We start from the raw sequence: 218,336 nt of genomic DNA, 5'->3' as shown, positions 1-218,336 counted from the left end.
TACCTCTCTGGTAATCCTTCAGATAGGACTGAAGTTAAAAAATGGTTCATTTAAAAAATAAAGGCATATTTTTCCAGTAACATCCTGCTAGTTGCCTTGAAATCCACTACTTTCTGTTTGTAAGAGCATATAAACTATTGAGCAAATTCTGCATTTCTCCCAGTTTACAGGGCCTACTGCCTGAAACTCACATTGGCACCTGAGGAATGTTTTTAGCCCACAGTTTTCTTTAATGGATTTCCTCCAACATGTGCCTTCTTCTTCATTATTATTATTATTCCTCTCATTAATCAAACAACTGCTTCAATACACAAACTACCTGTAAGCAACAGCATGGTTTTAAACAATTCCCTTGATTTTTGGGTTTTACAAGTGGGAAATCATTTATACAGCTGGAAGAATTACTTTCTTAACGAAGTGCTTTAGAAAGAAAGAAGTCACTGAGAAAAAAGCCTTGGGAAAAAGTGCTTTACCGGAGCAGCCACAGAGTTGTGGAAGGGCAATCAACCATCCACTTCATTTTCCTCCCAGCATTTTTATTTCCCCTTCTAAATTCCCCAGCCCCCACCACTGTCAGCACCTCCTGCTTGTTCTGCTGGCATGGAGAACCACCTCAACACCTCCTTCTGAGTGCCAACATCAGGGACTAATGTTGTTGAATGGTACTTTTCTTATGGACTTTATTCTGAGACATCTGGCAGTGGAGGGAGGATGTTTTTGTCATCCCACCCCTTTGACCGCTCCAGCTTTCTGCTGAAGTCAACAAATACCCTGAAAGCCAGAAGGAAAGTGACATGAAAACAGAGATGGCTGTGCTAGGTGGTGCTTTCTCAAACCCCTGATAACCTTCACTAACTACCTCTGCCAGTGCTCCTGGCTGAGGCCATGTACTAATTCATTTTTTTAAGCATATTGGTGAACCAATAGCTTTGTTTTATAAAAACAGCTTTGGAAAGAGTAATTCACTCCAATCTCTCAGACCCCTGATGACCAGGATTTTAGATCTTTCCTAGAGGATGTAGTTAGTAAATGACCTGAACCTGCTGCCTGCAATTTGTATCTCCTTCCCCATAAAATGGTTGCATATAAATGAAACAATTCCATGCATCTTCACTTATAACTTTTGGTAGGTTTAGAGGTTGATGTCATACACCAATCTCTCAACCAACCTAATTTCATTCTCATCACTGACCTGTCAGTCACACTTCAGAGATGTTGCTTGTGGCTTGCTTGATATGCAGTGCCCATTGAACACAACACTCCAGCTGAGACCTCACCTTAAATAACATCAGCCTGGGTTTGCCCAGGTGTGATGGGCATACTCCTTGATTGATCATCCTGACCATTGATGAAGGTATTCAGACATCCTTCCTGTTTGCGAGTAAAGCAGGACTTCCTCCTGATGGTGTCTTTTTAGATCTGTAAGCACCAGGGAGTATTTCAGGTGAAACAGGGTTTCCTAGGAAAATTTCACATCAGTTTCAAAAGCTTCAGTGAGCCTATCCCATCCACAGTCCTGATTTGTTTGCCATTATTTGTCCTTGAAAAGCCTGTTGGTTATTAGTTACATGACTCCCTGTCATCTTCTAAGCAATTAGAAATATTTTATTTTTATTTTGTGAGGAATATATGTTTATGTGATGGATCAGTAATTCCCAAGTTCCTTCTTTTGATCCTTTTTTTAAAATTTCACTTCCTAATACAAGATCTGAAATGATTAAACACAGGATGTGTTCTAACCCCATCTTTACATACGAGCCAAACATCTCTAATGGAGCTTTGCATTTGTGGTTGCCCACTTTGGGATGCCTGGCACAAACTTCTGTATCCGTTACTTTGAACTCATTCAGACCTTGCAGATACAACTTTTTGACAAACGTTATTCTAAAAGAGAAAGAGAAATTACTAATAAAGCATGAAGGTAACTGATCTGATATTTTAAAATCACGGAAAAATTAATAAGTATACTACTTCTGAAATGCTCAGAATTAAAGCAAATGTTTTGGTTAAACAATCTCTAAAAAACTAAAGAAAAACAGGAATGGAGAAAAGCACTTTGCTCTTAACACAGGAAAAGGAGAAAATAGGTGGAAAAATTATTTATTCGGAAAAGAAAAGAATTTAGCTCACCCAACATCCTGGCACTTAGATGGAGCCATTTATTTTATTGTGTTCCAATAAGCACGGTATTTCTTTCCAGTTACAGCAAATCAGTATGTAACATTACTACTTTGGTAATTTTTCCTTTCTAAGTCTATCAAGGTACATATTCAAATAAAAATTAAACAGATCTTTTTTTCCTTCAACTCCCCTGCTTAATAGAGGAAAGAGACAGAATTTTCCCAGAGGCGTTTTATTAATTACACAAATGATGAGAAGAGGCAACTAGATGTGTGAATGTGGTAGGTGAATATGAATGCATTCATGTTGCCAATCTGAAAGTAACATGAGGGACTCACATCCATAGTCTTGGTCTTCTTTGGAGATAGGCTAGGTAATACTGAGATTAATATTGTTGTCCTAGCAGAAAAGAAAAAATAGAAAACTAGCTTCTCCAAGAGTTGGTGGATTTAGTGCTGAAAACCAGAGTTTCTGTGGCCAAGCCAGTGAGCTATATGTTTACTTCTAAGGATGCAGTTTGTCCCATTTATTTCACTTCTAGCACATGCTGAAAGAATACTGTCTCAGTGGGGAACCTCGCAAATTGACAGATTTCAGAAGAGAAATATCTGTTATATAAAGAAGGTATGAAAGAAAGGAAGGAAGATGACTATGAGAAACAGTAGAGAATGAAGGATGTGTCTGTTTACTTTTTTAAAACGATACATTTTTCTGACAGTAATAAATAAAATATGTTAGTAACTCCACAAAGACCAATATTAAGTAAAACAGATTATTTTAGCAATTGAGTCAAGTATAACAAGATTAAAGTAATTCTTACTATAAATCCTGTAATTTAAATTCAATTATCTCATGAACAAATCTCTCTGCAAAGTTTTTCATAGATTCTATTAACTTAATGTGGAGTTGAAATTCTAGCATTGCTTTAATAGTCTTCCCATATTACTTTTAAGGGACCCCATCAGATGGTTTGTATAGCTATTTTTGCTTTCTAATAAAGAGTGTTTAACATGACTTATCAGAAAAGAAAATAAATTATTGTTAATTTAGCCTTATTTATAAGTTTTATTTCTAATTTAAAGAAATCATTTTAATCCACAAAATAGTGAGAGGAAATGGGAGAATTCCAAATTAACCTTGATTAGATATAACCAAGCCTAGTTTAGATAAATGAAAAACTAAACAAAAAGAACATTTCTGTATGTTTTAGATTAGAAAAGCTGAAATGTGCAGGGGTGAAGCTGTTAATGGGTCCTGAACATGGACATCATTGTGTCATTTACCACAGAAGTTGCCTGTGAATAATGTTTGGTTTTAGGGAAAAATATTTTATTGTCTTTGTGAAGATATGCACAGTTAAAATTTTTATATTATTAGTGCTACAATGAGGTGTAACAAGCAAGTATGTGTTACTTGCAGCTTTAAGGAGTTTATTAGTAGGATGTATCAATCACAATTACTGCTGCCAAGTAAAAGCATATCCAGGCATGTATACTTCTACCCCCTCCTTGATATTTTAGGACCAAGCATATTCATTAGAACCTAGTTGGTCTTAAAATTTTACTTGACAGTGTGGTGAAATAAGACTAGTGAGATTCTTCCAACAGCCCTGGAAATCTCTCGTCACTGGATGGAAGAATTGTGACTGCTGGTGGGTTCTGCCAGCCTTGTCACAGAGAGTGTGGAGCAGTGGGAAAGGCAGGTTTGTCCATCCTGCTGGGATGCTGTGCAGCATGGGAGACAGATCTGTTTGCTCATGTCATTGTGAACAGATCCACCAGGCCGTGAAATACCTGAGGAGATAAATCGTCCCTTGTGAGGAATGGTGGAGTGAGGCAATGGGGACTAGTAAATACATTTTGACCAGGTGCATAGCAAAAGGGTAAATTAAGGACAAAGTTCGAAGATGCTTTATGTTTTTCTGTACTTTTACAATGTCAGAATGGTGATAAAATTTACAAACAACTTTTTTTTCCTATGTGAGCCCCTAAGAGGGGCTTTGGCTTTCATGTTTGCAACTTGGTAGATGAAACTATGCCAGGTAGAAATGTTTGTTGTTTGGATGGAAAAGTACCAATCTGATAAACCTAGAAGAGATTGAGTAGCTCCTGGTCAGCCAGATTTATCAGGCAACAGTTTCTAAGATGAAAGCATCTGAATCCCATGGAAACAAGCAGAGAAGGAGTTAGAGACAGGCAGGCTTTAAGTGATAGTATTTGTAGATGTCATGAAGACCAAGAGGATGATAAACCATGAAAATGGCAAATCATTGAAACAAATTATTTGGGTTGGCTGATGAGGTGAACATAAGCAAATGTATTTCTAAACAGAAAAATGCAAAACTTTGTACTGAAATAAAAATTTTGTAGGAAATACATATCTTTCTCTGTGGAAGAGTGACCCACATTTCAGCAGTTTGTAGAGAACTGTTGCCCATGGGATGGATTCAAGTTGGAGAAGTCTGTGGAGAGCTGTCTCCAGCGGGGGGACCCCACCCTGGAGCAGGGGAAGGACTCCTCTCCCCAAGCAGTGGCAGGAACAACATGTGATAAACTGACCCTAATCCCCTCTCTAGTAATTTTGCTAGTAATAAATTCAATTAATATTCTCAATTCAAATCTCTTTTGCCCATGTTGGTATTTGGTGAGCAATCTCTCTCTATCCTTATATCAAACCATGAAGCCTTCATTATATTTTCTCTCCCTTGCCAAGCTGCAGAGGAAAGAGACAAAATGGCATTGGTGAGTGTCTGGCATCCAGCCAGGGTCAACCCACCATAGCAAGTAAAATGTCCTGTAGCATATATGGTGTGTATCTTTTCTGACCAGATAACCAGCAGGGAATCTTTTGAGTTTTTAATCACAGAAATATGATATATTTCCTCTAGGATAGGGGAAAAAAAAAAATCTATTTTATTAGAGCAAGTAAGGGCATACAAATCTTTATCCTGTCACAAAAGCAATATATTTTATCATTAAAGGAGGTCTGGGTCACAATAAATACCAGAGTACTAAGAATTCTACAGTTGATACATGTTTTCTGTATCTTCCATCTTATTCTCCTGATAATCTCCTATATAGCAATGATTGAAGCTGTCTTTTTATCAGACATGACAGCTTCCACTGATGAGGGTGGTTGTAATTCTCAGTGAAGAGCAGATGTTAAGGTGAAATGTCTTCAGCTCTCTAACCACAGAGTTGTGTTTTTTGGTAGACTACTCAGACAGTGGTTCTGTGATCATTAAATACCAGCTCTACAGAGTTGTACATCATTTAGCAGTACAAATTTGATAAAAATCAGGCAAGAGCATATGATTACATTTCAATTGGTTTAGAGCATACAGCAGTGTTTGCATTCACTTTACAATTTTATGTTTATTTAATGCTGGCTTCAGGAAGACAGCATGAAGTTAAAGTTGCCTAGACAGAGAATCACTTGCTCCACATTAAATCTACATTAATCTGCAAGGACAAAATTCTCTCTTCTTAACAAATCAATGGAATGACTCTGCACCCATATAATGCATTCTTATGATTATAGTGGCTTTGAGATTTGACACTAAGTTTCCAAAAAAACAGAATCACTGTGATGTTAAACCACAGCTTGAAAACCAAGCTGGACTGAGAGTATAAACAGAGATACCAAAGAGCAATCTCATTGTGCCTTCTCTCCAACAACAAATGCCAAGCCCTGGGATACCTTTCAATTTGCCAGTGATTTCTGAAAAGAAAAAGAAAGGAAAGGAAATTCTTCAGCCATAACAGGAACACTTTCAGGAAAAGAGCTAGAGTTAAGAATGGTTTACTTTGAACTTGTTCTTTCAAAATCAAGTTGTGTGTCTTTAGATGTAGAGCATTATATGGAAGAGGTTAAATTCTCTCCAGTTTGACCTACATTGAGCTCTGCGGTTTGGGAGGGTGCTGTGTGAGCTGGGCACACCAATTAATTTAAAGACAGTGGTAGTCTTAGTAAATGAATTATGTAAAAGAATGAATAACTTCTTTGTCAACTGGCTGAAAAATTTCAGAAACCATAAAGGTGAGTGTTGGTTGGATGTTGAATCATAATGATTATACTATTATTAAAAGCCAAAAGAAGCGGTGGTGACAAAGACTTGCTTTGAAATTAGCTTGGGAGGAATTTTCCATAATACCCAGGCAATACAAACACCAGTGTGGTCAGTGTAAGAATGGATTTTGGTGGACTGATTTTTAAGGAAGAATGCTTTGGCCAGTCTGGGATTACAGCATCAGAATTTATGATGTAGGAAACATGAGAAACAAGAACTTTAGAAGAACTGGACATATAATGAGCACAGTCTTTGTTGTGTAATTCCATAATGAGACCATTTAGCTTCGTGGAGGCAGATGAACATATCTCTGTGATAGCCAGATCAGGTTCTATGTCATTGCTTAACATTTTGAAAATTAATTTTAAAAACCTGCTTCAGGGCATGGAATAGCCCAGAAAGGGGAGCTTCACCCCTGATCTGCTGAATTTCACACATATTTTACAATGTGAATCCACAAATATTGGATGAACATTAACCTAAAGGTAGATAGAACAGTAGCATGCCAACTCCTCAAAGCACAAAATTCAGTGCTACCTAGATAATCTTTGAAGACCCTTGAAAGTACCACCTAAGAAAAATATTCAGGAAGTTGATGGTCTTTTTCTTCTTTTACTTGGAGATTAAAGAGCTCCATTCTCTTGTAGTTTTGAATGCAGAGTCTCTCATACACTCATACAGTACATAGGCTAAATCTTGCCTGGTTTTTTTTGGCTTATTTTCATTCTGCATTGAGAAAATACATAGCTAAAAATACTTCGGGATGCTTTCCAGGGAATACCACCCATGTGTCCCTCAAGAGACTCTTCTTTAATGTTCCTTAACCCACATGGTATTCAACATTTCCTGTGACAGACTGTGCCTCCACAAATAAGCTGCACAAGTTCCTAGTATGAGCTGTGCACTGCATACTGTGGAATAATTGCCTTAAAAGAATGTTGAGGCTACAAAATGAAGCAGTCATAGAGGTAGGCAATGCCAAAATTAAGGCAGTCTGTGCAAACTCAATATGGTCCTGTTGTGCAAAAGCCTAGTCTGAGCCAGTGTCTCATCACATGTTTTTATCTCCTGATTCATTCCAGCTACAGGTACATCCAGCTATTCAGTGGATGAGAAACCACTTGGTATTCTTTGATATTCATAATTTTCATCACTCTTCTTAGTGGCTCATTACCTTATACTTGCCATCCAAAAAACAGAAAAGTCAGCCAGCATGAACATGGTTCATTTCACAAATAAAATTGGCTCTGATCTTCTCTGCATACTTTCCTTCACTGGTGTGGCAAAGCTGTGTTCAGATCATCTACACTTTAAGGAATTCCCCTGCTGTGTTTTTAAACACCTCCCTTCAAACAACAAGGCCCTGTTATCCCTAACCATGGAAAGCATTATGCAACCCGAGCTACAGATGCTACCAGCTGTTTTTCTGCTTTCTGCTGTTTTTTTGTTTTCACATAGTATGCCCTTCACAACTGCCATAGGAAGGAAAACTTGATCCTTACATCAGCAATATCTGTTCTAGAGCCGTATGTCTTAAACTATGAGGTGGAGTTATTTTCTTGGGTGAAGAACAAAATCCTGCTTCTCAATGCACCAAAGCTCTTCAGTGAATATCCCCCCTTCCATCATCTTTCTTGGCTTCAGCCAGTCGAATCCTATAGCATGGGTCCCAGGGAGAAGCAGACTTTTCATCTAAATACCAGGTCTGTTTTTTCTATGAGCTATCAACTCTCAGTACCAGGCTGCAGAAAAACATCCCAACACCCAAACCCTTTCAACAGGGCATAAAAGACATTCTGTTTGAGAAATCAATTGAAAACCAGATGTCTAAATGGGTGCAAAGCGGTGCTGCTGCTATTAACGATGCAATGATTAATGATTCCAAGTATTTGGGATGCACTTAATCCTTTTCATAGACACATGTAGGCATATAAATAGAATTTGTATAATCTGACTTCTTCCTAAACCACACAGATAGCCGATTTTGCATTGGGTTACAACAGATTCAGAGACAAACAAGGCACTGACATGCAGAACTTTTCAGAACCTCCGTTAGCATTAAAATAGGCAAAACATCCCCCCCCCCCACCCCACCCCCCCCACCAGACCTGCTAGGCTAATGGCAAAAAAAAAAAAAAAAAATAGCACCATTGCTTCAAGAAGTCTCAGACACTCTGCTCTGGTTGTTGCAATCTTTCTGTTTGGCCTTTGAAGGAGTGAAGCAGCCCTTTCACACATCTTCTGTGGAGGTGTGAAGAAGACAAGCCCTATTTTAAGTCCAGTGTCTTTGAGAGAGAGGAGGCTTTCTGGAGTTGGGAAGGAGAGCTGCAGGCTTTGCCCTGAGCTTGTGTTTTCTACCTAATGATATTGAATGGGTCTTCAGACAGGGCTGTGCAGAAGCTGTAAGATGGTTTCCCTCCCCACTAGTATTTTCATAAGCTGGTTATTTACTATGAGATCAAACATGTTGCTTATTTGTGTCATATTATCTCAGCTATGACTCCTTTGAAGTGAAGCAGTTTACAAAGGTTATCCGCAGTAGTCCGTAGCCTCCACTTTCTTCAGGAACCTGAGTAATCTGCAGTTACAGGGATAAGACGCCTGATAATTCTTCCTCCAAAAAGACAGGGTAAAAGCATGTAGAGCCTGCCTAGTGCTGATAGCAATTTTACACGTTGAATCGTTGAAACTGAGGAAGCTGCAGCTGCCAAAAAAATGGGAACATTTTTAAATTAAGACACCACACAGGCCCAGAAAAATTCTCATTTAGCAAATGAAATGAGGACAAACAGCAAAAGAGATTTACTTCATCACTGATTTTAGCAGCTAACTTTCCCTCAAGGGTGCATCAGGCTTCTTTTTTTATTTTCTAATCCACTCTCCTGCTGGGTGTAGAAGGGGGAGAGATGCAAGACCTCAATCATCCGTTCAAATCTGGTTCACACCATAGGTGTGTATGGGAAGATCAGTCCCATCACTCTGACCCTTGTTTTGCCATAAAAAGGCAAGATTTCAGCACTCTTCCTTTTCTATATTCAGGCAAAGTGGCATCTCCTTTTACACTTCCTCCTGCTTCCATGTAGCTGGTGCTTTTGAATTCTCCAGAGCACTGAGCTGCTGAGAGTTATCACAGAGGACTGGTACTACAGTGTAAAAGTGGCCAAGGTATGCAGTTATTCAGCTATATTTATCCTGATGAGAAGGGAAGTGGAAGTAATGAGGAGAGGTATGTTGGTGGAACTGAGCAGCAGGAAGGACACGACATTTCAAAGGAGGGAAAAATGCAAATGAGAATCTACTGGAGGCTAGTTAAAGGGAAGACAGGGCTAAACAGAGGAGGAGTGTATGCATCCAGCAGAAAGAGTGCTGTGGTGCTGTGTTCAGTGCTTTTGCATAGCTTTTCCATCAACAAAGAATTGAAAAGAGTATATAGGCTTCTTTTTCACATTCAGCTTTCTAATTCTCTCAACCATACCATTCCTTTCCACCTCAAGTAAGCAAGAGAGTACAAGAAGACCAAAATAAATGAGAAAATAAGAAACACACAGTCTTTCACACTGTTAGGATCATCAGACTAAATGTATAATTTCTGCAGCTTCATAGAAGGCAATGAAGCTGAAATTACTTCTTCATGCATGGATTACAGTATTGCGCAGTGATTTTTAGGCATCCATAAAATGCAGTGTAAATAATTTATGCTGAATCCTAAGGGTGAGGTGCTTTGTTTGTTTACTTCTATTTGATCATGGTTATTCTGAAAACTCAAGGAAATATTAGATTGAAAATTTTAGTACAAATGAGGGAATTATTTTGGAAAAAAAGTGGAAAAAATCCACAGAATGATAAAATGAAAGTTTAAAAGTACTGCCATTTGAAGAAAATGGGAAAAATAGTTTAGAAATACACAGTATAACTGTGCAAGCCCAGGCAGAACAGGAAGAACAAAAAAAGTTATTATACCCATTTTTATTTATTCAAGACAGGAGAAAATCAGAGAGACATGAAAGGCAGAAGAGACATCATGCCAGATAACTTTCTGATAGATAATGGGAAATCCAAACTTGCTATCTAGTGTTCTTCACTTATCTCTGACATCCATCTGCTAGGTTTTGTTGTACATCACACCTACATGGATTCGGTTCTTAGATTTTCTTCCTGAAGGAATAAAAAAAGTTCATTGGGGTGGAGGACAAATAGAAGTCAGTAATCTTTAATATGAAACAGACTTCATATTCAGGTTGTTTAATTCAAAGTAATAAAAACAAAAAAGCACAACAAATTGGATTAGCAGGATAGAAACGTAAACATTGAACACAATAATAACAGATTTAAATTAAACACAAGTACGTAAGGAGGCTAAATCTTTCAGTCACAATCTGTTGTGTTAGTGTAGGTACACAGACTGATAAATTCTGTGTTGTCTGGTTCTTGAGGAATAAATGTCACTTTGTGTCCTCTGACTGCATCTGAAGTCAATAAATCCATCTGCTGCCTTTCACGCATGTAGAATGCATTTTCATCCCCTTTGAGCCATGTTTGTTGGCCAGCTTGCTATAAATAAATTACCTGCATGACAAATTCATATCCTTTACTTTCATCCATTAAGTATGCATATTGCAGTCTCTCCCAGGTACAGGAGGAAAGGGAAGCACAAAGAGAAGTAGTCCTAAGGTGCTTCCCTTGCCATTATAGGTTGTCAAGTGTGATTTTAAAATATTTGACAAATGATAAATAAAGACAACTGGTAATTTCCACAAGTGCAGTCTATTTTAATTTCTTTTTCATGATACCTTCTCTCAGAGTTCTTGGTAGCACCTCTGCCGACTGAGGGAAATATGGAGAATAGCATACATCTCCTTCCATTAAATTAATGCAACACTTTTATTTAATCATAATATGTTAACTTGTTAAAACTCATCATCTTCATGCTACACAATGAATCACTCCTTGATGCAACACAGTACTGTGTTGCATCCAGTTCACCTAGAAGACAAATTCCACATAAACTATTTTGTACCCTTTTTTGCTTTGCCTTGCCAAATTTTCCCTTTAAAGATAATGCCTGTGAGATGCTAATTGACAAATTGTTTGGAAAAATTCTGAAGAAACCTCTTTGACTGAATCAGTCTTAACACACTAAACTATTTTTATTCTTACCTGTTTGTATTTTTCTTTTGATACAAATCATATTTTCTCGCTTTTTTTTTCAGAGAAACTTAAATTTCATTCCAGTTTTGAAGAAATTCAAGCCAACCAGTTGTCAATAGTGTCCCAGCTCATTATAGACCAAAACTAAATACAATTAGTGGTCTTTAATAATGCTCCCACATGTAATAGGGTTGCTTTTCGTCACTTGATGTGGGCATGATTTCTTTTTTAGAATAACACTATTGCTAAGACACCCACACAACTCCCCTCTCGACTTGCTGCATTTCTAACTTATGTTTTATATCAGGTTGTTTAGCATAGAAGCAGACTGTAGAGAGAATATTTTTAAAAGAAAAAGTGTTCTTCTCAATCAGAAGTACAAGGACAGTCTGGGTACACTTGTGCTGCATGACTGAAGTTTTGTCTCTTTGTTTGCATTTTTGGTGAGAACTGAAATAGCCTCCACAAGAAATTGTGGATCTCGAGGGAGAAGAGAAGGCAAGAGACTGCAAGCTACTATTCACCAGGATGTTATAAAAATAACTTTCATGTGTCAAGTGCTACGGTGTAGGTGGTGCAATTTGGCATTATCTTGCATCACTACTTGTCTATCACCACACTTAAAAAAACTATCCCTGTTCTTGGCATGGTGTTCACACACAGAGTAATTTCGCTTTTTACTTTCCTGCAAAATAAATCCAGATTTCAAAACAATAGAAGCAGCCCAAGATAGGACTAACTAATCTTTACAAAATGTGTATACTTTTATATATATATATATATATATATATATATATATACATATAAAGTGAGTTTTTATTTTATAGGCACTAATAGAGAGAAAAGTTTCTATTTAATAACCTAAAGAATGAGTTTGCAAATATTTACAACAAGGACTTAAAGAAAACCCATGTGTGGCAAGCACATTTCTCTCACTCTCAGGATTTTTCATAGAGGTGCACAGAGAGAAATGAAAGAGAAAACAATTTCTATTTCTGCTCCTTGTTTTTCCTATGTGGAATGTGTCTGGATAATTGTTTACCTGGAGAGAGTGCTTGATTGGATTCTGGTGAGTATTGTTTGAGCCTGATGGCCAATCCAACCCACCTGTGCTGTACTCTAGAGAGAGGGTCACAAGTTGTGTTAGAGTCAGAGAAAGTAGTATGTAGTTTTAATATCTTCCTTTTATATAGCATATGAATGTATTTTAGCATAGTTATAATAAAGAAATCATTCAGCCTTCTGAATTGAGTCAGACATCGTCATTTCTTCCCATTGTGTTCGCCTGCATTTACAATACCCATGCAGTAATACAGAACTGAATTTGAAGGTTTAAATTGAATTGGCTATTCTACAACCTACTCCAAAAAGTAGTAGGAAAAAAGTAGTAGGAAAAAAGCTCCCATGGAACATTGTCCTTCCATGACTGGTTTAGCAATATGGCCTCTGGTTACCCAAGCAACTGATCAACAATTTCACCTTGACTGTAAATGAAATGTTGGGAAAAGATTTAAAAAAGGAAACAGGAAGCAGGGAGATAATTTGAATAGAAAAAAAATAATGCCAGGGATTATGAGCAGGCAAATAGATTTAGTTTGTCATCAGTACAAGAAAAACAACTGGATTCTTACAATATGACAGTATAAAGTGGCATTTAAAGAGGTGCCAAGTGAGTTTCCAAGCCCTTACCCATTAAGTCTTACTGAAAATGGCAGGTTCAAGTTATATAGAGGATAAAGGAAATATTTTATACAAAACAAAATGTGCAGACATTATCCTCTTCTGGCAGTAGGGAAGCTTTCAACCTGAGAAGGTCTAGATTGGTTATCTGGGGCACAGCATACTACTGTGAAAATACATAGTATTTATTTTAAAACTTCTGGATAGCACTGGAGTAAAACTAAGAGGTTTTCAAGTTTATAATAGTGACTCCCTGATTCAAAGAGACTGGATATACACAATATTTTTAATTGAATGTTATAAAAGTTACAAAGATTAGGGATATGATTCTATTCTTAGTTTTCATTCTATTTTGTTTCCAATCCAAAAATTCTGGATTGATTTTTTTAAACCCTTTTACAGCAGTAAAGTCCATAGGAAACTGTCTTTTACCTTGCACTGTAGAGATCCTTTCACCACTAGGGCTGAGAGATGTGATCCTAGGAAGAACAAGGTCAGTATGAATCCAATTCTCCAGTACCCTAAGGAGTCTAGAATGGGAAACAAGACAATAACTGAGCAGGTGTGTTGCTTGTGCTTGAGGGCCCTGCAGGACTGGAGGCTGGCGATGGGCTTGGAACACAAGTCCTGTGAGGAATGACTGAGGGAGCTGGGGGTGTTTGCCTGGAGAAAAGGAGACTCAGAGGTGACCTTATCACTCTCTACAACTCCCTGAAAGCTCCCAGGTGGGGGTTGGTCTCTTTCTTCAGGCAGCAACTGACATAACAAGAGGACACAGACTCCAGCTGTGTCAAGGGAAATATAGGTTGGATATTAGGAAAAGCTTTTTCATCAAATGAATCATAATGTTCTGGAATGGCCTGCCCAGGAGGTGGTGGAATGACCATCCTTGGATGTGTTTAAAAAAAGATTGTATATGGCACTTGGTGACATGGTTTAGTTGAGGTGTTAGGACATAGATTGGACTTGATGATCTTTAAGGTCTCTTCTAACCCAGTCATTCTGTGAGTTCTGTGAACTGGAAATAGTGTGGGATGAAGTCTTTAAACTAAAAGCTCACAGAGCAAGTGTGGATACCTGTACATATTCTAGAATACATCTGATCTGGTACCTCTAGGCATGGTAACTAAGAATTTAGAACAGTAAAAAATTAAGATAATAATCAGTGGTTTAAAACTCCACTGATTGAAAGGTGTGTTATCTTTAAAGGGTTGCTTCGGGTCCTAAAGGGATTTGCTGTTATTCTCAACTATCATCACTAAATCCAAAGCAAGAAGCATACTGTTTTATAACTGTTTCCAGATGACAGAAATTTTGCAGGAATAGCAAATACTGCAGAATACAGGTGTCTGAGCCCTCTCAGCTATTTGATAAGCTAACTATGAAAGTGTTAGGGCAGTCATGTACTAAACGATATTTTGAAGAAAGACAGAAAGCATCTGAGGTCATGGAAGCTAGAGACAACGTATGCTTTCAGCCTGATCCTCTTAGTAAGGGTGAACACAATCTTTGCTGTATAATAGGAAACTGTATAATCTCTGACATTGGTCCACATAGCATCCAGCATTGACACTGGCCTGAACACTGTGATTGTCCACTAAACTCACAAAAAAAAGAACCAAAAGGTTACAAAACAATCTGAATTATTTGTCCCATCATCATAATAAGTTAGCTTTAATTTCTGATAATTGGAATTTCTGGCACATTTCTGTGTAGGAAGAAAGACTCCTTTCCAACTAAATCACTATTCCATGTACTGAGAATTAGAAACTGTGATCAAGATACATCAAACTTTTTGTTAGGCAACACTTTAAGAAGATTGAGCACACTGTGTTGTTATTATTTTCTAGCAATGCCTGTTTTTTACTCTCCTGACCAATACAGGCTCCTGCTATAAGCTTTTATTTTCTTGTGGGAGGTAGAAGGGCCAAGGGGCTCTTTTCTGATATTTGTGTTTTGGCTACAGTTAATGCAAAAGGATCTCCTTGTGTCTCCTTGTGTTTCCAGGAGGAAAGCTGTGACAAAATGGTGGGGCCTGTTCCTGAAAAGAGTGCTTATGAGTTTCTTTCCACTTTCATTAATCCAATTATTTTAGTGTGTGTACTCACAGACATGTAACCTCAGACTAAGGATTATCCTGTGAAGGTTTATGCACAAATTTGACCTGATGCACTGCAAATTCAGAGACAAGATGTTCCTGCTGAGTATCATCAATCATCAGTTCTTCGACCCCAAACATCCCACTGTCTCTCCGTAGAACCTAGAATGCTGTTGTAAATACTGGTATTAACATTAAAAAGCCTACAATACCTCAAATTATCCTTGTCCCTTCTGTGAAGATTAGTTCAGAATTTTTCTTGGGGTTTTGGGGATTTTATTTTCAAACTAAGCACTGAGGACAAATACTCTTCTCCTTTGAGGAAGCCAAAACATGGACCTGACTTCAGATTGTCTGCCTGAAACTGAGGAGACCTCAGTGCATGGACACAAAGTACTGTCAGCTGAGAGATCATTTGCTGGATTGTCTCTCCTTTTAACTCTGCTTAATTCTATCACTGAAATAAGGACAACAGGGTCTATTTTGGGGTTTAAATGTAATTTATCATGTAATTGTTGCTCAGTGAATGAGTTTATGTGGGATACAATAATACAGAATTTCAACTGTACTTTAAAGGCTGACTTGCAAATCACTGTCATGTTTCTACTCGTTTAGGATCAGTGCTGTCAAATATTAACAATATACAGGAAATATGTCCTCCTTTTTCAGGAAATGCTTGTATCATTGAGTCAGTAAAACTGTTTCAGCTTAAGAGATCAGATTCAAATACCACTTAGAGACATGCCTAACATTTATAAAAACAATAAATATTAGTGGTATATCAAGTGTTTGCTTAAATTCAGAATCTAACAGATGTGTTAGTCTTCTTCTTTCCATATACAGTGTGATATAACAGTTTGATGAAACATTTGCTATTAAACCTTTCTGAAAATATTTGCAGGACATGTATGTTCTGTACAATATAGCACTTTTGGGTCTTGTGCAATACTGCACATAATATATATCTGTATGTTTTTTTATATTATGGGTATGTATTCCTTGATAGCAGTGGGAAGGAAAAACAAACAAAGCTTCTGAGGATAAACAGCATTATTTCATTTTCACCTGCAGAGATCATGTTATTTGGTTTTCAATCCTAAACCTCTTTATTTCAAATTTAAATTTATCTAAACTGCTAATACCTGTGGTATCATCAAACTGATGAAACTTCAAATTGTCCCCTTTTCCTGCCTTGTAACTAGAGACAGGCTATAAGGTACAGGCTGGATTCTTTATTACAATTCAGTTTTGCTGGAAGGAAGAGGCTAAAGGGAATGTCACATTTTTAGTTTCCATCATTAGGTCCACATGCTATTTACTCCAACTGCTTCTTTACTTGTCCTTCTTGATGATTCTGGTCCCATTTTTCACTGACAGTACTCAGTCTATTTATGCCTAGGAAATTATATGAAAAAGAAATAAAGAATAACAATGTTGGATCTACAGCAGCCAGGGAGCTTTATTTATACTCCAACCACAGTCTGATAATAGGTGCAACCACATTTATTGCTCCAACAGGTATTTTCCAGAACTAAACCAAAATATTTTGTGTCCTTGTCTTGCTTTGTAGAACCCCAGCAGTAATTTTCCGGACATTATTTCCATTTTGCATTTTTCTGTCATTTTGCTTCTCTCTCTTCCAGATTATTTCACATATTCTGACATAACCCAAGAAAACAACAGATGGCAACTTCATCCAAGTGGGTGTTATCCACTGGGACTGCAAAACAGGATCTTGTTTTCCAGTAACTTCCTGCCTTTCAGGTTAAAAGTTGCAGATCCTACTGCAGTGCTCTAATGTGAGTCTCAAATGTGGGTTAGGGTTGGATTGTCTTATGCAGAGTTAAGTCTGCTGTTTTCAGTAAGATGAGATGAAGCCCTGCCCTCAATCAAAATTTTGAATCCAACCTCACTGACTAGACTTGGATGTGGGATTTCTAATGTGCAATGCATGAGTACCAGTGATAATGCAGTCCAGCAGAAGAAAAAGAGGTAGTATAAAGAAAACTAGAATGTTGAGAAGTTGTGTGGTCATGTGGGAAACAAAAAACAGTTGGCAGATTAAAAGGCTTGGAAGAGAAGCAGTAAGAGGAGGAAGGGAAGAAAGAAGGAATAAAGAAGGAAAGGAAGGACAATTGGGGAAAAAAAAAGGGGGGGGGGGAGTAGAGAGAGAAGGAAGGAAGGAGAGAAGGGTGGATATAAAACACAGGAGGGCATATTTAGCCATGCAGTGGTGTCACTGAACTCCTCCTGAGCAAAGTTCTATTTCTTCAAAACTTTAGGTCTTCCAGTTGTGCCAAAAAACCCAAATGAAAATTAATACTCTAAAAGTTACAGACAGTGAGACAGATTTTTATTGGATTTCTTTGGATAGAAGTGGAATAATATCTGTATCTTGTCCTGACAAACAAGTTAGGAAAGTTTTTCTTCTGCTCCTCAACAAAAAAATATCCTTTTCATTAACAAAGGGAGAGGAGTGCAAATACTTTGAGCTACATATGGTGATTAGCTATGAAATGGGGAAGTAAGCATAGCAGCATGAGAAAATTTAGCTCAGGTCACAGATGAATTTTCAGCTTTTTTTCTTTTGCTGGGTCTTCTCAGCCCACAGCTTAGTCAGTACAGCAGGAAACAGCTGATATATGTAATAACTGCTACCAAAGAAAGTGGTATGTATTATTAAAAATAGTGTCAGAACACAGGAAAAATACTGAGAATATAAAAGCAAAATTAGGGGATAATCTTTAATTCTAGAATAAGGGGCAACCAGAATACAGGACATTATTATTATCACAACTGAAGAGGTTTCAAATGCATACAAAAAGTAATTCAAATCAGACAAAGATGTAAGTAGTTAGTTGGCTTTGCCTCACCTGCCTTTGGGTGTCTAAAGTAACTCATTTGACCTGAGCTAGTGAGGCAAAGTTCCCACTGGAAGGAAACAGATGTTTCAAAGAAACAATTAATCTGAACCATACCTGCCTTAGGAAGTGGTCTTTTAGGCTGTCTGTTTTTTTTCTCTAAGTATAAGGTGGACATTCTGCTGGCTGCTCAAACTTTGGTGACATTTCTGTTTGTTCTGGTTAGAGCAACACTAGGCAACCCAGGATATGCACTGTCACTACAGAAAGTATCAATATCTTGTTGAGATGAGGGAGACTTTTGTACTGTGTCTCGGAGGACTGTGGTCAGAGAACACCAGCCATCACCTGAACACCCACACAGCCATTCATTTATCCTCCTCTCACATGAAACAGAATAAACAAGCATCTCTGTACATATTGGCACTTGGGCAAGGTCAATCCACCATGTAAAGCAGGACTGACCAACTTTATGTGTTGGTCAATCTTGTACTAAAGTCCTTTATTTCACCTACTTGTCAAGAGGACTTTGTATGTTGAGCAGCCCATTGAATTAAAAGATTGCTAAACAATTGTTTACAAACCCTGGGAGCTATAAAAGCAATCTGAAATATTGCTATCATTAAACATATTTTGCACTACTAATTTCTTCCATCAGGAAACATAAAGAATCTAAATTATGGCTCTTTCCCATGGACTTGTTAAAAATGAGAAATCTTTCCAGACCAAGAAATAGGGTTGGTACAACACAGATGTCATCATTTTAGTGGCAACATTTTGCCTGAGCTAACACACTTGGCAAGAAATCAAAATTAAATTCCACATTTCCTGATACTAACAAGGAATTAAGAGAAGTAAAAATGCTGATTTACTTACACACACATGCACAAAAAAAAAATTCACTGTGTTTAGTTGTCTAAACATTTTCCCTGTTTGTTCTACCTAATTTCTTTGATGATTTCAACTACAACAGTTTCTTCAGTTTGTCTCCCTCTAGTGGATCACCCCTTTTGTGAGTCAGCAGATACTTTTTTTTCAATTTTTAATTTTTCCATCACTGCTATTGTGTGGCTATAATGTTATTATAATAATTGAATAATCCATACACAGCAATCACTCTATTTCATTCCTGATGATTACATAATTTAAACTTATATTTCTTCCTATTGCCCCAGGTATCAGCTGTCTGGGTTACAATTCATACAAAGTATTCTCAATCCTCCTCTCATCTAGAAAAATACAATTATACTGTATTGCTTTTTGGTCATTCTTCTATCTTCTAGATGAGTTCAAGGACTGGATAAGTAGAGGCCTATGTAAAGCAGCCTTTTAAGTGGTCTAAATTAGGACCTGGTGAAACAAAATAAAGCTAGGCACAGTTAAATCATGTCACAAATATGGAATGCCTTGTCTAAGCCTCTAGCAAGTATCATCTTTCAGCAACATAGATATATTCTATTCCTTGATGAATATAAAACAATGTGGCCTAGTCTTATTTTTCGAAGGATCTATATGGAATTTGAGGAAGAATATATTTAATTATAACCAGCATAGAATCTGTCTTGGGCTTATTTATATCATCTACATTATGATCTTAGTGTTTCTGTGGTGGATCAGAGCCCTTCTGTGTTTAACATCTATAAACCACAGCAAAAAGTCTTATTTCCTGCCTCAAAGATCTTACACTACAAAAGATAGGGACGGCCAAAAAAGTGGACTTGGCAAAGAGAAGGTGGGAATGGAAGAAGCAAATAAGATCTGATAGCTGAACTGTTGCTGAATATTATTAGTGTTAGCACAGGCTGCCAAACGTCTTTGTGACTGCTGTGTTTTATAGGCAAATAAAAGGTTTCAGGTTTACAAACACAGATCTGAAGAAGGAAAATCTCATGACCACTGGTACTGGTATGTCTGAAGGGGCACAACTCTTCCAAAGCAGAAGTTTCATCCTGTGAATATGTTCAAATTATACTGTTATTTTTCTTTCCTTTTGTCCTCAACCCAGATAACACTGCTGTTCAAGTAGGATATAAAATAGATTCTGTTGTAATTAAGCAATTAGCTGCACAATTAAATCTGAAGTTAGATAAGTGGGGTGAGCTCCTATTCATAGCTACTTGTGAAGTTACACCCAGGTTTATTTGTTCCCTATTCACTGGACTCCCACCTCCCCTTCTTCAAATTCCTTCTAATACTTATGGGAATAATAATTAAGAACAACAGCAAAAAATCTCATTGTTAAGTTCCTACACACTGAGATACTAAGCCACCACATTTTTATTTGGGCCTGTTCCCTCACATGGCAGTGAGCTGATTCATCTCGCACCAGCTTAGAGAGTGGAGACATTTAATTCCTACTCCCCTTTTTATGTCTACTTGGGAAGAAATTTCAGGGGTTGATCTGGAATGAAAAATTGCATAAGAGGGCATTAGTACCTTTCCTTCTTACCTACTGTACTGCCTGCTTCCATAGCACACAACATAGCAGTAATTAGATTGTCAGCCACTGTTTGTGCAATAGAAAACACAGCCAAAACACTCTCAAGTTTTAACAAAAAAATCTTCTCTCCTGTGAACTTGTGTAATTGTTCTCCTTGGACGTATTCTGCTAACATCTACCCACTTGAATAACTATACTCATTCTTTGAAATCAAAGTATGACTGACTAATTGCATCCAAACTGTCTTAAGCCCTTAAATTCTGAGCTTTTAAAGACAAAACTGCATCTGATATGCTTTGTGCTGCTCTTGAACTACTTCAGCACACTATGAAGCAAGGAAATAGAAGTAGAAATGGAGACAAGACTTTAAGGATGTCCTTAAACTGACCTTCAGAAAGAACCAACAATGAACACTGAGGAAAAATTTGTCAATGAAGAGGAATATTGTCCCAAGTGTAAACCAAAGCTTCACAATCCCATTTAAGCATTCTTAGAACATTAATCTATTTAGGAAATTAGGACAGAAAAAGACCATTGCTGAGGACAGAAAGTGAAAGTTGAGATGGGTTGGGTTGCTCTGTCCTACTCAGACAGAGATCATATTTCAATTCTGAAAATAACTTCAGAGGAATTTGAGGTGTTTTCTTATTTAAGAGGCTCTGTTGTAGACTTTAGAAGTGTTTATTTTACCATACAGCCACTTCTAAAACAAAGGAAAAAGTCCACCTCCTAATGTATGAGCTAAGAATGTACTGGTAGTTTAATCTCCTCATAATTACCATTTTCACATTTCTTTCAATTGTCATAAATTGAATCTTCCCAGACAGTGTCTGATAAAATTATATAGCTAGCTACAGTACATCAAAGAGGACAAATGAAAGTAAGTTTCATACTCACACACACTGAAAATCTGGTTGACCTAAATAGAAAGAGGTTTTTGTATCTCCTGCCTCTTCTTTTGGAATCTATCTTTGGTTCACGCAGTTAACATCTCTAATTTTCAATTGGAACTGTTTTGTCTGAACATAATGGAAAAGTAAAACAAAGAGCTGAAACAACAATCAGATTGTTAAAGGTTTGTCTTTGCCTGTTGTGTAAAAGATAATGCTGCTGAATTAAAAACACTAAAAGAATTGTAGCGAAGTTGGAGTTTCCCTGGAGGACCTGTGTTAAATGGTCTTGTCCTGAGAAAGTAAAGATCGTACTTCACTTCAGATGTAGACTTAGGAGATGAATGACAAACATTTTCAAGGTCTTTTCTTTTAGAAAGAAAATCCTATCATTGCCGCATGAGAGCTGGCTTGGCTTTTTTTTTTATTTTAAATTTCTTTCAAAATGTTTAGACCATTCTTTAAAAAAAGATTTAATCAATTTTCAGTTTAAAATTCCCAGTGAAGAAAGTAGTATCATTAATTCAAATTTATATTACACACAAGAGATTATATTAATACAACTCTGTGGGATTTCAAATCTCAGACCAGGTCATTTAGAGCTATTTTAAATCTGCATTTTTGTACATGTATAGCCTGTGAAGGTTTTCATTATGTGTTCATGTAACACTAATGCAGTCATGATATGCAGGCCACAATGCCTCTTCACATAGATGACAGCACAGAAGGCACAATTTCACGTATTTTATTTACATTGACAAGGTCGAGGGGTCAGGTTGCTGACTGTGAACTCTCCTGTTAGATGGACCCAGAATATATGCCAGCAGGGAATTCATTGGCAGCTCCCTTAAACAAAGACTTGGGATATTAATGTCTAAGTGGAACAGTTGGGTGCTCACCTCAGCTTTCATTCTGGAGTAAACATTTCACTGTTTGCGACTCACAGTTCTGCCCTGTAGCCAGCAAGATGTGCTGACAATTTCACAAAGAAGTAACGACTACAGAGAGGTGAAACATTCAGAATTGAGGCATTAAGTATTTTCACCTTTTTGGAATATGTAAACCCCATAAAAGGCCTCAGGTTTTACTGCAGTAATGTTGTAAGTTCTGCAGCTAGAGTATGGTGAAGCCGTATTCATTAACAACAAACATGAGCTTGTGAGATTGCCTCACAGTTTACTGAAACTTCACCTTTGTGATACATGAATTAGCCTGTGCTTTACAGGGATGTACAGAATTATAGGGGAGCAACATTATTCCTGTCTTCAGGAAATCTGGCATTTTATTGATGATTTTGAGTCAATAGCACATTGACTTTGGAGGTTATTCTGTGCAATCTTCTGAAGACAGCAAAAGGCAGTCCACTGAGACATAATCATTAGGAAAAGCCAAGTTGTTTATAACTTGTTTATAATTTGTTTATAACTTAAGGAAAAAGGAAACTTACCATCAGATTTTGCTTATCTCTTAAGGTATTAACAGCTCTACTAACATTTTGTAGCTGCCTTTGAGCTGTGGGCTGTATCTGGAAAAGCTTTAGAATATAGGCACATAAGACTGGGGATGGAACTAGTGTATTTTACCCAGTCCATTCTACTAAACAACTTTGTGTAAGTTGCTTAACACACCAGTTATAAAGTCAAATACTAAATACAAACCAGTGAAGTTTTTTTGGCAGATATTTTACACAGTGTTGAGGTGGGTGAAGAGTATACCAAATTTTTTTCAGAGGATCATGACAGCCATGAAGGACACAGGAAGGATACCAGTGAACATACATCTGATGCAAGTACAGGTAAATCAAGTAAAACACAAGTGAGCTGATTATGTGTATCCGAAATAGTGATGCCAGCAGGCCTCATTAATCATCATGTATGATGATTAATGTGTATCAGAAATAGTGAGGCCAGCAGGACCAGATTGTCCCTTGTATTTGACGCTGGTGAGGCTGTACCTTGAATCCTGTGTTCAGCTTTGGGTATCTCAGTACAAGAAGAACATTGAGGTGCTGGAGCATGTCCAGAGAAGGGCAACAAAGCTAGTGAAGGGTCTGGAGCAGATGTCTTATGAGGAGCAGCTAATGAATATGCGGTTGTTCAGCCCAGAGAAAAGGAAGCTCAGGAGAGACCTTATTACTCTCTACAACTACCTGAGAGGAGGACATAGCCACGTGGGGGTTGGACACTTGTCCCAAGTAACCAACGATAGGACAAGAGGAAATAGCCTCAGGTTGTGCCAGAGGAGGTTTCGTTTGAATATTAGAAAAAAATTCTTTCAGAAAGAGCTGACAAGCATTGGAAAAAGCTAGGGAGGTAGAGGTATTCAAAAGACATGTAGGTGTGGTGCTTAAGGACATGGTTTAATGCTGGACTTGGCAGTGCTGTGTAAACAGATAGACTCAATCCAAAGATCTTTTCCACCCTTAGTTAGTCTATAATTCTAAATACACATCCCTGAGTTCCTCAGATTGTAGTATTTACTATCCAGGTACTGTCTTCTTCAGGAGGTGAGATAGCAGCAGGATCTCAATGTGTGGATTTTCTGTGTCTCTTCTTGAAGGGGTCATTGCCTTAGCTGAAGTGCTAACACCTGAAGTGTTAACACTATGCTACGTACTCCCTAAATTCATTAGCTCATACATGAGCATTGTCAATGCATGCTAGGCTTTGTCAATGAATGAGTACCTGTGAAGCCAGTGAAACCCCAGTGTCTGCTCATCCTACTAATTCTGTAAGAAACTTTTGTATCAATAGAAATTATAACAATATATTAAACATATATTGTTATATATCAACAATATTATTACACTTCATGTAACAATATCATTTTGGTATCTAATTCCTGAACATTTGACTTCAGTTCTGCAGACTGCATTGTCTTTCAGGTGTTTTTCAATAGTAACGAGGGATGAGGTTAAGACAGAGGCTGAAAGGACCATGACTACTGTTTTACATCTCCTGAGCACCACTGGAAACCCCAGTATTCTTCTGATGACAAAAATAGTTGTGAAATCCACTGAAAACAGACTGAACTGGTTCACTCACGTTGTTTGTCTGAGTGGTAGAGACATCTCTGCTCTTCTGATGATGCATTACTTGGACATTGAGGCAGGAGGGTTGTTTTTATTTGATTTGTGTAATTGTTACTTCTTTTAACTCTAGAAAAACTAGTTGATCACTAGTTGATCATCCTTCATATAAACAGAATATGTTGACCTACCTGTTAAAATGTTACATATTTCCCCAGTTTTCAGAAGCTCATGATTCACACATAAAAAACAAACAAACAAACAAACAAACAAAACCAACAAAAAACCCCACATGTCATCAAAAAACATCTTTCTGAATCCAGAATGACTTTCTTAGCAGAACTCTACTCCTTGATCTAAAAGTGAAGTATGATGAAGTATCTAATTTTAGAACTGTTCTCATGTGGGCAAAACCAGATGCAGATTTATCAGGCAGGACAAAAGTTTTAATCTTTATTCTCCCCTCCACTTTCCAGTAACAACGGGGAAAGCAGTAACCATTTCCTTCATGTGATGTGGCTGCTCAGCCATGCAGCTTCCCAGTCACATAGGGGTTATAGCTGCTCCTGAGTAAAACGTTCTCTTTTCTTTTTTGAAAAGTGGTTAAGCTATTTTTGTTTAAGATTTCAAAATAAGTGTTCTGCCTGCAGCAGAAATCCAGCATGAAAAATTTCTGCCCAAATTATTAAAGAATGGTGGAGTATCAAACTACTGAAAACAGATGGAGTTTGGCATAAGAAATTACAGATGCTATCACTCATGGCCTTTATACTCTCAAAGCATTTATACCATAACATATATTCAAGTGTGCGCTACCATTCAGCAGAGTTCTCACTTCTCTTACCTTCTGTGCTCCTTAAAAAAAAAAAAAAAATACAGACTTTATGGCAGTAATACTGATCTTCAAGAAACGTACTTCCAAGTAGTTGGAGGCCATTAGGTCAAGCTTCCACTCAGCAATCAGGTGGCAAGAACCTCCTTACCTCAATGTCATTATTTCTTACGAAAATCAATAACAACTTTATCCTTACTCACTGTTTTAGTTCAGTGTAACAGTGCAAACAGCACAGAAAAACTCAGAGACAGAGGGGTCTGAACAGATACCAAGAAAACTAAAGGAGTAGATTTTAATAGACTGAGTTTTAATTTCTTGAAGGAAGTTGCCATACAAACAGATAGCAGGAATCTTTCAACACTCAACAAGAAAGGTAGTAATTACACATTCTGGGGTAGAAAATGAAAATCTATCATCAACACCGTTTGTAGAACAAATTATAGCACTGACTCTTGCTTTTCTTATAAGAGTGCAGAGCAAAGAGTTGGATATTCTAGCAACCACTGGATACAGAGAAAGCCATAATGAATGAAAGTCAATTTAGCAGAACTAGGAGATAAGACACTTTACATTAGAACCTTCATATCTTATTGGTGGATCCATTTATTTTTTTATATCAACTTGGATTAAACAAGGGGACAAATGTAGGATTCAAGCCAACAAAGAAACAGGTGTGCATTTCCATTTTTATTTGATTTATATTGATTTATATTGTTACAAACCAATTTCATAAAAGAGAAGCACCTTCTAGTGCTGACTTACTATAGTGAATTAGAGTGGTTCCATGGATATAATAGTTATATTTGTTCAAAATTGATACACAGTAAGTCTGGCTCTCTCTACATTTACTATTTAAGGCACCTACAGCTAATTTGGGAAAACAACTCTAAAGTTTTAATCCAAGGAAACTGATTTTGCCTAACTGAAATGATGCAGAAGTATCCTCTTAATCTTAGGAAAATCAAGGGTAAGGAAGGCCTACATCCACTAATGGGTTGACTTTTCTGTTAGTATCACTAGATGGAATCCACACAACTAAGGAATTATATGAATTCTAAAAGACTATAAGATTCTTTTTTGTTTATTCACATTCTCTGGACATAGTTTCAAAGGAGTTTAATGTTAGACCCACCCTCTAGACAAAGCTTTAACAGCAAATAAAGACTGACTTACTCCTATTACTGTAGTCCAGCCAGACCATTTCAGTAAAATTCAGGCCTCAGTGCATTTAGTGGGAGATTTCCTAAGAAGTTTAGATGAAGCCAGGATTTCATCTCAGCTTCTGTCTTCTGGTGTAGCACTGACTATAACTAGGCAGAGATGATGCATTGTTCTTTATAGTCTGCACCTGTGTTTTGCAGCTAGACCTACCCAGCAAAGTGCTTGACAGCTACTAGAGAGAAGAGTCTGCAAACTGTCAACTCAGAGGGATGCTTTTAGAGCTTGCACTCTTTGGAGTGAGCTCTTTTCTGTTTAATCGAAGGAAAAGTATTTTTGTTAAGAAACTTGAAATTCCACATAAGAGTGCTGTTAAGTCAGGGAATGAAAATATGAAATTGCTGTTTGTTGCCGGTGCTGTAAATCTTGCTGAAAGCCTTCACAAACACACCAGATGCAGACTGCTAAATCCTTCCACTTCATGACAGCACTGAACCACTGACAGAATCACGCTTTCCACAGAGGGGATTGAGCAAGTACCAGATATGTAAAGCCTGTATGCATCACTTATGATTAGCAAGTGAGGCAGATGCCATACTCAAGCAATAATGTTAATATTGTACAGCCAGATAAAAATGTCACATGTATACAAGAAAAAGCTTGATTCTATGCATTCACACTATTACATTAAATTTTGAGTGCTGTCAGGACTGAGTGGCCTAAAAACAGTGCAACATTCAAGTTGTGCATCTAAGTGTTTGTGTATACATGGATACATGAAACAAAATTACCATATCCATAATTATGCACAGAGATAACAATGTTTCCGTTATATCTTTCATAGCAACAGTTTGAAAATCGGTAAGTATAGTTTTCTCTTGCTGCAGATGGAAAGTTGAGAGGCTGAACTCCAGGCTGAATGTAAAGTTTTGGCAAAGTTGATTAATTCAGAATTTTAAGACAATGCTTTAAAAAGCAAAACATTTTATAGATACATGACTCAGAAAGGGCTGAAAATTAAAGCACTTAGTGTGAAATTACTGTGAAAACACTGTGAATCTGTACAAAACTGAAATGTCTCCTTATTTTCAGCATAGCATAAATCTATTCAGCATTCAGGTTATGCACTTAATTGCTTGCGTATCTGTCACTATTTATTCTTTTTCATATAACAAGAAAAATGTAGTCTTTGAATTTAATATCCCAGATTGCTAAGATATATTCATAAACCATTCCATTGTGATTTTGCCTCACTGGCCTTCTAGTCTGTTCCAACAGACCTTCTTGCTACTTAGCCTATCTTTAGCCGCCAGCATTTGTGATTTCCAGCTTACAAGAAATTAGGGCAATATCCATAAAAGGATATTTCAATTTAGTTTATCCTGCCTTAGACCCAGAAAACAGATTCACAGACCTATATTAGGTACTAAGAATATAAATTATACCTAACCGATACCCTAGCCAACAGAAAATGCTAAAGATCGTGAAATTTCAGCTCTTGTGTTTAATGTACCTAACACTGAGCTGCAGAAACGTCTAGGATGAGACCAAAATTCCTTGTTCATAATATCTTGTGGGGGCTTAGAAGTCTAGGTTGTTTATGTTTCAACTGATGCTTAGCTCCCACTTTAATGACTTTCCTTTGGGATAATTATTCAGTGCTTGAAACATGCAGGAAATGGGAGGTTTACGGGAGCAAAACTCTCCCGGCTGAGAAAGCCAAAACCTGAAGTACAGCTGATAAAGGTGGTGGCTTCACTCTGGCTTCTACTTCCACAAAGGTCTCTCACCGTCTTTCTACAGGTGCCGAGATCCAAGTCTCAACTGGATTTTCCTTGGAATTAGGCTTAGTTATCGTGAAAGCTTCAGCCTTCCACAAATTATTCTAAAATTTACTCCTGTGCTTTTACTTAGATCCAAGAGCATTACCTTTAACTGGAATAAGTCCGTTTTGAAGTCTATTTCTGCAACGTGACCTTTTACAAAAATCTCACATCTAAGCCAAACGTCACTCCGGAGTAACTCAAATTCCTCCTGAACTACGAAATGCCTGGATCCCGAGAACGCAGGCGAGGGGCGGCAGCGGGGCAGGAGAGCCGTGAGAGACCAGAGGTGGAAAACCTTCGGCGCTCGAATCCACCTCGGCGGCCGCTGCCCGCGCCTGCTCTCCGGGTTCTTTCAAACGTTTCCAGCTGTGGATTCAGCCCCCTCTGATAAAAACAAAACAAAACAAAAAACCCACGCTGTCCTGGCGGCTGACCCCGCACTCTCCCGAGGGGCCGCTCCAGCAGCTCCCGGCCCGCGCCCGCCCGGCCCCGGTTTCCGGCGGGACTTTGTGCGGCTGCGCCTCCCGTCCCCCGCGCTCGGCCGGCCGCGGCGGTGCCGCTCTGCCTGCCCCGGCCGTGCCCGCCTCCCTGCCCGGGCCGTGCCCGCCTCCCTGCCCCGGCCGTGCCCGTCTCCCCGCGCTCTCCATGCCGTCGCGGGTGCTGTGCCTGGGCGGCGGGCCCGGGGGTCCCGCTGCGCGCAGGGTCCGCCTGCTCCTGCGGCAGGTGGTGGGCGGCGGCGCGGCCGCGGTGCAGTGCGGCCGCTCCGAGGTCAGGGCGCTGCGCAGCTCAGGTAACCCACCTCGGCCCCGGTGTCTCGGCCCCGCTGCCTGCAGCAGCCCCGGCGCTGCCGCCGCGCCGCGGGGAGCGGGGAGGCCAGGCCGGCAGCACCCACCGCCCCGCGGGCCGCGGCTTGTCCAGGCTGCGCTGCCGCCCTGTGTGTCCGTGTCCGCGAGTGCGGGGGCTCCGGAGCGGGGCAGGGGAGCTGGCGAAAAGTCTGGAGTGCAGGTCCCATGGAGGCGCTGGGGTTGTTTGGCCTGGAGAAAAGGAGGCTCGGGGGGACCTCATCTCTTCTCTAAAACTTCCTGAAAGGAGGGTGTAGCCAGGTGGGGGTTGCTCTCCCAGGTAACAGCTGACAGGATGAGAGGGCATAGCCTCAAGCTGCACCAAGGGTGATTTAGGTTGGACTTGAGGAAGGATTTCTTCACAGGAGCGGTGATTAAGTATTGTAATGGACTTCCCAGGGACGTGGTGGAGTCGCCGTCCCTGGAGGTGTTTAAGGAACGACTGCAGGTGGCACTGGGTGCTACGATCTGGTTGACATGGTGGTGTTTGGTCATAGGTTGGACTCAATGATCTCAGAGGTCTTTTCCAACCTGGCATGAGGGGAAAGGGCAGAGATCAGTCACTGGCTTGCAGAGACACATACTGTGGCTTGTGATAGCTCCTGGTCAAAGCTCTTCAGCCACAGTGAGGCAGGGGTCAGCCTGTGAGAACCACCCTGCTCTGCAGAACGTCTGTCACATCTCGCCATGCTTTCTGTTCCTGCATCACATGGCTTCCTCTTTTGGCTGGGGCAGAGCCTCAGTGTTCGTGTCGGGCTGCCAGGGCTGGTGCGTGTTCAGACAGTGTTCTGTGCCGGCAGCATATGGTAATGAGATAGAGGGTTGACCTTGAGCCTGCAGATGTCATGAAGGATGACCTGAACTGCCCTGGAATATCCTCTGGTGACCTTTGAGACAGGTGATGGTCTTGTGCAGAGCAGAAGTGGTGTCGGGGAAGGGTGACATATGCCTGTGGTAACTTACACTTCTCAGGATGAATGCCAAAGCAACAAAGCTCCTAAGTACAGAGTGAGTGATGAGTAGTGATCTGCAGGTAGTGCTGATGGGGAGTACTTGCTCAAGCTCTTAATTGCACTCCTTTAATCCCATTTATCACCATTTTAATATTTTTAAATATTTTTATTAGTTAACCAATTTATTTATTTGTTTAGTTTCTGAAAATTTACTCAAGAAGGAAGTAATTGGGAGATCAATAGCCATAAAATTCCTTCAAGAATTTGTGAATAGATAATATCTTATTTGTGAAAAGTACTGAAAAGACTAGAGTTATTTGTATATTTAAGAGTTATTTGTATATAAAAGACTAGCTGGGTTTGTTTAGCCTGGAGAAAAGGAGACTCAGGGGTGACCTTATCACTCTCTACAACTCCCTGCAAGGTGGCTGTAGTCAGGTAGGGGTTGGTCTCTTTCTCCAAGCAGCAACTGACTGAACTAGAGGACAGAGTCTCAAGCTGTGTCAAGGGAAATATAGATTGAATATTTGGAAAAAAAATTTCACAGAAAGAGTGATAAAGTACTGGAATGGCCTGCCTTTGGAGGTGTTGCAGTGACCATCCCTGGATGTGTTTAAAAAAAGACTGGATGTGGCACTCGTTGCCATGGTTTAGTTGAGGTATTTGGGCATGGGTTGGACTCCGTGATCTTGAAGGTCTCTTCCAACCTTGTGATTCTGTGCATTCTATTAAGCATCAAACAGAGTAGCGTGAATGAAAACAAGTTAACAATGAAGTGAGTCAAGTAGAACAAGCATCTGAAGAAGGTAGCTCAGCACTTTTCAGCCCTTTGTTGGGACGAGTAACCTTAAGAAGAAAAAGAAATTTAGCAGCGTAAAGTGGTAGCAAATGCATCATTGCTAAAAATATTTCATCACTTTAAATGTGCTGTGGAATGCAACTGAGTTTAAGTCAGTGATATTTGTGAATACATTCTGTATATATGTAAATAGTAGGAGTATTCACAGTTACAATCAATGATGGTAGGAGTTTTGGTAGAAATATTTAAGTCTCAAAGCACTAGAGAATCTTGTAGATACTTTTAGGGATATTGGCCCTCCTGACACCTGAGACATCACACTCTTTGTAGTGGTTCCCATTTTTTCTGTGAATTTGAATCAGAAGCTGATTTTATTGAGAATATAAAGACTTTAGATAGGGTTTTCTTGTATGACATACAGGATTCTATTTTTGGTAACAATTTCCCATTGGTAACACATTCTTCATTGCATCAGTTTCCAGGTAATAATTACAGAGTTTCACAACATGTCTCTTAATCACTTCTACCCCAGGAAGCAGTTACCCGTGTCTGTCTCTCCCATGGTTTCTGCTTTATTAGGCCTAAGATACCAGGCTCCTATATAAATTCCATTGTACACTCTGTCTTACTCTCCATATTTGGGACCTTGATGTTTAGAATACTGCATTTTTTGCTGTTTTATTTTGTCGGTGTTTTTAAAATGAATTTTTAAAATGTTTGTGTCCTCTTGCAGACCCTAGCACTTTTTTTAGGATACTGAAGTTACAAAGAATGATCTGATTTTTTTTTGTGCCACATGTGTTTTTGCTATTTCTGTGCAGCTAATGTAATTACAGTTCATGTTGTAAGTGGTGTTGAGGTTTCATAAATAAATAAACAAAACGTGTCTTAAAAGGCTGGAAGCTGTTAACAGTCAACCAAACAGCAAATTGTTGTGTATGCAGTAATTTGGATGTGATGTCCCTGCCAGGCCAGGGTTGAAATCCCAAACAGGATTTACTGTTTGACCTGGTACCTTTTGAATGTAAGGGAGCAACTGTTGCCTGATGTTGTGCTGTTACATGTGAAGAAGCCATCCTTCTTAGCTTTTCAGCTCAGTCTTTGCAAAGTGAACGTGGCTTGCTGGTTCGCTGGGGGCTATGGAGGAATCACTAAAGCTGCCAAGTGGTAAAGCTTTAGAGAAATCTCAAAAGTGAAAGAGACTGCAGGACAAAAGGGTGATGGGAATGTCTAGGAAGGGTTTGGGGTTGCACAACGTAATTAACAAGGGAAACAATTTATAGTAGCAAGTGTTGTAGAAGGCTGACTGTCAGAATCCTTTTAAATGTGGGTTTCATGTTTCCTTGTCGCTGTCAAGTCAGGGATGGGAACAAAAGACTCCAGTTTTCAGAAGGTGAACAGAAGGCGTTTAATAGAAATTAGCATGTCTTTTATAACCTGAGACTTGATTTGGCCTAAAGCAAAAATCTCTCACACTCTGTGAGAGAAATGGAAAATAGCACACTCTGGAAAATCGTATCTATAAACAACCTGTGTAGAAAGAGAGATAATAATTGTTTTAATTCTTTCCTCTGAGCTTTCTCACAGCTTCCCAGGAAAATCCAGGAAAATCCTGGGAGAGCTATGTCTCTCTCTGTTCAGAGGATATGTGATTACCACATTTCCTTCTAAAAGACTAAAAAGTATCAAATTTTTGTAGACTGTAGATTTTTGTAGACTTGCTATGAATTAGTTTAAATGGACTATGAGCTGGATAAAATGGAGTTCTATGTAACTCAGTTCACATTTATTTAGTTATTTTAATCTGTATGTAATATTAATGTTTTTACAAAGTTGACAGAATACACAATATTGGAGTTGCTTTAAGGGATTACAGGGACCAAACACTAAAATTGATGTAAACGAAAGAGTTGGAAAAAGAAAAACCATTGCAAATCAGATAGTACAGGCAAAGGAAGGTCTCTTGTGTGCTTTGCTGCTCAGTGTACATAAAATAACTTATGCTTTGTCATTTGTGTAGGCCAAAATATGTACTAGCTACATTTGCTGTTTTCTGTAGCATTGCCTGTCCAGGTTCACTTCCTCTATTTTCCTTATGTGAAATTTTTGGTCAATTCCAATTCCTAATCAAACTTGTATTTAAAGCCTAAAAGATCTCAGTAGTACATACAAGTGTACTTGTATGTATATCTGCTGAGTAAAACGCAGTCACTTGTGAAAATGCATTGCACTTCAGAATCCTGTAATGTTCATCATCATTGTACAGGATGTAAAAGATTGTGGTAAAAATCGATAATTTGAAAGAAGGCTATGAATTTGATTGTGTGTTTGTAAGTGGTTCTTTTTTCCAGGTTTGTCATTGTCAAAAGACTAAAGATCTGTTTGATGATGGATGTAAATGCTTTCTGGCATGTTGCCTTTTCCAGTTTTACCTGTGTCATTATCTTTGTTGAGGTTCACTTGTTGACAGCTGTGAGTGTGTTTCTGACAATATTTTTTTTCGCTGGCAAAACTTATTTTTAGAGAGACTTCATTCTTTCTTCTTTCTCATGACATTCCTATAATTGTTCATTGCCTCCGTAGTTGTACTTAGGGGACTGCATTGTGGTGACTGAAATGATTCCAGGGATTTGATTTATGGTGAGCCTTGTGTACAGTTGTTGCGTCAGCACAACTCAGAAGGCAATAAATGGGGATGGGAATTTTCAAAGCCAGTTGTCTGAAAGTTTGCAGAGTTATGCCTGGGTTATTTCAAATTATTCTAACATTTAGAAAAGAAAAGGTTAATGGTAAAAAAAAATAGTGTATTTTATTAGACATGCTGATGTAGCTGGAACAAAGGGGTAAAATGTCAGGTCATCTTCTGTAGGGCTTCACTTTTGGTATATGACTGGATGTCAGTAAGTAGTTTCTGAGTGTTAATATTTGCCTGTTGTTTGAAATGTATTTTTTTCTGTTAAACAACTGTTACAGGCCTGATATGTGTTGATGTGTTCTACAACTTGTGCCCAGCTTAATGTGTAAGATTGAAGTTGTAGCGGCTTGTCATACTCAGGGACTCAGGATAGCTGTAGGCAATGCCATAGATAATTTTAAAGCTGTTTTGTCACTTTTGGATAGCTTTTCAGTAAATGTGAAATTTCAAAAACATTTATGTTGATTTTCAGTTGCAGATTCTTTTTGATTGAAATTCATTTTTGAAATTATACTAATGTACTTGTTATCTAAGCTCAGATTAGAATGGATAGTCTGGTTTTTCTCCACTGAGCAAAATGTAGTTCAGAAACCTTTGTACAGTTTGAAAACACTCTGAGCTAATTTTCCACAAAAGTAGCACTGGCTACAGAAGGTTTGAAAGAGAGTACTGGCGATGTGGTGGGCATCTTGTCACTGTGTGACTAAGAGGAGCTGGTGGATAGTGCTTTCTACAGACAGCTAGCAGTAACCTCCCACTCATGAGCTTTCATGCTGAAGGGGAATTTCAGCCATGCAGACATCAGCTAGGAGAGCAATCTGGCATTGTGCGTGCATTCTTGGTACTTCCTAGGCTGTGCTGGTAAAAATTTTGTAACTCAGATGCCAGAGTCAGGGTTAACTCTTCACTTTTCTGCTGCTTTCAAGTAGGGAAGAGCTGTGACCAGTTTGGTCACAGGGAGCAACCTGGATCTCAGTGACTGGAGCATGAATGAGTTGCACGTCTGGATGAAGGCTGGGAAGGTGAGCAGCAGAATTAGGATCTTGGAGTTGAGGATTGCAAACTTTCACTTTCAGGTGATTAGTAGGTAGAATCTTTTGGATGACAACCATGAAGATGGAAGATACACACAAGAGCTTGAAAATTTCAAATTAAAACTTAATGACAGCTCAGGAATGAACCGTTCAGCAGTAGCAGAAGGCCTTTTTGGCCAAGCAGGGAACTTCTCAATGACCTAAAAAACAAAAGGGGAACATATGAAAGAGCAAGTAAGGACAGACAGGAGTGTAAAAGTGCAATTTAGTGTGTACGGACAAAACCCCTACCATCTTGCCAGAGTGCAGACATTTAGTCCAGAAGGATCCTGATGAACATGAGAACTGGGACAACAGAAACATCAGAAAGTTTAGGAAGTAGGAAGGTCTGCCAGTGGACTAATTGTTGCTGGGAAGGGACAGGCTGAGTAGCAGCTTTGGTGATGAGACAGAGTGAAAATTTAACATGGTAGAAATCCATTTGGATTTAGGTGAAATGTACCACTTTGAGCTTGCTGACATAAGTAAAATATGCTGTTTAGTCTAGTAACTGCAACACTAACAAAGTTATCCCAGCTAAAGAGAAAAGAATACAAATTTCCACACTAAAAAAATAAGAAATAAGAAAGACTCTTCAGACCTTGAAACAGACAGGGCAGAGTGACCCAAGAGTTCTTTCCATACTTTCTAACAAAAACTAAGTACAAGTGTAACTAGCTGTAAGTGTAATGCAAAATCAACAAAATGAATATGCATGAACCTATGTGAAATTCTATAAATTTAAAAATTAATAAAAGTAATTAAAAAAATCAAGAATTCTCAGAAATGCGCATGTCCATTAAAGAACAATGAATCCCCACATGCGTCCAGTGCTGTTAATAAACCATACCATTCTCTACAAATCTTTATTAAAATTGTGGCATTTTTAATTTTTCATCCGTGTTTCAGTGATGAGGCTGTGGGATTGCAGTGACATCTGGTTGAATACAGCAGGAGAAGAGATTGGCTAGAGTGGCTGTGGAACATCTGTCCTTGAAGGTTTTTCAAATTCAGTCAGAGCCACAGCTCATCAGATCTAATCTTGGTGGTAAACTGATGTTGAGGTTGAAGATGACCACTGTTTCTGGAGTGTTTTGATGTTTGATGAAATGAGCAGCTCAATACCTCTCTCACATGGTAAATGTATTATGAAGAGATATTCTGGAATTTATCAAGTCTGTGTAAGATCATCGTGGTAGTAAACATTAACTTTTCACCACGTAAGACTTCTGTAATTGAGCATTATCAGACTCCCTACTTTCAGGGTATTGGCCCAAACAAATAATAGCTCTTGCTAAGTAAAGATTGTATGCTTTCTGCATGGCTGGATGATAGAATCATAGAACATGCTGAGTTGGAAGGGACCCTCTAGGTTCATTGGGTCCAACTCATAGCTCTGTGCAGGACACCCCAAGAGTCACACCATGTGCCTGAAGGGCATTGTCCAAAAGCTTCTTGAGCTCTGTCAGCCTTGGTGCTATGACCACTTCCCTGGCAAGCCTGTTCCAGGATTCAAACACCCTCTGGGTGAAAAGCCTTTTCCTAATATTCAGCCTAAATCTCCCCGACAGCTTCAGGCTATTTCCCCAAGTCTTATCACTGGTCACCAGAGAGCAGAGATCAATGTCTGTTAAGATTGTGCATTCATGTTATTGATCTTCTACTAATGCAGAAAAATGAAAAATGTTATCTTTCTCGAGTAAATACCAAGATTTTGGTTTCATGACACCTTGGACTATAACCAGCAAAGACACTCATTAGCCAGCCCGAAACAGACAATTGAAAAATCTAATGTTAGCTTCAAACCTGAAAATAAAAAAAAATAGGTCTAAAAAGAACATTGAGTAGAGACTGAGTAAAATTCAAATTTTATATTTGAAATAGTTGTTTCAGTTTTTTAGAGGGAAAGATTTTCTTTTGCCCATAAAAAACCCAAAACTTTAGTAGATTTTTTTGCATAGCTGAGAGATAGGTTTTGTTGTGTAAGCATTTCATCTATTTCAGTCAGCAGCAGCTCTCAGACTGCATGCGGCATCCTGTTGACAGGAGCTGAGCTCCACCTCTACTATGTGTGAAGGCACTGGTGGTCAAGGAACATCCTGAAACCTTGTGAGTGGAGGGAATATATTTCTGTCACTCATATTCATGTGTTTGAGAGGTTTCCAATACTGATATGAGGTGCAGAATAGGTAACATTGTTGCTCAATTAATGTAATATTTGCAGCCATAATGATGCTATGAAATGTAAAAAATAAGTAAGTGACAGGGCTGCCTTTTTTTTTTCCTCCCCTGAATAGTTTATTTGGTAAAGTTAAGGAAAAAGAATAAACCTGGAAAGTATAATTTCTGTTTCTTCAAAATAAGTCAGCTCTTCAAGGATAGTAAGAGCTGACATTCTTCTCTGTTTCTTTATGGAAGTGTGCTGGATAAATACCAGATCAAAGCATAATTTCCCCCCCTCCTTCACATAAAAATGAAATTATGACCTTGAAATATGTATTTTAATATAATATAGATTTCAGATTTTCCTTTAACAGGTGTGGTTTTATCACATAGAAATTATTGTTAGCAGAGCTTAATGCCTTCCCAGTTTTAGTATGTTCTTGCTGTTGCAGGCTCTTGAAACCAGATGGATGGTCTGTGTACAAGTGAATGTGCAGTATACTAAGGAGATTGTGTTAATCTCACCTATTTTCAGGACTAAAGAGGCCAGAAGGCAATAAATTCAGCAACCTAAAAACATAATGTTCCTGAAGCTTCATTCTACTGTCTTACAAAAACACACATAATACAAATATGATTTACATATGAGATTGGAACTATTTGTGTTGTGTACTCAAAACCCTAAATACATGTATAGATCTCTTCAGGTTGTTTTCTTTTACAGTAGGATTGCTTAATTTCTTTAATTTAAAATAGCCTTTTCAAATATATTAGTTTTATTCTTTTTTTATTGATGTGTTATTTTACAGAAAAATGGCAAGTAGAATAAAAGTTATTTCTACTTTGTAAGTTCTTAATGTGTAGTTGATATGCAATCTGTTTATGTATGACCAGCGTTGCTGTAAATAATTTAAACAGCAGTGGCTTTTTCTTTTCAGCATACAGGAATAAATAGTAGGATTAGGGAATAGTCTCTTCTTGGGAGGTGGAGATGTAAGGAGGGAGAGTTGGTGTGGTACTTTCTAGCTTTTAAGACCAGTCAAACCTGCCAAGTGCATAGCAAGACTGCATGTTCAGGAAACCTTCTCACTGAGATTGTAACATCACATCATCCAGAGTGGGTCAGAACAAAGGTCCATCAAACCTACTGTTCCATATTGGCTAACAGTGAGTAGGAGATGCTGGGGAAGAATAAAAGCACAGGCTGTTCATGCAGGGGTGCCCTGCCAAAGTGCCTTCCCAGCCTCTGGCTGCCTCCTCTGCAGCTCAGGGGCTTGGAGCTGGAGATGCTGCCTTTCTATTCAGGCTGAGTAGAAGAAATAGGCCTGCTTGTCTGAAGAGCTCTTCTCAGTTACTGTAAAAAAACAGATACAGACAATAATATTTCTTCTGTCTAAAATGTAGGTCTAAAAAAGAGAGCATATTACTTAGTGCTCTGCAATTACTGGGTAGCTATATGTCCATATATACATTTCTATAATGCCAGAAATGCATTATAGAATGCATTTCTGTCTTTTTCAGATGCAATAGAAAGAGCTCATTTCATGTATTGGAGCTGTTTTCATATATCTTTTTTTTTTTTTTTTCCCAGGAAGTCTCTTCAGGGTTGTGTTACTAGTTTCAATCTTTATGTGCTGCCAATTTTTTGCCCCTGTTGCGTAGGTTCTCAAAAAAACCTCATGTGTCTGTATGCCATCTGCCCTGTGAATGGGATGTCCCCTTTACCTTTTGGGTTTTGGCTAATGTGGCTCTTGTTTTGTTTCAGCAGCCATGTTTTTTTGCATGTATTATTCACTGCTTGTAGCCCACTGTTCTCAAAGACTCTGGTATCTAAGGTTACTGTTTTCTCAGTGGGACACAAGAAAGCAGAAGCACATCTTCACTGCTTGCACAAGCAAGCCTGATACAGTCTACACAGTCTCCATCAAAAATTGCTGTGGATATAGCTCTTGTCCACAATAGTGTGGGAGTAGCTTGTGGAATGGGTTACAGTATATGTGGGCAGTTCCATAATTTGCCATGTAGTCAAACAATTTGGGATACATGTGTTCAAATTACGGGTTTTGCTGACTTAACACCACCATTTTACCAAGCAGGCTGTTATCAGTCCCTTGCCAGCTGGTGAAACACTAGAAAGAGCCTGTCCAGAATGACATCTCTGTTCAAAGGGTTTGGAAATGTAGTGGAAATGGAGTAACCAAACATGAGTTTTTAAACAACTACAGAAGAAACAAATTGAGATGAGAAAATGTAGCCCAGGTGTAAATGCATGATAAGATTAGTGGGTTAATCCTCCCTGTGCTCATTTAGCTAGGAAAATGGACTTTGCTGTCTTGGTTTATTATTGCTTAAGGTTCTATTAAACACTGCTAATATTTTTGCTTTTTGGACAGATGCAAGCTGGAGGCAACATTTGTGTCCAGGCAGCAGCATACAATTAAAAGCTGAATACCCTGTGTGCTCAGCTCTCACCACATCTTACCTATAGTTCTCTCCCAGTCCATTTTTCATGAAAGGGTCCATTTTTTTGTAGGGTCCATTGATGTCTGAAATACTTGTGGGATTTTTGAACATGGTTAGATGTGTTGATCAAGGGTTAGCCTGATATGGACTGACATAAATACCACCAGAAGTGATGTATTTTTCACCTATATGAAACTTGGTTTTGATTTGTTTGTTTTTGTTTTTTTTAATGAAGTATAGGAAATCAGCTAAGGCTTTTGAGTACTGGAGTACTGTGCTAATTAACTAGGTAATTGGAATTCTATCCTGTAGATGTTATCATCATCCCAGTGTATTGGAAAAGTTTGACATCTTGTTGTTTTGGCATCTTGGCCCTACTGGGTTTTGGAAGACTGTGTATGCATGAAATGGTGTTTACTACTGAGCTGAGGTAATTTCAGCTAGGAGCTAATTAATCATATACTCTTCTCTCATTGCATTTTGCCTGGGGAATTCTGAGAAAATAAACTGTCACTAATTTCTTAGGGATATGTAAGGAAACCTGCTCTTTTTAGAATGTTAAAGTTGTTCCAGGCTGAGTTAATGAGAGAGATGTCAAGTTTTGCAGGAAGCAGTGGGCTTTTCATCAACTTGGAGGCATTTTTTTTCATAGAACCATAGATGAATAGAATATGCTGAGCTGGAAGGAACCCACAAGGATCATCAGCTCCTGGCCCTGCATAGGAATTTGTCCCAGGAATCCCACCATGTGCTTGAGAGCCAAACACTTCCTGAGCTCTATCAGGCTGTGACCACTTCCGTGGGGAGCCTCTTCCAGTGCCCAACCATACTCTTGGTTGAAGAGCCTTTTCCTAAATCTCCCGATACAGCTTCATGCCTTCCTGGTCTTCAGAGATGAGAGATCAGTTCTTGCCCCTGCCCTTCCCCTCATGAGGAGGCTGCAGACCACAATGAGGTCTCTTCTCAGTCTCCTCCAGGCTGAACAAGCCATGTGACCTCAGCCACTCTTCATATGGCTTCCCCATATCCCATCAGCATGGATAGCCCAGATTAAAAAAGTATAGTGCCCTGCCATGATCCCTATTAGCTGTTCCCATTGAGAAAGGGTGAGCTTGGAACTGCAAGAAAGGGAAAGGGAGATGATGCTTAGTCAGTAAAATAGTTTTTCTTACTTTAAAACTCGAAGAAATGGGCAAAACACTGGGATAGCCAAAGACTAGATTTTAGTCCCTGCAGTTCTGTGTCTATTGTTCAGTGACTTTAATTTCTGTAAGAGTTCCCAGAGTCAGGACTAGGGCTCTAAACTATGGCAGGACTTTCTTTCGGACTGTGTTTGAATGCTTCAGGCTGGAGAGTGCACAGTACTCTTTGGTGCATCTAAAATGAAAATTCAGCAAGCACCAGAAAAGGAGCTACAGCTGCCTAATTGTTAGCTTAGCCCAGCTCTGTTTGGAACCATTCTACTTCTCAGCTCTTGCACAATCAAATAAGGATTGATTGCTTAGTTCTGGCATGGTGAGTGGGAACTGCCTGATTCTGCTTGCCTTGAGAACCAGGGATGAATCCTTTTCTGCATTTTATACGGCAGTACTCTGTCCCACTTTCTGGCAAGCTATTGGAGCACTGTATTGCTCCAACTGTATTGTTGTATAATACATATTTATATTGTATTGCATAAAATGTGGGAGCAATCACCAGCCTACTACTTTTTGCCAATATTTTAGGGAAGAATGGAGGGCTGATATTTGGACTCCAGAAGCAATGTAAAGACACATGTGCAGACATGTATGTCAGGCTGTGAATCCTAGTCTCTGAATTCTAGTCAAGCCCTTCAATTTGGGAGGAAATCAGCTGTAAGCCTTTCTTCACTGCTTCACTGCTTCCTGTTTGTTACTGTAGGTGATTCTACTCTGGCTGTTATAAATCTTGTAATTTCTTATGAATTGTGTGAGCCATTTCAGAACCTGGGAATTCTCAATCCTGTGAGATGAGCAGTAACATCTGGGAATGCTGGAAAAGTACTGAATTTGAGTGTAAAACTAGAGTCATGGCTGACTGAAAGGAGAACTACTGCATGTGTGGGAGGAGTTTTAATTGCCTCTTTTAATATGGGCAAGCTGCTTCTCTAGCACCTCCCTTTCCGGTTCCAGCATTGGTCTTCCAAACTGTTTGGCTTCTTTCATGGTGCTGGCAGTAGGCAACTGTAGATTGGGTCCTCTTGGATGGCATGGGACAAGGGGCAGTTCTACAGGGGGATTGGATCCCTGTTTCATCTTGTTTGTGGGCTCTGTACTTTCTGCATCTCACTTCTGAGAAAAGCATAAACACATGAGACAGTTCCAAAACTTGGCCTCAGTTCATGGAAAGGAGGTATAATTAGTGTTGTGGCAAAAATATACCCCTGTGCAGCAGTCTTATTCCAGCAATCCTCTCCATCCTCACACATGCACTACAGTGCAGTGGAGGTGGTGTTATCTTTAGCAACAGTAATGGGAAAAATTCCATTTTGCTAGAGTCATCTTAGTTTAATGGTCTTAATAGTTGTGAACTCATTTGTGGGGCCCAAACTCTTGAAAGAAAATAAACTTTGGTGTTCTTACTAGCCCAGTCCTCATTTTCCTGGGTTTTGGGCATTGTGCTGTTTTTCAGTGTGACTACTGCTGTGTCAGTGCTTGCCCATTTCTGTACTGCAAACTAGATTTCACTGTTGATTTCCATGAGATAGTGCACAGGGCATGCCCTGCAATTTAATTCAAGTCTGTGGTTGCAGAAAGACAAATAAGACAGGCAGGTCCTAGTGAAGAGACCATTAAGTAAAATGGCCAAATGCTTTCAGTTTGTTGAAACCAGAGCAAGAAGTAGTGCTTGAGACCACTCAAACTTTGGAAAGGTGCCAGGTTCTGCAGATGTATAGTCAGAGAATGCAGGAAGGGCCCACTGGCATGAATATGTCACTTTGTACCTCCAACAGATACTGTTCCAGGCTGCTTGAAAACTCATCATCACCCCTACAACTGTTTGTCACTGATAACTTTACAGGCAAACATGTTAAAGTTTTCATTTCAGTACGTCAACAATGGTAGCTGGAATTATGTTCTACACTGGGCTTGATTTCCACCACTCCAAACAGCTTAAGGTTTTAAGAGCAGCAATTAAAAAAAGAAAAAAACAGGAAAAAATAATATTAATTGCATGTAAATTGTCCAAGCACCTGATCTACTGAAAAGCAGCAGAATCTAATTAGTAAACACAAACACATTAGAGGCTGCTTTGTGAACATATAGTCAGCCTCGCCACAGTAGGCCTATGATTTAAATTTTAAGGACTTTAAATACTTTAAAGTATGTAATAACTAAAAAAATTATTTTCTTTATTTTAGGTGATACTGTCACTATTGGAGATGTGTCATTTAAACTCAAAACACCGAAGAACCCAGAACTTGTTCCACAGAACTACAGTAAGGATCTGCTTTCCTTTTGAAGGAGTTTCAAGGCTTTATTAAAATAATTTCTACTCATTCAGTCATATCACTTACTTTACTAAAATGATCTAAGAAATATATTTGGAAGAAGCATACAATTTGGGGGAGGCTCTCCTTGATTAGTTTATTACTATATCTCTGGTTCAGCCGGTTGTATAGGAATCTTAACTTTGAATGTAACTTGTCCCATTGGTCAACGGGACAATAAGAGAATCATTTATGTATGTTTAATTAGTTGTTTGGTTATAAAAATGTGGCCATTTAGAACTATTATTCAATTGCAATACGATTATAGGTCCTAGGAGTTCTCAGGTGTATGGTGGTTTTTACTATGATATTTAGTATTCCCAGATGATCACATAATTGTTGTCAGCAAACATACAGATCTTTGTGATCCATCAAGTCAACGAGAAGTCAGTTGTATAGTCATGAAAAATGGTGTCAAATGGCAAATACACAGACAACTATACACATTAACAACACACACGCATGTACCTAGAATTGATTCACATTATCTTTTGATACCTTGTTACAGACATCACAGGTTTGCAGCATCCTTATTTCCTGACTTTTCATGGAGACTACATGCTTCTTGAGCTTTTCCTTTTGCACCATGGATCACAAGTGTATCGTGTTTGCATTTTGGTTTTTCTCAGTACACAGGCCAGATGCTTCCTGAAGATCCAAAATGATCAGTTGCCATTTGTTCAGTACTTTCACATTTAGGCTGCTGGATATCCAGAATGCAGGTTAAAAAACATCCACTAACAGTTGATTTTTCCACTCAGATAAATTTAAAGACCAAAACCAATCATGTGTGGCATTCTAAAAGGGAAGTATGATACTACTGCTTACACAGGGGAAAGTACTGAGAACTCCTAATGACTGTCATTGCACAGTTCTATAGGTGGAAATTTGGTGTAATCATTGATTTCAAATGCATTTGCTTTCCAGGATCATGTCTAAATTCATTCCATGACATTTTGAAACAAGAAAACTCCTGGGGTACTGGTCTTCTTGCTTGTTTTGTTTTGTTTATTTTACAGATAATATTAACAATAGATTTGCCACTGCACAGCTGGCAATATAAAAAGTTTATATTGTTTTCTTAGGTAATAGTGCTGCAGTTCATCAGATGGGCTTTAGGTGGTCCTGCTTGAGCAGGAAGTTTGGACAAGCTGGCATCAAGAGGTCCCTTCCAATCTCAACTATTCTGTATTTCTGTGATTCCTGATTTTGTAATAACTAGGATAGTAGACTGTTAATATTGACATACTCAGATAATTGTTTCTTACCTCTATTTTGTCACACAACATTTTGTCTGAAATATTTTCCTTTGGAGAGGTATAGCAGAAATACAGAAACATAGAACAGTTTCAGTTGGAAGGGGACCTTTAAAGGTCATTTAGTCCAACCACCCCTGCAAAGAACAGGGACATCTTCAGCTAGATCAAGTTGTTGAGGGGGCAGTATTAAGGGGAAGATTTTGTTTGGTTTGCCTATTTGACTGGTGTGAAATCTGCCAGTGGTCTGATGGGCAGATCACTGATCTGCATCTGGACTGTGGGCTGATGAAACCTCATAACTCAGTAGGCATCATGCTGTCACTTTCTTACCAGGTGATCTAAGGTACCAAAAATTTCCAGTGCCCCGTGCCAGCCCTTGTTACAGGGTAGCCTATGAGGAAAGGGTTTCTGTTTTAGACTGTAATGACACATCCCATTCCTCCTGAGTTCCCTGGGAATGCAGCCAAACAGTTGAGAAGTGTTGCATAGTATTTGCCGCCGTGCCCGCCTGAAGCCCCCTGGCTTCGCCCGACCAGCTCTGGTGTGGCTGGCTGTGGGGGACACTCCCCTGTGCCTCAGGGAGGTTTGGGGAGCAGCTAGGGCTGAGTGCTGATGCAGTCAGCCCTGGTGTGGAGGAGACATGGCAACAGTCCACGGAAGAAGGAGCGGACTCTCCGTCAGGGTAACAGGCCAGAGTTTATTACAGAGCTCTGGGGAACTCTGCACTCCAGGGGATACAACCAGCGAAGAGCCCCGAACTAGCTCTTGCAGCAACTTATAAAGGGGGTGTAAACAGGGGGAAGGGATCACCCACCAACCAGTAAGGGGATTTGGGGGAGTAGAAGGTGGGGGAACAGACATACACAGAGTCCAGTGGGAAGGTTTGAGGGGGAGACCCCTAGCCCTTGCTCAATCACTCGATGCCCAGGGTAGAAGGTTCTGGAGGAGTGGGATGGGGAGCTGAGTGATGGACAAGGCACCAGGGAGGGGTCAGGGGAATGACTTGGCAGTTTTAGGCTGATGGACATTGAGGAAAGAAGTGGGAAAACCTGGGGCAAACCATTGTGGGGAAACGGGGGTACAAGAAGGAACCATAACAAAACTGGTACAGAAACTTAAAACCATAAAAATACAATACAATAAGTGTTATTATTTTTTACAGCTCCTTAAATAATAGATTATTGCTTTTCACCATTTTTTTGTATGCTTCTTCTCTCATTTTGATCATCAAGGACATCAGTTGTCTATGCTAACCCATTTCACTTACTTAAAATTTTGGTAGATTGATTTGCTTTCTCATTTTCTATGCTGTACCAAATGTGTAAATTATAACAATGCTTTACCACATTTAACTACTTAACAATGCTTTTTCACTATTACATATTTTGTTCAATCTGTACATTTCAGCAAGTTAAATGTTAGCGCTAAGTTATTCTAACAGAATCTCTTTTAGTTCTTTGGACTGAGAAGGTAAGAGAATTATGAAAGCATTTGGTAGAATCAAAAGAGAGATTTTTCTATTTAATGACTATAAGAAGGAAAAAGTGGTGAAAAATTGATAGTGAAAAAGTTATTAAGCATGGAACTGTTCAGAATAATGAGATCCTTGCTAAAATCTGATACTATGTAATAATAATGTTATTGTTAATTATTGTTAATAACACAAATCTGATACCAAGTAACAGTAACACTTATTAGAACATATATATTAGTAGTAGTTTCTCTCTTTTAAATTTTTTTTTTTTAATAATCATGACTGAAGGGAGCCTGTGTCATGCTTGGGATACTGTTGTTCATCAGTAGTCATGTATTGTAAGTAGGCTTACTTAAGGTACAAAATTTTTGCTTGTAAATCTAAGTATCAAATGTGTTAAAATTAAGTAAGGTTGAATACTGAGGTATTTCATAGCAGAAAATCTATTTCAAATACTTGAGTGCAGTTTCTTTGTATATTTAAAATTAGGATTTTTTTTTTAAGCCTTAGTGTTTAAGTTCTTTGGTTATCTTACTATGGAGAACAAAGATATATTCCTGTAGTGAAGTTAAGTATATTGTATTGACTCCATATTGATTGTCATCTTGTGATATATTTAGCCAGTGTATATGCATTACTTAACAGCTTATTTTCTTCTTTTAAGAGTATTTCTCTTTTGCTGGGTGAATGACTGCTGTAGATACAAGTTGTTTTGGTGTAAACCAAATGGAAGTAATTGCATGTTTATACTAATTTATAAACTAAAATATCATATGTTTTGAAAATTCTTTTTAGTAGTTAATATTAAATTTAAATTTAAAATGTACTTACCTGATTTCTTTTAAACTAAGACTAGAAATAATTAGATAATTTGCTTAAGTGGGAAATATCCCTGAGAAGGTCTCTGACATTGTAATGTTTGTAGTGGAGTAAAAGCTAGCAGGAAGGAATTGAAGCCATTGCATGATACTCTTTTCTATCTCATCATTTGTGTGAAGTACGTTTCTGCTTTTGTTCTTCTGCCAGATAAAAGCCTTGTTAAAACACGGTGATGTTGAAAGTGCATATTTGTAATTTGCAGCAAATTTTTGATATATTTTAACATATGGTAAACACATCATTGGTTTCTAGGCTCAAAAATAGCCTTAAAGAACTGAAAAAAATCATAATGCAGTAAAGAATGTAAATGTATTAAGTACCTACCAAACTTTTCATTTGTTATTTTGTCCCATAATTGATACCAAAATATTTCTTTGTGGCACCAAATTAGACTGATTTTTAACTTCTGTATTGAACCTTATTGCATTTTGCAGAAATGGATAGGATTGGCATTGCTGCTTGCCCTATGTTTCCACGCCTTTGCTTTTCAGGTTTTTTGCTAGGTCCCTAGCAAGTTCTCTATTAAATGCTCCATTTTGTGTGCTAATGTGAAATATTAATTTGTTTTGCTGTTGTTGGCAAATGGCTTTTTCTTGGAAGGCAATAATTAAAGGTACATAAAATCTGAGTTCTTTTTGTAAGTGACAAGTAAAAATGAGTCATGCACAGGGGAATTTTATTAATGGGATTTCTGTCATAACTGTGCCTGACACATTCTACAAAGAGAGCACTTATTTTTGCACTGCTTGTTCTTTTATCAGTAAAAATAAGCTCTACATTTTAAGTCTCACCATGTCTGAAAGCATGATTGTTTCTTTAATTATACTTTGGAGAAACTTTTTATGACTTTCTGTGATAGTTTAGATCTAATATTGAATTGCAAGAATGCACTCTTTTTTTTTTTTTTTTTTTTTTTTTTTTTTTTTTTGGGGGGGGGGGTGTGGTTCATGGCAGTGTACAGTTTTCCTTAATGGTTTCTGGAAATGTTATGAAAATGACAATGTACTTGACATTTTAGCTGTTTATTAATCTTGAAAAAATGATTCCTAACACAGCTCTTCCAGGACATTTTGTTCAATGATGGCAAATCCTCATTAGGGCAGGAAAATGGATGGTCTTTTGCAACAGGACTTCGCTGCTCTGTGAAGGTGCAAGTGCATTTGAGAGAGTTTCCATGCAACTGCATTGAATTGTGGAAGATTAATTTCAAACAGTATCATTTTTGCCAGATGACCTCAATCTGAGCAAACCCGCAGTGTGTCAGAAGTGATATGTGTGTGTACAAGGAATTAAGTGATGAATTTTGTTAGGGTTTTGGGTTTTTTTTTCAGTTGAAATATATGAAACACTAATTATTGTGAGGAATTCAAACAGAATGCTTGTGCATGTAATAATCTCTGTCCTCACAGGATCGTATGTGCCACATATTGAAGCTGGGACTGGTGTTTGTTCAGTTTTTGCTCTAAGTAGGCTCAGATTTTCACTGAAGTGTGTGCTCATTCTTTTTTGTGTTAACTTTACATCTGAGTGTCAGAGTGCAACACTTTCTGGAGACAGTTTGTATTGCAGGATGACTGTAATTTCACGCTAGCAAACACTTCATTCATTACATTTCTTAGTTCCTAGCCTCAGGGAAGGTGTCTGCTGTCAATGATGATGATTATTTCTACAGTTTGAGTTTTCATGTGGGCTTTCAACTGTTCTGCTGTTTGGGTGTTACTACCCCATCCAGAATCTGAAATAGTGAGCTTTTTGTCAGTGGAGCTCTGGACATTTTACATTGTTATCTCTATTTGTCTGTACTGAAAGTGAGGCACAGGAATACATGGAGACATGGAAACCTACAGAGAAGGTCTAGATGGAGCTCAGGGAGTTGTCTGCACTGTTCCTTGTGCTTCAAAGCTAGGCTAGCTGAATCCAAACCACTTCTGAGAGATGTTTGTCCTCCTTGTTATTAAAATGTGCTTATGATACAGATTTCAGAACTTCTCTGTGTGCTTTGCTCCAGCAATTAAGGATTCTTTTGTGACAAAAGTTTGTTGAAATGCTTCATTTAAGTTTTTTTGGGCACACTTTTAGTTGTAGGGGCTTATTCTACCCAGCATAGCCTTGATGCAGAGAACTTTTTTTCTTCATGGTGGTTCTGTCTTGTATATTGGAAAACAGTTGTTTCTTTTCTAGACTCAATTGAAATATCTCATGATAATTTTTCTTGGTTTTTATCCTAGATTCTCTCATACTTTTTGGTGCTGTTGTGCTCAAAAGCAGACACACTATGTCCCTCCAGTTGGGGTCTGAGCTATGGATAACTGCTCTGATTATGTATTTTTCTGAGTAGTACATCCAGCTAGGAATAGTTTCACTTATTCCATGTTTGTGTCACAGGGAGAAACTTAGTCTTCAGAATCCCATTCAGCGTTTCTTCCAGAAAGCTATTTGGTTTTACATGTTTCCTTTATATCTTTCAATTTCTATTCACATGGAGAATATGATTTATCTGTGTAGAACAGCTTCCTGTGAAGTAATCAACTCAGAGGAATTGATAAATTAGTTTACAGTCTCATACAAGAAGTAACTTCTCCCTTTCTAAACTCCTGCAAAAACTTGCAACTTGTTTCCTTAACACTGCAAGACCAAAAATTTTTGGAATGAAGAGTGCTCCCATGGAAAATTTATGAGGAAAAATAGTATTTGAGTGAAAACTGTCTGTGATGTAACCACATTATGAGACTGAAAACTCTTTGGGTTCTGAGCATAAAATGGGAAGAACAGCAATGTTTTATTTGCTAAATGGCAGCAGCGAAAAGTAGACCACATAGCAGTGCCTCCCTCTCTACCTTGGCCATGCTGACTCCTTCATCCTGTCCTGCCCAGCTCATTCTCTTTATTCATTGTCCCCTAGCTGGACAAGCTGTGAAGTAAGTCTCAGTGAGCTCATTTAAAAAGTAAAATCAAAATTCCCCTTTTGAAATGTACTTACCTTTTTAGAAAAAGACCTCCTTCCTTGTCCCTTCTCCCTTAGCTGTATTTTACAGCTGCTGCTCCCTGTGTTGGATGTACAGCCATGGACCCCTTGGTATTCAGATGGGAGGGACATCTTGTTCCTGTCATTAATTTTTAGCTCTCCTGAAACAAGGAGCCATTTTCAGACTTGGAGCATGCCTTGTAGTTAAAGTTCAGGGTATGCAGAGGTCTTTTTTATTCTGCTGAAATGATGTATATTGGTATTTTCAAAGTGCCTGTTGGTTATTATGTGATTGACCAGAGTCATACAGGGACAGGAGTTCTGCTGTATTTTGTTCCACATCTGGAATAGGTATTCTTGGGAATCAAGTTTACCTAACTGTCTGAACAGTGGGAATAGTTACACATCTCCTTCATTTATGAGATTTCTTTTGTAGGTGGGACACAAGGACTTGCCAGCAGATAATGTCTGGTATTGCAAATGAATCTTACAGCTTCAGTGAGTGTGCCAAGAATTCAAGTATGAGTGAACTGGAATATTTCTGAGGCTAGCACATCCATTTCAGTCTTGGCTTTATCAAAAGCTGATTTGTGGATCAAACAAGAGCAACTGCTGCGTTTGGTTCAAAATCTGTCTAAAACCTTTTCTTCTTTTCTTTTTTTGGGATTTCTCTGTTCAGCTTCAGCTGCTCACTTTATTGAATGTTTGTGCAGATTCTGTTAGGTGCAGATTCTGCTTCTCACCTATTATGAATCAATAGAATGCAATTTCTTTTGCTGTCTGTCCTTGGTACGTAGGAATAGCAAATTGTAGCGCCAAGTACTCTCCTGCATGTGCCAGATGGTGTCTTAGAGAACACAATGCAGAGGCTTGCTATGCACCATCCTGCAGATTAAGAATATAGGGCCTACTATTTAACCACTGCAAATCAGCAGAGTAATACTAAACAGATTGTGCAATCCCAATTTGCATTAGATGCTATCTGACTCATCAGGTAATTAATAGAAATTGTAATATACTTGCTGATGCTTTCCTCAGTGAATTTGCCTTACCTTCTAAAAATGTCATAGAAAATTATTGTATGGTACTTGTGGTAAAGTTGATACACATCTCTTAAATAGAGAGGGTGATTTTTCAAGTCATATTAGAGAAAACCTAAAAGCCTTGTAATGCAGAGAACACAATACAAGTAGTCCAAAATTATATAAATTATATACAAGATGCTGTGTATGCACATCTGAGGTTGCTTTTGAAAAGCATACTGTGCTTTGGAAACTGCAGCACAGACTGCATGTACAAGAAAATTGTAAAATTTTAAAAAGACAGCTGGGAAGGTGAAGTAGGTTTAGTATCCCAACAATGTACAGATATTACATGTTAGAACCGAAGGAACTGGCAAGTGGAAGCTGCTGTCTTGACAGTTGACTGTAGGGAATGCTAGCTTGGAATTGTTGGCATCATTTGTAGCAGGCTTTCTTTGAGTGAGTTTGCAGATGTCAGTGTGCTACTTTGTGATTGAAAACATGTATTATTATTGATCTAGCTGTAATCTGTTTGTGAGGGGAATGATGTGAATGGGGAAGCAAGGAAGCCTTTTTCTATGAAACATATCAATAAGGAATTGTCTTTTGTGACCTTTTCTCAAAAAAAGCAGGATATTGTCAGACAGTAAGTTGTGTTTTTTGTATTGCTATTGCAGAGTACATTTGGACTGTTTAAATACAATGATAATATAAGTGCCCTTAAACTCCGTAATGTTTTTCATGGGAATCATGTTCTAAGATTTTACTTTTTTTTTGAATGCTGTACACTCATGTTCTCTTTTCATTATAGTTTTTCTTGCAGATGCTGCTGAACATTCTAAAGTTCTGTTGCTATTTATGGTACTGTTTTGAAGTGTGAGCCAAGTTTTTTCTTGAGACTATCCTAAAAATGAAAAAGATAGCTACAGATATTAATGAGAATTATGCCAGAGGTATTTGTAGTCAGATTGTGTCAAAGCTGGTTTTGCTGTGCTTCTAGTGCATAAATTTTGACATGAAAGAGTTCCAAGCTTCTTTTTCCATTGCAAGCAAAGTATTTTTCTTCTTTTGAACCTAGCTATTGTGGAAATACACTAGAAGCACATTGGCTTCATCCAGGTAGAAGTAATAATGAATGTGAGGTCTATCCTAAAATTTTAATTGTACCTTTAAGATAAAACATCTTTGTGAAATGCTTTTCAAATTTCCATACCTGTCCAGTAGCAAAGTTTGGACACAACAGTTATTCTGGTGTGATGTATTACCCTTTATTTCCCAAAGAATATATCTAGTAGGAACTTCCATAATTTCCTTGAAAATCTTGTAGAAAGGAGCATGCTATTCCCTGTGAAGAACTGATTTGCACTTGCCCCAGCTGTGTGTGGTACAATGTGCATTGCTTTTGTAATACAATACTTCAGCAAGTAAGAAGAAAACATTTTACATTCACATGGTCTCACCACATCATATATAAAAGCTAATGCTGGACACACTAATGACAGTTGTTCAGAAAACAAAACTAGAAAATAAGGCAAACCTGAAATGTTTTTTTTACAATTAATCTGATAATCCTAATGCATAGATTGCTCACCTGCATGTGTATGCTCTTTCTGTTCACATTGGTAGTAAGGATATTGTAAATTTCTCTGAAAGTAGATGATTTCAAATGGATTCCCTGAGTGCCAGACCAAAGACCAAAACCTACAGTTAGTTTTTGTTAAAATTTTCCTTAATCTCCCATACACTTGAAGAATCTTCCTTGATTCTTACACAGTCATTTAATCCTGTTTCTATGGTCTTACAAAAATGGGTATTAATTTTGGTTTGCAAAGGTTCAGCAGTGAACTGAGCTCCTTCAGAACTGAGTGACACTATTGCCTTCTGTCCTTAACTCTGCCCTGCACATACTGGTTCCCCTGTATCAGATGTAACACCACGGCTTGTTTTTGTAAATGTTGGCTTTTAATTGCACCCAGTTATCACACTGAAAAAAGGCGGATTACCAAGTATTAGTTTGGAGATTTCATGGCCTCCTTTCTTACTGCACTTCAGCATCCCAATTACTGCCCTTGAGCCTCCAGCTTCAAACCTCATCATTAGTCTTGTCAGACTGTTCTGAAAGCAGCCATACACACCCATGCATACATAAATCCCCCTCCCAACTTGCTTATATTCCCCTTCTCCTCCTGCACTAGTGCTTTTTGCTTGTGGATGATAACGAGCCAGGCTTTGCTGGGAGAGTATGTGAAGGACTTTTCTGGGGATAGGAAGATGTATGGCAATGAGTGTGATGTATGCCTCCTGCAGTGTGCTGTTTCTGCATGATGTTTTCCAGTGCTGCCAACATTTGTATGCATGTGGTAAAAGTTTTAGTTTAATTATCATCAGGTTATTGATTTTTAAATTAATGCATATGATATTTCTTAATAGAAGTAAGTAGATCTGCTTTGATTTGGTTTTTTTCAATTTGGTATTTTCAATTGTGATTTTGTATGGTATAAATGTAGTGACAGGGCAAAGTTTGGGTTTCCTTGATAATTTTATTCTGTGGTTTATTGTGTCAAGATATAAACAAGAATACAGTTGTCTTTTAAAAAAGTAACAAATTAAGTTTGTTCCTGAACACTAATCTTAGTCTGGTGCAATTGGAGTTTTTTGTGTTTATTTGAGCTTCAGAGTTCACAGAAGCATTGGGATATAGGCTGGGTAAATATTTTACAAATTATATTTTGTAAATATATTGTGTAAATGTATAATGTATTTATATTATATTAACTGATGCTGGGGAGTCCACTCAACTTTGAGTAATAAAAACAATTTTTATGTTGCTCAGTTTAATGTGAAATACAAATTCACAACTTTTTTTCTGGTTTATGTTTGTTGTTTTTTTGAAGGATGAAATTAAGCAGAGAAAAAAGCAATGGGTAAGATAGATGTATCAACTTTTATATGTAAGTTAAGTGGTCTAATATAAACCCTGTGTGGAATTCTCTGCTTTTCAGCTGTCCAGATTAGGGCAGTATGGCTTTATGTATTTTAATTGTGGAGATAAGCCCAAAGCAAGTGTTGAATGGCCAGGTATCTAACACTTCAAACTTTAATAATGTGTTTTTATCTTTGTGTTTCAAAGTGACAGAGTCTCTGGCCCAGTCTGTAGTCCACCATTTAAGATGGATAATGCAGAAAGATCTTCTTGGCCAAGATGTCTTTCTTATTGGGCCTCCTGGGCCTCTCCGGAGATCTATTGCCATGCAGTATCTGGTGAGTATGTTGGTTTAAATGTGTTGGAGACACAATTATTAATGTCAGTCATTCTTATACTGGACAAATGGTAAAAGGTAGTCCTAGAAAATCTTACAGCAAGCTACTTGGGAATTAAATAAGTTTTTTCATAAACGTGCTTTCCAAAGCTCAGTTTTTGTTATAGACAAATAGAAAGTACAGACATTTTAATACATGTTTTTCTGCTTAAACTCCAGAGGGAAAAAAAAAAAAAAAAGAGTTGGAAAACTGTGTTACCATATGCTATCACAAATGGAGAAACAGTTTGTTCTCGGCATTATGTATGTTAGAAGATTAAGATATCTGCCTTGTGCTACAGACAACAAATCGTTTTTGCTTCATTACATCAAAAAAGAAATGAAGGAAAGGATTTGGGAGAGAAGTGTTCTGAGTAACATTTGGGAACAGTTATTCTGAGTGTTTAGAAAGAGTAGATGCGTGTATGATCCTCTCTTGGAATGTGGGAAGGACGTGCCTACAGCCATCTGCATGAACCATGGCAGCACTATGTACAAAATTTCACATTTAAAAAGTCAGTGCCCTTAAATGATCAGGAGGAGGGGGATGTCTGCCCCAGAAAGTGATGTGGGTAGGACCAGGTCTGCCATGAGCTGTATCTGGAATCTGGTTGAGCAGTGGGATCACAAATGGAGGTGTAATAAAACTTTTCATAAAGATCAGACATTCCTTTAAAAATCAAAAGATACTAATTCAAAGGCTAGCTCCCTGAGGTAAAGCATAGGGGAGAAAGCTACAAGATTCTGAACTTTGTAAAGGAGAGAAAAGATTTTTTAATTCAGCAAACCAGATGTGTTACTTGACAGTTTGATGCAGTCCATAAAATAAACGATAAGAGTTTGGTATAACCTAAAAAGAGGACTTGGAAAAAGACCTGATATCCAGGCATAGGATATAGAATGTGTTTTGCTATTTATGCCAGACTGTATGCACTTGAGATCTATTAGAAAGACTGCAGCTTACTGATTCAATGCCAAACCAAAAAAATTATGTGAAGGCTGGTCTTTCCATGTAAGCTGATACATGCTGTAATGACTTTAATGAAAATATATAAGCCTCGAAAACTCTATTTGCTATTGCTGAAAGCTACTATGCATTCCTACACAGGGCTAATTGTTTAAAACCACTCTTTTTTCCCTCTTTAATGAAAAGAAAGTACATAAACATAAACAAATTGGTGACTTTGTAACCCAATAAGCACTGCAAAAGTAGAAAGAAAATAGTTTTATTTGGGTTTTATATATTTGCTTTATTTTTTCATTCAACTAGTAGTTGTATGAAAGTAGTAGTAGTTGTACTAGTAGTCGTAGTTGAAAGCTGCCTGTTAACAGAGGTCTGTTAAATCACATACATCTTTAATTGAAGAATAAAGGCTAAGAGCATTTCATTATGAATCTGTTTCCTAAGCAGAATGCATAATAAACCAGATATGGAAGTAGCAGAAATATGTATTATAAATACAGGGGAGAATTGTTTTTATTTCCTTTAAGACAGCGAATTCTAAGTATATATCATATTGAATCAAAATAAGAAAATCAATAACCCAAAGGTTCTCTTTTTTTAAATAGCCTATAGTTTTACAGATGCAGAGTGCATCTCATGACAGCCAAGGAAGAGAAGATAAGAGTAATATAGTTCATCAGTATAGTGGCAGAGAATGTGCAGGTAATAATCACAACTGCATCACACTAGAAGTGTTACTGTACTGTGGGAGTTGAACATTTCAATCTTTTACTGAAAACTTCTGATTTTTATTTGTGATTTGTAGATCCTGGCTATTTTTCAGAGCCTGGAACCAGAAGATTAACCTACAGGATGTTACAGATGATCAATGGAAAGAATATATAGCTCTTCTAGAGTAGGTTTGGGGAAAATAAAAGTTTATTGAGCAGAAATTCAAACCATTTTGTTTGAGGCAGAACATGCTGTTAACATTTTAAAAATAAGAGATATTTGATTTTGTTCAGAGTTATTTCAGATCATTGTGCTGCTGCCTAGAGCTTTTTTGTACAATTATACCATTAGGTGTATTCTTAAAGTTCAGTCACTCGGATTATAGTGTTATTTTTGCAATAACTTTAGGCTGTTGTCCTCAGGAGCTGACAAAGCGGGAGGTTGAATATATTGCACTATCGAGGGACACCACAGAAACTGACCTCAAACAGCGACGAGAGATCCGGGATGGCAGTGCTTTTTATCTTGACCAGGCAAGTTGCAGTCACACATCACCTAGTAATTATTCACAAGTAGTTTGAAGAAGTCATGGTTAATCTAATGAAAAATCAGTATGTGGATTAATATGTTTCTAATCCAAGTAGAAAGTTCTTGCACAATGATCACGTGATTATCATAAATGTTATCTTTACCCAAATCTAAGATTACTGTCTTTTAAGAGTACTACAGGTTGGTTTAGACAGACCATTTTTGATAAGAGTAAGGTCCATTCTGTGCAAGTTAGATAAGCACTACCCTTGCTATGTCTCTTCCTCAAATTTGCGTCACATCAGGTGTATTCCTGAAATTAAACTTCTGAACTAGTTTAATTGTAAAAGCATCTAGTTCATGGTTTTTATGACTGTTCTGTGTTGTGAGACCCAAGCACAGTAAAGGGAGACAATTGGGAGATTTGATCTGAAACCTCACTGCTGATCTGGAATAAAATAATGATTTAAACATTCCTGCCCTTGGTATTGCCCCAGACCAGTAGCTGATTTGTCACAGCCATGGACTGACTTGGGTTAGGTAAGATTTCTCTTCATAAGGTATCAGGGGCATGTTTCCTTTCTGATTATGCAGGTAAAATACACACATCATGAGAAATGTTTGTTTTCCTAGATACCTAAATTTTTTATGGAAGTTAGGTTTCTGGTTAGATAGGATGGGTGAGTTCCCGTGGTGTAGTATGAACTTAAAGAGTTTTTGGTTGGTTATGCGATAGAGGTAGGTGATATCACCATCATGCAGGTGTTTTGTGAAAGAAAACCAGAAAGCTTTTTTCTCTCTTTTAAAGAAGCGTTTTCCTTCCTTTTTTTTTTTTTCTTAAATTCCCAGTGATCTCTTCTTCAGCTCCCAAACTTTCAAGAAACCTTTAAGTAGATTTTCTTGAAACCACAACAAATGGCTTTGAGCAGTGGAAGATCCTCAGAATGAAGAGTTAACAATTAATCAAGATGTATTTTATTTCAGTTACTTCTAGGACTTCAAATTAATTCATGTTTAACTGGAAATGCAAGGATTACACAATAGGAGATAATTGAAGCACTGTACTGTGTAATAGGGCTGTAAATGGCTTCTCATTTACCAGAGGATAAGATAACACTTGTGGAGGTTGTGGGATTAACTCATGGACTAATGTCAGCTCCACACCTGTCTGCTGTTATGGGCAGCCTTATCCTCACACTTGGTACAGGATAGTCAAGGTAATTGACCTATGGTGCAATAGCATTAATTAACTAACATTTGTAAGAGCCATTGTGTCAAGGACTGTAAGAAGCTCACTGAGATGTGCGATGGTCTATTACTGCTGTATTTGTCTGTAGACCTTGATCCCCCTGTGAGGCAGCCTCACTTCAAATAATCTATTTTGAGTCATCTCATATCAGCATGAATGCTCTGGGAAGATTTGCTTCTTAAGATCAAGGTCTAAGATGACTACCTTCCTCAGTGAGTTAGAAATTTTCAGTTGAAAAGTTTTTGCCAGAATCCAGCGCAGCATTACTTCAGACCAAGACTTCACTTTAGCAAGATACCAAAGTACTAAAATCTGTCGGAATCCGTTGCATCTTTCCTGAACTCCTTTTTTATTTTTACTTGTATTTTTAACCAATGTATGTTTAAGCTTTGAATGGAACTTAGGAAAAATACATACTTGGTATTTAGATGAACACTTTTAAAATACTGGAAATATGAAGAATTAATCTCATAGATAGTGAACCAGCTGAAGTTTTCTCATCCTGCATTTTAGTTAGACGAATAAAATATGGTACATCGTTTAGAACTATCATAGCTCTAGTTATTCCATTCTATTATTGAGCTGTAAGTTTTACGGATTACACCGGTACCTGAATTTCAATGAGTTAATTTAATGATTTTGAGGTTTGCAGATGCTGTACTAAATCAGAGCATTACAGAAGCCAGACACTACTCTTCTTTAAACTACAAACCATTAACTGAGAAAGGTATCAGTAGGAAGCCCTAATAAAATATTCCCAAAAGAGCTTGGATTGCTCCAGCTGGCATAGCTGAGACAAAGAGAAGGTGAATTCATGTGAGGGACCGAAGATAGTAGACTCTGCTTTTCAGATTGTTGTACCATTTCCTTTCCTGTAGAATATCATGCTTGCTCGTCATGTCACCCAAGAGAAGACAGCAGAGTTTGCAGGTCTGGTTTCCAGGACATCCTGTGTCTGAATTCTACAGGTTCAATAAAACTGATCTGTTGTTTAAGATATATGAGCCTCTTTATAAGCAAGTCATAATATAGTAATGTAGTTATTTTACACTTTGAATAATAGCATACTATAACAAACTTGGCATCTTGTGATCAGAAAGAACTTTAATGTAGTGGCTCATCAGGTTTGCAGACACAGAAAGGTTTGCAAAGTTATCTCTGAGTGACTATTAAGATGTTGTAGTTGTTTGTAGCTCCACACTTAATAGTGACAGATTCAATGCTCTAAATTATTATCTCAGAGGTTTCAAAACATCTGCTATATTTTAAAATGAAGTTACAGAATATGATTGCAGATAATTAAAATATATTTGAGAGGCAGCTATTTGGAAGTAGTTGTTGAAATTCCATCTTGATATATATATTGAAAAGCCAGCATATCAAATATTCTTGCATATCAGCATTTTTAGGACTAGAGTGAATCAAGTGGGAGAGTTGGAGTTAGGTAGTTAGAAGAGATATCTGATGAAGGATGAAAAAAAAGGGTTTATTTACCTCAGAAATAGGTCATTAAAATAAAGGTAAATATTGAATTGTCAAATTCACAGACAATTAAAATAATGTAAAATAAAGAAATTCTGATGGGGTAATGGCAAATTATTTGTTTTAATTCATGTACTGACAGCAGAAAATTCTGTTTGCTTGTCTTTACTTTGGGCCACTAATTTTGGCTTTCAGCTGTTAATTCACTGTTAAAAGCCTCAAAATTGTCATTATTGCTGTTACTGAGCTAATTAAGTAACCTATTGGTTTTATTCTTTAATTTCTTGCATGGGTTAATTATATTGTATATCAAGTAATTAGAATTACTTTGTATTACATTAAGTATTCAAATGGCATCTTCCGATTTTACTTTTATTGATAGAAGACATGTCATGCAAAGTGGTTTTCTGCTTCTATAACTCTGACAGTTAAGCTGTCAACTTCATTGAACCAGTAAGATGATTCTAATAGCCTATTGTATTTCCAAAAATTAGGGAATTAGATTTGATTTTTTCTCTTTTTTTCCCCATTTCCATATAGTTTTGCTTTTTATTTTGTATGTACAGCTACATAAGTCACATCTCTGGTTTAAATTCTTATTACTATAGCCTCTTACATTAATAATTATTACACCTAAGGAAATCCTACATTTTTTAAATGTAGAAGTTGAATTTGGGAGAGTGGCTAATCCACTTTGTTAGTGCTTGAGAGGTGTGTTGCTCCAGGATTGTATTGCAAACTACTTTGTCCAGAATGCCTGTTTTTGTTTACCCTTTGTCTTACAGCATTTAGATTAAATGTACCAAATTGGACTCTTGTTTTTCAGTGCCTTTGACCTATGTGAGCTTACTTGTTTTGATACAATACTTTTACATCCCTAACTGCATCAGCATCCTAAGTTATACAATGGCAAAATGTAAAATTGATTGTCAAGATATGAGAAGAATAATTTCCTGACATGTCTTGAAACACTTCATGTAGTAAACAATTAAACACCCAGAGTGACATAAATGACAATTTAAACTATACTGTCTGTAAAATGAACGTAACATGAAATCCCCTGGAGCAGCATTACCCAGTCTGGAGTTTGGCTTCTTTTAATCAAAGCAGATTTAAAAGGGAATTGTAAAATAAGATGTGAGATTAATGGAATGAAATTATAATAATATTGGAGAGTGAGACTGATTAGAGAGTGTGTGGGTATACACATATGTATGTATGTTTGTGTATGCAGATAAAAAACTTTCTACATTTTCTTAAAAAGATGTGTAAGAATGATTCACCTTTTAACAAAAATTAACCACTGAGTGAAAATTGTGTGATTCTGTGATTTATTAACTTACTGCCTTGGAGGTGACAGTGGTTTTTTGATCTGCTGAGAAGTTAGCCACAGCCACATTGTTGCAAAGTATAATTTCATGGACTGGCTAACACTGCAGTATCTGTGTACCTAGAAAAAGAAGTAAGATAGTGAAGTCTGAAGAAAGAAGAGACAAGCAATGCACTCCAGAAGTGTGAATGTTCCTATTAATTTTCTTAGTTTCTCCTACATTGGAGACAAAGAGGGAAATATTAGGTAGAAATCAACAGTATTTGGATGAAATTAATCTTTGTTGATGTTGACATAATGTATCTTTTATCTAAAAGAAAAATTGCATGGTAAAGAGCTCTGTATGGTAGCCTTTTAACTTGTAGAAGTAATTTTGGTATAATTATTTGCAATACTTCATGTTTCTTAAAGTGTCAGCATTCAACTAGATTTGTTAGTCTAGCAGTTCAGACTCTAGTATCTTGTTTTGATGTACAAGGCATATAGATGAATGTCTGTGATGTAATGTGAGGAAAATTAGGATCATGTATTTATAATTCCTTATAAGAAGTGTAAGATACTTTTTTCTTATGCTCATATTTGTTACATGTATATTCCACTTCGTTTTCAGCTGTTATTTCCTCCTATGGGGAAAGGAGCAATGCTTTATAATATGTGGGATCATAATATCCATAGGCAATATGGACTTGATGGATGGTGCTCTGAGTCAAAATGATTTAAGAGTAATAATTAACTTTATGTTCTTTAGATATCTGTCAAGTATTTAATCTTCTTTTTATTTCACTGCTTATCAGGAAGAAAAATTTAAATTGTCCTCCTCCCTTATTCCTGTACAGAAGATAAACCTTGCCGAGTTATATTTCTTTGTAGATATTTTTACTAATAAATCTCTTTAGAACCTCAGTTTGCCTTCTGCTAGGCCTGGTTTCTCGCCATGAGGCAAAATGTTTTGCTTACCTGATGTAACTGTGCTCTCATACTAAGATACTTGCTGTAAAGCAGCTAAAATAGTTGGACCCTGCCAAGGCAGGGATGTAATTTCTTGTTAATACAGTTTGTTGCAAAAACACCTAACTGTCATGTTAGGGTAAGGGGTAATGGAATTAAAACCAGATCTCTTGACATGTGGTACTTCAGAAATGGAAAATAAAATTGTGTAGAGGAAGGTAAAATCAGTGACTGGGGAAACAAAAATCAATGACTGAAATGAAGGACTGTTCCAATTCTTGTCACATTTACATATTTATGCTCTCATCATATGTTGATTCACTTCCTAGGGTAAACTTTTAAAGCCAAGTTTTCTGATTCCAAACTCGAATAAATTCAGGACTTTATTCCTTTAGCTACTTTTCATTCTGTGCCATGGTATAGCATAATGAAATAGATGCTCACCAGTTCAGGCCATTCATCCTCACTGAAACACTAACTACTGCAGATGGCTGGATTCCCTCTTTGGATACTAGCTAGCCTAGCTGACAGTACTCCAGTATACTGCAATTTCTCTGTCTTTTGTGGATATTTAAATTTAAAAAGGAGTGGATAACAGTATCTGCTCTGTAATTTTGCTAAACTCACAGGAGAAAAATAGCTATAAAACCTACCTAGAAAACACTTGATTAACTCAGTGGGTGAATAGTTAGGATGTAGCCCCCTGCTCCATTACAGAGGAAGAAAAAGGTTGAATTAATTCTTAAGTTACCTTTTTAAGTTGACTAATCATCTTAGTTACTATTACAGTAATTTTCATTAAATATGTACATCACATTTGGAATATGTGTAACTCAGTTTATTTTTGGCCTAAGTTCAAAAATGTAAAACGGTAGCTTATCATCTATAAAATGAAAAATTCTGTTACAAAAGATAGAATTTACTTTTTTTGATGAATGATAGGCCTGTTTGTCATCTCATTTTGGAATGGCATTATACATTCATAATTTCTTTATTAAATATGTTTTATTTTAAACAAATAGCATAAGACTTTTAAAATATTTAAGGAAAAAGATAGCATTATGTTTTCATTAAAATGTGACATTTTAGCTTTTAAAGTGGTTGAATGTGGATTTAGTAGTCCTTTATCTTACTGTGCAGTTTTTGCTGATAGCTACTTTGGAGAAAGCCTATTCTCATATTCAGTCATTTACTGGCAGTCCTTGTCAACTGTGGAAATCCCAGGTGACTGGAAATTGGCAGATGTGACACCTATCTGTAAGAACAGTCAGAGCAATTTTGTGATTGCAGGATTCTATTACTTCAGTCCAGTAAGTAGTCATCTGTTTTAGTGTGGCTCAACAGGTTTCTAGTTTGCTCAACTCACGGGGGAAAACAATAGCTAGGGAATTAAGAAGCCTTAAAGCTGAACAAATACCTTGCAATATAGTCTTTGGTAGAGACATACCATTAGACATGTCTTTTACACATATCTTCAAAGTCTAACAAAGTAGATTCCCCAGTAGGAGACAGTAAAAGCTCCTAATATTCCATTTTGCTTCTCTGTAATTTCTTTTCCTGTTTTCTTTTACTTGTTGAGTAGTTTTAACAATTTAAATTTTAAAAGTTGGATTAATTGTATTTGACTCATGGAAATGAATTTAGAAGATAACAATTTCCTCTGAGTTTTGTGATATTTGTTAGCATGGCAGGTTACAGGGATTCAAACCTCTCATCTATGGAAGATAGACCGTACCATGTATTTAATAGTTCATGTTTTGTCAGCCTGCTGCAGCCAGTCACCATTTTGTTAGCTCAAAACCAGCCCAAGTTTTGTGTTGTCTTTACCAGATGGTTGTTCAGGATCTCTTTTAATCGTAAATGACATCTGGACATTACATTGTTGTGATGTTTATGAGATACAGAAATGAGTGGAAAGAGTTGGGTGGATGAGTTTGTGTGGGATATTGTGTGGGTAGTGGGAACAAGATATTCCATTGGAAGGGACATCTGAAATGTAGGCTGCAGAGGCAGAGAATCCTTACCTCATTAGTTCTTGTGTTCACTGAGATGCTTGTACTGTTGATTTTCTACATTCTTATGGTTGCTGTGCTTGAGATGTCATTACAGGAATCCAGTTTTCAGAGCAGGGCAAGTCATCATGTAACAAAACCCTAAAATGTACCTTGAGGTATCTCCTGTAAAATACAGTTATTGATTGAGCAATTTCCAGCCTTTTAATTATAAAATAATTCTGAATGTAGTGTGTCCATCATATTCTGAATGATGCCCAGGTTTGAAAAAAGTCCTTTGGAGTTCCCCAAGAACCTTCTTTATGGATTTCAGGACAACCAGAATGTTCTGGTGTGCAATAAGCATTTTCCTGAGAGAAAAGAACTACCACTTCATTTCTGGTATGTGAAAACGATACTGTTAAAACTTTTGTGGCTTTACAAACTATTTTGGTAGGCTGTGTAAAAATGTCTTCTTTCTCCGATGTTTTTGCATTTCAGTGTGTGCATTGTGGTGAGCTTTTTTCTGTCCTTCCTGTTCTGACACTATATAACTTCATCCATATGTTTATACACTGTGATTTATGTAAAAATTAGGGTTTACAGCTTCCTGCATTTGTCCTATTTTGCACTGCTCACCATGATTCAGCTACAGGAGAGTCAATACAAGGCTGCCTAGGGTTGTCTTGTTCCTAAAGTGGTTTTGCCTTTAAAGAGAATTGTTTTTTGTAGGTGCAGTGTCAAACCATTGTAAGCATTCTGTGTAATGTATTTGTTGCATAAAGCCACTACAATGAGAGCAGGTTGTGTGACGTGTTTCTGCTCCCAGTCCCTGGGAGCTGCAGGTATTTTCTGGAACAGGTATCCAGGTTACCAGCCTTCCAGAGGTCTGGCAGCACAGGTGGGAGGCAGCAGCATCTGTCCTCTGATGAGCAAAATAGTCCCTTTGCTGTAGTGACAACAAATCTGAAAGTAAACTTTTAACAAATCCTTCTTGACCTTTTAACAAGAATTAATATGTTTAATCTCAGATTTAGTGACAAGGTTACATGGTATAGCCCCTTCCCATCAAATTTGTGGTTTATGCTAGACATTGAACAAAACGAATGAGAGAGGTGGTCAGTGCAACTCTCTCTGGGTTCTCATTATAGAATTATGAAGATTTGTTTCTTGGAAACATTTTTAAAAATAATTTTCAGTGACAGATTGCAAACTTACTTTGCTTCCTCTGATTTTTTAAATGTGTTTTAGCTTCCATACCAATTCATCAATATACAGCTAAAACTGATGTTTTCAGAGGATGCCTTGTAGTATGCCTAGCTTATTGGAAAAATTACTATTCACTACAACCAGAATGAAGAACCAGTATAATTCAGAGAGATATTTCAGCTCTTCTAGTCTTAAGAACAGACTTTATGCTAATTAACACAAGAATTTCAGAGGCAGATGAAGCGTGCACTTACTTCTTTGTATTCTAGAGAGCAATTTCCAGAATTCAGCTATGCTTTGAAGATGGAAAAAAGCACATCAGAGTGAATTAGTGCCCAGGGGTGGTGGTGGTGGTATCAATGTCATGAGGTGTCTTTGAATATGATATAAAAAAACATGGTTGTATATTCAACCTTTCCTGAATCTGATTGTAAAATGTGCATATAGGTAGGCAAAGATAATTTGAAATTTTATTTTCCTGAGAAATTTTGAATAAAAATTTCAAACAGTTTCCAGTATCTGTACTTTTTAAATTTTGAATCCTGTAAGCTGACGATCAGCAGTCAGCACAGTGTATATAGTAAGCTGCTTCTCTGGATTGCATTGTTAATAGACAGCATTTTTTCTTGAAATTAATGATTGTTGTACACTTCCTTATATTTGCTGTCTACGCCTACAGCAGTTTTTCTTAGTATACCGGTTCAAGAGAGAGGTTTTTGTTAGTACTGGAAGCCTGTTACTTCAACACATCCATAGTGTGCGTGTGTCTCAACATGAGTCAACAAGATTCTATGGATACTCAAAATATTTTGAAACCATATGAACAGAATGTGTATTTTCCTCTGGCTAGTAAAAATCAGTCATAAAGTCTTCATAGACTTATAATATGCAGAATCCAACCAGCTTGGCAAATAAATTGTTTGTTAAAACAAGTTCTGGCTATGTCTCCAAGCTGCATTTAGACAGAATAGCATTTTGTTCATGCCAGGTACTGGACTGTCTGCTGGAGACTCAGGTTTTCTATTCAAGCAGGTTGGAGCAGATTTTTGACATGACCAATGACCTTCCTAGGGAAGAATGTTAGTAGAAAATTTGTTCTTTGTGCACATTTTATGAGATGAGAAGTGTTTTGTGTTGCCTGTTAGGTATTGTATGATGTCTGAATGAAGAAATAAAATTATTGCTTTTTTTGAAGAGTTAGTGGTTCAGTGGAAGAGAAATAATTTGAGGTTTAGTCCTTGTTTAACAGGCTTATTCCAGGTTCCTCTGATACTGATTATGAGACTAAATATAAGAGTGTTGTCTTTTTAAGAAGGGAACTTGATCTGGATTTTCAAGTGCTTTTTTTCAGTAATGTTTGCCTGAGTCCAGATTAGATACATTAATAATTAGGCATTGTTTCCATCTTAACAGTGATGTGAAAAGTTTATGGCTAAATTTGCCAGTTTTAAGTTATGTTTCTAAATTGCACAGAAGCATCTTGATTAGTCTTATTGTTTAGTTTTGTGGTGGTTTAACACCAGACAGAAATTAAACTGCAAATAAGCCTCTCCCCTTTCCCCCTTCCCCCTCTAGTGAGAGAGGAACAAAGTCCAAGATGTGGGTTAATGAGAGCAAACATGGAATAAGAAATGCACAGTAAAAGCAACAATATTAGCAACAAAAGTATACCAAAAAATAAGAAAATGTGCTTTACACACAAAAGGTGTTCACCACCTCAGTTTAGTTCTGGCTTCCCCAGACAAAGACAAGATGGTGGGTGCTCCCACTGTCAGTGCTTCCCATCCCTAGCTCTGAAACAATGAAAAGCAGTGATGGACAGCCCCCTAAAAACCAGGTCACATTGCACCATGCCCCTTGTTTCTGGACAGTGTGCTGGGACTCTGTTCCATGTGGCACTGCCGCTTTTGACCAGTTCCTTCCTCTGAGGCTTGGTTTGGGCTGAGCTACTCTCATCCTGGCTTTGCTGCTCCTTCGTTCCCCACAGCCACTTCCCGCACTGGCACCGTGCCATGCTGGCTCTGCTGAGATTTGTCTCTGTGCCAGCTCCACTTCCAGACCGCTTTGCCAGACTCCACTGGGCTCAGCTGCTTTCATCGCCCAGAGCCACACTCTGCTGAGTGATGGAAAGAGGAGGGCAGGGTCACCATGGCTGGTCCTGAGAGAGTGGAGACAGTGTCCCAGCCATGGTATGTGCTCACCCTTTGCTTCCCCTGAAGCTACACCTCATGATGACCTGTGTGGTGTAGAACAGCTGCCTGGCCATGTTCACGTGGCTCTCAGCTCCTACCCCTCTCCAAAACCAGGGCAGGTGTCTTCTGTGTCTCCTCAGATGGGTTCTGAGTCAGTTGTGTGCTTTAAACCCATGCAGCAATTAATTTGTTGTGCTGAACTCATCTTTGTTCCTACTTTATCCATATGCATTTGTCTTTTATATGTCTGCTTTCATATGTAATTTTTTGGTGGGTTATTTTTGTATTCTGGTGCTTCTTCATTATTCTTTTTAATATCTTCTTTCTGTCTGACCTATTTTTTGGCATCTATTCATCAGCGATTTTCATCTAGCATTATATGACAGGTTCTTCTGTAGGAGTTTATAGGAGACATGCTGGGAAAAGATTTCATTTGTTCTCCCTTTGCAACTGTGCTTGTGTCTGAAATTGTGTTTAAATGTGATAGGAATGCAAAGAAAGACTGGTGCCTCTAAATGTTGCCTATGCCCAACCCTGCCACATTATTATCAGCTTAAATTTCTGCAAATCAGAAGAAGACAAGAATGCATTGTATTTTAGAATCTTTTACTGGGGGTAATTATGAATATTAGATATCAAGTGTACTTAATGTATTTGAGTTAATGTCATTGTAACAAAGTTGCACAAAATCATCAGCACCAGAGGTTAGTTTTACATTTTGGTTCCACATTAAGAAGCAGCCATATATAAACAACCAATTATGTAGAAAAGAAATATTTTCTAACCCTAAGTTTTCAAAGGATTATCAAGTTAATGGCTGCATTGAGTCATGTTGATTCTTGCAGAAATAAATGTTATTTTGGGAAAATTCTTGGAAGAACTTGCAGGTTCTTTTTCAACAAAAGAATTGTTTGAACTAATTATGCAAAGTTTATTTCTATTAACATTTCTTTTAAATGTTGGGGGGCTATATTTTTTTTTTTTTTTTGAAAAGTGTGCAGTTCGTGCAGCTACTGAAGGCAGAATCCTTGTTCTGGAAGGCTTGGAGAAGGCTGAGCGGAATGTCCTGCCAGTGTTAAACAATTTGCTGGAAAATAGGGAAATGCAGCTTGAAGATGGCCGTTTTCTCATGTCTGCAGATCGTTATGACAAACTTCTGCAGGTATGGAAATGCTATTTGATTTTTTTTTTTTTTGCCTCCTCGTCTTGGTAGTGCTGGAATATTATTGTGAAGGTGAGAGTACTTTAGGAGTCAAATGGGGGAAATTTCACCAAGGTTTCAGCTTTTTTTTCTATGTTATCTACATATGAAAAAGAGTAGTATATGTTAACCTTGTATGAAGCCTGTATGTTTCTAAAATGACATTTCTAAAATGTCATTGTGAAAAGACATTTAAGTTGAAGCTGTTGCCATGAAGTTCAGATAATGCTTCAGCATGGCAGTAGCCTTGTTGCTAAGCTTCTAAAATAGTAGGATACCAAAAGATAAGTATCTCTATATTCAGTCATTATATTGGTGCTGTTTTGCCTTTAATTTACAAAAGTATATGTAAACAGAAGTCTAAACTAAAGAAAATGGTTAGAGACTTTTCCTTTGATGGGAAATCGAATTTCAGTGTCTGCTGTTATTAATGCTGTAAACCATTTTTATTTCTTTGAGCCTCACTGCTTGAGTGGATACTCTTCAGGTTTTTTTCTTTTGATAGTTTCAGTAGTACTTTGGATCTTAGTTCCATGTACAGTTTCCAGTCACATACCTGTCAGTCTGACACCTGCTTCTTCATGTTTCTGTTCTGTCACACCTGCAGTTAGGTGTATGATTCAAACCCATGTTGCACAGCAACAAAATTTGCAATAAGCCTTCAGACGCTGATCTCAATTGTATGAGGTTACCAGCTGTGCTGAAGTACCATCAAAAAATTTTTTTGTAATATTTAATTAGTAGATGCAATTACTGGAAGAATTAGTATTATATTTCAAAAACAAGCTTTTAAAATGTAATTGTATTTAAAGAATGAAAATAAGAATTCAAACTAAGGTTTGGTTGTGAAAAATCTTTCTTCCTTTTAAACACTTTTCTGATGATTAAATGTTTCAAAGCAATTGCCTCAGGCACACTGATAATAGTATATGAAATAAATAAATCTCTTGCTACAGTACTAAATCTAATATTGTTGTTTTGTTGTTTGGGGACTATTTTATTATACAAACTAATATTCAGTTTTGCTTCTCCTTTTTGAATAATTTCTGAGCATTTAGGTTTGAAGGAAATGTATTCATGTATAGTTTTAGGTAGGACTTAACTATAATGTGGATAGATAGAGAGCATTTTTGTATGCAAATAATCTCTTGCATGACAATACAATATTTAATGTCCTCATGAATGAGACTAGTTCTGTATTATTTCAAATAATAAAGTATATTTTGTGAATGAAGCTTCTAAAATGGAGATTTTAGTTGCCTTTGCACTTATATGAGAGGGAAAGAAGAAGAAAAAAACCTTGTTTATTGTAACACACTTCTTCTATTTTAGAATAAGTATATTTTGTGGTCAGTTTGTTTTCTGTTCTTTGTAGAAAGAGTGTTGTATTTGTACATTTTCACAAGATGTAATGTAAGGTCACATCACAACAGGCACCATCATCTCTAGGGTTTTTGGTCATAATGCTACAGGTCTGAAAGCTATACCTAATTAATAATTTTTTTCTATGTTTGTTTTGGAAAAACTTGTTTTTATCATCCAGAGATTTGACTGGTTCAAGTCTTTCTAGTCACTGTGTGAAAGATGAGAACATTTGAGAAATACCACATTTAGGCTGAAGGACTGGGGCTTTTAGTTGGACTGGGGCTTTTAGTTGAACTGGAGCTTAGTCATCATAAGTTTTTAATGGCACAATGTGGGTTTTTTTTTCAATTTATTTAGGAGCATACAAAATCAGAGTTAGATACATGGAAGATTGTTCGGGTTAGTGAAGATTTTCGAGTGATAGCCTTGGGCCTGCCAGTACCTAAATACTCTGGTAACCCTTTGGATCCACCCCTTCGCTCTCGATTTCAAGCTAGAGATGTTTATCATCTGCCCTTTAAGGTGAGTGTGGGAGCAGAAGACTGGATCATTTGTAATGAGTAGAGATAATATTCTGATGTTATGTTTTATTTACGTCACCTCTGAAAAGAATTCTTGGGTAACAAATTTATCTTAAGGTGCATTTTTTGTATTTTCATATTGCATAATAAATTCCTGACATGCAGTCTTAGAGTTGCCATGGAATGTTGCAGCAGAACAGTAACTTCCATAGCACAGCCCTAAAATAAAGAATTTTATCTTTTTTTTGTTCTTAGATAAAATTAATTCTGTGTCAAGGAGTGAGTAGAATCCTCATGTCTACATTAGAGGGAAAGATAGAAAATGCTTCATATCATGACCTGTGACCCACAATATGATGCCGAAATTAATTTATTCTGTGATTTTATATTCTATTTCCAGGACCATCTTCAGCTGTTATATTCAATTGGATCAAACGTTTCCACAGAGAGGTAATTTTTTATAATTAGAAAAAAATTGAATGAAGAAGCTATGTCCTTTCAGAATTCCATGCTATTTTTGTGTCTCTGTCACTGCATAGAGACCAGAAATGAATAAATTTTTAATACATGTGGGCATATGCTCACACAGCTTTTTGTATGCAGCCTTCATATAATGAATCCTTAGTGCTTTAGAACTTTGGTCACACCTTACTTGTGTGCTCTCAGAAGTAGTGTCAGCATCTTTTACTATATTTAACTTTTTATGCTTTAGTATTTTAAATACAGATAGCATGTATAAAATTCTGTGGTTACTTTTTCATGTGCAGAATTTCTCAGCTCCTGTCTTTTGCTACAACTCTCTGTTCTCAAGAATCTTCTACATTGGGACTTCCAGATTTTCCTTTAGACAGCTTGTCGGCTGCAGTTCAGATTTTGGTATGTGCATACATGTGCTGTGAAATCATTTGGGTTTTAAATGGCTCAGAATTAGATTTGGTTTATTCATATTGTTAGAAGATGATTAACATAAATATTTGAAAAAAACCTGAAAAGACTAAGAATAGCTTGAGGGAGAAAAGTCTCAGTCAGATATCTCTGGATAATGCTTTAACCAAACATATAGCATAATACTGAAGAACAAAGTATTGTATGACATAAGATTTGTGTTATTATTAAATGTATCTTAGTGCTCAGTTTATTATTTTCCCCCCTCTGGTAAATCACCTTACCAGACCTCAGGGCATCTACAGTTTATCTAATGGCACTGAGGTAGCAAGTGGAGAGAAATAAAAACCACAAGGTAAAAGTACTTTGTATTTAATGTTACACATGTAAATCAGATTGATTGCACTACAAAGATACCTGTTGCTCTTCACTGACACCTTAAAGGACCCAAAAAAAATGTGGGCATAGGAAGCAGTTAAATCGTATGAGAGGAAGCCTAGATTATGTCTATGGGCTGACTGGTGAATTTAGAATAAACAGAAATGGAGGATTATGTGAAGATGCAGGCTGTGCACTCTCAAAGATGCAGTGCTTCCTGACAGCTAAGTCCAGAGGGAAATAGGAATTGTACATCTGCAGAGTTCACAGTGACAGGTCAGGCAGCTCAGGACTAAAGCTGTGTCAGTCTTTCTGCTTTCCTGCATAGTCTTTTGTCCCTTGGATTTTATAATTACATGGTAAAAAGTCAAAGACAACATGGAAGGTGCCTCCTGAAGGAAGTCAGGCACGTGAGATCTGTATAGAGAAGGGTTGGTGCCCTTTTGTATGCAGGAAGGTATGGTCAAACCAGGAGGGTAAAATGCCAGGAGAGTTTCTCAGACCAGCCCTCCAAGGTGCAGGTGTCTGTAGAAGGAACTCTGGATAGTTCTCTGTCGTCTCATGTGCAGTCATTTTATCTATGGTACTGCTCAGCAGCAGATCACTTCCTACATATTTTATTGGATTATAAACATTAAAGCATATCAATTACTTGTGTTACTGTGGTGCTCAATACCCTCAGTTATGCTGAACAGACAGAATTTGTTTTCTGAATTAGGGGTCCTACATTAGATATTAAGAAGTGATGAAAATTCAAGTGCAGTGAAATGAAGTAGTATTTGAAGGGCTTTGGGAAAAAATATTGTTGGATTTTGAAATAAATTGCAACTTTTTATTCTTTGAGCTTCAAAGTGAAAAATTCTTTTTAAATGAATGCCAGATGGCTTTCAGAGTAACAGAAAGAAAATGAGCCCTAAGCTATTATCTAAACTATGAAGTGAAGGAAGCATTTTGTTTTACAGTAGAGAATGTGAACTGTTACCGTTGTATGAGTGTCTTTTTTAGGTAAATGGAAACTGTTTCTTTTAGAATTAGTTTTAATCACTTGGATTTCTAAGCTGTGCTCAATGATTTTGAGGTACATAATTTTTCCTTTTTATGTTGGGTCAGTGCCATACTCTGCTTCTAGTTTAGTTAGTCTAACTGTTTAAAAGTGTCAAGAGAGTGCATTGTGATGAGTAGTTTCTTATCTTCTGTCATAGAGTCACACAGTCCCAAAACATAATAGTTTGAGAACTCCTGCCTGACAAAAGGGAAATTTTTTCATAGGGTCTTGTTCTGGTGTGGGTTATTTTAAACATTTCATTGTAATTATTACTTATTTGAGATAATGTGGAAAAATTACATGGTATGTCTTTATATATACATGAAGGGCTTTTAAAATGCAATAAAGGGCTCCATGAAGCTGTACATTTACTATAGTGCAATAACTGGTTTATTTTTACTGGGGTTTTTTTTATGTGGAATGTTATAAATAGTGTTACTGCTTATAAATTGAATTATGCATTTCATAAAATATGTCTCCTGGTTTCATTTCCAAGGAACTCTTCTTTCTGTTGTGTGCTTATGTAAATCCAAGTGTATAATTGAAAATCAGTTAATTTTATTTGAATTGCTTTATTTGCTTTGATGAAGGCTTAAAAAGATAGTGTCAGTCAAATGACTGTTTTCCACTAGTGTTACACACACAAATGGTCCTTAAAAATTTGCAAGTCAATTTCAAAGCAAACAATCAATATTTAATCGATTGAGAGAGAGTTTGAAACGCCATTTTTCTACCTGGAAAGACTTTATGCATAGTGTCTTCAGACGTCATAAATAGTCAAATGTTTTTCTAGTTCAGGCAGCAATTGACAAAAGATTTAGTACTTAAATCTAAAAGAGAGATAGTAAAAAAAAGGTTGGGGCTTTTTTCTGTAGGAAGTACAAGCATACTTAGTTATTCTCTTCAAAACAGCACAATTTTAATTAAACTGTTCAGAAATTTCTATCAACTGATTTGTTAAATAGAACTGGTACAATATGATAGAATCAAAATTAAATACTATAAATTGCTGTGAATGTGTAAATTGTTATTGAAATACAGATTTCTTGTCATATGTTTTTTTTTTTCTAGTAGTACTGTGAAACTCATTTACTTGTGGTGGGATTTGTCTCTCTTGGCCATATTTGTCTTTGGGTATTTGAGCCAGTCTCTGTAGCTTCCATTTATGCACAAGAAAGAAAATAATTTTTAGAACATAGTTCTTCTAATCTACTTTGGACACTTAAATTATAATGAATTACGCCTGAGAAGTGCCTGGTTTGACATCTAGTCAAATACTGCTCGTAGTGGTCCTTTGTATATTGCCCTTACAGTCTTATTTTAAGTTCAAAGCTGTGCATAATTTTGTGTTAATGACTAGTGACAGAATGAGCCAATAATTTTTTCAATTCTTTAAAATTTTAATTAGGATTCCTTTCCTATGATGTCAGTCCAGCATGTTATTGACCGGCTGTACCCCTATCATCTTTTCCTTGGAAAGGAAGGCAAGACTGCAGTCAAAGACATGTTAAAAGTAAGTATTATGCCAATAGTTCTCCTGATTAATGGTATGACTTGGTTTGGGGCAAATTTTGTGAGAAAATTCCGGAAGTGGTCTTTTCTAGAAAGCAAATTCAAGTGGCCTCTCCCCCAATTTGTTTGAGACATAAACCTCCTTTGAGAAAAGTGGAAAAAACTGCTTATTTAGCAAGCAAAGTACTCACAAACATGAAAAAAAAAATAATATTAAACAATGGAACGTCTCGCTGTTCTGAAGAGATGGCAAATTCAGAGTCCTTGTCATGGGCTGCAGCTCAACTCACTCAGTCTCTTATCAGTCCCTCCTGCACTGGGTAATGCTGCATTCTGGGCCCTGGTGCACCACAGGCAAGAGCTCACGGTGTTTTTCTGGGTTTTCAGTCCAGAGCAGGGCTGAACAGTTCCAAGAAAAAAAAAACAAACACAGTCCAGGAAACTTCTCTGCCTCAGCTAGCTAAAAGCTAACTAAAAGCAAGGAGTGCCCTGTCCCACTGTCTGTGCTGCAGACGACGCACACTGAGAGAGTGAGGGATGTGGGGGAGTGAAAATGAAGCTTCTGCACACACAAACTGCATGCCATTGCTTCCCCCTCGCTTTGCTCCCAGATATCATTTCAAAGGGATAGAACTAATTTCTGGGCTAAACAGACTAATGGGGATACAATTCAGCATCATAAAGTCACCCCAGGACATGGTACTTCATTATTTCTGTATAAAAAAAGAAATCTTAGGTAATTTAAATGGCTATATTATTGCTGATGCTTAAAATTTTCATAGCAGTATTTTTAAAATACTCTCATAAACTAGTTAATTTCATTATAGTGAAAGGTGAAACCTCTAGGATCTTTGGAACATTTAGACCTCAGTTAAAGACTACAGAAAAGTCCTCATTATATAATTAGTGGTTAATTAATCTGAAAGTAGTTACTTGTATGGTTAAGGTAGTCAAATGCTTAAAAAATATCTCTGGCATTTGGCATTTAAGATAAGATTCTAAAAAGACTAAGTATCATATACACAAAGTACATTCACTATTGCATGATTATAGATTTATTAGTCTCTGGATTTGGTCTGTGTTACTTGTTGTTTCTTGTTGGTCAGATCTGTTTTTTCAAGTTTGTTCATGTTAAATAGTAGCTTACAAAGCCTATAATTATGATGGGTTATTTTATTTATGTTTTAAAACATTGTGTCAAAGCATTGTGTCAGCTTTCTTTAACTTTTAATATGTTGTAGGAGTTACATATGTTGCTGAAAATTAGCCTTAAAGCATTTTAACTAGTTCTTTTAGTCCTGAAAATTGAATACGATTTCTATGTTCATATTTGGAAATAACCAACTTTGTAGCTAGCAAATATTTGGTTTGCCTAAAACCAAGCTTATGTCTTAGGGAAATGTTTGCAGCTGATCCCTGCTTTCCCCCTTCTCTCCCCTCTTTTTTGCATTGGAGTTCAGTCCTGTATTCCCTATGTAACTGGGCTGCTCTTCTACTTGTCTTAATCAATTTTGGGATGGACATTACTTGCATTTGATTAGGAGGATGTCCTGAATGACTTGCTAGCTTTTCTGAACCATCAAAGCTGACTCTTACTGGGTTCTACCTACCACTTCTATGAATAAGCCAATATGGCTTGAAGTCTGGGGCCTGAAGTAATTTGTCACTTGCCTTTAATTGTTGCACAGGAACTCCCATCTGAATATAAGGAAGAACTTCTTTACTGTGCAGGTAACCCAGCACTGGAACACATTCCCCTGAGAGGTTGTGGAGTCTGTCTCACTGGAGATTTTCAAGAACCATATGGACACAATACTGTGCCACATGTCTTTCTCAATAATAATCTACTTTTGAGTACCTCACTGATAGATTTTTCTGTGTTAATTTTCCTCTTTTTAAAGACAGTCTTCCTCATCACTACCTTCACTTACTATGTCAACAAGTACATATAATATCATTTGGCATTTTATTCTATTTGCACACCACAAATCTTGTTAAGCAACGGATATGAAGAAATACAGAAAATAACTGGTTGTGTTGAGGAACATCTGTTTATAATGATGTTATAATAATAGCAGCTCCAGAACTGTATACATTTTAAGAAGAAATTATTTTTTGCATTCTATAAAAATGGTGAGGGAGAGGAGTCTAGCAGAAGCAAGACTCTTCTTATCTGTGGGTTTCCTGAGAATGTCCAAGTAATAACTGCTACTGAATACTTCTTTCTGTGTAAAAGGAATGCTAATCTTGGTGGTAAAAAAATACTGGAAGTGTGCTGGTACTGATGGATTCATTTGTGTATTCAATCACTTATTAACATCAGCTAACATTTAAAGAAAAAACCCCAAATTTTTGATAATGGAATGTGAAGTTGAGGTGTCACGCTCAGAGGCAGATATGGAGATGTAGTAATACAGTTGATAACATACCCTAATTTCAGGATATTTTCCCTTCCAGTCAGCTGTTGGAGCTGAGAAGTGAGATAGCCTGTGGTTATGCCAAACAGGTAGTTTTGGCAGCTGTTGGATGCTGTGCATGTTTCCTGAAGAGATCACATTCTGTCTTCACAAATGTTATCTTCAACTAGGAGAAATCCTTTCCTTATGCACCTTGCTTACTGAGGAAGCACCAAGATCTAGGCACTACTTGTAATTCTTGTTCTCAGTAATGAAATAATGTGACACATTGACTTACATCTTCCATGGGAGTGAAGGTAGTTTCTTGGGAGTGTTTGTGGATGAGAAACTTAACATGACCCAGTAATGTGAGCTTTGAGCCTAGAAATCTAGTTGTACCCTGGGCTGCATCAAAAGCAGCTTAGCCAGCAGGCTGAGAGAGGGGATGCTGCCCCTCCATTTCCCTCTGGTGAGACCCCACCTGGAAGAATGTTGAGGAGAAAAGGATGTCTATAAATGAACTTTGTAATTTGATACTAAATGTAACTCCTTGTTTCAAACTAGTTAACATGAAAAAATGCAATTAAGAATTGTGTACTAATCCAGCATCAGCAGTGGTCTTTAGAGGTGCTTAACATACAAAAGCATTTGTATGACTACTACAGTTTGCAGCATTCATTAGTTCACTAGCTTGCAACAGACAGGACAAAAGTACCAGAATAAACTTGTCAATGATGTGGCTTTGTTTACTCTTATTTGAAGTTTCTTCACTTTGGCAACTGTATCAATTTGTATTCTGATTCTTAAAGATTACCCTTAACTCAGAAGATCTGGTTGGAATTTTTGCCTTCAAAATTATTTGGTACTTTCATGAAATAGTGGCATGAGAAATTATTTTGACTGACAGATGAATATTTGAAATACAATTGTAAAAATCTTGTTTAAAAGTATATATGGTTTTTCTCTGCAAGAGTGAGATATGGAGAAATCACTGATTTCAAGGAAAACACCTTTCAGTTAAACATTGTCAAGCAATAAGCTTAAGCATGTTTCCCACAGCACTGGGGAACTAAGAGGCTTTTATAAAACTGATTGGCTTCATTTAGGCTGAGCATGGTGGCAAATAAGAGGCTCCACATTTTCTATAATTATTTCTTCATTTACTATAAACTTTTAGTTTTTTACTCCAGATTTATCAGATGTTTTGGGTTTACTTTTTTAATTCTCACATACCTTTTGTGAGCTTTTTTTCACAGTGTTGGAAACACCCACTGTTTGGGTTTTTTTAACCTTCTAATTACGAGAATCTTTCCATGAGATTTTAGAAAAATACATACAGAACAGATTTGTCTTAATAAATAAGCAAATCACTTTTTGCCTATATCCTTTTTAGCTTCACTCTAAAGCCCTATAATTTTTCTTTGTTTTTTTCATGCTTTGATTAATTCTCTGTTTACTGTCTTGATCTTATATCAAATAAAAGTTTTTTTGTTGCCTTTACTAATTTTTGTATTACTTGAACACTCACTTTAATCTTACCTGACCTCCTCATTGAAAACTGTTTCCCTATCTCACAGTACATAGGAATGCTTGTAAGACTGGCATTCTATTTCATGTCTAGACAAGAAAGAATTCTTCAGAAGTCTTTTCTCTTCTAAGATATTTCAGTTGCAAATTTAGTTCTAAGGAAGGATTTGTTTCTCTATTACTCCTTCCAAAGTATTTTATAATCTTTGGGGTTTTGCATTAATAGATGCTGTTAGTGCCAATACATACCATTGTAGTGGGATCTGTCAGACTTCATATATCAATCCATCCCATCTTGCATTTGCAGTTTCTATTTCACTGCTTGTAAAACAGTTCAGTCCTCTGATTCTTTGGAAAATTCTCTTTCCTTTCCATGCAGAGAATCTTCCAGACATCTTTGTATGTCTCTTTTGAATAGCCTAGCTGCCTTGTGGGTTCAACTGAATGGTCATCTGCAGCTCTGGCTCCTTTTAGCTCTCTGTTCCTTTGACCAGCTGGATTACTGGTATATTCTTTGCATTTTCCATTTTGAGATATTGCCAATCATTAGATGCTTCCAAGTGGTCAGAATTCATCTTCCTTTTTCCCCTAACTTTTACAGTTTGCTTTTTCTCACATGTTCTTAGGCATGCAGAAGGTGGCCTGATGATTATGAGCTGCCAAACCACTTCTCTGGTTTTTGGTGACTGGTCTATTCTTTGTGCTTTCCTCTGAGTCAGTGAGGCTGCCTGCTTCTGGCTTTCCAAGTATATCTTAAACTTTCTGATACTGAATGTGCTCAGTAGTTGTTCTCTCAAACCACAAATATTTTTTTTCCTTTGCAGCTATCAGCTCAAATATTTTTTAGAGAAAGTTGTTTCTGGCTCAGCAGCAGTGTTTAATGTGTTGTACATCCATTTTATGCCACTCTGATTCCATTTCTATCATAATTCTAAATGAAGAACTGAGTCAAAGAGATCTGTCTTGGTCTGAAAGCCACAGGCAGTTTCATTTATTGCTCCTGTTCAAGTGTAAGTGTGGTATTTACTAGAGTTGTGAGGTTGTTTAATTATCAGAGTTTTCAGTTCAGCAACATCTATGTAATTACATGTGATAAATTCAAATTAACTTAGATTAATTGTGTAGATTGTGTACATTTGGTAACAATTTGCACATAGACATTCCTCTTTCACTGTCCTGACTGAATGTCTAAAAATGCTATAGAACCCTCAACAACAAAGAACAACAAAGAAAATCACACCAAAACAAAAAAAAACCCCAACCAATCAAAAAAACACCTTAGAATTTTTAATCTCTCAAAATCTTCGTGTGCAATTCTGTTGTTGCTGTCTCTAAATCCTTGTTATCCAATATCCAGTGTCTGCCGGTGCAGGTAATCTTGCTCACTCACAGTTATTTTCTTTTATTGGTAAGGGATTTAGTGTACAAGCAGTTAGCATTTTTGTATATAAGCGCCCTTGGCTCTATCCAAAATGCCATTAAATTAGTAAGAATATTGCAATTTATAAATGAAGATAAGTGTGAGAACATTTGGTAGTTGATTTCACAGAATCATAGTTGGAATGTTTCTTAGAATCATACTTGGAGGTAGTACTCAGTGGGCATGTCTGTCCTCTCTTTTTGCCTATGAGTTTAATGGTATCTGAAGTAGACTCAGCTGTTACAATAAGAATATAATTTGGTGCAGCCCTTCACTAAAGCGCATTTATCTTAAATAAGTGGTTAAACATAGTATTTTTGTAAGCTTTTGCTCCAGAATGGAAATTTACAAAGTGATGAAGAAGAAAAGCTTTCGTAAAAATCCATCTCAGTTTTCTTTTTGAACTTTAATAGGCAGTGCTATGAATCCTAGTAGTAATAATACTATATGCCTTTTTAGAGTGCTTTTACATTAATGAATTCTGTTTAAAAACCTCTATTTTCTAAGAATTCTAAGGAGCTGGACAGTACTCCTTTTTCTTTTGTTTACTCAACTTTCATTCTGTTGAATAAAATGGCTCTATGAATTCAATAGTTCCAATAGCTTTTTTTGTGCATAAAGTCCCCAGCATGACTCTCCTTACTTAACATTTTTAAATGTTTTTTTTTTTCTTTCTATGTACAGCAGAAATAAAGAGTATAATGCTCAAAAGTGGATTAAGAAAACATAGGTCCTGTTTTGTCCTTGATATACCTAGAACATGCTGAAGGCTTAATTTGTACAGGTTGTCCTCAATTTTCATTGTACAAGGCAGCTATGAAACTAAGTAAATGCAATGTTTGCTAGTTTTTTTAATTGGTAGTCAGATGTTTAAATCTACAATTGGTTATAATGAGCTGCAGAGATAGGTGATTTATTATTACACATTCTAAAGGCTATGGTTCATTTCTTGTTTTATTTTAGTCTGTCAGGCCAAGACTTGGCAAAGTCACCATGTGACATTTTCACTTTACATCCGTCACTGCAGTCTGAATAAGTATACAATCTCTCTGCTTTGGTTTTAAATGTAAAATATATCAGCCATCAAGAATGTGAACAGAGGTATCTGCAGTAAAAGTTGAAGTAAATGGATTTAGGACTTTACAAGCGATTAATTATGGATATTCTTCTGGCATGAGTTTAGAAGGAACAGTTCTAAAAATCAGAAAGTTGTATTTAATAATTTATTTCCTCACCCCTGAATTTTACAGCGCTTTGAGCTTCAAGATTCAGAAAAACACTTGTTTCCCAGGAAGATTACTGGAGTAGAAAGTGTACATGGAAATAAACCCTTTAAGGCTGATGTAACTGTCCAAATTGGTGAAAAAGAAGTGACATTCCAGGTATGAATTTATATATTCATCAAACTATAATATGTTTTTAAAAAACACTAACTTATTTTCATCTCTTCAAGAATTTGACACACTTGGTAGTAAAAGTCATTTGCACAGAACATTTTTTTTGGTAGAATAGCACATGGTATTCATTGGAGATGCATTTAGATATTAGAATATTAGTTTGTGGACACACATTATTTTATTTCTAGGTAAAGTCAGAGTTTCCTCCATGTGAATCATTACGGTTTGGATGAAAGAAAAAGCATTTCTTTTTTTTTTTTTGTTTTATTGGATTAGAATAGAAGTGAGTATTTATGATGCTCTTAATGCTGCTTTCACTTTTTCTTTTTGTAAAAACAATAGTGTGTCTTTGTTTACACTTCAAATAAAATCTAATGAGTGCTTGGTAATGTTCCGACACAGGATGTTGGGAAAATGGAACAAAGTAATCACATCAAATATGATTAGTTTGAGTTTTGTCCAATGAAGTTTATGACCTGCTAGGTGGTGAAATAAGTACTTAGTCAGGAAACAGATGCTGATCTGAGAATTTGAAGTTAATGTTGAATTTGGAGAGTCTAGAGAGTCTGTAAAGAAAGCGAATTAGTGGGAGTCAGAGAGATTATAATAACATTGGCGAGGAATATCCTAAGAGAGTTTTTACCATGACAAAATGAAGAGGGAATAAGGAAATAACAGCAAATGGGAATTTTTCAGGAAGAGTTGAGTCTGTAGGAACTTGAATCAGTTCTTTTCTGAAGCAAAGATTTTTGGTTTTGTTTGACATATGCTCTGAAAGTACTTCTGCAGAATGCCTCTCTTATGCTCCCTGAACAGGAGAGTATAAGAAGTTTGCAGATTAAACAGTTTTCAGAATAGAGCAGGAAGTGGAAATGTAGAGCAAGAGCCTTAACGTGGTGAACAATTTAATCTCTCCAAAGCTTGGGTCAAAGTAGTTCCTTCAGATTCTCACAATACTAATTGCTCTATCTCTTCCATGTTTCTCTGACGAGCAGTGAATATTGGTAACTTCTTACTTGTCTCTTTCATGAACAGCCTTAAGTTCTTTGCATATCCTAATGCTGTAATTGTATTGGTTTACATTTGGTTAACTTTTTTCATGAAGCGTGGGTGAAAGAGTTTGTCTATTAGAAAATAGGGGGTTTAATTTTGTGACAGTGACAGTTTCTAGTTTGATGGATGTCATCAGCAAAATATTACAGTAGTTTTGGACAGGCATAACCTGGTTCACACAAAGGTTAGAGTTATCACACTAGAGCTTATTCAGCATTTTGATTTACTTTTGTTTTCTTACAGGTTCCAGCTGGAACTGGAATGTTAAAAAATCATTGTCGATCAGATACTTTCATAAGGACTTCCAGCCATAATCAACTGTTGGCAGAAATGATGCAATCCCATATGGTTAAAGATATGTGTTTGATCGGAGGAAAAGTAAAAATTTAAATTTCTATTCTCCCTTCTTCCCCATGATCTTTACAATAGAATCTAATTAATAATTTTTAACTTTTTAGGGCTGTGGCAAAACAGTTATTGCCAAGGAGTTTGCTGATATACTGGGATACAGCATAGAACCTATCATGCTATACCAGGTAAGCATGCTGATGATCATGCTTTAACTATGGTCTTAAACAGCGATTTTCTCACAGCACTAAAGGTGTTGGGTGTTTTTGCAAGCCCTGAGCTCTGTCAGGCTTAAGAGCAATGTCATAGCCAGTGGTCACTTAGTACTTGTTTGGAAAGAATTGTCTGTCTTAGGTCGTAGTACACTCTAACCTCACGGCATAAGCTGAAAAATTACAATATTTGAAAGCAGAATTAATTACTTTGCTTACTTTTCACACAGAGATCACATATGTAAGCTTGTCTCCATAACCCTGAGGAATGAAAGTGCTTAAATAAAATACAAAGGCAAGGGTCTCCTATGACCTTATGAGTCAAAATGCACCAAATATAACAGGATTTACAGTTCTAACTGATAATTGGCAATGCTGCAGGTAAACATTAATATCAGGTTTAATGCAATATACTGGTCTCTTTCTTCGATCTCTTTTCTGCTTTAATTTTTTTCCCAGACAGTATGGAGACCTCCAAAGGAAGAAATAGCAGTGGCATCTGATTTGAAAGTGTACTGGCATGTGGGGAGAAACACTGACAGAAATGGGTGGTGAGATTAAAGGGCTGGAAAAGTGAGAAGAAAATAGAAAAGAGAAATACTGATGATGATGATGAGAAAAGATAGTCCGTTCTATATTCTCCTGCACTGAGAACCTCCTCAGACAGGATCCCACTGTTGTTCCTTCCCCCTCTGAGAGGCTTCAGCTAATAAGGGTGAAACCTTAGAAACTGTCTGCATAACTGGAGTCAGACAGATGACTTCTGCCCTTTTCTTACGCTTTAAAGTGGCCAAGTGTGAGCAGATTTGGGTTCCAGGGCTACATATCCTCATCAGTGTTATGTTGTATTCACAATACTATACCTGGCTTCCCAGCAGTGCCTACTATCTTTTGTCTAGTGGCCTATTGAAATAGGTGTATAGTTTCTGAGCTACAACTGTGTGTCCAGCTACTCTGTGTACTTCTATCTGTACTTGTCACTGTAAACACAGTTTAAAATCATCCCAGAAAACTAACTTCTGCAACTTGACAAACCTGCTTTAAGGGCAAGAACACCCTAACCATTGTATTGTAGCACACAATACAATGTTTGGTATTCACCAGCAGAATTAGATAATTTTTTGCTGAAAAACATTGCCACTATTTCTCAACTTCCTACCTTTAATTAGTGTGGCTTCAATGCATATGAGCAGAAGCCTTCATTTTTGGACTCACATGAGCAGAGCTGACAATGGAACTATTTATTTAGTAAACATCTTTCTTTGAAAGGGATCTGTAATTCCTATAAATATAAAATCTAGGAAAAGATTTGAGGTATTTCTCACTGAAGTGAGTGTTTCCTTTGGTTTCACCAGGGTTTAGTCAACCTCAGAGGAAAAGGGGTTTTATAGAAAGGCTTTTGGTGATATCACAACAGTATCAATAAAGCAAATAAATGACTGAAAGCTGCTTGCTCACTGTAAATTCCTGTGTAGCCAGGCCTAGGTAAGATCCCATATGTATCTATACATATAAATGTTTCCTAATGTACAGTGTGTTATATAAACTCAAAAGTTTTTGCAAAAAGCAGTATGTGAACATACATTAATGTAGCTGAACTGTAAATAGAATTTCGGAATGCATTTGTTTTTCTAAAAATATATCATCTATGAGGGGCTTTGCATAGCAAAGTAATAGGATAATTTAATGATGGAACAAATGTTAAATTCATATGCTAATTCAGCAGTGAAGACTATGAAAGTTTGATAGTGCTGTAAATTTACCATATTTTTTTACTTGCATTCAAAAAAATGTCTTCCGGGGTTTTTTTTCAGAGAGACATCATACAGTCCTGAATCCATTTCTAAAATTAAGGGGGCTTTTCTTTGTTCTGTAGTTGTTATTTACTTTTTGATGATTTTTGCAGGCACAAAGATGAGTAGAGGGACATTTACCTTTGGTCTGAAGCAGTAGCAGCCCCGTTTCCACTCAGTCTGACTTAAGAAATTAATTATTGGAATTTTTTTTTTTAAATATATAGTCTTTACTTTTAGTATTTGCTTCATCATTCTTTGCAACTGAAGTTGATTGAAGAACTTGAATAGGGTGAAAAGGTGTATTTCTCTACACTGATTTTACAGAAAAAACAAGTCTAAAAGTTTTTGTGTTGTGAAGTGAGACTCAAATTTACCTAAAGCAGACTTTTTGGAACATAGATCATCTCTTGTACTAACAGTTGGCTGAGAGAGCAGTTCCTGTCTCATTTGTGATATCTGAAATCATTATATGGATTTCTCATTACATGCAGTTCCATGTAGGTAGATTGCTGAGAAAGGAAACTAATCCTGATTAAGAAAGGTTTGTTTTTAAGTTGTCTCTTAATGCAGTTAAGCAACAGCAGTAGCCAGTTAGTGCTTTGTGGACTGTAACTAGGGAATGTAAGTAGCATTTTAGTCCAAATGCTTGAAATAAAATGTTTTCTCCTCCCAGAATTTCAGAGGGGGAAAAAAGTAACAGTCAAAGTCATGTTATAACAGTTTTCCAGCAACTTGCTCCTTTTCTTCCCTAGCAAAAACAGTTTTGTAAGCACATCACTAGTGTTTATGTAATGTGATGTTTTTGTTTCTAGGACATTTTTTTTTGCCTGACCTCATAATTTTTCTTTACTAAATCCATCCAGGTTTTTATTTGAGAAATACTAACAAATGATGAGTCCAAGTATGTATAAAAAGCAGGAAACGTAGGTCCATCACCTCATAATTGCCAAGAACACAATTAGTACTACAAGCCATGGAGGCTTGTGTTGGTATAGCTGCTAGAGGGAGTGCAAAAGAAGTTATCCTACTTGATTTTTCTCCTAAATTTTTTTTTCCCTGTATACAAACTGCTCCAAAAAGTAAACAATGAAATGAAAAACATATAAGTTCTGATGACTACTACAAATTAAAATAAGCTTTGTCTTTCACAAGGCAATATATTGTTGTCATTGCTTTGTCCAAAATAAGAGGAATAATTAATTCTTATACTTCGGTTACCTCCCCTCCAATGGGAGGCCTTTTTTAGAATTAGAGTATTGTAATATTAGTTTTAATATCATCTATTTAGTGATTTGAATAAAACTTATTAAAAATTGAGTTAGAGTAAATAAATAAACACAATAAATCCCTGGACAGGTACTTAGCCATAAAATAAGTTCCTTACAAAAACTGTGCAGATGTTAGCAATGGTATTCCTTTTTAATCATCCCTTAATTGAATCTCATTCAACCATTTAAATCACAATGTTATATTCATGTTCTATTTCAGAAAATATTTTGCACAAAATACTCTTCTGAGTTTATCTGCAGAAAATTAATGCATGGTTCTCATTGTTAGAATTAGAGATGGACATGAGAGCATACAGGCTCCCAGTCAATTCATACTGTATGTTGTTTCATTTCTCTAGAGGTGAATTATCCAAAGGTATGTTAGTTAAATATTCATTACAGCATTTACTAGCTGCTGAATGCACAGTTCGTAAGCAAGTCCAAAGCTCACATTTTTTTCTCTTTTATAAAAATATTGTATGTCTAATTCATTAATAATATAGAAAAGAGTGAACACAGCGGTAAAACAATAGGATTACAACAATAAAAATATGGTATGGTTTTGTCGATTTGAATGTGAGACTTTAAATTAGATAAATGTGGAAACACTGAAGGAACCAGACTTTGTCCTGTTATTTTAGGGCTTTTAAGGAAATGTAGAAAAAGGAAATAATTCAGGCTGTATGACGCAATGTATTCTATTTTTATTCCTTAAAGTTCAAAAGGTTTAGGGTTGTGAAAAAGACATATGCAAAAGCTACAATTACAATAAAAAATAAGTTTAAATCAGATTTTGGGTTGTGTTCACAGCACAGCCAGAGCAAGGAATTTAGTCTTCCAAGTCAGAAAATAACTATTCTGTCTTTGTTTCTTTCATGCTTACCTGTTGTATTGGAACATCTAACATATTAGTGCTGGAGGATATGCTAGATTTGTCTTTGGTTTTATTCCTTGAGTATTATTTTGTGCTAGGCTATGTACTTTTGATAAGTTCTACGTTACAGACTTGTTTCTTACCCTGTTCATTATTCTCTGATGCTTCCAGCAGCATTTTCCTCCTGAGAGGTGGAATGTCATGCTGGTTTGTGTTCAAGATTAATGATAGAATCTGCTCCTTCAGGTGGCTTCCATATGAAAGAAATTATTCCTGTTTGCTCCAGGTGTAAATTGCTGCCCCCTTCTGTGTGCAGGGCTGTGTACAAGTTGTCATATGCTTGTGTTTTTTTAAAGAGTCTGGGGGGAGAAAAGCTTTTGTTCTTGTTTCAAAGAGGTGATATTGGCAAGTCTAGAACTTGCAAAGACTATTCAGCATTTTGTGAGTAGCTTTGTGTGTGTACTGGTAATACACTTTGGAAAAGTAGTTGAAGATTTCCTGCTAATCTTCCTTTATTCTTGGGAAGAACAGAATGCAGTTTTTTAAGGGGAAAGCATGTACTTGTAAATTAAGATAATAGATCATAATTATATTCTTCTGATGGACTGATACTTCCAGGATATGACAGCTAGAGATTTGCTACAGCAAAGATACACTCTTCCAAATGGAGATACTGCTTGGAGACCATCCCCACTTGTCACTGCAGCTCTGGAAGGAAAGCTCGTTGTTCTTGATGGCATTCATCGAATTAACCCTGGCACTCTAGCCGTGCTCCAAAGGTCAGGATGTGAGCTTGGGGAAGTTGGGTGCACGTGATGTGTGTACTGAGTGCGTGCATACTGTGACTGTAAGTTGCTGCTGGTGAATGTGGCTTTGGAAATTCAGGAATACTTTAAAGATCAAGATGAGCACTGAAGTTTCATAGAATATGTAGTGCTCATTTTTTACTTAAGCAGAAGCAATTCTTTAATTTTTTTGTAAACCTAAAATAATACAAGAAATTTCAGCCTGTTGTAAATGTAGAGTGTAAGTCTGAATTTTGTAATGAGCTAGATTTTATTCTAGAATTATGAGATCTAAAAATTAATAATATTTGTGCAACAATTTTAAAATGCAAGATTGTCAGAAAATGTTTGAAACACTTTTGAGTGCATCTTGCTTCTAAACAAGTATGTTATAACATAAAATATGTTACACAGCATACTTTATATTGATTGCAAAGATCTCTTTCTAAACATTATTTCAAAATTCAATAAAAAGTAAATTAAACTTTGCAGAACACAGTAATAGCAAATACTATGTTAATAATTATTTATACTGTTTGGTCAAATTTTTATGCCATTTCATATGCATATATCATATACTGCCTTTTGCAACTCAGAGGACATAGTGAGCTTTAAAAGCAGGTTATAGCAAAAGCATTTTCTTCTTTCTCTTATTCTATATATGTTATATGTATATTTGCCTGTGTTTTTGCCTTTTCATCTGTTTAGTGTTCCTTTCTGATTTTTAGTTTTGACATGTGCGTGCATTATACCTAATCAGCTTTGGCATATCACAAAATAAAACCTGGGTCTGTGTCTATATTAATCATTAAAGCCAGCTGAAAGATAGCATTTCAAGAGATAAAAGTATATTATTTGGTACAAGCATAACAAAAAAGCAGTTTTGTGCCATTTATGCACACTCCACTGGGAAGACCGAATATTTTATTTTTCATGTTCTTACCATATGGATTAAAATTAAGTTGATTGACTATGCATTAAAACTTGTGTATGTTATTTTTTCTCCATGCCTGGATGCATCTTGAGGTGGTATCATTTTTTTCTTTTTACTGAAGTGTGTTTTAACTGAGGTAGCTTTTAAAAACACCTTTAGTTGTTATATGTATTATAGAAATTAATCAAATTCAAGACAGAGTTTATTCTTTATTTTCAGACTAGTACATGACAGAGAATTGACTCTCTATGATGGAACCAGATTGTTAAGGGAAGATAGATACCAAAATTTAAAAGAAGAATTGCAGCTCTCTGATGAGAAACTACAGGAGAGGTAAAGTATCAGCTACAACTATAGAATGCAAACAACATTTCAGTTTTATAATTTTTTTGTCTAATAAAAAATGCAAAATGCATTTCTGTTAAACTGATTTCTTTTAATTGCTAAGAGAAACATATTTTAAAATAAGGCTCCTCCTTAGCTCTATTTCTTTTTGTGGTTTAGCAAAATTATATCCTGTTTAGAGTGCTTGAACTAAAAAGAAAACATTCAATAATCTTTAAGAGAAGGAGTTGGAAATTGAAAAGAAATTCTAAGTAGGTACAGATATAGATATAAAGCTTAATTTTGGAACATTTTATTAAAAGTCTTGGAAAATAAAGCTAAATTTAAGTTAAATACTACTTGTTACTTTCTTTTGCTTCATGAGCTAGAAAGCTGGTATTTAATTTACAATTAATATGGGGCAGGAAATCCTAAGGATGGGTTGGGACCCATTATGCTTATTCTTTTTGTTCCTTTACTTCCACTTGTCTGCTAGAAACATTCCATAGATAGAAATGTTATGCTGCAGGGTGTGCGTGTGCCCAAACTTTGAAGAGGCCTGATGGGTTTATAGCAGGGGTGCATTTGTGATACGCCACACGTTTTCTCTCAGTGTCTTGCTGAATCTGATTTTTTTCTTTGGCCTCCATAGTCCACCCTTTAGAAAAGCTGCTTTACTTTTACTTCCTAGTTGTTTCCATTATTCTGGTTCCCTTTTCAATCAAAATACAGTGGGTTAAAAAAAAAAAATAAGGCAAGAATTGCTCCTACAAAACCAACAATAAACTCAAACTTCATTCTAAGCCTACTTGTTGCAAATTCTGTCCAGTCTGCAGAGGCAATACACCTAGCTAGATGGTAATTTCCTGTATTTGTTTTATTTGTGTGAAGAACTATATAACAGGGAAGTGTTCTGTTTATCAGGATTTTAAGCACAGACTTTGAAAAGAGCAGCAAAAATCTCCAAGGGCCTATCTGGGATGGTATCCGTACTTTGCATCAGACTCTTTACTACAAAATATCTGTTGTGCCAGACTCCTCCCTGCTCTCTGTTCATGGTCTTGTCCAACATGCTTTCAGGCAGAATAGTGGTGGCTGTGCTGTTTTGCCTAGTACCCTTTAGTTTATTGCCAATATATTTCAAAAACTTGGATGGTTCATCACACATTCATCTTCAGAGCGACCACTCCTTGTGGATTAAATCTCTCTCACAAGAATAGAGATTTACATCTAGATCCTGCACATCCTTTTTTGTTCTAACAATGGCTGTTTTGGCAGTGAGCTCCCTTTAATCTTCATTATCTGTTAGACCATGAGCACTGTCCAAGCTGTCATCTTTAATGATTGTTCTGCAGACCCTTCTCCTTTGTGTCGCCTGTGTATCTACTTTCCTTCTCTTCAGCTTAATTGAGTAAACATTTTGGTTCAGCTGTTCAGTGGAAAATTTGCATTGTTTTGGCTACTTTGAAGGCTCCAAAAGTTGGGGTTCTTTTGCTTTCTTTGAAAGGCTGTCTCTTTCTTTCAGATCTCGATATGCTGCTTTTATCCAACCACTTCAGTATTTTGTGATATAAAGTTTCTGAGTTGCTAATCTCTGAAATATCTGTTTGATAGTGAGCTTTCACTCTCTAGTCCATAAGGAAAGGGTGTCTGTTGTACTAGACATAAATGCATTTCTGATTAGAAACAAACAGAAACCCCATTGTGTAGACATTCTTATGTCTACACAGTGTGACCATTTAGCACCATCTTGGATGCAGATGAAAATTCTTGCTCCTCAATTATTGTTATGAAGTCCATTTTGCTGAGAATCGCTACTTCCTAGGTGAAGTGTTCAATCTGCCCTTGTTTTCTGTAATGACTTATTTAAAAAAGCTAGGTTAAAGTAATGCAAACATGTGTCTGCTTCTTTGGTTTTGGCTTTGAGCTTCTTTGACATCACTGGATGACTCCCCTATAGAGAGGGTACTGTTCTTATCAGCCCTTGAGGAAAAGAAGGTGTTCAGGACCTCATCCTGATTTTGGTGTCTTGCATATTCTGAAAACATCACTGCCTTTTAACTGACTCCAGGATGCAATATCAATAATTGCTGTTTGATTCCAGGACTGTATTTGTCCTTGCTACTCATCCTTTTCAGCAGTAGTTATCAGTCACTACAAACTTCAGTACCTTCCAGTGTTGCAAAATCCAGTAGAATTAATCTATCAAATTATATCTGAGGTACTAGCATCTGACATAATCACAGATTTTAATCCCAACAGTGCTCACCATCCCTCCTTTGCCTGCAATAAATACTTTGGAGATTCTTTGGAGAAGCTACATAGAGTATGTTGTAATACAAATTATTAGCAGATTGGTTGAGCAAATTCTTACCCAAATCACAACTGGGATATGTTTTCCATATTGATGAGAGACAACTCTTGCTGCATGCCAATGACTCTGACTAGTGACCTTACCTGGGTTTCTGAAGATGAAAGACAGCTTTACTTACCCTGATTTGCTGGATTTGACTAAAGAATTTCAGTACGGCTGCTTTTTGCCAGGCCTGTGGAATAGATGATGTCATTCTCAGTTTTGTTGGGACTGAATCTGTAATGTTTGAGTGACACATTGTCTACCTGATTTTCCAATTAGTGAATATTAATATGTTCCTTCAGTTTTAGTGCCTTTAATCTTTAGTGCTTCAATGGTCAAAATATTCATATGTGTAGTAGAAGAGAAAGAAGAGGATCAAGGGGTTTGCTTGTGTTTTTTCACTAAAGGAATGGTATTTCAGATCATGCTGTGATCTTGAGAAATCGCATGCCTCTGTGTACAAATGCAAACAGTATTACAGTAGAGAATGTGAATATTCTTTAACTGTGATGATGCTATTATAGGTGCTGAACAAAGAGGAAAGTATGGTTCAGGTTGTTTTCAGTATCTGCACATTAGAGCACTGTTATTCATATGTTACATATTTGACAACATTTCAAAGTTTTATTACTTTTGTAAGAGCTAATAAAGTATATTTTGATTTTAAATGAGGTTACTTATTGTCATTGAGTTATATGTTCACTATTATTTCATTACATTTCTACATCTGTAGAAAAATTACCATTTTTCTAAGAAGGGCTTCAGGCTGGTGGGTACAAGAGCTCTTTCAGGAGTGACAAGTACAAGCAGTGCATTGCCTTTGGGACATTTTGGGATACCACTTGTCCTGCTGAAAGCCTGTAAGCTGCAAAGTAACTAGTGGTGGCCACAGAGTCCTTTTTCCTGTATTCTTTATTATGCCAATTTGGCTGTGAAGTTAAGTTAGCAAATGGTTGCAGAACACATTTGCTCCTCTGAGGAAACTAAGAATTCATGTTCATGAGTTTAAGTAGAAGAAAAAAAGCTGTCCTTGAGAAAGTGACACATGGTCCTTAAAGATATTTTACATAGAAGGAAATTATAGCTGCTGTTAATATATTCATTTAATGATTGTATGATTAATTTCCCTAACAAGTTCAGAGAGTTAAAGAAAATGTGTCTAAGGAGTGTGCATATCCAAGATTTCTGCACAGAATTTCTTTTATAATCATCCATTACTTCACCCATACAGATACTGTAAAGGTAGCACACAGCCTTTACAAATCAAGCAGTGAAGTGTTTGTTTCAGGCTGCAGTATATAATCTGTTTGTGTGGGTATACCCCCTCAGCACACACAGATGCTAAGTTCTCGGTGTGGTGAACAGATAGGGAGCTATTGTGGGAAAATCTAGGAATAGGTACATAATAGGGTAGTTCAAAAACTAAAAAGAAGTCTCTCATAACACATAGGTGGTTTTAATGTCTTGCAGACAGTGGATTTTTTTCTATGTGGTTAGGTTGAAAGGGAATGCACGGTAGATGAGACAAATGTGTGTAATTGTGGCAGGGATTAAAATTAACAAGCAATAGAATTTTTAATTGCTTAAATTTTTAAGCTTTTTACTTCATTTGTTGTTTAAGGGTTTGGCTTTTCTTCCAATTTAGTGAATTTTAAGATAAAAGCATCTGTTAATGTTAGACTGTGGTGAAATTTAAAAGAAGCAGCAAGAAAATTACAATAGGTCATTTTGGTTCTAGGAATAGAATAATTCCTCACTTACAAAATTTTATAGAAAATGAGATTTATTTAATCATGTTACAGGAAGAAATAATCAAAAATATTTTGGTCTTAGAAAGAGTGGCATTAGAAATGCTGTTCTGCATTTTATTTTATTCTATTTTTTATGAGAAGCTTCAATTGCTCAGAGCCATGGTCAATAACAAGAAAATCCTTCCTTAAAATCGCTCTGATCTATGTGTGTGCTTTTCTTTGTAAGAGCAATGGTGGTAATCCTTGGCTGAAAAATTAAACAGTGATGTCAAAAGAAGGACACTCATTTTATTAGGAGAGTGCCTTGCTGCCTGTATTGTCAGTAAATGTTCAGTAGAGAAAAGGATAGACTCTTTGCATGAATCAGTTAACAGCAAATCTTCCCACTGTGTTTGAGGCTCATTAATTTAAAAGATGCCAAGTTTTTAAGAAGATACTCTTATTTCATCTTCAACTGTAAAACCCACAAGATTTCTTGTCATGTCAAAGATTTCTTTTCTGTGAAGTACAGCTCCATGTAGGAGCTCTCCATATTGTGTTCTTTTTGAGACTTGGTCTGTAATGTGATGGAACAACTTTGAAGCTCTTCAGTTGTGCTGATGGAAGACAGGATCTTAGAGAGCACTGCAGAACTGAGTCATTAATGGTATTTAATAATACACTTAGCCTGATATTTTCAGCATTGCAAACATCACTCCAAACAATAGGCTTTTGAAATAGCCAAATAGTTTTATTCATGTTATAGCCTGGAAACCTAAGCAGTGATGTTGTTCATGTCTAGAGAGTAGATCAGTGAATTGAACTGATATCGCCAGATTAGCTTGTTCTGACTTTGCATCTCCTCTCCTCCCACTTCTTTCCGTGCCCTCTCTAGCAGTCCCCACCAAGCCCTTTGAGGACAGTGACTAGGAGATGACACAAAAGAAATGTGATTTCTTTACCAGGAAATGATACAAAAGAAAAACAATTCCTTCACCTGAAATGTTGACATTACTTCTTGTCTTCTCTTACGGTATTGCAGAAGGGCCAGAATTTAATGGATGTCTGGAGGAGGGTTGCTTTCTTCCTTAGTAATGTTAGGGAAGGTAAGCCTGAAAGTATATGTATTTATCCTATCTAGGCAATGTTTTCTTTTACAATAAAGTTGGCTAATGTTCCCTGACTTTCTTTTATGCTTAGTGACAGTGACATTCCCAATGGTTCCTCTTTCATGTGATGTTTTTGGACATCTATTTCTATTTTTATCAATCAGGGAGTAACTTCTAGGCTTATGACTTTCAGCTGAGAATAACTCATACCACCTCCTTTGTTTGCTTTGATTCAAGAAACTGCTGTAATTGCCCTGTTGTATCACAGGTTTATTGTTGTGATGCACAGATGAGCCAACTATGCAGTAGATTTGTCAATTTATGTCTTCAATAATTTTTATGGAAAATTACATGGAAACAGCAATATAATTTTTTGCTTAATCAAATTTCACTTGCTTTTTCCAAATGAACATCCTCTATTTTAATAAGAGTACTGTAAAATTAGTTGATGAAAACAGGCCCTTGCACAAAATTTGACTGGCTTGTGTATCTGATGTGTTACTCCATTGTTTCTGCTGCTTCTGGAGATCATCTCCATTGGTCAAAGCATGGTGCCAATAACACCAAGGTTACAGGTCTGATGTATGGGTTATTCACTTAAGAGCTGGACTTGATGATCTTTCTGGGTTGCTTTCAGCTCAGACTATTCACTGATTCTATGTGATACTGTGATCTTTCAGGTGTGCTGATTAATGAGTACCAATAAGTGCCCAGTCAGAGGAGGTGAAAATATTACAGAGATGGGGGATACAAAAGATGTTAAGAAGGCAAAGATATCAAAATCTAAGGCAGCAGACTTTTAATGCCCTAACATACACATCTAAAAGTTGTATATTTAAGTTTGTGTTGCAAGTTGCCATTATCTTCAGTGGATTCGAGACTTTTAGTTACCAAATCCTCAAGTTAGAACTGGGAAACACTGACTTAGGCTAGGAGGTCAGTGCCATAAAGATTTAAAAAACAGTAATAATAAAAGTACCTTTTACAGCCAGGAACAGTGCGTGTTTTTTTCACAGGAAGCTGTGCAGGCAGATAGGATGAAGAAGGGAAGTTCAGAATAGCATTAGAAAAAAATTTTTGGGCAAAGACAAATTAAAGCAAATAAGGTTCTATCCTGTGATGTCTTTGAAGATATGGTTGGGGAGTGCTGAAAGAATATGAGAGAGGCAGACTACTTGTTGTGGCTAGATTTTTTTGCTTGGTTGATTTAAGGAGCCAGGACAGCAATTCTGAAGTTCTTGTAAATCTTAATCTCCCACTGGAGAGACGTGTCTCCTCTTGCTGGTTTAAAATAAGCTGGGGTGAAGTGACTGGTTTCATCTTTGAAGCATAGCTTTCAGGAGTGTTACAAAGTTAGACATATTAATCCAAGGACCACAAAAGAGTATCTGTAAGGGAATGTTCTTAAACTGTTACTAAATTCAGCTTTTCACAATATCTAGGCAAATCTCTGTACAGTGTCATCCTTACTGTCAGTCTAATTTAGTAAAGGAAGTTACTCGTTACTCCAGCTCTGGTAGGTCTCCTTTTGTCCCTGAGTTGCCTGTGAGACACCCTGTTGTAGGTAAAGCACTTGTAAAAGTCAATGAAAGAATGAGATGTGCCTGTTTCAGACATACAGCATAGTAGACTGTAGCTTAGTTGATCATATTTGTCCATCTTGAGGCATGCAGGTCCTGTTGCAAATGAAAAGACTTGGGTAGACTTCTGAGCATAAAAAAGCTTTATATTGTTGCTTTGTGCAGCCTGTATCTTTTTGTAAAAAATAAAGTTGCATTGCAAATGATCTGGATATACTGTGGTATGTTTCAGTACAATAATTTATCTTTTTTTCATCTATTGTAGAAATTAAATCTGATATTCATGTCTTAAGCCAAGTAATGCATTTTTAAACTCTTTTTTTGCAGGTCTATCTTTCCTATCCATCCTTCTTTCAGAATAGTGGTCTTAGCAGAGCCTCCTGTCATTGGAAGTAGTACCCAACAATGGCTGGGTCCAGAATTTTTGACACTGTTTCTTTTTCATAATGTTCGATCTTTAAGCAAGAGTGAAGAAATTGAAGTTATTAAACAAATGGTAAGTACTTTCAGTACCTTAGGCAATTACTGGCTTACTGAACAGGATTACATATAAAATAGATTGCTATTTCAGTGTAAAATAAATGAGCTGATTTTTGAAGCTTATCAACATACCTATTTATCTTCTAATGGCATAATTCTTATTTTAATATTAAATACTGCTGTAATAAAAAGTACTCTTTGTCATAAAGCAACTATGGACTCTCTATGGTTATCACATATGTGGAACTTGGATATCTTGATTGATAAGTAAAATTAATACTGGTTTTCTTTCAACCAGATTCCAAATGTACCTAGTGTGGCTGTGGAAAAGTTGTTGTCAGTAACACACAAGCTTCGGGAAACAAATGATACCACCGTGAGTCCTTTTTTTTTTTTTTTTTTCTCTTTAAATTTACTATCTTCTGCTGTGACTGTCTTAACAAATGCTAGGTGAAATGTGCTAAGCTATAGTGTTTTTTATAAAGGCTGCTTGATTGGAAAACCAGCCCCAGAAAGCTATTGCTGGCAATTACTGTGCTGCATACTATAAAATTCTTTGATTTATGATGTATGCATTTGGAATCTCCATAAATTCTAGGAATTTGTACAAATCCGAGAGAGTCAAGAACAGAACACAGTGAGTTTAGGTATGTGGCTTACATACCTAAACATGCTGAGATGCCTTTTGAATGTGTATGGATATAATCACATGTGTTTGGGTAATTTATGATTACTTTGTTTTAGTAATTGGAAAATCGATAGCTGAAGTTATTGGGGCTTTTGAGCAACAGGAACTATATAGTCATTATAAAATTACAAGGGGCAGCAGCAGAGATTCAGAAAATAGAATGCTCCAGAACTGCTGGCTGCATTGCTGCTATAGGCTATTCTATTAAAAAAGTAATGTCAGGAAAAATAACTTCTGCTGACAAAGTGACCACAGAATTCTTTAACAATACAGTTAAATCATGGTGAAAAGAAAAAAGAAGTATTGCAATGGCAGCTAAAACACAGCATGCCTTGATGTAAGTAAAATGTAAAACATTTTTAGTGGAATCCAGCAGTACCAGCTTAACTGGTACTTAACAAATTTAATTTGTCATCCTTAGTTTTCACTATTTTAACATTGATAATAGTTTTTATAGCTTTACTATAAAGAAGCTGATAGAGGCTGTTATGTTCTTTTGAGCTTAAAAAAGTAAATAAAAAATGGACTTCTAGGTACACTGTTGGGACAGTTGTTATAATCATCGGTTGATCTTCCTACATCTAATGTATAAATGTATCAGTTTTGACATACTTGGAGACATACCATGCCTGAATAGAGCATCACAAAAATCTTTTCTAAATATGTGGGTATCTGTAGAATTGTGAAATATTTAAATGAATTATGTGATACTGAATGAGTAGTGAGTCACAGTATGGTTTGAGAGAGGATTCTTAGAGATGAGCAGTGACATGAGACATGGTGGGAACAGCGCACCTATGCAGAGAGATGAAATATGTGCCGTATATACATTAGGCTATTTATAGAGTTGTCTAAGTAAATAAGTCTCTGCCAGAGATTCTGCTGAAATATTAATAATTGTTTAAAGGGATTGTGTTAACAATAGAATACCTGTAGACTGTTCACTCTGTGGGTGTTGTCCGTGTCATTGTAATTGTTTGCTTGATTTACAGTAGAATCTGGCAGCCATAATCAAGATCATGTTGAATTAGATGCCTCATAGAAACATATTAAAAAATTGTCACTAACACAATTTTGAGTTTGCAGTTGTTCAATATAAAAAAACCCAAATCAGGTAAGAGAGGAGGAAATTTTGTTGACAATACTTTCAACCACGTGTTGAAAATACTCAGAAGATGTGATACAACTTTTCCTCAATGATAATCCTCTATGGGTAGTAAGGATACAATATTTACCCTTGCCCTTGCTTCAGGCATGGCTGAGTAGGTCTTGAAGTAACTCATGAAATGCTATAATTTACATCACAGTGTCCACAGTGCTGGCTTGTAAACTATGGTTGTTCAGAGGATGCTTCACAATCTTCTGTCAGTGAAAGCAGGAGGAACAGGAATAGTAATTTTTGTAGTTAGCCCAATCTAAATAATTCTTGCTCATTGCTCAGAGGTTTGCTAAAAAGTATTATTCTTTCCTTTCTCATAATTAGAGAGAAGTTTTGAAGTTTTGTGTGATTTCATAGAATCGACTTTTTTTAAAATTTAAATGCCTTTTTATCAAAACTGCTGTTTTTTGGGGGAAGAAATTGGTGTTAAGATATTTCTCATGCTTAAAAAATAATAAAGGAGAAAAAAGGCTCTGAAATTCATTAAGTGTTGTTTTTCTCTATTTTTTCCCCTAGATTTCAAATGTCAAGATGTTTTTTTAATTGAAACAGCGTCTTATGTTAAGACAATTTTAATGCAGTTAGAAATTTTATATAAACTTGTATAAACCCAAACAAAACATTTTGAATTACCTAATTAAAATATTTCACTTGACCCAGGCAAAACATGGTGTGACTTATCAGATCATAGTCATTGTTGTGTGTTTCCTGCTAAAATAAGGAATCTATTTGTATTAGATACCTTCATCCGGTAGATATAATTATAGAATGATTTCTTTCTCAGCCCTTGGATCCTTCTTTAAATACATGGTTGCTTGTTTTGTGATTCTGTTTCTTTGGTTTTTTAAATTGTGATATGTTTGTTGTCTGCCTTCCCAAGCATTGAATAATTTCTGTAAATCTTTGCTGAATCATGTCCAGTTTTTAGCATTTGTTTTAACATGTGGACAACAGCAAAGGACACAGTGTTCCAGTAATGGCCCGCCCAGAAGGCGTGTGCAGATGTGATACAATCTCCGTCCTGCTGCCCAGTGTTGTCTTGTTTATATGTCTAAGAATCCTGCCAGACCTTTTTGCCAGAGCATTACATGTGGAGCTCATATTTACTTTGTGAAGAGCAGATGACTTTTTAGCACAATGATCCTTTCACAGTAGCTTTTTATTGCTGGTATTAATGTTAGGGTTTATATTGCACATAAAAATCAGTTCACAGCACATTTTTATTCCTGTTGCTTATCAAGAGATATTTTAAGACTAATCTTTTGGTGACATAATGATTTCCATGACAGTGACTTACTGCAAAAAAATACAGAATTACAAGCTTGCCTATTAAAAGTGCACGAGTTGTAGAAGGCACAAGAAGTTGAAATTATTCCTTCTGGATTGCGTTTTTCTCCTGACTTGTTTGCTCTAAATCCCTCGCATGGATTAAATAATTAAACTACCCTGTATTTTTTGACAGGCACAGTCACTGGCCTCGTTTTTATCTACTCGACAACTGTTGCGAATTTGCCGTCGACTGTCACAACATCCAGATGAAAGCCTTTATGATGCTGTTAATAAAGCCTGCCTTTCCAGGTAGAACTGCACTAGCAGTTCTGGTGAAAGTTCCAAGAGCTTCTTGTTCAGTTGCTAGCATGCAGGATAACTTTTAATGTGTTTCAGTAAATAAGGCAATAGCTCTTTTGCTCCTTGAAGTTGGTAATTTCGTTAAAAATATTTCTGTGGTATTCTCAAACCTAGAAGGTAAGTAGAAAGGACTTGCTATGCTTTTCCCATCTTTATGAAGATATGTCATTACATTATATAAATTAGGTCACCATTTTCAGCGTTAGTTCATAGTCTAAAAACACTCAAAGTGGAGCCATATTAATGTCTAGTTTGACTTATGTTTCATGGACACTTGGTTTCAGTTCTAAAAGCTGTGTCTAGAAGAGTTGTGAGGGCTTTGCTTTGAGATTTTGTTTGTGGGTTTTGGTTTATTCGGGCTTTTGTGATTTGGGTATTTTTGTTGTTTTTTTGTCTTTTCAAAAGAAAGCAAATTATTATTATCAAAAAGTCTGGAAAACTGAAAGGGTTTAGCTCTAGACACCTTAGAGCTTACCCTTTTTCTCTGGAACCTGAGATCCAAGTGAATTGAGTAATGAGAAAAGGTATTTCCAAAAAACAGTTGTTTCTTTTGTGGCTCTTACTTGCAATGGAATGAGGATATTACATGCCTGCAGTTCTAAACCACCCTACATTGCAACCCTATTGCAATATTTCATAACACTGAAGCCTTTAAAAAAGAGTGCACTGCCACAAGTGTAGTTCATTGCCTGTGAAAGAAGCTCAATTCCTCTACTTGTGGATAGGTGAAACGTGGAAGGCTTTTTTGTGTAAGGAATAGACATTCAGGGTCTGGAGGTGCAAGTGAATCTTCATTTTATATTACAGATTACATTAGATTTAGATTTTTAGATTACAGAAAATACCGAAAACTTTAAAAAGAAAAACCTTAAAATACAACCTCATTATTTTCCTTCTTTTAGATTTTTGCCAAACCTTGCCAGATCAGCTTTACATAAAAATCTGCAGGATTCTGGTATTGAAACAAGTCCAGATGACACAGAGAAACTAGAGGGAAAGGATTGCACATGTAAGCTTCTGCTATTTTTTTCCTGCTCTGCATGAATGTTACTCAAATTGCTGGATTGTACTAGTGGTGTATTAGTTATACTCAAAATTAAATGTAATTTGCTTCAATTGTATCTCTGTTCTATCAGAATGTGTTGGTGCTCTCAGTATGTTGTATTGTCTGCTGAGTTCCCTGCTCATGGAATTTTGTTTTCCATCATGTTTAAGTGTTTCTCAGTCTGTAAGATCCATGGTGTCAGGCTTCTGGTACTGCTTTTTCATTTATTTTCATCACTGATAGTTAGTCCTCTGTAGAGTTACAGCCTAAGTTTGATCTTAACATTTCTCTGTTCTGTTTTTTTTAACCATTGCTTCTTTCTCTCCTCTGTTTTGTGCTATAATTCGCTTTCATTCATTTCATTGCACACACTTCTTTGTTATTCGCTTTATTCTCTTTAAATTGCTGTAGTAGTTGCATGCCGCCTTTATCAAACGACATGCGACTTAGTTTCTTTGGCTTATCTTTTATTATTTTCTTTGGTTTATCCAACTTGTAATCATTTGTAATAACCTTCAGGCTATGCATATATTTCTGCTTCTGCCATTTTTCTCACTTCTGCTTTCTCAGTCCTGTATGACCCCCTTCATCCTAGCTGTGTATCTTTTCATATCCTCTGTCAGGCAGCATACTGTGAGCAATTTGCCATTTTCCATTCACTGTGTTTTTCCTGTTCTCTGCCTCACCAGTGGTATCTCTGCTCTTATTCTTCTGTATGTTTGTTCTCAGTTTTGTGATGTATTCGATGTCTGTAGTTTTACTGCTAGATCTGTGCAGTGGTAAACACATGTTTGGTTTTAATTAGTGTGGATTCTATTTTTATAAATTTATTAATGTCTGTGTATATAGAAGTACATATGTAGATACCAATATATTGATATATAGTTTCTATTATATGCAATACAATATGTGTATATAACTATATACAAATATCTATGCTGCCATATGTATATACATATAGATCTTCAACCATCTATGTATTATTACATCTCAAAATAATTTGGCCTTTTGCCAGTTTTATAATGCTATCTGCCTACTTTTTTTTTTTTTTTTTTAAATCTGGATACACATCCCTTGAATTTTCTGTGTTTCTCTGTTTCATCCATAAAGGGAAACAGCTAAAAGCTTCTGTCTAGAAATAAGGGTATTTTCAGTTTTACACTATGCCAGATTAAGAAATTACTAGCAAAAATTAGATTATTTTTCTTGCATTTGTTATTAAATACACTTATTTGTTATTTTCCTAAGTACTGAATTTAGGGTTCTTTTGATCTAAGAAAAATTTTTAATGTACTCTTTCTCTCAGAGCTGTAGTTGAGGGATATTTACACTATGCAGTGCTGAAAGGAAGAATTAGCAGTTGTGGTGGGTGTGCTTCCCCTCTCAGCTGAGCACCCACACAGCTGCTTGTTACCTCACCTCTGTGCCTCACTCCACAGTGGGACAGGGGAAGACAGCAGAAGAATGGAAATGTGAAACCTTGTGGATTGAGGAAATATAGCCTAAAAGTACTGGTGATGTTCCAGTAATACAATGAAAGTCAAATTAGACCAAGGCAGTGGTCACAACTTCTGGTGTTTCTTATGGTCCTTTTCCTGTAAGATCATGTTTTCATCATTTATTGTAATACACTTCTTTACAGTTTTAATGCGAATTCAAATTCATGATAATACAGCCTTTTGTAAATTGATACTCTTCCAAGTGTTCTCTTTCTTTAGATAGAAATAATTTACTCCAAACCAGAGCTTTGTTAAAATCTGTAAATCATTACTTGCAAATGTTAATATTGATTGCATTGTCTGCTTAGAAGATGTTGTAACATTTTGTAAATGACATTTGCTATGACAAATGCTTGTTTCCTGAAAAATTACTAGGTGAAATAAACAACGGGATTCTGAAGATAGGGTCTGTGACCATGCCAATTTATAACTCAGCTGAGAAAATGAAAGTGCCAGATGTTTTGTTTTATGAAAATGCACAAGTAAGTACAAATCTCTGACTTCTAGTTAGAAAAGTTTGTTGAATGTGTACTAATAGGTATGCTCATATGTATAGTAAATAATGTACTAACTAAATTTTAAGGATATATTTCTGAAGTAGTTTCTTCAGTCTTAAACTTTTCTCATAGCATTTGCTGATGATTGCAGATATATCTTCATCCCTGTGCAAAGAGATTATAACAATTCTGTTGAACATTTTGTTTGTTTACTGCTGCCGGACTGATCCACCCTTAGGGCTGGATTGTAGATTGCATCCTGAGACTGTGTTTTACAGGCCTGTTGCATAAAGTTGTACCTCCCTGGGGTGGGTTGACCTTGGCTGAACTCCAGGTACCCACCAAGCCACTATCAATATCCCTTCCCAGCTGGAAATGGGAGAGAAAATAGGCTGGAAAACAACTCATAGGTTGAGATAAGGCAGTTTATTAAGCAAAAACAAAAGATTGTGTGTGCACAATCAAGAAGAAAAACCAACAATTTAATTCTCTACTTCTCAATTTAATTCTTCCCACCAGCAAGTGATGTTCAGCCACTTTCCAGGAAGCTGTGGGCATCAGTACATGCTGTGGTTGCTTGGGAAGGCAAACACTATAAATAACAAATGCCCTTTCTCCTACTCCTTTTCTTAGCTTTTGCATCTGAGCTGATGTCATATGGTATGGAGTATACCTGTGGTTACTTTGGGTTAATTGGCGTAGGTGTGTCCTGACCCAAGATCTTGCTTACCCCAGACTACTGATGGGGAGGAAATACTAGGAAGACAGTGCTGATGCTGTGCCAGCCCTGCTCAGCAGCAGCCAAACCACTGTTGAGGCTGACCCAGCTCAGAGCAGAGCGGGACAATCCCCTCCCTTACCCACTGGCCATCCTGTGCCTGATGCACATGCAGGACAGGGTTGGCTCTCCCGGCTGCCAGGGCACTGCTGACTCGTGTTCAACTTGCCATAGCCCAGGACCCCCAGGTCTCTTTCCATAGCACTGCTCTCCAGCCTCTCATTCCCCAGTCTGTCTGTACATCCAGGGTTGCCCCATTCCAGGTGCAGAATCCAGCACTTGTCTTTGTTAAACTTCATATGGGTGGTGATTGCCCATCTCTCTGATTTGTCAAGGTCTCTCTGTAGGGCCTCCCTGTCCTCAAGGAAGTCTACAGATCTTCCCATTTTTGTATCATCTGCAAACTTGCTTACTACCCCTTCCCATTTAGTATCCCTTCCAAGACATTTATGAAGATGAGGAAGAGCACAGGAGCCCTGTGGGACCCCACTACTGACTGATGTCCCCTCATTCACTGTAACCCTTTGCGTCCAACCCGCTCCAACTCAGCCAGATCCAATACACTCCCTTACATTAGAATTAATATTGCATATTTGAAAATCAAGGAAAATAGTACTTAGAAAGTTAGTTATTAGAGTTATTAATTAATTCTTTTAAATAGTTTTGCTTATTAATTAGACATTAGTGTCAATTAGTTCATAGTAGTAGTAAAGAGTGGTTAATGAATACAAGGAAAAGGAAGATCTTTATGGCTGTGGGCTTTTTGGTTTCTATTTCTCCAACACCCCATTTTGTAGAGCAGCTTTCTTCTCTGTCTAGCATAAAAGCCTCAAAACCATCAGACAAAGGTATCTTTAGGAAGAGATTTACTATCTTTGTTACCTTTCAAATATTTTGCTATTTAAAGGCAATACTGATAGCGTGATCTTGTGAAATACTTTGCTTTTAGGGGCCTGGTATGGGTTTCCATACTTTCTTTTCCTAATATTTTTTGTACCTCACTTATAATTTTGCGTCAGAAAGACTATGCTACATGGGTGTCACCTATTGAAGGTGATGACAAGCCATGCAAGGGGAACTGATGACAGACTTCTTCATCTTCCCTACTAACATTTCATGTGAGATTTTGTTCTCTGTTGCCATTTTGATAAAGCACATAATTTGTGTCTCTTGGAAATTAAATCCTGAGTTCTCCTAGGACTTAACACCTGCTTTGCTTTTTCCACCTTCTTGCTTATAGCTTCAGGAAACCATAGACAAAACTGTGTTCAGATTTTATTCAGGGAACTTCTGTTAAAACTGCTGCAGAGAATGACCTGCTCTGTATCTGTCTTTGAATAGCTATGCCTAAATGCTGAAGGAAAAAGCAACCAAATACCAGTCAGGATAAGTGTTCCAATTTCTAAATTAATTCTACTCTTATTTTCTGCATTGCTACTTTGCAGTTTGGTGATTCAAGTACTGTAATGATCATTTAACAAAACCTACTAGAGAACAAATTTGATTTGAGTTTAGTGCAGTGCTTCATTACCCAAAATCTATGAAAATAAACTGAAAACAGAGAAAAAGATATGTCCTCAGCCCTTTGTAGTGCTGCACAGTGTAATGAAACATGTACATTTTTGCTTTTATATGTTTGGTCTTGAAACAATTCACATTACAGTGAAATTTAATATTGCCACAGAACATTGCTGTTGGTCGACAACAGGTGTCATAGGGATGTGAATAATTTTTTTAGGTAATATGCCAAATGCAATTTTTAGACAAGGCACTGCGGAACATGGATTGATAAAGGTGATGGATGTGTCTACTTACGAGTCCTTTGCGTAAATAGCTAATATTACATGTCTGCATGCATCATGATGCAATGCTAATTTATGTCCTGGTGCAAAAAAAGAAGTATCAATACATAGTATTTCTGGTGGGTAAGCTGCTTTGTAGGGGAACCATAATGTATGCATATTTGTTCAATTTAGGATTAAAAAAAATCATCAAAAGGATGTATTTGTGTTTCAGCAATAAAATTCAAAATGTGGTAAATTGACTTCCTAGAATTTCTCCTATATCTGGTCATATTTATTCTCCTCAGTTATAAATTTCTAGTATATACACATGCCAAAAAATAGAATCATTTTCCTTGAAGTGCTCTCCTTACACTGAGGAGCATTCATTAGTCTTTTGAAATGCATGGTTAGGATTTCATGGTATTAAGTTGTGTTTACAAGAGTTTCTTTCCCCACCCCCAGCCTGTGTTCTAGAGAGATTTGGAAATTTAAAATATCCTTCACACAGAAACAAAGGGGTTTTATGCTCAGAAATTATAAGCAAGCCACTGATTTTTAATTTTTATATTAATCAAGTCCTAGAGATGAGATGATCATGTATTTATTTAAAAACAATCATTCATTTCTCTAAGTAGGTTGACTGACCTACTTACAGATGACCTATTTTTACTAGATGCAGTGGAGAAATATATACGACTTTATTGCGAGTAAAGTAGTCTGCATTGCCAGATTATCCTGAAATCCTTTCTATCCTTTTAAACAAGTGATTTGTGAGAAGTGAGATAAGGTATGTTATCTGTTTTGATACTGGATATATATAAAAATATATGTCCAGCATTTTGGCTTCAATTAGGCACATATGAACTAATAATTAATAAAAATGGAATAGTTAGGCACATATTGTAAGACACATATAAACACTTTCAGACTTGTACATGCATGTTCCTATCTTTACCTGCCTAGAAAATAAAGTTTGATTGGAACAGAAAAAGTATATTTGTTATTAAGTTAGACCTGGTGTTTAATAATTTATATATTTATATGTGTATAATTTATACTAATGTCTTTCATTCTCTCTATTTGGTTTCTGTAATGTTCTACTAGGATATTGCTGGAAAGTTGGCACAAACTAAAAGAAAGTTCTTACTCCCTGGGTGACAAGCATTCAACTAGGCTAAAAGGAAACATAGAAGGAATGATTACAAAGAATCAGAAGTATGTAGGGAAATCAGGCTCTCACAATGAGTTTGAGTAGAGGATGTAAATGCTTCCTTGTTCTAGTCACTGGATGTATTGCCTCTGCTATTATTAGCTGAGAGGCTCTTGCTATGTAATTAGTAGCTGTAAGTATAAAGGTCAAAAATATTTGGCCCCAAATACTTCAAGTTAGGTTCCTGTTATACCACTGTCATTACTGAATGCATAAACTTGAGAGTATAAAATCAAGTGAAAATTATGGTTTTGTTTCTCTAGCATATGATGGTAATGGAAGATATGCTCAAGGACTTTCTGCTGGGAGAACATCTTCTTTTAGTTGGCAACCAGGTGAGTTAAATATTTCTTGCAATGCATGGAACAAACTTGTTATTCAGTAATGAAATTAAATGTCTGTTTTGCTTTTTTGTAATTGCATTAATTTCTACTACTGAGGTATTTGACCCATTTTTCAATTCCTTATTTAACAGTGTCCAGGGGTTTTATGGGCACACATTTGTGGAAAACTTAAAGACCGTAAATATGTTGTATATGGCTGTCAGAGTAAAAAGTCAAGGCATTAATTGCAGAATATTCTGAGTTGGAAGGGACCCACAAGGATTATCAAGGTATAACTCCTGGTCCTGCAAAGGACTATCCTTGAGAACCACATGCTGTGCTTGAGAGTGTTGATCAAATGCTTTTTGAACTGTCAGGCCTGACCACTCCCCTGGGGAGCCTATTCAAGTGCCCAAACATCCTGTGGGTGGAAAATGTTTTGCTGATATCTAATCTAAACCTCTCCTGACATAGTAATAGCTACATGCAACATTGTGATCATTACAATCTTCAGTTAATGGCTTTGGTTATCATTCTTGATCGTATCAAACCACTCATTTAAAATCTCCAGTGGTAGGTAAGAGGTGTACACTTCAGTATTACCTAAATCCTATTGATAGCTAAATATTGCTTTTCTCTAAAAGAGTAGCAAATTTGTATGCTTCTTTGACTAGAATCTTTGCTGATCAATACTTCATTGGAGAGGTTTGTTTTTCCCCCAAAAGTAATCCCCCTTTAGTTTAGCTGTCCCTTAGCAAGGATACAATCATTTTTTAGCAGATGTTTCTCTTTTTGTTTTGCAATAATCTGCAGTAAATGTCTAACACAAAGCACTTACAATCAAACCAACATGGCAATGAATATAAAATGCTAGTTATTATTAATGTGTGTGTATTGAAGTATATATGCTGTTTAGCATCCTTGTTATCAATTTGAAATTACAAAAATAGTTTATTTGAAACCTCTGTAGACTTTTGATGGATAATGCCAGTTTCTCCAAAAGTTTTAATCTCTTCATAAATAGAATTTGATCTATTTCATAAATGAAACAAGATCTATTTATTTTATTTCATAAACAGTGCTGTCTATGCCCACTTCCAAGCTGTTGTTGAAAATGTTATGTAGTACAGATTGCCTGCAGCAACTGCTGGCAAGGAATAGCAGGAGCAGGCTGAACCACAGGAAGACAGAGGCAGAGACAGAGTCCTTAATGACAACTTTTGCAGTCCCTCAGTGCCGAAGCAAGAGTAGCAGGGGACAGCAGCCATGGTCATCCAAGTGCTCAGTGGCTGCCAGACAGATCCATGGTGAATGAGGCAAGTCTGAGATCAGGCTGGGATCAGCAAGATCCCAGAATCAGGGCCAAACACAGCATTACCACAGTGCAGATTGGGAAGGAACCAAGGCAAGGGCTTGAGTATAAATGCAGCTCCCAAGGCATGGGGGACAAAAGGAACCCTGGCAAGGGAAGAAAACCATGTCAGAGCTGACCTTCAATACTGACCAGTAAAACCCTAGGTATGTGGAAAGAGCTTGTGTATACCAGTGGTAAATCAGAGCTCTGACACATGCCTCATTTGGCAGAAATGTTTTGAAGACTATGCAGGTACAATTATTAGGAATAAGGGATTTTTCTAGCAGTTGTATTCTCATCTCTAATAACTTAATGCATGTCACATTTTTTTCCATCTTTTGAGTCTCTAGTTGAAGACAGCATTAAAAGATTTTACTGAAGATTGGAACATACTGCTTTGATTTCAGACTTTAGCTCAGCTGTACCATTAAGTTGGAAAATTAGTTGATTTGCTGAGCTTTCTCTTTGGCGAATCAGCAATACAGTTGGGTGGGTTTTTTTGTTTCTTTTTTTTTTTTTTTAATTGCTAACATACTTTTGAGTACTTCCAGGTTTACTCTTTACAAATTTGTTCCATGGTTTTGTGTGTGATTAAGAAAAGGCCAACAGGCCTTTTCCTTTCAAAATGCTGTTTTTAAGTTTGAAGTGCTGTATTTGCCATTCTGCAGTCTTTTCAGAGCCACAGCAATCATTCTTCTTTTCTCAGGAATGAGCACTAACCACTTAGAAATGCCTTTGCTAATTCCTTAAATATTTTACTGTAAATTCGTGCAGCTCGTGATGAATCATGTTCGAGTACTTTAAAACCAAGCATATTACATCAATTGTGCTTTCACGCAGTATGTGTAGATACCTCATTGAAGATATTAGTGTTTTTGTCCATTTTTTGTAAAGAAAATGATTTTTTAAAAGCATTCTTTTTTTTTTTTCTGTTCAGTTACTTTTATCAGTTCAGTCTGTATAAGAAGATAGGATTTTATGATGCCTTGATATATACATTAGTGTGTACCTTGTTTCCCATTTGGAAAAAAACAGATAATGATTTTATTTTGAGGAGATACAAAGTACTGTTTTGAGTTCCTTTCTCTTAAATATCTTAGTGAATAAGTGAATAACTGAAAATTCAAATTCTCTGAACCTGAGTATTTCAAAACCTAGGAATAACATCCCTTTGAATGCTTGTGTCATTTCCTAGATATTTAATTGAGTTGGCATTTACCTTAGGGCATAATTTGGTCTTTCAAAATGATGACAGTGTAAGTCGCTCCACTCAACTGTAATTTAATGTGCATGGCTTGACCTGTAGTCTTTCTTTTAGAGTCTGGATTTGGTTTTGGTTGGTTCACTAAATGTGGTTTTCCACCTTTGCCTCTTCTGTTTGCACAACACATGTACGCACACAAAATTCCTGTTAGCTTAAGGCCTCTGTCTTTTCAAAGACTGTAAATGTGGTTTCTTCTATAAGAGCTGACTGATGAGAACCTTTTTACCAAGACTGTTTTCAAGATACAGACTCTGGTAAATTATAATTAAATTTTCTTGGTGGATGTTAGGGACTGGCTTTCTTAATGAAGCTGAGGAGAGTTTGAAGACAAGTGTCAGATGGCAACAGATATTTTTAGCAGTACTCAGCTTCTGAAGTAAACTGCTTTACCACACTTCATTCATGTTTGTTTCATGGGGTTTATATGGCCCAAGATTTCACAGCATAAATGTTTTACATGAAATACAAGTATTTGTTTACAGTGGTTGATGATTTACTTTGGATGTTAACTGGAATGTGTTTCCATTTTGTATATAAACAAACCGGTTTCTTTGAATTCAGTGGATAGATAAGGATTTTCAGCTATGAAATAGTTTCCAAGTAAAGAACATGCCAGTGCCTTAAATATGGATTCTGATATTGCTTGCTGAATGAGCCTGTAGTCTGAGCACGAATGAATCCATCTATGACCATCTACAGTTTTTCAAAGCACCTGAAAAGCAGCTTCTTCTTTGGCTGACAGCAAGAAGCTGCATATTACTCTCACACCAGCAGGCAAAGAACAGCAAGAGCCTCCAGTTATTTCAAATGCTGCAGTTACTGTTTATGTACTCATTAAGTACAGGTCTTGCAGTAGCTTTTGATCTTTATGAGACAGACTGGAGTAGTGATTCTTACTACCTAGGAAAATTTTTAGACTGTTTTTGTGATATTTTTCCTGATGGACAGTGTGCAGTGCATGGATTCGCCACTACTTGCTATCTTTTACTGTCTCCTTGGATTTTCTTCAGCAAATGCAAGAGAAACTATATTAATGAATAGAATTTGTTTATGTGGAAAACCTTGGAAAATAGCATTGGCTGAAATGATTTTATTTTGTCTCACAATTTTAAATGTTAAATATAACATTTCCCAAATAGTTGCATTTGGAGGTTATGTAAAGGGATGTGTTGGATGCTTTTACCTTTATTAGTCGTAGGTGAGGTCTTGGCAGCCATCAGCTGTCTTTGAAAATACGACACATAGTGTTTATAGTTACAGAGGATCTGTGGCTTTCTGGATAGAGAAGGCTCACAACCCTCTCACTTCTGAATTGTTTTATTGCCGTGAAATTCTAAAACATCTAACAGCAAAATTGAGGTTATTTTATTTGGCATCACTCTGTTGCCATGAGTTATTGAGTGAGCTGTTCAGAAGTACAATGAAGATTCCTATGAAGATGCTAAATGTTGTAAATAATGTGAAAGAAACTCTGGCAACACTTGTTAAAAGTGTAGATGTGAACCCACAGTAAGCAGACTATCAAAAATACATTAGTTATGAGTACTGTGTCTGGCCTGTGAAGGCTATGAGTGTCCTATGAGTGGACTGGAGCATTTCTCTTAGTGGAAAGGTTCAGGGAGCAGGGCCTGTTTAGCTTGGGGAAGGAGATCTTGTCAAATCTTATGGATCTTGTATACAAATACCTTAAAGGTGGGTGTTAAGACAACAGGGCCCAGTTCTTTTCAGTGGTGCTCAGTGTTAGGACAAGAGCAATGGGCACAAGCTGAAACACAGGAAGTTCAATTTGAATATGAGGAAAAACTTCTTTACTGTGAAAGTGAAAGAGCATTGGAACATGCTGCCCAGAGAGGCCATTAAGTCTTCTTCCCTGGAGATTCTCAAAACCCTCCTGAATGCAACCTGCTGTAGGTGAACCTGCTTTAGTGGGGCAGTTGGACTAGATGATCTCCAGAGTTCCCTTTCAGCCCTAACCATTCTGTGATTAAAAGGACTTAGAAATGTAATGGCATTCTGGTATATTTGCTAATCTATTTCCCTGACAGAATGTAATTTCATCCTTTCTGCTGCCTTTCTTTAACTGGAGGATCAACTTACATGAATTCTTGGGCTCACACTAGGAATTTATTTTATTCTTGAAGAATTTAGTTGGACAAATGATTGAGTCTTTCTTAAATATATTTAAAATTACATGCTTGATTAGATCTTTTCTTCTAATATAATATTTTTATTTCTAACTCATTGTGAAATTGAATTAAGTACAAGCTGAGAGTGTAATAATATCAGTCATCAAAAAACTTGAAATAGCAAATGCTTGGCATTTCAACTTTTCTAGAAATAAGTCTTGTTTTCCTGCTTAAACTTGTTTAAAAATAGACAGTTTCCTCTGCAAGTCAAGAATGTACTATCCCAAACCAAATTTTTATTACTATTGTGAGCATGAAGAAACTCAGCTCCAAATGAGCTAAATTGGGCCAAATGCTATGATATTTCTTGTCTAGGGAATTAGGTATGACAGTTGTGGAAAACTCAGAAAATATTTCTCTGTCAGTGTGTACACATACGAGAATAGGCATGCTTTTAAAATGTGTCTCTGCTTACAGTATTGCTTTCTGCCTTTACACATTAAACTGAAGAACCAGAATTACAAAAGAAAAACTTGATTTTTCTTTTGGATACTTCTTCTCACTCATTCTTTCCCTCATAAACTTTTCATATGCTCTTCTCCATTGGACCACAGTTGTCTTACCTCACTGGAAATGCAATGATTGTATTTAGCCTGACAGGGCTCTGGGTTGAAGGGTTCTAGTTGTACTTAAAGTCAGAAAAAGACATCAATTCTACAAGCTTGTCTACAACTACAGTCAGAGATGTATCCAAAGCATTCCATTAATGATTTCTATCATGAAATTAAGTTGATTATTACAGTGAAATTTTCTTCTTTTGCTGTCACTATAGTTTTGGTGTGACCCAGATGATAAACTTGTATCAAAAAAAATGACGTCCTAAACCACAGAACACTTACTTTTGTAACTAATAAATATGTGATTGCATCTGGGGCAAGAGTTAAAATCACCACTGCTTTTGTATTTAAATTTGTTGCTAATATTCAAGCAAGGTAGGGTCGATTGCAATGGTCCTCTGGTAGCAATGTCTAGAGTCTGCTGCCGGCACACCTTCTTCAGTTATTAAAATTCATTGTTCCCATTTGTTCTAAGCAGGACTTCTCAACACCTGGAGTGTGTGAAATAATTCTGCACAGGTACTTCAAGTTTCTTTGCTGGTAATAGTACATTTTTTTCGAAAGCCAGAGATATGTCCTCCGGTCTAAAAATCGCAGCCTCAGCCAAAATTGCCTCAGTAATACATGCATTGCAAATGTCTTTGTTGACAGAAACACGAAACTTGTGGCCATGAAAGGTGGTTTAGTGCCAGACCCAGGGTTAGAAATGGAGTATTATGAAAAGTGTTCTTATTTTCTTTATTTTCATTGTTCAGCTAAAATTTCTGTGATAATAATAATACAACACATTCTATGATGTTAGAAACTGGGAACTCTGACATGAGGGCTCTGTGTACTAAAGTTATTAACTCAAATTTGTCTTTCATTCTCTAATAATGCAATTTTAAAATTAATTATAAAATGAAACTTCTTGAGATGAAAAAATTATAAACTGCTTTTTTTACAAGTTTGAAAATTTGTTTCATTAATTTGTAAGGAAACAGGTGCTCTGATAATGGATAAGGTGTGATTGCAGTGTTTCAGCTGAAGGGCAGTACTGAAGAGCACAACATGGCAACTTCTTCAGCTGCTTCAGTATGACTTGCAAATCATTTAAAAGATCATAAAAATGAGGCAACCTGGTTTAGAATTTTTTTTTTTTTTTTTTTTTTTTTTTTTTTTGCTAAGAGGAAGACTGTTAACTTCAAAAACGTGAGTCCAGTTCCTTTGGACTATAAATTGATTGTCTTTATTTGGGCTGTGCAGGGGACAAATTTCAGTTGTCAGTTCTGCATCCTGAATTGCAAAATGTCTCCTGGGAATTATAACAACCTTGTTTATATTTGAAACTGCAGCTTCTGCTAGGAAATGAAGCCATTTCATCCTTGGTAGCAAGTGTTTACAGTGTCAGTTAGAAGGATTTTTAACTAAGGGATTATTTTGCCTTCTAATTGCATAATTTCTTGTTTGTTATTCATTAGTGCAGATATTTACTTCCCATTTTTCTATTTCAGTTGTCCCATATGTCTGATGGAGTAAAAATTATCTAATATTTACTTTCTGAAGTATTTTTATTCTGTTCAGCTGAAACACCAACACAGATGTTTTTCTCTCTAATTAGCATATGTTTATATTTCTGTTAAATTAAGTAACTGCAATAGTGTGTATATAAATAGTACACATCGAGTGTTAATGGCAAACTGGCTTGTCCTCTGAATGTTCCCTTAGCCTTCAATAATTGCAAAATTACATGAGATTATGTTGTGAATCCAATCCAAGTTCAGTTCAGCCTTTTAGTATGTTCATATCAAAGGTAGTTCAGGTTATTCCTGTTCAAATAGTTTCCTGCTAGCTGGGTGAGTGTTCAGAAGATCCAGCTTGATCTTTGGCAGTCAGGGCCAAGGAGGGTGACTTTGTTGTCATTTTTATAATTTCTTTTTTCTCGCCTGTAACTAGAGTTGGTTTGGTTTTTATTTTTCCAAAATGTGTTAGCATTTTCCACATTTCTTGTTCGCCTGAAGAAGACTACTACCCATATTGTTTATCCCATGGAGGTCAGGGGAATTTGGAACAAACCTGCTCTTTTTGGCCTTACACTAATGTTAGTACTTAAGGAAAAAACTCATCCAAACTCTGTTTTTTTGGAGTTTTTTAATGGTGCTAAAGAACCTTCTGAATATCTTTGGTCTCTTCCTTCCTTTCTATTATATTGTGACTTCTTAGTGGAGTAGCTAGATGAATGATAACTTGTCATGAAGTAGGAATGTAGAGGGATGGAATCAAAAAGCTTTAACATGAACTTTGCTGCAGCTACTTTGCCAACCAAAGATTTTATGTGGTATACCACAGCCTCTGTGAAGGCACACAATGTACCCTCTGAAGCAGTTCAGTCTAGAAGCTGGGCAATGTTAACTTGTTTATAATAGCTAAAACCTGGTGGGAATGCCTTTTGGCTTTTAAATACTGCATGCACCTTTTAAAAAATTTATGATGTTCTGAAATTGAAATATACATAAATAAAAGGAAGTATGCAAAGAGTGTGGAGAGATGCACAGATGAAAATGAGGAAAGGATGAGCTGTGGTAACCGTATTTTTTTTTTTTTTATTTTTAATTACAGTAACCACTTTGTGTAATATTAAGTATGTTTTACATTGATTCAGTATGTTGATCTCTTTCATCATCTTTGTACTGGCCAGAGCTGGCCGGAGTCCCACTCTGCACTGAAACAGGATCTGCAATCTGCTTGGGATCAGTACAGAAACTGTGTGCAGACATCTGCCCAGCCATCTTTAGCTCTCCTAGGAGAGGAAGCTGCTTTCAGCATGGGTGTTTTGTGCTTGACATTAGAAATATTCCTGTTTATTCATTCATTTATGATCTGACTGAAAGTAGCAGGAAACATATGTGAATAAAACTGTGTGCACCACTAGAGGATTCTTAGCCTGTTTCTGGTTACTTTTAATGTCACTGATAAAATTTCTGAACTTGCAAATCGTTATGTCCTATAAGTTCCTGCAAGAACCTGTGAGCACAATTTCATCCACTTTCACAGCAGTGGAGAGCTGTTTCAGGTGACAGTTTTCAGAAACTACTGTGAAAGGTGTTAAGTGTGTTGCAGCTTCTTACTACACCTATATAAAGCTGTAGATTCTTCTGAAGAATCAGATGGAAGAAGATTTGTCAGGAGGAATGTGGCAGAGCACTAACAGAGTTGGCTCCTCTGTGTGGGAGTCAAGTCTGCAGTAGAATATAGGTAGTTCTATTTTTGTCTCCTCTGCAATATTTTTTCCTCTGCTCTCATGGTGAGAACTCTCCTTATGTGATTTCATTATACATATGTGTGTGATTCTCCATTTTTACAAATGTAGTCAAAGGAGAGACTGTGGTCCCACTTTAAGAAGCTGAAACAGTTTGCAATTCTGCAGCTGACAGTTACCATCACTCAGCTAGATCTTACAGTTATAAATGTCATAACTTGCAACTCTGAAGGCTCCTATTCTGTTTCAATGCCAAGTCAAACAGATTAGTGAAACTCAAGTTGGTTTAATCTAATCTCTTTAATCTTTCCTTGGGTTATATTTATCTTCTTTACACTGGTGTAGACCACTAGATACATTCATGCAGTCAGAGTGAGAATCTCAGCAGGGTGATAGTGTCTTGTAAAACAGATTTTGGCTGGTCTACAATTGATCTTTTCTTTCTGCTGTTTCCTTTTTCTTTGCAACCTGTAGCACTCTCACTGGCATTCTGAGCTTCCTGCAGCCACCTCCTTGCAGGAGAGATAAGAATTTGTGCATAAGAGCTGTCATCTTGGTCTGCAGCTACATTAGCATTTCAGACCAGATCTCGAATGTACTTTTGAAGGGAATTTCCTTACAGCAGTTCAGTACATACTCATCTCTCTTAGAATGAGAGTGAAGTGGAGGATGTTCCCCAGCAGCACACCTAATTCATGCTCTTTGATAATTCCTTCCTTGGGACTAAGTTATACCTGGACTGAAATACCAGTTCCTAAAATGCTTTTATAGGGTACACCAGGGTCTTAGCAACACATAATTCACTGTCATAATTTTCCACAGCTTGCTAATGCAGACATCCTTCAATAGAGTTATAGATCAGTTTTATCTCCAGCTGAATTCTGATTCCATCTGGGTCTCTTTTTGTAACTCCAGTGGAATTTGATCACCAACTATTACAAAGGCTGTGGCCAAATTCCATGTGACATTCACAGGATGTTTCCTATGACCACCAAGAATTAACTTTGCATATTAAGTGCAAGACAACTTCCTAGCATTGACATTGCAATACCTTTGTGAAATAAAAAGGCTGGAAAAACTTGTGTTAGTTAAAGGATGTATAGCATGTGTGACATAACTCTAGGGACACAATCCTATTGTACATTATATATTCACAAAATACCTGTAGGTATTTTTTGAATATATATATATATATATATATATATATATATATATATATATATATATAAAATACATGTAATCAACTTGTGTTCAGAATTTTCTGAAATAGAATTGCAGTTGTATTTACCTATTAAGGAGTATGGGAGAGTATTTTAACCATTTTGGCAAGTTATCTTTTTTGGTTTTATAGCTCTTATTATGTACACCTGTATTATGTCTTAATATTATATTTGTTTACTGCAGGGTGTTGGGAAAAACAAGGTTGTTGACAGATTCCTTCACCTTTTAAACAGACCCAGAGAGTATATACAGCTGCATAGGTAAGAATGTGTTAGATTATCATACTTCTTTGTTTTTGTCAAATTGCTCATGTTATTAAAACTCACGTTTCTGAAGTTCATGTGTGTTTACTGTTTGAACAAAGACCCCTTATTATGGCAAGTGACACACAGATTACAGAATGTGTCTGGCAGAGTCAGTAAGCTGACAGGTTGAGGAGTGGGTGCAAGAATGTGATGCAATCACCTGGTTTGATACATGAGGAAGTAGAAGTCAGAGTGTGCTGATACTAAACCTCATTCAAAAAACAAGTTATATTTTGCTGTCATTTTCAGAAAGATTTCCCTAGCATGAGGTATTGTGTGAGGGAAAAGGTGTTTGAATATATTACTCATCAGACAAGAAACATTTTACATAGTAAAGACTTTCTGGCTTTTTCTCTTTGGCACTCCTGCTACGTGCATGTATTTCTTTCTCACCCATAAGAGCTTGGATTAGAAAATTACATCATAAGCTAAAAAACAGACTTCAAGACAATAAACCAACTGAAAATAATTCAAAAGCTGAAATAATAGGAAATTATCTGCCTCCTTTATATAACATGAACTTGAAACTAATACATGGAAATAAAGAATAAATATATCTAGAAGACTCATTTTCAATTTAACTGAATCCCATTTTAGCTTCATTCCTAATCTTTATCTCTTTGTCTTCAACTTCCTAGCTTCATCACCCTGCCTCCTTCCACAATCACTGTTTTTTAAATAGTGCTAATGAAAATGTCGATCTTTGGTATTTTGCCCATTAACAGCATAGTCTCTATAACACTTTCTCTCTCACTTTCTCACCCAGATTTTTGTCTTCAAATGTCTTGTACTTGTATTCCTGATACTCAGATAACTCTGTCTCATTACTTTTCTACTGTTGTTTTCCTTTATACTACTTATTCTAGACTTCCATTGCTTCTATATGAAATGCTGCTTTTATGACCTCCTACTTTCAGCTTTGTGATAACTTTCCTGCTTCCACTTCATCTGGATAAAATACACTGTGATTTTTGCAAATCCCAATTATGTCACAAAGTACTACACTATTTGTGTCCTTTTGTGTGTTCTCCAGTGATGAAGCAGAACAGTGCTTAATATGAATTCATACAGCTCAGGAGACAGCTTTATAACCACCATGTTTGGGGTTTTCATGTGGCTATAGAATGTATAAATTACTGCATGCTAGTTGAGACATCACTAGGAAGAAAAATGTGCATTTATTGTCTTGCCAAAACAGTGTTCTACAATCTCTATAAGGTACTGCTTATGATTACAGGAGTTTGGAGAGAGGTTGAAGTAGAAAATGAAGCAGAAAATGATGAGCAGCACTATGCAATTATTCAAAAATAATTTGTGAATATATCAAAATTAGAAATTTCTATTTCCTGGGTAGTATTTTGAAATGCTATGTGAAGAACTTAGTCTATATATTTTGGTTATACTTTACAAGGTAGAGGTGTTTAAACAAGGATTACAGTATTGTTAGTGCACCCTTCTGGATTCAAAACAAAGTAAGAGCAAGTTTACAAAAAACCCAAACAGTTTCCTAGTAGGCTTTTACATACTTTGCGGAGGAGATTCAGTCAGTAGCTTATGGCATAGATTTACTTTATTAGAAAATATTCTAGAATGTGTACTTCATCTTTGATAGCTGTGTGTGTTTCTTCAGATTTCCTAGCTAGCTACCGTAAGTACCTTTAAGCATGCCAAGAAAAGTATTTCTAAATATAATACTTTTAATGGTGCTTCCATACCTGAATTACAGATCGTGACAAATTCATTAGGGTGGAGTTTTTTGTTGGTTTGGTGTTTTTTTACTGTCTTGCTGAAAGAGTGTAAGGAGTTCTAAGGCTGCTCTAACTCTACTTATGTTCAATGACATTCAAGCAGGGAGTATTTATCTTAGAGACAATAAGCTATTACCAGGAGTCATTTTAAAATCTCACATTTTATGTCTTGTACTTCAAGAAGATGAGAGGAGTTAAAATACAGGAAAAGGAACGTCTGTATTTACTTGCTCTGCAACAGATTCACATGGTCAAGGTCAGCCTGACCTAAAGGTTTTGACTGCTTATGGAGGTTATAAATCCTTTCTCTTAGCCTTTCCTACAGCATCTCATTGAGAAGTTTTATATTCTTGAAATTTGTAAGTCTTATAATCATCTCAGTACCATAAAGCAGGAGACCTTAATGGAAGGAAGCTGCAATTAAATTCAATAATGACAGAAATTAAGAAAAATGTGTGCTTATGAATTATTCAAAAAGTTGGCTGCTTTCTCTTACATACTTCCTAATATTAGCAGCTGATCGGGAGTAGACCAGTTCTTTTATTGCATTAATTGTGGGGTTATGGAAACAGGTAATATGGCACAGGCTCAGTGCAGCTTCTTCCTACATCTGCACTTATGAAGCATTTTGCTGCTTTTCTGTGTTAAGAACTTTCATCTGCCCTGTCACTCTTTTCCTACAAGAGTAAATTGCAGCAGAGAAATCCCAAATTTTGTTTACCCTCCTGGTATAGTTGTCTCCATTTCGTTCACCCAGGACACCAGCTATACAGAATAATCAACAGCTTTACTTTGTCTAATATTAAAGAACTTTTAAGAGTTCTTATAGAAATTAAACATGTACTGGTTTTACAGACAGTAACTAAGAAACTGGCTGTAAGTAAATATGATGTTCTCCAAGCTAATGTAACAAAGTCACAAAGTATTTGTGTTGCTCCTAAATTCATGAACTCTGGAAAGCCTCATTATTTTATGAACCCTTCTGTTACTACTTTTGCTGTCTCTCCTGTGAGTGATGTGGAAAGAATTTTCCAGTGGTTCTACATAAAAATCTGAAGTTAAATTTGGTAGACTAAGTTAGTGTTTCATTAAATCAGGAAAATAATTTTCATGGAAACTGATAATCAGAATCATAGAATGTGCTGAGTTGGAAGGGAACCACTAGGATCATCAGAGTCCATGCTGGTCCTGCACAGGAGCAAGAGTCTCACCCTGTGCCCAAAAGCATCATCCAAATACTTCTTGAACTCAGACATGCTGTGACCACTTCCATGGGGAAACTGTTCCAGTGTCCAACCACTCTCTGGGTGAAGAACCTTTTTCTAATATCCAAACTAAACTTCCCTGACACAACTTCAGGCCATTCCCTGGGAACCACAGAGTAGAGTTCAGAAGAGCACCACAGAGTGCTCCTCTGCTTCCCCTCACGAGGATATCTTGCTTTATTATTCTTTATTGTAAATTTATGTTTCATTGTATCTTGATTTTTTTTTTGTTCCCTCGTGGTATCTTGCTTTGAATTACGAAGTCTCTAAAATCAAGAAGATTCCACAGAAAGAATGAATAAAAAGTAAAACTTTAGAGAAGACTCAGGCAAGAAAATATGCCCTATTAAGACTGTAAAATCCTTCTTAGCACTGATGAGAGCAATAGATAAGTATAAAACTGTAAATTCCCAGCTCTCCTACATAAAAATGTCAGAAGAAAGTATTATGGACTCTAAATAGTTGTCTCTTTTGATACGACTAAAGAAAAAAGAGATTAATTTTACTTCTCTTATCGTCAAATTGTTAACTAATTTTACAGAAAGAATGATTTTGCTGGAGTAAGAAGTTCTTTATCTGTCATTTAAACATTTAAGTTTGCGTTTATTTAGAATTAAGTCATACTCTCAAGCTGTTTTTTATATTTCAATTAGAATGATTTCTCCTCCTTGCAATTACTATTTTTGTGATGACTATATATACAGAACTACAGCATTTATCCTTCTGTTTTTAGTTCAAACTTGATTTATTGTTCCAGTTTGGGGATTTTGGAAGGATTTGTTTTGTTTTTTGGTTTTGTGGGGATTTTGGGGATTGTGAAGAGACTTTTGATAGAGTTTCCTAAAAGCCTAGGTTCTCACTAGGAAGATGTAAACTTTAGTGAACAATTTTTATGGTAGTTTCTGGTGGTATAAATGAGGTGCTAAATTTGGAGAGGCCTGTGGATTAATATATATGCATCAAGTTTTTTGGAGTCATATACTGTTATCTGATTTTAGCTTTCATCAAAATACACTCCTATGCTTAATACAAAAGCATAAAAAATAGAAAAAATATTTATATGTAGTTTATTTTGATATACTAATTTAGGCAACTAAAAACAACTGGAAAAATACTGTGGACAACAGACCTGAGAAAGCTGTCACCACTGTTCTGCTGGTGTTGGATTCGCTTTAAGTCACATAGCCAAAAAGAGCTGCTGGTAACATGAAATCTCTGAAATTACCATCTGCCATCATGAATTGTGCTCTTAATTGCTCTGATAGCAAGCAAAAACCTCTCTGTCTTGATAGTGCCTTTACAAAAAAATTTATTGCAGAACATCTGTGTACTAAGAAACGTGTTTGTTAGGTTCAGGAAGGCATGAAGTTAATTTCTGTATGTCAAAATCTTTTCTTTAAAGTTTGGTGTACATTGTGCTCCTTGATTTTTTGCGATAGTCAAAATCTGGATGCTGGACACTGTCTTGAATACCTTGACTCTACGTGGCCCTCTTTAGCAGAGGGGTTGAACTAGATGACCTCCAGAGGTGCCTTCCAACCTCGACCGTTCTGATTCTGTGATTTAGTGATTTCTGCAAGGTAGCAGCTGGATTAGCTCTTATTCTAGATATGTTGTAGTAATGTTGTAGTCTTAAAAAAAAAAAAAAAAAAAGTTAAAATGAGTTTATTTTACCTTCATAAAATTATATAATCCAGCAGTGCTTGTTGCATGAGAGGAGGCCATTTGCACTGTCCTTAGCTGATGCTCAAATGTGTTAGTAGGAGAGTAGTTCAAGTTGTGAGAATTAAGAAGCAGCTTCAGACTCAACATTCTTTTCAGAACACAGTGTGTTAATGAGATTAAATTTTATAACTTCTACATAATTTATTTATTGTTCTGATGTGCATGGAAATAATGAGTGGTTGTTAAGCAGAAGTTTCTCAGTTATGTTTTCAGCTCCATGCTGTGTCAGTGACAGATTAGCTGTAGAAAATGCAAAATCTGGAGTCCACAATCTCCTCTGCTGGCTGTCTATCACAGATATTCCTCTGTACAATTGAAAATGATCAGGAGTAAAGAGTACTGATTCCTTTATGTTGTGATGGGAACTTGGTTACTCTTAGCTAGTGGGAGAACTGGATCCCTCCTCTGAGCTACTACCGATGTAGCCACTGAAGTCATGATAAGTAAAGCTAGTCAACTTCAATTCTAAAGTTTTCAGTGTATAGATCTGCATAAGAACATCACCATCACTTACAGAAATGGAAGTTTTTGATGTGTAGACTGCAGTGTAATCTACATCAATAATTTATTGATGGCTATGAATGGATTTTCTGCTGCTCAAAACCTCAGTGAATCTGCAGATGTGAAATGATTAGTTTCGTTCCATTGTTCTCCTTCTGTGTATCAAGAAAATCGTATTCTAGGAAGTTAGTTTTTTGTGAAAAAAGATAATATTAATCATATGACAAAAATAAGGAATTTTTTTTAGAGTATGAGGGTTATTCTCAATGAAGTCAAAAGTGTTAAAACAGCTTGTAAACATGATGTGATGCATTTTCTTGAAATAGAGAATGTAGGAAGTTTTCTTCTTTAGCTTTTAATAAAACAGGTTTACCCCTAAATTATCCATGTTAAGTTTTAGTTCTACATTTGACATCTTTTTCTTACAAGTTGAGATAATTTATTTTTCTAAGTATTTAGATATATGCTACAGCAATTTATCTTTGTTGTAAATGTGATGTTTGACACTGTCAATGGAATACTAACTGCTATCAAAATTCTATTTTGTATCTGATGATCTTAGTACTCTCTTTCAAGATATTACACTATCTTGTTCTATGTGTCCCAATACATTTCCTTGTAAAGAATTTGCTTAAAGCATCTTGAGTTGATATCACATCTTCCTGTCAGAGTTACAGTATTTATTCTAGTGACTGATGATTGGAAAGTGTGATACAGGGTTCATTTTAAATATCTGCTGCATTTTGTGTTGTGCCTTTTCTAGTTCCCTAAAAAATTACAGTACTCTGTAATTTTTTTTTCCAAAAAATTAATCAGTAATTTTTTTTCCAAAACTTACCTGTTTCCATATGTTAGCCTTTTCAAAAGAAACGTAATTTTGCTGTGGTCTTTAGCAATCCACTTAATAGGGAGTTTGAGGTAGGAAAATGAGCTTATGGTGTCCCTATGAACAATACTTTCTACAAACTGTGCATTAATCTTTAGATCTTGATTTTCTTTTCCTCCTTTTCAGCACATGTAATATGTATAAAATCTAGTTATCTGTTTCCCCTATTGAGATAATTTAAAACTACCCTTTCAGCTTTATTGACTTCAGATTTTTAAAATTCCAATTTAAAAAGCTGTTCCAGAAGAAACAGCTTCCTTTGCCCAAGATACTGGTGGATACTAGAATTATATTGTACTTGTTCTTAGAATTACATTTGATTATCATCTCTTGAATATAGGACCACATGAAATATCTTAAACACTGATATAGCTCTGGAGGTCTGTTTTTAAAAATGAACAATACAGAAAAGCTATCTCTATAGTGGGCTGCTGAAGGAAGTGTTCTATAGTTGCACTGGTTTATTTCAGTTGAACACAGCAAAAGCTGGGGGAGATGTTGTGTTGTGTTTTTGTTTGTTGGCAGCCACAAAACAAAAGTCTGGGTAATTTTTCCTCATGATTAATGCATCATTAATGTTTAGATTATTTTCTTTTAATATTGTACTTTATAGTAGCTCATGTTTGGGAGTTAGTAATAAGATGATACATTTTTGTCATGAAGATTTATGTTGTGAAGCGCTGAGTGCATTGACTATAAAATATATGTCTTTATGGTTTTTTACTTGTTTTTTGCCTGTTTTCTTAAATGCATTTTCAGCCAATACAGAGTTGCAAAGCTTCCAAAATTTCATGGCAGCCGATGGTCCCTGTTTCTAATGTTAGCTTTTCATAAGCTGGCTGACTAGCTCTGTTATTGTCAGATTCCAGGTGTTAGAAAGCTACTTCATTTTTCTTTTTTGTAGGCTTTGAATTCTGCTTTAATATTCTGCTGCATAGCTGTTACAGAGAAATAGCTCAGGTTAGAAGACCCTGTTGTTTCATTTTCCTCTAAAGTTGAAGTAAGAGTTTCTCACTATTTACTCAATTAAATGTATTCTTACAAGCAGTAAGGGAAGCTGCAGGGTGTCATGTTTCCCCATATATGGATCTTACAATCAGAGTGAGTGAATTTTGCATCTTGTTTTGGCAGATGGATCACATGCAAGTAATTTTGTACCTTCAGATTTAAGCATATAACATGAATTATGTTTAATTCCCTTTGACCTTTCTTCTGCCACCTGCAGTCATACTGAGTAATGAGTACCTTTATAGTCAAAATAATTTCTTGCATTTTAAACAAACTTATGTCCTGCTGAGTAGCTGTAACAGCCTAGCAGGGAAAAAAAAAAAAAGGTGAATTTAATTATCAGTTCATACAGATAAGTCTAAAAGCCTTTACAGGGTCATTTTTAACAGAGTGAGACGTCTGGTTGGCTTTTCAGGTATTTTAGAATTTCCTAAAATAGCGGTCAGATCATGCAATTCAATGGCTCCGTGATGGGTTGACTAAAGAAATTAATTTGTAAATGTCAAAATCGTGCAGATTGATTCTTTCTTTTGGGATTGCCTGCTCTTCATCAGGATAATCTGTGAGTGGATTAACTGACCAATTAACAGCTTCAAATGGCCTTTGGACTAATTATTTTTCAAATACTCTTTTAAATTAGGTCACAGCAGATGGGTATGTTCATGTCTGATTGACATGTAATTGAGAAGAAATACGTATCTATGCACATAGGTATTTAGATAATAGATGTCTCACAGAAATGAAGGAGAATTTCTAAAGCATACACTCTACATCTCTGTTTTTTCCTTTCAACTACCATGAAGTTTTGTGTGGTGAATCAGAAGAAGGCCAAACCTGAGCTTGATTTATATAACCTTGTTACCATGAGCAGAGACTCCTAGAACACAAGGTTGTCTTGCACAAATTATCCCTTACCCTTTTAGCTTCAGTGTAAGTACATACAGAATCCAGGACTGTATTCTTCTGTGCTTGTCAAGATGGAGTAATTCCACAGAATGTGAGTGTTTGTGATGTTAGCTGGGGCCCTGACACTGTGTCCTGCATTAGGGCATAAGTCTTCCTGGGGACTCAAATCTTAAAATAAAGCATTGGAACACCTTTTGTTAAACTAGAGAATAACAGCTAACTGTCTGAAGTTGATGGAAATTTCTTCTGACACAGTTCAGAGTTGTTCTCCAGAAGGAAGGCATTGCTGTCAGTGAAACAGAAACTGTCACAGCAGTATGTTTGAGTCAGTCTGCAGACCTCAGAAATAGCTGCCTTTAGGGTATATAATGCAGCAGTAGCAAAAAATAACTAAAAGACAGTGATATGAGCTAATAAAAAACATGAGAAGAATTCTCAGAAGTCCTACTAAGAATTGAGTGGTCCTATCAGCATAGTTGATGTATGTCATAGTGATGTATGTAGTAGTAAACATTTTTTTCTTTTTTTTTCTTTCTTTTTTTTTCTTTCTTTTTTTTATTTTTAAATTGAGCACTTGTGAGAATGGCTTCCTTGATAAAAGTACATTCTTAGGAAAGACATTAGTGAGCTTTTCGTATTTTTCTTTTACAATCAGGGGAAGACAAAATCAGTTGAGTAAGATGACAGTATGTCAGACATTTTTCTCACTCTACATTCCTACAGTCTTGCTTCTTTGTGTCAGACCTATTTTCATTGCTGAATGTGATGAAATTAGGAGGGTTTGGTATTCATGTCTTTGTTAGTTATTATTAAGGTGCTGTTATTACTAAGGGGAAGTGAATTGGAGTTTTTAGTTCCTCTCCTGTGGGAATTATGAATGCCAGTCATATTTTGCATTTAGGAAATGCTGCTTGCCATGTTGTTCAAAAATATTTTGGATTTAGTGTGTTTTTATCTTTCTTTATTTCAGTGCCTTTACATTTACATAATTCATTACAAAGTGGGAATTTAAGAAAAAACCCTAAGGAGACAGTTTATTTTTATTTTTTGGGTCACGGTAGATTTCTGAAAAACAGAAATTAATTATATATAAGTGTATAGCATATAATTCTGAAAGGAAAATAACATTAATCTGTTATAACCTTTGTAAAATCATTCATACATGTCTAAATAGCCTCATCAAATACAGGAGTTTTGCATATACTTATATTATCAAGCCAGTGGAATTAATGTTTGACTTACATTTAACTTCTGTAATACATTGCAAATCCCCCAATGTATTTCCTTAAATATTAAGGCTGACTATCAACAAAGCACAAACAACAACAAAATATAAAGATAAGTTAAGATAAAGATAAGATGAAATAAGAAAAAAAATAGAAGATAGATTCAGGATGTCAGTTTTTATTTTAGTTTGATACCATCTATATGTTTTCTGAATATGCTACTTTTGTAATAGCACTTAAATGAACAGTAAACTCTTGTAATGTTTATTTTCCCCGAAAATATGTCAATCTGTCTTCTCTAAAGAATGAGATCATCCTAAGGATTTTGTTGGGCTGCTGATTATTATGAAATACTAAGCATAATATATAATTCTGTATTAGGGGGTTGTAAGTAATCTCTGCAGAGCCAGAGGATTAGCTCGCTCACCAAAAATAAAGTACTGTTTCATGCTACAGTGAAACACCATTTGACATTTTTGTCTTTTCTTGTGTCATCACCTGTGACCATCCACAGCATCCCTAGAGGTCTTCACTTCCTGATGTGTTTTGTTCATTTTATTGTTTTTCATGCATTATCTCCTAAGTGCAAATTTATGATCTGTAAAGTATCCTGTAATTCATCTTCCTTTACATTATTCTTGGCCTATGCTATCCTCAGGTCCTCTCATTTTCTCACCTTTCTATTACTTTAAAGGGATCACAGTTCAAGTTTGACAAATTTTTCCCCTTTTTACTTTGTATTAATTCCTCAGAACATTTTTCCTTGAGTTATTTCTGACTAATTAGTACCTGTGACTGTGATCTTCATATACTGTAGCATTTGTTTTATGCATTTTAAAATTCTTTTTCATCTGCAACTGTATAGGCTTGAACCAGAAATGTTAACTGTTAGTGGATGTAGGTTGATACATGCCAAATGAGAATTTAGTCCCTAAATAATGTGTGTTCAAGAAACAAAAATCATTGGTTTGTTGTTATTTTTGGATCCATTATTGATTTCTCTGCCCAGCATATAAATTGCTTAGACACACAGGATGACAATTGAAGCTTTGTTTTTGTGTTCACAGTATGATTTATAAGATAATAGATTAGTGCTACTGCTTGTTTTAATGCTTTAAAATGTTATATGTTGCAAGTGGAGATTATGTTAAGATAACTATTTGAGGCAGGGTTGCCTACTTGTGACAGGGTTAAATAAAAAGGATGTGGTCCCATCTTTGTAACCTTTCCCCTTCTGGATTGAAGTTCAGATCAAGTAGCTAAACATACAACGTCTCTCTTTCTGCCCTCTGCTTTATTTCTCTGCATGGAAACTGTGAGATAAATCAATTGTGGGCTTAAAACTAAATAAGAAATTATTAGTGATTAGGGACAGAAATCCTGCCGACAGCAGTTTCAAATAAAGGAAAGGTGCAAGTTATCCTCTCAGTTTAAAATTGTAATTGGAAGCTGGCCACTTAGTGGTGTGCTGCTTACAGTACTGTTTGGTTTCCTGTACCCATGGAGCTTATCAGAATTGTTGGTTTTTACAAGGTGTTGCAAAATTAAAGATAGAATTAAGTGAATATTTGGAAGAGTGAGTCAGCTAGGCTTAAGGAAACAGTTTTGTTACACAGCACAGCTGTGAAAGGTAAGAGGTTTGTTGTATCAAATGTTACATACATTGCAAAGTTTACCAACCTTACCAGTGGACCAATATGTGTATCTCAAGCAGTGTTAAGAGAGGTTTACTGGATGGGTTTTGTCCTGTGATCAGCCCATCATTCTTTTGACACAGACTAATCCAAATTTTGAAATGGAGGAGGAAAGGGATGGTAAAACCAGCTTGCCTTAAGACTGAATTTCCTGTTGCCCATGAAAACATGGAAGCCATGGAGATCTTCTGTCATGACCTATGTCTGGATTATGCTCTAGCTCATTGGTCCATCTGAGCCCCAAAGTAAATGGGGTTGATTATGCAGATAATGATAAAGGTCTGGTATTTTAAGTATATGTATTTTATACAATCAGGAGGGCCTTTCCCTAGGTTATGGACATAATTTATGTCAGTGATTCCATTGTGGTGATGTCTGTTGCTTTATGTTTCTGAATTGCAACTATTTTTGATTTATCTGTACATTCAGTGGTGGTTAAAATAGATTAAAAAGTGAAGATTAAGGAATATTCTCATTACAGATTTTATATAGCACTATTTTAAATTGGAAGAAAAAGTAATTGAGCAATTCAAACACAAAATTTCAGAAAGAAACTCTGCTGCTGAAGCCTCTGTCCCATCTAAGAGCCTATACTGTTAATGATATAAAATGTAGCAAGCCAGTAGGGCTTAGAACTAAAAATAATTATTTTAAGAATTCCACATGGTAGGTTATTGGATCTATTTGTTCGTAGGCTTTTTCATGATGATATGTGGAGAACAGCTAAAACAGTAACAATTCCTGTTTGTCACATAAATGACAGTTTCAGCATAATTAACTAGAAATAGTAACATCAGTAATGTGCCTGCATACAAAAAATACCGATTCTTTTCTCAGTGGTTTTGTTTTAAGGGTTTATGAGAAATGGAGAACTACTGTGAAAGTCCTGGCAGAGTCAGGGATATTCACATTTGACCACTAAGTAGGCATACTGTTGTTACCAGTTATTCATGTATTCTAAAAAAAGTATTTTTTCCTCTTAGAAAGAGACTATTCAGTTTTTCATTTATTCATTTTTCATTTAATTGTAACTAAAATTCCTGTGTATTTTTAATTAATACTATCTGTTTTTCCACATTTCAGGGATACCACTGTCCAAAGCCTCACCCTACAACCTTCTGTAAAGGATGGTCTTATTATCTATGAAGATTCACCACTGGTCAGTAGTAGCATTTGGATTTTATATTTGGAAGTGTTTTTAATTTAAAATGTTGGGGACTTGATTTTTCATGGCACAGTGAGTAAGTATAGTAACAAACATTTTATTAATTTTCATTGGCCACATTTGTCACATTTGCTGTGCCAAATGTGAATAAGATGATAATCTTGGGGTTTTCCACACAAAAAATAAGCATGGGAAATAATTTATTATTAACCTGACACAATCTAACTTGTAGAGTGATATTTGCCTCCTTCTCCTTTGTAGCACCTCACACCTACATGCTAAGTTGGGCTCCAAACAGCTGTTGCAGCCATTCTTCAGTTCTTAGATGCTTCGCACATCTCTGTCTGCACTCCAAGCTGTTCACAGTCACTTCCCTCCCTGGCATATTTCTTTCCATCCCTATCCAGGAGAAATGGAAACACTCAACTTTCTTGCCTCACCTGCCTCCTCTTCCTTCTATTGTGATTTGGTCACAGCTTATCCCTGCTCTCAGTCCGTTTCTTGTCTCAGTGCCGCCGAGGTGTCACTGCTGCTCACTGAGAAATCTGTAATGCAGCTCAGCTCCTTGCAGGTCCCAGCAGTGATGTTATGATTCCTTTCTCTTCTAGGTAAAAGCAGTGAAGTTTGGACATATTTTGGTAATTGATGAGGCGGACAAAGCACCAACAAATGTTACCTGTATCTTAAAAACTTTAGTAGAAAGTGGGGAAATGGTTTTGTCAGATGGAAGGCGAATTGTTGCCAGTAAGTAGAGTGAAAGCATTTTCACCATTTACAGTAAATGTAACATGTTACTGGTTTTCAGTTGCTCTGTAGCAACATAGACCAGTCCACATGGATAAATTGTTTGTTCCTAATTTTACAATTAAAGAATTTGCAATAATTTTCTTTACTACTTTTGCAATAGCCACTGTTTTTTTAAATTAGTATTCTTGAATTTTGCTGAAGATTTAAAAAAAAAGAAAAAAACCCAAAAAACTAAACCCAGAAAGCATAATGACCTCTCTGCTTCTCATTCACCATAAAAAATAAAAATTTTGTTGAGAAAACTATGATCTTGGTTATGTCCATCTAGACAGCTGGGGTATCATTGGATCAGGTCTGGAATGAAGATAGGAGTATATCTAGGGTCAAATTGTTACGGGTTTTATTTAATCAAGTATTATATATGCTTACTTGATTATATGGTTACTTCAGTAGTTAACTGTATCCTGCAGGATGAGGCTATCTGTAATTTGATGGAATTTAATTCATCTGAGTTCCAGGAAATAAATATTTTTCATTATTCTTCAAAAAAAGACCATGTTTGAAGGTATTTCTTGATGCTACTAGACACCATACTTTTATGTAATTAGTTTTATTTTAACTGTATTGGGGAATAATGTTTGAGTGTAGCAATCATTCAATACTGACATGGCACACCTGAGTTTTGCTTGTCATTATCAGCTGTAGGTTGGCTTATTCTAAAATAATGTGCTAGCCAGTCCTAATTATAACTGTAGTTTTTTTAGAGGCAGTTAAAGGATTCCCAAACACCATGTGCCACTGGAATCATGCTGAAATGAATGTAGGTTTGGAGAACCAGAGTCTTCACATCTGTTAAATGATGTATCTCTGTCTTCTCATAAATATTGTAGTAACCAGGAAGAATTTCGGTCCTGTCTTCCCAGATCAAATAATGTCAGACCTATATAAAATCACATTTTATTTACCATTGGCTTCACCATTTTTAGTGAAATTAAATATAAAGAAAACAGGTAGTCTCCACCTCAAGAACAGTGGATGCATTTTTATGGTTTTTTCAATTAAGCATTTTGGTTAAATTTTTGTGAAACCAACTATAAAACTTTAAAATGCATGCTAGAAAACTCAGTTGAATGACATGTAAGAAGCTATTGAGCCCTTTTTTTGTAAATGTTCTTCAAATTCTAAGAAGAATGTAATTAGATTAGAATAATTTTTCTTTTAATTCTAAGAATTCTTCACCTAATCTAATTATGTTCATTCATTTAGTATTGCAAAGCTTAAATATGCAAGTAATACATTTTATTTCTTTTCCAGATCATGCTTATGTAGAGGGGAGAGAAAACGTAATAGTTATTCATCCTGATTTTAGAATGATAGTTCTGGCAAATAGGCCTGGATTTCCTTTCTTGGGTAATGACTTTTTTGGCACATTAGGTAAGTGATTAATATTGATTTATGATCTTTAATAGACTTGACTAATAGAATATCTGTCTTTATTACTTCGATTCCATGAGGAGAAGGGGCCTTATGCATAGTCATACTTTGTTTCACATTAGACATTAAGACTATCATGTAACTTTATGTATCTTAATAAAAATGCCCAAACTTGCCTTGAATGAAAAAGCTGTGATCATCTGTGTTAAAACTATTTTGTTTTATGGGACCTGGATACACATTGCAGACACAAGGTTATGGAAATCTTGCTTAATGAGTGTATAGAGTATACAGATACTGCAAACAAATTAACTGTAAGCTTGACACCTGACAGCTCTCTCAATTGCTCACTATTTTTTCCCCCATATCAAACAAGCCACAGCTCACATACTGTACTGTTTGGTGCAAGAGATGGTAGCTTCATGGATGTTTTTTTCTTTGCTTTCAATAGTAAAGGCTACTATATTTTTGCTGCTAGCACTGTTCTACCTGCTTCTTAATCTTTGTTTGCTTCTCCATGCATATGGCCTTAGTAAAATATATATGTTTGACAAGATACTGAATTTATCTTAGTATCAGGTAAAGCTGTCCAAGTTTCACATCAATGATTTTAATATCAACAGAAGCCTTATTTCGGAAAGCTCCTGGTAGGTCCCAGAAATTCTGTGTGTCAGCAAAGATTCCCCAGAGCTTCATCTCACGGCAAAAACAAGAAATCAAGCTACACAGGGGCAAGTGGTGGAGAATTCCTTTGTCTCTATAGCCTAGTGTTAGTCTAAGTGGACCTCTGGCAAGGTTTTGGTATTGTTGCTACATTATGGCTAGAAACTGAATACCCTCCAAACTGCACTGACTGTATTATCTATGTTAGCTTGGCCATTTATATGCAGGAACCTTAATTTATGTGGTTTTTCCTGTTAACTTTGGCATAATGCTTAATCTGCAAAAAATAACATACTCAAAAAAGCAGTTGCAAACACAGTTCCATATTACCTGATAGTTCTTTGTTTTTCAGGTGAGGTTCCCACTGAATGGACATTCTCTGTCTGAAACTCATTGGCTCTGAATTTCACTAAGCTATGTTACCCCAAGAGAATTTATTGTTGTGATTCTTTTTCATAGCCTAGTTTCCTTCCTTACATGGACCCTTTACACAAAACCAATCATCCCAATGTTACTGCTCTTGATCCACATGGCAGAGGTGTGGTTAAGTCTTTGGGGTTCTTTACTGATATTATTTTTTCCAACTTAGGGTCTCTTCTGTTTTTCTGCAGGATCTGATCATGCTTCTTCAAAGTGCTTCAAAGTGTTGTACAACTGTTTTCAGAGACTCTTTATGAATAAACTCGATTTGTAGATTACATGTTTGGTATCAATATAATGCCAATGTATGGAAATAATGTCTTGTGAAATTTCTTACCATACTTCAAGACAGGCAGTAAGAAAAGATAAAATAAATTCAGTCTTTCCTCTAGACCTCTTAATTGGGTTTGCATTAGGGCCTTCCTGCATTTCAAGATTTCCCTGCATTCTATGGTGTTTTGAAGGAGTTCAGAAATGGGTTCCATTCAACCAGTTCTGTTTTCTTAAAATCTTTTTTTCTTATTTTTTCCTGCATTCATTTGACTTGTATTTCTTCTTGAAGTTGATTTCTCCCTCATTATATCAGCTTCATTAAAATGACAGGCAAGATCTCTCTGTTTCCAGAAACCTCAATATTCTTTCATTGTACTTCACATTTTTCACAATTTTAGCAACTTGGTACTCAGAATTCTTTGGAATCATATCTTTTCTATTAAAGGTCCAGTGCTAAACTTAAAGGGACTGTTGTGATGCTACTTCTTTATAAATTATCTAACTTTGTGCTTTTTCTTTTTTCTTTATAGGGGACATTTTTAGTTGCCATGCTGTTGATAATCCCAAACCACAGTCAGAACTGGCAATGCTTAAACAATACGGTCCTGATGTGCCAGAGGCAATTCTGCAGAAACTGGTAGCTGCTTTTGGAGAGCTGAGGAATTTAGCTGACCAAGGAATTATTAACTACCCCTATTCAACTAGAGAAGTTGTGAACATTGTAAAACATTTACAGGTACAGTACATCAGATTTAGTTGAAAACTTGAGTTCATCAATACTAATTTTTTAATACTTGAAGGTTTCAGAAAGATGCCACTATTGTTCATGCATTTTTATTTAATTCTTGTGAAACACTTTACATTTTGAAAGAAGAATAATATTAAAGATGCTCAGATAATCAGAGGGTTATGATCACAGATGTATATGGGCAGATATTTATTCTGCATATTTTTATTGATAGAAAAATAACCCCATAAATATTTTTCTACTGTGTGAGAAAAAAATTGCATACTGTGAAACTGTGGGCAATGTTCATACTGGCCCTCATTATAAAACTCCATATTCAACATAAAATACTTCCAGGACAGTGCAACTGTTCATTTTATTCTGCTATAATTTTTTTTTCCCATGAAAAAAACAAAAAAGTGTCTTAATGCTTTTTGAAATAGCAGTACTATTATTTTGTTCTGTTTATAATTCTAAAATAGGTAGTTTGTTAATTTATAGGCCATTTATTGAGTTATTGTATCCTAGATATTTTTAAAAAATAGTGGAAATTAATGTAATTAATACAATTGGAATGTAATTTCTCACAAATTTGGACCTACTGCTCCTGTGTTTTATACTGCATAGTAGAGCAGGATTGCATGATAGTTTTGTGTTTGTGGTCATGTACATATTGACACACATTCAGCCATATACACTGACATTAAGATCCTGCGGGGTGGAATTACTACTTTTAAAAATCTTCGTCTAGATTTCTGAGCAGTATAGATTTTTGTGTTCTGTGGTCTCCAGAGTGCAAAAGGATCTCAAGACAAACTGGTGCTGTTATGTTATCAATAATACAAAGAAAAAATAATGCTCTGTAACTTTGCAGTGAGGGTTAAGAAGATTCAGACCTAAAGGCTGAGGAATCCAGATAAACACATAAGCAAAGCAGTCTATTAGGATCCATTACCAGCTGCTAGGTATGTGTTTACCGAGCTGATAGAACATGTACATGCTGATCTCTAAACACACAGTTACATTCAGAATGACAGTGGAAAAATTAAGACTTGAGGAATATTTGCTGTGCTGCTGAAAAGCTAATTTTTTAGGGTGTTTGTTAAATTAACTCCTTTTTGTCTTCATACCTTTATGCTCTTCCTACCTTCCTTCCTAGCTTCTTTCCTTCATCATCTATCTCCAAGTAACCTGAAGTTGTACTGATTTCTGTTGGCAGCCGGTGCAGAAACATAAGACTTAATTCTTGTCTTACTTGAGTGTGAACAGCATCTAATTGGAGATTGAAAGAACTGCATTGCTAATTGTCTTAAGGGCTCTTACTGTCTGTTTCTGTCTCCTTCACTTAAGCACATTAGTACGGTCACTTCAACCTGGACATTGGGTGCAGTTCAGTGGTAAAGTTTCCCATCTGCTAAGCTTTTACCTCTTTCAAAGTGTAAATATCCAAATACATCTCCAGCATGCATCTTTGATTTGTTTTGTAACATTTATTTTCAAGATCCCAGTCTCATAGCAAGAATGCAACATTCTGTTTACTGTAACTTGGTTTTCAATCTGAATAATAAAAAGACTGGGAGTAGCCAAATGTCAACAATGAATATAAAAATAATGGTTATTCCAAAGTAAGAAACTTTTAGGTCTTCAGGTAGAGAAGAAAGAGGAAGGAGGGAAATGAGTCAGTAAAATTGCTGGTCCCTAGGAAGGAAGGAGGGAAGTTAGTCATGTTGTTAAACAATTTCCCTTACAGCAGTTCCACAGCCCTGCTCTCTTTGTAGTATTGTGTTGATATCTTTCACATAATTTTGGAATTTTTTGCTTGTGTAAAAAAAGATTGGATGTTTTGGAGGAAAAATTTGCTTTTGATTACTGTTGTCTTAGAACACATCTGAGCATCAGGACTAGTCAGGTAAAAATATACTGATTGCTATGGTATCAGCATATTGTTAGGCTAATCTCTGACTAATTGTGATCTTCAGTGTTTAGGATACGCATAGGGAGTGCAGTTAGAAGATCACCCTCCCCTAAAGATTATGCAAGTAGGGAACATGTAGTAAGTAATATAGTTGTAGCTGAGACATTGTGCTCAGAGTTAGATTGCCTCTACACTTTTTCTTAGGGAAAGTGTTTTTTTGGTGATGCTTGAGACACCAAATATTTTGAAGACCCAAAACTCCAGGCATAGGGCGAGTTCTCTAATGCAGGTACCTGACTTGATTGCTAACAACTTTTTCTCCTCACATTCTGTATCAGGAATTTGGGTCTTGCAGCTCTAGTTGGCAGGTGACTTGGATACAGGATTTTTGTCTTGCTCGCCTCCAGTTTTCAGACTGTCAAAAGTCTTTATGTTAATTGTAGCTTATGGATAAGCTCAGAAGCTCTGCCCTTGCTCTCTTGGGTTACCATAAGGTGCCTGTAACCAGGCACCTTCCTATGACTGCTTCTCTGCAATTTAACATGCTGTTTTTTATGAAACCCTGGTAGATGTTAATCAGGAAAGCCACATTAGTCTAGATAAAATGGCAGTAGCTTTTTTACTAACTCTTCTTTGGTTTCAGAAAGCTCAGATTTTTTCTTTGTCATCTTTCTTGTTTATATATGAAATTGCTTCCTAATAGTAGGCATTAGTATAACAGTTTTCAAGCAGTAAATGGCTAAGAAACATTCTGGCCCTGAAGTCTACGCATCATGAGGTTTCAAGGCCTATTCAGTAAGCTTTTGTGGTAAGATAGTGCCTTTTTTTTTATGTTCAGCCTAATCTCAAAAGGAAACTAGACATCAAATAACAGTTTATATCCCCTTCTCACATTGCTGCCTAATAATCTTTTGCCCTTTTGGCCAGTCACAATGGATCTCAGTTACCAGTTTTCAAAGATAATTAGGTTTCTGCTGGTTTAATCAAAATCAGCGGCTATGTAACAGAGAGGAACTGGTTGAAATGGCAGGGGGAGAATTCAGCTGCTTGGTTTGGCAGTCAATGATGCCTACTAAAGACACGAATAGTGGTTAATCCATTAGTATGTCTGTCAGTCAGGATGAGCCATAGACATGGTGCTTCTGGCCCTACTGAAGGACAGCTGAGGAGGCACAGAGAGAGCTGGCTACATTCAGTAAAAGGACATAGGGGTGGGTGCAGGGGAAAACCAAGAGCAGAGGGGGACGAACAGATATCTGAAGGCACCAAGATACATAGGAAGTGAGCATTAGTGAGAACACAAGGTAGAAGTCTAAAACAAAAAGTCTGGACTCATTACAGACTGAATACCAGATAATTTATCACTTTCTTTTCAGGGCAGTGGTAGAAGTACAGTAGATCTCACTTAATTCTTGATTTCTACTGGAAATTGCAATTTTGCGTATAGATTTTACACAGACTGTAGCAATACATATCCTCATGGAATGTTAGATCAAAAAAAATACAGCTTTTTCACCAAGTCAAATTCTGTATCAAATAAAGCATACAATACATAAATAAAAATATAAAAATTTTGAAGGCAAAAACTATGTTATGTACTATTTTAAGGAATAGCCAAGAATCTAAGTTGTGAAAATAATCTAAGGTACACACAGAAGTGTTAGTTGTAAGGGGAAGAATAAGTGAATGACAACTAGACAGACTTATAAGAGATCAATATTTTCTCTAGTAATCTCATTTTAAAAATCAATAGAAACCAAATGACTTTTTTTTAGATGTTCAATTCAAGCCCCAAATATTCAACCTTTTTTTTTTTTTTTTGTCTTCTTGTATTTTTCTTTTTTTCCCTTTAAGTAAATTGCCATTTGCTTTCTTCAGTAAGTTGTCCAAGCAGTTATTAAAAAGAGATTGGATTTGTTCTGGTTGAAACAGGGGAGTTGTGATTGTTTTTTAATTTCTGAGGTAGAGGACCTTTGTACAAGTGGCTTGTGTTCCCAGAAGCCATCTGTTGTACCTCAGGAAATTTTTTGTTATGTCCTGCTGACACAAGAGACATGGAAGTGTTGAGGCAATTCATTGCAGAAAAGTGTATTGATTGCAAAAGTTATGCAGTGATTCAGAAAACTGCAGACATACTTGGAGACTTCTAGGGAAAACTGGATATTATTTGAAGTACTTGACCAAGCTTTCTGCAGTACCTAGAGCAGAGAGGTTAAAGTATAGTTCATGAGTGAATTAGATAGCTTGGTGCCAGTGTGTTGGTTGTGTTTTGCACAGGGAACAGAGAAAATGCAATATTCATCATATAAATGTTGTTTCAGAATGATTCTTTATTTTTGATTCCAAGGTACAATTAAAAATATAGAAGTCAGCTACTAAACATTGTCACAAAATTTTCAATTCACTTTACATATGAAATGTTTATACATTGTTTACTTAGAATAGATGATGGGAGAATGGGTTTAGTACCTGTTACATTGTACTTGTTACTTTGTTAGAATTGGACGTTGTAACAAGGATGGCACAGGCTGTAGAACAATTTTATATTATCTCAAAATAACTTGTATCTTGCTAAATTGTAATGATGCAGAACTTCTAATAGGTCCCTCATAGACAGGTTTAAAAAGCAGAACACAGTTTAACATGCTTTTATAGCAACACTAGTACTGAAATATTCTGTGCCATGTACACTACAGATAAAAAAAGGTTTGTACAAGCTTAATTTAGCAGTGGTATTCTAGTCTATCACAGCAACTAGCTAATTTTAGTATTGCTTGTGTCACAGGTATTTTATTATTGGGATCAGATATTTATAAAGTTGGGAAAATATTAAACACCTAATGCTGATAATTGATTAAGAATATAGGTCAAAACATTTCTGAAATTCTTCTATTTTCTTCTGTTTCAATTTTTAATCAAGATTAAAATATCTTTATTTTTAATACATTTATAAACTTCTCTGACACTTAAGCCTGTTTTTCAAGTTCTCTGTACCAGCCTAGCTCACTAATGGGGAAAAAAACAATTAAGACTACAATTTCCACAAGTTTATGTTCATCACTGTAAATGTGCCATACTGAGATGGAAGTGTCTAGGTCCTTGTCTGAAAAATATAGTATATGAATGAAAGGCCTGTGGAGAAAAAGTGAGAGATTCTTAAATAGAAAGATTCTCACTCCCATCTCTTGCCAAAAAAAGGATAAAATGAATCGGTTAAGCAGTAAATTTCCAGAATATACAGCAAGTTGATAATTATTTTTTAAAATTCTTTATTTTTAGTGTGCTCCATTTACATTTATAGTGGGCTAACCCTGGCTGGATGCCAGGTGCCCATCAAATCTATTCTGTTGCTCCCCTCCTCAGCTGGGAAGAGAAAATATAATGAAATGGCTGTAGATCAAGATAAAAGCAGGGAGAAATCACTCACTAATTACTGTCACAGGTAAAACACACTTGACTTGAGGAAATTAGTTTAATTTATAGCAAATCAAATCAGAGTAGGAAGATGAGAAATAAACACAGATCTTAAAACACCTTCCCCCTACTCCTCCCTTATTCCAAAGTTCAACTTGACTCCTGGCTTTCTCTACCTCCTCCCCTTCATCAGCACAAGAGGATGGGGAATGGGAGCTGTGATCAGTTCTCCACATGTTAACTCTGCCACCACTTTCTCCTCAGAGGGAGGACTGCTCACTGACTTCCCCTGCTCCAGTGTGAGGGCCCTACCATAGGAGACAGTCTTCCATGAGCTTCTCTACTGTGAGTCCTTCCCATTGGCTGCAGTTCTGCAGGAACTGCTCCAGCCTGGGGGCCTTCTACAGGATCACAAATTCTGTCTGCCAGCAAATCTGCTCCAGCATGGGCTCCTCTCCCACAGAGCTGCTAGTCCTGCCAGGAGCCTGCTCCAGAGTGGACTTCTCACAGAGATCACAGCCTCCTTTTGGCATATACCTACTCCAGCTTGGGGTCCTCCACCTCAGTGGATTTCTTAATCAATGACATCAGTTTCTCTGACTGGTTTTGTGATATTAAAAATTCTTCATTTCTCTTATTTTAACTCATTGAATCCTAGAGTAGTTTTGGCTAGAAAGCACCTAAAAGATATTCTAGTTTTTACCCTGCTGCTGTGGGACAGGACACCTTTCTCTAGACTAGGTTGCTCAAAGCCCCATCCAACCTGTCCTTGAGCACTTCAGAAGCAGGCGATCCACAACTCTGGGCAACCTATGCCAGTGACTCACCACCCTTAGTAATCAATTTCTTCCTAATACCTCATCTAAATCTACCATTTTTCTACTTAAAGCCATTCCCCCTTGTCCTATCTCTATGTGCCCTTCCAGTCCCACTTAAAACCCCTTTTAGGTACTGGAAAGTGTTAGGTCTCCTTAGTGTTTTCTCCAGGCTGAGTAACTCTCTCAGCCTGTCTTCACAGGAGAGGTGCTCCAGCTGTCTGATCGTCTTTGAGACCCTCCTATGAACTCAATCCAGCAGGTCCATGTCTTTCTTATGTTGGGAAACCCCAGAGCTGGATGCAGCACTGGAGGTGGGGTCTCATCAGAGCAGAGCAGAGGGGCAGAATCCCCTCCTTCACTCTGCACTGCATTCAGTGCAGACCAGGACACATTTGGCTTTCTGGGGTGCAAGTGCACATTGCCAGGTCACGTCCAATTTTTCACCTTCCAGCACTCCCAAGTCCTTGTCAGAGCTGCTCTCGGTCTGTTAATCCCCCAGCCTGTGCTGATACCAGTGGTTACCCCAACCCAGGTGCAGGACAATGCACACAGCCTTGTTGAACCTCATGAAACTCCTGTGATACCACTTCTCCACCTGTCCAGGTCCCTCTGGACAGCATTCCATCGCACAAGCATGTTAGCGTATCAGTCAGCTTGGTATCATCTGCAAATTTTCTGAGAGTGCACTCAATCCCACTATGTCACTGATGAAGATAATAATCAGTCCTGGTACCAGTACAGACCCCCATAGATGTTTGTGACAAACATTTGTCACGCATCTCCTTTGGGACCTTGAGCCATTGACCGCTACCCTCTAGATGCAACCATCCAACCATTTAATTCCTCATTCAGAATAATCAATCCATTCATTACAGTAACAAAACTTTAATTTTTGCTTAAGATACTAATGAAAGTCTGATAAATGTTTGGGATTTCTAAGTGTACATAGCGCATCTCAACTAGCATTTTCTCTAAGGAAAAAACATTGTGAATCTTAAGTGAATTTCTGTGTCTACTAAAATCCGTCATGACCTAAAAGAGTTTTTCTTAACCAAACAGTGTATTATCTGCCTCTCAAGATTAAACACTTAGAGTCAGAATTCTTAAATTAATTGTATGAGTGAATTATATGAATGTATGTCTTTGTATCAGATCTTCATAGTTTACAGAAAGCAAATTTCAAGAATACAGGCTAGTATTCTAGCCTGTATCATTATATTCTCCAATGATTACACCATCTTGTGTGTATAATGAAAGTAATTCTTTAAACCATTAATGATGTTTAGTGTTAAATAATTGTCACATGCTTTTTTTTTTTTTTTTTAATTTAAATCAAGTTTAGTGTCAATAATTTTATTCTGATTTGGAATTATGTCCTGGAAATGAAAAGTAAAGAGTACTTCAGAACTTGTCTGTCAAAGTTAATGTTACAGTTGTTCATTTTAGGTATATAATGATGTGCTGTAACTTAATAGATAGTCACTAAAAGAAATTTGTTGGTCTGTTTCTTTACAGAAATTTCCATCTGAAGGACTCGCAAATGTTGTTCGAAATGTATTTGACTTTGACTCCTACAACAATGAAATGCGTGAAATTTTATACAACACTTTGCACAAATATGGGATACCTATTGGAGCAAAACCAACCAATGTACAGCTGGCCAAGGAGTAAGAATAACATAAGATATATATTAAGAAGACATATTTCTCATGATCACTTTAAAAGTGTGTTATCTTGTTGCTAATTGATTTTAAAACAACCTGAAATTCTTGGAAGTCAATCCTCCACTGGTTCAAACTTTTAATCTTCCAAATAAGTTACAACAATATAAATTACTTAATGATCGAGTATTTGCTTATTATTAATATTTAATCTATAACATCCATGTACATATTAATAGCTTGTAAGGTAAACAGGTATATCTTAATAAAGGGAAATACTTGTTTCTTCTCCCGTGTTTTTAATTCAATTGCAATACACTTCTGTCCTGTTACTTACCACCTAAGTCTTCAGGAAAAAAAGTTGTCTTCAGTGGTAGCTGGGTTTTGTCTTTGATACTCACAGAGAGCTCTACAAAAGTATTTCTCCTGAATGGAGCAGTGCATGTAAGCTCCAAGAGCAACTTTTTTATGTGTCTGTAAATAACTGTTATTCTTTAATTATATTACTACTTAACATATTACATCTTATACTTCTTTCACAGAGGTTAGAATCAAACCAGCTGCATTATGTAGTAATGCCCTCGATCTTCATGCCACCCCCCACTCTCTGAAGGGGCCTTACCACCAGAAAGCTGGAGAGATACTTTTTATAAGGGCCTTTATTGACAGAACAAGGGGGAATGGTTTTAAACTGACAGAGGGTATGTTTAGACCAGATATTAGGAAGAAATTATTTACTGTGAGGGTGGTGAGTCACTGGAACAGGTCACTCAGAGAAGTTGTGGATGCCCCCTCCCTGCAAGTGTTCAAGCTACTGCAAGTGTTGGGCAGGAATTTGAGCAGCCTGGTCTAGTGGAAGCTGTCCCTTCCCATGGCAGGGGCAGGTGAAAGCAGATGATTGTTAAGGTCCTTTACAGCCCGAACTATTACATGATTCTATGAAACAATTGTAATACATTATTCCAAAATTCACAGAAAACAGGCTTAAGTAGATCATATTAAAAAACCAGTTAGAAAACCTACTCTTTCTCAAGCTCTAATACATAATTTATTTATGAAGAAACAAATATTTCCCTTTCACGGAGAAAGCTTTCTAGATGTATGGAAAATTGAGTTTGCCACATGACATGCATACTTTATATTTGCTAAGGAGGGACTGATTTTTATGGCATGATGTATTGATAGTGATTCTGGTTCTGTTGAGTGAACACTGGAACAAATTGCCCAGAGAGGTTGTGGAGTGTCTCTTACTGGAGATATTCAGGAATCTTGGATGCAACCCAGTGCCACATGCTCTGAGTGATCCTGCTTGAGCAGGGAGGTTGGAGCAGATGACCACTGTGGTCCTTTCCAGCCTTACACTGTGGTGTTGTATGTCCATGTGTAGGTTTCTCCTTCTGCAGCACCACTGTTATCATATCTAATACACTACATATAATTATTAAAAAATATTGTCAGAGTGGTGCCTGTGATGGACCTTTTAATTTTGATAATGGGACTATTACATGCTTGGAGAGCCAGTAACTGAGCAATGACAAATTCTGACAAATTGACAGAACACACTTGAAATTCTTGCCATAATTTCTTTGCAGAACATCCCTTGGTAATTTCTATTTTAATGAATCACAATGTTTGTCATAGTTTTTGAGAAATTTGGTCTATGTATAATTTTAGAAGTATTATATGTGGGAGAGGATTCTTTAGCAATGAGACAATAAGAGATTTAGGAAACATAACAGAAAGATTGCTGTAATTGGGGACTACTCAGTCTAGAAGTGAGAAGATAAAAGAAAAATGTAATTATTAATTATTGAATTAAAGATAATCAGCTGATCATTTTTAATTAATCACTGAAGTTTTCTAGGACAGGTTACACCCAGGATGACAGACTTACAAGATCCCCACAAGATACTCATCAAAAACTTCACTAGACAGGCAGCTGTGAGCATCTAATTTGTGCACTGAAGGCCCAGGGGAGGAGCAACTACAGGAGCAGTTCACACACAGCTGATAAAAACAACTTTTTCTTAGATCTCACTGTGCTGGGCTGAGAACTTGGCTTTGATGATCTGTCCAACCTACCTTTCGGTCTCAATCCCTCACTCTCATCCACTACAGCTGGCATTTCAGGTTTTTACCCCTCCATTGTAAGACAACCTTGATTTTGATTGTGAGTTTCACTCCTATGGAGCTTGTAAGCCACAGGTAGATCACCTTGAATTACAGGCGCATCTTTCATGTTTAGGCACAGTTCATTCTGTCTTGAGGTTAAAGAACATTGAGATAATCTCTCCAAATCTGTTCCAGCCCATATTGCAATCTCCCATGGTGGACAGACACATTGAGGTAATTTGGTCTATGTTGTTTGGATTGCTGCAGAAAAGAAACTGGAGTACTGATCTCTCTATTGTTTTCCATGAATCTTAGAATATGATAATGGTGTTAATCTAGTCAGCCCACTTTCTTCAGAAAAGGTGCAGGCTATTCTAAAACCTTATCTCATTTTTTCATGATTCATGCCTGAAGACCTTCAGAGATGAAGTTTTATAACCACCCAAGGCAAGTCAGTCTTGTTTCTAAATAGCCTTGGCACTAGAAAGTCACCTCTCATTCTTCCCTGTTTTAAAGGCCTCTGCTTGGTTTTACTTTTCTTTTATGCTCCTTGTCTTCACTTGATGTGTGTCCATCATTAAGTACTGGGTGTGAAACTGGTCAAGTTCATTTTTGCTGGAGCCAAGTACAGTAGTATGAGAGTATAGAATAGAAATGTATTGACATTTTAAAAGACAAGTATGTTTGTATTTCATGCAATATTTAACTCATCTCTGGTTTTCTGAACATAAATCTCCACATCCTTTTGCAAAACCCTCCATAGTACTTACCCCCTCTTCACTTTATGTGATCAACTTTCTTCACACTTACATTTTTCTTACTGTATTGAGTTTTTTCAGATTGGTTTTACAATATGTCAAGATCACTTTCTGTTTTAAGCTAGTTTTCCTGCCTGCATCTAGGCTCTCACAAGCAGGCAATCTGAAGGTGTGATTTCTAGGTGTGATTTCTATGTTGTTCTAGCAACAGCAGCATAAACTCACAGATGACTTCTGTTCCCCAGTCTTATTTTGGTAGGCTTTAAAGACTTACTAGCTATCATAATAAATTGCTCAGCACTTCTATTAAGTAACATGAAAACTGAAGTAAAAGTCCAAACCAATTCTTCCTAGGAATGTTAGTCATACAATAGTAAAATTGTTATATAAGAATACAAATCCTGAACAATCAAATTTTGCAATACAGAAGCATTTCCAGAAGATTCTGGGGCAGGAAAATTGTTATAGTGAAATGCTGACTCCTTTACACAGGTGCTCTCTGGCATGTCTTGGATCAAACGATTTGTGAATTCTTATTTTAATTAGCTTTGGAGAAGTCTGTTGCCTATTACTGAATCAAAAAGAAAACTTGCATAAATCAGAATTATTTAAATTGCTGCTGCAACATAACTGCTGTAAATCTAGAAAAAAAAAACATGAGAGACACTAAAATACAGAAGAATTATTTAGTTATGTATCTAGCTGAAATTGTGAAATCGAGGGGAAATTGAACAGATGCTTGCAGTGACCCTTACAGGAATTTTAGATTAAATTCTGGAATTAATACACCTAGTCTTCGAAGGGAAGATTAGATGGTCTATAATGGCTATTTACAGACAGATTCTTGCAATAGTTGTTTTTTCAAGAGAGAAATTAATTTGTTGATACTAATTTATTTATTAGCAAAATTAATATAATGTATTAGACGTATAAAGGAATGCTTTACTTGGTCTTTTTGCTTTTGTTAGCTGTCATTTTTTTCCAGGTAGAATAACCATTCTTCAAGGCAGATATGTTCAGTATTATCAGGTGTTAAAATACTGTCTGTCTCTCCTGGTACCACCTGTCCACTAGTTTATAATTTTTATCAGTGTTGTATGTAAAGCAGATGGATTGTCTATGCTGGTTTGCCAGTACATAACAGGTAAAATGAATTATTCATGGTATTGACTCGTTATCTTTCTTTATGTGTACAATTATATTTTGTTTTTCCCATTGACATCTGTTATGTCATGTTTTTCTAAATTCATGTTAATCTGCCATTTTGGTGCACAGTTCAGACCATCTGCAAGTTCTAGGTAAAATAGCCTTTAATCCTAATTCTGACATTTATCCTTGATGAAATTGCCATTCTGTATTTTTCTTCCTGTCATGATTAACTTCCAGGTGTTTCCTATAAATTCAATATTTGTTTTATTTTAACTGGTTTTTTTTAATATTTAATGTAAATATGTAAATTTTAACAGTTTTGTTTTTCTCTTGGGGTGTTCTTTCCTGTGGGATTTTTTTCCCTAGGTAATCAGTAGTTAATTATTGGATACGTCTTATATCATCCGTTGTCAACCCTGTGTGTTGCAGGGCCAGCTGAGGAAGGGGAATTGTCAGGGAACGGGAGTTTTAACATATAACAGTTCTGAATGTCTACTTCAGAATGTCTACTGAATGTGTTCAAATCAAAATATGTTTGGATAACTTACGGAGAACCGGTTGGCAAGGAATTCTCCTGATTTCAAGCTGTATCTTACTTAAGTCCAAAAAGGTTACGTGGGATGGAAATGTTTTCAGCTAGGTGGAGCACAGGCTGTTACTGGAGGCCTTGAAGAATACATTCTGTGCCAGCACTGAGCTGGTTTACAAGATCATATATTAAGCAGCTTTATTGTATGTCATAGTTCATCTCCACAGCTGTACTAATACGATGCCTGGCAGTGAAGAATTTGCTTTCACTGGAGCTGCAGTTTTACAACATTCATATCCATCTTCTAGTATGTTCTCTGAAAGCTAAAAAAATAACTTTATAAAGCAGGTTCTGTTGACTTTTTTAACAGAGTTGTTTGGTGATTTAGATTTTTTGTTGTTTGATCATTTTTTAAAAATACCCTAAAATTAATTTATTTTCTTAAATAAAAAATAGAAAATGGAAAGAAATTGTGTTCTATAGGTGTTACTTTGAAAAGTTTTCTAGCAGCACAAGAGAATTATGTTTTGACAGATCATTTCCCCTTTGATGGATGTGCATGCAGAAATTCAGGCTAAACAGTAATTTCTGGTAGAATTGCCCCATCAGCTGTAGGTCTCACTTTTCTGAGCCCTGCCTATTTATTAATTTTGTGGACAGCAGTAATTATGTAGAATACCAGGACCTAAAATGAAGGGTGAATAAATATAAAAACAATTTTGAATTTTCCTTAAGCAACCAGCTTTGACACATCCATAATCACAGAACTGATCAGGAATACTTCCTTAGAAATTGCTCTTAAATCTTGGATTTCTTACAAGATTAATGCAGTTTACCTGTAGCATTTCTGTTCTAGAAACCCTTCTAGCTTTAGATGAAGGCAAAAGTCATGGATTAATCTTTACACCCCAGCTTGGAGAGACCAGTGAAGTTTTAGTACCATTCTTACTCAGCCACTGCACCTTTTATACCTATCAGATCTCTTTGCCTTGCAGATTTTTGCCAGTGTTGACATTTCCATGTATTCTATATGCCTTTTATTTAAATGCTATTTGGTTAATTAATTTGAACTACAGCCATGTGGCATGAGCATCTAGTGAAGTTTTTACCAGTCTTGTCACTTCCAGTTATTTTCAAAATTTGCTTGTTATAATTATAAGTCCTGGGAAAAGAAGGTAATCTCCCTACTTTGATGTATATCATATGTATTCACTACAGGAAGGCTGTTAAGATGTATACATATTTTTAGTGTGGATATGTTGTTCCAGTTGTTCTGCGCCCTCACTCCCTCCTGAAAGTCATTCAGGAAGCAGGCTGATTTTGAGACATTAATGCTACCAGTTTCTTCAATACTCTTAGTCTTTCTTAGATGAGATTTACACAAGAGAGCAGTGGGACAGCAAAGAAAAAAAATGTTACCAAGCCCTGGAAGAATGAGATCCCTATTACTCTTGACAAAGAGCTTTGTATTGTGAACTCTGCTTTCTGCATTATTCTGAAATTCAGATCTACATTTTCCTCCTCTTTGCTATTTATGTTGACTAGCTCTGCTGCCTCAGAGAAGCTAAATCATTCAGAAACAGGAAAGAGAACAAAACCTCAAAAATCTAGTAGAAAGAAATCAGTTTTCCTGAGGGAAGAGAGGAACTATTAGCAAAGAAAATCTCCAGAAAGCTGAAACAGAGTGGAAATGTTTATTTGGGAATGAAATCCGTAATTCTGTTGCTATAAAAAGCAGGGTATTTGGTTAGAGGTGGTTATTAACATATGTTTTGTTTCAAATGTTAATAGTTATTCATGATCATTAGTAAAGTTTTTGATTTCTAAGATGTTGTCCATGGGAGTAATGTGTAAGGAATTAAAACTAAAGTCCAAATCCTTGTGAGAGCTGATGTTCCACTGAGCTAATGGGAAATAACAATTGCTGATTATAGAAATATCAGAGATTATGCTACTCAGAGTCATAGAGCAAAAAGAATTCTCCAGGGTTTTTATGCACACAAGACAGCTTGTGGCTCAAGACATAAACAATGCTTTGCCAACAAATCATTTAGAAACCCAAATGGAAGCCTGAAGTAAAATTCTATTTCATAGACATCTAAACTGACATTTAGTCTGGTGGCTTGATTATTTGTCTGTTTCTCTGATTACATTAATAAACATATCTAAGAATTTTGTATATGTTGAAATACTACATCATGAATTTTTTTTTTGTAATGGTGTTGAATGTTGTCATTTGTCATGTAAAAACACAGCCTCATGTACCTGGGGTTTTTTTGTTTTGTTTTGTTGTGTTTTGTTTTGTTTTTTTAATCTGGCTTAATTTCTCTTCTTCATTTGGGAAGAATTTTGGCTATAGTAGCTAGATGTAAGAATGGAAAAATGCATAATGAAGTGAGGAAAAATGCAAAATTAATCACTCTGCAAACATTGATATCTATTGATATTTTTAGTCAGGCAGCAAAGAGGCAATGAAGACTCTCCTGATTCTTTGAGAGAGGGAATTAATGAGATACTTTTTCCTATTACATGCCCCAGTGGCACATTGCTGGCAGTTGGCCATTTATTTAACTGTGAGCATCAATGATCAATAGCATCCAAACATTTTCTGTTTGCAAAACAGTGTCTTTGACTGGCTGCCATGGCAGATGGTCCAAAGACAGAATTAAGGCTGAGTGAATGCCTGCAACTTCTGGCTTCTGGTTGCTTGAGGATTGGTATCAATATACCATTAAGAAATGTTAAGACATTTTTCCTGAATGAGTAGCATAAATTAAGGGATATCTGTATTCATCCCCTGACTTTTCCCCTAAATTCTTAGGGGGAAAATAAAATAAAACTAAAATTCTCTAAGTTTTGTATATAGTCCAAGTGATTTTTTTTAATTTGTGATCCCTTCTTATTCTGAAAATAATATAGAGAAGAAATTAAACAAAGCTCTAACATCTAAAAGTGCCAGGTTGGTTGGTGAGGAGAAGGAAAATAATTGTAACAGTAGGAACAAGCATCATCATATAGGACAGAAGAGACCAAGCAGATACTTCTAACAGTCTGAGAGAGCTTCCTTAAAATAGACTTTGAAGATATTTATAGAAACTGGGAGAAGGAATGTCTTCTATTCTCTTGCCAATTCCTGTAGCTGTGGAATAATGTGCAACAGCGTGTAACACAGAATGCTGTTTTGATAGGGGATCTCTTTAGGAGTGACTGGTCCCAAAAAAAAGAAGCCAGCAGTTATGAGTTTGTTAGCTTGAAGGTATCTGTGCCAATTAATGAAGTCAAACTGCTTTCAGTGGTTATAAATCACTTCAGAGGAAAGAAAGAAAAAGAAAAGGAAGGAAGGAAGGAAGAAAGGAAGGAAGGAAGGAAGGAAGGAAGGAAGGAAGGAAGAAAGAAAGAAAGAAAGAAAGAAAGAAAGAAAGAAAGAAAGAAAGAAAGAAAGAAAGAAAGAAAGAAAGAAAGAAAGAAAGAAAAAAATTTTGCTGTGATACTACATTGTCACACATCAGCATTTTCTCTTCCTGTGTAAATGAGTTTTGCTGTGGTCCACATATTTCTTCCTTAGATAAAAGATACAGAAATGAAGAAATTAGACCAAGGCAAGCAAATGTGGCCTTTGAAGACATCCCTGTCCTTTCTGTAGACTGTACTGTCCAGAAGACAAAATACTCTCATGTCTGTATTCCTTTGCCTTTTTTCATGTGAGCAATAGTAAAATAAACATAAATAATTTGCAACTTTCATTGCATGGTTAATGAACCACAGTGTTTACTGTGCTTATTCTGCTGGCCTTTTAGAAGAGTGAGCTACTGACAGGAGTTCCTTTAAGGGCTGCTGACACAACCTGATCTAAATAAAGGAACGCAAGAGATGGTCTGGATATATCTCACAAAATTCAGACTGGAAAAATTTTCCTTTTGAGGCCATATTGTATATATTGCATCTTCTTTTATGATACTGCTTAGATTGTACCTATTAGTAGTCCAGAAGGCTACATTTTCTGTGATTTAAAAATGTAAAAAGGAATGAAATATTTTAGCAAGGAAATACTTTCTACAAGAGAGTCTTCAGATATATTTTGTTGGAAAAATGCAGTTGTTTAAATTATTTATTCCGTAGCACTTACTGGTTAATAAATGTAAAAATGAATTTGTTTCTACCTTATTTGACAGACTGCCATTACCAGATCATAAGTTTATGGGCTACTGGAAGGTTGATCAGCCGGGAAATGCACAAAAGAAAATGCTGTGTCCATCAGAAACTCAAAAAATAGATGTAAAGGTTTGTCTTTTAAATTATTTTTTAATTCATAAAATACTGATTTTATGTATTGGGTTGTGATGAATCTAAAATGTGATTAATTTCTTTAGGAACAAGAGTATGTACAAGTCATGGTATTTTTCTTGTATAAACTGTGTTTCATCAGTACATGATATCTCTTCATGCTACTAAGTGATATCGGTTCCAAACCATGAAAAGACTAAGGAGGAGAGGCATGAGGTTTCTATATTGTAAAGAAATGGGAGTGTGGATATTCAGAGAGTTTATAGAAAAGGCATTTCCTTTTCCCTTTAATTTGTTTAGTAATAAATGTAAAATTATTTAGTAGCTTTTTATTGTTAATAGTATTACAGCATTAAGAAGACTTCTGTATTTTCATAAAGAATGGGAAGTGGTATATTTTAGGAAGCCCTTATGGTTATTATTTGTTTTAGGGCCCTGTGTACTTAAATATTCAAGGCTTTCCACTGGAGCGACATGAAGCCAGGTCCATCAGTTTCACAGAGGAACTTGCTTTTTGGACACTGCCTCTAGATGAAATTAACTTTGTTTGCGACGTCACGGTAACAAAAGGTACAGTAAGAAAAGCTACTGACTTTTGTAATGATCTGCAACGTTACAAAGAGGTGAGATGTCCTGGAGATGAGAAAGGACTGGGCTGTTGACTGCGTGCTTGCCAGTAGCCAGTGGCAGAATATTAAAGGGCAATATGAGGGATTTCAAGTGTAGTACAAACACTCTAGTGCATTTACAGTAGTGTGTATTTCTAGATATACTTGCAGTTAAGAGTATAGGAATAATATTAGGAATTGTAATATGAGAATTGAAAATACAGAGTATGGGAGTGAACTATAGGAATAGTAACTTACCTTTTCCACTATTTTTTTTTATAGTACGTGAAATACAAAAACAATCCACTGAAATCGGTGCATAATTTCACTGAGTCATTGTGGTCATTGTAAGGATATGCATCCTTTCTCAAACTAAGAAAATTATGTGTAATTAAAATAGAACACAGACACAAAATTGCAAGTTTGTTAAATTTGTGTATTCAACAATGCATTACTTGACAAAACCAATTCTTTAACTTTTCTTCTCTCAATTTAGTTTTAATAGAAATCTTTTAACTTGGAGAGTGCTGTGCTTTATTCCTCTGGGCTCATTACTGATTCTTTCTTACTGGACCAAACCTGCTTTAGTTACCTCTACAGCTTATGTCCCAGAGAGAATCGCATCATTGGGAATATTGATAAATGTTTTTAGGGTTCATCATTAAGCATGTCTTGATGCCTTAAGTTTTAGGTTTTTATAATTTTAGCATCCTGTATTGCATTAGTGTAAAACTCTGAACTCCATACAGGGGGCTAGTAAGCTCTCATCACATTTTGGTCAGACAAAACAATCCTTCCAGGCCTGGAATCAAGGTCACCCTCACAGCCTCAGGTCCTGAAAAGTATAGATAAAAGTGTATGGTGGGGAGCAAACTGGGGGAATATGACTTCATTCCCTGAAGCTGTAATTGGACAATTAACCTCTGATATGCAAATAGACAAAGCATATCTGCCAAAAAAACTTGTGATCATTGTCCATATTGGGTGTTGCCTCTGCAAGGCTTTTGCACTGCCCAAGGTGTATCTGTTAAAGGCTTTTAATAAATACTTGCTTTATTCTCTAACTCTGTCAATCCTCTGTTCTAGGTAGCCATTCCAAGGCATCAGTCTAAACATTACTACGTATTAGATACAGGTGTTGAATGATCAATACTGGAATGCTGCTCTTTCTACTTGCAGTCCAGTTTACAAATACATTGGCAGACTTTTCGTGGAAGTAAAACAGAAATTAGATAGCTTTTTATTGGTTTCAAGAATTGTCTGAAATTATTCAGGAAGGTGGTTTATGTGAAAAGTTCTGTACAATGTTTGTACAATGTTTAATTATTAATACAATAATTTGAAGGGAGGATAGGATAGAGGAAGAAGAAGAAACAGGATTATAAACCAGCAAAATCAGATGAATATACTAGCAGCTGGCAGACGATTGCAGTCATGCAGACGTGTCTTAGACTGCTTGTTTAGAGTTAATAGTGTTGAGGCAAGATTCTGCCTGTTAACATTTAGTTAATAGCAAGAGATCGTTTCTCTTTATCTCCCCTGTGGGAGTTGTAATTTTTCAGTACTTTTTGCTATATCATCTACCAAGTTCAAGACATATCTATTTCCAGAAGAGAAATGCACAATGTCAGTAGCCTTTCACTGTTTTGTTTTCTTATTTCAGAAGAGGAACATAAAAATGTTCTTTATGTTACTACATGCAATCCTGTTTCCTTGTACTTCATGAACATTTCTAGTAAGACGGGATACTTTGTGGATCTTTATGACCTCTTCCCAAGAACAGTTGGAAGTGTCTGGCAACCTTTTGTGACTGCAGCACCACTAGGAAATCCACTTAAAGGTCAAGTGGTTCTACACGAAGAGGAGGTAAAAAAAAATTAATTCCAGCTAAATGCTTATTATCAAGGAAAGTAGTATCATGAGCATATGTCACTGGGTACTCCACCTCTATAGATTGCAGTCTTTAGGTGGACAATGTTCTCTTCCATTCTTGAAGCTGAGTTCTACCTGCTTATCTTCTCTTAATGATAGAGGGAGACTGGGCTTATGGGAGAAAGGGGGAGAGTGGGTCCAGTTCAGGAGTCTCAGTCAAACAGCGTACATTTGCAAAGTACAGAGTAAAGTGTTTTATGTGAACTTAAGTTCTGCTCCAATCTTGTCCCCCTTTTACTTTTCAACTAGTATATAAAAGACACATTTTCTGAGTCATCTAGTAAAATGGTGCTTGTATTTGCTCCATATTTTTTTGTAAATCCTTGCATTTCTTCTTCTGTAACCTGTGAAGTGTTGAGACTAGGAGGAAGAGTAAGTAAGCCTTGACATCTGCAATGCAAATTGAGAACCACTAACAATTTCAGTGTTGGTTTGACTTGAATGTTTTTTAAAGACAACTATTGCATACTTCGCACTTTCCCTTACTATCTGTGAGTTGATTGTAACATTTCCAATTCAAAATTTCTTTGCCCAGGAGTGAGAAGAGGCAACAGGATATACCTGCTGCTGCTGTTCATTTTTTGACATTAAAAATAGTTTATTAGGCTACCTAGCACTTACTGTGGTTTGACATGGGTATTAAATCAGTCATTATTGTTGGCTTTTTTCCCCTGTCTTTGAATTTCTTCTGTCAATGTTTCAGTAGGTAAGAGACTTCAACCTAGAAGAACTTTTCCTACATAGAGTTGGGGTGTTAATAGTTTTCAGTCATTTCTAGTGTTTCTGCAATGCTGTTGTTCCAGAAACATTTGCAAATGTTGCTGGTACTTTCTGGTGTCAGATGCTGCTGTTAAGTTCAGTGCCTTATGAGAAACAGAATTCTTCTGCCTTTGGTAGAGCTGCCTATGCAGGTGCAGCTGCCCGTTGGATACTTTCCAATGCAAACTGAAAACAGTGTGATTCTGAGGTTACCTGCTTGTTGAATAGCTATAAAAGTACCATTTGGGCTATTTTGAGGTGCACATAGCACATTTTTTTGGTTCTAAATAATTCTTGGCTTTCTTTGGAGAAGTTGATGCAGGAAACTAAAACAGATGGCAGTCTGTCTTGTATCTAAGGATGTTTATTTAGATCGTCTCAAACTTTTTAATAGAAAGCCGGCAATATTCTTTGCATTCCAAATCTCCAAAATTCCTACCATTTTGTTTTTAACCAATTGACAGTAGTGTCTGGTGTCAGAAATGAAGGTTCGTCCATGAAGCTGTAGGTAATTATCTCAGAGTCTGGTTTTGGCTGTCCTCATGGAATCCACCTTTTACTGATGGTATGATAGATACATTTTTCAGACACTGAAATAAAATTTGTGACATGGAGAAACTGTGGTAGTTTGGTGTCCCTTTCCAGATGACTTCAAACATGCTAAAACCTCATGTTTTTCTTTTAACAAAGCTTAAATATTGCTAGTTTCAGACTTGCCTTTCTTAGCAAGTGCTACAAGTGAATACATCTTGTCCCTAGATTAGCCTGTTTTACATACATTTACTATAAAGGCAGACCTTATTCACTGTTTGTGAAAATATGTTTCATTTAATTACAAACTTGTTTGCAAAAAGTCCTATTCTTAGGACACCATTCAAAAGTAATTTTAGACTTCTTGAGAACTTAAGCAAGCAATTAGAAAACAAAAAAAAGAAGGAAGATTATTTTCTTGTATATTGCATCCTCATATCCATGGACTACATTGATAATTTATTTGGGATTGGTCCTTAAGCGAGGCTTTAAAACAAAGGCTAGACAAGTGCTGCTGTTGTAGTCTTCACAGCCACTGCTATCCTTCTTTATGTTGGGGTTCAAGTGTTAGGCTCTCTAGCTCCCACTGAATCACAAGAGGGATTCTCAAGCAGTGTAATTTTTCTACATAGAACTTAGGTTTTATTCCTAACTCTTTTTGCAGTGGAGCCATGGAAAAATCACGTGCTCTGTGCATCTGTGAAATAAGGTGGATGTTACTGTGTATGAAATTTAATCCATTATTATTTATGTTAGCAGATAAGCATATGGCCTAAGATAATCATGCAAGTACCTTCTGTATTTGCTGTGAGAACAGAGATGACCTGAAAAGCGTTTCATCTCAGCTAAAGTAGAACATGTTTAATTGCCTTTTGGAAGTTGCTCTCTCCACTGGCTGCAGAAAGAGCCTTGACATATAGGTTCCTACATTTTAGGTGTACTAAGATTGTGGGCAGGCATAAACTCAGAACTTGCAGCATTCACTGTTAAGAAAAGTAGATTAGTGGCACATCTGCATTTTGTGCAAGGCTACAAGAGTTAACTAGTTGTGCCAGGGTGCATCAAACAAAACAAGAAAAACAAATAATATAAATAACATATTTGATGCTTTAGAGATTCATCTGTGTTTAGTTGCAAAAAAACTAAGAAGTATTAACAATATTTGTAAAAAAAATAACTTGCATCTATTAAATAACATAGCCACTTGACAACTGCTATTTCATAATAATCAATATCACCCATTAATTAAAACAATACCAAAAGCAGCTTTTTCATTTTTTTCTTTTAATAAAGGTCTTTGTAGATAATTGTTTCTGACTAAGTTATGAAAAAGAACAATTTTAAATTGATTATGACCTTATTGGAAAAAATGAAATGATGATATTGTGGCTCTTGAAATAAGCTTGTAGGTTTTATCTTGTTCCCAGATGACATCCATCTAGATTAAGTAGATCCCTCGAGTGAAATAAAATGAAAAATCACCATATCTTCCTGTCCTTTTAAATAAAAATTTACTGAAAGTAAACTCCTCAGAGATTTAACTTAATGGCAGAAGTGGGAGATGTATCTGATTTTAAGCCACATTTACATCTTCTTGGGAAAAAGGGTAGATGATTTTTTTCCTGATGGTGACCATTGGTCTCAGTGAGTTCAAGCTGTTTTGGCTCTATCTTTTTGTTCAGACTAAACTCATAGATTTTGAAAGGACTCTGCAGAAATCTCAAGTAACTTCTTTGTAAGATGGGAATTGAATTCATCTTTTCTAAGCAGCGATGTCTTTGCCATCTGTCCCCCAACATGTACTTCAGGGCCTACTCTTATTTCCTGCTAAAGCTTTGTGCTCTCTGTATGCTCTTTTATTTCTACATCTCATACATCTACTGCTCAGAAGGAGAACCAAGTACAAACAGAAAAGAGTTTTGATAACTTTTATATTATTTTATATGGGGTTGTAGGACCAAACTGCACATGGAGAATTGATTTGCCCATAAATTAACAGCACACTTCCAGGATTTTTTTACAAGCACTTTACTGTGTTGAAAGGCTACAACTGGACAGAGTAACCTACAGGCTACCTCAGGGAGCACAACAAGCTTTGTTCAGGCAGTGTCCTGCTGGCATCCTTTAAGTCTGCTTTTATCTTTCTTGGTCAGGAAGTGGGGTGGGGGGGAAGGAAATGCTTTTCCCTGTCCCACGTGCTGCTACAATTCCGTCAAAGCTCTCTGATAACAAGGGAGTGAGAGATTCTGTGGCACAGAAACTCACACAGAGATCCACCTCACTCACCACATATAGGATATGGCAACCATTTTTAAAAGACTTCTTTTAACAGTTTGTGATCTAGCCTGAAGCTCAAGTGAGGATCTGAATATGAAAGTACCAGTAACATAGTAGTAGTAACTTCTGTAACCTCAACTCCCCAGGATATTCTGATGTATGTCTTCAGAACAAAGGGTGTATTTTCTAATTTTCTTCAAAAACTAGTTCTTTTTTTTAATATAAGACTTTCCTTTTCTATAACTACACTTTATAGTAAAGGTCTACTTATACAGAAATGTGTACACCTTCTATAGAATGGGAGAAGGCTCATTTTCTGTAAGCACAAAGCTTATACCACTACTTGTTCTCAATTCACTGAAATGTTGAATGCAGTCTCCTGAATCATCTGAAAGACGCCACTTGCACTAATTAGAACACCAGTAATCTACTTGCAAACATTTCCCTACCTCTGAAGATGTGATTGCTTGAGCCTCAAGCCATGAATTTTTGCACAGACTTTTTCCAATTGAACCTGATGAACAATGTGTTAGTGTTTGTATGTATTCCTATATTTACAGTGTCAGAGTTGTTGTATTTCTAGCACTCAAGGGATCCTTGAGTAGCTTTAATAGAAAAGGTGGGACAGGAAGCAAGAGGATGTATGATTACCCTGCTAGCTAAGGATCAGCCTCAGTCTGAAGCAGACTATGTATGCAAGCTTGCTTGCTGAGGACATGAGCATTGAAGGCAAAACAGATCAAAACTGACAGTGAGTTTAGGGAGAAGAATACAAGAATGTTAAATTATTTGCACTGTCCCACTCTGAAACTTCCCCAAGCTCTCTCCTCTGTCCGCAAAACCATAAGGAACAACTTCCCATACCAGCAAAATGAAGTCACAGCCCTGTTTGGTTTAAGAACTTTTCAGAGGAAAATGCTGGCTAAAACAAAAACATCAGTAAGGAAAGGAAAACTTTGCAGTAACTAAAAATAAAGGCACACCACTTCACAAGATTGGTTATTGCATCTGTCCAGAGTTTGGAATTCCAGACACTGGGGTCAGGAGGTTGCCCAAAGGTTACTTTTCTCCCAGTCAAGAACAAACAGAGTGGAATTGCACACCAACGTCTTCTCCCAGCCCACTTGAAGAGTTGCCAGAGCTGCTCTTGGATGTGTTCACAAGTGACGTAAAAATCTATTCTTAAACACAGACAGAATATACATCAGTCACTTAGCACAGAAGGAAACCATTAACATCAAAAGGGGTGGAGTAGAGAAGCTTTTTATACTACCAACTGCTCCCATAAATTTAACACTAAGTAGAAGAATGTAATCAATTCATATGTGTTCTGTATTTCACGTGGAATGGTAATGCTGTTTCAGAATTGTATAAATGAAATATGGCAGAAAACCAAAATCCAAAGCAAATGTCCTATTTTTTTTCTGAATCACATTTCTATAATTTTAGTTTGTAATACATAAGCAAGCTTCCTTTTTTAGAAATATTGAACTTGAACTGAAATTCCCAAATGCTCCAAATAACATGATAATATTTTAAATACTTTACCATATTTAGCTTCAAATTACTGTCATTATTAAAGTTAACTCTCACAAATATTTCTAGTGAAAGTATGAAAAGTACCCAAAGAGAACAAAACTGCTGTGACTCAGATTGTTCATATTTGTTTTATTTAGGGGAATCCGTGGGAATTTATGTTTTACTTCCTTAACGTCTATTGTGCGTTATTGCACATGTTGTACGTAGGCAGTTTACTTTTAGTAAGTCCTTGCAGAACCTAATGTCCTTGCAGAAGTGAATGTTTCCTTGAATGGCAAACAAAAAATTGAACCCAAGGCTTAATTAACTTACTCCTTTGTACCTTTTGAATTTCATTTGATGCAGTTAAGGTTGGCCCTGAATTACTATTGTCTTGAATTCTTAGTTAAAACATTAGGAGCAGCTATAGTGCTTTGCAAAAAGAAATGTTTAAAAAGCCCCCATCATTTGATAGCATGTGTTGACCCTTGGGCATCAAGTAACAAATGAGAAAATCTGAAGAAGTTCAAAATTTAGCACATGATTTTTATTCATGTGATGGAGATTTGCACAATCCCATCTGCTTCTGATCTCCATCCTTTTGAGTCATCCTGCTGTCCTCCAAAAGCTTCCTATCTCTGACACTGTAAGCAGAGAGTACAGGTCACAGAAGGATTGTCACACCCTGGGATATTTAATATCCACAGGCTCCACAGTATCAGAAGTATGAACTTGGAGAGAAGGTACTAAGCCATTTCTTCTTTCACCAGTTTGTCACTTCAGTGGAACTTAAGTAACAGGTGCAACAGAAAAATGGTAAGAAAACATGAAAACTGAAATGAAGTATTTTGGTGACTTGACAAAAGTAATTGGTATGTCTCTTATCTGTAGCTGCATCTTAGACATGTAAGCCATACTAATCCAATTCCTAGATGTTATGCAGAAGTGAATGTGAGATGTATAGATAAAATGCTGTGGAAAAACTGTAGTATCATTCCAACCCTTCAGTTTCTCTATAAGCTTCAAAATGAACCAAGAAAATCCAGCTTACATTTTGCAACAAAATCAAAATAATCTTTTCAAAATGTTATAAGTGGCTCAAAATCCAAAAGTGCTTCAGATAGATTCATTGTAGTCTCTTAAGCAAGCTTGAGATGTACATGGATCTGCTTTTCATTTACAGAGCAATGTTGTGTTGTTGCTGGATACAAGCAACGGTGCCCTTAGCCGACTTTTGCTCTCACCAGATGCTCAAGACACTCCGAAGAGAACATCTTGGTGGAGCAACAAGGAAGAGAAGGTGAGGAATAATACCTTCCCCTATTATACTAAGTTTTTTTAAAAGCAAATGTCAGTATTTGAAAAACAGAATCATTAAGTTTTTCCTGGTTTTACATCCCAAGCATTTATTTCATTGTTTACTCTTATGTAGGTTTAAATGTCTTACACATAAAATAGCATTGTTATGGAATATTGATATAAAATATAAACAAATTTTCTGAAGATATGTATCTTTAAATATCCCTTTTTGGGCTAGAACTGGAAATAATGGAATATTTTGTTGCAATGAATTATGTCCAAAATAGTGAACGCAGTTATGTTACAATTTATGACTAGGAACATGGTAAGCTAGATAGCATTTTGGGAGGTAATTAAAGCTGTGGATTCTTGTAAATAAAGGAAAAGAAAAAACTATTACCATTTCAGAGGAGTCAGGGAAATTCACTGGGACAAATCTAACAAATGCTGAGTGTCCTATGATGTATGTTTATACAGAGCAACTACAAAATGTGCCGAGAGTTTTCACACAAAAACTGGCTGGTGTTCTACAAAGAAACAGGGTGAGAATAAATTATATTCCTGTATTAAAATGATCTAATTCAGATCTTCTTGTGTACATCCCTATCTGATTTTTTTTTTTCTTGGCTTCCAATTTTATAGAAACCGTCTTATTGTACTGGATGTATTGGAGGGTCAAACTCACACCATCTCACTTCCAATCAGTCTGAAATCTGTTTTCCTGGTGGCTGAAGACCGGTGGCTCTTGGTGGAAAATGAAACAAATAAGTTAGTTTAGCCTAGTTTTCTTGATGGCATTATTTCCTTTTTGTGTCTCGTTTGTGTTCAGCAGTTTCACTCCTGGTCTCAAACTTATTTTTTTCTGTTTGCAAAATTGGCCTTAAAAAGTGGGTGTTTAAGATTCAAATTTGCTGGGGTGAAAATGCAAGGAGACTTTTAGAGTAGGAAATAAAGAGGATATTCCAGCCTCTGAAAGTTTAAACTGGCTTTGATCATATGTGTGTTAATATTTATTTTACTGAGGTGATACTGATTTTTAGAAATGAGAATGCTGGTGGACCTATCTCTGGAAATACAGACATGTAGTCCAGAGTTTGCACCTGCTTCCTTTACTTTCATGGTCACATGAAAGAAATGTTACTCTGCTGTCTCATTTTTATAAATGCACAGCAAATGAGAAATAGTTACCAGAAGACAAATCTGCCATTTGATGGCCTACCCTTTCCTATCTCAAAGATGTTTGGGAAATTATATTAAGTTTTAGCAAAAGGTTTTGCTAACCTTGTGTATATAAATGTAGAATGTTTTCACTGTTTCAGAAGATAGAAGTCCTTGTTTAGAGTGACAAGTTTAATTGGGAATTATTCTAAATGTGTATCTTTTACAGGAAATTTCTTTTAACCAAGCATGCCCATATGGAAGCTCAAGGCAGTGAAGTTTGCCAGCTGCATGCATTGAGTGAAGAGCCAGCTGACATGGGATTTGGCTTAACAACAGGTACTGAATGCAAGCTTGGCTAGTTCCTTTTTTTTTGTTCTTTTTGTCGTTTCTGTTTGCTGCATAAACAAGGCTCTCTAAAGGTCTGAGGTCTGAGTAACTATCTCTCTGTTTTTGTCCCCTTATCATGTTTGGTTAATAATAACAGTTTTTCTCAAGGCATGGCACATTCCATGCTCAAACTTCAAGTGGTTTGAATAAAGCATTTTTGTTTCATTCAAGCATTAAGACCCTCAGTCATGGACTTTCGGCAAACAGAAAAGCATGTAGAATGGAAAAGGAAGAAAGATGACTAGGCAGGAATTAGAACAGGAATAGAAGGGTGCTGTGTCTCCCCCTTGAATCCACAGGGATAGAACCCCTGTGGAGCCTGGCCAGCTGGGCAGTGGGGTGAGGCGGGCAGAGGGAAGGAACTTCTCCTTGGATCCCGGGGGCTTGGAGAAGCTCCCTCATGAGTCCAAAGACGAGCTGGTCCCACAAGCAAAGGAAAGAGGCGCTCTCCCTCAGGATTAGTTCCAAAGTTTAATGAGGGCCTGGAGAGATCCCAGTCCACATCTGACCTTGAAGGACATCCAGAGCAAGAGAGAGGGTGTCCCTGCCTGGAGCTGCCAGATATAGGGGGGTGGAGAAACCCGAGCAGGCAATGGGGGAAGGACATGGGAGCGGCTCTCGGGGGGCAAGGCCTTAGAGTGACCCCTGAGGAGGGGTCGGGGAGGAGTCCCAGCCAGGGTCCAGTTACCTGGTGACCCTGGGGGAAGGATCTGGACAAAGGGGAAGGGTCACCAGGTGATGGACACATCCCCTGGGAGGAGGCAGGGGGATGGGTTGGGGTTTGATGGACATACAGGTACTGATGGGAAAGCTGGGATGACCCAAACAGGTACAAAGAGGGGATATGGAGGGACAAACCATCATGAGGGGATATACAGTGCAAACACAACTCTACATCAGGGAGACAATATTCTAATGATTCCAGGCTGTAGACTGTTGCAGGTCTGCTACTCAAATGAGGTAGAAAACATTTCCCAAACCTTAGGAAAATACAAACCACCTACTGTTAAAACAGATCAAAAGTCACAGTTTCTGTAGTTCTGTTGATAGTGTGCAGGAGGCCATTGGAGTCATCACACTTGTGTTAGAAGATATGGGGAATTGGATCAGTATCCCAGCATGCCAGATGCTGCTAGGCATTGAGGCATGTCTTAGTTACACAGTAAGGCAGAAATCTGCAGTGGTCATCATTCTGCCTGGTGAGATCTGTCTGTCTTCAAATCTGATAAGATTTTCAACCTTGAACATTTGATTGTGGTGCACAAAATCTTTAGTGTACTTGCTTTAATAAGACTGGAAGTACATGTGCATTCCACTTAACAGTTCATAGGTTTTGGTCATTATATATCAGAGAGATAGAGGAAACAAACAGAGAAATCACTTCAAATCTCTTGAAAGAAGGAATAAGTTTTGTTCTGGTTCTTGTGACTAGAACAAATAAGAAAAATGAAATTAACACAGTGTAAACATGGTACAAACAAATGTTTTTGACAAATAAAAGGGCTTCATTTACATAAACAGCAATCAGGTGGGTACAAAAAACTAACCATAGCCTAAATATCCAGAATCCTTTTTAACTCTTGTACAGTTTACTCTACCAACTTATCAAGTGCTATCAGAGCACAGTAGTTTCCTTCCTCTTACTACCTTATTTAGAAACCATTCTGGAGTATCAGTCCTCAGATGGATATAACTGTTATTATAATTTCCAGTCTCAAACTGTTTGTGGGCAGTTTATTGCTGCATGCTTTCTGTGCTATTTTTATCCTTTGTTATCTTGTTTCTTCTTTTCCAGTCTGAAATGTTATCATATCCCCTGTTCACCTTTTTTCCAAACCATCCAGTGAACCCTAAATATAACATCTTCAGCCTGTCCTTGTTCTTTGAAGCAGAATCTGTGGCAGAAGAACTAAAAAACGGTAGATCAGTGTGGGCTTAATGCTGACCCAGACCATTTGTCCTTTGAGGGAGGAAAGATTTTCTTCCACTGCCATGTAAACAAGATAGTCTTGTGCCCATCAAAGTGGAAATAGTGCAGTTCTAAAGATAACAGGTTCTGTTGGACTGTTTTGGTAGTTTGAGGCAAGGTTAAGGGCTCTCACAGATGCACAGAACAAAATTCAGTTTTTCTTGGCTTAAAGACAAAGCAAACCAGACCAATATTTAACAGAAATGCATTACAAACAACATCATTTGAATTACAAAGACAGCAAGAGAGTCACCAAGAAATGTCACATTGACACTTACCTGTGCAAACCTATGTTTTGCCTTCTGGTGCATTTGCATTATAGCAATTTTCAATGAGATCACATGCTGTTTTGTTCTATTCCATAGGCTTCCTGCCTCATTTGTACATTAGAGGGCAAAATTAAGTGGTAAAAGCAACTATAAAGCTAGTATTTCCTGATTTTAAGTACTCAACTTTACAAAAATAGGATTATTTCCTTCTCCTCTGTGTTGTAGTATAATCATGTCATCTGCTTTTTAGTAATTTTATGCTCAAAATAAAAGCCAATGTTCAGTGCTCAGCACTCTTACAGGTAATATAGTTTCCTATTGCACATATGGATTTAATGACTTTCATTTTGTTTTATTTTCCTGTTTAGTGTCAGAATTGTGTGTGCCTCATGCAGTTTCAGCTGACCAGCTATCTTCAGAAAACCTCAGTGCAGCTGTGGGACAAAAGATCAGCTCCCCCAACAGGATGTTCTCAGATGAGCATAATTATGCTACTATTGTCATTGGTTTCCCAGACCTCTTGGTAAATACTCAACATTATTGTACAATTAAATAATATAATCTCATTTATTCTGTAACCCATTAAGTACCTGTTTACCAAGTGATTTGGAAAAAGAAGGGAATGACAGCAAGGGACCAATTCATACAGTGTACACTATTTGTTATGGTAGTCTAATCTAGAGGGATGTAGGTGGTTTTTTAGGTAATAAAAAATGGGACAATACAATGTCTAGGACAGACAAAATATATTTTCGGTAAGCTCTGACCAGTGCTGGCTGGAGTAATATTTTCTAAATCATGTGTTTTTACAGTTTTTTTAATTAAGCATAACCTCTGAGAAGAAGGATATCAATATAATTTTGAAGTTTTCAGTGTGAACTTCTTGCCAGTGTGCAGCAGGTAGCAAGACTAGATCAAGGAAAAAGAAAAAACCAATACAGAAAATTATAGCAAAACTATAAAGCCCCTTTACTACTGAATAATGTAGTTAAGTGTAAATCCTACATGTAAGTATGCTCATTGCCATGACATAGTTAGAAAAGGGCCAGAAAAGAAAGTGAAACTTAGCAGTCTAATGACTAGGGCTGTTGCAAGGAGTAAAGGTCAACACAGGGAAAATACAAGCAGTGTGTTTAATTTTTTGGACTTTTTTTTATATTTGCCATCTAATGGTACCTAAAAAGGGTAGTCATTATGGAATAAATAATTGTATGTCATGTTTATTTGATAAATTGGGGTAAATTAGCAAATGTAACTGTTAACAGACATGAATTTTAGGAAAGCCAAATGACAGAAGAAAATTCTTTGCAATCCAAAATTATTCAAAAATATTTCTTGTCAGTAAGACAGTCCTTGCAATTAGCTTTTGAGTTTTCCTTGGTTTGGCTTTATTTTATTAGATGGTTTATTCAAGCTTTTCATATTACATACAGTAGACATAAGTTTATTGCTGGAAAAGGGAGGTGGTCTAGAGCAGGGAGTGCTAAAGAAGCTGCACACTTCACTAACACACCAGTGTGGGTGGTGAAGCATTTTTGGCTCTGCCTGATTTAGAATGAGGTACCATTTTTCCTCATACATCGCTTTAGATATCCATGTGAATTTCAGAGAGGGAGTGCTAAGGGTGGATGGAAGAGTGATGGGGCAAAAGTTCAAATTCAGTGTTTAGTGCTGGTGGTGTAGGTGTTTAGTATGAACAAGGTATCTGAGCTTTTATTTGTAGTAAGCAGTGCTCAGCTGACCAAACACTGAGACATTCAAGATTATTTTTTTGCCAGACTCTTCCAACTGTAGTGGGAGATGAAGCCACTGGCTTTCATGTAGAAACCTACACTTAAATCTCTGAACCTGGAGCTAAGTCCCAGCCTTATTGCTTATCTTTGAATTTATTACTGGAATATCTATTCGCATTTATCTATATTAATGGAAACCTAACATAGCTTTTTACGTAGTTTTTTACATAGTTTGATTCCAAATCAGGTTATTTTAATGATTTCTGTTCCTGGTTCAATTTTAAAAAATTCTATTCCACTTCAGGTCTTCAGAGCATCTTGATGCTTAAAACTCATGTAGAGGGTTTGTTGATTTTTACCCCGTAGGAATTTTTGATGACAGAATAATCCAGGTCATTCCTTGTCATGTGGTAGTATAAGAAGTAATGACAATAACCACATTTGATTTGAAATTAAATAAGAAGTATAACTTATCAAGTAGTGTTTGTCTTAGATATAATAATAGTAATGTTTTCTTGAGTCAACACCACCTCTTTTGCAGTCTCCCAGTGAAGTGTATAGCTGGAAGAGAAACACCTCTCTGAGTCACAAACATGCTTCTCCTTCTGATCCACTTTATTATGGAGCCCGGAGGAAAGCAGGAGCTGCAAAACAAACCAATTGTGTTACTTTATTGGCTTCTAATCAAATAGTCCGAATTTTAGCACCCGGAGATGTGCCTCTGAAAGACATTTACCCAAAAGGTAAGAGGTTCATATATTTGTGCTGAAACACATAGATTTGTTTCATAATCTCCTATCACTCATTAAGTTTTCCAGAATGTTCTTAAAAAATCACTGAGCAAGCATTTGAGAAGGAAGGAGTTTAGTGGCACTTAGTTTTAAAATTAATTTGAATCTTATTAGCATGCTGAATTATACTTCTGAGAAATTAACAGGGTGTCTACACTGTGTATATCTCAGTAGATGGGATTTTCCTCTATCTGCAGAGGAAGCCCAGTAATAGAAGATGATCATTCCAGTTCAGCAATTGGCCTTCACCAGTATTTCTATCTTCTGCTCAGTGAGAATTCTGTCCCCAGCAGGGATAATAGGGGAGGTTATTTTGGGAATGTATGTGAGCCTGTCTACTTCTTTGTCTTTCTCTTCATACTTTTTTAATATTTGCACTTGGGATGTTGCAGAGGACGTCCCTACCTCCAGTTTTAAATCTCCTTTTATGGACCTGTTGTCCACAAGCTTATCTGGTGCCTCTTTGAAGCTGTGCATCTCCACAGCAAAGTCACAAATTCATGGTTTTTTGTGATCAACTGATCTCTTCTTATTCTAGCATTGCAGGCTTTGGTGAGTAACTGTTCTGCAGTCACCTTAACCATTACCTTCATGACTTGGCAAACTTCAATCACTCCAACCTTCTCTCCAAACTGAAGAGACACAGACTATTCTGTTCTTCTCCTGTCCAAGAGAGCGTTGCATGAACAACATTCACATACAGCAAACCCATCCTCCTTTCTGACACTAATAAAGCAGGTGTAGACTACAGACCTTCAGACATTTTTGTGCTGCCATGCCAAGCTTTCTGTTATAATGATAACTCTAGCTTCTTCGGCCAATAACTGAAAATATGCTAGCTAGAGCTAAATAACAGCATTTGTGGGTTTTACATTAATTACCTTTAGAAATCTGCAAAGTTTACTATCAAAAGAGAAAATGCCCAAAATATTTTTGTATGCTAGAATGGTTGATTTCATCAGCACAAGAAGCTATTCCTGATTTAGTCCCAATTCTGGCCCAGAATAAACATTTTATTAAAAATAACTCAAACAGAGTGACTGATCCAATCTGCCTGTCATCATTTAACACAGATTAACTTCCCTATGTAGAGAATACCTTTTATTTATTAACAAGAGGATAAAACATTTACTTGACTAAAGAAGCTAAGTCAAGGATATCAACAAGGTAGAAAACTTAAGTTACCTATTTTTGTAACTGAAGGAAAGATTACCTCTTAAAAAGATTAAACCTAATAAAATTAGTTGGAGTTAGAATCTTGGAACTAATTATACAACTTCAGGTTGTAATCTTCTCATACTTTAAAACTGGAGAAGGGTCAGACTGGGTCACTTTTTTTCAGGCCTTCACAGAAAAAAGAATCTGAATCTGAAGTAGATGTTTTAGAAGGTAAATCTTCTGAGCTTTCGTTAAAATTAGTTTACTAATTTGGGAGTGAGGGAAGTATCTTCCCTCAGTGCTTTCAAATGATACCTAAATTGAGATCTTGACTGCTATTTCTAAAAGCCTTTAAGTTGCTGTGCTATATAACACCTTGTACTGCTAGGTTATTATAATTAAAAACTAGGGGGCATTCTTCATGAATCCAGGATACCAGAAACCTGAGCATATTATCAGTCTGAGAATTGGCTTCTGTCTGACCAAGCAGTTTAATTTTTTTTCTCAGCTGTGATGAAATATATTTATGAATAGGGATTGATAGCTTTAAATGTATAGAAAATTGTGTGAGGTTTGCAAAGTGCTTTATGACCATTTAAGTTGAAAGATTTCATGCATTGAGGATTGTTATCATTGATTTTTTTTTTCTGAATGATGTTTTAATTTATGAATTACAAAGACTAATTTTAACTGAATCATTTAATATAACCTTACTGATTCAATTAAATAGGACCTGAGCAAGACTCTAGGGAGTCTTGCTCCTTCTGTTCCACAGCCTTTTTCAGGACTTTTTCAAGACATTTCCCTTTATCATTAATGGCTGGATTTTCTAGTGGAAGAGAAGGTATGAGGGAAATCCTGTGGTGACCTGTGCTACCCAGCATGTCATGAAAAAATTGATAAATTAATTAACACTGAGCTAGCAGTGCTGATGATAGTGGTTATTATTAATGGTAGGAAGGATTTACCATGGAGAATTATGAGAAGGACTACAATTCTGGATGCAATAGAAATAACAGGTGAAATTCAGTGTAGATAAATATGTGGAGGAAGAAAAAAAATCCTAATTCTACATGAAAAAAGGTGGGAATGATGAGAATATCTTACAAGCATTATTTTGCTGTCATGATAGATGGTTTCATTAAGATAGCAGTTCAAACTCAGTAGTACTTGAAAAAAGGCAAACAAAATGTTAAGAATTACTAGGGAATAAACAGTTAAAAAGCAGAAAATCTCTTTGTGCTGTTGTTCAAATCCATGTGTTCAGTTTTGTTCCTCCATCTCAAGGTGGGAGAAGGCTGAACTGGGATAAGTTCAGAAAAAAAGGATGAACAAGATTGCATTGGACAACCCTCCAACATGTGAAGACAAGATCAGACAGGGACATATGGTAGAGCTCTACAAAAACATGTATGGCATGGAGATATGGAAAAAACCAAAAATTTTTCACTCAGTACCAGAGTTAGGGAGCAGCTAATGAAGCTATTAGGAAATTCATCAAAACAAACAAGATACAGTTCTTCATAGAGTACTAACCTATGAAACCACTTCCCAAATGATGTTGTGAATGTTTCTTTTTCCAAAAGAAAACTGGACAAATTCCTGGAAAGTTAACTAAATACATAGATATAAAAACATAGACAACACATTCAGTTTAAGAAGCCCCTAGATTGGAACTGATTGGTGGCTTGAGGTAAATACCATGTGCACTTGTCTGTTCTTAGACATTTCAAGCACCTAACTACTCTTGGAGACAGGATACTAGTTTAGAGGAACCTAGTATTGCCCTTATTATGGCACAAATCAAATATATTTCCAAGTGAAAAAGGGAAGACAGGAAAAGAGAAGCATGTGTCTTTGTGCTCACATTGGAGGTGAAATAATAAGGTAGTAGCCCTTATGATGCCCATTTGAGATTCTGTTTTTGCAACCTTCTTTGCTGGGCTATTGTTTCTTTTGGAGTTTGCCTCTCGGTCTCACTAATTGACAGAGCATTTGATTGACTACCCGTTGCTGCTTAATAGGCTTGGTCCCTTGAAACTCAGTGCTGCTTATTGCTAATTGTGCTCCATTGCTTCTGTATTGGAAACCTGTAGCTACTTACCTATGAAAGTTGTATCCTTTCCTGGGAGATGGTAAAATGAAGCAAAGTCATCCTATTACATTAAATCAAGTATGTGTCAGTCCCTTGAAGTTCTTGCACTGTTGTCTTCTGTTGCCTTTGAAAGTTGTTTCATATTTTTGATTTTGTTTCCTTATCTGTCAGATTTTTTTTCTCCAGCTGGTCAGTTCTGGCATACAGCCTTCTATTTCTATTAATAATTCAAAGTACTCAGCCAAACCCTAGCATAGTCCAATATGTATTAGTGAAGCCGTTCCAGGAACAATAAGCAAAGAAATATTTGTCTCTCTGTTTTATTGGAACTGTAAACCAAAGGATAGTTATTTTTGAAAAGAAATTATAACAAGTAATAATTTCCCCAAAGACTGTCAAATAGATGTATGGACATAAAATATAAACTCAAAGAAGAGATCGTGGCAAAATCCAGCAAAGAAGAATTAATGTTTATTCTGAAAACAAGACTGTAAAGATGAGGGACTACTTGAGATCAAATATTTACTTGGATTCTCAGCATTTTCTATAGATGAACATAAAATAACACCCTATTAGCGAGTGTGTATCTCTGTGAGTATGACAGTAACTGGAACATGTAGTGTAACACAATGTTACCAAAATAGCCTTGACACATCATCTGGTCCACCTGTTTATATAGGGACAGGATGACATGTGTAGTCTCTTCTCAACTGAGATTTGTCAAACAACTGGCCTATTGCATTGCTTCATTCTTCTTGTATAAAAGCTTTTAATGGTATCCATCTTTTCTTTCTCTAAACAAAGCCGAATACTTCATGTCACCTTCACTCAGGATAATATTGCTCTCTTTATAATGATCATCTCAATAGGATTGGATATATTTTTATTTATATATTTTATATAAATATAGTAATAATATGAATATATATAATAATATATAAATATTTACTTTATTTATTTTATATATTAATATATATAATATATATTATATATATATATATATACATAAACAGAGGGTTTATATATATTTATATATAAACCCTCTGTTTAGAAAATTTAAAAAATCCTTGCATTTGTCCTTATAACCCATCTGTTCTGACCACTTCGTCATCCTCGGGACTATTTCATGTCACAGAACCATGGAATGGGTAATGTTGGAAGGTACTGCTTGAGGTCATCTAATCCAATCTTCCTTCTCAGCAGGGTCCTCTAGAGTATGTTACTCAGGATTGGGTCAAAACACTTCCTCTCCAGGGAAGGAAAGTCTGCAGTCTCTCTGGGCATCCAGTTCCAGTGCTCAGTCACCATCACAGCAGTTTTTCTCATCCTCAGGTGCAACTTTCTGTGCATCATTTTCTTGCTGTTGCCTCTTGTCCTATTGCTTGGCATCACAGAGCAGAGCCTGGTCCATCCTCTAACACCCTCCCATCAGACATTGATGAGGACCCTTCTCAGTTTTCTTTTCTTGCGGCTGAGCAGGCCTCAGTCCCTCAGCCTTTCCTCATAAGAGAGTTGTTTCAGACTCCTCATCATCTTTGTAGCCCTTCACTGGACCTGCTCCAGGAGCTCCACGTCTCCCTTGTACTGAGGAGCCAAGCTCTGAACATTGTGTCTGTTTTCCTAAAGTTTGATGTCTGGAGCTGTGCATAGCTGCTCTTCACTGTCAGGCTTTGGCAAAAGAAGAACAAACTGCACTTGTTCATGTCTGATGTTCACGTTTCATCATCAGGATTCTTGACTGCAGTTCTGGGGCCAGGCCAGCAGTTCTTGTGTAGCATTTAAACATTTGATTGCTTTCTTGTCAGGTTCATATTCTGCAATCATATGTCTTTTTATTGTCTTTAATTTGTTTGATTTGTGTTCTTTCTCTAATTTATTAACTTAGCTTTTAATTCTTATCCCACAGTTATAGAACTGTGGTTTTGACATCTGTGTGTCACAGCTGTGGAGAGTATTTGCAAATGTTTTATTTTATAAAGATATATTTTGGTCCCAATTTGTAATTTTCTACTGTAATAATAAACTTTCTAATTCAGTATCTGCCCTTGTTCTAGATCTTTATCAGAATGTTTAATATGTATCTTACTCTTCGTTACTAACAAAAGAGAGAGAGCACATTTTAAAACAGTATCAAAATCTAGGGGAAACCAAAAGTGACCTTTGTCCCACAAACCTGCATTTTTCCAGACCTTTTTCCCCTGTTCCTGATGTGTTTGCTGTTCCCATTTTTATGAAGATGAGTAAAGTCAATGGACATGCTGCTTTGGGCATGTATACTATAAATATATAAATACATTGGATATGCATGAGGTGCTGCTGTGAGTTATTCTTTGTGCTCCTTTGAATATTAGATCTCCTTATGCTGCTGGTCACGTTGGTCTTTTCTGTGTGTGCTCTATGCAAGCATCCACACTTCCTCAGGTAAGGTCGGACTCTTCATTTCAAGGAGGTGAAAGATACATCATTTCAGAGGAAAATCTAGACTCGCTTTCATCTTGTGACAATGACATTCTGTATCCCTACTGGGCAATGGGATTCAGTCTTGTGGTTTCTTTTCTAAAAATCTGCCTCAGTTTACTCCATGCAGATGAAAGTCAGCTCCTAACTGGAAGACACTTCTGAGGCCAGGCATATTGTACTCATAAGTTGGCAAAAGCCAATGTAGGTACACAAAAACAAATCTATTTCTGAGGGAAGGACCATGTATTAGCTCTATACATTAAACTGTCCATAAACAGAATATTTAATACATTATAGTCTAGGACATATAAGTTATAAAATCTTTGCGTACTGAGAATCTGCCTCCAAAAAGAGTGGTTCAATTTCAGGGAACAGCATTTAGGTTGGTATTATTGAGAAGTTTTCAAGTGGAAATCGTAAACACAGTGTTTTGAAATGTTCCTCAACATGTGTTTAAAGTCAGATATACAACTGTCATTATCTTCTGTGACAGATCAAAGCAGCAAGGTAGGGACCGCAGTAATGCTTGAATAGTGCTTTTGTGAGCAGAGTGATATTTTTGAGTAATTTTGACACTTGCTGTAAAAATACATTGTTCTTTTGTAACTGTGACTGTCTGATTACTCACTATCATGATAATTAAACAATTGCTTATTTGCAAGTTATATTCCTGTATTAAATATGAAAGCTTATCATTTTCTGACAGGTACTGTATAATAAAATGTTTAAATTTAATCTGCTAAATGCAAATGTAATAACCAGTTAATCATGCAGCTGCAAAATAACATTTGTTTGTTTTCAGATGTCACTCCTCCACCAGCTGCTGGATACTTGGAAGTAACAGATCTTAATTCAAAGAAAGTCAAATACATTGCAATTCCTAGGTAACTGATTTTATTGATTAGAGCACTGTCATCTTAAAAGAAGAGCCAAGAGAATTTAGTATCTATTATTATTTCAGGATAAGCAAATATTTCTTTTGATGTGGAAAGTAAGACTAATTCATACCTAGTGTAAAATTCTACAAACACTGCAGTTTATTTTTGTCAGCATTGTTTACTGGTTTTTACTAGATAATGCTGATGAAAATGTAGCAATTAATTAGTAAATATGAAAGTAGCTTTATCTTCTGATTTTCATTCCCTTTGTTCCTTCCCCTTTTTTCATCCACTTTATTCTCAGCCCTCTTTCATTATGGTTTGCAGTCTATATTTTCTTTTCCTTTTTCCCTGTCTTTAGGATCTGAGAAAGACAGGCAAAATGATCCACTGCTAGATGTTAGGAAACTGGGAATCAAGTTCTGGTCCAATTTAAAGTTTACTTTGAAAATAGCTTGAGCTTTTCTGTAGTTCTTCCTTTGGAAAGTATACATTCCCACGTATCTTGCATGATACACAAATATCTTGTATGATACATTGTATGATAAAATAGCCAGATTCTACGGCTTCTTTTTGGTTTTAACATCTGTGTCTCACAACTGTGGAGAGTATTTGCAAATGTTTTATTTTATAAAGATATATTTTGGTCCCAATTTGTAATTTTCTACTGTAATAATAAACATTTTTGTTTTAAATGGCACTTTATCTACTTTGCATATTTAAATAGCACATGAAACTCACACATGAAAAATATTTTTATTCTATTCACTTAATATTGATTTTGACAGTATTCTCATTTAAATTCATCCTGGTTCATTAATAATCTGGGGAAAATTTTAACTAATAGAGAATTATTTTTGTACAGTTTACCATTTATGATTAGTCTATTGGCCGACATCTTACACGGTCATTCAAAAATGAAAGACATTACCATAAAAATAGTAAGGAAACACTTTATTTTTCACTAGGATTTTATACGAAATAGCAGAAATTACAAAGCTATTTTTCCACACTAGGACTCTTAAGGTAGCATTAGGACTTAAGCTATGTATGGCAGATCTGAGCAGAAGTCCATGTTTAAAAATGTACTTCAGTAAGAACTGACAAGTAAACTAAGTTTTCAGCATAAATGTATGAATAGTTCTCTGTTAAAATCTAACAACCTTTCTTCCTTCTGGCAAAGTTAGCCCAGTCAAATGCTGAGATAACATTCAGCTGAGTTAGTACATGGTGGTCTCAGTAATAGGTAGAAGCCTGTGTGTTGCTCCTTCTTATCTTTTTGAAAATCATTAATTTTGCCATTAGTGCAGGTTACCAAGTAATTTATGCATGTAATTAACAGTATTGAAAAATGCACAGATTCTTCCCTGCATTGTCTAAATTTCCCTTCATATTATGTACTTATTATTAATTACTATGTTCCCTTCTTATTATGTACTTATTATTACTTATGTACTGTCTTTAACAGTAAATTTTTGTCAGAAAGCTGACTGTTTAAAAAAGTGCTACAATTCTCTGTACATAAAGCTGTTAAATTATCATTGTTAAATGAGTATTTAAATCTTAATATTTTATTAAAGCACTAGAGAAAGGTGGTACTCTAAGATGATGGAAGTGTATTTTCCTTAGTGCTCGGATCATGTTCTCATTATTTATGTTTTAGTTTAATATTTTTCAGTAGCATATTTTAATTTTTTTTATATTTTAATCGTTTTTTTTCTAAAGATGGACTACTTTTAGATAGATGAGATACATCAGTGTATCTAAACTACAGCAGTGGTTTTGGCAATATGTTGCTTTTCAGCCTGGGCGTTTATACTGCTTCTTACACAATCGGGTGTCTTTTGGTTAGGTCCAGTTTCAGTAGGTGGAAAGTTTCAGACAAAATAGTGGGTCCTCAAGCCTGAGTTGTAGTCTCTCATGAAATGAGGATGTAATTTCATTTAATTGTCACCTTAACTGCAGAAATACAGCTTTTAAAAAAATCACATTAATTCATGTTTTTCAGGTCACAGTCTCTCTCTCCATATACATCTTGGCTCTCTAAGATTTCAGATGCTGATGCCCTGCTGGCACCGCTGGGCAAAGTGGGTTTGGTTACTGTGGACATGGGAGGAGGTGTGAGGCTTTGGGAGACTGGGCTGGAAAGCCTCCAGCAGTCACTGCAGGATTGGAGGAACATGATTGGCCAAGAAGATGGTCGTCCTGTGCAGGTAGGACTTTAGAAAGCTGAACTGGAAAATGTACCAAAATAAGCTATGCATGAGTTTCCAGCTGGGAAAGGAATTGAGGGAGAGGTGTGTTGAAAAACATTATGAAGTAGAAGTGCACCTGTGAGAAAAAAATCTCATAGATTTCTTCCCTGAAAAAAAGAGGCACAGTAGCTTAATTTGAAAACATTTTGTAACTTCTGTAATTATGGTTACTGACAGACTCTTTGTCTCACATTTGCCAAATTCCAGTGCAATTAAATGCAAATAAATGCTTTATCTCCTACTGATTTTTAAGTGTAACTTTCAAAATGTAGAATAATTAAATATATTTTTAAGAAAAATATATACTTTTCCAGAGTTCAAATTCTTGGAAAAACATATTGGTGTTTTACTTTGAAAAAGAAACTTGAAACCAAGGTGAAAAATGTCTTGAATTTACAGTAGAGCCTTTGGATAATCTTGATAATTTTCCCAGCTGAGCAGAGTTGCAGGGATCTCCATACAGCCATGTTCTCATGTGCAATGTTTAGGGAGATGCTGAAATACACAGCATATACATGTATGGTGTGTGTCCATGTATGTATGAGTGTATATATATGAGTGTTAATGTAATGTTAATGCAGTGTGATCACTGCAACACAGAGGGAACATTCAGGACTGTTCAGTTGCATCTTTAATTAGAATGGGAAAACAGAATGAGTCTATTCTTAATTGGATCCCTCTCTGGTGTTGGTTGGGCGTTTGTGGGAATGAGATTTATTAGGCCAAACGTCTTTTACTTTCTTTTCCCACTCTTAGCTCCCTTCCTACAAGATATTCTGTGGTTACAGAGACTTGGGCAAGAACTGACATGTTCTTGTTACTGGACTTCAGCAAATGCTATTTATAAAAGTCATGTGAAGAGGAATCTGTTACCCAGGAGCACCTTTGTGGCTTTGCCAGTGCCATGTTTATTGCCAGTGCAGTAGCACTAGCACCATCTTATGGTCATATATAGTATATATAGTCAGTTTATACCAGCCCAGGGAGTTTGACTAGTTTTATTTGTTATATTTTCCTTTTTTCTTTTTTTTTTTCATAACTTGTTATTTTATTCTACAGTATTACTATATTTTCAATAATAGCCAACAAATTACTAGACAATACTGGCTTGGAAAGTACACTCCATAAGAAAATTTAAGTAATTTAACTAGACATATCAAGTAGCTATTTTAAAGAAGGCTAAAAAGTTTTACCACAGTCACAAAGTAGTTTTCAAAATCTCCTGTAGAATTCCTCTCCACTGACAGCCTGCCTCACTACTAGGCACACTCCAGGGTAAAGCCTCCTTAGAATTTTTTTTTTTTTTTTTCCTGTGTCAAGCCAGTGGTTTGTCAGAACTGAAATAGCATGCTCTTTTGTTGCCATATTATATCACAAGCTGGCTTGTACTGGGCAAATTAATTCAGCTACCAATCAGCTCCATTAACTAGCCCCTGGGTTGATTGACAGGAACTCCAACCAGTTATGTTCCTACCTAAGCTGCAAGCACATCACTGGTCCAGGATGTGGGAGATGTAAAAGATCAGACCAATGAGCTATCCAGACCAGGTTTTTCAAATGCCCATTATAAAGAAGGGCTGAAGAATAAACTCTTTCTGTTGCCACATGAACATTGGGTGAGTGGTTCTCTTTGTCTCCGACCCACTCCCCCCTAGCATTCAGACTCCTTGATTTGTGCTAAAGGACTGGAACAAAGCCTCCTATATGATCTTCTGACTTGCATGATTATCACTAATTTCTGTTTCCCTACTTTACTTTTTTGCTTTGCTTTGAATGGAAAGATAACGAGACCTAAGAAGCTTTATTTACAAAGGTATTGCAGAGCCTTTGTAAACAAGAAAAATAAATAAATTAGGTCATTTATTTTATGTAATCTCAGATAAGATAATAGATATGTAGTTGCTGTGTAAACTCTGTACTTTGCTAATTGGAAATTAAGGCCTTCACCTTTCCTACTTAATTTCTCAATAGGCCCAGACATAAAAGCAGTACTTTATTAAGGCATTCATTTCTGGAAATGAAATGATCCTATTACCTTAAAATCATATTCATGTAACTTCCCTGTGTAATTGACCATAGCAAGAACATGTTTCTTGATCCAGGGACAATTACTTTGCTAAGAATGCTGCAGCTAAATTCTTCCTGATACCTGCTTTTGCAAAGTTGGGCATATTTTGCAGCCATGTATTGATCTGATCATTCAAGTGTATGAAAATTACCTCCTTTTGTGTAATGTTTCATGCACATGATTGTGTTAAGTAACTTTGAGTCTAATGAGGTTTCTCTAGTTCTTTGACTAAACCCATCATTCCCAGTCATCCTGTAGCAGAAACTCACTTTTAAGAGAATTGTCAGTGTTCCACATATCACCCACCCACCTCCAATCACCCCTTCCCTTAAAACTGCGATTTTTGCATCACACAAAACTGAGACAGGCTTATTATCCCTTCATGGTGATTTTCTTAGACCAATCCAAGACCTGTCTATGTGGTTGGGAACCACTGATCTGCAAAAACACACAAATTTGTTGAATCTTTCTGACCCTTTAGAAAAAAAAGAATTAGAGGGCTTTCAATATAAATATAGTTTCAAATAATTGAAATAAAATCTTCAGCGAGGCTCCCGTTGGAACTATTGGTACTATCTTCTAGGGCTGAATTTTTGCTTTCACAAACATGTTAGCTCTGAGAAGGAGGCTGAATATAGATAAGCAATGAAACAGAGGAAAACAAACAGCTGTTTCCACTTGTAATCAGTAATTAGGCTCCCTTGATATAATTTGTGGCAATCTTCATAACAGTCAACATTTGTTTTGTATTGTTGACATACTCAGCAGAGTTCAAAATGCTGAAGTCTTGAGGCTACCAAATTAGTCTATCAAAATATGGTATGTGTTTACATAAGCCTGCATTTATACAGGCAGGTCAGAATTTTTTCTCATTTATTGAAGTTTTAAACTCAAAATAAGACTACAGTGTTGGAATGTCTAAAATACCGCATCTAAACAAAATACTGTATTTTCTAAAACTGTGAACTCTAAACCATTGAGCTTTTTCACTGTTTGATGTCCCCGACAAGAAGGTCATTTCATTATCAAATACCAGAAGAGAATTTGAAGGACAATTTATTTTTAAAATTTTGCCCTAAAGTTTCATGGCAATAAGCAGACATTGATAAGCTTGAATTTCTTTTTTCATCCAAGGGTTATTGATGGAAATTAAATAGAACAGCACAGATTACGTTCTGATACAGTTCAGATACTGTCTTTCAGTAAGCATTATTTAGTGGCATGTCTCATTTAGATAAAGTACAATGCTTAGATTAAAAAAAATTAAAGGTACATCATTGGAGGTATTTCAGTAGATGTTAAGGCATTTATCTGTGACTATTAGCAAGAACATTTAGTTCTATATTTACTCCACTTAATGTTTTCTTGCTGTAGACTGTTGTCCAAAATGTTTTATGCTGCATACTCAGTGTGCCATTGTTTTCAGAAGTCCCAGGACATATCCAAACCTGTAGAGTGCATAAAAATATACTTAGTCAAAGATTGCAAAAGCTTTGCCATCTAGTTTATACTAATATGTATCTTAACTCAAAATCAGATTCACATCATTTTTTTAAATCACAGTGTAGTCTTGGTCTAGGTCGTATCACCATGCAAAGTGACACCTGAAGCTGAGGATAGTCTCCTGTCATTTCAGATTGTCCAAAGAAGTGATCTGATTGATTAAAAAAAAAAATAATAATTCTTGTAAACTGAGATTTTTAGGAGTTTATTTGGGTGGGATTTTTCTTTGTCTGTTGTTTAATGTATCTGTGGAACTTGCAGTAGTTGTATCATCTCCTACATGCATGAGATGGGTTTCTGAAATTGCAGTAGTTCCCTCTGTTTGTGGCTGTATATGAAGGCCTAATGAGTTAAGTAGTTGTAATTGTAACTATTTTGATTTCCTATGGACTGATCTCTCTCATTTTTGGTATAGGAAGCCTTCCTCATAAAAACTCGGGTACATAGTTGGAAATAAATTTATACTTACATCTAAGTGAATAGTTAGCAAGTAAAAAAAGAGAGACTTCTTTCCATTTTCCTGTCTTTCTGCTGTCCTAAAATGGGGTTACAATTTCTTGGTACATTCCAGGTCTTAAAGGTCAAGGTCTGCTTGTTTTACAGTACACTTCTTCTTCAAGGATGGATATTGTTTGTGTCTCTGGCCTGTGACAGAGCCTCACTCTAACATAAGTGTTCTGTGTAAAGTGTGGTTTTCCTCATAAACTTAAGAAGTTGAAACATTTGACTCAGATTATGTCTTCTGTAACTCTAGGAAACTCAGGTGTGTTTGCTAGATGATTCGGGTTCAGGCAATATGATGTCAAGATCACATAGTGTAGGACTGAGCAGAGTAAAGATGTAGTACATATGAATTGAGTGGGCACCAGCTGTTTAAAAATAGATAAAGAACATTTACCCATGAGCAAGTGCAAGTGCTGTGTAGAGCCTGAATAATACAAGACCTACATCATCCCACCTCTCTAGTCTGAAAACTGATGGGCAACACTCAGCTTAAAAAAGGATGTACTTCTTTGTAGGTGTGTCAGTCCAAAGGAAATGTGTAAGAGAGACACTGACACTTTAGTATGAGATCAGGCCCTTCCAAAAAAAAGGATCAGCCTGGAAACATTTTCTTCCATTTTTTCCTCACTCTGATTTTGTGACTTTACCTGATGTAAAGGTTGAACTGGAGTCAAAGTTGAGTACACTCCTGGAGTATTCATAATGCAAAAGTCTCATATTTCCTGTTCAAGTTAAAAGAAGCTCAATCAAATTAAATAAGGTGATAGGTGTGCAAATGTAGCTGAGTGTGTGTCTTATATATTCACACACAGGTACATGTATATACTTGCACACACACATAGACACATGTACTCATTTTTTTCCGGAGTTGTCATACCTAGACGTTGGTTTTCTTGAATTAGAATTACCTGAAGAGATCATCATAACTTTGCAGGCAGCCAGTCCCAGAGGGACTGTATTTTATAATGAACAAGAATTGAATGTCGATTTGGATAATGATTGTCTTTATTCCCTTCATTTAGTAGTTTCATTTTTTCCATTTGTATTCCATGCAGCTAACTGCATAGAACTCTACATGAAGTATTCACCCCTTAAGTGAATTCATATTGTTTTCTTATATTGAATGCATCTTTTTTTTTCTCTTGTTATTTTCTGAAGCTATACTTTAAAATTCAGGTTAATGAGCGTTCACCTGATGAAATTTAATTTTTTAGGTTGGATGTTTATCTAAAGAATAATTAATTCAGGAGTTTCAGTGATTCCAATTTGCTTACGTTTACTGCTCAGAATCTACTTTAATCTATACTGATGGTTTGAGGGTTTTCTTCCTTTATAAAAAGTGACATTGTACTTTATAATGTTACAAAAATCCAGCCTTTTCTTGATGTTAAAACTGAACTGGGCAAAACTGCAGTTCATTAATTGAGACAAAAGCATGACCTTTAACAGGAGTGGTTGGTTCTTCTCCTCACCACTCTCTTGTTCTCTTTTCTACTTTGCACCAAGCAGTCTTTCTGACCACATGAGGGCATCAGTGGGCTAATAACAGTGATTTCCCTCAGCTTTTAAATACTGTCTGTGCAAACCCCATAAATTATGAGAAATACATGCAGTGGAGAGTTCTGGCAAGTTTGGAATAACCATATGATGGCATTCTGCAGACCTGCACAGGATCCTGAAAATCTTGAATTACTGCAGATTGCAGAGTTATTTAGTTAATAGGTGGATTCCAAGATATAGTTTGATAGCACTTCCTGTTCTGAGATCCATGAGCCCCAAATCCACAGTTTAGTACTGTGACCTCTTCCCCAGCCATATAATTTATTCAGCTGAGGACTAGCAGCTGTGTACCAGCCCTTGAATGAAGGCATATGAATATGGGGAAGCATGAGACTGGAAAGCTGTGAACTAACAGAGCTAAATAAATGCATATCTCTAAAAGTATTTTTGGGATAAAGTAACTCAGATAAAGATCATTGGCTCTCTGTCAGATACCTTTTCTATAAATTTCCTCAGCTTGAGTGAGGCCCTTGTTAGAAGCACAGTACATACATGTCTAAAATACATTCTCTTTCCTAAGGAGATCTTCCAGTCTAATTGGAGCAGACAGAGCAGGAGGGAAATGACCTTAACTTTCTATTAGAGCAGTCTAATGCAGCACAAAGTTCCCTTTCTTTTTCTGACCTTCCTGTGGAAGTCCAAACTCCTCATGGGAGAAGTGGTTATTACCTCAACACACCGTCTTGAAGATTTCAAAAAGTCTGGAGCAGTGCACATTGCTGACATAAAGGTTGGAGCTCCTAACACCAGTGAAATCCTGCTATCCCAGCAAATCAAATGCATACTGATAATTATGCCTTTATGTAAGTGGTTCCCTGATTAGTGAAAGGACAAACATAGGCAAAACTTAAATAATCTGATATGTTACACTAATGCCAATTATAAGCAGCTTTCCTTTAGAAAAGAAAACAATGTAATAGATATTAAATAACTTCTGCCTCTGCTTCTTAAGGACAGCATTGACAAGGTCCTAGGTATACAGAAAATCAGGCTTTTCTACTTCCACATGTAATTTTTTCCAACTTTCATTTCACCCTGTGGTTTTCAGTCTGGAGTATTCCAAACTGATATCATCTGTTCACTTATCCCATCTTTCTAGCTTGTCTAGGAGGTGTGTAGTAGTCATGATAAATAACCAAGTTAGATGTCATCTGTCTGCTCTGATAACATTTCATAGTGGATTAGAATACTAAAAAGATGACGACCTCACATCTTATAGTTGAATAGAACTGACTAGGGAATTTTAAATAATGACAGAGCAAAATTGACTTTACATAGGTGTTTACATAACAGAGGATCCATTAGATGAAATAAATGTATTATATTATCTTATTACTTTATTTCGTTTTCCAGCTTTTAAGCCACACACTGTATATTTGTGAGCAAAATACTCTAATGCATCTGCTATGCAGAGTTTCTGAGTATGTTCTTCAAGTGACAGCATTTAGTTCAAAAAAGAGCCCATCACAGAATTTTGTACAGTGGTTAGGTTTTTTTAATTGGTGCATATAAACTTAATTTGTAAGCCAGATATTTTTGTAAGTTTCACCCCAAATGGCCACCTCTTCCCCATCCAGATTCACTTTTCTAAAATGCTGTCAAAGTTTGATGATACTTTCAACAATTCTGGTATTCAATACAAAAGCTTAATGCCTGCATGGACTTCAAATGCTACTTTTAGAATTAAATATTCACCCAAATCAGATGATGCACAAAGCTTTATTAGTTGTTTGAACTCTTGAAAAGTTTTACAGACAACATAGAAAATCAAAGTGAAGTCAAATGAAAAAGGGAAAACATTAAAAGTTTTATATTGCAGTGCGATAAATGTTTTTTCATTTCAGGATACAAGTGAAGAAACAGGATGTATTTCGCACATTTTTATTGTCTTATCTAAGATTAAATAGCTTTTCTGTGGAAAAATTCCTGGTGGACTCAATTTTGTGCTGGTATGAGCAGAAGTTATGCTATTAATTTTTTGTACATAGAAAAAAGCTGTACATGATACAGTACAAGTGAACAAAACGGAAGCCATTAGAGGGGGTTTTGCCTATTTGTGCTGTTCTCTCACCAGTTTGTGTAAGCAGATTATAAAAAGTTTTCTTTCTCTCTTTAGTAGAATCATTTTTACGGTAGAGTGTAAAACCACAGTGGAACAGGCAGGTTAGGCTGCGATCTGCCTGATGTGGAACTTCTTTGCTCTTTGAGAATGCAATGTGTAATTCATGCTGCTGATAAAGATTGTGTTAGAGGAAGGTATGTTCTTGTGACCTGTAAAACCCTGGATGCAGCCTAGGATAATATTGAGTGTTTAAAGTTAGAGAAGCTCAGAAATAAAAGAAAAACAATTCTTTTGTTTCAGGGAAGAATCAGTCTTTTGCACATCTGCAGAAGTACATTCTGCATTCCACGGAATACATTTCCTAATCCTTTGTGCCACTGTGGGATGGATTGCTTAATGCATTTTTCACATGGAGTACAGTTGTGTTTTGTTACAGTCAAATTCAATCTTTTTTCATAATAATGTATGAGAGTGAAAGCAGATTTTGTACTGATTTTGATAATGAAATTACCGTCTCCCAGATAATCCATAAGGTAAAAATCTACATTTCCCTTCTTTTCCTACAGTATTCTACTGATACATGCTCAATCAGTCTACAGCACTAATGAGAACAGTGAGTTAAGATACTTTACAGTCTTTCTAGTGGGTTTATATTCATATAACTAATATTTTTCAGCAATAATTTAGTGCCTTTCATGGAAAGTAATCAATTTTCTTCATTGACTATAAACTGCCCTGTTTAATATGTTTTATGGTAATGAAAAGGGAAAATATGAGATTAACTCTTTCCTTCCGCATCTGAGACGTGTTATGATAAGAGCAGATGTCTTCTAATTGGATCTCGGAAGAGTTCTTTCCTTTATGTTAAGAAAAATAAATTAAGAATGGGATCTTGCCAGCCTACAACTGCCTACACTCCAGGACTGTCTAATCATGCAACAAATTAAGCTAATGCACACTTTCTTAATTTACATTGAACTAAGCATCTGAATTGTACTAATTGTATTCTGCCTCAAATCTTAGTGCACGCATTCTTTTCCCTGTTTTCTTCTGATCAACAGTAAGAAACAATCAGTAATGCAGTATTATTACTAATAGTAGAATAAGTACTTTTGAAAGCAATATTTGGGCACCCGAGAATTTTCTTTTTAAAGATTTTCCTCCATAAATATTCTTTACATCTGTAAATACTGCAGCTGTGTCCCTGTTTGCTTGTATAAATTGTACACATTTATTCAGTTGTGACACATGAAATCATGCTGGTTGCATCTTTAGTAAATGTGTGGGATGATCCACTGAATGCTTAAAAGGGCTTAGTAGAGAGGTTGATTCCTTGTCACTGCATGCAACAAGGAGGAATTCCATTTATTTATATTATGAAGTTGTAAAAGCCTGTAAGGAATGCCTAGCTCTGCTTAAACATTCCCAAAAGGATAAGAAATGTTTGGTTTGGGGAGGTTGGTAGAATATAGACTATTTTTGAAAGTGAAAATTTCATGCCTTTACACCTGCAGGATATTATCCTGGAATCAAAGTGGGTTTTTTCTGGTTTTTCCACCTTTTTGTGCCCTGAGTATTAAAATAAGCATTGTGTTTTATGTGAGAGGGTTAGATATGAATTCAGCCTGTCAGGGCCAGAGATAATTAAAACTTAAGAGGTGAAAGGTCTGTTCCCCTGTACATGAGGCAGCTTGCCCCCATCGGAAACCAGAATTTCTTTGCCATTCCTGAGGCAGAAACTTGCTTTTGTTGCTGTGAGCCCCACAAAGGAGCTTTCTGGCAAGCAGTCCTGAATGGGAGGCACTGACACCTCCTGCACCCTTCAGGAATTTTAATGAAGTTAACCCTGTCAGGATACAAAGTAAGCTGCTGTATTAAAAGACCATCCACTCTTTAGCCAGTTTGCAGTGTTGCAGTGTCAGTTACAGGGCAGGATGGCAGAAATACCTACAACCAAAAAAATTATCTGCATCCCAGTTGCATCACAGTCAACATTAATGAAAAAGCACTTCACATTTTACTGAAAGCTGTTGCTTGTTGATTACTTTTCTATTCAAAGCTAGAAATATTTTCAGGCTTGTGTGACTTCTGCTTGCAAATTCTAAAATATATTTCCTGACCTGTAACCATGAGTTCTCTATCTCCCAGCTGTTAAGCCTGAGTACATGTTCTGCCCCTTGTTTTTAGAGAGCTAGCTTTTTAGACAACTGTAACGGAGACTTGAACAGTGAAAGCTTTTGGCTCAACCTCTTGCATAAACCTGCCAGGAATAAATAAAATTTCAAGTGGGACAAGACAGGAGATTAAATTCCCTCTCTTTCGCTGTCTCCACAATAAACACAACTTGAGGAATTTTAGTCTTAAGTTAATTGTAACAGACTTGAAGAATGAGGAGCTGATGTATGACTTAAAATACTTGGAGGAATATTGTTAATCATATGAAACATGAATGGCTGAATAATAGATCTACTGAAATGTTCATTTCAGTTGACTTTGCTAAATGTCTTTTACTCATTACACTGGGTATTATTATAAACATGTTAATAATATAGCTATTAATATAAATTTAATGCAGATGTACTTTGAATAGTACTTGCTAAGATACAGAAGTGCACAGTTCTGCTGCTTGGGACTCTCTTTAATTATTAATCTTCTTTTTAAAGATTTTTTTTCCCCCTCAGTTTTGCTGCAATGTGGGATTAAGATTACTAGATGCTAAAATTAGATTAAAATGCTAAAATGTCATTAAGGTCACCTGCACAAAATCAGCTGAAGCTAAATTTGATAATGCTTTTGGTCAGTTTTACTCAGAGAGACAGGGAGATTTTTTTTGCAATGCATTAGAAGCAAATTAATTCTGAAATCAAAAGAAGAGTACTGTATTGTGAAAATAACTCATATGTTAGAATGAAATATGGGTGTGTATGGGGCATCAATAATTTTGATAATAGAGTACAGCATCTGTCTTCATAATTCCCACGCTTTTATTGTGGGTTATTTTCTAATGAGTTCATGCAAGCTCTTTTCTTCCCATAGCTGTGAGTGTCTTGTAGTTGTAGCAATGCACAGTGTATCTGGGTCAGCTGCTTGATCCTCAATGCAGCCTCTGTCTCTTACTGTCGGATTGTAAAAGTGTCAAAAGTATGCCAGTGCTTCCTTACTCTCCAGGGGTTAATGTTATTGAATTAGATTATTTCACATCAAAATTCAATAAAATTCAATCCCAAATTTACTTAAATGGCGTGAATATGGTTCTAGATCCATTTCCAAAACAGTTAAGATTTGTTTTGTATACAATATGCTATAGTTTATCTGACCAGCTGAGGTCGAGACAAAACTACCAGCTTTTGACTCATCTTTGCAGTGGCCACTATTATAGATTGGTATGTGTTTAATGGCTGTTTGGCATAAATATGGCACAGATGTGAAACATCTGGTTTTCCTATGATGTTGAGTGCAGTAAATCATGTAACTGACTTCTTTCAGCCTCTTTATCTTCTTCATGAAGGATGATAAGATCACTTAGTTTCCAAACAGAATATGTTTGTATCAGTTTTCCATATGCAGTTTGCTCTTAGAATCCCAGTGTTGTCAGGGGAAAAAAAAAAAGTGTAACCATGTAAAAGCATTTTGTCATGCATTCATATTTTTCAGAAGAAACTGATCTAGAGCAGGTTGTTCAGGTGCCATGTATCTCTCACTGAAAGTAAAATCAGTGTTTAGTTCTATTCCTGTACTGTCAGAAATTAATGGGTGTATAAGAGGCATGACCAGAAAATTAAGTCAAAGAATTAACAAGCTGTGCTATTTGTTGTTGTTTCTTTATTTGCCTTTTTTTTAAGCACTCCTTTCATGCCATTGCCTCTTAAGAAAAGCACATTTCTTTGGCATCCTTCAGACTTGAACTGTTCATACATACAAAATTTTTGTTTGTTTAATTGAATTTGGAAGACCTACAGAGCCTGCATCACAAAGTACTTATGAATTTACCCATTGCCTATTGCTATAAGTGCCTGAGAATATAGAAAGAAAACAGAGAACAAAAGCATTTGAAACCAGAGACTAAGATCATTGATGATTACTGACAATTAGGACTCTACAGAGAATAAAATAAGAATTGTATATTCCAGGAGAGGATGGTAGTTGTGCTACTTGTGTGATGAAGACTTTGAAAAAAAACCTTCCCAAACAGGGAGTGGAAAAGTGGGAGCATTCACACTCATCAATATATATAAACAAGTTTAGATAATTTACAATTGAAGTATGTGTGCCTTGAGTGTTTTGTAAATAGTGGTTCTTTTAAAAATCAAAAAGGAACTTTAAGTGGGAAAAATTCAGTTTTTCCAGCTATTGTTCTCTGACCTGTGCCTCATAGCTGGAGCTCAAGGCTGCAAGACTGAATTTGTGTGTTGTTTCACAAAGCCATAATATGCACACCAGGCAGTATGGAATCTGCACAATGATGCAGTAATGAATAGTGCCTTTCAATGCATGTATAGCTAGGAAGAGCACATACTTCTCTCAAGAAGGGGTGATTAATCAAAACTTTTTGAAAGGAAAAAATTTCCTAGAAGTCTTACAATTAGATTCAAATGGAAAATATTCAGGAGGGGACAGGTCAACTTTTAAGCAAGGAAATCATTTATATATTTGAAAAATACCCATCGTAACAGTAATAGAAAACTCATTGTAGAAATGACAGTCAGACAAGCTTGGATTTTAGGTTTGCTTGAGTCCTTTCTCTGCTTTTAGCACTTGTACTTCTTGTCCTCCTTCTCACTCTAGACAAACTAGATATTTCCTGCTGAGTGTTCTTCAGTTTCTAAGGTTTCTAATCCATCCAGTTTTGGATTCTGCCTGTTAAATCTATCTTTCCAATAGTTTCTAATGTCAAGAATTCCTCCAGTCCTCAGAGGGGTGATGTACCTATGGCTCTTCCGTATGTTTATATTTGTCATGCTGAAGAATGTATCATTATCCAAAATTTTTCTCTTCAGTTTTTTTTCCTGCTCCTCCCCCTAATTTCATGTCAAGGCTCATTGATTTACTGTTTATTTATTTGTAAAATATATCTTCAATTCTGATACAGGTATTTAGTGGTCTAACTTCTAGTTTATAGAGGTGCTTTCAGAGTAGAGACAATTTGTTGGTTGTAAAATTACCTTCCATAGGTATGGAAATGGGAAGGTGAAAATGGGGTAATTATTTTTAAAATTTACCATGTACTTAGAAATTGCATTATATTAGCACACCATAGAATCCTCTGAAGAGAATCTTCTGGATATACTTTTCTGGTTTTTCTTTGTGCTCTTAATTCCCTTAGTGACTTGTCAGACTTTTTCACTGAAGATTTAAACAACACTTGTATTTCAAAATGTTTAGTAGAATTTTTCAGCAGAAAAAATTGATAAAAATAGAATATGACATTTACATCACTGGTTATAGTTATGTTTATTTCATAGAGTTTTCTTTTAAAGAAGGAATAGTTTTCTATAAAAAGTACATAAGCATGAACATGTAAAGTTTTTGCCTAATTTCATGGTTCTTATTATAGAATAATATTTTATTTTGTTTCATGAGGCTGAAACAATCATCTTGGGTTTATAATTTTGTTTTAAACTAAATTCAGCAATTTTTATTAACCATTTTTTTGATAGTTTTTAAATCTACTAGTTATGCAAAAAAATAACTGTTTATTTTAGAGGAAATCTCTTAAACAAAAAAAGTATATATCCTAAGGTATATAACCCTAGCATGCTGTTGTGGTTACATATTTCTCCCTATACAAATGTTAAATGGATGTAATTTAGCAGATTAGATCTAGATTTTACACTAATGACATGGTTCACAGAGGATGTATTGTAACTCTTTGAATTCATATGAATTCTGTAAAGGGAAAGAAAATGATGTTTTGAATACCTGCCAGGATGGTGTTGTTAGAGCACATGTTTTCAGTTCAAAAACATGTGTGGAATTCAAGTCAGCATGAAGTTGAGTCTGCAGAACACTGAATTCACTGCTCTACAGTGAAAACCCTGATAATGCCAGTGAACTTCTGAAAAGGCAATAAATCATAGTTACTGGGACATCTAAATTCATTGGAGAATTAAATGTATTATGGTAGATAAGAAGAAAGTTAATTTTGAGTGGTTAGATACATTAATTTTCTATCTAGGTCACTGGGTTTTGTCAAAAAAAATAGAAAGTGGCGCTAAATTATAGAAGATTAGTAAGGGGCAGTTTACACATGATTCACTGATTTACTACATGATCAGAGTTCATAACGGGAAGGAGTATTTTTGCCCTCAGTCACCCATTTAAATCCAGCCCCAGCCTAAAGTGACTCAGCCCTGACCATCTGGCAGCTGTTGGGCATTCAGCTGCGAGTCAGGGGTGAAAGTGCCAGTGGGCAGGTCTGGAAAACCCAGCTTGGGAGAACTTCTGTGGTCCAGGCAGTAGTGTTGAGAATTGGTGAGCCTGTCATTTGAAGTGGCCATTTGCTGACCAGTCTCATCTCTAGTCACTGTTCATGAAAGAACATCAATCTACCCATCAATAGGGAATGTGGGACTGCAGTTGGATGTACATGAAATGTATAAATGCATGTGCAGTTCTGTGGATATACAATACTCTGAGAAGTGTTTGAACTGCAGGGGGATTTCGAGTTACATTGGGCAGTTATCAGGAAGGAATTTCTGATCTGGATATGAACAGAATGCAGAGGGGCTCAGATGTGGCAGTAGCCTTAGTTCAGGTGTGAGTCTAATGTGCCACGCAGGAGCCCTGTTTTACTCTGCTCTCTTCTGAGATGGGATGTTGTATTTATTGAACTAATGCCAGTCCTACAGCTGCTCAGCACACCTGGAATATTATTATTAGGTTGTTAGGGTGTTCTCTTTACTATAAGAGATATTTATGTCTCTCTCTCTCATTTACAGATAACCATTGAGAGGGAAAGTGGTTTGGATGTCAGCTCCCCCAAACATGGAAAAGTGGATCCAGACAACATGCCACATGTTGGTGGAAATATGTGGGCTGGTGGAACAGGTTTTTCATTGTTTTTGGTTGTTTGCTTTTTTTTTTTTTTTAATTAATCATTGACAGATACCTAAGGGAGATGCTGTACCAATCAAAAATATGCAAGCTGTCCTCTGCCTAGAGCTACTTTACCCTATACAGTCAGTAAAATAAGAGAAAATAAGTATTTTCAATGTCTTACTTTAACTGTATGTAGCAGATCTCTGCTTAAATTATATTTTTTTGTTTCCTTTTACTGGTCGTACAGAGAACAAGAAGCTTGCAGCCACAGAAACTAGGCTGAGCCATTTGCCATTCTCTTAGATGTCCCTGTAGCTGCAAAAATTTAGATAGTGTAGGCAAGAGGTACATAGAACAGGCAAACTACCTCCTAATTCTAATAGGTCATGATACTGGTCACAAGATAAAGTGATATGGAAGCAGTGTAAACCAACAAATTCTAGGGAGAAGACAGAGTCTGGAACCAGGAGCTTTGAAGAGATGTGCAAGATTTATATGTTCTGTGGTATCCTTTGTAGAGCATGGAAAGCATTATGAACCATGTCTCAAGGAACTATAAACACAAGTATTCCAGGGGAGTTCTTGTTTTCCATGATAGCTGTTAGGTTTTGAAAACCTTTGGCAATAAATATTTCAACTGGGGATTGTTGACAACATTTTTGGAACATGTGTAGATGGCAATGGTAGCTTTAAAGAAAATTTGTTCTTATTTTTTTTAGAAAATGTATATTCCTAATGTTTTTTTATTTCAACTATCTTAGGAGGGAGAGACACTGCCGGGTTAGGTGGCAAAGGTGGGCCATATAGACTGGATGCTGGCCACAGGGTTTACCAAGTATCTCAGGCTGAAAAGGATGCTGTTCCTGAGGAAGTTAAGAGAGCTGCTCGAGAGATGGGTGAAAAGGCCTTTAAACAGAGGTAATGTAAAAGTCTTTCTTTGCTTTTCCATTTCCCAGAAGAATTTGAAAAAGATGGCTGAAAAGAATTTTCTTACTTAACTGCATTTATCGGCTACCTTACCCTGTCTATTATCACTTAACAGAGATTACCAGCACATGTTTTTCAGCTGTTCTGAATAAAATGTAAGGAATGTTTTATTGAATTAAGCCACAATGTTAAAATTACTGTGTGATTTGGTAAAACATAGCTAGGTGGAGAAGGAGATTGAAATAAATATTTATCCTTTTTTAAAATAAATAGATTATATGAAAAATTCTTTGAATTATGATGAATACAGATTGTATGTTGTTAAGAATTAATCACTTAACAAGTGTCTTTCAAAATGGACCACTGCAAGCAAATTGCTTCTGTTTGAAAGATCTGTAGCCAGATGGTTAGAGCATGGTGCTAATAATATTGTGGGTTTGATCCCTGTATGGGCCATTCACTTAAGAATTGGGCTTGATGATCCTTGTGGGTCCCTTCCACCTCAGAATATTCTGTGATTCTGCAATTTGAACTATTAAGCTTCAGCATCCAATTAACACAAACAGCAGGTCTTCCCAGCATGAATGTAATGTGTGATTACTGATCAACCCCTTCCCAGAATGTGCACAGAGATTCAGATTTCTTCCATCAGCTGAACTCTCAAGTCAATCTGATATTTTGTATTTCAGAAAGCATCCCACCTCTTCAAATTTGCTTCTGAGCTGCTTCATAACAGAAACAATGGATATGTATGGTCTTGGATACTGTACATCTGTCTGTGCATATGTCCCCCTGGCATGCTTTGATGAGTTTCTACTACCTGTGAGGTGGATTTACTAAATTAGAGAAAAGGAGAAGTTCCTGGCTACTGCTACATGCTGTGGGAACAGTGCAGCTATGCCCTGTAAAATCTGGGTATCTGTACATGAGGTAACAATTCCTGTCCGGCAAAACCCAAGAAGGCTGGCATGAACCAGCTTCAAATGTAGCCTATTATGAAACCACATTTGACTTGGATCATTATTCTATACCACTTGTACAGTTATGGGAACTAACAGATAAAAATAGGGAGGTTGGAGTCCTCAGGGTGACAAAGAAAAAGGGAAACTGCAAATTTCACTGCTTTTTTTATACAGGGTTATCTGGAGAGGAGAAATTTCATATAAAAGTTATTGATGCTTTCCTGGCTAGATAGTATTTCTAGTGGTAAACATTTTAAATTGCCCTATTTGACAAAACAAAATTAACAACTACTCTGGAATAGATGCAGAATTTTTCATGGTATTTTTCTGAAAATTACCTTTCACTTTGGATTTATGTAGAATGCAACAAAGTAAAACAGCATGTGAGGGTTTTGGGTTTTTTTTGAAACAAAATGTTTCTTTTATAGATATGAAGATACTGAACTCTGTTGGCAGGATTCATGTAATTAAATGTACAGCACTGAAAGTTAGTTTTTCCTACTTCTAATGAATAAGAGTTGGCTATAATGACTATGTATATGAAAACTTTAAATAGAAAAAGACGTCATGATAGAGACAACAAAGATTTGATGTTTGATTTTAATATTATCTTCAAAGGGTTGGTCTAAACAGCACTTCTCAGGTATACTTTATGATCCAGGCAATTAATTTGTGATAGTGTTATAAAAGCTTGTCATTAGAAATAAAGTTAGCCTATACATACATTACTATCTATTTATGGTTTAGTTAAAAACACAGTATTTTTTTAAACACCGTGAGTGAGATTCTACTGTTATAAAGCGCTTGTTGGAAATGGGCTGGGCACAGATAGGCCAATAGGTTTCAGCTTGGGACTGAACTCAGCCACATGCTGGGGGGTGGGGTGAGCAGGTACATGACTGCTGCCTCTCTGAGTGGTGTTGAGTCATGGCAAATATTGAACAGTGAGCACTCCAGCATATCTGCCTGTCCCCTAGCTCAGCTTCACTGTCGCACCTCTGTAATTACATTCCAGTGGTGAATTTCACCTGTTCTGCTAAGCTATGCTGTTCAAAAGGTGGTACAGAACTTGAAATGGACACATCTTTGCTTATAAAGAAAGCGTGTATCTGTTTTCATGGTGCAGGTGTGCTCTCTGTCACAGGCCTCTGGACAGGATAGTGCATGACTCATTTTCAGTGGGGGAGCACATTTTTGTTAATGTTCATTTAAAGCTTCTTTGTTTCAAGGTTGCTTCATTTAATGAAGCACAAAGATAAGTATTTGAAACAGTTACTATTTGTAGGTCTTCAAGGACAGATTTTATTGTATTTTACTTAACCTTTGTGTTGAAGCATGAATCAGGATATGTTTAAAATACTCTTACAGTGAAGTAATGAATAGACACACTCGTGATCCTTTTATGTACAGATACCAGCACCTGAGCCAACAAAGCCTTCAAATTTGATCACATTTTCAGAACCTCTGTTTTACTTCTCAAACTTTAAAGCAGATTAGAAGAGAGTAATATATTAGTAACTTTAATAAGTTTTAATGTGATACAGTCCCTGTAGACATTGGTGAACATCTGCCTTATCAAAAATTCACAAGAGCAGCTGCCACTCCTCTGGTTTGCATCTTCCGTGTGCTTGTTGGAGTCTAAATTTCCCTATTACAAAGTAAATAAACTTTTAGTTTACATAAGTAAATGGAAGATACGCATGTTTCCTAAACTGTTCTTAGCTCCTTGTTCTTTCATTTAGATTGAAAGAGATTCAGATGAGTGAATATGATGCATCAACTTATGAAAGATTCTCTGGAGCAGTCCGACGTCAAGTTCAGTCACTCCGCATCATCTTGGACAATCTGCAGGTAGTCTGAGATTCTCTGATAAAGGAACACAGGGAGTTTATTACATTAGGCCCCAAATACTATCCTGCTAATATCCTGTTAACATCTGGTGGTCATACCGTTGAAGGCTAAAAGCAGGTTCAGGTTATAATCAGTTACGAAAAACAATTTCATATTATTGTTTTAAAAGGCAACCTACATGTGAATCCCAGTGCTCATCTCCACATGTTCCATTATTCCCATTCCACACCTTACAGAGATTACTTACTCAGAAGCACAATTTTGTGACAGAAAATACTACTATGCATTATTAAAAGAATTTATGAAGGTCTATAGAGCCCAGTCTTTGTCTTTACCTCCAGTCCAAAAGATTATTTTTTAGCTGTGAAGAGAAAATGCTATAGATGTTAAAAGAGGCACCCACTCCAGGTAGGAGCTTTACTACATATGCAGCTGAAAACATGGATTTTTCTCGGGTTTTTTTTAAACTCTTGGTAATAGAAATAGGTATAGCCCAAATCTTCTAAGTGGAAACTCACTGAAACCACCACTTTGCCTTTCTTCTGCTAACTGACATGGTGGTTGTTCTGGGTTTTTTTAATACTAGTATTCATATACAGGGTAAACAAAATTGTAAATGCATTGTTTCTAGGAGGCATCTGCTAATCTTCAGTGAAAATTAAAGGAAAAGTGATTTACTCCTTATAAGACTTACTTGAGTATAAATATTTCTGTTGAGGGCTACTAACCACTAGAGGATATATACCTTGGTTTATTAGTCACTGTGTTGTATCTTAAGCAATAAAACTGAAATACAGAAAGAAATCACTCTGTATGATAAACAGCCTCCTCCTGGACAAAGAAATCCAATCTCCTGGTATTCCAAGTAAGAAGGATAATACTTCTTTGCTTTATTTTTTACCTTTAAACCTTTGTAGGTACAGCAGCTTTACTATAAGTACATATATACAGAAAGAGCCATTAGCCAGTTTTATTATGAATGTACCAATTCAGAGAACTCCTCTTGTAGTGAACATTTAATTTGGGCATATTGAGATGATTCGTGCACTTAATATGTGTCTCAGTTCAGGACACAGACTTTTGGCTTATAAAGACAGGTCTCTGTTGAAAAAAAATTGGATGTAAATCTCAGTTTTGTCTACAACATTTATATCTAGGTGGGTTTTTTGCCATGTTTTTAGCACACATGCTATTGGAAGCACACTTCTGAAGATCCAGAAGTAAATCTTCAGTTTGAAGTATTTTTCTGAGCCTGCCTCATCTGTCCCTTGGAGCCAAAATTCTTACATTCAGGGGTCATGTTAATCATAATAAAAAATTAAAATATTTTAATATAAAGAGTCATATCCTCTTGCTTTTTGTAAAAAAGGTAATTTTAATATAAAGGCGAAGTCTTACAAGCTGCAGTATTATATGAGACTTTGCTAACTTCCTGCCAAAACCTGTAACAGCTAACCACAAAGTTAGGAAATGTAATTTATGATGAAAAAAACAAATTACTAAATTAGAAAAAGCTAGGCATAGAGTAAGAGCAATAGTGAAACAAAATTTTTAACTTAATAAATTTTTATATAGATTTTGGTAGGGATTTTATTAGAAGATGAACTAGGAAAATGAAGATTAATTGATAAATTGTAATAGGAGATACTTAGTTGCAAAATACCTTTTGTTAATAAGGAATCTAAGTGCAAATATATTTCAAATAATCCCTGATATGTGATATTTTTGAGAGGAAAAAAGTTGTTTGAATTCTTCAGCATAGTAATTCATCCAGCCCTCATGCAAAACTGTGCATCTGTCTCCCATTAGTCTCTGTATAGTCCTGTGTACACCCTGAGTTCTCAACTAGAATAGTTTTCTTTCTGTTATCAGTCATTCCTCACATCTCAAATAAGAAATCAATAGCAAAGTTCATTGCAGTAAAATTTGAAACTCAGATGTCTATGTGTTTTTAACTTTGTGAAAATCCTATATTACCTTCTCACTAGAGAACGTTTGGCTTTTTAAAAATGTTTGAGTTTGCTTTGTTTCAAACTGTGTTCACATAATCAAAATATGTTGCCCACGTTCACTTAACCTGGATTTTCTCTTAAATATATGCCTTTTTATTGTTAATTTTGTGGGTTTGTTTAAAATATATTAATTTAATTAAATTCTACCTCCCTAGAATCAAGAGGCTGGGGTTTGGGTCTGGTTGTCTATGGCTCTCAAATGTTAGTAGCAGCAGAAAGAGATTTTTGGAATAGGCAGATCCTTGAAAGGGACATATAAACATAGTCTGAGAATGTAATTTCATTGTTAATTTTGCTTTTTATAACTTGCTGATCTCTGTCAGCTCTTTGAACAACATTATCAAAACATAATGAGTTTTTGTTTATCTTCTGTAGAAATAGCAAAGCCAGAAGTCCAGGAAATCCTGCCACTGATGGGCTCTTTCTTCTCTCCCCTGAAGCTTGTCTGTCCAAATTCAAACTCCAAATTCAAAAGGTTATGGCCAGTCAGTCAATCAGAAAGACCTTCTTTAATGTGAAGTGACTTGCTTTCCAGCAAGTACTTCTCTCATTATTGATTATTGCAGAGAGAACTAGGAACAACTGTCCCTGTAGCTTCTGAGCATCATTTTGGCCCCTACATATAAACTGGGCAAACCTGAGCCTGAGTTACTGAGCCTGCTGGGCACTGTGATTTAGATCATGTAGGAATGGTCTGGTCATAGCAGCAAGAATAAAATAGTAGCAGTCCTGTAATAACCATGGCTTGGAGAGCTGGAAATATGAAAAATCCTTTGCACTTTCAGTAGTATTTTCATTATTTCAGCAGCTAAGGGAACATTTATGTAACATTTTCCCAGAAACAAATGCAGACCACAACTGGCAGTGTTTAATGCATCCTCTACCGTTTTGAGCTACATAGTTAGATCTGATAAATTCACATACAAACCTTTTTCTGTGACATTTACAGACATAACAGCTGTATTTTTTTTTTTTTTCTGTAAATATGCCATACATCTTCTGGTGAAAAGAATTACTGTAGTGGTGCACTGTGAACAGCTACTGCCATACTGATAAGATACAGTATCTAGCACATTTTTCTAATTTCAAAAGCAGTACAATAAAGGTAATTTTCCATCAATATGATTGCAGTATATTGAAATTGTAATATGTTGTATGTCCTTTCTAATCAAATATCAAAAAAGGTGTATATATATTAGTTATGACCTTTTTTTAAAATTCTGAATGCTTTTAAACTTAAATTGTTTTTTAACATATGAAAATCACATATTAAAAAAGATGTGAATTTTCTCTGTCATATGTAAAATATGTGCATTGTATAACACCCTTGCTTAAGGGGATTATTTTTTTCAGTATTCATAAAAGGAAAAAAATTCTCAGTAGTTTTGCATAGAAGAGGCAGACACTAAGTAGCCTGATTTTAGCATTATTTTGGAAAGAGGCAAGATCAGATTTTGTCGGCATTCTTTCCTATTTTAGGATAGGATGTCAACTCCATGTTCCTCCAGTAAAATTTCAGCTCAAATTCTGGCTTTTGAGGTCACTGGGAATTCACAGGTGAATGTTATGCAACTCTGAATGCAACAAAGGGATCAGTGATCCTATGGAAGAAAGAATTTAATTTTCATCCCAGGCATATTTAATGATAGTAGAAATTCCCAGCTGATGGTACAAAAAAACTCATGGATGCCCCACTGCCAAAGAGGCTTAAAGCTCAATTGACTGTAGCACGTGAAAATGTATCAGAGAATATAAGTGGCTGAATTCACAACCTCGGAAATCTTTTCAACTTTCCCTTCTGTGATTTACTAAAAGGCTGAGGTTTCCATGTCTTTTGCGAAACATTGTTTTTCCTTCCCATCAGTAAGCATCTGCAAAGCTTTTGATTTTGTTAATCAAAACATTTTTCTGCAGCTATGTAGTCTTTCTGTCCACTTATTTTCATGGGCAAGTAGTCCATTAATCTTGAGTAATTATAGGCAGTAGTCTGAAGTCCAGAACTCAGAAACAAAAACTTATACATTAAGTCCAAAGCAAAATCAAAGATTCTGTGATCCTGAAGAAGTCATTACCTGCCTATACAGAACTATAAAGATTCATCTTTTCAAATCCCAGGCCTGCAGTTTACTGAGGATTTGTAATGTAAGACTTCCTGCTCATCAGAGAGGAATTGATTTTCATTACCGAAAGTCAATGTTTAAGGCAGTTTGTGTCCAGTTGGATATTTGATTTTCCTCCAGCTGCTGACCAGCAATTTGCTGAGATGGCAAAAGCATTATATGTATACAAATTCAAAATTGTCTTTCCTTGCTGGGCTTACTACTAGGATGAGCAATTTTAACATGAAGAGTTAAACAAATTAAATAAACCATAAACCCCATATATACAGACACTACTGTCTTTAGGGGATCTAATGTATTATGAACCTATCCTACCTTATGATGAAGCTATCCTTGGAAAACATGCTTAAATATGTTGCTTATAATATTGTAACACTCAAGTCTTCAATCTTAACTGAATGCTCTGTGTACAGGAGTTCCATGAATGTTTGAGTTCATGGATTGTAATATGTTTTCATCAAGTCAGGCTGTAGATAACCAATGTCCTTTTAACTAAAACAAAAGAAGTGTTTATTGGACTGTCTCTTGAGTATCATGATTTTAAAAGAAGGTTTTTTAAAATATGTTATTAGTTTATACTGTTAATACTGTTTTAAAAGCAACCATTTTTCATTGCCTGAAGTGAATAAGTGAATGCTGTTTTGTTTTTTAAGTCACCCAATGACTTTTTCTTGTTTTGTGTGGATTGAGAACACCTAACAAATGGTCAGTTATGTGTGTCCCTTCAGTTGTATGTGTATGTGAACAGGCTTGCCATACACATTTTCAGCATATTTGCAAGAAGAAGGGTTAACATTTCTGCAGTTCACAGTTAAATTCCCATAAATGAAACTACTGAAAAAGAGCAAGTTACAGAGGGAACATGTTCTTTGTCAGTGTTGATTTTTCTTTCAGAGAAGAAGACCAAGACAGCTGTGAACATGTGTTTGGATTTCTTTGACTTAGACCAAAACTGTCACATCATTACAAAGAAATTAATCTGTATGTCATGTGCAGTACGTCATACATTGTCTAACACACACTCACATCTTTTCTGTTGTAGGCCAAAGGTAAAGAAAGACAATGGCTGAGACACCAAGCTGTTGGAGAGCTAGATGATGCCAAAATCATTGATGGGCTGACAGGAGAAAAAGCCATATATAAACGACGTGGAGAACTTGAGCCACAAGTAAGTACCAACAAGAACCAGGGGAAGGTGGAGAAGATCTTAACCAGTTTGCTGATTTCGTAGTGGCTGTACAGTGCCTCTCTTTGGAGTTTGAGTAGGTTATATGCATGAGAAACTCAGAAAAATATCTCTGGCTTGGGATGTCCCTGGCACAGAGACAACCACTGGATGGAAAATTTGCTGTACTACTTCTTATAGTCTTGCATAAATATTTCCTGTGGGCCACCCTCAAAAAGAGGACACCAATCTAAGCAGTGCTAAGTTTTGACCCAGGGCAACAGTTTTTAATATTTTTATTTTGTATTTTAATGATCAGAAGGCAATTAGAAGAAAACATATATAAAAATTATATAAAAATAATGACTTAAAAAAAAGTGTGAGTAAAAGTCATTAAGATATTATAAAGTTGACAGTCCTATAGCCCAATTCAGCCATTCCTTAGAAGGCTTTACAGTAAGATCTGTGTGAGTCAGCAACAGAGAAACCACTTGAATTAGACCAACTGAACCTGGCGAAAACTAGTGGGGCTAGTCCATAATATTTAACAGCAATACTTAATGACAGACTGCAATTTTTAAGTACACTGAGATTTTTTTTTTAAATGGCTGAGTACAGCATATTTTTTGCATGTCAGCTACCCACATGTGATAAATCCCTGATAGTATTTTTAATGCTGTTTGGTGCTTAGGTTGCTTAGAATGATTTATGGAATTTGCCACTGCTTGTGTGAAAGATCAGTAAGAGAAAAGTGATTGAGTTCTCATTTTTTCAAAATGTGTTTACTCAATGTATCAGTTTTAAGGCTTTGTAAAAACAATTCATTGATTAAAAAAAAATACATCTTTAAGTGTGTGCATAAAAACCAAAACAAATGTAGGATTTAACACCCTTCTCTTCTTTTGTTTCTGGGAGAGCAGGAATGCTACAGTCTATTAAAAGAATAATTAAATAAAGTACAGAAATCCTTTACAGGTAAAAGGAACATTTTAGCTATTTGTTTATATTGTGACTGGGTTTCTTTTGTCAGGTCATCTGTAATAGCCTCATACTTGAATCTAGACACATCTCATTGCATGCTAAATAAAACACCTCCCTTGAATGTACTGTGCCAAAAAATTGTTAGAACAGATGGGATTTGTTTTCAGAAAAAAATAATGGTTTCAGCATTAGAATGAAGATGGAACTGGTAGTTAATCAGAACAAGATTTCAAACACTTTTGGAATGTTATTAACCTCAGCAGACAAGTTTTTACATTCATATACAGTCGCTGTTAGTACTGCATGCCAAGGAAAAGCATTTCTATTATGAGCCTTGGCAGAAAGTGCAAATTTGAGAGTTTCTTTACTGAAATAAAATGTTAAGAATCAAAACTGAAACAGAAAGAAGTATTTTCCTGACAAGCATGTGGAATTTTTTGAGGTATTTTGTTTCCAGTTATTGAAGGTGAGGGGAAACAATGAGCTATCTGTCAAAGAACTGGTTTGAAATAGAAGAATAGTTGGGCTTTTTGTTCTTGAAAAAAAAAAAAAAAAACAACAAAATCAAACAATGTTTTCTAGATAAAGTTTTCTTGATTTGCAAAGTGTATTAGGTGTTCTTTCTGGTACTTTCTGGTAAGTTTTATTTTTACTAATGTTTAGCTTCCCTGTTTCTACTGGGCTCAGTTGTGTTGTGTTTCCCTGTCAGCCGGGGAGCCCCCAGCAGAAGCCCAAGCGGCTGCGCCTGGTGGTGGATGTTTCCGGCAGCATGTACCGCTTCAACGGGGTGGATGGGCGGCTGGAGCGCTCCATGGAGGCCGTCTGCATGGTCATGGAAGCTTTTGAGAATTATGAGCACAAATTCAAGGTAATTGCAGCTGGGCTAGGAGCTCTGGGGTTATTGCACAGGCTGTGTGCAGCACTGGAAAAAGTGCTTCAGCGGTCAGTCTAGCCAAAGAATATTATTCATTCCCACAAGGAAATAAATACATTAATCTATTTCTAGCAACCTGAAAAGTAATACTAGTGAGAGGGTAAGAAACATTACACATTTCAGCAGGGGAGTATTCAATCTAAGGCTTGGATTTAGTGAGATTTGCTAGGGTTTTTTTTCTGGTTTTATCTGTTTCTTTGAGAAGAAACACTTAAGCCTACAAAACACAAGTAAATATGAGCTTCAGGATGCGCAGAGATACCACATCCTTCCATCCACCCAGAGTGCACACAGCAGTACTTGGTCATGGGAAGAGACCAGACTTCTTTGTCCCTTCTCTCTTCTAGTTAACTGAAAGCAAGAAGTAATTTCTTGTACTGAAACATACTAGGTTCCAAATGTTATTTAATGGTAGCCTGCAAATATAATGTAAATAAATGTAATGTTCTTTTTGTCTCAGTAAGCCTAAAAAAGGTCTAGGCCATATTTCTTTAACCATAAAGAGGAGAGGAATGGCAGTCTCCAGTTAATTCTGGACATTGTCTGTGTTAAACAGAAGGATAGAAATGTCCATCACCTTTACTGAAGAGTATATCAAACATAAGAATTAAAATACATCTGAACAAAATGTCAAATCCCCTAAACAAAATTAATAGAAACTTAGATCAATTCAGTCAGGTCTGCTTCACCTTCTTCCTCCAATGACATGATTCTACAGGTTTCTGTTCTTCCATGGAATCCCATGTGCAAAATCAGGCATGTGCCTTTAGAATGTCTTCTGAAGTCCAATCATGCAGACTTCTATTTTTCAAGAGAAAATTCTGTATCAGGAGACAGGCGTTATGTTTCTTTGTAAGAAAACAGGGCATGTGCTGCCATCTTCTTTGGCAGTATTGTTTTCTTGCCCTTAAACTTCCTTAAAAAGAGCATGTTGCAGAATTTTAAACAGATTTGAAACTATGGTTTTGCTCCCAAAGTCACTACATTTCTGAAAGCATAATGAAAATACACTGGGTAGAGAGTGATGCTGTGTAATCCTGTTGGAGGAAAATGCTGTAACCATAAACTTCTACCTTAGCCCAGAGAACCCATGTGGGAACTCAAATGTGATTTAAAAAATAATTGGATATGGGCTTTATTGTTTCTGCTGTTCATGTATCTCCTGCTCACTGATAATAGAAAAGTTAAGGATAAATATTTTCTGTGACAGTTCAATTATGCAGCATGATTTGTGTAGCTTGGTAAATCAGGCATATCTGAGCAGCACAGATATGAGTATGGCAAAATGCAGGATCATCCACACAGAAAAGCAGTGGGTACAAGGATAAATATCATATACTGTGGTGTAGTCCACATGGTTTTGTAAAGACAAGTAAGGTGTCTATCCAAATGACAAGCAAGATAAGTTGGTTGGTTGGTTGGTAGAGTCTCCTTAACCAAAAGCAATTGATTGACAAAGTTCCTTGGCAGGGGCTTTCAGGGATAAGAGAGAAATCCTTTAGATAAACAAAATACTGCTAAAAATACAAGCACCAGCCTAAGTGGTCATTTTTTAGTGGGTCAGTGGTGGAGTTGTGGTGGGATCTGTGCCAGAGTCTGTGCTGTTTTGTTATTCTGTCACATGAGTGATCTGTTAAATGGGATGAATGGTGAGGTGACAAAAGTTGCTAATTATATGAAATTATTTAAGAAAGTAACAAGGGAAATCCAGCTACAAGAAGTTGAGAAGGACCTAGCCATAAATGGTGACTGGGAAATAAAATGGTAAGTGATGTTTAGTGATTTTCAGTGGAAAGTATGGCAGGTGGAAGAAATGGATTTTGCTCTTAAATACACAGAGAGAAAGCCTCAGCTTTCTGTTAGTTCTCACTCCCAGCTATGGGCTGGTGCCCAACAGAGATGTCTTGTAATTATGTTGTGTGGTTCTTTGGACTTTCCATTCTCACCTGTCAAAAAAGCTAATAGAATGTTCTAAACTATTAACAGAAGAAGAGAGAAGGGAAAATGTATGAGAATGTTGCTATAAACATCCATAGTGCATTCACATTAGGAGTAATGTGTGCAATTTTGCTCCCCCATCTCACTAAAGTTCTTGTAGAGATGAAAAAGAGGTAACAGAGATTGCAAAGGGTATGGAAGTGTCCCCGTACAAGGAATGACTAAATAGCTAAGCAAGTTACATAGTAAGAACTGCTCAGTGTGGAAGAGATGAAAATCAAGAAGCTGATTTAATCTTGTCTAAAACAGAAATGGTGACCAAGGGACAATTGTTCATTCTGCTCTTATTTTGAACAATAACTTATGTTACATTCACACAGCTCAGAAAAATGGCTTAGAAAGTGATAATACTGGAGAAGGATGTAACACAATGGCAGATAACCATTTCTACTTATTTCCAGTGCAGCTCTAAAGGTGAGAACCCAGACAGCACGCTGTGGAGAATTAGTTAAGATCATTACAAACTCTCTTCAGTTCTGTGATTTTAAAATCTATGGGTCAGGCTTCAGAGAGCAGGAGAGGCAGTGATTATTTTAAAATATCACTGACTCCATTCTGTACAATTCTTGACACTTTGCATGATGCTGCTGATTTTTCTCAGGATAAAGCTGAAGGTTTGGTAGGTCTGCAAAATTAGCATGCATTTCTCATATCTAAGAGAGGAACCATTTGAAAAAGAACAACACACGACTGTGTAGTGTTTGGTTAAATACCTGCAGTTTATCACTTTTTTCTCTATTCCTTTTCCTTATTCTCTTCTTCTCTGGTTTTATAAAAATAGACTTTTTTGGTCTTCAGATATGCCTGCTGTTATCTGTTCATGTTGTAGCCCCATCTGCATGGCTCACAACAACATATGCTGCAAATTTGAGGGGTATCTTGTAAAACGTGTTGAACCAAGGGGTTTATATAGCTTGTTGAACAAAGGGGATTTACATAGTAAAGTTCTCTTCAGCTATCTAACTGTAGTGCAGACTTCAGAAAGCAATTCCTGGCTTTTGCTGAGGATGACTTTTCTGATGTGCTTGGTTTACTTCTCTGCTACATACAGTTTTGAATTAATCACATGGGCTCTTCTTTGGCTGTTTTGTCCTACCCAGCTGAGCTTTTCCCATGGGTGGTACGCCTTGGTATCAGGGATGATGTTGATTGTCTGATGATCTTAACAGCACTGAGTGAAGGTAAAAAATAGTTTCTTCTTGCCTTCTTATACAGAAGAGCTGAGTATTGGGTGATTGCACCAAGCAGGTAATGAAGTTACCTTTTATAAAGTCAGACGAATGCAGCAGGTATTTTTCAGCTTTTTATGCTCATGTGGGACATCCTCCCTACTTCCATTTCGCATAAGTGCAAGTAGTGGATCATTCCTTGTCAAGGGGAAAACAGGAGACCCATCTTCTGAACATCCCATTTTAGGTTTCAATTGTTTGAAAATGCACAGAAGGGCATTTTGTTCTCTTTTTTGTCTGAGGTAGTAGTATGTCTGTCACAAACTGTATGTTTTTATATCATCCCAGATTATTGTGATTTGCACACATAATGGCAGATTGAGGAGGCATGTCCTCAATTTTTAAGGCATGAAGTCTTAAAAATATTGTGACTCAATAAATAGCATATTATGTAACTGGTAGGAAAAGCCTGAATTGTTATTTATAGCTATAGTAAGGGAATAGTGAAGATTTTATATGCCTCTTCCAGCATTATGTGTTTGCAGGATTTACTGTGGAGGCAGCATTGCTAATTCAGGAAAAGAAGAAATTGTCCACATGTTTGGTAGAATAGTTTATTTTAAGTAATAAACAAAAGGTTTAAAATAAATTCAGAAAAATAGAATGTTCAGTGTTGTCCAAAGAAGAGATGAATTTATAAAGATCTAGCCCTCCAGCAGAGTCTGATTCATACTGCCTTTTACATTCAGCACACATCTTCTTTTAGCTTTCTAAATGCCTTTAGAAATGAAACCTTTTGGCATGGCAGCTGCAGAAGACAAAGTCTTCCATTTTACCCATTTTAGGCAGCAGCAACTATCCATTCAGTGCAAAATGTGGCAGTGAAACAGAGATTGTTTTAACCTTTTCCTATGGAAAGAAACCAACAAAATTATGCTATTTTGAGATACATGTTTACATGTTGTGTACCCTGAATAGAGCAGTCCTTGTCTCAGCATATCTGAGGCTATTGGAAAACAACTCCGGTGTACCACAATAATATATTTCAATTAAGCTGCAATATGGCAAATGTATTTTGCTGCTGGATTTGTCCTGAGAGCCTTTGCTTGCAATTTTGTAAAACAAAACCAAAGTCAGTTTCAAGTAAGATTGTATCACAGCTTTTCTCTCACTTGTAACTCCATCCACATAAATCCTCCTTCGGGAATTTATGGGGAGAAAGCATCAGATTGGATCCCTGCTTTTCAAAGGCCCTTCTTCTCTGCTCACCTTTAGCTACTGCAAAGGAAGGAAACTGGTTTTGACAGAGTCTGCATGTGTCTGTATGTGTTGGGGTTCCCAGTTGACGGGGACTGAGGAGCTGTCTGCACCTTTACTTTACAATGAGTGCTCCAAAGTAATATGAAATCACTAAGGGTTCACTTACTAGAACACAGATCAGGAGGAGGTAATAATTTGCTGCAGGAGAGATTTTAATTCTTCGCCATTTTAGAGTGAGCTTCTCTGCTCCACTTTTACTCCTCTCCCAAACTCTGTTTTCCTAAATTGTGACAGATTCCATACATTCCCCTGGGCAAACATCTCTCTTCTGTCACATCTAGAACCTTTGCTGTGAGCCTACTCCCATCCCCCCTCCCAGGGAACATCTCCCAACCTGCAGTCTTATGTTGATTTAAGTCAATCCAAGTCAGTGCAGCTACATTCCCCTGCTGTGAACTCATCCAGCCTCACAGTGTGGGGAGCTGAGCTTCCCAAAAGCAAACTCACACTCATTATATTTTGGCCACTCCTGGTCCTTGACCTGGCTTCGAGAGGGATCAGAGGACCATGAGGACCAGCACACGAGGGCTGTTGACCACAGCTCCTCTTTTCCCCAGTGCAGCAGGATCTCACTCTGTTGTTCAGGAGGCCCTAGCTGACCCAGAATGCAGCAGTCAGGATGAATCAAATAGCCACTTCTTCCCTGCTACCTCACCAAATGTTTTTAAATCACAAATAGCATAGTAAGATGTCAGCAAAGAAACAAGGAAACTGATAACATCTGCTAAAGATAAGCACACGTATCGTATCGGGTGCATGCATGGGCACACACAAAGAATAATAAGCAGCTCTCTGAGCAGGGAGCAGACAGGACATGATGTTCCCAGGTGGATGCCTTTCTGTGCCTGCAATAGTTTGCTCAGATCATTTCAGCCTCGCCTTGCCTGTAACCAGGTTGTCTGTTCCTGCCTTGTGCAAGAATGTGGAGGGGGCCCTGCTGTAGGGTCAACATCTAGTGTTTCATCAGGAGATACAGCTATTCCCCTTACACAGGCTGTCACACTGAGTTTAAACTCAGACTGTTTGAGATGAAAGCTTGGTCTGTTACTGGTGTATGTCAAGAACCACAATGATTTTCCCAAACAGCAAAGTTTGTCCTATTCCCATGAACTCAGTACAGCACAGCTGACCAAAGGACAGCCAGTGGGAGACATCCAGGAAGCCAGGAAGGAGCCTTCTATGAAGGGATCAGCCTTTTTATACAGGAGAATGGCAGCATTTTGCTTTACATAGTTAGGTTATTGATTTAAAAGTGATACCGAAATGCAAAACTGCTCAGCAGAGGATGTGCAAGGTTTCATAATTAAGAGCCCACCCTGAAGATGTGTGGGCATTTCTGACATTGCATAAGAACCACGAGCACTGTATATTTTCTGCTCCATTAAACCTCTGCTTTATTTAGTTCCTCTGATTTGAATAGTCTCTAATTTTTAAAACGGTACTCATGCACATATTCCCTGTGCATGGTTCAGATTTTATTAAACAGTATATATTCCTGTTTTATTTAGAAGTATGCTGAATGTAACCTCAGCATTATTCTCAAAATTTGTATGTTTTCATTTGCCATGTCTTCATATCCATCAAGAGAGTCTGAAGCATTAGTAGTGATAAGAAATAGGTTTTGAAAAGAAAGCATGTGGCAGACAGAAAGCTTTACATGAGGCTTGGTGGGAAATACTAGGCATGTAAGAGCTGAGGAGACCAGAAATGGGAAAAGCCAACAGAACAGAGAGAAATGGGATTGTGTGGGGACTAGATTATATAAAGATTTCCTAGGGGAAAGAAGTCTGGTTTACATGGGGCTGAACTTGGGTGAATGGTCTGAACTTGGTGAAATAATCTACAGTATGTAGCACATTTGCTCTTTAACAGAGCAAGTTGTCACCTTTAAAAGTGCTGTTCCAACTGCTCTAGCTTTCTTTTGATACATTTTTAAGCAAATTAGTGATGTGGAAACAGAAAGAGCTTTGTCTGTAAAGACTGCCATTTCTCCTCTCTCTAGGACCTGACTTACACCAAATAAAGTGTCTTTTAATAAGAAAGAAAAGACAGAAAAACATTGAGGAATAGACCTGACTTTGACCTAATGATTATGTGGGAATTGGGGATGGTGAACCCAGCAGGAACTTGTAACAGTACTTGAAAAAAAGAAAACAGAAAGATCAAATACTGCATCAAGGCTCCCTGTCAAGTAAAGGCAGGTCTATGCCAGGTAGGCAGGGGGAAATGCAGGTATGTTCATGCTGAGGAATTGCCAGCTCAGGTCTGTCTGGGCTCAGATTCTGTACACTCTGCTCTCTTGCTTGGTGTAGACAGCTCTTAAATCCATTTTTGTCCTGCTCATGAATTCTCCCTGGAGTGACTGCCACATCCACAACACAAAGGGCAGGTCAGGACCTTGCCATAACTCAGCTTGTCTTGGTTTTCATGTAACAACAATGAAGCTCTTACAAGAAACAGAAGCCTTCGCAATATTGCGTTATTTGTTCCCCAGGATATTTGAACTATTGCAGTTCTACATGTCAGTTTTGCAGCATCTCACAGGAGAATGATGTGCACACAATCTCCTTTGAAAACATACAGGGGCTCTTGGAATTCACTTCTCTACATACTTTCAACAATGGCTTTGATCTGTTATGCACAAAAATAAGGATTGCCGATTTTCAAGAAAGGGGATTTGTAATACTTTTTTTTTGGAGCAAAATGAGGTCACCAAAAAGATTCATCAAACATAGGAGCTACTCTCAAACAATGTGCTTTTTGTTTGTCCGACTCAAGAGGATGAAAATTGCTGCTTTAAAAGAAATACGTGGACAGTGTGAGAGGGCAAGGTCCTGATCTTGCACATCTCCACTCTGCAGTTGGTGGGATGATGTGAAAAACAGATCATGGAAATAAGGAACTGTTCCTTAATTTAATTATTTAGCAATTCTTTCATATGCTTTCGTGTCAGTGAGAAATTGCAAGTAGTTCCCTTAAACAGCTCATAAACAGAAATAGGGAACAGTACTTGGAGTCTTCCATTGAAAATTGCAAATTGCCTTTGATCTGTCTTGTGTCATTGTGAGCCAAGGGCCATTTGGGACTAACAGGTGACTGATGATGTTTTTTCTTGTAGTACGACATTGTTGGACATTCAGGAGATGGCTTCAACATCGCCTTGGTTGGGTGTGACAAAGTTCCCAAGAACAATAAGCAAAGATTAGAGATTCTTAAGGTAAAAGTGATGCTGGTAATTATGACTGCAAAGATAAAATTGTAGACAGGTCACAGAATGCAAAACATGAGGATAGTAAAATAAAGACAAGAAAGCAAAAATCTGTGTATTTCCTTAAATTTAAACAGGACCTTACAGAGACATGGCAGAAAACAAAATGTGCCAAAGTACTAGAAGCTGGGTATGCTGTATTCTGAACTTCTATGCCCCAAATGTGTCATTTTGACTTCTGGTCAAAGGATAGGGGAAGTTCCAAAGATTACATGGTGATACAGATAGCTCTGCCTAGACCATGTGATATTATTAGTGCATAAGTGACTCTTTCAAAACTGTAGAGGGATCCCAGGTCAGTGATTTAGCCTGGTACCTTCAAGAAGTAATGCATCACAGTAGCATTGGAAAATGTGTCAATGCTAAATTGGAAACATTTTAAATCACAATGGCAAAGTGAGTGTATTCATCAAAATTTTTCTATAGTAGGATGAAGAAAAATTTAGTATATTGAAGGATTTACGTGGTTGGCAGCTTGATAGGCTAGAAGCATGTATCTGAGCTTCCTTCAAAAACTATTTTTAAAATAGCTCCGTTGATTAGAAGAACCTGATTTAATAACGTCTAAAATTCCTGGCCTTCTACGTAGGTAACAGCTTCATCATTGAATATAGTGTATATATTTTGTAATAGCTGAAACAAAATGTTTTATCATTTTTAAATGTGACTGCCACTGTCAGGAATCAGATCTTTTATAATAACTAAGACACTACTAGGATTTGGAAGTCCAATGCAAATTATGAACGTGCAGGAGGTGTTCATAGCATTAGAAAACTAAGCTCTATTTTCTTCTTAAAATACATAGGAATTTACCTACTCAAACTGCAGCTGACTGAAGTATTTTACCTTCCCTAAGTCCCTAAGACTGAAGTATTTTACCTTCCAATTAGGTTCCTGTGTGGATTTTGATTGTTTGACTGTGTTTTTAAGAAATGCTGCCTGTCTTAAAATACAACATATTATGTACAAAAAGCTGCACCTTCTTTTCTATCTGGAGTGCTTGTCTGCATTTGTGATGGATCCCCTAATACTGCAGTACTGAATATTTACTCCCTCCTGCGCTAGCTGAAATGAATGCTTGTTCCTAAAGTCATCTTACGTGTTTCCATGTGGTTATGCTGTGCACACAGACCATGCATGCCCACGCTCAGTTCTGCATGAGTGGAGACCATACCTTGGAAGGGACAGAACATGCCATTCGGGAAATTGCCAAGGAGGAGGCAGATGAGTATTTTGTTATCGTCTTAAGTGATGCAAATCTGGAGCGTTACGGAATTCTGCCATCGAAGTTTGCACAGGCCTTGACCACCAACACTCAAGTCAATGCTTTTGCCATATTTATAGGATCCTTGGGAGACGAGGCAGATAGGTAAGCGTGTTTGGTTAATACCTAATACTGTTTGCTTTCATTCAGCATAAATCTAAATTATGCTTTTATTGCAGTGAGTTGCCCATGCTGTTGTTCTACACCGAGATTTTGGTCATAGTATCATAAGATCATAGAATGGTTTGGATTGGAAGGGATCTTCAAAGATCATCTATTCTAACCCTCCTGCCATGAGCAGGGACATCTTTCACAACTTCTCTGGATGACCTGTGCCAGTGCATCATCACTCTCATTGTAATAATTTCTTCAATAACTCCAGTCTAAATCTATCCTCCTCCAATTTAAAACTGCTACACCTTATCCTGTCATTACAGGCCCCAGTAAAAACTCTCACTATGACCTTATGAGCCCCCTGTATTTATTGAAAGGCCTCAATAAGTTCTTGTTGGACTTTCCTCTCTAGACTGAACAACCCCAACTCTCTCAACCTGTCTTCATAGCAAAGGTGCTCCATCCTGCTGATCATTTTTGTGGTCCTCCTCTGGACCCCCTCCAACATGTCCATGTCTTTCCTGTGCTGAGGACCACAGAGCTGTACACAGCACTCCAGGTGGGGTCTCACCAGAGTGGAGTAGAGGGACAGAATCACTTTGTTCATCCTGGTGGCTGCACTGCTTTTGATGGAAGAAAGCCAGGGTGCAATTGGCTTTCTGGGCTGCAAGTGCACATTGGTGGGTTACACCTGAGTTTTCACCCATCTTGTTTTTACTATTTTCATTATTAATGTACTGGGGAGAAGCTATAGTTCCTGAGTTGTGTCAGGGAGGAGACTGGCTTGTGGATCCTGCAGACATCCCTTATAGCCAACAACTTCAGAGCATTCTGTGCATCCAAAGGGAGCAGCTGATGCCATTCTCCTGTTGCCAGACATGCACTATACCCTTTTATAGTGTCACCATGTATTCATAGTAGAGATATGGTGCCTTTGTTATTGCCCAGTATATGGTTTCAGTGTATGTAGGCCTAAGAAAAGAGATAAAAACAAAAGATGGTGGTCATAATTGGTCCTCCAAACAGCCAAAAATTTGACTCAGATACACCCCTTATGTTAGAGACATAAATGCTTTGGAGTGCCTGAGACAATATGCCTGGGTTTGGTTCTGCTACATAATTTCACTTTAAAATGTTTGGGCACAAGGGGAAAAAAAAAAAGATTCTGTCCCAGGTGTTCTTTTGGATTCCTCATCCATTGAGGACCAGTACCTGCAGCAAAAAGCTTGTATAGCCACAAATATCAACAGTGTCTTTTCTGTTTCTGTTTGAGTCCTCAACTAGAGGAGAATGAGAGAAATCTGAAAGGGAGTTGGCCCTCAGTAGGTAATTTTAAGCAATAAAGGGGTGAAAGATACAACTGCACAGACACCATGAGTTGTGGCCACAGGTGTCTACATCAGAGCTGTGTTAATCATCAAAACAGAATCCATTCTGAAAGATTATAATTATGGAAAGACACTTTACTTTTTGATAGGAACTAAGAAAAGGAAAAAAATAATCTTAGACCATGTCCTGCTGTGTAAGAGATTTTATAATGGCCTAATTCACTGGATATGGAAAATGCACACAGTGTTGTCACTGAAATGCATTTCTGTTTATGTGGAAGTGCAAAATTAGACAAAGCCTTCCTGTAACTGCTGTGGGGGAAGGAGAAGGGAATTCTCTGTTGCAGTTTTCTTTTAAACTAATTTTAAATGTGAGAGTTTACTCACTTGAAGGAATAATATAGAGTAAAATCTCCTATAAAAAGCAGAAAAAAAGTAAATCCCAAGGCTGCTAACTGGGCATGAGGGAGGTGAGATTTGTAATATGCATCCAGTTTGACTTTTAAGGATGGGTTAAGCTGTGAATAAAAATGTGTCAGGTTAATATTGGCAGAAAAATACATTTCTGTGTAATCTGCAGTGATGTCAAAGAAGAAATACAAAGAGTAAAGTTGGAATCATTGGACTTGAACTGAAAGAGCTGTGGGTTCATGGTAGTCAATTTAGGATAAGTATCTCCATTTCCAGTGTAAATCTGTAGCTGTCCTCAGCAAACCAGTTGTGGTGACACCTCATGGAATCACTGGTATCTTGATCAAAATGGTGTTCTGGCATGTCAGAAGGAGGACATGGATAGAAATCTCTGGAAACACTCTTGTTTGTGTTGCTGAAAGGAACTCTGTGCCCTACCCGCTCTCAAAATTTCTCCCTTTGTTGCTTTCCCAGACCTTTAATTGCATGGTGACAGCAATGTGAGGAATCCTGTCTTGTGGTAGGAAAGATAATTTGCGGTGTTAATTGTGTTTTGTCCCTCATTCTGCTCCTTAGGCTGCAGAGGACACTGCCAGCAGGTCGGTCTTTCATTGCCATGGATACCAAAGAGATCCCTCAGATTTTGCAGCAGATCTTCACATCTACCATGTTGTCAAGTGCCTAAGCATCACTGGTGTCACTGGGTGTGAACTCAAAAAGGAAACCCACTCCTGCTGGAGGCACAAATCCTAAAGCTGAGGATAAACACAATTATTAATAAAGTACATACCCTTCTTTAATCATCCAAGCAACCATAATCTACATGACGGCCAGGCTGTAAATTTTCCTTCAGAATCTCTCAAGCGACTCAGCACATTCTAAGGGCTGCATCAGGGCAGAGGATGGCGACAGAATGAATGTTCTTCCTGAGGGACAAACAAACAAAGGACAGTCTGTGATCATTCCTCTGCCTGCCCTGTTGCCAGCTTTACAGAATCATCTCACTCTGTTTCATTAAACACAGTTCACTGGGATTTGGTAATCCTATGCAAGGCAGATCCAGGCAATCTGTGTCAGTGTTTCGCGTGCATAGGTTTGAATGGGTGGTTAACTCTATCTCTGATTTAAATAGGACTGCTCTTGCCAGGCAGGAAATCCTTCCTTCCTCTTCTGTTGCTTTCTTGCCTTGATGGGCATCAGAGCTTCACCCCGATGCTGGGAACAATGGAGCAGTTTGGAAACACTGGCCATCACATGTAAACATTCATTATCTGATCAGGCATGGTGTTCAGAGTTGTCAGAGCTAGAGAAAGTGGCTGTTAAGAAGTAAAAGAAAACAAAAATACATTAGTTCAGTTCTGCCTATGAAAAGTAAGGGGAAAGGGTCAAAACACTCTTAAGAACCCAAGAGGCAGCATTTCCAAGAAGGGCCATGTCTCCTTTGCACAGCTGATGATGATGCTGCGCCCATTGCATTGTTACACAGAATCCCTGAGATGGCATCAGCACTTGGAGGTGACTCTTCAATCAGGAGACAAAAAGATTACTAGTGCTTTGTTTTTCTTGGGTCATTTGAAGGTTAAACTGGAGGAGAGATTTAGGCCTGAAAAAATAAGTTATTTTTTATAAAGGAAGAGGGAAAAGTATTTTAGCAAGATATCTGTGTTAGAATGTATTTAATATCCAAGTTAGTTGTAAAGACTTACTTTGTGATTCAATCTGTTGATGTTTGGCTTGTCCCACGAGGTGATAATTCCTCTTTATCTACTAAAGAAGAGCTATTTTGTAGTTCTTTGGGAACAGTGGAATACTCAATGAATTGAATGTATGATTTAATTAGGCTGGTGCGGGGGATGTACATCATAACTGATACTAATTAGAGAGTAACTGAATAAAAGAACATTCTGAATAAAGAACATTCAAGGAGGAAGTGTGCTTATAAAAATTTGAGGGAGCAATTACAATTCTTTTAATTTTTCTCTTAGTCCTGCAGTTGATCAAGCTGCACCTTGAACAGTATCTTTGGAACAGAGGAGGCAAATTAATTTGGTCTCATTAAATACAACCATTGGTGTTTTTAAGGATCCAGCTTTTGGTGGTCATTCTCTAGTCCATCAGTCCTGCAGCAAAAATCTTTACCAGAGTATCAAAAATGTCTCCTGTTTAGGATGAGTTTTGAAGCCTGGTCAGCTTTCAAAGCCTGTATGACAAGAGGGGACGGAAGACATTTTTCAAAGTTTTGTTAGCATTGTTATGATAACTATATATGTGAAAACAAAGAGATTGAAGATGCAGTTCCTGTTTGGAATTGGGAGGAGAAGGTTATCCCTGGTTGGGACAAATGCACGTGTACACACATACACACAGATGCTGCTACTAAGGGGAAGTATGCTTCAAAATAAAAATAGCTTGGTCCTGTAAACATATTATGAGATACTAAATTCAATAAAGAATTGAAATATTAGTAAGTCTCTTACTAAATGTGTGGTCACATGGAAATTCCTTTAGCATATCTGCCTTTATTGCCAGCAGTCCTGAAAAGATAACCTTTTTCTTGCAGTTAATTAGCAAATGCACTGTACACTTTCTACATGACTTGTGTGGATAAATGCAGTAAAATACTGTTATCTTTATCATTGAAAAATGAGTACTATTTAAGGGAAAAACTATGATAAATACAGTTTTTAACCTTTGGCTTGATTATGCCTGTAAATCATACTTCATATATAAGTATCACTTACAGTTACCTTTCATTACAGTTACATCATTTACAGTTACCTTTCTGAAGTGTTTGGTTTTATCTTTGTTTCAGGAGATGTTTGCTATGTTTCAGTTCTTGTTCCTCCAGCCAGTAGGACTCAGCCATGTCCCAGGCCAGGCCTGGCCATGAGGGTGGGTAGGAGTGGGTGGAAGTTCTAAACCTGCCCTCTTTCAGTGTCAGGCCATTCCCACTTGTCCTATTGCTACATGCCCTGTAAAAAGTCCCTCTCCAGCTCTTCTGAGCCCCCTTTAGGTACTGGAAGGTGCTGTAAGATGTCCCTGCAGCCTTTTCTTCTCCAGGTTGAGCAACCCAAGCTCTCTCAGGCTGTCTTCACAGGAGAGGTGCTCCAGCCCCCTCACCATCTTTATGTCCATCCTCTGGACTCACTCCCACAGGTCCATGTCCTTACTGTGCTGGGGCCAGAGCTGGATGCAGCACTGCAGCTGGGCTATGTCACAAGTGAAGGGGAAGAGGCACTGCAAGTAGATTTTGAGAGAAAGGGAGAAGAAATGAGTGAAACTTTTTTTAAATTTTCAGTTCAGAAGGAAAGGGTTTGGGTTTTGGCTTTAATAACATTTCATTGCAGAGCATATTTGACCTGACAGTGTCTTTCTAAATCATAAAAATTCAGGGCAAAATTTTCCCCAGGCTGTACATCTCTCACCTGCTTTAATGCCCATCACTACCCCAGGGAAATCAAAGCAGCAACTGTGCTTTTCCCTGTCTCACCAGGACTTGCAGTGTTATTTCACTGCTCAAAAATTCAGCAAATACTCCTTTTTCATGTTCGTAGGATTTGCAGAGCTTCCTAATATGCATACATTTTTAATTAGTGGAATGCTTAAGAGTAACATGGCTTTGTCTGCCTAACCAGTGGCTGCTCTCACTGCAATGCAGGCATCAGCTTTGTGTGTCACTCATCCCCTCTGAAAGCGTGTTAAGATATTTTTCATCTCTTCTCACAGTTTAATAAGGCACTTTTGCACTCATCAGTTTTTATGGAAAGGCCCTGTTTTGGTGACTGAATAGAGCTGCCAGTTGGAGCAGGGCCTGACCTATCACTAATGCTTTAATAGTATTAGTCACATCAGCAGTAGTTATTTTAATTACCTCTTGTAATGCAGATTTTGGTCTAATTCTGTTTCTGTATGTAATGTGTTCGTACCCACTAGCCAGCTAGTTATGCTACACAGTCATTTTTGGGATTATTATTCAACTTTGGTGTATAAATTAAAAAAAAAAAAAAAAAAAAAAGAAAGAAAGAAAGAAAACCAGAAAGTCCAGGCAGATGTGATTTCAATCAGAGCAAATGAATGTCTCACTCAGGCATGTCAGATTGTTTACAACAATTTGTAGCAAACAAATTCCTCTGCAAAAAAGTAGCTTGCAAAGCAAACTGTTCAGCTGAAGGATTTCCTCTTCTAGGAGACAGGCTTTACACCACCAAAATAAACAGGTAACGAATTGCCTAATTCAGAAGCGGTTTTGTTTTTGAGATTGCTGTATCAATGTGAACAGCATTGACACTGAATAAAATGTTTATAAGCCAACTGTGTTTTCTGGGAAGTAAGTGTATGTGGGAAGATTGCAGAAGAGATTCAACAATTCTTCAGGATTAGTGATGGTGAGTTTTCTCCAAAGACAAGGACAAAATTATAAAAATTTAATAACTTCATTTTCATGACCATCTATTCTCCATCTTTTGACAGGACAATTAAACATATGAAAATGAATATCTATTTTTAAAAATCAGATACTTTAACATTACTCATAACATCCTTAGTCTGAGCATCTGGCATGACTGCATGCAGAAAAATTCTGTGTATCTGAACACATCTACTACTACACTTGTAGTGTGATCATAGTCAAGAAAAAACACATGGCAGTAAATTTACTGAGAGTTAGAAATGTAAAAAAAAGAAATCTCAGATATTGACACTGTTTTTTTCACCCATCACATACAGTTTTTCTTTGGACAGGCTGAGCTGTGCAAATCCAGGTGGGGCTGGAAACTAGACCCAGACCCTATTTGCCCGAGGCTCTGGATCCCTACAAACTGGGTGTAATCTGGCACCAGAGTTCCCTCAGTTCCAAAAGAAACATAAGGAGAGGGAGCAAGCAAGGGGAAAAAATGACAAATTCCTCATTTTCAACCTGCTCAGCTTTCTGAACTGGCTTGACTTGAGCAGCAAAGCAGGTGCGATCAGGATGGAGGTGAGAAAAGCAGCTGAAGTAGCCAGAAAAGATCTACCAGGCACAGGCGGAGCAGCAGAATCACCCCAGTGCAAACCCCGGTGCCAGGGCAGGGGAGGGTGGCCAGGGCAGGCACACTGGGCACTGGGGGCAGAGCGAGGGGTGCTGGGCCCTGGCCAAGCCCGGCTGTGGGCACCAAGCAGCACAAAGCCACCCTGGCTGAGGGTGGGCAGGCTCAGAGATGGAGCTCAGCTATTGTAAATGCAGGCGAATCCCATGGGAAGAAATGACGATGTCTGACTCAGTTCAGGAGGCTGAATTATTTCGTTATTATAACTATACTAAAATACATTAATATGCTATATAAAAGGAGGATACTAAAACTACATACTAGTTTCTCTGACTCCAGCTCTAACACAACTCGTGACCCTCTCTCGAGAGTCCAGCACAGGTGGATTGGATTGGCCATCAGGCTCAAACAATGCTCACCAGAATCCAATCAAGCACTCACTCCAAGTAAACAATTCTCCAAACACATTCCACATAGGAAAAACAAGGAGCAGAAATAGAAATTGTTTTCTCTTTCATTTCTCTCTGTGCACCTCTACGAAAAATCCTGAGGGAGAGAAATGTGCTTGCCACACTCAGCCGCCAGAGTTGGCAGCACATCAGAGCCATGAGGGCTGAGCCTCAGGCTTTGGCCCTTCAGCTCTCATGCTTGAGCCTCCTCATCAGCAGCAGGCATCAAATAAACTTCCCAGGCACATGCTCAGAAGAAACTGAGGCTTGTTAACCTCATGGAACAGTGGCGTGGGGACTAGAATACAACATCTATGTTCCCTGCATACAAATTGCAGGAGCTCGCTTTCTTTTTAAATATGTACAAGTTCGTTCTAGCACAATCCAAAATTTAGTGGTCCCTGGAACCTCTTACTGAGGGTGGAAATATTCACTCAGCACCTATAAACTAAACACATCTCACAAATATGAAAGAAAAAAGTTATTTTTATATCAGGACTTGATAAAAAGCCCATTCTTAGCTACAGCCTTTTCAGTTCAAATCATTAAATGAATATTTTATATGAGCTTCTCTGGCCAGGCTGAGTGAGATGACAATATTATGTGCAGACTGTGGTCTGGAAAAAGTCCACAAATAACATTCATGGTTAGGAAAATGTGTTATACTGCAGGGTGATATGAGAAATGGTGTCCCACATATTGTTGCTGTCGTCATGACTAAATCATGCTCCATACCATCTGCACCAACATCTGTATTTCAGCTTGATTCAGCATCTGCAAGGGTCACCTACTTTGGTTTCCAAATTGATAATTATAAATAAGTTTGAGGTTTTTAAAGAAATGCATTTTGTTAGACGCAAGGCTGCTCCCCTTGAGTGCTGCATTCAACAGCAGAAAGCATGGTAGAATTCTGGTGAACCAAAATGACTATATATTTTTTTTCCATTGGAATTATCTGAAACTGCTCTACAGATCTCCTGCTGTCTTTAGCTCCCTTGGCATTCCTCAGGAGGGTGAACAGGGAACACTGAAACTTTGTCCTCTTTCTCTTCTGTACTGAGGACTGAGTACTTCACTGCATCCCTTCAGAAAGAAGTCATATAATGTGACCAAAACAGCAAAATCAGAGTAGTGATAAAGCTGCCATAGTCCTCCTCACTGCCGGAGTTTTCTGACATGACCCACTTTCAGTGTGGCACAGTTCAAGAGAGCGAGCCAGAGGCAAGAGGAAAAGGGACCTCCCACTCATCAATACATTTGCAATTAAGACCCTGGGGAAGGACCATATTTATGTTTAAGCACAGATTTCATGGGACAAGGGCTGAGCATTGGTCAAGGGCAGGCACAGATTGGCAAGCAAGCCCCTGGTGAGGAGATGCTCTAAATTGGCTGTCAGCTTGGTGTCTGAGGGCAGCAATCGTGTTAGGAAGAGCAAACAGTGGAGCCCATGCTCGCCCAGGGCCATGCTGACCTGCAACATATGGGTCTGCCACACTGCAGCTGCTCCCCGTGTCATCACTGACCTCCTCTGCCGTTATCTTCTCCTTTGAAGAGGGCAGAGATTGTCTCCTGCTCCTGCTGTGATTTCAAAAATTTGCTGTAAAGGTTGTAGCTGAGCACTGAACAGGCACGGACTGATGGAGCAGTGAATTGGGTGGGGGCAGTCACTGGAAGTACCGCGGAAAAATATTTTTTAAGAAGTTGCTTTATTCTCCCTCATTCTTACATTTTTAAGTGCCCTCAATCACCATTGCACTTAAGAAGGTCTTCATGCCCACTAAACAGCTCATGCCCACCGATTTCCCTCTGTGTAATAGTGCATTTAAGACCTCAAAACTCTCCTCTCCTTTAGCAGCATCTCAGAGAAAGTATATCATCATCCCCTCAAATCATTCTCTCCCTGCTGCAAATAATACTATAAGATCAGGCCTGTGGAGTCTGTTCTTTTGCAGGCAGGATAGGTTGGAAGCAGAAGGTCTTAAAATGCACAAAATCTAGATTAAAACAGCAGAAGCCCCACACCCCAATATTCAGGAGCCAGGCCCTGAACTGCAGCATCCATACCCAAACACGGGCCAGCATTAATGCTGATTGTGCACTGGGTGCAGAAAACTATGAATTGTTTTATAAAGCCTTAATCATATGGTTTTAAAGCTCTGAAGTCATTAAGGAGTTTATAATGCAATAAAAACATATCCTTTCTCCTCTGCTTTTTAATTCATCAACTGTGGGTTCTTATCCACATGCATATCACAGATCAGTCATACACTTAGAACTAGATAGTGACAAAGGCCAAAATGTCATTTAAATTAGCATCTTAGAGTGTCAATCCTCTACTTGGAATCACAAAATATAAGCAAAACATTTCCATAAATACATCTCAATGATTTACAAAGCATCTGAAAGATCCTGATGTTTGGTCAAAAGCAGCTCACAGCCTTTATCTTTTTTTAATTATCCTTCCTGTTTAGTGCAGCTCTTAAAAGGGAGGGTCTCAGGACTGACAGGCAGACCACAGTCACTTAACACAAGTTAAATCTCACCCACTGCCACCTGCATGTCCTCTCCACAAAACTCTGCACTCCCTTCTCAGCCTTATCCAGATGGTTTGGCTAAAAGATTGCTCAAATTGTTTGCTAAAGCGAGACACTACAATGTACACCAAGCATCTGCAGCAGGTGTCTGCACTGACACCTAAGCATGACCCTTGCAGAGAACTGTCACATGAGCCTTTTGAGGCCTTCCTTGTTTGCACCCTCCACACCTGCCCCAAAATCTGTTACACAGCACTTGGGGGGGGTTAAAAGCTTCCTACTTCTTGAGCACTGGTGTGTACTCTCATTAGTGTGCCTCATTTGCAGGATGGAAAAAAAGGAAAAAAGGAAGCAGCAATGATACTGTGTAAAGACAAAAAAGGAAAATATCCTTCCTTTCACAACTACCAGCAAAAATGAAGAGGGAAACCGAGAAAAAGTTATTTTTCTAAAACAAATGAGAGCAGAAACAGATGCAAGGTGCTGGCTAGAAAGAGGCAGGAAACCAGTCAAAGCCAAGCTGACGCAAACAAAAGCAAACAGCCAAGAACAAGTGTGCCCAGGCAGAGGAGACCCTAAAAGGAGCTCTTTTTTATCCTCTCTTCCTCTCGAGTGTTGTGCACACTAGTTCTTGAGTAGGTGTCAGACTCCAGACTTGGTGTCTCCTCGTCCCACCCAGCAGCTCCTCCCAGCCACCCTTTGGAGGCCCAGGCTTGGCAAGGCAGCATCTCCACACGCTTTCAGCTGAGACCTGCTCAGTGCATGCTGCAGAAAACAAACACGCTTCTTCAGAAGGCTTGAGACCTCCTGTCTGTCAGCTCACAGCCTGCAAAGCCCAGCCCAACTTGAGGTAATGGGAGACAGCAAACCAGAAGGGCACTGAGCTCTTTCCGTGCCATGGAGTGATCTGAAAGCAGCATTATTTAACTCAGCTGGCTGCTCCTAACAAAAGGCACCTTGTTCCTCTGGATGACTTCTTCTAGGAAAAGCATGTGTGTGAATGTGGGAAACTCGGACTGGCAAGGCAATGAAGGTCAAAGTTTAGTCAATTTTTCCTCAAAACAGGAATTCAACACTTCATGGCTTTAAGAATGCCTAATATCTAATCAGCCCCCTTTAAATGGCTCAAGTTTCACACTCTGTCCAAAACTAGGTGTCATTTGTTCAGTCCTTATTTTTTTTAATCTCCAGAGTTTTAGGTGAGTCTGGACCCAAACCATAAGGGACCAGTCTCCAGGCCTGCATCTCCAGTTCCTTCCAGGCTGCAGTACTGACTG

At 36.8% G+C, this 218,336-nt stretch overlaps 1 protein-coding gene across 1 annotated transcript; it reads left to right on the top strand.

Moving 5' to 3' along the window:
* Positions 1 to 28,824: 28,824 nt before the first annotated feature.
* Positions 28,825 to 213,363, top strand: VWA8 (von Willebrand factor A domain containing 8). The gene is made up of 45 exons (XM_021530815.3): positions 28,825 to 28,944; positions 42,522 to 42,599; positions 53,380 to 53,510; positions 55,646 to 55,756; positions 67,147 to 67,314; positions 69,076 to 69,240; positions 69,640 to 69,689; positions 70,007 to 70,115; positions 72,956 to 73,060; positions 79,653 to 79,784; positions 81,096 to 81,230; positions 81,311 to 81,388; positions 85,969 to 86,129; positions 87,289 to 87,402; positions 94,496 to 94,664; positions 94,947 to 95,024; positions 97,958 to 98,073; positions 99,027 to 99,133; positions 101,044 to 101,150; positions 105,201 to 105,272; positions 115,264 to 115,340; positions 127,428 to 127,503; positions 128,118 to 128,253; positions 129,571 to 129,690; positions 131,577 to 131,782; positions 139,436 to 139,587; positions 148,302 to 148,410; positions 148,845 to 148,983; positions 150,685 to 150,887; positions 157,222 to 157,338; positions 157,815 to 157,879; positions 157,980 to 158,105; positions 158,725 to 158,834; positions 161,492 to 161,646; positions 163,398 to 163,599; positions 170,163 to 170,244; positions 172,247 to 172,451; positions 187,129 to 187,237; positions 187,990 to 188,146; positions 190,860 to 190,968; positions 196,143 to 196,268; positions 197,956 to 198,114; positions 205,786 to 205,884; positions 207,066 to 207,304; positions 209,629 to 213,363. Coding segments are annotated over exons 2-45 (5,496 nt in total). The 5' UTR covers positions 28,825 to 28,944; positions 42,522 to 42,598; the 3' UTR covers positions 209,738 to 213,363.
* The last annotated feature ends 4,973 nt before the right edge of the window (positions 213,364 to 218,336 follow it).

The sequence above is a fragment of the Lonchura striata genome, chromosome 2, assembly GCF_046129695.1.
Source record: "Lonchura striata isolate bLonStr1 chromosome 2, bLonStr1.mat, whole genome shotgun sequence".
NCBI classification, from domain to species: Eukaryota; Metazoa; Chordata; class Aves; order Passeriformes; family Estrildidae; genus Lonchura; species Lonchura striata.
This window is presented reverse-complemented; position numbering and strand designations above follow the sequence as displayed.

Bases quoted from the DNA above. Each gene is read 5' to 3' on its own strand.
- VWA8 (XM_021530815.3), top strand. The intron at 157,339-157,814 runs GTGAGGAATAAT...ATGTTTATACAG, and splicing joins GGAGCAACAAGGAAGAGAAG to AGCAACTACAAAATGTGCCG. The intron at 187,238-187,989 runs GTTTTTCATTGT...CAACTATCTTAG, and splicing joins TATGTGGGCTGGTGGAACAG to GAGGGAGAGACACTGCCGGG.